The sequence below is a fragment of the Salvelinus alpinus genome, chromosome 6 (assembly GCF_045679555.1).
Source record: "Salvelinus alpinus chromosome 6, SLU_Salpinus.1, whole genome shotgun sequence".
NCBI classification, from domain to species: Eukaryota; Metazoa; Chordata; class Actinopteri; order Salmoniformes; family Salmonidae; genus Salvelinus; species Salvelinus alpinus.
Genome location: NC_092091.1, coordinates 26886322 through 27128436, shown reverse-complemented (window position 1 = coordinate 27128436; position 242115 = coordinate 26886322). Strand labels below are relative to the sequence as shown.

The following is a 242115-nucleotide window of genomic DNA, read 5'->3' as shown; positions in this document are numbered from 1 at the left end:
TCTGGCTGATCATGGCAGGACGGCTCTGGCTGGTCATGGCAGGACGGCTCTGTAGGGAGGAGAAGGAGAGACAGCCTGGTGCGTGGTCTAGGCACTGGCTGCGCTGGAGAGGAGGAAACAGCTGGAGAGAGAACCCGGAGAGACAGCCTGGTACGGGGGGCTGCCACCGGAGGACTGGTACATGGAGGTGGCACCGGGTATACCGGACCGTGAAGGAGGACACGTGCTCTTGAGCACCGAGCCTGCCCAACCTTACCAGGCTGAATGGTGCCCGTAGCCCTGCCAGTGCGGCGAGGTGGAATAGCCCGCACTGGGCTATGCAGGCGAACCGGGGACACCACCTGTAAGGCTGGTGCCATGTACGCCGGCCCGAGGAGACGTACTGGAGACCAGATACGTTGGGCCGGCTTCATGGCACTCGGCTCGATGCCCAACCTAGCCCTCCCAGTGCGGCAAGGTGGAATAGCCCGCACTGGGCTAAGCACGCGTACTGGGGACACCGTGCGCTTTACCGCATAACACGGTGTCTTACCAGTACGACGCCTTCTACCTCCACGGTAAGCACGGGGAGTTGGCTCGGGTATCCTACCCGGCTTTGCCACACTCCTCGTGTGCCCCCCCCCAAGAAATTTTTGGGTCTGACTCACGGGCTCCCAACCGCGTCGACGCGCTGCCTCCTCATACCAGCGCCTCTCAGCCTTCGCTGCTTCCAACTCCTCCTTGGGACGGCGATATTCCCCTGGCTGAGCCCAAGGTCCTCTACCATCCAGGATCTCCTCCCAAGTCCAGGAGTCCTTGTTGCTCAGTTGAGCTTTCCCTTGCCGCTTGGTCTTAGCGTGGTGGGTGATTCTGTAAGGGCTGTCGCTCTCCTCATCCTCGGACGAGGAGAGGAGAGAAGGATCATCAGACCAAAATGCAGCATTCGGGAAGTAAGCCATCTTTTTATTTGAAACGACGATGGCAACACGAAACAAAACACTTTCAAATATACAAAACAAGAAAACGACGTTGACGAAACCTGAACATAAACTTACATAACTAAACGTAAACTCACGGACAGGAAACAGACGACATCAAAATAAACAAACAGCCAAACAGTCCCGTATGGTACATACATTCGACGACACAGGAGACAATCACCCACAAACAAACAGTGAGAACACCCTACCTAAATATGACTCTTAATTAGAGGAGAACGCAAAACACCTGCCTCTAATTAAGAGCCATACCAGGCAACCACAACCAACATAGAAACAGATAACATAGACTGCCCACCCAAAACACATGCCCTGACCTAAACACATACAAAAACAACATAAAACAGGTCAGGACCGTTACAGAAGATTCCTGGTGTTTGTGATGCTCGTCGTTTGGTGCGACGCAGATAGGGTGGAGTGAGTGGTGAAACAGAAGAGTTGTTGTTTGTTCTTTTGAGTTTTGATGTTGAGTCTTTTCCCAACAAAGTGATGTAAGGATATATAAGTTGTCCTATATGAGCTTTTGTGCCGAATACATTACATTGTTACACATGTCAAGCTTATGAGCATGTCACAGCAGTATGTAGGAGGGATGTTCCTAGGTGTGAGAAGTGTGCAGAAGGACATGAGAAAGGACTGTGTAGCATTGGGGAAAGTAGTGGTATGTGTTGATTGTAGGGGTGCCCATGGGGCTGGTTATCCGAAATGTCCGGTGCCAGAGAGGCAGGTTGAGGTTTCCAGGGTTAGAGTAGTGCAGAAGTTGTCATATGCTGAAGCAGTGAAGAAAGTAGAGGAAGACGGGTCAAGGGTGAGGGATCCTGAGAGGAGTGGTGTGAGTAGTAGATCTGTTCCAGTACAGAGGGATAGGCCGTCAAGTTATATATGTTTCAGTGAGATTGGATTTTTAGCATTTATAGCAATGGTTATCAACTACTGCAGGGATGGAACATAGGTCACAGAAAATTGAGGTTGTGGTGGCAGCTGCAGAGAGGTATTTGGGTGTGTGAGACTTGAAGTTACAGAGTGTGTTAAGTGGTGGTATCCCGTCCTTTCAGGCTGTTGGCCTGAAGTAGGACTAAATAGATTTAAATAGAGCACGGTGGTGTTTTATTTATTAATTACATTTTTTTGTGAGTATTAGGTGGTAGGGTATTTGTTTATTTATTACATTTTTTTCAATCAAAGTATAAGGGAGTTATACTCCAGTCTTGTAGGTTGCGGTAATGGAACATTTATTGGATGCCAACCGCTGTTAAACCTCATCGAAGAAGAATAGCGCACTGGGTCTGGCAAAAGTGACCTGAATTGGTCTTCAGAGCAGGGTGCCTGCTAAAGGAGCTATGGTGCTTTCAAAACAACTGGGAACTCAGAAAAAAAATGTCAAATCATGGCGTCAGTGATCTTTAAGTCGCAATGTCAGAGCTATATAACGATGGTCGAGTTTCTGACTTCAGAATTCAGAGTTGGATGACCATTCAAAACTATTTTTTTTAGCAAACTCAAATGTCCGACTTGGTAATAGGTTGTAGTTACAAACAGTGCAGTTGTCACGCCCTGACCGTAGAGAGCCTTTTTATATCTCTATTTGGTTTGGTCAGGGTGTGATTTGGGGTGGGCATTCTATGTTCTGATCTCTATGTTTTTGTATTTCTATGTGTTGGCCGGGTATGGTTCTCAATCAGGGACAGCTGTCTATTGTTGTCTCTGATTGGGAATCATACTTAGGCAGCATTTTTCCCTTTTTTCATTGTGGGAAGTTGACTTTGTTAGTGGCACTATAGCCCTCGGAAGCTTCACGGTCGTTTATTTTGTTTCTTGTTTTGTTGGCGACATTCTAAAATAAAAGGAAATGTACGCTCACCACGCTGCACTTTGATCCACTTCTTTCGACGGCCGTGACAGCAGTGTTCAATGAATCAGCAAGTCAGAAATTTCTGCGTTTCCTAGTTCCGACTAGCATGTGAACGTGACATGAGAACATCCCCAAAAAACAATGTCAAATCATGACTTCAGTGATTTTCAGGTTGGAAAGTAGGCGCTCTAGAAATGACGCTTTCTAAACAACTGGGAACTCAGAAAAATATGAGGTCAAATCATGATGTCAGTGATCTTCAGGTCGGAAAGTCAGAGCTCTAGAAAGAGGCCCCGAGTTCCCGAGTTGGAATTCAGAGCTGGATGACCGTTGAAATAGATTTTTCCCAGTCACAGCTAGTTTTTTTCCATGAGTTCAAGTTTACTTGAATTCTTCAGTCCGTTCCCTTTTTTAGCGCAATGTGAACGCAAAGCTCCCCAAATTCGCTTGTCATTACTCCTGCGCCACACACTTGATTACTGCAACACCGTTTCCTCTGCCATAAACACCCACTTACTTTGGTGCCACAAAAGAGAGAATATGATGTGCAGGTTTGGGGGAAAAAACGTTGTTTTTGGATATTATAGATGCACAGAAATTCCACAAAATGTGTGGAGTTTTGAGTGCAGATTATTTGTTTGCAATAATGTGATCTATAGGCTAAGAGAGATTCGTCAGTTGTTTATTCGATTGTGGGGTTTGAATAGTGCGAGAAGACAACATATTTGGTGAGAATCACAACATGGGGTACAAAATCAATACTAGCCGCTTAAAGGGGCAGTAGCCTACATTTGGTGTATAATTTTTAATTACAGCATTATTTAACCTGCAGTTATTCTACTGCTATTTATTCTGTTATCAATCATATTTACATGTTAATAATGTATTATTATTACAATTATTATGTCTAATCTTTTAATTAAATGCAATCTATTATCTTCCAAAATGTAAGTAGGTATATCTAGCTGTCCGAACTCCTTATGGCTGCAATCCCGTTAACGGGATCGATATGACAACAGCCAGTGAAAGTGCAGGGCGCCAAATTCAAACAACAGAAATCTCATAATTAAAATTCCTCAAACATACATGTATTTTATACCATTTTAAAGGTAATCTTGATGTTAATCCCACCAAAGTGTCCGATTTCAAATAGGCTTTACAGCGAAAGCACCACAAACGATTATGTTAGGTCACCGCCAAGTCACAGAAAAATTAAGCCATTTTTCTAGCCAAAGAGAGGAGTCACAAAAAGCACAAATAGAGATAAAATTAATCACTAACCTTTGATGATCTTCATCAGATGATACTCATAGGACTTCATGTTACACAATACATATATGTTTTGTTCGATAAAGTGCATATTTATATAAAAGAATCTCAGTATACATTGGCGCGTTATGTTCACTAGTTCCAAAAACATCCGGTGATATTGCAGAGAGCCACATCATTTTACAGAAATAGTCATTATAAATGTCGATGAAAATACAATTGTTAGACATGGAAATATAGATACACTTCTCCTTAATGCAACCGCTGTGTCAGATTTCAAAAAAGCTTTACGGAAAAAGCAAACCATGCAATAATCTGAGTACAGCTTTCAGACAACAAAGCAGCCAAAAAGATATCCGCCATATTGGGTAGTCAACAGAAGTCAGAAATAGCATTATAAATATTCACTTACCTTTGATAATCTTCATCAGAATGCACTCCCAGGAATCCCAGTTCCACATTAAATGTTTGATTTAGTTGGATAATGTCCATCATTTATGTCCAAAGAGCTACTTTTGTTCGCACGTTTGGTAAACAAATCCAAAGTCATGAAGCGCGTTCCCTAGTTGCAGACGAAATGTCAAAAAGTTCCGTTAATGTCCGTAGAAACATGTCAAACGATGTATGGAATCAATCTTTAGGATGTTTTTAACATAAAACGTCAATAATATTCCAACCGGAGAATTCCTATGTCTGTAGAAAAGCAATGGAACGAGAGCTAACTCTCTCTGACCGCGCCTCAGAGCCTGTGGCAATCTGCCAAACACCTGGCTCATTCCTCTCTCATTCGCCCCCACTTCACAGTAGAATCCTCAAACAAGTTTCTAAAGATGGTTGACATCTAGTGGAATCCTTAGGAAGTGCAACATAACCCATATCCCACTGTGTATTCAATAGGGACTGGGTTGAAAATCGACCAACCTCAGATTTCCCACTTCCTGTTTGGATTTCTTCTCAGGTTTTTGCCTTTTGCATATGAGTTCTATTATACTCACAGACATCATTCAAACAGTTTTAGAAACTTCAGAGTGTTTTCTATCCAATACTAATAATAATATGCATATATTAGCAACTGGGACTGAGGAGCAGGCCGTTTACTCTGGGCACCTCTGGGCACCTTTCATCCAAGCTACTCAATACTGCCCCTGCAACCATAAGAATGATGGAATGGCTTGTCCTGCACTTTGTAAAAACCCAGAGTCTATTGAGTGAATGTTGGAAAAAGTTATTGGTTCCTTTCTAAACATAGCAATGTGAATGCAAAGAGGACTCGGACCACAAAATAGGTGACGTGAACTGGCAAAAGAGTTGAATCCTCATTCAAATGCAAGGGCAGTCTGAATACAAAGATAATTGAGTTATTTAGCTTTTTTCTACCCCAGAGTTCACTTTAAAGAGGACTGAGATCGGTTATTTTAAAGAGGACTATGTAAAAACACCCTTAGTTCCATTACATTACACATAAGAGTCATTGGATGAAGGCGTCTTCTGTAGCGTTGAGTTTTGTTAAAATCCCTGACGCTCAACCTAAACGTTAACACGTGTCACTTGGTATTGGAAGCATAAGGACTTTATCTTTCATTTCAGCGAGAAGTAATTTTCAAAAGATTAAATTGATGCACACCTTGTTAGGGTTACAGTGCTTGTTTACAGAAAACAGACAGAATACAAGAGGCAACCACCTGTGCTAATTAGCTATTTAGTATGCTCCGAAACACCTGTGTATGAGCATAATAAGTGTAGCGGAAGTGTAGTTTCATCAGACGGAGGCATCCACAGCTGTATGGCTCTGCAGCCTGTGCAAAACTGCTAGAGTAAGTGTATCTTTTTTATTTGAAGGATTTTTTCTCGTTGATAAAAGTTAAGAGCCATATGTTTCAAAAGCCGTATCACGAGTGATGATTATTGACATTTCTAAATGTTAAAACAGTGTTGGGATTGTATCCTACTTCACATTAGGCAATCGTGGGGGAAGCTAATGGCTGAGAACTATAGGGAGAAGGACTGCAAGGCAGAATGCTGCCTAGAGTTTTCGAGAGCTAGAGGAAGCTTGGATATGTGAGGTGTGCATTGAGAGCATTTGCTGTGGGGATTGTAAAAGATATGGCCACTTGTCAAATGTTTGCAGACGGGCGAAATATGTTATTAAAGAATCGGTGAATGGAAAATGTTGCAACTGTGGAGCAGATCATACTCCGGACTTCCTTGAGTCCCCCATTTGTGTGCAAGAGGTCGAGGTGTCAAAGATCAGGGCTGTACAGCAGATCTCCTATGTGGAGGCAGTGAAGGGGCAAGAGGCCACATACTGAAGAAGTGATCTGGATACACTCATTGTGAAGAAGGTGGATTTTGTAGCGTTTATAGCCACAGTTATTAATTGTACTGCACAAGAGTCCAAGAAGCTGGACAGAATTGTAGACAAAACGTTTTTGGGGCTCCAAGACTTCATGGCAGAAGCACTGCACGGACTACTGTCACCAGAAAATGTCCCGCCCTCACAGGATCCATCTGAGTCTGTGTAAGGACCTGATTTTTAATTTTAACAGAAAAACAAGTTGATTAGTTTAGCATTATTTCTGATAGTTTGTATGAATATTTTTACCACGCGTTATTTACTTTTTGTGGCTGTTTATTATCTACCCGCACAGTAGGTAGCGAACGCCATTATAATTATACCAGAGAAGAAGAATAACTCTCTGATTGGAGGGAAAAGATTGACGTCGTAGACGGAAAAGGGCGTCGCATCTTCATCAGGGCGGGAAATCTACCACACATGTCAACAACTAACACAGTTCGAATGTTAACGCATTTTATCTAGCTACAGGTAACTATTTCTTTATAACGTGGTAAAGTATTTTGTCGAGTAACTTTGTGTAAGTTCATTCTTATTACCAAAGCTTTATAGCAACTGATAATCAGTAGCTAACTTACTTGTTAACTGTTCTGGGATCTCGTTACAGTAGGGATCTCGCTAAGTGGTGGTTGTTATTGTTTAGCCAGCTAGGTAGCTAGCTTGCTTGCTTGTCAAAGAAAGAGAACGTCGCCCTCTTTGACACGCAAGTATTGCTCAGTGACTAATGGGCAGTGGTCTGTTTTCTAAATCTTATTTAGAGAGCCATGCAGGCGTTTTTGAAAGGAACATCTACTCAAGGCACCAGACCTCTGAAAGAGAAAGGTGCCGGGACCAGTGGAGAGAAGAAGCAGAAGTCTGTCCCCTGGGTTGAGAAATAGTAAGTTCAATTTCTCCGCGGCTGTAATGTAAGCCCTTGTGAATCTTCCTTCATAAAATGAAAATCCAGACACACAATGAACAGTTGCTATTCTTCCCTTAAACTGCCAGGTCGCAGTTGTAAATAAGAACTTGTTCTCATCTGGCCTAACATTACCTGGTTAAATAAAGGTGAACAAATAATAATAATAATAATGAATGCAGCGGCAGGGAAATATCTTGATGATAAGTAACGTTAGCTTGCTATGTTTAGTCAGAAAGAAAACCCTGCGTTAATATGATCAACTGCACACTGAAATCCATTGTTTGACTGTTTACAGTAGACCAAAATGTATGGAAGAGGTGGCGTTTCAAGAGGAGGTGGTTGCTGTGCTGAAGAAGACTATAGAGGGCGCTGATGTAAGTACCCTCTTCAGATCCATGAGAGTGACTACTCATATGTCTAGGGTAAATACTGTCTGCTGGGGGTTCTGTTTGAATATTACATATGGCCAGAGTGGATGAAAACGCACTTTGGTGATGACATTTCACTACCTTATGTTGTAAAATACATTTTACGAAGACAAATATGACTCTTCATGTTCAGTGGGGTCTTTCTCTAACACATCATTACCATTATATCCAAAATGTTGGATGTAACCTTATACAGTTGAAGTCGGAAGTTTACATGCACCTTAGCCAAATGCATTTAAACTGAGTTTTTCACAATTCATGACATTTAATCTGACATTTATTTCAGCTTTTATTTATTTCATCACATTCCCAGTCGGTCAGAAGTTTACATACACATAATTAGTATTTGGTAGCATTGCCTTTAAATTGTTTAACTTGGGTCAAACATTTCAGGTAGCCTTCCACAAGCTTCCCACAATAAGTTGGGTGAATTTTGGCCCATTCCTCCTGACAGACTGGTGTAACTGAGTCAGGTTTGTAGGTCTTCTTGCTCGCACAAGCTTTTTCAGTTCTGCCCCCAAATGTTCTATTGGGTTGAGGTCAGGGCTTTGTGATGTCCTCTCCAATACCTTGACATTGTTGTCCTTAAGCCATTTTGCCACAACTTTGGAAGTATGCTTGGGGTCATTGTCCATTTGGAAGACCTATTTGCGACCAAGCTTTAACTTCCTGACTGATGTCTTGAGATGTTGCCTCAATATATCCACGTACTTTTCCATCCTCATGATGCCATCTATTTTGTGAAATGCACCAGTCCCTCCTGCAGCAAAGCACCCCCACAACATGATGCTGCCACCTCCATGCTTCATGGTTGGGATGGTGTTCTTCGGCTTGCAAGCCTCCCCATTTTTCCTCCAAACATAACGATGGTCATTATGGCCAAACAGTTCTATTTCTGTTTCATCAGACCAGAGGACATTTCTCCAAAAAGTACGATCTTTATCCCCATGTGCAGTTGCAAACAGTAGTATGGCTTTTTTATGGCAGTTTTGGAGCAGTGGCTTCTTCTTTGCTGAGCGGCCTTTCAGGTTATGTCAATATAGGACTTGTTTTACTGTGGATATAGATACTTTTGTACCTGTTTCCTCCAGCATCTTCACAAGGTCCTTTGCTGTTGTTCTGGGATTGATTTGCACTTTTCGCACCAAGTATGTTCATCTCTAGGAGACAGAAAAGATTTCGATCTTGCAATCTTCTGGTTACTAGTCCAATGCTCTAACCACTAGGCTACCTGCCGCCCCAACTTCCGACTTCAACTGTACATCCGATAATAAGCGTTGAGCTTTGTTGACAGAGCATTTCAGCTTAATCACTAAAACTTTTGATGATTTTACATTTTGTGGTCGTTGTCTTCTAGTTGTTTCACAAATGGCAAAATTAGCATGACATGAGCTGAATTAAATGTAAAAGGCTTTGAAAATTAAAAGCTTGGGGTGCACTCAGTGCTCTGACATTTCACAGATGTTTTTTGTGAGTAGTATTGGAGAAAAAACAGGAACTTCGTATTAATATGAACTGCGTATACTAAAATATGAAAATACTACATATCATGTCCCAAATCGATATATATCTTATAGGAGTGTAACGGTAAACATATTAGTAACGAACCATTCTATTTGGGGACCTCTGTTCGGTCCGCACTGTGAACCCGAATGGATGAATAAATAGATAAAACATCTAAACTGCAGTGTATACCTCTTTTTAGTACTGTAAAGCTGAGCTTAAAAAACATTGTATACTATTCCGTTAAAACATCTCGAGCCTATGTGCACGTTGTAATTATAATCTCAATTGCTTCATTTCATACTTTCCTTTTAGGAGGCGCAGCCGGAAACTAGTTCTCTACGATTGTGAGTGGTGGGGTCGATAAACAAGAATTGGAGTTTCCTCATCATTTAAATCTCCACTTTGGGACCATTTTGGCTTCCCAGTAGAAGCAAAAATGTATTTAACTTAGTAGGAAAGCAACTAAATGTATTGAATTTATTGGAACATTAATTAATTTGACGATGATGATAACACATGAACAAAATGGATAAGTAATTCTTATTTTCCTTCAACTTTTTGAAGAGGCAACGGTGCGGGAATGCCCCTGTCTGTGTGTGTGCGTTTTGTCTGCCACGGTGTAGCCCTTAGCGATTATGTTAATAACAACAGTCTTCTGGTAGATGGAAAGGCTTTCCCAAAAACCTTCTCAATTAAATGTTAACTACAAAGTAGCCTATGCATACATGACAGAATGATATCATGATTATTTGCCTTCCTCACTCCAGTGGTGATTTCAAATCAAATCAAATCAAATTTTATTAGTCACATACACATGGTTAGCAGATGTTAATGCGAGTGTAGCGAAATGCTTGTGCTTCTAGTTCCGACAATGCAGTAATAACGACAAGTAATCTAACCTAACAATTCCACAACTACTACCTTATACACACAAGTGTAAAGGGATAAAGAATATGTACATAAAGATATATGAATGAGTGATGGTACAGAACGGCATAGGCAAGATAATAGATGGTATAGAGTACGGTATATACATATGAGATGAGTACTGTAGGGTATGTAAACATAAAGTGGCATAGTTTAAAGTGGCTAGTGGTACATGTATTACATAAAGATGGCAAGATGCAGTAGATGATATAGAGTACAGTATATACATATACATATGAGATGGGTAATGTAGGGTATGTAAACATTATATTAAGTGGCATTGTTTAAAGTGGCTAGTGGTACGTTTTTACATAATTTCCATCAATTCCCATTTTTAAAGTGGCTGGAGTTGAGTCAGTATGTTGGCAGCGGCCGCTAAATGTTAGTGGTGGCTGTTTAACAGTCTGATGGCCTTGAGATAGAAGCTATTTTTCAGTCTCTCGGTCCCTGCTTTGATGCACCTGTACTGACCTCGCCTTCTGGATGATAGCGGGGTGAACAGGCAGTGGCTTGGGTGGTTGTTGTCCTTGATGATCTTTATGGCCTTCCTGTGACATCGGGTGGTGTAGGTGTCCTGGAGGGCAGGTAGTTTGCCCCCGGTGATGCGTTCTGCAGACCTCACTACCCTCTGGAGAGCCTTACGGTTGTGGGCGGAGCAGTTGCCGTACCAGGCGGTGATACAGCCCGACAGGATGCTCTCGATTGTGCATCTGTAGAAGTTTGTGAGTGCTTTTGGTGACAAGCCGAATTTCTTCAGCCTCCTGAGGTTGAAGAGGCGCTGCTGCGCCTTCTTCACAACGCTGTCTGTGTGGGTGGACCAATTCAGTTTGTCCGTGATGTGTACACCGAGGAACTTAAAACTTTCCACCTTCTCCACTACTGACCCGTCGATGTGGATAGGGGGGTGCTCCCTCTGCTGTTTCCTGAAGTCCACAATCATCTCCTTTGTTTTGTTGACGTTGAGTGTGAGGTTATTTTCCTGACACCACACTCCGAGGGCCCTCACCTCCTCCCTGTAGGCCGTCTCGTCGTTGTTGGTAATCAAGCCTACCACTCTAGTGTCATCCGCAAACTTGATGATTGAGTTGGAGGCGTGCATGGCCACGCAGTCGTGGGTGAACAGGGAGTACAGGAGAGGGCTCAGAACGCACCCTTGTGGGGCCCCAGTGTTGAGGATCAGCGGGGTGGAGATGTTGTTACCTACCCTCACCACCTGGGGGCGGCCCGTCAGGAAGTCCAGGACCCAGTTGCACAGGGCGGGGTCGAGACCCAGGGTCGAGGTCATAATTTGCGGTCACGTGGGCTACAGAAACACTGCTAACCAAGCAAGGCTCATGCTGGTGTTCACCTAAATTTAATGGTATATCTACACCCAAAAATGTATATTTCTTATATTTTTCCCAGACCTCAAATGGTCTCCTGATGTGGTTTAAGCATTGTGAACATAGAACCTGACATTTTGTGTCATTTCTGAGTGTGAAACCCTGACAAACAGGGAAAAATCTGAAACCTGGAAAAATGGAATTAGGCAAAAAAAGACATATTTGTATAATTTAATAAGGCCCTACATTATGGCTCATGATATATTCCTGAGTTAGTGTTACATCTTTTGCCAAAACAAAAATGAACTACAGTAACTGTTGGCATTTCATTTTCCTGCTGAACCGAACCACGACCCCCAAAACCGCAATATGTACCGAACCGTGGGTTTGAACTGTTACCACTTTACTATCTTACCTCTATTGTTTCATGTTTTCTGGATTTGAGAAGATGAGTTCAATGCTAAGCCTGTCAGGTAGCCTTAATTCTCACAACAGCATCCAGCCTAGCTGACACAATGCTATTTTCCTGGTTTTATGACAAACATTTATCTGGCCTCCATTGATTTAGTCGCACTAATTTTGACCATCCTACAATGGTAAAAACTCCCCCAAAAATTATATAATCTCCGTTGCAGCTCCCCAATCTGCTGTTCTATGGACCACCTGGAACAGGAAAGACGTCCACCATCCTGGCTGCAGCCAGGGAACTTTATGGGTGAGAGTGACTCACCGGCTTTACAGATTACTGCATGCCAACTCCCAATTTATGCAGACACTGCGTTTGTGGGTTTCAGCTGTACAGTGCTTGTATACACCACAGTCAGTTTTCCCTGTCTGTTCCTCTCCACAGGCCAGAGCTGTACCGACAGAGAGTCCTGGAGCTGAACGCCTCTGATGAGAGAGGGATTCAGGTGGTCAGAGAGAAAGTCAAGAGATTTGCCCAGCTGACTGTAGCAGGACACCGCACTGAGCAAGTACAAGTTTCCTTAACCCTTTACACTCTCGTACCTGTATACGGGTTAAAAATGTCATATTTGGGCACTGATAAACAGCCTAAATTGAAACGCAGTCGCTGTACAGTGTTAAAAAGAAAAATACTTTTGCAACCTCTGCAATAAGGAATTGAGACTAAAAGCTTGAAGTTTCAAGTGTTTAATACTAAGGATACAGTCAGCTGAGTGCATACATTTAGAAAGTTCACAACACATCTTATACTCTTCCCTCCTTTTGGTCACCCCCTTCTTGTAGGTGTCACCTCCCCAGCTATACATTTTATGACCCCAATGAGTTTCCCTCTGGCTCTCCTGTGGAATGTCCATGGTCTGCTCTTTGTTTAGCTAGATGTCAGAATCCCCATCCATCTTCTGTTCTGGGCCTGACCCTGCTCTCTGATCCTGGGCAATTGCCTCTTATCTGATTAGGTCAACATTTCTAAATTAGCGTACACACAGTTTCATGGCCTAAACTCCATTAATACTCACAGTAATCATTCACTACACAGGATACAAACAAACTGTAGTTTAACATAAAACATGTTACATTTTGACAGAATCCATCAACAGTAACATGCTATACATGACGTCAGAGCTCTGGCTCTGCGCTTCACAGCTCTGTATGGGTTTTGACGGACAGCCGTTCTGAACTTGAGCACCTCGCACGACAAGAACTTGCCCACATCCCTCCTGCTAATTTGCCAACTTTTACAAAAAAATGTTTTGTTTGAGTGTGGGAAATGCTGTAAATTTAAGAGGACTATGTATTTTGAAAGATGAGACGTTGAGGATTATAATAAATATCTCTTTGATGTCAAACAAGCAAACGAAATACCAAATGTGCACTTGACACATTCCAAATCATAACACTCATGTCATATACAGTGTCAACTTTTATGATCACTGTTTGATGTACAGTTACAAGGGGCGATTGTCAGGGGGCGGGAACATAATTAGAAATAATTTATAGATTGCAAATTCACCGCAAGAAGCCCAAACAGATGACTAAAACATAATCACTTCAAACCTTGCGTACATGTATATACATTTACATACAGTATATCTTTATATTATGCGTGGTAATACTTTGGAACAGTTTTTATAAATATAAAAATCACTTGGAGCTGATTTGCTGGTCTTTTTACAGTTTTATTTTCAACAAATAAAAAAGGTAAATATTTATTTTGCTCAAATTGGGGGGCAAAATAAAAATCGCCTTAAGAATTTTGGGATTTCATTATCAACTAAAAATACATGTAAAAGGCATGAAATCAACAGTGTAATGTTTGGATTCAGTCTTGTCAGGTGAACTGTTGTCCTCACCTTTGGTCTAATAATTTTGCCATAATCTCTAAACTGTTCCCTTACAATCGCTACCATTTATAATGCATATATTTCTTCTGTAAGAAACATTTCAATTTAGCCCTATCCATATAGGCCAATTTCCACAAGTGTAAAGGGTTACCCTTCATTACACACACACATCGCAAGCTCAATCTACACAACAGATCAGATCATATAATGCATGCCCTTTCCTTACCCCATATAACTGTCAGCATCTTATTCATGTTAAATGATGATATTAAAGTTTCTTTCCCTTCCTTACCTCTGACAGTGGGAAACCATGCCCACCCTTTAAGATCATCATCCTGGATGAGGCTGACTCAATGACCAACGCTGCTCAGGCTGCTCTCAGACGCACCATGGAGAAGGAGTCCCGGACCACCCGCTTCTGTCTCATCTGCAACTATGTCAGCAGGTCAATTGGGTTTCAGACTCCAAGAGGCACACTAGAATACGACATTAATATTGGGGGTTGGTTTGGGAGTCCATTACATAACAATACAAACTCTTTAAGACACTTTACAACATGCTGTAATAAATGTTAAATCTGTTGCTAAGCTAACTCAACTTGAATGTGATTTGATTTTCAGGATTATTGAGCCCTTGACATCCAGATGCTCTAAATTCCGCTTCAAACCTCTGGCCAATCAGGTCCAAGAAGAGCGCCTGCTAGAAATCTGTTACAAGGAGAATCTCAAGTACTCGAAGGAGGTGAGGACTGCAAACTGGCAACTGTCTTTGAAATAATATTTTTCCAAAGAAATGCTCTGTACACACCTTTTTACTTAAATGAATCATCTTCCATTATCCTTAAATTCTGTTTTCCTGCAGGGAATTGCAGCGTTGGTGAAGGTTTCAGAGGGGGATCTGAGAAAAGCCATAACCTTTCTTCAAAGTGCTGCACGGCTGAACACAGATAATGAGATCACGGAGAGCGCGGTCATAGAGATAGCAGGGGTGAGTGCTTTAACCGTATTACACTCAACATCAGTAATAGTTACCTGTTTTATGCACTGTGTGCAATCCTGTCAAAGGATAGGTATCAAACGTTTGCTGACCATGCTCACGTTCATCTTTTTAAGGTTGTTCCCCCCAAGATGATCGACAATTTGCTTAAAATCTGTTACAAGGGCACATTTGAAAAACTAGAGATTGCTGTTTGGGTATGTACATTGGTTTTCTATTGCTCCTTCAATACATATGGAAGAACATGAAGAACTCCTTTCCATGACAGACTGACCAGGGTAAAGCTATGATCCCTTATTGATGTCACTTGTTAAATCCACTTCAATCAGTGTAGATGAAGGTGAGGAGGACAGGTTAAAGAATGATTTTTAAGCCTTGAGACAATTGAGACATGGATTGTGAATGGGAAAGACTAATTTAAGTGCCTTTGAACAGGGTATGGTAGTAGGTGCCAGGTGCACCGGTTTGTGTTAAGAACTGCAAAGCTGCTGGGGTTTTCACGCTCAACAGTTTCCCGCGTGTAATCAAGAATGTTCCACCAGCCAAAGGACATCCAGCTAACTTGACACAACTGTGGGAAGCATTGGAAACAACATGGGACAGCATCACTGTAGAATGCTTTCAACACCTTGTAGAGTCCATGTCTCAACGAATTGAAGCTGTTCTGAGGGCAAAAGGGGGTGGTGCAACACAATATTAGGAAGGTGTTCTTAATGTTTCGTATACTGCTCTCTACCAGACTATTCACCAGGCCATTCTGCCTCTTACAGAACATGGTAGATGAAGGCTATGCCGCCACACAGATCATCAACCAGCTACACGAAGCCATCATAGAGGAAGAGCTGGATGACAAGCAGAAGTCTGCCATCACGGAAAAGATGGCAGTAGGTGTTTCAAAAGGGCATAACTTGCATTGTGGTAATATTATTCTTTCAATATTGTTGTGATTACGATGCCTACAGTAGTAGTAACTTATTGATTTTTCTTCCACTTCCAGGTGGTTGATAAGTGTCTAGTGGATGGTGCAGATGAGTACCTGCAGATGCTGAGTCTGTGTTCTGTGATCTTGCAGCAAGCCACTCAGAGTAACTGACTCTACAACCTCGCCTCTCTTTATGAACCATTCCTCTATGTTTACATCCTAACCAACTGCTTTTTTTGGTACATGTTTTTACTCATTAATCTAAATGTTTTCCTTTAAATACTGTATTTGTTAATCAATGCTGTCATACTTCAGGGGTCAGTTTCATTAAAAAGTACTGTGATTTCACATCTGGGTTTTGAGTCAGTTAGGAAAAAAACACATGTAACCATATTTTATAAATAAAAAAAGATATGGATGCTTCTTTGCAGACATGCACATACTGTCCATAATATGCATCATAATCTCACATCAATGCATTTTAAAAGTATGATTACAGATGTAACAGATCAACATTGTCAGTTTAGTGTAGTTCACACGTTGACTGCTTCAGCACGGCGAGTGTCTGCCAGGTCTGGTGTCTGTGTACTGCCCTGTTTCATCGATTCTGGTACAGTAGCTGATGGAGGTAGTCACATTTTTGAGTCATCCAGACATGCAGGAGCAACATCGCAAGGCTGAGAAAGGCCTTGCCTCGTCTCTTTGAGCCACTTCTCCATACAGGGATCACTATTCATCTCACAAATATTGCGTAGGATGACTGCGGCATGCCTGGGCCAGCACAGTGATCAGGGCAGCTTGGCAGTTGTTGCGCTTCAAGCACTACCAGCAGGCTTTCAGGCACAAAAAGGTAGCCTCAATAGGTGTTTGTGCTCAGATGAGCATTGAATGTTGCTGAGGTGTTTGTTGAAGTGACTCTGGATAACTTTTGAGCATCCAGCTCCGTAAAGGGAAGGCTGCATCACCCAACAGCGCATAGCCGAGAGGTTGTCCCATGAGTTTGTGAGGTGTCCGTGGTGACAACCACCCTTCTCACCAAATCCATAGTTCAGAGCCCTGCAGCATGGTTGCATCACCAGTGCTGCCTTAAAGCCTACACGAAAGTCCCAGAATGGACCATGTCCATTCATACTGCACCAACGTGGAGGGTTATCCGTTGCTGTTTGGCATTGATATTTCACAGAAATGTGAAGGGAATTAATGACACCCGCACAATGAGGGAAACCCCACTGTGTTGAATATGGCAGCAGTTTCCTCCAGCTCCTGGTCACTTGGCTGATGAATGAGTGGCTTCAGTACTGTCACAACAATATTGTATAAATGTGATTACTGTGGGGCTGTTCGTGCCAGGTAGGTCACGGATAGAGTCAAAGTTGGTGGCAAACCATAACTATTGCCACACGTTTATCCAGGTAGGCTCTTTTACTTCTGGTCTGAGCTTGTCACAGAGTTGGTGGAATGTGTCGAGCCAGTCTTGAGGCTGGAACTTCATCACAACCCTCTCCCGCCAGTCTGACAGGATCTGCAGGTGAGTAGTTGTGAGGGTGGTGGTCTTGAGGGAGCTTGGTGGTGGCTGAAACTAGAATATATATATATATATAGATATCAGTTAAATATTTGAATTCCCACTTTTTATTTAATCACCTATTTGATTCTGCCTTTGAAATACTGCATTCATTCTCTTGATACAGACACGTGATATGTCAATTTCTGACTGCACTGTATGTAGACGCCTCTTCATTTTGTTGAGGATATAGCTACATTTTATGTCTGAAATGACGTTCGATTTCCGTTTATCCATGATAGGGAATCTTTCTGAGATGTTATGATAAGGAAGGTGCGTCTCTGCTAACTTTTAGGTGGTGCAATGATGACCGTACCAAAAGGAGAAAAAAATTGTTTGAAAGGGCACTGGAACACTGGTTCTCCATTTACCTGTCATGATTAATACATTATTATTTAATTTGTGTCATTGCACAGAAGGTGATGCACAACCTGATGCCCAAAAACTCCCCAATGTCCTCTCCCAGCAGCATTGTGACAGGTTCAACACGTCCCGTGCAGGGGCCAACTGGAGCATCAACTTTCACAGGATTAATCATTGTACAGTATGTCACTTTAACATCCTATCTTGTGAATTATGATGGGTAACTCCATTTGAATTCAATCACTTTTTGAAAGCACCCCTTTTGATTTGGACAAAAACTTCCATACATATTTGCCTATTGTAGAAGTGCTCAGAAAGTGACTTGTTGGACCTGAATGCCAAAACATTCAATGGATAAAGGTGCTCAAAGTTGACCTATTTTGCATACCCCACCATATTATAAGACATACATAGTCTTAATCACTGGAAAATATAAGTTAACAGTTGGGATTGATACAAACAGCGTTGTCGAACTATTTTATAATTTCTTTAAAATAATGCTTTTAATCTTAAATGTCCAAGGCAACAGTAAACATATTGTCCACCACGAATGATGCAGCTTGCCCACCCCCTCCCTTGGGCCAATTGAGATATCGCATGTGAGAGAGTTTCTATCTACAAGCCATCAGACTGCTGAACATTTGAACTGGACTGACCACCTGCTCTGATTCTCTGCACTTTAGCACACATGCACACAGACACACACCTGCACAGACATACACACATATATACATTCATGCTACACACACATCACAACTGTTGCTTGCTACCAGATTTAATATGCTGCTCAGTTTATACACTGTTTATATGCATTTCAGTTATTGTGTGTGACCACAGATTATCCATTATATTGACCAGATACTCAAGTCACCGCTCTATGGTAGGCAGTTAGCTTGGGTACCAGTCCAGGGTTTTAAATTCACATAAACTTGCCAGTGACACACACACTGGGTTAGTACCAAGTGAAAACTACTGGCCCAAATGAGAAAATTACTGGCCCGGCCAAAATCACAGGAAAGTGAATTATGCATTCAGAATTTCAATTGTGGGTGATTTAATGTTTCATTTTCAGTTTGGGCAAGTACCTTTTTATATAGCCAACCATAAAATCGGATATTTACACTATTTTAACATATTGATAAAAAGCATTATCTTTAGGTACATGGTCCATATTATCAGGCAGGTGTGTCTGATGCAGCATTTTGGCTACATGGCTGAAGCATGGGGTTACTCCTTTGCATTGTTTACCACAATGGGCTTTATCTTTAGCTAGATCAGACTCTAAATATGATTTTGTTGCTTGTTTAATGTCCTAAAAAAAACTCCCAGTGGCACTAATAAAATCATGTGATTTATACAGTGTTTATCAGTACAGTGTAATTGTGTGATTTTTACAACGAATTGAGTATAGGCCTACCGCTTATGCCTTCGAATGGCTGAAGCGCGTGGTTCACGTGGTTACTTTTTTCAAATTCTCATGCCAGACACTTGATATTGTAAAACGCTGCCCTCTTGTGCAAAAATGTATGAATTGTTGTGGAGAAATAAATCACTGCTCTTTTCAATAATTGTCTTCAAAACTGTTGCATTTTACTGAGAATGCATTTAGGAATGTTGTGCAGTGACTGTGCTTATACGAAACACATTTCTTTCTGCACAGCAATCAGCTGTCTGAGGAGTTGTGTGCTCTTGCCACCTAACAGTTGATATTCAGCCATAGCTGCATGAAGTATGGGTGCTGCATCACCCTCTGAAAAATCTGAATCTTAAAAAATATGTATATATCATATATTTTTTTAAAGAAAATATGATATATATACTGAACAAAAATATAAATGCAACATGCAACAATTTTGAGTTATTTTGAGTTGAGTTACAGAAAATTAGTCAATTGAAATAAATTAGGCCCTAATCTATGGATTTCATGTGACTGGGAATACAGATATGCATCTGCTGGTCACAGATACTGTACCTTTAAAAAAAAGTAGGGACATGGATCAGAAAACCAGTCAGTATCTAGGGTGACCACCATTTGCCTCATGCAGCGTGACACATCTCCTTTGCATAGAGTTAATCAGGCTGTTGATTGTGGCCTGTGGAATTTTGTCTCACTCCTCTTAAATGGCTGTGCGAAGTTGCTGGATATTGGCGGGAACTGGAACGCTGTCGTGCACGACGATCCAGAGCATTCCAAACATACTCAATAGGTAACAAGTCTGGTGAGTATGCAGGCCAACATTTTCAGCTTCCAGGAATTGTGTACAGATCCTTGCGACATGAGGCCATCCATTATCATGCTGAAACATGAGGTGAAGACTGCGAATGAATGGTACGACAATGGGCCTCAGGATCTCATCACAGTATCTCTGTGCATTCAAATTGCCGTCGATAAAATGCAATTGTGTTTGTTTTCCATAGTTTATGCCTGCCCATACCATAACACCACAACATTGACATTCGCAAACTGCTCGCCCACACAACGCCATACATTACAGCTTCTTGATATGCCACACCGGTCAGGTGGTGGATTATCTTGGCAAAGGAGAAATGCTGACTGACAGGGAAGTAAATACATTTGTGCACAGAATTTGAGAGAAATAAGCTTCTTGTGCATATGGAACATTTCTGGGATCTTTCATTTCAGCTCATGTTGCATTTATATTTTTCAGTATACCCTTTTTTTTTTGGTTTAGAAGAAGTGCAAGGTCGAATTGAGTTTGTTCACACGCGCACTTCACGAAGGTGGCGTTCCCTAACGGAAATATGCAAATACGTGCTACAACGCGCCAATAGGATCTCGCTAGCTCGTACTTGGCTTTTCCCACCTCCTTGCTTGTTCTGCCTACTATGCTTAATTTGCTCCCACTGTAAACGACACAGATTTACTATGTTGGGTTAGTTATAAACATCTTTTGCAGAGCCGTTGTGAAGGAATTTGTCAAGGAAGTGACTTTGTTTATACAGGACCTCCCGCCCCCACCTGCTGTCTATTCTGTCTCCCTCTCCGGTGGCTTCTACCTCGGATTCAGATCCTCAGAGCTCCGACTGTGAGGTTGTCTGAGACTCCGGCACATTCATCATCCACGATGGATACTGCAGCTGGCTCGGATCCATCGAGCCCCACCGCCCTTTGGTCCTCGGGGGGGGTTTGCAAACCCACTCGAGGCGAAAGAACGGCCGGACCTCCTCAGCCATTGCACCAGATGTCGTCATTGGCAGCTTTATGGTAAATAACATCTTGGTTCTCAGGGCAAAAACCCTGTGCTATCCTGGAGCACGAGCACAGGACATTACGAGGCTGCTTCAGGAGCTGCAGCTGTCGTAGTCCATGTGGGGTCAAATTACATTAGGAGGGCTAGCTCAGAACTGCTGAACATTTTAAATAACTGATTTTAGCTCTTCCAAAAAGCGGCACATTTATTTCAGGTCCGGTAATAACGTTGGGCCGCAGTTGTGAAAGATTCAGCAGGCTACTGGCATTACACACTTGGCTAAAAGATTTGCTCTTTTGGATGAACTTTTATAGATCACTTTGACACCTTCTGGAAACAGACGATGCTCTACAGGAATGACAGAGTCCATCCAAAACATCTTGGATCCTGGACTCTATTCATTTCAAGGCTTCGTTTAGACTGACATCAATGGCCCAAACCCAGCTCAGATAATCCCTACCATTGTGTCGCTGAGTTGACGTAATTCTGCAGCAAATGTACATTATCACAAGGGTTGGCAGTCACAATGTAAGTAAGCTAATTTGTCCCTCTAACTCCCCTGAATGCCTCTCTCGATCCTACAGCTATTGTATGCAGTAATCATATGTATATGAACCAGAGTTACACTGTTAGCACTGAGGCAGTGCGCCTTAGTAGGAAGTCCCCTGTGTGCAGCTGAAACATTAACTACATTGTCATGTCTACTTCTGATAAGCTTCCCAGTAAAGCAATAAAAAAACTATCAATAGCAATAAAAAAAGTATCCCAGAAAAGTGCTAAAAATTTGCCCACATGAACATATGTAGCCTTAGAAACAAGGTTCATGAATTCGATAACTTGCTAGTAACAGATAACATTCATATTCTGACTATCTCTGAAAGTCACTTCGATAATACCTTTTAATGATAGTGGTAGCAATACATGGTTATAACATCTATAGAAAATACAGAAATTCCAAAGGGGGCAGTGTTGGGGTCTATATTCAGAGCCACATTCCTGTAAAGCTTAGAGGATCTCATGTTAAATACTGTCAAATTAAATCAGATGTTATTGGTCACATACACATATTTAGCAGATGTTATTGTGGGTGTAGCGACATGCTTGTGAAGTAATATGGCTACAGGTTGACCTGCCTCACCTAAAGCCCGTTCTTGTGGGAAGCTGCTATCGACCACCAAGTGCTAACAGTCAGTATCTGGATAATATGAAATTCTTGGTAATGTATGCGATATCAACAAAGGGGTATATTTTCTGGGTGATCTAGATATTGACTGGCTTTCATCAAGCTGTCCACTCAAGAAAAAGCTTCAAACTGTAACCAGTGCCTGCGATCTGGTTCAAGTTATCAGTCAACCTACCAGGGTAGTTAAACAGCACAGGAATTAAATCATCCAAATGTATTGATCACATCTTTACTAATGCTGCAGAAACCTGCTTAAAAGCAGTATCCAAATCCATTGGATGTAGTGATCACAATATAGTAGCCATATCTAGGAAAACCAAAGTTCCAAAGGCTGGGCCTAATATAGTGTATAAGAGGTCATACAATACATTTTGTAGTGATTCCTGTGTTGATGGTGTAAAGAATATTTGCTGGTCTATGGTGTGTAATGAGGAGCAACCAGATGCTGTACCTGACACATTTATGAAATTGCTTATTCCAGTTACTAATAAGCATGCAACCATTAAGAAAATTACTGTAAATTCCAATCCCTGTGGATTGATGAGGTATTGAAAAATGTAATGGTTGAGACAGATGAGGCAAAGGAATGTCAAATAACTCTGGCTGCACAGCTGATTGGCAAATGTAGTGCAAATTGAGAAATCGTGACTAAACTGTATAAAAATAAGAAATTATACTATGATACAAAGATGAATGATAGTAAAAAGCTTTGGACCACTTTAAATACATTTTTGGGCAAAAAGGCAAACCCCCACTCCATCATTCATTGAATCAGATGGCTCATTCATCACAAAACCCACTGATATTGGTAACTACTCAGGATATGTAGGAATGACATGTGGCGGGCATGAAATTGTCAACTGGTGATTGTCAACCAAATAACTGCCGGTTTCTCGGGAATTAACTGTTTATTAACATAAACACATTAAGCATCTCCTGGCTGCCACGCACAGCCTATAAGCCACTGATAAAGACCGTTGGAACATCTACATTTAAAAAAGTCTAATAAATCCATTTAATATAGCCTACACAATCCCAATAAATCCATTATTTATTTTCGACAGGTCTAAAGAAACATTATATGAAGAAAATGTAGTCTATTTCAGAAGAACAGAATAACGTACTCTGAGTTGTCTTTATGTTAGGCCCTGATCTGGCTATGCCATTTGGCTGGGGGCTACACAAGTTCATTTAGGTCCCGTGTGGCTCAGTTGGTAGAGCATGGCGCTTACAACGCCAGGGTTGTGGGTTCATTCCCCACGGGGGGACCAGGATGAATATGTATGAACTTTCCAATTTGTAAGTCGCTCTGGATAAGAGCGTCTGCTAAATGACTTAAATGTAAAATGTAAATTTAGCAGACAAGATTTGCTTAGAATTCCATGGTGTTATTTTATAGTATTAAGAATGCAATTAAACATAGCTGAATAAAATAGGATGTTTTGACTTTTGCGACCAGTGGTTGTTGTGCCCTTGGGCTGAATATAACAATTCATTCCTTTCTCCTGCCTGGAAGCGCCTCTCACTCACATTGGCTCACTCCTATATCTCAAATCAAATTTTATTGGTCACACACATGGTTAGCAGATGTAAATGTGAGTGTAGTGAAATGCTTGCATTTCTAGTTCCGACAGTGCAGTAATATCTAACAAGTAATCTAACAAATTCACAACGACTACCATAAACACACAAATGTAAAGGGATGAATAAGAATATGTACATATAAATATATGGATGAGCGATGGCCGTGCGGCATAGGCCAGATGCAGTAGATGGTATAGAATACAGTATATACATATGAGATGAGTAATGTAGGATATGTAGACATTATTAAAGTGGCGTTATTTAAAGTGACTAGTGATACCATTATTAAATCCATTTATTAAATTTATTAAAGTGGCAAGAGATTTGAGTCTTAATGTTGGCAGCAGCCACTCTGTTAGTGATGGCTGTTTAACAGTCTGATGGCCTTGAGATTGAAAAACAGCTTCTGTTTCTTTGTCCCAGCTTTGCACCTGTACTGACCTCGCCTTCTGGATGATAGCGGGGTGAACAGGCAGTGGCTCGGGTGGTCGTTGTCCTTGATGATCTTTTTGGCCTTCCTGTGACATCGGGTGGTGTAGGTGTCCTGGAGGGCAGGTTCTTATTCTTAATGTCCATCACATGATTGGGTCCTTATTGTCCATCACGTGATTGGGTCCTGTCTGTCTCTACAAGTAAAGACAGACACATCGGGGAAGCAACTGCGTGTGTCCTTATCGATATCCGACGTGCATGTTGAAAGTGTTTGAAGAACATCTTCTACAAGATGAGTAGGCCTAACGAACAGCAAAAACACTAACCTATGTCAATCTACTATCCCCCATAGTACAACAGTTGACCTATTAATTTTGTCAACTTGTCCTTATGTGCAATAAATATATATTCCCAACATAGTCTGGGACAGTTGTGAGATGCGATAGATCCCAAATTAATACAACCACTAGCATCAAAAAACCTTTTAAAAGCAATGAGGCTGACCTAACAGATCAGAACGTTTAGCTTAAAATGTTGATATACTTTTAAGCTATTTCTTCACATTATAAGCGCAGCAATGCTTCTTCTTCTTCGGTAGGGTTTATCGGCGGTTGGCATCCAACGTTATGGTGCATTACTGCCACCTGCTGTACTGGAGTGTGTGCCAGAGACAGGGAAAAACTTAATATTACCTGCCAGCCTCGTTGCTCTTAAAAAAGATAACATATTTGAGACTATATCTAATGACGTTCTACTCAATATACTCTTTAAACGAATTTCCTATATCCCCTTCTCCCTCATACTAGATCTCATCCTCTCTCTTTCCCTCCAATGTCCACACTGTATCAATACATGCTCCACGGTCTCTGTTTCCTGGCAATACTCACATTTTCCTGTTGGATGCTTTCCTATCACATTTAAGGTCTTATTCAACTGGCTGTGTCCCACCCTTATTCTTGTAAATATAGTCTTCTCTCTCATGTCCCTTCCTGCTGTTCTCCCCAAATTTCCTCTGTACTTGAAATAAATGCCTGTCCTTAGTATCTCTATTCCACTGCTCCTGCCATTTCTCCACTGTCACTGTCCATATCATGCTTTTTGTCTCTGCCTTGCTCATTTAAACTGCCACATCAACATCCCCACTACTTAGTGCTTGTTTAGCCAGTACATCAACTGCCTCGTTTCCCTCCCCTCCCACATGAGCTGGGACCCATGTAAATATTATCTGTATACCCATTTGTTTACTCCTGCCATGGGTTTGTAGCACCTCATAAAGCAGGTCTTGACTGCTACGTGATATAAAGGACTGGAGACCCCTTAGCACTGCACATGAATCAGAGCAATAACTACTCTTTCTGGCTTAACTTTCTCCACCCACTGCAAGGCTAACAGTATGGCCATCACCTCCGCCATATATACAGCCAGATGATCTGTAATACGTTCCCTGACTTTCACCCCACATTCCTGCACTACAAATGCTGACCCAGTACGTCCTGTCCTTGGATCTTTTGAACCATCTGTGTATATGGCCACACAATTCTGATACACAGTATCCAGACATCTCTTAAACAAATGAGATGGATCAACACCCATCCTATCTTTCCCTAGTCTCTCCAATACTTCTAGATCTACTACTGGAGGTGGGAGGAGCCATGGTGGATTCACAGGGATAGCTATCGTTGGACTAAACTCCCTTCCACACAGTCCCATCTCCTTCGCCTGGGTATTATCCACCCACCCAAAGCTTGTGTTCTGTCTTCGCTCGTGTTCCCAGCATGCCTGAAATCCCTTTCACAGGATGAGATACCCCATGTCCCTGTAGGCTGACCCAATAATTCATTGCCAGCTGCTGTCTCCTAATCTACAATGGCATTTCCCCCATCTCTACCTGAAGTGCAGCCACTGGGGGACGTCCGAAACGCCCCACTAAATATTTAGTCCTTGTCCCTGTATGACATCTAGCCTTTCCAATGATGTCCGGGCTGCTGAACCGTACCCTATACTTCCATAGTCTATTACAGATCGGATAAATGCAACATAAACTCAGCAACAAAAGAAACGTCCTCACTGTCAACTGCGTTTATTTTCAGCAACCTTAACGTGTAAATATTTGTATGAACATAAGATTCAACAACTGAGACATAAACTGAACAAGTTCCACAGACATGTGACTAACAGAAATTGAATAATGTGTCCCTGAACAAAGGGGGGGTCAAAATCAAAAGTAACAGTCAGTATCTGGTGTGGCCACCAGCTGCATTAAGTACTGCAGTGCATCTCCTCCTCATGGACTGCACCAGATTTGCCAGTTCTTGCTGTGAGATGTTACCCCACTCTTCCAACAAGGCACCTGCAAGTTCCCGTACATGTCTGGGGGGAATGACCCTAGCCCTCACCCTCCGATCCAACAGGTTCCAGACGTGCTCAATGGGATTGAGATCCGGGCTCTTCGCTGGCCATGGCAGAACACTGACATTCCTGTCTTGCAGGAAATCATGCACAGAATGAGCAATATGGCTGGTGGCATTGTCATGCTGGAGGGTCATCTCAGGATGAGCCTGCAGGAAGGGTACCACATGAGGGAGGAGGATGTCTTCCCTGTAACGCACAGCGTTGAGATTGCCAGCAATGACAACAAGCTCAGTCCGATGATGCTGTGACACACAGCTCAGACCATGACCGACCCTCCACCTCCAAATCGATCCCGCTCCAGAGTAAAGGCCTCGGTGTAACGACGATAAACGCAAATCCGACCAGCACCCCTGGTGAGACAAAACTACGACTCGTCAGTGAAGAGCACTTTTTCCGGTCCTGTCTGGTCCAGCGACAGTGGGTTTGTGCCCGTAGGCGACGTGTTGCTGGTGATGTCTGGTGAGGACCTGCCTTACAACAGGCCTACAAGCCCTCAGTCCAGCCTCTCTCAACCTATTGCGTACAGTCTGAGCACTGATGGTACCATCCTGTACCTGTCCCGCAGGTGTGATGTTCAGATTTACCGATCCTGTGCAGGTGTTGTTACATGTGGTCTGCCACGGCGAGGACGATCAGTTGTCCGTCCTGTCTCCTTGTAGCGCTGTCTTAGGCGTCTCACAGTACGGACATTGCAATTTATTGCCCTGGCCACATCTGCAGTTCTCATGGCTCCTTGCAGCATGCCTAAGGCACGTTCACGCAGATGAGCAGGGACCCTGGGCATCTTTCTTTTGGTGTTTTTCAGAGTCAGTAGAAAGGCCTCTTTAGTATCCTAAGTTTTCATAACTGTGACCTTATAATTGCCTACCGTCTGTAAGCTGTTAGTGTCTTAACGACCGTTCCACAGGTGCATGTTCATTAATTGTTTATGGTTCATTGAACAAGCATGGGAAACCGTGTTTAAACCCTTTACAATGAAGATCTGTAAAGTTATTTGGATTTTTACAAATTATCTTTGAAAGACAGGGTCCTGAAAAAGGGCCGTTTCATTTTTTGCTGAGTTTATATGGTCTTCAATGAAGCACGCCCAGCCCCCCCACTCCTTCCCTGTCAGACAGCGCATCACATTTAGTACCTTCTTACGCTTTCCCACCACTCTCTCAATGTGTTCTGCCCAGGTCATTCTAGTATCAAAGTATACCCCAAGGAACCTGAAGGCCCCAACCCTCTCCAAGTTTCTCCCATATAACCTCAAGCATACCTCATCTCCCAGCTTCCTCCTGGTAAAGACAACTGTCTGACTTTTTTCTACAGAGAACCTGAATCCCCACATTAATGCCCACTGCTCTACCTCATCAATTGCTTCCTGTACCTTCTTGACTATATATGGCATATTTCTTCCTCTCTTCCATAAGGCTCCAACATCTGCAAATAACAACCTCCCAATATCCGGCTGTACCTGAGAGTAAACATCATTGATAATGATTGAGAACAACAGAGGACTAATCACGATCCCCTGTGGAGTACCATTATCCACCATGTAGCTGGCTGAGAGAGACTTCCCCACCCTCACCTGGATAGACCTTCCAAACAGGAAATCCTTTATACAGTTGTACGTTCTTCCTCCTACCCACATAATATCAAGCTTGATTAACAACCCCTCCTTCCACATCATATCATACGCCTTCTCCACATCAAAAAATACAGCTACAACAGTCTCCTTGTTCACCTGGGCCTTCCTGACCTCTGCTTCTTAGCAGAGCACTGGGTCCATTGTTCCCCTACCCTTCCTGAATCCGCTTTGATGTGGCGATACTAACCCCCTGCTCTCCAGGAAGTAAGTTAGTGTCACGAGAATTTTCAATCCCAATGATGATAACAATCACTATAGCTTTGACCAATTTCCCCTAGGTTGTAAAGCTAGGGTTAATAAGAATTAGGCAAAGACTCAGATTCTGCGCACAGCCTTTTATATAACTCCAACAAGCGCCTACAAGTCTACAAGCGCATCTGTTCCTCCCTGGGTGGAGGAACTTTATCTCCTGTCCTTGGTCTCACAGTACCAAAACATGTCTGTTGTCAGTTCCTCTTTATCACACACAAACACAATGTTCCCACTGTCTCACAATATTCTAGTGTTATGTCTAAACACATTGTCTCAGCTTCTGTAACTATTAGGGTGAAATACTTTAGTCATTACTCTTAATGTCATTCAGATTCTCTTATCATTACTTTAAACATATAAATTCCCTTAGCCTCTCCATTATCACACGCTCCATAATCTTACATACATGTGATGTTAAGGCTATTGGCCAATAGCTTGTTGGCCTCGTTGGGTCCTTCCCTAGCTTCCGGATTGGTACCACTACTGCCTCCTTCCAGCTGCCTGGTAGTTTCCCCTTCTCCCACACTGTTGTACAACACCAATACCTTATCCAGTGCCTCATCACTAAGTTGGGCCAACATAACATAGCACACCTCATCTTTCCCAGGTGAAGTTGCCCTTTTCACCTCTACCATTGTAAATGGTGCATTCAACGCATCATTTATATCCTCCCTCCTATCCAGCACTCCAGGATGCTCCTCTCTCGTTCTCTCTCTCCCCCTCTGCCCCTCCTCTGACAAATTTGCCGAGCTATGCACTTGGACAAACGCTTCGGCCATCATCTGCCATCTCATCTTACTACCCATCCTCCCCAGTCGTCAACACTGGATAATCCCACTCCCTTCTGACCCCACTCTTCCGCTTAATCATCCCCCACACTTCTCCCACTGGTGTCGCCCTTCCAATGGTGTCACAGAACCGACGCCAACATTACCTCTTTGCCTGACGAATAGTTCTCCTCACCAGAGTCTGGGCCTGCTTATACTGAATCAGATGTTGGAAGTTATGTGTCCTTTTCAGTACTCTAAACGCCCTGTTCCTACTTCTCACCATTGCCCCACACTCCTCTGTCCACCATGGGACTACTTTCCTCCTCCTCCTCCCTGAACTCTTAGGTATCACCTCAGTAGCTGCTCCCACTAACGCTGTTCTCACCCAGTTATTCATACTATCCACTTCCCCTCTCAAATCCACCCGAGCCATCACCCGCTCACTTCACTCCTGAAACTGATCCCACTTTGCCCTTTCAAACACCCACCTGCCTACTCCATCCACTGACACCTCCACCTCCCTCTGGCCTACTGTGCATACTATGGGGTAATGATCACTCCCTACTGTTGACTCCTACCATTCCTCACACTCACAGATTCCTGCCATCACACTAGATACCAGAGTGAGGTCCATTGCACTCTTTCCCTGTAACTACATCAATCCTAGTCCCTAAGCCATCATTCAAGCACACCAGATCTTTAACTTCTATCAGATTTTCCATAATTTGGCCATTTCCATCCGTCCCCCCGCCCCTCCCCCAGAGTGTGTTGTGGGCATTAAAATCCACACACCACACCACAGGCCAGCAATGCGCACATGGTAGTAGGCTATAAGCAAGAATGTTTCAAAATGCAATCAATTAGCGGGAAAACACCATCCTCAAGTGACTGCAAATGCGATTATGCATGTAATGCTTTATTATAAATGTGCATTTTTATAGTGAAAATTATCTTCCCCAAACTTCAAACTCACACGCCACATATGTATGCCAGTTAGGCTCTACACCGGTTGAAAATCATATTAATGTGCTTAATTTTAAGAAGTTATAAAATAGTTTGACAACCCCATTTTTAAGCTTTTAAATGATATCGAACTCAACCATTTATCTTTTCCAGTGATAAAAACATGGATGTCGCATAATATGGTGGGGATATGCAAAAAGGGTCTACTTTGAGCACCTTTATCTCATAAATATTTTGGTATTCAGGTAAAAAAAAAAAGTAACTTCCTGACCACTTCTTCCATGGCCAAGCATGTGCAGTATGATGCTTTCTTTCTTTTTTTTTATCTAAAGGAATGCTGTCAAAAAGTCAATGAATTTAAATAGATTTCTCCTGATACAACATTAACTCCCTATAGCTTAATTTGACACATTTAGTCAGCTCATGGATACATTTTTTTAAATGTAATTTGTGTTTTTAGGAAAATGAGAGATCAAGTCAGAATGGAAAAATAAAGGATGCAACATCTGACAGCAGCCAAGGTAAGTAACATGACAAACTAAGCCACATCATAGGAAATTACCAGCACCTAAGAAAGGCACACAGTGTACACTCCTTCGACCTCTCTCTTCAACAAGCTGTTTTTGCCCACAGGTTTGATGCTGACTGAATGTTTTTTATTTGTCGCAACATTCTCGATAAATCCTAGACTCTGTTGTGCATGAAAAGCCCAGGAGGGCAGCAGTTTGAGATACTGGATCCGCCAAGCCTGGCACCGACAATTATGGCATGTTCAAAGTCGCTTAGGTCACTTGTTTTGCCAATTTTAAGGTTCAATCAAACAGTGGATGCCTCGATGCCTGTCTGCCTGCTTTATATAGCAAGCCATGGCCAAATGACTCACGGTTTGTAGGAGCGATTATTTTTCGTGAATGGGATGGTGTATCTAATGAACTGGCCGGTGAGTGTATAATGGCAATAATTGTGCAAGCTAAAAGGCTGGCCACAAACAAACAAATACCGGCGCAGTACAACAGTGGTGTCCCGAACGACATCTTGGAACACACAACTCGTCCGTTCTTGTCATGGATGGCTATTGCAGCAGACGAACCCGGTGTGGTCGAAACGGCTCAATTGGAGGAGTGGAAAAACATTGCCTGGAAAATGACAACGAATTCAATTTACTTGAGTGGCCTGCGCAGTCCGCAGACCTCAACCCAATAGAGCATCTTTGTGATGAGATGGAACGGGCTGCTGGCAGAATGAATGTATCGCCGTCCAATCTGCAGCAACTGCGTTATGCCATCGCGTCAGCATGGACCAACATCTCTGTGGAACATTTCCGACACCTTGTAGAATGCCCCGAATAATTCCGGATGTTCTGGAGGCAAAGGGGGGCCAACCCGGTACTAGATGGGTGTACCAATTAAACTATTCGGTAAGTGTATATTCATGTAACTGTGGTTCTCTATTAGCGAATGGGCTGGCCTTATCTGCTTTGCTGAAAAATTAGCTGCTTGGCGCAGACATCAACAAAGGACCCCCAGACAGAGGACAAACGATTGCAGCCCTCCACACCAGAAAAGATGAGTCTCTTCGGTGTAAGAATGTCTCACTGTATCTCTCATTTCCAAGCTACATGGAGTTATTTGGAGCAAGGTCTGACCCAAATCTATCTTTTATGTGCAGTACTCTCTCAGTGCTTAGAGATCCACACTAGATGAGGACAACAGAATCTCTCTCTACTCGTTGTCACCTGTAAGTAGTAAAAGGTGAAAGGATCGAATGGCAGCCTCTCTGTAAAGATGCAGAGTGGTTACTGTTAACTACAAATCAACGTTAATTTCATATGGTTTGTTTTCTGTCTTTGCAGTCAGAAGTTCCTACTGTCACCCTGGAAGCTGACTCGTAAAATCGCAAAGATCCCATTCAAGGTCTTGGATGCTCCAGAACTACAAGATGACTTCTACCTCAACCTTGTGGACTGGTCTGCTCTAAATGTGCTAAGCAGGCTTAGGCACTTGTCTATCTCTGGAGTGCCTGAACCAGCCAGCTACTGCTTGTCTGACTAATACATGTGCATGTGATTTCATTATCCTGTCATTACACATTATGTTCATTTCTATACAAGCCCCCAGATGTGCATTGATTTATTTTTCCAGGTAACTCGTCTGTGTGATTTAGCAGTGGAGGGAGATTCTGTTACATCAGTGGGCTGGTCAGAGTGAGTAAATTCAACTCCATATAATCTGCAGTTTGTCAGTCCCACCATAACACCTTTTACATCTGGTGTTTTTGTGTGGTTTGCTGACTCCAATGCTGTGTGTTTCTGATTTAGGGGCAATCATGTGGCAGTCGGGACTCACAAAGGCTACGTACAGATCTGGGATGCAGCAGCTGGCAAAAAGCTTTTTACACTAGAGGGACACTGCTAGAGTTGGTGAGCATTCAGGGGGAAAAACACCCTTCTGTGGAAATGTCCATTATAGATGTCGCATATTGGTTGTTCATTTCATCAGTCTTTTCCCTCGCCATTCCAATGTCTAATCTTCCACAGGTGCACTGGCATGGAACGCAGACCAGTTGCCGTCAGGGAGTCGAGACCTTATGATCCTGCAGATGATTCGCACATCACCTCTCCAGTCTGAGCGCCGGTTGCAGGGTCACCTGCAGGAGGTGTGTGTGGTCTGAAGTGGAGTACAGAGAGCCATAGCCGCGGGAAGTAGTGGTGCTGAGGGTGCCGCAGCACCCACTGATAAATCAAAATAAATACAATTATAAACATTTAAAAAGGAATAGACTAATGATGGAATGCCTTGAATTCATCACAGGACATTCATCAACATAATGCAAAATAATGACCCAACATGGACACGGCATCTTGTCATAGAGGATGGAGGAGCAAAGAACTGTGTTTACTTTGTCACTCGGAAACAATTGAAACTGGACCATTAACAGATTATTACATTTTTTATTGTCATCAACAATGTTTTTATTACATTTTTTTCCCCTATTCTTGTCTAGTTCAATTTACAGTTTTGATTTTTGTATTCCATGTCTATGATGAAAATATGTGTTAAAGGAGGGTTAAGATCTAAACTTTGAGTTGATGATGTTACAGTCAGGTCTTATTTATTTGCCATTTAAAAATATATGTTTTATTGTTGTATAGACTTGAGCAAGATGTATAATATAATGGGACAATCATGGAAGTCCAGTTTCTTTACTTTTCGAATGAAAAAATGTATAGTAAACATGTGAAAGCACTACATTGAATATACAGTGAGGGAAAAAAGTATTTGATCCCCTGCTGATTTTGTACGTTTGCCCACTGACAAAGAAATGATCAGTATATAATTTTAATGGTAGGTTTATTTGAACAGTGAGAGACAGAATAACAACAAAAAAATCCAGAAAAACGCATGTCAAAAACGTTATAAATTGATTTGCATTTTAATGAGGGAAATAAGTATTTGACCCCCTCTCAATCAGAAAGATTTCTGGCTCCCAGGTGTCTTTCATACAGGTAACGAGCTGAGATTAGGAGCACACTCTTAAAGGGAGTGCTCCTAATCTCAGTTTCTTACCTGTATAAAAGACACCTGTCCACAGAAGCAATCAATCAATCAGATTCCAAACTCTCCACCATGGCCAAGACCAAAGAGCTCTCCAAGGATGTTAGGGACAAGATTGTAGATCTACACAAGGCTGGAATGGGCTACAAGACCATTGCCAAGCAGCTTGGTGAGAAGGTGACAACAGTTGGTGCGATTATTCGCAAATGGAAGAAACACAAAAGAACTGTCAAACTCCCTTGGCCTAGGGCTCCATGCAAGATCTCACCTCGTGGAGTTGCAATGATCATGAGAATAGTGAGGAATCAGCCCAGAACTACACAGGAGGATCTTGTCAATGATCTCAAGGCAGCTGGGACCATAGTCACCAAGAAAACAATTGGTAACACACTACGCCGTGAAGGACTGAAATCCTGCAGCGCCCGCAAGGTCCCCCTGCTCAAGAAAGCACATATACATGCCCGTCTGAAGTTTGCCAATGAACATCTGAATGATTCAGAGGACAACTGGGTGAACGTGTTGTGGTCAGATGAGACCAAAATGGAGTTATTTGGCATCAACTCAACTTGCCGTGTTTGGAGGAGGAGGAATGCTGCCTATGACCCCAAGAAACCATCCCCACCGTCAAACATGGCGGTGGAAACATTATGCTTTGGGGGTGTTTTTCTGCTAAGGGGACAGGACAACTTCACCGCATCAAAGGGACGATGGACGGGGCCATGTACCGTCAAATCTTGGGTGAAAACCTCCTTCCCTCAGCCAGGGTATTGAAAATGGGTCGTGGATGGGTATTCCAGCATGACAATGACCCAAAACACACGGCCAAGGCAACAAAGGAGTGGCTCAAGAAAAAGCACATTAAGGTCCTGGAGTGGCCTAGCCAGTCTCCAGACCTTAATCCCATAGAAAATCTGTGGAGGGAGCTGAAGGTTCGAGTTGCCAAACGTCAGTCTCGAAACCTTAATTACTTGAAGAAGATCTGCAAAGAGGAGTGGGACAAAATCTCTCCTGAGATGTGTGCAAACCTGGTGGCCAACTACAAGAAACATCTGACCTCTGTGATTGCCAACAAGGGTTTTGCCACCAAGTACTAAGTCATGTTTTGCAGAGGGGTCAAATACTTATTTCCCTCATTAAAATGCAAATCAATTTATAAAATTTTTGACATGCGTTTTTCTGGATTTTTTTGTTGATATTCTGTCTCTCACTGTTCAAATAAACCTACCATTAAAATTACAGACTGATCATTTCTTTGTCAGTGGGCAAACGTACAAAATCAGCAGGGGATCAAATACTTTTTTCCCTCACTGTAGTATGGCGGAGAAAACAAAACTAAGTAAAATGTGGGGAATTAACAGAAAATGTATGCCACTCAAGAATAAGAAATAAGAGTATTGGCAAAACATGTCTAGTGTTTTCATTTCCACACACAACTGCTTATACATATCATTTATTTTCTTCTGTGATTTCAAGTAATTGTCATTTGCATATTTCTTTATGGGCCAATCTCAACAGCCATCTGGTTTTGGCCTATATAGATATAGGTTATTTGCCATAATATATACATATTTATATGGAATGGTATAAGCAGATTTATCTAAATATATGACACTGAGTATAAGGTTTCCTTTTTATATAAGGAAATGGAGTGGATGCAGGCTGTGATCCCTTTTGCTTTGACAGTTCTGTTGTAGATCGTTGCACGTTCTATTTGTCCTATAAAATAGCAAACATCGCCGGATATGAGAAAAGAGCCAAATGAAGGGGAAGATTCCCGGTGTTTGTGATGCTCGTCGTTTGGTGTGATGCAGACAGGGTGGCGAGAGTGGTGAAATAAGTCATTGTCTGTTATTTTGAGTTTTGATGTTACCTAGGATAGGATAAAGTAATCCTCCTAACCCCACCCCTCCCCCTTAAAAGAGTTAGATGCACTATTGTAAAGTGGTTGTTCCACTGGATTTCATAAGGTGAATGCACCAATTTGTAAGTCGCTCTGGATAAGAGCGTCTGCTAAATGACTTAAATGTAAATGTAAATGATGTTGAGTCTTTGCCCGACAAAGTGATGTTAGGATATATAACTTATCCTGTACGAGCTTTTGTACCGAATACATTACGTTGTTACAGGTGTCAAGCTTATGGGCATGTGGCAGCAGTTTGTAGGAGGGATGTTCCTAGGTGTGAGAAGTGTGCAGAAGGACATGAGACAAAGGAATGTGTAGCATTGGGGAAAGTAGTGGTATGTGTTGATTGTAGGGGTGCCCATGGGGCTGGGGATCAGAAATGTCCTGTGCGAGAGAGGCAGGTTGAGGTTTCCAGGGTTAGAGTAGTGCAGAAGTTGTCATATGCTGATGCAGTGAAGAAAGTAGAGGAAGACGGGTCAAGGGTGAGGGATCCTGAGAGGAGTGGTGTGAGTATTAGATCTGTACCAGTACAGAGGGATAGGCTGTCAAGTGATATATGTTTCAATAAGATTGGGTTTTTAGCATTAACAGCAATGGTTATCAACTATACTGCAGGGATGGAATGTAAGTTGCAGAAAATTGAGGTTGTGGTGGCAGCTGCAGAGAAGTATTTGGTTGTGTGAGACTTGACATCAGAAGAGTTACAGGGTGCGTTAAGTGGTGGTGTCCCATCCCTTTAAGTTGTTGGCATGAGGTAGTAGTAAATAGATTTAAATAAATCAAAATCAAATCACATTTTATTTGTCACATACGCCGAATAAAACAGGTGTAGACCTTACACTGAAATGATTAGAGAGCAGCAGTGAATAACAATAGCGGGGCTATATACAGGGGGTACCGATACAGAGGCAATGTGTCAATGTGCGGGGGCACCAGTATCGAGGTAATTGAGATAATTATGTACATGCAGATAGGGTTGTTAAAGTGGCTATGCATAGATAATAACAGAGAGTAGTAGCAGCATGGGGGGTGCAAATAGTCTGGGTAGCCATTTGACTAGCTGTTCAGAAGTATTATGGCTTGGGGATAGAAGCTGTTTAGAAGCCTCTTGGACATAGACTTGGCACTCCTGTACCGCTTGCCGTGCGGTAGCAGAGAGAACAGTCTATGACTAGGGTGGCTGGAGTCTTTGACGATTTTTAGTGCCTTTCTCTGACACCGCCTGGTATAGAGGTCCTGGATGGCAGGGAGCTTAGCCCCGGTGATGTACTGGGCCGTACGCACCACCCTCTGTAGTGCCTTGCGGTCAGAGGCCGAGCAGTTGCCATACCAGGCAATGATGCAACTGATCAGGATGTTCTTGATGGTGCAGCTGTAGAATCTTTTGAGGATCTGAGGACCCATGGCAAATATTTTCAGTCTCCTGAGGGGGAATAGGTTTTGTCGTGCCCTCTTCACGTCTTGGTGTGCTTGGACCATGTTAGTTTGTTGTTAATGTGGACGCCAAGGAACTTGAAGCTCTCAACCTGCTCCACTACAGCCCTGTCGATGAGAATGGGGGCGTGCTCGGTCCTCTTTCTCCTGTAGTCCACAATCATCGCTTTTGTCCTGATCACATTGAGGGAGAGGTTGTTGTTCTTGCACCACATGGTCAGATCTCCGACCTCCTCCCTATAGGCTGTATCATTGTTGTCAGTGATCAGGCCTACCACTGTTGTGTCATCAGCAAACTTGATGATGGTGTTGGAGTTGTACCTGGCCGTGCAATCATGACTGAACAGGGAGCACAGGAGGGGACTGAGCACGCACCCCTGAGGGGCCCCCGTGTTGAGGATCAGCGTAGCGGATGTGTTGTTACCTACCCTTACCACCTGGGGGTGGTCCGTCAGGAAGTCTAGGATCCAGTTGCAGAGGGAGCTGTTTGGTCCCAGGGTCCTTAGCTTAGTGATGAGATTTGAGGGCACTATGGTGTTGAACGCTGAGCTGTAGTCAATGAATAGCATTCTCACATAGGTGTTCCTTTTGTCCAGGTGAGAAAGGGCAGTGTGGAGTTGATGCTCTCATGCATGTTTCAGTGTTACTTGCTTCGAAGCAAGCATAGAAGTTATTTAGCTCGTCTGGTAGGCTTGTGTCACTGGGCAGCTCTCGGCTGTGCTTCCCTTTGTAGTCTGTAATAGTTTGTAAGCCCTGCCACATCCGACGAGCTTAGGACCCGGTGTAGTACGATTCGATCTTAGTCCTGTATTGACGCTTTGCTTGTTTGATGATTTGTCGGAGGGCATAGCGGGATTTCTTATAAGATTCCGGGTTAGAGTCCCGCTCCTTGAAAGCGGCAGCTCTACCCTTTAGCTCAGTGCGAATTTTGCCTGTAATCCATGGCTTCTGGTTGGGGTATGTACGTACAGTCACTGTGGGGACGATGTCCTCGATGCACTTATTGATAAAGCCAGTGACTGATGTGGTGTACTCCTCAATGCCACCGGAAGAATCCCAGAACATATTCCAGTCTGTGCTAGTAAAACAGTCCTGTAGTTTAGCATCTGCTTCATCTGACTACTTTTTTATAGACCGAGGCACTGGTGCTTCCTGCTTTAATAGTGTAGTGGGGTGGTGTTATTTTTATTTCAAAACATTTAGATTTGTTTTTTGGGGGGTAATTGTTGTGTTAGATGGTAGGGTATTTGTTTATTATTTTTTCAAGCAAAGTATAAGGGAGTTGTACTCCAGTCTAGTAGGTGGCGGTAATGCAACATATTGGATGCCAACCGCCGTTAAACCTCATCTAAGAAGTCACCGGATATGCTGCAGAGCGAGCGGGAAGTTGAACCACTAGTACTGGCAGAAAAATATTTTATGGGAAATCATAACAAATGACCAACAGAGCAAAGACTAACTTTTCTTGTGATATTTTTGACAGTCATACACTTGAAAACAAAGTACTTAGCCTGCTTACTATTTATTACAGGCACCTGGCAAGCTAACACATATAGTATTCGTTTTTGGCGAGCTTTCTTGTAGATACAGGCAGCCAGAGCCATTTTATTTAGAATAAATAAATACGTTACCCTTCTAACGTCGTTAGCTAGATAACGCCTCGCTGGTTTCGACTAAGGTAAGGATGGGGGATAGGACCCTCCTGCGGGAACTAAAGCGGTGGGCGACTGAAGAATTTAATCTACCACCCCAAAGTCTCCCAAACGACAACTACTTTAAAACGTAGGTAACGACGTCATTCATCAATGTCCTATGCTATGCAACTTTTTTGGCCTTGTTGAGCTATTCCTCTAATTGCTTTTTGTTGGTAACAATTCATATAGTTGTCTAGTCAATTAAACTCAACGATTTACGATTTTCTTCTGTGTAATTGCGGCCTATTTGGGTGCTGAAATCAGTAGTTTTTTCGGCGTTCCTGTCTGCCCACACTAGTCGCCACACTACCATCGTGAAGTTTAGTTGGTCGACGAATAGCTAGCTATCGTTAGCTAGTTCACAGCTACAGTTTTCCATAGCGACCGTGGCAGACTAAGTTAACTAATATGGACCATCAGTGAGTTAACGCAAGTGTATTGTTTGTTTTGTTTCAGGTTATGTGTTGGCCCAGGAGCCTCAATATGGAGATATGTCACACAACATATTTTCAATCAGAGGTGGGTATGCAGACAGGTTTTTACAACATATTTGTGTATACTTCGTTGGCCAACGATGACTTTGTTTTGTAATAAGTTTGCTTTTCCAATATCTTGATGTAACTCCTTTATTTTTGCAGGAATGTCAAGGTTATGCGTGGAAATCTTCAGTGGTATCCTTTGGTTTTGTTCTCTTGAGCTATGTACAACGGGTCATTTCATTGTCTTGGAGATGAAACCGACTCTATTGTCAGGGTAACTGCCTAATTTCTCTGACACCAATATGACACTCACAGGTTTCGTTCTATGAACATTTGTACAAGGGCATTTCCATCGAAAAGGACCCATGAGCTCCAACATGTGAAGTTCAAAGGAGCATATCAAATTGGGTGTCAAAGGAAAAGCTGACATATATATTTTTGGGAAATGGAGGCATAGGTACATTTTAAAATAATTTTACATCTTAAAAATTACACATAAGCAAAGACTTTGATTTCTTGATAAACATGGAAAATGGGTCTTGCAAAACATCCACCAGAAATGGTCTCAAAATGCATAGAAACAGAATGTTGAAGTAAAGACCCCTGCCAACTAATATCAACACTTTTTTATATTTAGTTTTGGAGAAATTGTTTACCTTTAAGTTGAAGAAATATTTCCTTGTGCGTTGTAATTCTGTCAACAAAAACCCACGCATCTAAGTAATTTTATAATTTCTCTCCCTTATGAGGGAGGATAATGAAAGTTCACAGAAGTAACAAGTAATGATAGACCTGCCAATTAGTTAGTGACTTTGCTGATATTTCTTTATGAATTATTAAGTGATTCAAATTTGTATTTTCTGGAATTATACAAAAATCAGTAATGGAATGAATGCAACTGAATTGGCTAAAATGGGGAAATCATAATAGTCAGAAACCACAGATGGGACAATGGCAGGTGACCCATCTTCCACTGGCATACTGTTATGTTCAGCTGATAATTTTTCTGTCTGTTGTCTGGCATTTAAACCAAGTCTGGACAACCTTTCTCACTCTCCAGTTAAAGTCACCTCTGCCAGCTCTTATTGACACCTACCCGTGATTCCCCTCTTTCCATTTACTGTGACCAGCATCCTCACCCACTGAGCACTGACCGACACCGGACATCCATGGACATTAACATTTGGTCAGTCCACCCTTGCCTTGACGTTAACATCCAAAGACAGACGGACTGGACTGGACCAAATCTGAACCTATCATAGACGTATGTTTCACAAGTTTGGATTGCACAGTATAGTGAGTAGAGCACAGTAGAGTACAATACAGCAGAGCACAGTATATTAAACTACTGTACTGCACGTACAGAATCCTAGTCTGCTGTACTGTACTCTGTGCTCTGCTGTGCAGCACTGTCCATACTTGTGAAACATGAGAAATTACATTCATATCTAGAAATATGCATTTCTGTGTTGTACAGATCAGGGAGTCATTATGTAATTTCTTTACCGTAATTCCGTTACCGGGTGTAAATCCACTTCACTTATTGTAGTTTGACCAAAAGCAAATTTTTTAAATTTTCTTTTTTTTTTCTCCCCAAACTCAAGGTACCATGTCATAGCTGACCCTCCCCAGAGTTTTGTGAAAACGTGCTCACATAAAAACCTGAGGAAGATTTTACCATAATTCCATTAACAAATTTCACATCTTTACGGTTCAATCACAAAATAATTCTGGTAAATTTGTTCAGTAGAAATGGTTTAAAGCCGTCCTTGTGCATAGAGTTGTATGGTTTGTTTAACTTTGAAATCAGGCCTCCCGAGTGGCGCAGCGTTCTGAGGCACTGCATCGCACTGCACTGCATCGCTTGAGGCATCACTGCAGACCGGGTTCGTTCCCAGGCTGTGTCACAACCAGCCGTAACCGGGCGGCGCACAATTGGCCCAGCGTCGTCTGGGTTAGGGGAGGGTTTGGCCGGGGGGGCTTTACTTGGCTCAGCGCGCTCTAGCGATTCCTTGTCGGGCCGGGCGCCTGCAGGCTTATTTCGGTCGTCAGTTGAACAGTGTTTCCTCCAACACATTGGTGCGGCTGGCATCTGGGTTAAGCTGGCAGGTGTTAAGGAGCATGGTTTGGCAGGTCATGTATCGGAAGACTCATGACTCGACCTTCGCCTCTCCCGAGCCCGTTGGGGATTTGCAGCGATGACACAAGATCGTAATTGGCTCTATGAAATTGGTGTTGAAAAAGGGGGAAAAATACAAACAAACAACTTTGAAATCAATGTTTTTTGGTTTGGCATACATTTTAAAATGAATAAAAATGAGTCAATGCGTAATTCCGTTACCATGGAATTGCCCACAAGCCTTTCCTTGACATTGTGATCTCTCAGGTACAAAGTTCTACAAGATAAGGAGGTACACCCAATATTTCGAAACAATTCGCTACATAATTTGATATACAGTGCATTCAGAAAGTATTCAGACCCTTTGACTTTTTCCACATTTTGGCACATTACAGCCTTATTTTCTTCAATCCACACACAATACCCCATAATGACAAAGCAAAAACTGAAATATCACATTTACATAAGTATTCAAACCTTTTACTCAGTACTTTAAGCACCTTTGGCAGCAATTACAGCATTGAGTCTTCTTGGGTAAGACGCTACAAGCTTGGCACACCTGTATTTGGGGAGTTTCTTCCATTCTTCTCTGCAGATCCATTCAAGCTCTGTCAGGATGGATGGGGAGTGTCGCTGCACAGCTATTTTCAGGTCTCTCCAGAGATGTTTGATCGGGTTCAAGTCCGGGCTCTGGCTGGGCCAATCAAGGGCATTCAGAGACTTGTCCCAAAGCCACTCCTGCATTGTCTTGGCTGTGTGCTTAGGGTCATTGTCCTGTTGGAATGTAAACCATTGCCCCATTCTGAGGGCCTGAGGACTCTGGAACAGGTTTTCATGAAGGATCTCTGTACTTTGCTCTGTTCATCTTTCCCTCGATCCTGACGAGTCTCTCAGTCCCTGCTACTGAAAATATCCCCACAGCATGATGCTGCCACCACCATGCTTCACCGTAGGGATTGTGCCAGGTTTCCTTCAGATGTAAGTCTTGGCATTCAGGCCAAAGAGTTTAATCTTGGTTTCATCATACCAGAGAATTCTGTTTCTCATGGTCTGAGTCCCTTCGATGCCTTTTGGCAAACTCCCAAATCAAATCTAAGTTTATTTGTCACGTGTACTGAATACAACAAGTGTAGACCTTACAGTGAAATGCTTACTTACAGGCTCTTACCAATAGTGTGGGAAAAAAGGTGTGTGTGTAGGTAAGTAAAGAAATAAAACAACAGTAAAAAGACATTTGAAAATAACAGTAGCAAGGCTATATACAGACACCGGTTAGTCAGGCTTATTGAGGTAGTATGTACATGTAGGTATGGTTAAAGTGACTGCATATATGATGAACAGAGTAGCAGTAGCGTAAAAAGAGGGGTTGGGGGGGGCACACAATGCAAATAGTCTGGGTAACCATTTGGTTACCTGTTCAGGAGTCTAATGGCTTGGGGGTAAAAACTGTTGAAGCCTTTTTGACCTAGACTTGGCACTCCGGTACCGCTTGCCATGCGGTAGTAGAGAGAACAGTCTATGACTGGGGTGGCTGGGGTCTTTGACAATTTTTAGGGCCTTCCTTTGACACCGCCAGGTGTAGAGGTCATGGATGGCAGGCAGCTTTGCCCCAGTGTTGTACTGGGCCGTATGCACTACCCTCTGAAGTGCCTTGCGGTCGGAGGCTGAGCTATTGCCGTACCAGGCAGTGATGCAACCGATCAGGATGCTCTCGATGTTGCAGCTGTAGAACCTTTTGAGGATCTCAGGACCCATGCCAAATCTTTTTAGTTTCCTGAGGGGGAATAAGCTTTGTTGTGCCCTCTTCACGGCTGTCTTGGTGTGTTTGGACCATTCTAGTTTGTTGTTGATGTGGACACCAAGGAACTTGAAGCTCTCAACCTGCTCCACTACAGCCCCGTCGTTGAGAATGGGGGCGTGCTCGGTGCTCCTTTTCCTGTAGTCCACAATCATCTCCTTAGACTTGGTTACGTTGAGGGAGAGGTTGTTATTCTGGCACCACCCGGCCAGGTCTCTGACCTCCCTATAGGCTGTCTTGTCGGTGATCAGGCCTACCACTGTTGTGTCGTCTGCAAACTTAATGATGGTGTTGGAGTCGTGCCTGGCCATGCAGTCGTGGGTGAACAGGGAGTACAGGAGGGGACTGAGCACGCACCCCTGGGGAGCTCCAGTGTTGAGGATCAGCGTGGCAGATGTGTTGCTACCTACCCGTCAGGAAGTCCAGGATCAGGTTGCAGAGGGAGGTGTTTAGTCCCAGGTTCCTTAGCTTATTGATAAGCTTTGAGGGTACTATGGTGTTGAACGCTGAGCTGTAGTCAATGAATAGCATTCTCACATAGGTGGGAAAGGGCAGTGTGGAGTGCAATAGAGATTGCATCATCTGTGGATCTGTTTGGGCGGTATGCAAATTGGAGTGGGTCTAGGGTTTCCTGGATAATGGTGTTGATGTGAGCCATGACCAGCCTTTCAAAGCACTTCATGGCTACGGACGTGAGTGCTACGGGTCTGTAGTCAATTAGGCAGGTTGCCTTTGTGTTCTTGGGCACAGGGACTACGGTGGTCTGCTTGAAACATGTTGGTATTAGACTCAATCAGGGACTATGGTGGTCTGCCAGTTGGTGAACACATGCCCGGAGAACACGTCCTGGTAATCTGTCTGGCCCCGCAGCCTTGTGTATGTTGACTTGTTTAAAGGTCTTACTCACGTCAGCTACGGAGAGCGTGATCACACAGTTAACGGTAACGGCAGCTTTCCTACTCGCCTTCTGCGGGTCCTGGCGAGGCATCCGGCTCTTCGTCCCCTGTACCTGCGTCGCTTCCTCTTGCGAATAACTGGGATGTCTGCCCTGCCGGGTGTTTGGAGAATATCATGTGAGTCTTGCTTGTTGTTGAAAAAATCTTTGTCTAATCTGAGGTGAGTGATCGCTGTCCTGATATCCAGAAGCTGTTTTCTGCCGTAAGATACGGTTGCAGAAACATGTACAAAATAACACACAAAAAAATACATAATAGCACAATTGGTTGGGCGCCTGTAAAACTGCTGCCATTTCTTCCGGTGCCATTTTGGGCTGTCATGCTTTTTACTAAGGAGTGGCATCTTTCTGGGCACTCTACCATAAAGGCCTGGTTGGTGGAGTGCTGCAGAGATGGTTGTTCTTCTGGAAGTTTCTCCCATCTCCACAGAGGAACTAGAGCTCTCTGAGTGACCATCAGGTTCTTGGTCACCTCCCTGACCAAGGCCCTTCCCCCCGATTGCTCAGTTTGGCTGGGCGGGCAGCTCTAGGAAGAGTCTTGGTGGTTCCAAACTTTGTCCATTTAAGAATGATGGAGGCCCCTGTGTTCTTAGGGACTTTCAACGCTTCAGAATTTTTTGGGGTACCCTTCCCCAGATGTGTGCCTCGACACAATCCTGTCTCGGCGCTCTACGGACAATTCCTTTGACCTCATGGCTTGATATTTGCTCTGACTTGCACTGTCAACTGTGGGACCTTATATAGATAGGTGTGTGCCTTTCCAAATCATATCCAATCAATTGAATTTACCACAGGTGGACTTCAATCAAGTTGTAGAAACATCTCAAGGATGATCAATGGAAACAGGATGCACCTGAGCCTCAGAAAATGGTTTGAATACTTATGTAAATAAGGTATTATTTATATATATAAAAAAATAAAAAAAAATAAAAAAAATAATTATACATCTGCATACATTTCTCAACATGTTTTCATTTTGTCATTATGGGGTGTTGTGTGTCAAAATAAATATTTAATCAATTTTAGAGTAAGGCTATAACGTAACTGTGGAAAAAGTCAAGGGCTCTGAATACTTTCCTAATGCACTGTAGGTACAGTATCATGATTTTTAGACTGTCAGAGTTAGCATTATGTTTTCTGTGTGAACATTATTTTAATTACACTGTATGTATTTGTGTGCAGTTAAAAAAGGTAGTGGGGCAGAGTGATGCTGCTAAGCGGCTTGAGCTTCAGGAGCAGATAGAGGATCTGAGAGCCGAACTCAACCACCTGGACTCTCAAATCAATGGGACTGAAGCACAGCTACTTACTGAAGGTGAGCCTTTTAACAAATATGCATACAGTGGGGTCTGAAATAGGCAAGAAATTACTCAAAAAAATGTATAATTCAAATACTGAGCTATGTTGTATGCTCTAAAAATAAATTGGGAAATTATATTACACTAATACAATTGCTACGAGAGATTTTGTAACAAGTCATATTATCTTTCTCTAAAAGGTAGGGGTCAAAATTGACACCCCTGTTTTCAATACCTTTCAAAACCTCACCTTGTGAAGATAACGTTACTGAGCCTATTTGAATTGTTTTAGTCATTTTTGATCATCTTTATCAAGGGTGTCAATACTTTTGGACCCCACTGTATAATTTGGTTTTCCACATCTTAAATTGTGCTAGGTTTGTATATGCTGATATGTTGATGCCCCCTTTTGCCGTGACATGTTGTGCTGTAACGTTTATTTTGTATTGAGTAGAAGAGTCCATTAACTGGAGCTGGGGAATGGTGAAGGAGAACCAACGCCGGGAGCTGCTTTTACAGGCCTTTAAGCAGCGCTGCATGAAGGAGCGCCACGTTCTCTCAGAGGATACCCGCAAGATTAGTGGACACTCCCAGGTTCTGGAACAGCTGTCTAGGTGTGCTTCCTAGAGCCTCTGTTTACCCTTACCATTTCTTAACACACTTCTACATACATTCTAATGCCGCAAACCCAGCCCAAATCCATTCTTTACTTTTGGTGTGTTTTGCAGGAAGGCAGAGCTGGAGGTGGTGTTTGGAAATGAAGCCTCCAATAGCAGTGGGGACTATCTCAACCCAACAGGAGCAGAGCCTCAGGTTCTGGTAAGTGCTTTTACTTAAAATAAATTGTTGATGCTTTATATGATATAATCTGTGATGGTTTTGTATTGGACTAATCTTCTTTCTATTCCTCCTTAGCGTAATGTGAGAGAGCTGTGTGATGAAAGACTCCTCTTCTTCCAGTCTTTACAAGAGAGTGAGCTGAAAATGGCGTCCTCCACTGCCACACAGTAAGAATTATCAGATGGTTTTATATAGGAACCAGAGTCATCCATGAGATTCTTCTATTGCTAAATCATCATTGACTCTCTGTCTTCAGCTTGACTCGTGAACAAAGAACTGCAGTATTTCAGCATTGGTTAAGTGCTGTGGAGGTAAGTTGCGTTGTTGTTTGCATCTAGTTAGTTAGTGCCTTCGGAAAGTTTTCAAACCCCTTGACTTTTTCCACATTTTGTTACATTACAGCCTTATTCTAAAATTGATTCAATTGTTTTCCCCCCTCATCAATCGACACACAATACTCCATAATGACAAAGCGAACACAGGTTTTTAGAAGAAAGAAATATATATCACATGTACATAAATATTTATACCCTTTACTCGGTACTTTGTTGTTTCGAAGCCACTCCTGCGTTGTCTTGGCTGTGTTTAGGGTTGTTGTTCTGTTGGAAGGTAAACCTTAACCCCAGTCTGAGGTCCTAACCTGCTCCAGAGCGCTTTTCATCAAGGATCTCTCTGTACTTTGCGCCTTTCATCTTTGCCTCAACTCTGACTAGTCTCCCAGTCACTGCCGCTGAAAAACATCCCCACAGCATGATGCTGCCACCATTATGCTTCACCGTAGGGATGGTGCCAGGTTTCCTTCAGACGTGACACTTGGCATTCAGGCCAAAGAGTTCAATCTTGGTTTCATCAGACCAGAGTATCTTCTCCTGGTCTGAGAGTCTTTAGGTGCATTTTGGCAAACTCGAAGCGGGCTGTCATGTGCCTTTTTAATGAGGAGTGGCTTCTGTCTGGCCACTCTACCATAAAGGCCTGGTTGGTGGAGTGCTGTAGAGATGGTTGTCCTTCAGGAAGGTTCTCCCATCTCCACAGAGGAACTCTAGAGCTCTGATAGTGTCTCGGAGCTCTACGGACAATTGCTTTGACCTCACGGCTTGGTTTTTTCTCTGACATGCACTGTCAACTGGGACCTTATATAGACAGGTGTGCCTTTCCAAATCATGTCCAATCAACTAAATTTACCAAAGGTGGACTCCAATCAAGTTGTAGAACCATCTCAAGGATGATCAATGGAAACAGGATGCACCTGAGCTCAATTTTGAGTCTCATAGCAAAGGGTCTGAATACTTATGTAAATAAGGTATTTAATTTTTAATTTAAAAAAAATAAATATATACATTTTCAAAAATGTGAAAACTATTTTTGCTTTGTCATTATGGAGTATTGTGTATAAATTGCTGAGAATTTTTTTATTTAATCCATTTTATAATAATGTGGAAAAAGTCAAGGGGTCTGAATACTTTCCCGAAGACACTGTACATGACGATCTGTTTCATATTTGCTTCAGTTGAGTGAGAATGGTATTATAAGTTTTATCTCATCAGGACTTGTTGCGATGCTATCCTCCAAACCAAGTGCTGTCAGCCTTGCAGTACCTGGCCTTGGGACAGGAAATTACATTGGAGGAGAAGCTTGCCTCATTGGATGTGGCTCGTGATGTTGCTGCATTACGGTAAATTGGTTTAAAAAAAAATAAAATAAAAAAAATAGTTAAATGTAGCTGGACAAAAATCTGCATGGATTGGAATTAAAGGGCAAATATATCTGTTTTGTTTTAGGTTTCGCTATGAGAGTAATCACCTGTTAGACATCTCGAAAGAAGAGGAAGAGCTACCACCCGTTAAGAGTCTTTTACAGGTGATTTACACACATTTCAGTTTACACTAAAATACCAACATGGGGTAAAGACACTGCATAGGCTTGAACAGTACTGTAGTTCACTGTTGCTGTATTTGATATGTGTCTGATCTTTTTGCAGTCAGCCTGGGAGGAGGTGGAACAGAGTCTGATGGAACTGGCTCAAACGCGTTCACAAATTCAACAGCTGAAGACCCAGCTTCATGCCCGAAAGAATGAGGCAGAGTTTGAGCTGCTTGGCGGGGAATCTCAAACCCAAGCCCTGACACAGTAAGTCTGCACTACAGATTGGCTTTTTCCACAACATTTACGTTTTGTCATTAATAAACATGCTCAGCCTCTAATGAAGTCATGTCAATTCATCAAAATACTCTGGTTTCTTTTCTCCCATGTTTCCTTCCTGCCCAGGTCAGTGTTTGAGCTGGAGATGCAGTGTGTGATGCAGGTAGCAGTGCGAGATGGTGTGCGAAACCAGTGTGTTGAAATGGAGCAACATGCCAGGGACAGACAGGAGGCCCTTCGCAACCTGCGGAGCCAATGGCAGAGCATCACAGACTTCAGACAGCTTGTGGTGAGGAAATGTACTGTTTTTTGCAGTCTGTATTTCTACCTTTGTCTTCCACACACAACACCACAGCATTTCACCACTTGCCACATGTTAACCTAAACAAGTATGACACACTTTTGTCATGTTTTTCTTCATAGGACGTCAGGCAGGAACAGACAAGAGGTCTGATCAAGGGGAATTCAACAGCTAAGACTGAACTGACTCGCATGCACAAGGAGGTAGGCCCTCTATATGCTTCTGTGTACTCTAATGCATACTGTGTAAACAGTGGCCAATTACTCAACCTCTTCCTCTCTCTTGTCTGACCCTAGATTGGCCAGTTTGTCCAGGGAAAACTGACTCCCCAGTTTGGTGAAGTTCTTTCAGCAGCCAATAGGCTTCGCAACTCTGTGTCCCAGGAGGCCAGACAGTTTGGAAACGTGTCACTAGTAACACTTGATTGCAGGCTCATTGAAGGGTAAGAGCTTCCTATTTTTTGGTGTTTGATGGGTGAGTTGACATCTTCTGATCATAAGGCTGACTGGCTCTCGTTCAGGCAAATGAGAAAGAAGTGCACTCAGGCTACCCGGAAGGCCAAAGTTTTTTTTATTTTAAGGAGCAGTTCTCTCTGTGGGTCTAACCCCAAGAAGTTCTGGAAAATGGTTAAAGACCTGGAGAATAAACCCTCCTCCTCAGCTGCCCATGTCCCTTAAAGTTGATGATGTGGTTGTTACTGACAGGAAGCACATGGCTGAGCTCTTTAATCACCACTCCATTAAGTCAGGATTCCATTTTAACTCAGCCATGCCTCCTTGCCCGTCCAACATTTGCAATGCAACTAGCCTCGATGCTCCTCCCTATTTTTTCCCCTGCCCAGCTACAAAGTTTCTCCCTGCAGGCGGTCACTGAGTCCGAGGTGCTAAAGGAGCTCCTTAAACTTGACCCCCAAAAAACATCTTTCTTCTTTAAGGTTGCTTCCCCTATAATCTGCAAGCCTATCTCTGACCTTTTTAACCTGTCCCTCCTCTCTGGGGAGATTCCCATTGCTTGGAAGGCAGCTACTGTTAGTACTTTATTTAAAGGGGGAGATCAAGCTGATCCTAACTGTTATAGGCCTATTTCTATTTTGCCCTGTTTATCAAAAGTGTTGGAAAAACTTGTCAATAATGAACTCACTGGCTTTCTTTATGTCTATAGTATTCTCTCTGGTATGCAATCTGGTTTCCGCTCAGATTATGGATGTGTCACTGCAACCTTAAAGGTCCTCAATGATGTCACCATTGCCCTTGATTCTATGCAATGTTGTGCTGCTATTTTTATTGACTTGGCCAAAGATTTTGATATGGTAGACCATTCCATTCTTGTGGGCTGGCTAAGGAATATTGGTGTCTGAGGGTTCTTTGGCCTGGTTTGCTAACTACCTCTCTCAAAGAGTGCAGTGTATAAAGTCAGAAAATCTGATGTCTCAGCCACTGCCTGTCACCAAGAATGTACCCCAAGGCTCAAACTTAAGCCCCACACTTTTCTCAATTTACATCAACAACATAGCTCAAGCTCTCTCATCCATTTATATGCAGATGATAGTCTTATACTCAGCTGGCCCCTCCCCGACAAAGCTTTCTTAGTGTCCAACAAGTTTTCTCTGCCCTTAACCTTGTTCTGAACACCTCCAAAACAAAGGTCATGTGGTTTGGTAAGAAGAATGCCCTTCTCCCCACAGGTGTGATTACTACCTCTGAGGGTTTAGAGCTTGAGGTAGTCACCTCATATAAGTACTTGGGAGTATGGCTAGACGGTACACTGTCCTTCTCTCAACACATATCAAAGCTGCAGGCTAAAGTTAAATCTGGACTTGGTTTCCTCTATCGTAATCGCTCCTCTTTAAACCCAGCTGCCAAACTAACCCTGATTCAGATGACGATCCTACCCATGCTAGATTACGGATACGTAATTTATAGATCGGCAGGTAAGGGTGCTCTCGTCCGGCTAGGTGTTCTTTACCATTCGGCCCTGAGATTTGCCACCAATGCCCTTATAGGATGCATCACTGCACTCTATACTCCTCTGTAAACTGGTCATCTCTGTATACCCTTCACAAGACCCACTGGTTGTTGCTTATTTATAAAAACCCTCTTAGCCCCCCCCCCCATCTGAGATATCTACTGCAGTCCTCATCCTCCACATACAACACCCGTTCTGCCAGTCACATTTTGTTAAAGGTCCCCAAAGCACACACATCCCTGGGTCGCTCGTCTTTTCAGTTCGCTGCAGCTAGCGACTAGAACAAGCTGTAACAAACACTCAAACTAGACAGTTTTATCTCAATCTCTTCATTCAAAGACTCAATCATAGACACTCTTACTGACAGTTGTTGCTGCTTTGTGTGATGTATTGTTGTATCTACCTTCTTGCCCTTTGTCTGTGCCCAACAATGTTTGTACCCTGTTTTGTGCTGCTACCATGTTGTGCTGCTGCCATGTTGTTGCTACCATGCTATGTTGTCATCTTAGGTCTCTCTTTATGTAGTGTTGTCTCTTGTCGTGATGTGTGTTTTTATCCTATATTTAAATGTATTTTTAATCACAGACCCCATCTCCGCAGGAGATCTTTTGGTAGGCCGTCATTGTAAATACAAATTTGTTCGTAACTGATTTGCCTATTTAATTAAAATAAAACATGTTTTTAGTAATTGGTCTGGCTGAGAAAAAATGCTCAGAGGGAGATTTTTCAGATGGTTAAGTTCTGTCATCTGCTATATATTTCAGCGAGCAGAGAATTCCAGCTGCGTGGTTGTCTATCCATCGCTTGCATTCCTCGCCCTTCCACAATCTGTGTCAAAGCATGGCTTTTCCAATGTACAGGGTGAGTCCTAACAGATTATTCCATGACCATTTATGCACCTAGAGGTTTGCTTTTTGCTCTTATCCTGTTTATTTATATATTCTCTATTCTGTCTCTTTGTTTCTCTGCCAGGCCCCTGAGGAACTGTACTCGCAAGCTCTATCCCAGCATTTGGAGCTTCGCTTTCTGCGTCGTTTGCTGCAATTTCACTCCTCTTTAGCAAATGTAGAGAAGCAAGGAGCGCTGCTACCTGCACCTGACCAACAAGGTACAGGTCTTCTATAGAGTTCAAAGCTGCAAACTAACAAATGGGATAGCTAGATGCCATTCAATCAGACTCAAATCACACTGTATCACTGCTCTTTACCTGGTTAACCATGCTCTTTACCTGGTTAACCATTCAGTTTTACATGTCTGACTGATATCTTCGTCTCCCTTTAATCTCCCTTTTCTTTATTTCTTCTTAGCCCTCCTGCTACGTGTCCTGGAGGAAGACAAGGAGCTGCTTCAGTCTTTGTTACCCAGGGTTTGGGAGCTCACCCAGTGCTGCTCACAGGGCCTTTCTTACGGGAATCAGGTTAAGACTGCCATTTCCTATTGGTAAGTGTTCCCATTAACTCTTTCTCACATAGAGCTCCCTTGTATTAAACCTCAATATTATTCACCAGCTAGACTATTGACAATTAATTAATTTGTTCTGTCTGTGCAGGTGGGATCAGCCTGCTCAGTTTGCTCTGCCTGACATACGCAAGGGGGGACTGACTTTTCAGCAGTGGCTACAGAGGTGGAAATTTGCAGCCAAGGCTTCTTAATGACTTCCATGAAAAATAGACAAGTGCATAGATGGACAACAATACTCTTCTAAAACTACAATTTTATTCCCACTAAGGTTAATTTACTATATTTTTTGCCATTCAATGTACACTACATTGCCAAAAGTATGTTGACACCCTTTCAAATGAGTGGATATGGTTATTTCAGGCACACTCGTTGCTGACAGGTGTATGAAATCGAGCACACAGCCATGCAATCTCCATAGTCAAACATTGGCAGTAGAATGGCTCGTACTGAAGAGCCCTGTGACTTTCCAAAAAGTCATTTCTTTTTCAAATTTCTGCCCTGCTAGAGCTGCCCCTGTCAACAGTGCTGTTATTGTGAAGTGGAAACGTCTAGGAGCAACAACAGCCCAACCACAAAGTGGTAGGCAACACAGGCTCACAGAACAGGATTGGCGAGTGCTGAAGCGAGTAGAAATCGTTTTCCCTAGGTTGCAACACTCACTACCGATTTCCAAACTGCCTCTAGAAGCAACGTCAGCACATTAACTGATCATCGGGAGCTTCATGAAATGGGTTTCCATGGCCGAGCAGCCGCACACAAGCCTAAGATCACCAAGCGCATTGCCAAGCATCAGCTGGAGTAGTGTAAAGCTCGCCACCATTGGACTCTGGAACATTGGAAACACATTCTCTGGAGTGAAGAGTCACACTTCACCATCTGGCAGTCCGACGGATGAATCTGGGTTTGGCGGATGCCAGGACAACGCCACCTGCCCGAAAGAATAATGTCATATGTAAAGTTTGGTGTAGGAGGAATAATGGTCTGGGGCAGTTTTTCATGGTTCGGACTAGGCCCCATAGTTCCAGTGAAGGGAAATCTTAACGTTACAGCAAACGATTCTGTGCTTCCAACTTTGTGGCAACAGTCTGGGGAAGCCCTTTCCTGTTTCAGCATGACAATGCCCCTGTGCATACAGAAGTGGTTTGTTGAGCTTGGTGTGGAAGAACTTGACTGGCCTGCACAGAGCCCTGACCTCAACTCCATCAAACACCTTTGGGATGAATTTGAACGCTGACTGCGAGCCATGCCTAATTGGCCAACATCAGTGCCCAATCTAACTAATGCTCTTGTGGCTGAATGGAAGCAAGTCCCCGCAGCAATGTTCCAACATCTACTGGAAAGCATTCCCAGAAGAGAGGAGGCTGTTAGAAAAAAGGGTGGGGCCAACTCTATTAATGCCCATGATTTTGGAATGAGATGTTCGACGAGCAGGTGTCCACATACTTTTTGCTGTGCCGTGTATATCACAAGTAAATTGCTGTTGTCTTTATGCCATTAAATCAACTTTGCCTGCACTTGATCTTTTTCTTAATGAGTTTGACGGTTAACCTCAATCACAAATGTAATCCTATTTGAACAAGACCGTTACGTTAGTAGTTATCCATATCATCAATACATACACAAAAGTAAATAGAGTAGATTGTTGAAATAAATGAGCTTGTTATTCCATAAATAGGACCACTTTGTCCATGGTCTGGGTTTGCTCAATCTGGAGGGTTGGAGTTGTATGAATACATCTAAAATAAAATTGTATTCATCAGGTACACACAACAGGTATAGTTTGTGCAGCGAAATGCTTGTCTGCTACTTCCCTTAACTTCACAGTGCAATAAAAAAAAGTAATAGAGTATGCATAGCTGATATGTACAGAATATATACAGTATAGAGTATGAATGTGCTATGCCAAGTATGACTGTATTTACAAATAAAGTATCTAATACAAATATCCTGTGTGTATTGTAGTAGGCCACTAGCTATATTCAGGTCTTGGTCTTCTGTGTGATGCGCATTGTTGGCACGCCCATTACTTTCCCTCCCGGTTGATTCTGTGTTGGTGAGTGGCAGGCCGTCAAATTCTGTGCTCACATCTCAAACTATGCAAATAAACGCTTTGCCATTCGTAAAAATATTCAAGTTCTGCGTGCGACGTGTATACACTTGTGTAAAAAGATTTCCTCCAGTCAGTGTGAAAATTGAACAAGGACTGTACTGTTGTAGTGAGGTAAGGAGGATGGAGAAAAATCCATACTTTGCTCGTGAAGCTCCACCCGTTTCTCCATGCGTCTGCGCATTGGAATTTCTCTGATCGACTGTGCTTCCGGACAAAGATGGTGGATAAATAAAGAGTTTTTACTCAGGCCGTTTGCCTTTGAAAGAAATGATCGGTTCCGGTCGGCTTAACGGGGTGGTTCTTCCATAGTCAACAATGCAATAGCAGCAGTGTCTGCTCGGTTTAGTTCCTTGACGGTAATGTGTCCAGAAAAAATGAGGGAGTGGGGTGTCTCGCTTCTTCTTCCGTCTCTGCTTCCGGACGCCAAGACTGGCTGTACAGCTGCCGCCGAATTTAAAGAGACAGGCAATAGTTTATTTAAAATATCATAATCAGCAACCATTGTCTCAAAGCTTTTTTCAGAGGCTTCACTCTGACAGCGTACCAGCAGTAGTTACTTGTTGGACCGATAATGGCTTTTAATCAAAGTCGCATCGAGTCGTAGCTTATTCCCATCATTGTTACTTGGCTGGATTTTCCTTATTTTGCTTGCTGGCTAACGTTCTCTACTAGCTAGCTAGCAAACTAAGCGTTGCTAGCTAGCTAGCTTCCCGACGAAGGCAAGATTTTTGTCGGCTAGCCAACAACCAGATACCAAAGCGTATAATCAACCAAGTAGTAGTGGCTGTATGTCTGTTACTATCTCCGGGACCATGGCGAAAATTCAGGCACACAGCAACACGAAGCAAATAAACCAAATTCAAGACAAGGCCTATGTTGTACAAAAGCAAGTGCAACAACAGCACTTTCAAAAACTGAAGGTAAGAGACGGGAACAAAAAGGGAAAAGTCTTCCCCAGAACCATTTTGTGTTCGTCAGATATTGTCTTTCTCTTGATGCTCAGGAGTTAACGTTTGCTAGCTAGTTAATCATAAAGGTGTTCTGACTAGAATGTCGCATGAACAGTACTTTAGTGTAGGTTAACTAACGCCAGATAACTTGGATTCTTCAATTGCGTTAGACACGATTTTAAAAATCATTCATTGGGTCATCCAGATACAGCACAGTATAACATATATAGCTATGTTAGTTGCTTTGGCTGGTTAGTTAGCTACTTTCCATTGTTGGATAACTTTGGGCATCTGAAGTTCCTTGTTCACATTTTCTGCCCGCAATGCCAGAAAAAAAGTCACATTTAAGTTGTCTAGAATGGGATGGTGTTTGTTGGCACAAAATGGGAGACCTGTCTTTAAATACGCGCTATTGCTTGCTAGCTAGTTTGTAATCCGACAACTAACTAACGTTAGCCAACATACAGTAACGTTACTCGTTTGATAACTTGCCAGCTAGTTTATGAGTAGGGTTTTCTCAATACGCCATGATAACGTTAGCTATTGTATTGTTTATTCGTATTGCTGATTTTAAAGTCGATGATCATATGCCGCACAGAACCCTCGGTTTTGTTAGCTAGCTAACGTTAACCATGCAGTTTAACTACGTTTTCCTTGTTGACCAGATTTTAGCTACAATGCGTCCAAGGTGTTCCGATGTGATATAGCTAACACAGCCCCCCAAAAATGTAATATCTTGCGCAGCCAAGTTATTAACTGCTTATTGTTTGCAGTGTAACTACAAATAGTGGTAGGGAGTTGGATGGATAGCTAAATGAGTTATGGTGAAGACATCATACCATAAATTGTTCAGCTAATGACTTCATTGAGGAGCAACATAACTCATTTGCCCCTGTTTGTGAATGTGTAATAACAGTGATAACATCACTCATACACTAGCATTCTTGTTGATTATCGGTCTTTAACCTGGACCCCTTAATATCTAGCATCTTATGGGGGGGAAAAAAAACATTTTTATGCTGAGTTTATATTTGGTTTCACACCATTATCTTTACCTTAAGGTTGAAGATGCCCTATCATACCTGGACCAAGTGAAAATACGATTTGGGAATGACCCTGGAATATACAACAAATTTCTTGACATAATGAAAGAATTCAAATCACAAAGGTATAGCATTTCTGTTTGCCATTTCTTGATACATATATTTTTTTGTACTATTGAAGTTACTTAAATTATGTTGAGAAGCAGATTTTCATATATACATTTTTTTATACTGTTGAAGTTACTCTTAAGAAAATCTGCTTCCCAATATAATTTAATGCCATCTCGTTTAAGGTCACTTCCTCTGTCCCTATGAAATTTGCCTAAAATCTTTCTCTCCTTCATAGCATTGACACACCGGGTGTTATAAACCGTGTGTCTCAGCTCTTCCACGGGCACCCGGACCTCGTCTTAGGATTCAATGCCTTCCTGCCCCCGGGGTATCGGATAGAGATTCCCAAGAATGGCGTGGTTTTCCTTCAGTCCCCATTCTCTGCCCAGGTGGGTCCCTCTAAATGTGTATTGATTTGGTTTGCATAAAACTCTAATACTGGCTGCCTATGCACAACATTTGTAACCCAATTTTATTCATCAACCAATATACCAAGTATTGGTAGTAGGCCTATATATAAGTGGAGTTTGCCACAACCTTTCCACCATAGCAGACCAAAATGGTCACACATGAAGGTGCTCTTATGATGGATGTTGTGAAGTTAATTTATGTTAATAATAAGTGCCCCTTTTTCTTTGGTAGGTGTCCCCAGGTCAGGGGAAGAGTATGGCAAGCCCTGCTGTGAGTGCCACAGGGTCATCTGTTGCTGAAGTTGGGTCTGCCCAAAGTGAAGCTGTGGCATCGCCTGAAAGCATCTACTCATCCTCAGGGCCCCCAGAGCCTCCCAGTAGACTGTCCTTGCCACTCCCCAGCAGAGAGAGCCCATCCCAGCCACAGTCCTCCTCAGTGTCCCCCCCTGCCTCAGAGCCCAGCCCAGTAGAATTTGACAGTGCAATCAGCTATGTCAACAAAATCAAAAACCGCTTCCTAGACCATCCAGAGATCTACAGATCCTTCCTTGAGATACTACACACTTACCAGGTACACTGTGTCATCAATATGGTAATTGATTTGTTTTTCTGTCAATTGAAAACAATATATTAGTTTGATATAAAGTGAAGTCTGCTTAAAGTTAAGTTGTTTGCTAGCATCAAGGCTACTTTAAATTGTAGCAGATTAGTGTGTATCATATCATGGTTTCTCCGATGGAATAATTGTCTGTTTTTGTCTTTTCAGAAGGAGCAGCTTGAGGTCAAGGAGAGCCGGGGTCATGGTAGTAGTGGAATGACAGAGGATGAAGTTTTCTCAAAAGTGGCCAGCCTCTTCAAAGGCCAAGAGGACTTACTGGCTGAGTTTGGACAGTTCTTACCAGATGCTAAGAGATCACTGGTCAGTATTTTCCCCTTTCTGAGAGCATCCTGCCCATGGTAATTTTCTGTGATCAGTTCACTTTCAGTGCAATTTGCGTTTCTATATTGTGTCCTTTCAGTTCACTGGCAGCTCCCTGACTGGGAAAGACCATCTGAAGAGGGCAGAGGACGAGGACATGAGCAAACAGAGCAAGAAGAGACCCAGGCCCATGCTGCTGCCTCACATGACACCACTGCTCAAGGTCTGGACTTAATCACACATTTATACACATCACCATTTTCCTAGAAGACCTATACTGTATGTGATTGGTTATGTTTTTTTGTTTTTAGAAAAAGATGAAGTTTTCATGCTCCAAAGACCAGTCCTTTGCCTCAGTTGGGAAGCATGGAGTCTTGCGGGAGTTCACATTTTTTGACAAGGTAATGCCCAGGTGTCCGCGTTGGAATTATTCCATAATGTTTTTTGGCTGTGACAAATATCATGAAAGCCTTGGTCACCAATGACGATAATAATGTTTTGATTTGTTGCAGCTTCGCCGTTTCTTCAAGAGTCGGGAGGTATACGAGAACTTCCTCCGCTGTATTGCTTTGTTTAACCAGGAAGTGGTTTCGGGAGCAGAGCTGCTGCAGCTTGTCACTCCCTTTCTGGGGTAAGTGGATCGTGGGAGCTTGCATTGGACCATGGGAGGTTTCAGAGAGAACAGTCACTGATGTCTTTCTCAGTAAATAAATGCATAATGATATTATTGTACTGTATGAAGGGCAGTATGTTTTGCCAAGTCTCCTCTTGAGCCATTCATTAATTTGAACATGTTCATTATTTCCTCCAGGAAGTTTCCAGAGCTATATACCCAGTTCAAGTCTTTTCTGGGGGACAAAGAGCTCTCTCATTCAGTGTCTGGCCTGTCAGACCGATACATGGAAGGAGGTGGGGGCAGGGAGGTCGACTATGCCTCTTGCAAGCGCCTGGGATCCAGCTACAGAGCACTACCCAAGACTTACCAGCAGCCCAAGTGCAGCGGTCGCACTGCTATCTGCAAAGAGGTGCTCATAAATGAAAGGAGTTTTGTGTGTATGTGTGTATATATTTGCCATTCCAGCACCTCTGATTTCTATTTCAAGTTTTTAGCCCTTTTTTGAGTCTAGTAGGAGACACTACAAAGTTGTAACTATTGCTCCAATAGCTGTGAATCTACTTTTTTTTTGCATGTTTTGTTTGAGCTGCAGCATGCCAGAGCCTTGTGATTTTCCACATTTATTCAGAGTTAAACTTAGCTAATGCTTATTCAGTGCTTTTATCTTGATATCTTTATCAGGAGGTTGAGGATGGGGTAATTATTGAAGATCAATCAGAATTGAGTGTCCTTTTTTTGTCAACGACTTCTGGTTTGCATCAATGATAATGTTCTCAGTTGTGTGGAAAATTAAAGTAAAACCAAAATTGTGTATTTCCAGGTGCTGAATGACACCTGGGTTTCTTTCCCCTCGTGGTCGGAGGACTCTACGTTTGTGAGCTCAAAGAAAACCCCATACGAGGAGCAGCTTCATCGCTGTGAGGACGAAAGGTTTGAGGTAAGTAAGCCGAGATATCAGAAGTACTACTACAGCCACCAACTACATGCAAACAGACTATTCTCCCTTATCTACCCAGAGCGTCACTGCGGAATCACCTTTGAGGACCTTGTTCCAGAAACATTTTCTCAGTTATTTTCCTGTTTCCTCCAGTTGGATGTGGTCCTAGAGACTAACCTGGCCACCATCCGGGTCCTGGAGAGCGTTCAGAAGAAGCTGTCCCGTCTGTCGCCTGAGGACCAGGATCGCTTCCGTCTGGACGATTGTCTGGGAGGCACATCTGAGGTCATCCAGCGGCGAGCCATCTACCGTATCTACGGCGACAAGGCCCCTGAGATTATAGAGGGGCTGAAGAGGAGCCCTGCTACTGCCGTGCCTGTGGTGCTCAAGAGGTCAGGGTACACACACGTACACATGCAGAGATTTGACCCAAATTACTTGACCAATGTGAATCTCTCTGTGTGTGTTAATTCTTCGATGTCCTCTCTGCTGTGTCTGTAGATTGAAAGCGAAGGAGGAGGAGTGGAGAGAAGCCCAGCAGGGCTTCAACAAGATCTGGAGGGAGCAGTATGAGAAGGCCTACCTCAAGTCCCTGGACCACCAGGGGGTCAACTTCAAGCAGAATGACATGAAGGCCCTTCGATCCAAGAGCCTGCTCAATGAGATTGAAAGTGTTTATGATGAGGTGAGTACTCCGACTCAATCTACTTCCTTTATAGTCCCCCGACCGATCCGTCAAAGGTTCTTTAGAAAGGAGATGTTCTCCTGTGTTGTCTAACCTGTGCGTTTGTCCCCATCAGCGTCAGGAGCAGAGCACAGAGGAGGGAGGCGTGGTCCAGCAGGGGCGTGACGGGAGCAGCGCGCCAGCGGTCAGCGATCCCCACATGGTGTTCACCTACGAGGACAAGCAGATCCTGGAGGATGCCGCCTCTCTAATCATCTACCACGTCAAACGCCAGCCCACCATCCACAAGGACGACAAGGACCACATCAAGCGCATCATCCAGCACTTTGTCCCCGACCTCTTCTTCTCCCGCCGGGGCGAGCTCAGCGAGACGGAGGAGTGGACGGACGAGGAGGTGGAGGAGGGAGGAGACCGGGGAGGAGGCTGTGGCGGTATACCAGGAGCCGTAGCAACATCGGGCAGTCAGCAACATCAACCTCAGCATCAGCAGCTGAACGGGGAGTCGAGGCGGCGGCGCTGCGCCTCTCCTCAGACAGTGGAGCTTGGTGTAGCCTCGTCCCATAGCCTGGCTCCAGAGGGAGGGGAGAAGGTGGACCTGAGAGACCCTGAGGCAGAGCACCAGAAGGAGCTGGACGGAGTCTACAACCTGTTCTTTGTCAACAACAACTGGTACTTCTTCCTGCGGCTTCACCAGACCCTGTGCCAGCGGCTGCTGAGGGTGTACCGGCAGGCGGAGAGGCAACTGCTGGAGCACCGGGCAGAGCAGAACCGTGAGAGGCTTCTGATGGCCGAGGGCCGCGACCTGGCCATGGAGCTCCGCCTCAAACAGCCCAGTATGAACCTCTCAGATCTAACGTCCTTCATATTTAGTAGCCTGCATTTGTTTGTATGTCTGTGTACAGGAGAGAACATTAGGCTCAAGTTTGCCATGTTTTTTGAGAGGGAAGTTCTGTAGCTAGCTAGTGTCTGTTCAATGACCTGTGAACTTGCTCTACAGGTGAGGTAGAACTGGAGGAGTACTATCCAGCGTTCCTGGATATGGTGCGCAGTCTTCTGGATGGGAACCTGGAGTCCACACAGTATGAGGACACATTGCGGGAGATGTTTACCATCCATGCCTACATTGGCTTCACCATCGACAAGCTCATCCAGAACATCATTAGACAGGTCAGTGGTGTCTCTCTACTTGCCAGTTTTCATTAATAATCTACAGAACCAGATGCATATCCGTTAACTACCTATTTATTCTTTACCTCAAGAATATAGCGATCCTGAAGTGTTTGATTGTTCTCAGAATGCATGTCATTTCTTTCTCTCTTCCTGCAGCTGCAGCACCTGGTGAGCGACGAGGTGTGTCTGCAGGTGGCTGAGCTGTACCTGGCCGAGAGGAAGAGGGGCGCGGCGGGGGCTAACCTGTCGTCCCAGTGTGTGAGAACAGCCTGGGAGACCAGCTACCAGTGGAAGTCGGAGAGGGTAATGGCCGAGGAGAACTGCTTTAAGGTAACGGCCTGCCCTGGGGGGGACAAACGCTGAGCATTGTATATTTGAAGAGATTTTCTATTGAATTCGGTTTTGGGGGGTGTATATTTTACTTGGTTGAAACAGGATGGTTTTGCTCATAGTTGGTAGGAGTTCAGCTGCTGCTTATTGTAATAGAGAATTTGTGCATTCTGAAACCGTCGTGTTGATCATTGATGTTTAATGGGATGGGAATTATTTTGTAGGTAATGTTCATTCAGAACCAGGGCCAGGTGACCTTGACCATTGAGCTGCTGGACACAGAGGAGGCCCAGGCTGATGATCCATTGGATGTACAGGTAAAGAATCCTACGGACAGTCGCACTGTTAGCACCTTTAGAATGTCATAGTGTTCCCTTTTGGACATGAACATAGACTGGCCTTGTATGGCAACCTGCTGTGCCCTAAGGTAGTGGTATTCAAAGTCGGGGTTGGGAACGGCAGTGGGGTCGTTTTTTTGTTTTTTGTTGACTGGATGTCTCAATAGGTCTTCAGTAGCTGGAACCAAAAAGTAAGAATACAGATCATTGTATGGGACAATATACAAACGTTTTTGAGAAAGATAATTTAAAAAATAAAATGTGATAAAGTACATTTATTGTTTTATTTTGATGAGAGATTAAAATGTAATAAATTGAAGGTTATTTCTTGATGTAAAAATATACAGATTTTAAGGATGTCATTCTTTTTTTTGGTGGGGTCGTGAGAAAATATTGCAAAAAAGTGGGGTCCCCTGAAATTCTGGTGGAAAAAATTGGGGTCCACGCTAAATAGTATAAATAACACTGCCCTAAAGCAGGGTTTCCCAAACTCCCCCCTGGGTGCACATTTTGGTTTTTGCCCTAGTACTACACAGCTGATTCATATAACCAACTCATCAAGCTTTGCTTATGATTGAGTTTATGGCCTTCTATAATTGCATTGTTTTGATATTGACACATGTCTCTCCCTGTCCAGTGCCTGTCCAGCTACATGGAACAGTTTGTAGGGACAGAGTCGACGCTTTGCTCGCAGAACGAAGGCTACTTTTTCAAACCGGTATTTTTGCCCAGGTAAGTGAGAGATTCACGCAATTAACTTTGGTTGTGATGTCCATATATTGACCATCATATGATGCCACCTGAATTCCTGAGACGTTACATGGCAATCCTGTGTTTTCACATTTTGTAATTTCACTGTCTTAACTAATGACTGTCAAAAGCACTGCAGTGCAGATAGATCGTTTCTGCTTGCCATAACAGCCAAGTACAAAATTAGTCCTAGCATAGGCTCTGATTTGAATATTACTGTACTTTGCTTCACTGTGGTCCTCTGTCTGAACCACAGTATTTTCCGTCTGATATACTCTGACTGTCCCCTGTGTGTGTAGGAACCTGAGGCACTTCAGACGCTGGCAGGTGCGGCAGGTGGAAGCGATGCGCTGCAGACGGGAGTGGCACAGGCAGCTGGGAGTGGAGAGTGCTGGCAGCCTGGACTGCCGCTTTAAACTCAACACCCACAAGATGGTGTTCGTCATGAACTCTGAGGACTACATGTACCGCCGGGGAGCGCTGGTCAAAGCAAGGAAGGTAGCTTCAACCAATTTATGTCTGGGATTGCATGTGTGTGAGTTGAAGAGAAGTTAAGGTGGGCATTGAACTAGAGAAGGGACAATATTTATATAAAGGTATTTATAGTTATAGCTGCTTCCAACATGTTTGAAGTGTTATGTCTTGTTTTGGCATCAGTTAGACATCGTCATGGCACTCGTCATCCAGTGCTTCCACTGTGGAATGTTGTCCCTTTTAAGGCACTGTCTGTTTGTCTGACAGTGACTGACTCTTCCCCTCTGTCTCTCTCCCCCAGTCCCAGCACAGGGTTGCTGTGAACCAGCACGAGCGCTTTGACAAGTGGCACCAGGGCTGGCTGGTGGAGCACGTGACCCCGGCGGCCGAGCGCTCGGTCCACGACTGGCTGATAGGCGAGGAGGAGGAGGACATGATTCCGTGCAAGACCACCTGCCTCAACACACAGGTCAAAGGCCTGCCTGTCAACAGATACCAGGTGCATTACAGTAGGAAACCCCCCTCTCCGTAGAGGCCACACACACTCACTACACACACATGGAGAGAGACTGAGAGACAGGGGCATCCTGGGGGAATCCAGCACGGAACACAGGAGATCTTCACCTGACTCACCCACGTTGCTTCTCTGTTCACACAGTCCACAGTGCAAGCAGAGGAACGGGAGATTAAAATCATTGAGTTTGTTTCAGAAATGTGAATGTCTCTTTTTATAAGTCCGTTGTAGTTTTTAGCTTCTGAAGCCAGAGGGCCTTTGTTTGTTTGTATATGTTTATACTGAAGTACTGGGAGAAATGGTTAGAAAAAATGTGTCATACTCATGTCTTTTGTACAGTAAGCTCAACTTAAGTAATTGCATTACTGTATGTGCATATACAACTGTACACATTTTATATATGCATTTACATGAATACGATGAATGAAATTTAACATTTTACATGGATCTAAGTGTTTGCTGGCAGCCAATTCTTGACATTCTTTTTTTCGGGTCATATTCTTTTTGTCTTGTGACTAATCTAAAAATGGATGATTGCCAGGGTGACGAGTGCTCACAATTAATTCAATTGTGCTAATTTTACGGAACATTTGGAATTATGTATCATATTCATGATTTCATCATTTTGCATACTACAATAAACAAAATCAGTGTTAAAAAAGAATGTATAACATTTATCCTGTCAGTTATCATGAAAATAAACAACCTAGTTGTGAATTCTTAAACAGCCTGGAAAAGCCTGGTCTTTTCTTTCATTTGATTGTGTTGGGCTGAAGAACTTAAGGTATGGGAGTGCAACATTGCATCTGTACTTTCCTTCCAAAGAACTTGCAAACAAAATTCCTCACCTGAGTATGTTTATGTTCAACATTAGGAGATCTCGGTACAGACGAGTCTTTTTTTAATTATTATTATGGAATGGAACAAATAAAAAAGCCAGAGCCAGGGTGACAGTTTTAAAAAATAAACGTGGTTTATAAAACCCAGATATGACAGGATAACCAAAGTGTGTACAGAAATACAAATGAGACCATCGTAGTACACCGTTTTACACAACATTTACAAACTACTCTGTCAAAGGGGCATTGTAAGACGTTTCCTTTGTCTCTTTAAAACACAAGCACATCTGATCTATCGTTTTTCATAATGTAATCAAAGTACATCTAGTTACTATAGACACCGTTACAGTCTTCCACTTTTAGAAAGAAAGGGTACAACATCAAGAAGGAAGTAAAGATGCAGAGATATCAAACACTTAAAATCATGGGATTTAACAAGCAGTGAAATCAGCAAATCATTGAGTGGGAAATTGTGATGTCAGGGCTTGGTTATCATTCAGGTCTTACAAAGTAACCCTCTGTCAAAGGGTTATCACTTTGACCATCTCTTGTCATTAGACATTGGTCAGTTGTTTTATAAGTTAGTGAGTAACTGTTAGTCAGTCATACAGTGCCTTCGGGACATATTCAGACCCCATGACTTCACATTTTGTTACATTACAGCTTTATTCTAAAATTGATACAATTGTATTTTTCCTCAATCTACACACAATACAGAAAAGTTTTTATTTATTTATTTTTATTAGCAATCACATTTACATAAGTATTAAGACCCTTTACTCAGTACTTTGTTGAAGCACCTTTTGGCAGCGATTACAGCATTGAGTCTTCTTTGGTAAGAGATGCTACAAGCTTGGCATACGTGTATTTGGGGAATTTCTTCTCTGCAGATCCTCTCAAGCTATGTCCGGTTGGATGGAGAGCTTTGCTGCACAGCTATTTTCAGGTCTCTAGAGATGTTTGATCGAGTTCAAGTCCGGGCTCTGGCTGGGCCACTCAAGGACATAAAGAGACTTGTCCTGAAGCCACTCCTGCGTTGTCTTGGCTGTGTGCTTCGGGTCGTTGTCCTGTATGAAGGTGAACCTTCGCCCCCATGCTTCAACGTAGGGATGGTGACGCTTGGTATTCAGGCCAAATGTTCAATCTTGATCAGACCAGAGGATCTTGTTTCTCATGGTCTGATAATCTTTAGGTGCCTTTTGGCGAACTCCAAGCGGGCTGTCGTGCCTTTTACTGAGTGGCTTCAGTCTAGCCGCTCTACCACAAAGGCCTGATTGGTCTTGTGCTGCAATGATTGCCATTCTGGAACATTTTTCCATCTCCACACAGGACCTCTAGAGCTCTGTCAGAGTGACCATCGGGTTCTTGGTCACCTCCCTGACCAAGGCCCTTCTCCCCCGATTGCTCAGTTTGGCTGGGCAACTCTAGAAAGAGACTTTGTGGTTTCCTATCTTCTTAAATTTAAGAATGATGGCCACTGTGTTCTTGGGGATCTTCAATGCTGCTGAAATTTGTTTGTACCCTTCCTCAGATCTGTGCCTTCGACACAATCCTGTCTCGGAGCTCTAATTCGACCTCATGGCTTGGTTTTTGCTCTGACATGTACTGTCAACTGTGGGACCTTATATAGGCATGTGTGTGCCTTTCCAAGTCATGTCCAATCAATTTAATTTACCACAGGTGGACTCCAATCAAGTTGTAGAAACGTCTCAAGGATGATCAATGGAAACAATTGAGTCTCATAGCAAAGGGTCTGAATACTTATTTACATAAGGTATTAGTTTTACATTTAATACATTTGCAAAAATTGCTACAAAGCTGTTTTCGCTTTGTCAGGTATTGTGTGTAGGTTTTAGAATAAGGCTGTAATGTAACAATGTGGAAAAAAGTCAAGGAGTCTGAATACTTTCCGAAGCCACTGTATATGCATTAGAACGCTTATAAGATAATGTCCTCCATTAGTATCTTGTTAGTGTCGACACTATGGAGTGAGGGTTGTGCCAACCCCTAGTCCCCTCCCTCCAGTAGCCCTGGATGCCAATGAACCCTGAGGATGAGGGAGCCAGAAAAAAGTATAGAAACCCTAACAAAATACGACCAATCACAATCCAGATGAACGTCTACTGTTTCTTTTTTTACAAACACAATTCAACAGGTTTTACATTTGAATGCAGGATTGTGAACCATCAAAATGCTCATCAGCACCTATAATGCTGCTTTTTTTTAAGTTAAATGGAAAACAAAATATGCAGTGCATTTGGAAAGTATTCAGACCCCTTCACTTTTTCCACATTTTATTACGTTTCAGCCTTGTTCTAAAATTAATTATTTTGTTTTCTCAATCTATATGCAATACCCAATAATGAGTACAGCATCCTGTTTCCATTGATCATCCTTGATGTTTCTACAACTTGATTGGAGTCCACCTGTGGTAAATTCAATTGATTGGATATGATATGGAATGGCACACCTTTCTATATAAGGTCCCACACTTGTCAGCACAGATCTGGGGAAGGGTTACCAAAACATTTCTGCAGCATTGAAGGTCCCCAAAAACACAGTGGCCTCCATCATTCTTAAATGGAAGAAGTTTGGAACCATCAACTCTTCCTAGAGCTGGCCGCCCGGCCAAACTGAGCAATCGGGTTAAAAGGGCCTTGGTCAGGGAGGTGACCAAGAACCCGATGGTCACTCTGACAGAGCTCCAGAGTTCCTCTGTAGAGATGTGAGAACCTTCCAGAAGGACAGCCATCTCTGCAGCACTCTACCAATCAGGCCTTTATAGTAAAAGATAAAAGGCCCCTAAAGGACTCTGACCATGAGAAACAATATTCTCTGGTCTGATGAAACCAAGATTCAACTCTTTGCCCTGAAAGCGTCACGTCTGGAGGAAACCTGGCACCATCCCTACAGTGAAGCATGGTGGTGGCAGCATCATAGTGTGGGGATGTTTTTCAGCGGCATGGACCAGGAGACTCATCAGGATCGAGGCAAAGATGAATGGACCAAAGTACAGAGAGATCCTTGATGAAAGCCTGCTCAGGACCTCAGACTGGGGCAATGGTTCACCTTCCAACATGACAACGACCCTAAGCATACAGCCAAGACAACACATGAGTGGTTTCGGGACAAGTCTCAATGTCGTTGTGGCCCAGCCAGAGCCCGGACTTGAACCCGATCGAACGTCTCTGGAGAGACCCTGAAAATAGCTGTGCAGAGATGATCCCCATCCAACCTGACAGAGCTTGAATGGATCTGCAGAGAAGAATGGGAGAAACTCCCCAAATACAGGTGTGCCAAGCTTGTAGCGTCATATCCAAGAAGACTCAAGGCTGTAATCGCTGCCAAAGGTGCTTCAACAAAGTACTGATTAAAGGGTCTGAATACTTATGTAAATGTGATTTTTAAGGTAGATTTTTAACTCAATTTTCTAAAATTGATAACCTGTTTACTTTGTCATTGTGTGTAGATTGATGAGGAAAAATAACTTACTTTTAGAATGAGCCTGTAACGTAACAAAGTGGAAAATGGAAGGGGTTTGAATACTTTCTGAATGCAATCAAGAATGATCAGAACAGCTAGAATAATTAGTGTTCTTCATATAATGAAAAATAAATAAAGACATGTACAGTGGAAAACAAAACCAGCATGCAGGCAAGACAATCGGTAGAGCGATACTAAAATAATCATGAGGTTGGAGGGAGAAGTTTTTGCTCTGACAAAAGAGGACAGTGTTGGAGGGAGGTTTAGATGAGATTAAACAGTGTGTATTTGTGTTTTGAGGGGGTAGAAGAGCTCTCCATCGCTTTAAAAGGCCTGAAATGCAAAAGCTACAAGGAATGTAAAGGCATCCTTGCAGCAGTGTTTTTTGGTGGAAAGACTGGTTGACTGGCCTGTTCAGTAGTTATAGTGAGTATGGGAAGAAAGTGGGAGCAACTATACTTCCAACAAAGAGGACGCACTCCGTAGTTAGAGAATTGAATTGTGTGTTTTGTGATAGTTGTTTTAATGACGTACCAGACGCCATGGCACAGCCCTAACTGCTATATGTCTTTCTGACTACAATCCTCACCACAATAAGTAATATATCTCAAAGGCACAAGCCATTGTATGTCATTCTGGTTGTTGATTGCACTTTAAAGCCTTTGCAACACATTTTTGTAGCCTATGAACTTTACACAAAGATTTTGTGCTGGGTCCCCAACCGTAATTTATCACGTCAACAGTCTAAATAATAAAGACAAGCTCATGCTCATCAACTCATGGCTACTGCGTCATGTAAACAGCTTAGCCACAGAGTGAGACAGGATTTCACACACTGGGAGGGGAGAGAAACAGGCAGTGACATACACTAATCCTTCCTTTGAAAAGCGAGAAAGCCCACAAAAAGGGGCTTACCCACTTTCAAAGTTACAGCCGATAAAGATTGTGCTCGCAAATAATATTTGTCTACAAGTAAAGCATGCATGTGACAAAATAGACAAACAAAAAGAGCACTAACAGTTGTACAATTTCCATGGTGTTATTTTTCTTGGCAAAACCAAAATTCACTATAAAAGTTATAAAAAGTACATTAAAGCAAACATTACAGCAAAATCATGAGCTTTGTTGATAAGTGCATTGCCAAAAAAAAGCAAGAGAAACTGACATGTACTGTAGAATGAGCTGGTAACAGAAATCACCCTCACCTTCAACAGAATGTTTGGCCACTGAGACTTGAAACTGTGAACTAACCCTTAAAACCCAGTAAATACTGCAGGCCTTACAACCCAAGGAGGACAGGCCCGTTTAATCATGGCTATCTGATCTGAGAACTACTGTTTCACAGCAAGGTCTTTTCAGGATTAGAGATCACCTGACACAGCAGAGATACAACTCACTCACTTGGTCCCTGTTCTAGTCAATAAGCCTGACAAACACTACCACTAGTAAAAACACATGCAGAGTCCCAGGGCCTATGATACTGTACATGACGCATGCATTCTATATTCAAAAGTGGTGATGCAGCAGCTATGTTGTAAAAGTCCTAGATCTTTCAGAGAGATGACAGAGATTAGGGTGAGGACTGTTATTTGGAGAGTGAGAGGGCTAGCAGACATGACAGATGATGATCTCATGTTTAACCAGGGCATTCCTCCCGTGGAAAAGCCCTCTTCAGATGTCAACAGTATCCTGTGAAGATTCCACATGACCCACTTGGGCAGTATCGCAGTCAGAGAAACCCCAGTGGAAACGCTGGTCACTGTCAGCTGATCTCTGTCGCCACTGTTCTGAGAAGGCTGATAGGAAAACAACAACAGAACAGACACAAAGTGCCCCACACCATCAGTAGAAAACACTGCAATAGAAAAACAGTCACAGTGCCGTTACAGTTGTTGACTGATCAAAAGAGAATGGGATAGTTTTCCTAAAGGGCAGAGAAATGGAAAAAACGCTCACTCAGTCTCCTCAACTCCACCTCCGCACAGAACAGACCATTCTTCTCAGGCTAGCCAGATGGTTGATGCTACGCCAGCGAATGACATTAATTAAAATAACACGTCTGGCAGAAAAGCAAAGTACAGTTTTGCACGTGTAGGGCACTTGCCATGAGCTAATTAGATCACTTTGAAGTTGTACCGTGTTGCTGACTATCTGATCTGTGGGCCAGGCTTGTATGAGAGGGGGAATGAGCCACCTGAAGAGTTTGTACTCTTCCACAACAACGGCTTCTAGAAAGCATGGCACAAGTCTAACAACATTCCCACCATTGAGAAACACATCAATATCATTGCACAGATGCTCAAGCTATTGTCATTCTTCTAAATAATACATGGGGTACATAATAGTTCTGACATCCAAATAACGCACATGAACAAATATACAAAGTAACTTTAACAGACTCAAATATGTTCAAATTATATTTTTGTACAAGTTGTTTTGGTTTGTTTGTATGAAATGCACTTTTCCTGCAAGTGCCGCCAGGGTTTTACACCGGCTTCATTATTACAACTCAATAAACAAAATCAAACCAAAACGCCGAATAGAAAAAGAAGCAACAGGTTGAAACCAGTTGATGTTGTTGATATGCTGTGGTTAATGTTCCAGAGTCCATGCTCAGGTTGGTTATTATTAGTCTTTTTGATTAATATGTCTTATCCCTGTTGATCCTGATATACTAAATGCATGTAAACAGTTGTTTATTCTCTATTATTACATCTTTAAAAATGGCAAAGAACTACAAAAACAAATATACAAACTAAAAAGTATTAACATAAAGAAAATAAACTAAAGGAGTCTGTTAAAAAAATAAAAGTACTCATTGGAAAATCCCAGGTCTGGGTGTTTTTTTCTCCAATATGTTCCTGTGTGTATCCCTCTTGGTCTGAACAACTCAGAACTGTGTGTGTGTAATTCCACCTCATCTATACCAATATCATATACTGAGATTGTGCTTGAGTAAGTTAATTGTTGTGTGTGTCTCTGTGCATGTATATATTAGTTTGTGTCTGTCTGTCTGTCTGTCTGTCTGTCTGTCTGTCTGTCTGTCTGTCTGTCTGTGTGTGTGTGTGTGTGTGTGTGTGTGTGTGTGGTGAGGCAGCTCTGTGATGGAGTGATAAGATCACTGGGGGTGTAGAGCTGGTGCCCTGGGCTCAGCTGAAAGCCTCATCATCCGTATCCTCTATCAACACCTTGGTGTCCTTCTTGGATGATCTGGACGCGAGAAGGAACACACACATGGATACTGTCAGACAAACACAAGGCCACCATATACAGACTCCTGGCAATGGCCATAACCCGGAGGGCCCTGAGGGCTTCCTGACCAATTGACCTGAGCGGGAAAAACTCAGGTCAAGTTTTCAGGAAAATCTCCTAGCCTTAGCCGTGTGTGTGTGTGTGTGTGAGAGAGAGAGAGGAGGTTCGTACTGAGAGGACATCAGAGGGCGTCGTAGAGACAGGCTGTAGCTGCGCTTCCAGCTCTTCTTGCCCTGGCGGTTCCTGACTCCGTCCTCCTGGTCCATCATCTGCTCCAGCAGTGTCTGGTCGTCAGCATTCAGCGGAGCCACTGAGATATCCCTCACGGCACGGAACTCACCACAGTTATTCAGGTGCTCGTTCTCCAGTCGGAAGAAGTTCCAGACAAAACGCCTGTGTGTGGATTCAGAGTGAGGTATATAAGAGAGAGAGCGAGAGAGAAAGAGAGCATGAGAGAGAGACTGTGATGCTCCAACCCACCTGAACACCTCTAGAGGAGCCAGCACTGTGCCCACGATGTCTCCCACAGACGGGATGTTGGTCATGGTGGTGAGGGAGATCTGGATGGTCCAGGCGAAACGCAGGATCACGTCCTCTATGATGGCACAGTAGTAGTATGCCTGGAAAATAGAACAGTCATCAGGTCAGAGGAAGTGTGTGTGTGTGTGTGTGTGTGTGTGTGTGTGTGTGTGTGTGTGTGTGTGTGTGTGTGTGTGTGTGTGTGTGTGTGTGTGTGTGTGTGTGTGTGTGTGTGTGTGTGTGTGTGTGTGTGTCATATATATGTATGTAATACTCACTTTCTGCGGGTAGACGATCTCCTCCCTGAGGAAGGTGTTCTCTCCTGCTCCACGGTCAAACAGGCCCCAGTCCATCTTCAGGTCCCAGATCAGAGTGTACAGGGAGCTGACGGCTGAGAACACGATCAGCAGGTAGAAGAACATGTCTGCATCAGAATGCTTTTGTTCTGTGAAGCACAAACAAGACATTTGTCCATCATTAGTCTGTATAACGGTAGTGTTTTGAACAATCGCTCTGCATACACAGTGTAAAAAAACATTAGGAACACCAGATCTTTCCATGACATAGACATGACATAGACTGACCAGGTGAAAGCTATGATCCCTTATTGATATCACTTGTTAAATCCACTTCAATCGATGTGGATGCCAATCTGAGGGAGAATGGGCAAGAAAAAATATTTAAGTTCCTGTGAACAGGGTATGGTAGAAGGTGCCAGGCACACTGATTTGAGTGTGTCAAGAACTGCAACGCGGCTGGGTTTTTCACACTCAACACTTTCCCATGTGTATCAAGAATGGTCCACCACCCAAAGGACATCCAGCCAACTTGACACAACTGTGGGAAGCATTGGAGTCAACATGGTCCAGCATCCCTGTGGAAAACTTGACACCTTGTAGAGTCCATGCACCAACAAGTTGACGTTGTTTTGAGGGCAAATGGGTGCAACTCAATATTAGGAAGGTGTTCCTAATGTTTTGTACACTCAGTATATAACTTGATAATTAAGAAGAAAACATAGCTAAGTTGTCTGCTTGGAACTGCAGACTTGGACAGCAGCTTGTTCATAAATGTGTCTCTGGTCTTCACTATCCCCACTAGAGGGAGAACTTGTACCATAAATAGTACATTTCCTGAGACAGGTTACCATGGATGGAAAATACCATGCTAATCCTTAGGAAACTATTCAGAGGCTCTTGAAACTATATGTTGTTGTGTCCTTCAGTCTGGCAATTCACTACAAATAAAAATCTTTGCAAAAAAGAGATATATATATACATTAAATGCTTATTAAATATACAAATACATTTATATTTATTTAATGATTTATTATGTTCTAATTTATTTTTGAACATTGACCTCATGCCAGTAACAAAGGTAACGGCGACCAGCTGTGCTGCAGTGTCATGTTAATTTCCCTGTGTCATAGCTATGTGTTTTGACTAGGCCACACTCCCATGCTGCTCCAGTGACACCCTGAAATGCCTGGGGGATTATTGATGACTGAGGTATTCTAGTCTGATCTGCCCAGGCTCTGGCTGAACCCAGCGTTCACAGAGAGCTCTCTCCCGCTGTGACATAAACGAGAGTATGGCCTAACACTGTGTGACAGACTCACACACCGACACTAGCAACAGGACACCTAGGCCTGGGGAGACACATCACGCAATGTTACGTAACCACTCTTATCACAACTATTCACACCAGCCAGCTTTACCCAGGTGTAGATTTCTGACTGACTGAACTGAAAATGGCTATGGTAAATCCACTGGGTAAGTCTACTGTGCATCTTCGAATAGGCTGGTGTAGGTTACTGTTCCCATTAACTAAGGAATGTGACAAGTAATCAAGATTCACAAGAGCTGAGACTTTGGACCTTGGTCATAAAGTGACAGTGTGTGTGTGTCTGTATGTGCTCACTGACAAACTGGTTAGATTCACAGTCTGACCTGACCACACAGACAGCAGACAGGGACAGTGTCATCCATCATGGTCAATGCCTCCCACTTACTGCCACCAGGGCGCCAGGAAATGAACAGGGGACATTTTTCACAGAGATTTACACTGGTCCCTCCAGCCCTGCTCTCACCCAGACAGTGGGCTCTGAATCAGACTACCTCATCCGGTAGCGTGTCCCCACATTACCCCAACATTCCCTGCTGAGATTCATCCTAAAAACGTCCATATCGTGTGCCCCCCCCCCGTAATGGAATTTTAATGTTTGTGCTTTTCTTATAACTAATTTCTGTGTTCTATTTATGTGCTGTTCAAAAAAAAACAATTTCTGTGTTCATGCAAGTGGCTGACTGAACAAATCCTCACTATCAGTAGCTGCAATTTGGCAGTACGCCCAGACCTTGTTTTGAGAACAAACTAAAGATATCTCAGTTTCAAGGTCTCAGCTTAGAGAGAAGAAGCCTCTTGAGGTGTTGGTCTGTCACATGTTATGAGGCAGTATTGGTCGGGCACATGAATGAAACAAAACGGTAATGATTCATTAATGATGTTAAATCATGCAAATATAACTTGTCTGTGTATACGACAACTGCTGGGACTGCCCAGGCAGAGCTCCTGATTGACATGTGTACTATAGTGCATTGAGTTGGTTGGACCCTCTCCAGCGAGCTGACAATAAACAATGATTCATATTAAGATTGACTTCAAGTGTCCCTGTGTAAGAATTTCCACGACACCCCTTTCAAAAAGTACTTCTGATGTGTACACAGTCGGCAATTGGGATTGCAAACATATAAATTACAAACTCATTGAAGTTGGTAGAACAAACCTGTGTCACAAAATGTGTAAATGGAAGACTTACGCAAATACAAATTCAAGGCCGTCTAATATAGTTAACAACACATCAATCCAGAAATATGAAGGAAAACTGGAGCATCTTCACAACATCAAACTACTGCATCAACAAACAGTTACAAATAGATGTGAAATCAAAACGCTATAAAAATGAGCATATAAGATACCACTCCTCCATCACTAAGCCTTCTGGTTGGTCTCCAGGGCTCGGTAGAACTGATGTCCATCTGATGTCCTCAGAGGCTCTAGTGTGGGTGGCTAGTCATTCATCTGGAGCTCAATAGAGGGTAACTAGCTTCTGTCACGCTCACTAAATGCTTGTGTCTAGCCACCACCTAAGTGGTTAAAAGCCATTTGAGATTGGGACGTTGCAGTGACAGACACACTTCATAAGGCCAGAGGGCCAGGGCAGACCTCCCACTGAAGGTGTTAATAAGCACACGGGAACAGCAATCATCTGTCTTTGGGTTGTTATCTGCCACGGTGCCGCCTGCCTGGGCTGCCTTGTACTGCTGTTCAGGTGATAAAGAATCTATTACCTGCCTGCCTCATCACTATCTCCACCCCCTCTCCTCACAGAGCCTATCCAATCAGACACGGACTCCTAGCAAGACAAATAAAGGTTATTGAGTCAGGGAAGGTGACATGTTGATTTCACATGGCTGATTGGTAGTGAGTCTGTGTAGAGTGATATTACTACCTGTGTGGTTGGAGTATCATTTACATTGATATGAATTTCTATTGCAGATACCGGTAGTTAGATCTGAACTCAATCTACAACTTAATATGACGCTGATCATAATAGGCAGTATGTCCCAGAGACAGTAGGCAGAGTTCAGTGGGTATCATGACCCCGACAGGGGGAGTGTGAGAACAATTTGACTTAAATCGAAGTCTTTCATATACAGTGGTTCAGGCATCTACCGCTGTGTGTACGTAGACAATGTTTGTGTCTATGTGAGTGATAAAATCCTATTCTGTCAGCCAGCCTGGCCCTGGGTCTCATTTCCATTCCAGCAGCATCCGCCAGAGATGTGTTTCGCCGCAGGCAAGTTATTGCAGCTTACTCTCCTCCAGCTAGTCCATCCTCTTCCCCCTGCCTCCATCCCTCTCTCCTCTTAATCTCTCATATCAGATTTTTCGCTGATCCTTCACACTAGTTCTACTTTTTCTTGTATCTTCATTATTGCTCGACTCTCACTTCCTCAAAAGGTCTATTATTCCTCTTTGTCTGTCTCAGTCTCACCTAGACCGTGTAATTTACCCGATCCATTGTCCCTCCCACACTCTATCAGTCAGTGAGTGTCCTTCCACCAGAATTATGCTACTCGTTCCAGCTAACCTTGCAGTATTACTCTCCCCACGGCCTGGGCAGTTCATGAAAGCATTCCTAAGGGCTTACATTTGCATGACTGCTCAGCTCTCCTGCATCTAAAACAGCATTTAGTGAAGCTACTACTGTACAAGAGCAGATCCCATATTGATCCTGAATAAAGTATTTGGCCTTACTGTCAGGCTTAATATCCTGTAGTGCTAGGGACTATAAATTCTAAAGTCTAAATCAGGAAATCCCCCATTTCTACATACCCTTGAACATCAAGTGGGACAGCATAAACACCATTGTTCTTTGATATATTTATAGATTGTTATTACTTTACTGATCTGTTCACAGGACTACCAAATACTTCTCTGCACAAATTCAGTCTTTTACCTGTATTAATTTACATGTATCCAACTACTTTACTATATTGTAATACCTAAATAGTAGGAGGGTACATTTTACCCTCTGCATCGATTCACCTTATACATTTATTGCAACGTGAGTAGAGAACAATTCTCTGTGGTAGTGATATAATACTGGGATCAATGAGGTCACAAAGCAACAACAGAACACTACTTTGTGGATGTACAATGGAGGTGACATATCTATACACAACCTGGTAGCCCTGCCAGCATTTCCTATGCTGATTTACTACCACTGTGCACGGCATGAACATGATTCAATACTGGCCGATGATCATTATGCGTTCTGTTCTGCTGGTGAAACAGATGCTGTGTAATTTGGGTGCTCCGGTCCAGGCCTAACTCTATGTATCCCATTTACTGTGTCACAGCAGAACTGTCAAACTCAGGGGCCGAGATGCACCACACCTCCGCATCTGGCTAGACTTCAGGCGGTAGGCCTATACAGCAGACATAACAACATACAGTCTAGCAACAATAAAGAGCACTGGACTGAACAATTTAATGACCATGGAGAACATGCTTCAAATATCTATGGCCACCCTGTGCATTCACTTTCTGTAAATTAGAGATTTAGTACCCATGCCAACGCAGTTGAAAGACAGCGGGTTAACTGGGCATTGTAGTCTGGATATTCCCTCCATCCCTTCTCATTTAACGACCCGGACTCTACCTCTTCATTCAAAAAGAGGGGGATGAAAGAGGTCTTCACACAGCATATGAAATGAAGAGTGCCCATTAGTCCAGGGTCCACAGGGCTGAAGACTAGAGGAACGGACGGAGTGACTGGAGGAGGAAAAGCCCTTAATGGTCTCGTTTCCTAACAACCTAAAACCTCCTCTCTGCCTCCAAACCCACAGCCAAACCAAGAGTCAGGTTACAGAAGAAACACAAATATTGATTTGAATTTATATTGAAAAATGAAGAAAAAATCATGCTGTGAAGTAACATTTACCATTTTCAAAGGTTGAGCTGAGATTTAAAAGCTGGCATTTGCACAAATATAATATATTGACCGTTGATGAACAAGTATATAAATAATGAAATGGCAAAAACCACTTAGCAAACTGCTTTGAGATTATCGACTTGGACAAAGATCTATGCAGCCAAGATGAGATAGCAGAAAGGCTGAATGTTGAAGGGATGTCTTTGTACACTTCCTCTTTTGTGACAACGTTTCTGAATCAGAATAATCAGCGGCTAATTGTGGAGCTGGAGAATAGTGTCTTGAATTCTAATGACAAGCTTTAACTTCCTTGATGCTAAATGTTATCCTCCCTCTCTCGCGACTGAAATGTTGAGCTTTGTACTTTCCAATTTCTATTATAATGAGGCATCGACTAACAGAAAATAAATCCAGGGTTGACATCTTTATTCCAGTGACAAACCATTTGCACTCAAGGTCATCTCTGATTTATGTTTCTTCATACAGCTTGTGATGGTCTGAGCCTCAGTATTCAGCCTGACATTCCCCTCCCATCACAGCAAAACCCCTGTCTGTAGTCCACAGCGCAATAACACATCTGCTAATACTCCACTTCCAATGATCCTCCCCTGACTGTCCAACTGGCTCAGAGAGTTGGTTGTCTCCTTACCTTTGTGGGTGCTGTAGAGTGCGGCGAAGGTGACCACAAAGAAAGTGGTGGAGTATTTGCCAGCGTTGACAAGGTGAGGGAAAGCTCGCTTGGTGTCTCGGTACCGACGGAGGCACTGCACGAAACGGAACCAAGCGGGCAGACACTGGATGATGGCACGGAGACCGTAGGAGTAACTATGGCATGTGTAATCACCTGGTCGGAACGGGGGAGAAAATTATCAACAACATAAACATTCAAACATTTATCAACCACATCCATATTTACATTGTGTATATGGTTCTGGTATCAACCACATCCATATTTACATTGTGTATATGGTTCTGGTATCAACCACATCCATATTTACATTGTGTTTATGGTTCTGGTATCAACCACATCCATATTTACATTGTGTTTATGGTTCTGGTATCAACCACATCCATATTTACATTGTGTTTATGGTTCTGGTATCAACCACATCCATATTTACATTGTGTTTATGGTTCTGGTATCAAACCACATCTATATTTACATTGTGTTTATGGTTCTGGTATCATCCATATTTACATTGTGTATATGGTTCTGGTATCAAACCACATCTATATTTACATTGTGTTTATGGTTCTGGTATCAAACCACATCTATATTTACATTGTGTATATGGTTCTGGTATCAAACCACATCTATATTTACATTGTGTTTATGGTTCTGGTAACAACCACATCCATATTTACATTGTGTTTATGGTTCTGGTATCAAACCACATCTATATTTACATTGTGTATATGGTTCTGGTATCAAACCACATCTATATTTACATTGTGTTTATGGTTCTGGTAACAACCACATCCATATTTACATTGTGTTTATGGTTCTGGTATCAAACCACATCTATATTTACATTGTGTTTATGGTTCTGGTATCAACCACATCCATATTTACATTGTGTATATGGTTCTGGTATCAAACCACATCCATATTTACATTGTGTATATGGTTCTGGTATCAACCACATCTGTATTTACATTGTGTATATGGTTCTGGTATCAACCACATCCATATTTACATTGTGTATATGGTTCTGGTATCAACCACATCCATATTTACATTGTGTTTATGGTTCTGGTATCAACCACATCCATATTTACATTGTGTATATGGTTCTGGTATCAACCATTCTTACAGCTAGAACTGTTGTACTGTTCTGTTGGAATGGGAGGATGCCATGATGGACATTAATGGACTCACACAGGTTGCTCCCGTGTGGCTCTGTTGGTAGAGCATGGCGCTTACAACACCAGGCTTGTGGGTTCTATTCCCATGTGGGACGAGTATGAACAAAAATGTATGCAGTTGCTCTGGATAAGAGCGTCTGCTAAATGACTACTTAAAAACAAATATATATTTATATATGTCTGTAGTCCCAGACTCATTGTCATTCTGCACTATGCTGCTCTCTCTCCATCCCTCCTACACACAGAGCAGTAACAGCCCTCTCTGAGTGGACAGCTAATCAGCATGAAAGTCACATTGCTGGACCTTTTTTCATCCATGACTTCATTTTGATATCTGAAAATTCTCATGACCCCAACCAAAAAAATATGTAATTAACAGACAATGTTAACTTATTTTAATTGGGGCTATGGCAGTCAATTGCAAAACATTCTAACAGTATTTTTAATTGTCTTCTCAACTCACGATCACATACTTTTAATTTGGGGCTAAGACAGTCAATTACAAATAAGTCTGACATAATGTCTCGTCTCACCACCATGGACAAGATGGGTGTGCTTGATGCATGTCGCGTCTGAACTTCTCAAAGTCAGGGGACGTGGTCATCTCTGCTGTCACATCCAACCTGGATCAATATCTGGTTTTAATGTAGACGAGAGCACTGCTGAATCCAGATTCACACAGATATGAGCTGGCGAAGGGTACCATGAGTTTTAATGCTCTGAGGGAGACGGCAGGGTATTCCCTTTCTGTCAGGAACCAAATCCTCTCCGTAATGACCCGTGAATGCTTTGTATTTTTTCAGAATTTTGGAAATTCTCCCGCCACCCCATTTTCATACAGGCATCACTAGTTTGGTAACCGCTGCCCTAGACACTCGTCTTGACGAGAGGGAGAGGTTGTCGGGGGAGGTTCTCTTCTGCACTGTTCAACCAATCCAGTAAATGTGGAGGAGGGGTTAAGATGGAGTGTCGCCTGAAAACCGGAACATCCAGTTGTTGGGGACTCGGCAGAGGCTAGCTGGACCCAAACGTTTCCAATCAATTACCTGGCTGCTGATTTGTCAGGCTGCAGACTACTGAGGAGAACCATTAATGACTAATTTCACAGACAGATAGAACAGACAGACCCCACTGAACATGGACAACAGTGTCTATTGACCGGAGTCAGATCGAGCTAAACCATTTAGACTCAGTACATATCTCCCAAACAAAACAACACTGTTATAAAATGAGTTCAAATAGAGCTGATGAACCAGCATAATATATAGGTAACATACATTCAGCTATTACCTCACCCCAGTCCTGTACTTAGACCATAACTAGTACCTACCTAAAGGGAGCCAGTGCTCTAACTCACCGTTGAACATGGGCAGGAGGCCTTTGCGGTCGGTCCATTTGAGCTCAAAGCTGTAGAAGCAGATGAGATACTCCAGGTCCATCAGTACAATCACCAGAGAGTTGAGCTGGTCGGCCAGCCAGAAGTCTGCAAACTCCACGCGGTGGAACGGCGCCGTGAACACACGGAACTGGGGAGACAGACAGATTTATTAGTCTCATACAAGACACAGGATTGGGGGGGGGGGTTGCAATGCTTATTGAAATAGTCTAAGGTTAGGAAAACATTGACAGCTCCTCTGTCTCAAGTATACCTCTGCATACTAATACTACTAGAGCTCCCATGCTTGTCTCACATCAAGGCAAAACAGACTGTACAAATTAACAAAAGAGAAGGGACACAAACGCAGAGACCTCGGCTCCAACCGTGTACACAAGACTTCAACATGGAGGAAGCTCATTGTCATGCAGCTAATGAGGCTGTCATGTACAGGGTATTAGAGCAGTGGAAGGGGAGAGGGCAGAGCAAAATGAGCTGGAACGTGTTGAGGGCATGAGCCCTGAAGCAACCAGCAATTCTTACATCTCCCTACAGTAAATGAACTGGTGGATACGTATGGAAAAGCCTAACGAGGCTCTAGTTGGAGTGTGTCAATCTCATTCAACAGGGCTGTTGCCACACCAGCAATAGTATCGCTGACACACACAGTATCCAACCTGACACACCACACATGCCCTAAACATGACAGTCTGGGATCAGCACCGGGTCAGCTGAAGAGCAGTGCCTCTGTAGCGGTTTGATTTAATGTAGTCTAACAAGATTGGGTTAACTAGTGTTTTAGGTATGGTTTTTGTTGAGACTGGATTATGTTATCTGGGGTCTGTGAATGAGACTGTGGCTGAATGGGAATGATCCTCTCTCCCTCTTGCCTCCAGGTCAAGCCTGACATTTCACCAGCCCACCTCTCTGTATGCTCTGCAGCCTCACTATGCAGCCTCACCCAGTCCCCAGATTGTCTCAGCTGCAGTATTGATTCAACCTGTTATATACCAAAGCATTCTGAAAGTATTAAGACCACTTCCCTTTTTCCACATTTTGTTACGTTATTCTAAAATGGATTAAATACAAAAAAATCCTCACAAATCTACATACAATACCCTATAATGGCAAAGTGATAACAGGTTTTTAGAATTTCTTGCAAACGTATTAAATACCTTATTTATATAAGTATTCAGACCCTTTGTTAGGGGACTCGAAATTGAGCTCAGGTGCATCCTGTTTCCATTTATCATCCTTGAGATGTTTCTACAACTTGATTGGAGCCCACCTGTGGTAAATTCAATTGATTGGATATGATTTGTAAAAGGCAACTGTTTATATAAGATCCCACAGTCTGCAGCATTCAAGGTCCCCAAGAACACAGTGGCCTCCATCATTCTTAAATGGAAGATGTTTGGAACCACCAAGACTCTTCCTAGAGCAGACCGCCCGGCCAAACTGAGCAATCGGGGCAGAAGGGCCTTGGTCAGGGAGGAGACCAAAAACCCGATAGTCACTCTGACAGAGCTCCAGAGTTTATCTGTGGAGATGGGAGAACCTTCCAGAAGGACAACCATCTCTGCAGCACTCCAAAAATCAGGCCTTTAGAGTGGCCAGACGGAAGCCACTTCTCAGTAAAAAGGCACATGATAGCCTGCTTGGAGTTTGCCAAAAGGCACCTACCATGAGAAACATGATTTTCTGGTCTGATGAAACCAAGATTGAACTCTTTGGCTTGAATGCCAAGCGTCACGTCTGGAGGAAACCTGGCACCATCCCTATGGTGCAGCATGGTGGTGGCAGCAGCATGCTGTGGGGATGTTTTTCAGAGGCAGGGACTGCGAGACTAGTCAGGATCGAGGCAAAGATGAACGGAGCAAAGTACAGAGAGATCCTTGAGGAAAACCTGCTCCAGAGTGCCAGGACCTCAGCCTGGGGTGAAGGTTCACCTTCCAACAGGACAACAACCCTAGCACACAGCCATGACAAAGCAAGAGTGGCTTTGGGACAAGTCTCTGAATGTCCTTGAGTGGCCCAGCCAGAGCCCGGACTTGAACCCGATCGAACATCATTGGAGAGACCTGAAAATAGCTGTGCAGCGATGCTCCCCATCCAACCTGACAGCTCAGGATCAGCAGAGAAGAATGGAAGAAACTCCCCAAATACAGGTGTGCCAAGCTTGTAACGTCATAAAGGTGCTTAAACAAAGTACTGAGTAAAGTGTCTGAATATTTCAGTGTATTATTTTTTATACATTTGTAAAAATGTCTATAAACCTGTTTTTGCTTTGTCATTATGGGTATTGTGTGTAGATTGATGAGGCAAAAAAACGATTTAATCCATTTGATAAAAGGCTGTAACGTAACAAAATGTGGAAAAAGTCAAGGGGTCGCAATACTTTCCGAATGTCAATCTATGTCCTTATTGATCTCCACAACATCCCAATCATACAAAGACATCCAGAGGATAAAAATGATTTTAAATGTATTCATTGCGTAAACTAACACACCAGACAATCTGTCTTGATTTGTTCCTTGATTTTGGTTAGCGCCTGTGTTCAGTGTGGGCGTGTGCATCTCTAGAATGGTGCACAGGCCCAAGTGGGGCCCAATCAGAGCTGGAGAGGGATGGGGATGCTTGGGAGATGGGGAAGATTGGAGGAGCAGCATACTGATGGATCCATCCCTGTAATGATTGCACAGTCACAGTCGCCACATCCCCAGGGACACGCCTGTATCCTATTATCCCTCACCCCACTGGCCTCTGTCTCGCACACACACTGAATCCTCCTACCCCCCATCACCCAAGCCAGTAAACATCAGACAAAGAAAAGATAAGCCGAATACATGGAACACAATATAGAATGTGAGATAGGTATCAAATACATTGTTGTACACACACAAACACCAGTTGAGTCAGGTTTCATTGTACTGATGTAATATTATCATTATAATGCAGTAGTTCCAGTGGAGAAGGAGCTCACCAGCAGTTTGAGCAGCCAGAAGCGGGACTTGTAGTAGCCAGTCTTGAAGGGGTTGATGAGGAAGAGGAGCATGAAGCCGTAGAGGATGAGAGGGTTCACCTGCATGGGCAGCATGGTGTACTCAGAGTACAGACAGGACAGGATGCTCATACACCACAGCACGCCCAGGAAACCAGCAATCTACAGAAGACACAAAGGCATTAAACTATCACATTTTCTGTAAATTTCCTTTATAAAGCAGTATACACATTGTCCTTGGAAATATGATCAGAAAAAAACCCTAGTGTATGTCTTCAGATTAGTATTGATAGTATTGATAGTATCTATCAGCATATCGATTGTGCTACCAGGGCTGGTAAAACCCTGGATCATTGATATTCTAACTTCCGCGACGCATATAAGGCCCTCCCCCGCCCTCCTTTCGGAAAAGCTGACCACGACTCCATTTTGTTGCTTCCAGCCTACAAACAGAAACTAAAACAAGAAGCTCCCGCGCTCAGGTCTGTTCAACGCTGGTCTGACCAATCTGATTGCACGCTTCAAGACTGCTTCGATCACGTGGATTGGGATATGTTCCGCATTGCGTCCAACAACAACATTGACGAATACGCTGATTCGGTGAGCGAGTTCATTAGAAAGTGCATCGGAGACGTTATACCCACAGCAACGATTAAAACATTCCCAAACCAGAAACCGTGGATTGATGGCAGCATTCGCGCGAAACTGAAATACGAACCACTGCTTTTAACCAGGGCAAGGTGACCGGAAACAAACAGTGTAGCTATTGCCAGTATAGAGCCAAAGTAGAGTCGTAATTCAACAGCTCAGACACAAGAGGTATGTGGCAGGGTCTACAGTCAATCACGGATTACAAAAAGAAAGCCAGCCCCGTCGCGGACCAGGATGTCTTGCTCCCAGACAGACTAAATAACTTTTTTGCTCGCTTTGAGGACAATACAGTGCCACTGACACGGCCCGCTACCAAAACCTGCGGGCTCTCCTTCACTGCAGCCGAGGTGAGTAAAACATTTAAAAGTGTTAACCCTCGCAAGGCTGCAGGCCCAGACGGCATTCCCAGCCGTGTCCTCAGAGCATGCGCAGACCAGCTGGCTGGTGTGTTTACGGACATATTCAATCAATCCTTATCACAGTCTGCTGTTCCCACATGCTTCAAGAGGGCCACCATTGTTCCTGTTCCCAAGAAAGCTAAGGTAACTGAGCTAAACGACTACCGCCCCGTAGCACTCACTTCCGTCATCATGAAGTGCTTTGAGAGACTAGTCAAGGACCATATCACCTCCACCCTACCTGACACCCTAGACCCACTCCAATTTGCTTACCGACCCAATAGGTCCACAGACGACGCAATCGCAACCACACTGCACACTGCCCTAACCCATCTGGACAAGAGGAATACCTATGTGAGAATGCTGTTCATCGACTACAGCTCAGCATTTAACACCATAGTACCCTCCAAACTCGTCATCAAGCTCGAGACCCTGGGTGTCGACCCCGCCCTGTGCAACTGGGTACTGGACATCCTGACGGGCCGCCCCCAGGTGGTGAGGGTAGGTAACAACATCTCCACCCCTCTGATCCTCAACACTGGGGCCCCACAAGGGTGCGTTCTCAGCCCTCTCCTGTACTCCCTGTTCACCCACGACTGCGTGGCCATGCACGCCTCCAACTCAATCATCAAGTTTGCGGACGACACTACAGTGGTAGGCTTGATTACCAACAACGACGAGACGGCCTACAGGGAGGAGGTGAGGGCCCTCGGAGTGTGGTGTCAGGAAAATAACCTCACACTCAACGTCAACAAAACAAAGGAGATGATTGTGGACTTCAGGAAACAGCAGAGGGAGCACCCCCCTATCCACATCGACGGGACAGTAGTGGAGAGGGTAGTAAGTTTTAAGTTCCTCGGCGTACCCATCACGGACAAACTGAATTGGTCCACCCACACAGACGGCGTGGTGAAGAAGGCGCAGCAGCATCTCTTCAACCTCAGGAGGCTGAAGAAATTTGGCTTGTCACCAAAAACACTCACAAACTTCTACAGATGCACAATCGAGAGCATCCTGTCGGGCTGTATCACCGCCTGGTACGGCAACTGCTCCGCCCATAACCGTAAGGCTCTCCAGAGGGTAGTGAGGTCTGCACAACGCATCACCGGGGGCAAACTACCTGCCCTCCAGGACACCTACACCACCCGATGTCACAGGAAGGCCATAAAGATCATCAAGGACAACAACCACCCGAGCCACTGCCTGTTCACCCCGCTATCATCCAGAAGGCGAGGTCAGTACAGGTGCATCAAAGCAGGGACCGAGAGACTGAAAAACAGCTTCTATCTCAAGGCCATCAGACTGTTAAACAGCCACCACTAACATTTAGTGGCTGCTGCCAACATACTGACTCAACTCCAGCCACTTTAATAATGGGAATTGATGGAAATGTATGTAAAAATGTATCACTAGCCACTTTAAACAATGCCACTTAATATAATGTTTACATACCCTACATTACTCATCTCATATGTATATGTATATACTGTACTCTATATCATCTACTGCATCTTGCCATCTTTATGTAATACATGTATCACTAGCCACTTTAAACTATGCCACTTTATGTTTATATACCCTACATTACTCATCTCATATGTATATACTGTTCTCTATACCATCTACTGCATCTTGCCTATGCCGTTCTGTACCATCACTCATTCATATATCTTTATGTACATATTCTTTATCCCTTTACACTTGTGTGTATAAGGTAGTAGTTGTGGAATTGTTAGGTTAGATTACTCGTTGGTTATTACTGTATTGTCGGAACTAGAAGCACAAGCATTTCGCTACACTCGCATTAACATCTGCTAACCATGTGTATGTGACACATTTTTTTTTGTTGTTGATTTTACCGTTTTTTATTTCCATTATTCAGCGCATTCTCGCTCTGGTGGTCACACAAGATGATTTCTTCTCTCCATTATTTTCACTACTGTCTGACTGGATTCTTTCTCATTGTCCTTGTGCATCCCCTGGTTCTCCCTTACCTCAAACAGGTGCTGGTGGGAGAGGTTGCTGCGAGGGTTCAACTCGAAGATGAGCACGTGGTTGACCCCCGCCTGGCGCCAGCCGTAGGTGTTAATGCCCAACAGGAAGAGGAATTCAATCAGCAGGAAGCCACCGCGGTAGATACGCACCAGAGGCCACACGTTCTCATACCGGATGAGTACAGCACCTGAAAAAGAATAATAGCAATTCGATCATGCCATTCTCCTTCAAATATCTGAAGCTACAATACAGTATGCAAAACTAACTTGAGTTCCCCCTAATGCCAAGTCTAAATTGTAAGCCTCATTTCCTCTGTATCTGTTAGCTAACCCCCAGTAAAAAGGCCTTAATAGCATGGTTGTGTGTGAACGTACCAGTGAGGAGGAAGGAGATAGCGAGGACTATGAAGACCCCACAGTAGAGGCCAACGCGGAAGGTAGTCCAGGCTAGAGCAGGCTGCAGGAAGGAGCAGAGAATGACAGAGATGAGCAATTACCAGTTACTACACCTGCATGACTGCTAGTCTTCTAGGCTCCACTGCAATGTCAGGCACACAGCTGGAGAACTGCACTAGGCATTTACTAATTCATTTAGCTTGACAGATAGACACACTTATCCAGGGAAGCAGAAACCTTTTTCTGGTTGTGCTGCAGTCAATTCAATGCACGGTATAGAAAGAGTATATTAACGTGTGTTATCATCAAGTACTTTGGTGTGTGCTAAAAATACAAGTCATATAAAGGTGCCCACGGGGAATCTGGACAAGCCATTTTGATCTAGTACAATTCAGGCTGGGCATGACATTGATATTAATACAGCTATAAATCTGAGGGATATGTGATGGGGATGCATTTTCTCATCCCCTGTGGAAAAAGTCATTTGTCCGGCCTAGTTTGGAGAGCCTCTTACAGGATCAATACCGTGGGGATAAATAGAGTGTGTGTTTCACATACATACACACACACACACACACACACACACACACACACACACACACACACACACACACACACACACACACACACACACACACACACACACACACACACACACACACACACACACACATTCACATATATATACACACACAGCAGGAAAGAGATGAAGAGTGGGAAGTGTGTCGAACTGTCATACAACGTTAATGTTGATGAGAAGCTGACACGAGCTGGAATTATGGCGGGAAAGATCCAAAAGTGATTGGTTAATGGTCCACTAACTAAAATACACTCTATACTGACTTGTTATCCCCCTTTCCCATTCTAATAAATCTATGGTGCAGTCACTCTCTCACCTGTGCTGCCCCCAGTGGAGGCACTCTCAGCCTCTTCATGGCTTTCTGACGGTCCCCTCCCTCCAGCTCTGTGGTCACCAGAGCCTGACAAACACACAACAAAAACATGTCAAAGGGAGGTCTATTACTCAAATCAAAATCAAATGAAATTTTATTTGTCATGCACCGAATACAACAGGTGTAGTAGACCTTACAGTGAAATGTAAGAGAGGGGGCAATGCAAATAGTCTGGGTAGCCATTTGATTAGCTGTTCAGGAGTCTTATGGCTTGGGGGTAGAAGCCTCTTGGACCTAGACTTGGCCCTCCGGTACCGCTTGCCGTGTGGTAGCAGAGAGAACAGTCTATGACTAGGGTGGCTGGAGTTTTTGACAATTTTTAGGGCCTTCCGCTGACACCGCCTGGTATAGAGGTCCTGGATGGTAGGAAGCTTGGCCCCGGTGATGAACTGGGCCGTACGCACTACCCTCTGTAGTGCCTTGAGGTCGGAGGCCGAGCAGTTGCCATACCAGGCAGTGATGCAACCCGTCAGGATGCTCTCGATGGTGCAGCTGTAAAACCTTTGAGGATCTGAGGACACATGCCAAATCTTGTCAGTCTCCTGAGGGGGATTAGGTTTTGTTATGCCCTCTTCACGACTGTCTTGGTGTGCTTGGACCATGTTAGTTTGTTGGTGATGTGTACACCAAGGAACTTGAAGCTCTCAAACTGCTCCACTACAGCCCCGTCGATGAGAATGGGGGCGTGCTCGGTCCTCCTTTTCCTGTAGTCCACAATCATCTCATTTGTCTTGATCACGTTGAGGGAGAGTTTGTTGTCCTTGCACCAAACGTTCAGGTCTCTGACTTCCTCCCTATAGGCTGTCTCATTGTTGTCGTTGATCAGGCCTACCACTGTTGCGTCATCAGCAAACTTAATGATGGTGTTGGAGTCGTGCTTGGCCGTGCAGTCATGAGTGAACAGGGAGTACAGGAGGGGACTGAGCACGCACCCCTGAGGGGCCCGCGTGTTGTGGATCAGCGTGGCAGATGTGTTGTTACCTACCCTTACCACCTGGGGGCGGCCCATCAGGAAGTCCAGGATCCAGTTGCAGAGGGAGGTGTTTAGTCCCAGGGTCCTTAGCTTAGTGATGAGCTTTGAGAGCACTATGGTGTTGAACGCTGAGCTGTAGTCAATGAATAACATTCTCACATAGGTGTTCCTTTTGTCCAGGTGTGAAAGGGCAGTGTGGAGTAATAGAGATTGCATCATCTGTGGATCTGTTGGTGCAGTATGCAAATTGGAGTGGGTCTAAGGTTACTGGGATAATGGTGTTTATGTAAGCCATGACCAGCCTTTCAAAGCATTTCATGCCTACAGACGTGAGTGCTACGGGTTGGTAGTCATTTAGGCAGGTTACCTTAGTGTTCTTGGGCACAGGGACTATGGTGGTCTGCTTAAAACATGTTGGCATTACAGACTCAGACAGTGAGAGGTTGAAAATGTCAGTGAAGACACTTGCCAGTTGGTCAGTGCATGCTCGGAGTACATGTCCTGATAATCCGTCTGACCCTGCGGCATTGTGAATGTTGACCTGTTTAAAGGTCTTACTCACATCGGCTGCGGAGAGCGTGATCACACAGTCGTCCGGAACAGCTGATGCTCTCATGCACGTTTCAGTGTTACTTGCCTCGAAGAAGTTATTGAGCTCGTCTGGTAGGCTCGTGTCACTGGGCAGCTCTCAGCTGTGCTTCCCTTTGTAGTCTGTAATAGTTTGCAAGCCCTGCCACATCCGACAAGCGTCAGAGCCGGTGTAGTACGATTCGATCTTAGTCCTGTATTGGCGCTTTGCCTGTTTGATGCTTCGTCGGAGGGCATAGTGGGATTTCTTATTAGCTTCCAGGTTAGAGTCCCGCTCCTTGAAAGTGGCAGCTCTCAGTGCGAATGTTGCCTGTAATCGATGGTTTCTGGTTGGGGTATGTACGTACAGTCACTGTGGCGACGACGTCCTCGATGCACTTACTGATAAAGCCAGTGACTGGTGTGGTGTACTCCTCAATGCCATCGGAAGAACCCGGAACATATTCCAGTCTGTACTAGCAAAACAGTCCTGTAATTTAGCATCTGCTTCATCTGACCACTTTTTTATTGGCCCGAGTCACTGGTGCTTCCTGCTTAAATTTTTGCTTGTAAGCAGGAATCAGGATAGAATTATGGTCAGGTTTGCCAAATGGAGGGCGGGGAAGAGCTTTGTACGCGTCTCTGTGTGTGGAGTAAAGGTGGTCTAGAATTTTTTCCCCTCTAGTTGCACATTTAACGTGCGGATAGAAATGAGGTAAAACTTTCCAAAGTCCCTGGCCACTAGTAGCGCTGCCTCTGGATGAGCGTTTTCCTGTTTGCTTATGGTGGTATACAGCTCATTGAGTGCGGTTTTAGAATCAGCATTGGTCTGTAGACAGCTACGAAAAATACAGATGAAAACTCTCTAGGTATATTGTGTGGTCTACAGCTTATCATGAAATTCTCTACCTCAGGTGAGCAAAACCTTGAGACTTCCTTAGATATCGTGCACCAGCTGTTGTTTACGTATATAAACATAGGCCCCTGCCCCGTGTCTTACCAGTGGCTGCTGTTATATCCTGCTTATAAAGTTTATAACCTGCCAGCTGTATGTTCTTAATGTTGTCGCTCAGCCACGACTCAGTGAAACATAAGATATTACTCTTTTTAATGTCCCGTTGGTAGGATATACGTGCTTTCAGTTTGTCACATTTATTTTCCAGCGATTGAACATTAGCTAGCAGGACGGAAGTCAAAGGCAGATTAGCCACTCGTCTCCTGATCCTCACAAGGCACCCTGACCTTTTTCCGCGAAATCTCAGTTTCCTTCTCCAGCGAATGACGAGGATCTGGGCCTGGTCAGGTGTCTGTTGTATATCCCTCCTGTCCGACTCATTGAAGACCAACTCTTCGTCTAATCTGAGGTGCGTAATTGCAGTTCTGATGTCCAGAAGCTCTTTTCGGTCATAAGAGACGGTAGCAGCAACATTATGTACAAACAAGTTACGAACAACGCAAAAAAAAATAAAAAAAATAGCTTGGTTGGTTGCATTCTAACCGTCATGAAACGGTTAGAATGCAATACAACATATTCAATGAGAGTCAAAGACCAGGATCAGACTACGCTAGAATGCGAAATTTGGCCATTCATAATTTCCTGATTGTACCTAGCTAAAATAGCTGACAGAGTAAACATTGTTGGAAAATAGTTAACCTCAACAATGCCTAGACCTCCACAGCCATGGGCTTCGGTTCCATACGTACCTCTGTCTCAGAGATGAGCTGGGTGATCTTCTTACAGGTGTAGAAAGGGGCCACCTCCACATGGGCCACACGCCAGTCAGCCCCGCGGGGGGTCTCCAGGATCTTATCATGCTTCTTCAGAATTTTACGGAAACCTGTGAAGTTCAGATTCTGGGAGAAAGACCAATCCTGGGGTTAGGGTTAGGGAATTGAATTGAGCAAGAGCTGCAGAGAAACATCAACAGGAGACAATGACTGAACGGTTATTCTGCTGAGATAAAGAGAGAAACAGAGAATGAAATTGACACCAATAAAGAGAGATGGATAGAGATGGATAGAGAGAGAGTGAGCTGTAGAAAGACATGTTATGCTTATAGCAGCATCAAACAGAAAGATGAGAGGGTGTGGAGACAGGCTGACTGGGTCTCACTTGGTAGTTATGCAGCATGATGAGGCGGAGCTAGTATCTAGGGGTAGTGTGCAAGGTTTAGAGTTAAGGGTACTAACTTGGTAGTTCTGCAGCAGGATGAGGCTGAGGTAGTATCTATGGCAGGTGTTTGCCATTTTCTTGGAGCCCCCCAGAGTTTTTTGAGAATTTTAGTTTTTGGTCCAAAATACTTTCCATCAACAGTAATTAAGATATTTATTTATTTATTTATGTAATCTGTTCCCAAGTATTTCTACTAATAAAAAAAGAGACATACATTATGTGATCTTGTCTCAATGTAATCAAGGTATTAAATTATTGTTATTTTTAAATACAATCTCTTTTTGGGCTTAGTTGTGGTCAATTTGCAGTGTACAAAGTATTATAGTTATTACAATCCCCCGAAGCTCCAACAAAAATCAACCCGCGGCTGAATCTAGTCGTCTACCCCTGATCTAGGGTTAGTGTGTAGGGTTTACGTTTAAGGGTACTTACTTGGTAGTTCTGCAGCAGGATGAGGCGGAGGTAGTATCTGGGGGTAGTGTGTAGGGTTTACGTTTAAGGGTACTTACTTGGTAGTTCTGCAGCAGGATGAGGCGGATGTAGTATCTGGGGGTAGTGTGTAGGGTTTAGGGTTAATGGTACTAACTTGGTAGTTCTGCAGCAGGATGAGGCTGAGGTAGAACTCGGAGAAGGCCAGCTGCAGGTCCTTGATATTGCGGTGTTTGCAGCGCTCCTCCTGGGACAGGTGGAACACCGTCTTGCGTTTGCGGAGGCCTGGTGCATTGCTCTCACGCTGCGCATCCAGAGACGATTGCAGCTCATTCTGCAGGGTGGCGAAACGCCTCTGTGCTTCAGCAAGTTTCTCTGCAGGAGGAAAAATATGGAAAACAACTGAGTGAGCAACAATGTCATGGCTGCAGTGTGCCCAAGATAGAACTCTCAACAGCCCTGCAGGAAGTCCAGCTAGAGGTAAACACTCCTCTCCATTACGGGGAAGCGGAAGGGGAGTATTAAGTTCTTTAGACATGTAAATGCAGCCCTCAGCAAGCCCATTACCAGGGTCAGAACAATGTTAATTTCCCTCCTGAGGGAGACAGCAGGGCGGAACCTGAGTGGATATGGAGCATGGCCCACATTCTCCCCACCTCGCCTTGGCCTCACCCAGCCTCACTGCACCCCAGTCCCGTTCCCACGACCACATTCCTGGACTGGACTCCTCGAGCCCAGCTCTGACACATATCCTCCACTGTCCCCTCAGCCCCGGTCTGCACTCCGCAGCCCACCACACATCCTATTCATAGGCAAAGGCTGAAGACAGATGCTTTTGGAATAGACCTCCTCAATCCTGATTCATAACTAGACCACCTGGTCAAAGCGATGGTAGTGGCCTAGCACCGTCTCATGTTGCCCACGGTCAGTGAGGACAGGGGTGTTACATTAGGTGCAGTGGGTTCAATGGTTACTTTACCGCTCAGTTGCACACACAGCCTCTGGATTTCACAGGAATGTCTGAATAGTTGTTCTTTTGATTGCTAAAATTAGAGTAATCCCTCACAGAATAACAGTAGATTATGTCACTGTCTACACTGTCCAGAGGGCCTCCTATCTGCTCTGCATGGATCAAGTCATGACATAACATGAGGCGTGAGAAAGTCCAGACTCACATACTTTACCTAAGTAGGAAGAAATGAAGCCTGATTAGATGTGTTTACAAACAAAGGTGGTAGATATGTATGCAGGTCGAAGAGACTAAAAGAGGCTTTAATGTCTGAACTTTGCCAGGAAAAGCCACAGGTAAAATATTGTCTCTAGAGTCTATATTTGAGGATACATACAAATATTTTAGGTATAGTAACAGCTTTTAACAGAGACTGTGTTGTGCTTCGGTTTTTCTCCTTGGAATAGAGTTAAATCATCATGGAGCAGTGAAATTGAGGGGGTCGATGACCCCTTTCAGAAGAGGGAAGTTGCTTGCCACAGCTCTCCGCGGAGAAGAGGAGTCTCTTATGTAAAACTCACACATTGAACACGACATGAAAAGAGGGAGATAACGCTGTCTATCCAGCAAGATTCAGTAATTGCTTGTTTCATCTCAACATCCGGCTAGGAGGATTATGATGCTGCAATCTGGAGTCATGTGTGAAGTGAATGGCTGGGTTACATGACTGCTAATAAGACCCAACACTGCTGAAAACAACCTTCCCTAAAGATTTCATTATAGCCTACATCGAGCCAGACTGCATTCAATTATAATAATGCCTGGTGTCTAGCCTTGACTTACTCAGACGTCTGCTGGATATGCTTAGGGACTGTTCGCAAATTACTATGGGGTAGTGCTGAGCGATTAGCTGAACATTTGGTTCAACATCTTTCATAAAAACATTTTGGGACCAACAGTGGTTCAATTATTTGTAACCTTTATTTTAACAGGGCAAGTCAGTTAGGAACACATTCTTATTAACAATGACGGCCTACATTTGAATTACATATATATTTTTTTATTGCGCAGTTTCTCTATAGATAAATCATATCATGGCCGAAATGTGTGATGTAGTAGGGAGTTGTAGTTCTCAACAGGCCAATATTCTACATAGTGATGATCACTACTTTAGCCAAAAAACGTGGTAATTACCTACAATGACCATAATCCATTGCGTACCAACTTGTCCGGTCTGTGTTTTTTTTAATGCCTGCTACAGGAGAACGCGCGATAACTGTATGAATCAGAAAGTTACATTTAGGACTTTTTAAGACGTTTTTATTGCAACTTGGAATGCCATTTAAGACCAATTTCGAGGTCTGCGAGCGCCACACACGTGCTAATGTTCCTCCCAGAAATAAGCACAAAAACATTTTAGCAAAAAGTAGTATTTTTACGGCAGTCTCTTTCACCAAAGACTATACATGGTTCATAGTGTATTATCAGGCAGGTGTGCTATTTTAGCAATGAGCATTCTCCCGTAGCCTAACTGATGTAGCAAAGTGGCTAGCCTATAGATGGCTGAAATATGGGGTTGCCTATCTAACTGCATTTGTTTAGGCTACCCCAATGGGCTAGTCAATAGCTAACCTTAGATCACAAACTAAATGTTGGTGCAATAACATTATTTTGACTTCGATACAAATGCCAGCTTAATATAACGATACTCAATACGATTTCACTGTGAATTGTCAAATATACAGCTCTGTTACTGTAAAAACATGAGGTCAACTCTCCATCTGGAGAGGCTAGTATATGAATTATGGATTAATAGGGCGACATGAATTTGCCTAACTTCTAAATTAGCCTACATCTCTTTCTGTCTTCACTGTTCCCTTCTTTCACAATTCTCCACTGTCATCACAGAATAAATGGCCTGAGTAGCCTCTCGCTCTCCTTATTTCTCTTGAACTAGCCTAGCCCAATGCGAGCCCCAATAACAATATTTGGTTGAGCAATTTGTAAAAAATTAGGAGAAGAATCACTCTTGCTTACTGAATATAACATTGGCTACACCACTGGCAATGAACTGGCGGTGAAGTACGAATGACAAGAGCGCAGGCTACGTGTAGCACAGGTTCGATAGGGGAGACAAATGGGAAATTTGGCTAAGACAGGAAAAATAGGAAAAACTGCAAAACGGTGAATGTAAACCAGGAAACAACACAGCCCTTTCAAGCTTAACATCCTTATCATTTATCGCCCTTCAGGTTCCCTTGGAGAGTTCATCAATGAGCTTGACGCCTTGATAAGTTCCTTTCCTGAGGATGGCTCACCTCTCACAGTTCTGGGTGACTTTAACCTCCCCACGTCTACCTTTGACTCATTCCTCTCTGCCTCCTTCTTTCCACTCCTCTCCTCTTTTGACCTCACCCTCTCACCTTCCCCCCCTACTCACAAGGCAGGCAATACGCTTGACCTCATCTTTACTAGATGCTGTTCTTCCACTAATCTCATTGCAACTCCCCTCCAAGTCTCCGACCACTACCGTGTATCCTTTTCCCTCTCGCTCTCATCCAACACTTCCCACACTGCCCCTACTCGGATGGTATCGCGCCGTCCCAACCTTCGCTCTCTCTCCCCCGCTACTCTCTCCTCTTCCATCCTATCATCTCTTCCCTCTGCTCAAACCTTCTCCAACCTATCTCCTGATTCTGCCTCCTCAACCCTCCTCTCCTCCCTTTCTGCATCCTTTGACTCTCTATGTCCCCTATCCTCCAGGCCGGCTCGGTCCTCCCCTCCTGCTCCGTGGCTCGACGACTCATTGCGAGCTCACAGAACAGGGCTCCGGGCAGCCGAGCGGAAATGGAGGAAAACTCGCCTCCCTGCGGACCTGGCATCCTTTCACTCCCTCCTCTCTACATTCTCCTCTTCTGTCTCTGCTGCTAAAGCCACTTTCTACCACTCTAAATTCCAAGCATCTGCCTCTAACCCTAGGAAGCTCTTTGCCACCTTCTCCTCCCTCCTGAATTCTCCCCCCCCCCCCCCCCCCTCCCTCCCTCTCTGCGGATGACTTCGTCAACCATTTTGGAAAGAAGGTCGACGACATCCGATCCTCGTTTGCTAAGTCAAACGACACCGCTGGTTCTGCTCACACTGCCCTACCCTGTGCTTTGACCTCTTTCTCCCCTCTCTCTCCAGATGAAATCTCGCGTCTTGTGACGGCCGGCCGCCCAACAACCTGCCCGCTTGACCCTATCCCCTCCTCTCTTCTCCAGACCATTTCCGGAGACCTTCTCCCTTACCTCACCTCGCTCATCAACTCATCCTTGACCGCTGGCTACGTCCCTTCCGTCTTCAAGAGAGCGAGAGTTGCACCCCTTCTGAAAAAACCTACACTCGATCCCTCCGATGTCAACAACTACAGACCAGTATCCCTTCTTTCTTTTCTCTCCAAAACTCTTGAACGTGCCGTCCTTGGCCAGCTCTCCTGCTATCTCTCTCAGAATGACCTTCTTGATCCAAATCAGTCAGGTTTCAAGACTAGTCATTCAACTGAGACTGCTCTTCTCTGTGTCACGGAGGCGCTCCGCACTGCTAAAGCTAACTCTCTCTCCTCTGCTCTCATCCTTCTAGACCTATCGGCTGCCTTTGATACTGTGAACCATCAGATCCTCCTCTCCACCCTCTCCGAGTTGGGCATCTCCGGCGCGGCCCACGCTTGGATTGCGTCCTACCTGACAGGTCGCTCCTACCAGGTGGCGTGGCGAGAATCTGTCTCCGCACCACGTGCTCTCACCACTGGTGTCCCCCAGGGCTCTGTTCTAGGCCCTCTCCTATTCTCGCTATACACCAAGTCACTTGGCTCTGTCATATCCTCACATGGTCTCTCCTATCATTGCTATGCAGACGACACACAATTAATCTTCTCCTTTCCCCCTTCTGATAACCAGGTGGCGAATCGCATCTCTGCATGTCTGGCAGACATATCAGTGTGGATGACGGATCACCACCTCAAGCTGAACCTCGGCAAGACGGAGCTGCTCTTCCTCCCGGGGAAGGACTGCCCGTTCCATGATCTCGCCATCACGGTTGACAACTCCATTGTGTCCTCCTCCCAGAGTGCTAAGAACCTTGGCGTGATCCTGGACAACACCCTGTCGTTCTCAACTAACATCAAGGCGGTGACCCGTTCCTGTAGGTTCATGCTCTACAACATTCGCAGAGTACGACCCTGCCTCACACAGGAAGCGGCGCAGGTCCTAATCCAGGCACTTGTCATCTCCCGTCTGGATTACTGCAACTCGCTGTTGGCTGGGCTCCCTGCCTGTGCCATTAAACCCCTACAACTCATCCAGAACGCCGCAGCCCGTCTGGTGTTCAACCTTCCCAAGTTCTCTCACGTCACCCCGCTCCTCCGCTCTCTCCACTGGCTTCCAGTTGAAGCTCGCATCCGCTACAAGACCATGGTGCTTGCCTACGGAGCTGTGAGGGGAACGGCACCTCCGTACCTTCAGGCTCTGATCAGGCCCTACACCCAAACAAGGGCACTGCGTTCATCCACCTCTGGCCTGCTCGCCTCCCTACCTCTGAGGAAGTACAGTTCCCACTCAGCCCAGTCAAAACTGTTCGCTGCTCTGGCACCCCAATGGTGGAACAAACTCCCTCACGACGCCAGGTCAGCGGAGTCAATCACCACCTTCCGGAGACACCTGAAACCCCACCTCTTTAAGGAATACCTAGGATAGGATAAAGTAATCCTTCTAACCCCCCCCCCTTAAAAGAGTTAGATGCACTATTGTAAAGTGGTTGTTCCACTGGATATCATAAGGTGAATGCACCAATTTGTAAATCGCTCTGGATAAGAGCGTCTGCTAAATGACTTAAATGTAAATGTAAACACACTATACCCTCCCCTGTAACCAATAAAAAAATGACACAACCCTCCCCGAAGCAAAGAAAAAAGTGACTTACTCCTCCCCAATTTTGGACCCCCCCCCCTCCCTAAGTAATTTTAGAACCGTCCCTTATTGAGCAACAGTGATGGGAAATCATTGTTTTTCAGAGGAAATAAAAGCGAGGAGCAACAGGATTTTGGTCAGAGTCCCAGTTCTCTTTGGCAGTCCAACCTGGTCTGAGTTTATTTCAGCTTCCTGCAAAGCTTCAATGGGAGGGGATGGGAGGGGATGTTTATTGGAGAAGAAAAACAAGGAAAGGCTTTAAGAAAAGGCTAATTAAAGTGGACACTAATGAATGCACCTTTTGAATACTTTGTTGGCTTCCCATCTAACTCGTATTATTACCAATAAAGTATGTGCTTGATAGTAATGATTCAGAATATATCGAATGTTCATGTTGCCAGGCAGCATCAGCCCATTAAATGCAGTTCTACAAACAGCCTCTAGGGGCAGCAATGTTTCCTTATACCTCAGAGAAAAGGTTTATAAGCAGTACTGTATATGACATCTCATGTTACATGAGGCATATATACTCCCTCCCTGAAATGAACCAGGCCTCCTTTGCTAATTTGATCAGCCATGCTTAAATCAAAATTCCCCGCATTAGACAAAACGTCACTTAGTTGGCACACAAGTAAAGCTCATCACTCTACATGACACACAATGTACAACTGTATACATGTGCAAGACGTCAAGGCAATTACTAACTACTCCCAATGCACTGCAGGCTGACAGTTAAGGCATTAGAAGTTAGCCTACTGTGAGTGGGAAAACTGCAGATGCTCAGGGCCAATCAACAGGATGGTCTCACTTAGTCAGAGAGAATAACTGGCATAGCAGCACTGCTCCATCAAATAGGCCTACCTGAATAGAATGTGTTGATCTTCAAAAGCTCTTTCTCACAATTCTGGAAAAACTTCTCCTCAAACTTGGCGTAGTATCTCTTGACAGTGTCTTCGTCTGTGACTGGAGAGGGAAAATAGAGAGAGAGAGAGACAGAGATAGAGATAGAACGAGACAGAGAGAGACAGAGATAGAGAGAGAAAGGTCATTTTTCAGAGAAGAGGTACATTAGCTGCTTATCATAACAATATTCAACAAAAACACACTATGTAACCAATGAGAAACAATTCAATTTTTTGGGTGAGATATAAAAAAGAAACAATACAGAACATACGCAAAAATCAACTACATCAGACCTGCCCAGACCCACATACTCACACCCTCATCTCCAGACCCACATACTCACACCCTCATCTCCAGACCCACATACTCACACCCTCATCTCCAGACCCACATACTCACACCCTCATCTCCAGACCCACATACTCACACCCTCATCTCCAGACCCACATACTCACACCCTCATCTCCAGACCCACATACTCACACCCTCATCTCCAGACCCACATACTCACACCCTCATCTCCAGACCCACATACTCACACCCTCATCTCCAGACCCACATACTCACACCCTCATCTCCAGACCCACATACTCACACCCTCATCTCCAGACCCACATACTCACACCCTCATCTCCAGACCCACATACTCACACCCTCATCTCCAGACCCACATACTCACACCCTCATCTCCAGACCCACATACTCACACCCTCATCTCCAGACCCACATACTCACACCCTCATCTCCAGACCCACATACTCACACCCTCATCTCCAGACCCACATACTCACACCCTCATCTCCAGACCCACATACTCACACCCTCATCTCCAGACCCACATACTCACACCCTCATCTCCAGACCCACATACTCACACCCTCATCTCCAGACCCACATACTCACACCCTCATCTCCAGACCCACATACTCACACCCTCATCTCCAGACCCACATACTCACACCCTCATCTCCAGCGCCCACATCACTCTCCGCCACATGGCCTCAAACTGCACCATTTTGTTTCTCTCCGTTGCCTGCGCACTATCAACATTTAGTTAATAAAGCATTTGACATTTCCATTGTGTTAACAACGGAAGATTGGTTGGTTTTCAGTTTTTAACTATACGTTTTTTCAAGATGAGTATCTCACTGCACCCTCATATGCCATGTCTTGAAATATGCAGACAGACGGGTTAAAAGTACATTTACATTGTAATACTACTTCTGACAGACAACTTTCTACCTTCGCCCATAACATATGGACTTTATAACATTGTCTGAAGGCATGGACTATTGAGTCATTGTTAGATTTACACTTAAAACATGACTCTGCCGTTGTGCTGTAGAATTTGTGAATTTTGTCTTGTATAATAAATTCTATACATTAGTTTACACTGGATTAAGCGTACATTTTTGTTAACTGTAATTTTGTTACTTATGTTCCAACATTCCCTCCATATTGTGCCAATATCAGGTCTTTTTAAGTCTTGGTTACAATAGCTTATATATTTTTTTCTAAGAGATGGTCAGTTGGATAGGCTTTTAGATATGAGAAATAATTCACGAACACAAACCATTATGGAAACCAGCTTTTGGTGCAACAGTTCATGAATATGGTAATTGTGGACCGAGAGGAATGTGAGCATATTTTGGAGAAATACAGGTATCTGTTGGAATCATCCACATCCTTCAGGCTAATTCTCCTCAGACAACAATCAGTTTTAAGGTTTAATGTCACTTGCACAAGTACAGTGAAATGCCTTTCTTGCGAGCTCTAACCCCAACAATACAGTAATCAATAACAACCTCTAACCTCTGGCGGGCAGAGATAGACCAAGAGGGGTGACCCGGGTTGATAAAGTGGAGCCCATGCCTTCTCTGCTAACTTAGCCTAGGGTAGGGAGACAGGGAGGCCCTCTCACCGGGAAAGAGACTCATACCGCGGGATAATCTAAGCCTAGGACGCGCGGTGGGAGTTGACCACACAGGGTGGTCATGAGAAGATCCAATGACTACCCGTGTGTGAGTGAACCTAGTAGGACTGTCTGGGAGGCGCCCGCACTGGTCACCTCCACAATTGTCAGAGTTTCTATTCAGCCCACAAAGCTCACCAACACGCCCCTGCCTCGTTCGTTCCTCTGATGGTACACAAGTGCTTGTTTTCCAAAGGAAGTAATTCACGGTGTAAAAATAATTAAAATGTTAGGAACAAGCACAGGGCGGCAGGTAGCCTAGTGGTTAGAGCCAGTTGGGCCAGTAACCGAAAGGTTGCTGGATTGAATCCCCGAGCTGACAAGGTAAAAATCTGTTGTTCTACCCCTGAGCAAGGCAGTTAACCCACTGTTCCCTGGGCGCCGAAGACGTGGACGTCGATTATGGCAGACCCTGCACCTCTCTGATTCAGAGGGTTTGGGTTAAATGCGGAAGATGCATTCAGTTGTACAACGGACTAGGTATCTTTCCTTTCCCACTGGCTCAGCTCTAAATAAGAGCACCTTTAATTTGGTTAAGGATTCTGGCTGAACCAGGCTGGGTCAGGAGTCTGTTCAGTAACCTCTCTTCCTGTGTTATGTTGTTTTAATCTCACAGTCATCCACCACACAGAGTAACCCAACACCCCTGTGAGTTGCCCGGGGGATTCCTTCCTCTGTCTGCATCCCCCGCTCCCACCCCCTCCCCAATGGCAGCCAAGAGGACCAGGGCCACAGGGCGCTGTCCCAAGCCACAGGTCTACACCACAGGATCAACAGGCTATAGTTCTAATGCTTCATAGTAACCACATCCCATCAGTCTATAACAGCTGGCAATATTTGACAGTGATCCTGAGAGTAGAGAGTCACAATGTAAGAGGCAGGCCTCGCCTGCTGGGACTGAGAAAGACAGCGACAAAGAGGATCTGCACACTGAGAGAATGTGCTTCTCTATATCCTCTCTCTGCTACTAAAACACCTATTCGTTTTTCAATGATTATTCATCCCGATCACTCTCTTATCAATGTTAGCCTGTCCAGACTTGCTAGTTGACACCAGTACTGATGCATCATTGATGTTCTATCTAAATGTCACAGCGAGGGATACATCACACCATCCATAAGTAGGGTTAGAATAGAAATGTTAGCTAGCCTAACATATGAATTGACCCTTTGATGCAAGTTGAAACCTTTAGATGGAGAGCCATTCAATTATTTTCTCGGTAATAAGAAAAAGATGCCCAAGGCTGTAGGCTGTCGATATCCCTGCTCTATTCACCTGCAAGGAGAGCGAGAATGCAGGGAGAGACTGATTGTGTTCGGTAAAAGGCGATGAAAATGTTCCTCAGCGCCAGCAAGGAAGTCAACGATTTACAGTTTTACAGGAAAAATGAGAAAAATATCTGGGTATTTAAAAATACAGTGCATTCAGACCCCTTGACTTTCTCCACATTTTGTTACATCACAGCCGTATTATAAAATTGTTTTTTTCTCGTCATCAATCTACACACAATACCCCATAATGACAAAGCAAAAATAGGTTTTGATTTTTTTCTCACATTTATTAAAAATAAAAAATGTAAATATCATATTTATATAAGTATTCAGACCCTTTACTCAGTAATTTGCTGAAGCACCTTTGGCAGCGATTACAGCCTCCATTCCTCTTGGGTATAACACTACAAGCTTGGACCACCTGTATTTGAGGTGTTTCTCCCATTTCTTCTCTGCAGATCCTCTCAAGCTCTGTCAGGTTGGATGGGGAGCATCACTGCACAGCTATTTTCAGGTTTCTCCAGAGATGTTCGATTGAGTTCAAGTCCGGGCTCTGGCTGGGCCACTCAAGGACATTCAGAGACTTGTCCCAAAGCCACTCCTGCATTTTGTCTTGGCTGTGTGCTTAGGGTCATTGTCCTGTTGGAAGGTGAACCTTCACCCCAGTCTGAGGTCCTGTGCGCTCTGGAGCATATTTTCATCAAGGATCTCTCTGTAATTTGCCTCGATCCTGACTAGTCTTCCAGTCCCTGCCACTGAAATACATCCCCACAGCATGATGTTGCTACCACCATGATTCACCGTAGGGATGGTGACAGGTTTCCTCCAGAAGTGAGTTCAATCTTGATTTCATCAGACCAGAGACTCTTGTTTCTCATGGTCTGAGAGTCCTTTAGGTGCCTTTTGGCAAACTCCAAGCGGGCTGTCATGTCCCTTTTACTGAGGAGTGGCTTCCGTCTGGCCACGCTACCATAAAGGTCTGATTGGTGGAGTGCTGCAGAGATGGTGGCTTTCTGGAAGGTTCTCCCATCTCCACAGACGAACTCTGGAGCTCTGTCAGAGTGACCATCGGGTTCTTGGTTACCTGCCTGACCAAGGCCCTTCTCCCCCGAGTGCTCAGTTTGGTCGGGCGACCAGCTCTGGTGGTTCCAAACTTCTTCCATTTAAGAATGATGGGTGCCACTGTCTTCTTGGTGACCTTCAATGCTGCAGACATTTTTTGGTACCCTTCCCCAGATCTGTGCCTCGACAATCCTGTCTCGGAGCTCTACAGACAATTCCTTCGACCTCATGGCTTGGTTTTTGCTCTGACTTGCACTGTCAACTGTGGAACCTTAGACAGGTGTGTGCCTTTCCAAATCATGTCCAATCAGTTGTATTGACCACTGGTGGAATTCAATCAAGTTGTAGAAACATCTCAAGGATGATCAATGGAAACCGGATGCACCTGAGCTCAATTTTGGAGTCTCATAGCAAAGGGTCTGAATACTTATGTAAGTATTTTTTATTTGAGAGAGAGAGAGAGAGAGAGAGAGAGAGAGAGAGAGAGAGAGAGAGAGAGAGAGAGAGAGAGAGAGAGAGAGAGAGAGAGAGAGAGAGAGAGAGAGAGAGAGAGAGAGAGAGAGAGAGAGAGAGAGAGAGAGAGAGAGAGAGAGAGAGAGAGAGAGAGAGAAAAGCTGCGATAGCCTGAGTTGAGGAGGTCAGGAGGGTGTGTGAGTGCCCTACAGTGTGTATCCACACTGCACCTCCCATCCCGTCTGGAGGAGAGGAGGATGAGAGGACACAGCTACCTGTGTCCTCTCATCAAACAATCAAGGGAGAGTTCAGCCATTTTACGTCGTCTGGCTGGCAAGCTATCGCTCCTCCCAGCACAGACTGGGGTACGACTCAAGTGTAGAGAAAAAGCCTGTGAGAATAGGGGACTGCAGTACTGCTGCAAAACAAGGTCAAAAACAAGATCCCAAAGGAAGGGGTCATAGAACACCGAGAACCAGTCTACATAAAGGGGGAGGCAGATGACAAATAAGACGCATGTGGACTTTTGATGAAATGAGCCTAGAGGATGTTATGAGAAGAAATGGAGGAGATGAAAGGCGAGACAGAAGGGTAGGGAGAGGGCTGTGGAGTGACCCCTCGCCCCCCTCTCTCCCCCCGCTGACGCTCTACTGAGGAGCCCTGCTGGACCCCAGGAGACCGTGAGTGTGTGTGTGTGATGTGTTAGAACAAAGGAGTGAGAGGCAGCTCTGCTCTGAAACAGCGCTGTAGCTACACATTATTCACCAGGCTTCCAATGCAAAAACGTCTCTATAACCAACATTCCAGCCTCATTTGCTTCACCTCAACCTTTTCCAAAGACTCAAATCTGCATGAATCAACATAATTAGGCACCCGGAGTTAGAGCAAAGTGCAAGCTGTCTATGACTCCATGCTAATATATTTTCAACTAAAAGGACGGATATAAATGGACAGCTTAATTGCAGATAGAAAAAAAAACTAAAACGGGTGTGAAATAATAATGATATAGAGCATTTATTCTCATTTATCAAAGATGTCTGTATTTGTTTGAATCCAAGCCCTTCTCTCTCACCGTATGGGGCCTCGTTATTGCACCACTGGCTGGTGAGGAGACAGCCCAGTCCACTCATACTCCAAAGGTATCGTACTCCCCAGTGTCCCTCTGACGGCCAATTCTGGAGGGCTTCCCCTGATCTCATTACCCTCTGAGTGGTACTGTGGCACAGCCAACAGCCCTCAGGGTAACCCCTCCAGGCAGCCGACTGCCCCCAAACAGCATTCTACTACAAAAACCCAGAGCCACAGAGAGCAAACAAGCTGGGTCACACCAAAGCTGGCTCCACCGGCTGTCAGTAAATGGTATCCTGCAGCAGTATCGGCCCTGACATTACAGGGATGAGGGAGCGCTTAGGTGGATCGGTGGTGTGTGTGTGTGTGTGTGTAGCGCAAGCAGTGAGATGATGATGGAATTCCTCCTAGGAGACTAATAGTTCTGTCCCTGTGGGCTCAGTGTGAAGATGGATGTTCTGGCTGACTCCTATAGTGTTTGATTGTGTTGGTTTTACATCCGCATTTCACCTGTCTGTCAGCACAGAGCAGGGTTCTACTCTTTCTTTTGAGGTGAGCTCCTTGTTGTTTTGTCTATATATAGTGACATGATGGAGCTGTGAGGTTTGTACCCTTCTAGTCATTACAGAGTGTCTCATGGAGGACAGGCTGGGTAAGTTGTCGTTTTCCCCCCCGTTTATCGTCATGGTTTCTTAGCTCTCTTTGTTTCAGTGGATACTGGATATAGCATTTCTAAAAAGTACCAGTTCCGTTTGATTAAGATGTGTTAACAAACGCTGCATTTCATGGACATTTCCTGTAAGTGCCTGAAGGGGATGGGGTTTATTATGCACCATAGTCCCAGTACACGGGGCTTCCCAGCCTGCATACAGCCATGTTTCAACTGACGCCCAAGGCAGTCACAGGAGGGAAGTGAGAAAAGTGTAAGTGCTTTAGAGCAGTCAGGAAAAGAAAAACACAATTATTCTGTAGTGGAGGGATGGGTGAGTAGACTCTGAGTGTTTGCGAGTGTGTGATAGCATCTAAACCTACACAAACCATTAGCAGCCACATTTACAGAGCCATGATGAATTCTACAGTATGTTTTACTGTAGGACGAGGTTCAGCACTATGGACAGCTCCTGCTCCAGCTAAGCTGCTGTTGGTATGACCCAGAGGCGTCATGCCCATAGCAGGCACAGGGCAGGGGCATGTTCCCCCTGAGATTATAATTTGTTTTTACATAGAATTAAGCATAATGATTATGGTTATAGATTGCATGAAAAAGTTGTTTCAGGTGTTTGAAAAATGCTAAATTCTCCAATTTACAAACAACCGCCCAAATCAAATCAAATGTTATTTGTCACATACACATGGTTAGCAGATGTTAATGCGAGTGTAGCGAAATGCTTGTGCTTCTAGTTCCGACAATGCAGTAATATCCAACGATATGTTCAGGTCCCCTTATTTCTTTCACTTCTGATATGTATATACTGTACTCTATACCATCTACTGCATCTATACCATCCACTCTAAAGCTCTTGATATCCTGTTGACCTTTATGGAGGTCAGAAGTGAAAGAAATAAGGGGACCTGAACAAAATGTTCTATATCTGAAGACAACATGACTAGACTTACTGCCTGTAATCTAACCTAACAATTTCACAACAATTACCTTATACACACAAGTGTAAAGGAATGAATAAGAATATGTACACAAAAAAAATATATGAATGAGTGATTGTATAGAACGGCATAGGCAAGATGCAGTGGATGGTATAGAGTACAGTATATACATATGAGATGAGTAACGTAGGGTATGTAAACATTATATAAAGTGGCATTGTTTAAAGTGGCTAGTGATACATTACATCAAGATGGCAAGATGCAGTAGATGGTATAGAGTACAGTATATACATATGAGATGAGTAATGTAGGGTATGTAAACATTATATGAAGTGGCATTGTTTAAAGTGACTAATGATACATTTATTACATACATTGTTCCAGTGGCTGGAGTTGAGTCAGTATGTTGGCAGCAGCCACTCAATGTTAGTGATGGCTGTTTAACAGTCTGATGGCCTTGAGATAGAAGCTGTTTTTCAGTCTCTCGGTCCCTGCTTTGATGCACCTGTACTGACCTCGCCTTCTGGATGATAGCGGGGTGAACAGGCAGTGGCTCGGGTGGTTGTTGTCCTTGATGATCTTTTTGGCCTTCCTGTGACATCGGGTGGTGTAGGTGTCCTGGAGGGCAGGTAGTTTGCCCCCGGTGATGCGTTGTGCAGACCTCACTACCCTCTGGAGAGCCTTACGGTTATGGGCGGAGCAGTTACCGTACCAGGCGGTGATACAGCCCGACAGGATGCTCTCGATTGTGCATCTGTAAAAGTTTGTGAGTGTTTTTGGTGACAAGCCGAATTTCTTCAGCCTCCTGAGGTTGAAGAGGTGCCGCTGCGCCTTCTTCACCACGCTGTCTGTGTGGATGGACCATTTCAGTTTGTCCGTGATGTGTACGCAGAGGAACTTAAAACTTTCTACCCTCTCCACTACTGTCCCGTCGATGTGGATAGGGGGGTGCTCCCTCTGCTGTTTCCTGAAGTCCAAGATCATCTCCTTTGTTTTGTTGACGTTGAGTGTGAGGTTATTTTCCTGACACCACACTCCGAGGTCCCTCACCTCCTCCCTGTAGGCGGTCTTGTCGTTGTTGGTAATCAAGTCTACCACTGTAGTTTCGTCTGCAAACTTGATGATTGAGTTGGAGGCGTGGCCACGCAGTCGTGGGTGAACAGGGAGTACAGGAGAGGGCTGAGAACGCACCCTTGTGGGGCCCCAGTGTTGAGGATCAGCGGGGTGGAAATGTTGTTACCTACCCTTACCACCTGTGGGCGACCCGTCAGGAAGTCCAGTACCCAGTTGCACAGGGCGGGGTCGAGACCCAGGGTCTCGAGCTTGATGACGAGTTTGGAGGGTACTATGGTGTTAAATGCTGAGCTGTAGTCGATGAACAGCATTCTCACACAGGTATTCCTCTTGTCCAGATGGGTTAGGGCAGTGTGCAGTGTGATTGTGATTGCGTCGTCTGTGGACCTGCAGCATTGCGAGGGTTAACACGTTTAAATGTTTTGCTCACGTCGGCTGCAGTGAAGGAGAGCCCGCAGTTTTGGTAGCGGGCCGTGTCAGTGGCACTGTGTTGTCCTCAAAGCGAGCAAAGAAGTTGTTTAGTCTGTCTGGGAGCAAGACATCCTGGTCCGCGACGGGGCTGGTTTTCCTTTTATAGCCCCCAGGTCATCCTCACGTACTTTGTGCCCCCTCAGATTTTTGGGGTGCATGACGCCCCTGGGTAAGAGTCAGTTCGGTTGGGAACACCTCATTGGTTGTTACTGGAGGAAGCAGTACTATATTAGTCTACCTCATGAGAAACCAATACAACAATACGCCAGCAACCATAAATCCACTCTAAAGCTCTTGATATCCTGTTGACCTTTATGGAGGTCAGAAGTGAAAGAAATAAGGGGACCTGAACAAAATGTTCTATATCTGAAGACAACATGACTAGACTTACTGCCTGTTGTGTTTATTCCATACCTTCACAAAGAAAAACAATCTGGGCTTTAACAATACATTCTCTGAGAAAAACAAGTCGTGGTCTATTCCCTTGCAGGTTGCATAACGGGCAGGCAGCGCTTCCCCTTTTCTGGTTTAAATACATAATGAGGGGCACTAGCAGCTTCTCTAAACCTCACTCAAGCCCCCCCCCTCCTTAGATGGGTGGTCCCTAACCCACCCCATCAAACCTCTACATAAATCCTTCATGTTAACCCCCATGTGGAGATGAGCACACATGAGCTCTCCGCCATGTCAGAGGCTCTAACCCTCCCTGAGCTGTACACACACACAGAAAGAAACATGAGGTGTTGTGGGTCACAGGTAATAATGAAGGAGAGGGTTGTTTACAAAAATCATATAGCGTAATCAACTGGAAGCCTTTGTTTTCTAGTTGAAAATGGATGTATCTGTGTTACATTTTATGTCCAAGTCCACTTTTCTCTCCATTTTTACTGAACATCTTCCTAGTGTCCCGATTATCATAGGGATTGCGACAGGAACATGGAGTATGACTGGCCCAGAGGACTGTGGGTGATGTGTTCGGACAAGAGGTCGACCGATTTAGATTTTTCAACACCGATACCGATATTGATTATTGGAGGACCAAAAAAAGTCGATACCGATTAATCGGCCGATTTATATATATATATATATATATATATATATATATATATATATATATATTTGTAATAATGACAATTACAACAATACTGAACGAACACTTTTATTCTAACTTAATATAAAACATAAATAAAATCGATTTAGTCTCAAATAAATAATGAAACATGTTCAATTTGGTTTAAATAATGCAAAAACATTGTTGGAGAAGAAAGTAAAAGTGCAATATATCCCATGTAAAAAAGCTAAAGTTTAAGTTCCTTGGTCAGAACATGAGAACATATAAAGTCCACTTCAGGCTCTGGAGCGACGAACCGCCCTTGCTGTCTCTGCCTGGCCGGTTCCCCTCTCTCCACTGGGATTCTCTGCCTCTAACCCTATTACAGGGGCTGAGTCACTGGCTTACCAGTGCTCTTTCATGCCATCCCTAGGAGGGGTACGTCACTTGAGTGGGTTGAGTCACTGACGTGATCTTCCTGTCTGGGTTGGCGCCCCCCCTTGGTTTGTGCCGTGGCGGAGATCTTTGTGGGCTATACTCGGTCTTGTCTCAGGATGGTAAGTTGGTGGTTGAAGTTATCCCTCTAGTGGTGTGGGGGCTGTGCTTTGGCAAAGTGGGTGGGGTTATATCCTTCCTGTTTGGCCCTGTCCGGGGGTATCATCAGATGGGGCCACAGTGTCTCCTGACCCCTCCTGTCTCAGCCTCCAGTATTTATGCTGCAGTAGTTTATGTGTCGGGGGGCTAGGGTCAGTTTGTTATATCTGGAGTACTTCTCCTGTCTTATCCGGTGTCCTGTGTGAATTTAAGTATGCTCTCTCTAATTCTCTCTTTCTCTCTTTCTTTCTCTCTCTCAGAGGACCTGAGCCCTAGGACCATGCCTCAGGACTACCTGGCATGATGACTCCTTGCTGTCCCCAGTCCACCTGGCCGTGCTGCTGCTCCAGTTTCAACTGTTCTGCCTGGGGCTATGGAACCCTGACCTGTTCACCGGACATGCTACCTGTCCCAGACCTGCTGTTTTCAACTCTCTGGAGACAGCAGGAACGGTAGAGATACTCTTAATGATCGGCTATGAAAAGCCAACTGACATTTACTCCTGAGGTGCTGACTTGCTGCACCCTCGACAACTACTGTGATTATTATTATTTGACCATGCTGGTCATTTATGAACATCTTGGCCATGTTCTGTTATAATCTCCACCCGGCACAGCCAGAAGAGGACTGGCCACCCCTCATAGCCTGGTTCCTCTCTAGGTTTCTTCCTAGGTTTTGGCCTTTCTAGGGAGTTTTTCCTAGCCACCGTGCTTCTACACCTGCATTGCTTGCTGTTTGGGGTTTTAGGCTGGGTTTCTGTACAGCACTTTGAGATATCAGCTGATGTAAGAAGGGCTATATGAATACATTTGATTTGATTTGATTTGATGAAAGCTGGTGGTTCCTTTTAACATGAGTCTTCAATATTCCCAGTTAAGAAGTTTTAGGTTGTAGTTATTATAGGAATTTATAAGACTATTTCTCTCCATACCATTTGTATTTCATATACCTTTGACTATTGGATGTTCTTATAGGCACTATAGTTTTGCCAGCCTAATCTCGGGAGTTGATAAATCATAAACAGTGCTGTGCTTCAAGCATTGCGAAGAGCTGCTGGAAAACACAGGAAAGTGCTGTTTGAATGAATGCTTACAATCCTGCTGCTGCCTACCACCGCTCAGTCAGACTGCTCTATCAAATATCAAATCATAGACTTAATTATAATATAATAAACACACAGAAATACGAGCCTTGGGTCATTAATATGGTCAAATCCGGAAACTATCATTTCGAAAACAAAATGTTTATTCTTTCATCAACCATGTGTAGTTAACTAGTGATTATGTGAAGATTGATTGTTTTTTATAAGATAAGTTTAACGCTAGCTAGCAACTTACCTTGGCTCCTTGCTGCACTCGCGTAACAGGTGGTCAGCCTGCCACGCAGTTTCATCGTGGAATGCAATGTAATCGGCCATAATCAGTGTCCAAAAATGCGGATTACCGATTGTTATGAAAACTTGAAATCGGCCCTAATTAATCGGCCGACCTCTAGATATCATCATCTCTTATTGTCCTGAAGGTGTAGTCAGGGGAGACACCATGACATAGATTCCTCTCTGAGCCTCACAGACACACACAGCTATAAGAGCCCCAGTCATTTTCCACTTCATTTAAGCCATGTAATGACGCCTCATTGTTGTTTTATCACCCATGTCCTTCTGGCATCATTATTACCTTAGCTGAAAGTGCAGTTACTGCCACTATATTATTTTCTCTCGTTCCCTTCGACCTGACTTCAATAATTTCAATGGAATGGAAGTGTACCAGAGGTAGCTATAAAATACAAGAAAAGCTCTATTCTTATGGGTGCTGTGAGGACTCTTCGACCTAACCCAATTAGACAGGATCCTTTTCATATCTTATCACCTAATTGTATTGAACTGAGGGAGTGGGTGGGTGTTCTCCTGTGCTGCCTCAGCTGGCATTATTCTAAGGTTTCACCCTGTCTGAGGAGTAAGGAAGCCTTGTTTTTTGGGAGAAAGAAAGAAAGAAATAGAAGAGAAAAGAAAGAGCAAAGAAAGAGAGAGAGAGAGCACTCCCATAGAGCAGTTCTTCCTTGCAAGTTGACGTTTATTTGGGATGAATCTCGTCCTAGAGGCAAGATGATGGAGGGTTGGCCAGAGAGAGCGAGAGAGCACTCACACAGAGCAGTTCTTCCATTCTACCTACATCCTCTTGTTCCAGGCATACAGGATAAAAAGAACATGAAACAAAACCTGGCAGACAGTATCCCAACACCAACCCAACACCTCCTCCCACTCTGCTTCCTTCCTCTTCCCATTCCCCCTCCAGCCACAATTAATTCCACCAGTCATGCAGCTGTGGTGCCAAGAGACCATTAAGAATCCACATTAACTAGGCTAGCCTGCCAGGCCCAGAGTGGAGTATCAGCCCGAATAAGGAGGAGTATAAATAAAACAGATTGCTAAGTAAGCAACTCAAACTGAATCAAACACAGTTGTAGTCGTAAGAGGCTCACCACTTTGAGAGAGATGTTTGTTTATCCAGTGCATCGATAAGTGTGTGTGTAAGCGTGATTGCGCGTGCGTGTGTGTGTTGAGGTGGATTGCCGGCAACCTGCAGGTATTGCACCAGTTGAATACATTAGTGGCAGGAAGGAGCCAAGACCAGATGGGATATGAAATGATCTGAGGAACCAAGAGGGTTATATCATGATAAACTACACCAGCTCAGTGAGACAGAGAGAGACACAGGGAGAATGAATCATGAAACATTCACCAGTTCACTAGCTAATAAAACCCACTGCCACAAACTAGATTATGCTGGAGGTGTTGAATGTCTATTTATTGCCATGTCTTTAGAGAAGTGAAGAGGGAATATTTCACAAACAGTCCTAGCAGTTGTTGATTGTGCTGAAAATAATCGCTTCCTTTGAATTGAACGTAGTGAGAATGTTAGACAAAATCAAGCGATTCCTTTTGCTGCAGTACTGTAGTTTGGAAGCGCTGTCCAAGGTTCTGAAACCTTCTGCATTTCGGATAAGAAACAAGCCTGACATACTGTACAGAATAAGTTGCCTCTGGTGTACTTTCAGGCAATTTCTGCACCATAATAGGAATGAACGTCAAAACAATGAATTAGAGACAAATTGGCTTATCTCCTCTCAGGCATAGAAGGATCCTTGAATGTATCCCTTTAATGAAGTCTACATCCCTCAAACCACATTAAAGCTACGATACTAAACCTAAATGGAAGTTGGTCAAACTTTGATTATAACTTCTTAAATCTTTTACCATAGTAAAACTTTCACAATAGCTTTGAACCAATTACCTTAGAGAGTATATAGCCTCTTATAGCCTCTATAAGTCAAGACAATGGCTAATCAGAGTCTGACAACAAGATTCTTCTTACAATCTGGGTCATTTATTCCACATTTATCAGTACCATGTTACTACTGTAATTGTTTGGGGGACTGCTGAAGTGGAAACATTGCACTACCATCTAATTCTGAGTGTGTAGGTCTGCGGCTCTATTCCCCACTGCCCTACTCTGCTTTGCTCTGCGTTGCCCTGGATTGTTCCCATCATCACTGTGATAAGGCCGGACAGTAACAGCATTTAAGGCACTGCAGAAGAGACTGGGACAGCCTAAAAACACGCCACTTCAATACAGCTAGTGGCTTTTTCCTACCAGGTTAGGAGAACTTATGCAGCAGGTTAGGATAATTAGGTTAAGGTTAGCAAAGGGGTTAGGGAAAATGCTTTCCTAACCTGCTACGAAAATCCCTTCGGGTGAAATGGCGTGTTTTTAGGCAGTCCCAGTAGAGACTAAGTAGTTTAGACCAAGGGGCTCATTTAACAGTTGAGGTGAGGGAGGAGGATGGAGTCTGAGGGAGACGGAGGGAGGAGCGAGATGGAGCTACAGTGAGGCCACAGAGGAAGTAGACAACACAATTCTCCAGCCAAACAAAGAAACCCACAGCACAGGAAGCATATTAACTATGGGCTGCTGGGAAATTTAATAATTTAGCTAACAGGGCATTACATTTCCCCTACTTACTGTGTTCCCTGTCCTCATAGGGCTACAAGGGTCAGAGGCAAAAAGAGGGAGTGGTGGACTAGAACTGAACACTACAACTAAACACAACTAGGCTAACAGGAACTCCCTGTATAAACAGTGCCTTCGGGAAGTATTCAGACCCTTTGACTTTTTCCACATTTTGTTACTTTACAGCCTTATTCTAAAATTGTTTATTCTCCTCATCAATCTACATACAATACCCCATAATGACAAAGCAAAAACAATGTATTGTTTATTTTTGCTAATTTACTCAAAATAAAACACAGAAATAAACATTTACGTAAGTATTCAGACCTTTTACACAGTACTTTGCTGAAGCACCTTTGGCAGCGATTACAGCCATGAGTCTTCTTGTGTATGACGCTACAAGCTTGGCATACCTGTATTTGGGGAGTTTCTCCCATTCTTCTCTGCGGATCCTCTAACGATCTGTCAGGTTGGATGGGGAGCATCGCTGCACAGCTATTTTCAGGGTCAGCATGATGCTGCCACCACCATGCTTCACCATAGGGATGGTGCCAAGTTTCCTCCAGACGTGAAGCTTGGCATTCAGGCCAAAGAGTTTAATCTTGGTTTCATCAGACCAGAGAATCTTGTTTCTCATGGTCTGAGAGTCTTTAGGTGCCTTTTGGCAAACTCCAAGCGGGCTGACATGTACCTTTTACTGAAGAGAGGCTTCAGTCTGGCCACTCTACCATAAAGGCCTGATTGGTGGAGTGCTGCAGAGATGGTTGTCCTTCTAGAAGGTTCTCCCATCTCCACAGAGGAACTCTAGAGCTCTGTCAGAGTGACCATCAGGTTCTTGGTCACCTCCCTGATTAAGGCCCTTCTCCCCCGATTGCCAGGTGGCCAGCTCTAGGAAGAGTCTTGGTGGGTCCAAACTTCTTCCATTTAAGAATGATAGAGGCCACTGTGTTCTAGGGGAACTTCAATGCTGCAGAAATGTTTTGGTACCTTTCCCCAGATCTGTGCCTCGACACAATCCTGTCTCGGAGCTCTACGGACAATTCCTCCAACCTCATGGCTTGGTTTGTGCTCTGACATGACATGCACCGTCAAATGTGGGACCTTATAAAGACAGGTGTGTGCCTTTCCAAATCATATCCAATCAATTGAATTTACCACAGGTGGACTCCAATCAAGTTGTAGAAACATCTCAAGGGTGATTAATAGAAACAGGATGTACGTGAGCTCAATTTTGAGTCTCATAGCAAAGGGACTGAATACTTATGTAAATAAGGTCATTTCAGTTATTTATTTTTTTGCAAAAAAATCTAAAAATCTGTTTTCACTTTCTCATTATGGGGTATTGTGTGTAGATTGCTGAGGAAATGTTGTTATTCAATCCATTTTAGAATAAGGCTGGTCTGAATACTTTCCGAAGGCACTGTATAATATATTTGTATTATTATTCATTGGAATGGGCTCATAAGCAAGCATTTCACAGTAAAGTCTACACCAGTTGTTCTCTCCCCTCACTGACTTAGTAGAAGTCCTTACATCTATCTTAGCCTTGATAAGATCATGCTAAAGTTGTCACCGTATCTTGATCCTTCGTTATCACAGAGACTTTTTAGAGCACATCAAACATATCCCTCTCTCTGTGGTTCAGAGCCCTGTAGAGGCTGGCAGTGTTGATCTGCTGCTGTTGTTAAGTGTTATCTCCTGTGCTGACAGCCAGAGGAAGTTTGGCCCAGACCTCACCTTGCCTGCTCACAGCTCCACATGCAGCGGCTCCTTGAAGATTAGGGCCCTCCTTTATTCCTCTCCTCCACACCTCCCCACACCTCCCCAGGTAAAGGCACAAGGAAAAGTCAAGCTGATAAGAGTTGATTGAAGGGCTCACTGGCTACTGTCTGTCACTCTGTTCTCTGTCAAGCAAAGGAATGGAACTTATGAAGAATAATGAAATGTTTACCTGCCTGGACTTTTCACAAAGTTTATTAAGTTTTCTGGGATTTGTTTATGATTGAATATTTGAAACTGTGTAAGTCCCTCTAAACGTCAATTCTGCAACACACTCATTGAAATACAATTATAGAACTGTTGTACACATACTAAATAGAAGTACTGAGTGTACAGTGATTATTGCGTGGATGTAAATATATTACAGGGTATCACCTACTAAGGTCATAGATACTAAAACAAATGTCAGAGATTCCCACAAGTGTGTGACTGTGACAGTGAAAGCAGAATGATGAAAAGACTGGGGAAATGATTCAACAACACAGATCCTGGAGGGGTAATAATCAAACCTGAGCCACAACAGGTTTTGTATCGTAGCATGTGTTGTAGTAGCTACAATACGGAATTAAAATGTAAATACTTTTGTTCTGCATTTCATTTGGCACAGTTCCCTTTATCATGTTAACTATTTCAGATTATATCGGCTTTTATTCGTTTGGTACTGCGCCAATGAAGAAAGAAGATAACTATTATTGTCTCAGCATGCACAGTCATGGATAGCAGAGCTCTTTCACTCAAAACAAATAGGACTAAATCTAATCAAAGAGATTAAGTATTACAGGATAATCTTTTAAAGAAAAAAACACTACCCTGCAGAATAAGCAGAGTCCAGTCTGGGTTGCTACAGAACTAAGCCTCAGCCAGGCGGCTAGAACAGGCAGGACTGTGCTTTCAATTATTTTAGACAGAGGTATATGCTGGCATGATAATAAGACAATGAACACTTTCCCTCTCCTCCCCCGTGGAGCACTGCAACGAAGCCTGTGAATTAACAGGACTGTCACTGCATACATCAGCATACAGCACTGCACAACACTTCACTGCACTGCCAGCATGAAATCAGGTGCCCTGGTCTGCCTTTGGAAACAGCCTCATCCCTTTTGAAATGTCATGGTATAAAGAGCTGAGGGATGAGGCAGCGAGGCACGTGCTGCTCTCTTCAGGAGAGCTGGAGCTGACCCATACACTGTACCATGCTGCACCGGCCGACACAGACACCAGCACAGACCCCAGACAATATGGCTCCACATGCCCTACGGCACAGCTCTCTGACTCCACATGTGTCGCCGTAAGAGGAAGCAGGAGCAGGCTGGGGCCTGGGAAATGGAGGGGAGGTAGGGGGGAGATGCCAAGACTCATCAGAATAGTGTTCTCTCCCAGCAGATGTCCAGAGTCTGGCAGTGTTTGCCAACTCTCCACAGACACCAGCAGAGCAACACAGAGAGGAGAGAAAGCCTGTTCTGTCCTCTATCCGCCCAGATAGGACAGCTAGCTCTTACTGATACTAACAGGGGACTGCCTGCCTACATTTCCATATGTGGAGAAACTGCATCTATCATCAGGTCTGAGGACATTTAATTATATATCAAATGCAGTGAATAATGTCTGATAATCTTGTCAATAATTAAAAATAAAAAGTAAACATTTTCACTGGCCGATGACTGAGAGCAAAGTCTAATAACTTGAACTGTAGCAAAAAATAAAGCTAAACTTTGAACTGGGCAAGATAATGGTTTGGATGTGTAGTGTGCACACTTGGAAATATCTTTCCTGCAAGTGATGGATTGACATATGAGATTAGCCCCAGTCTGTAATGAGATCAGAGTCCAGTTAGAGAGCAGTTATTCAACGGAACACAGAAGCTCTGCTGACGCTGACCCTACTGCCAATCCCCTATGGATCAATCTTATTACTTTAGCTCCTAAATATCTCAGGATTTTTTTCTAATATTCAGTTATAAAGCTGTCATGTTTTTATCTCCTATTTAAAGGTCCATTTAATAGTGTGTCATTAATTAAAATGTCCCCATTGCATTCTATTACTGTGTGGATCATGAGGGGGTAATCATTACCTTGGAGCAGAGAGAGGACCCGTGGTGGAGGTCTGGGACTAGACTGATAGGACAACCCCAAAACCCCATTCCCTCTCAATAATGCAATGTCTCATCTGCATTTCCTCTGTGTTCAGATCCCTTGTCTGATTGGAGGATTTCTCCCATAAACAACTGCATTAGGGGGGCAGGTCTATTTGTTCACGCCTCATTAGGGACCGCCCACCAGGCTTACTAACACAACAATGTTTATGTTCTCATCTCATCAGACAGATTGATATTAATAACCAACCCTTTTCTAAGGCACGCAGTGAGGATCAGAACCGGCTGGCTGGCTGTCCTATTGATGTCTCATTTACCGCCCTGATGGATGTTAGACTGAGAGAAGGCTGTCTTCCCTCTCTCCCTCTCTCCTATGCTCTGCTTCTCCACTGTACTGTGCACTCAGGTGGAAGGGATAAGGGCGGTGTTCACACAGCTCTGAATTCGATGGAAAGCATCGCTGCTACTGCCGATGCTGCTGCGATGCAGACTGAACACAGTCAACAGTGGACACAGTTCATTAAGCCACATCACAAGGCTGGTGATTCATTTCACTAACATATTTCATATGTCTAGAGCAGCGGCGGTCAGTGCCATTTAAGATGAAGGTAGACTTCAATTTTTTTTTTTTATGAACATGGCCTTATTTCTATTACAGCATAATGGATGACTGTCATTCATATTCCATTCACCCAGTTCAATATAACATCGTAGTTTCTACTACTAATACATGATACTTACATTTTCCCTATACCCATCATGAGGTTGCTTCAACCTAGCCTATGAATGAAAGTTTACAACGTAAGTGCACACAGGTAGAGAGAAAAAATTGAGGTAACAGACAGAGGCACATGGACAGACAGCCTTGCACACTCTTGCCTGCATGTAGCTGATCTAGGGTGTAATCATTAGTCCAACAGTTGCAAATGAGAGTTTCTTTTGGACAAATCCAGGTATGTTTATCCCCGTTTAATTCCGTTTGCTTCCATTTATGAAACCTTTTCAACAGAATCAGCGTACTGAATACACCCCTGATCACGCACAGTTCACTTTCATATCAGCCCCATTGTATTCCTTCTTGCATCTATGCACTCTCCTCCTCTCACCCCTTCACTTGTGGACTTCAATGCACAACACATCACCATCTGACCAAAAACATACTGTAACCAATACACACAGCCTACATCGTTGTCACCATATTAGCTAAAGTAACAGCCCAGTCAACATAGCTAATAGAACTAACGCATAGGTAAACCCGCTACAATCATGCAGTAACGTTACAGTCAGTAAGTAGTTTACCACATACAGTTGAAGTCGTAAGTTTACATACACCTTAGCCAAATACATTTAAACTCGGTTTTTCACAATTCCTGACATTTAATCCTCGTAAAAATTCCCTGTTTTAGGTCAGTTAGGATCACCACTTTATTTTAAGAATGTGAAATGTCAGAATAATAGTAGAGAGAATGATTTATTTCAGCTTTTATGATTTTCATCACATTCCCAGTGGGTCAGAAGTTTACATACACTCAATTAGTATTTGGTAGCATTGCCTTTAAATTGCTTAACTTGGGTCAAATGTTTCGGGTAGCCTTCCACAAGCTTCCCACAATAAGTTAGGTGGAATGGGCCAAAATTCACCTGACAGAGCTGGTGTAACTGAGTCTGGTTTGTAGGCCTCCTTGCTCGCACACACTTTTTCAGTTCTGCCCACATATTATCTACAGGATTGAGGTCAGGGCTTTGTGATGGCCACTCCAATACCTTGACTTTGTTGTCCTTAAGCCATTTTGCCACAACTTTGGAAGTATGCTTGGGGTCATTGTCCATTTGGAAGACCCATTTGCAACCAAGGTTTAACTTCCTGACTGATGTCTTGAGATGTTGCTTCAATATATCCACATAATTTTCCTCCTCATGATGCCATCTATTTTGTGAAGTGCACCAGTCCTTCCTGCAGCAAAGCACCCCCACAACATGATGCTGCCACCCCCGTGCTTCACGGTTGAGATGGTGTTCTTCGGCTTGCAAGCATCCCCCTTTTTCCTCCAAACATAACGATGGTCATTATCGCCAAACAGTTCTATTTTTGTTTCATCAGACCAGAGGACATTTCTCCAAAAACTACGATCTTTGTCCCCTTGTGCAGTTGCAAACCGTAGTCTGGCTTCTTTATGGCGGTTTTGGAGCAGTGGCTTCTTCCTTGCTGAGCTGCCTTTCAGGTTATGTCGACATAGGACTCGTTTTACTGTGGATATAGATACTTTTGTACCGGTTTTCTCCAGCATCTTCACAAGGTCCTTTGCGGTTGTTCTGGGATTGATTTGCACTTTTAGCACCAAAGTACGTTCATCTCTAGGAGACAGAACGTGTCTCCTTCCTGAGAGGTATGACGGCTGCGTGGTCCCATGGTGTTTATACTTGCGTACTATAGTTTGTACAGATGAACGTGGTACCTTCAGGTGTTTGGAAATTGATGAACCCGAAGGATGAACCTGACTTGTGGAGGTCTACAAAAAAAAAAATCTGAAGTCTTGGCTGATTTCTTTTGATTTTCCCATGATGTCAAGCAAAGAGGCACTCAGTTTGAAGGTAGGCCTTGAAATACATCCACAGGTACACCTCCTATTGACTCAAATGATGTCAATTAGCCTGTCAGAAGCTTCTAAAGCCATGACATCATTTTCAGGAATTTTCCAAGCTGTTTAAAGGCACAGTCAATTTACTGTATGTAAACTTCTGACCCACTGGAATTGTGATACAGTCAATTATAAGTGAAATAATCTTTCTATAAACAATTGTTGGAAAAATGACTTGTGTCATGCACGAAGTAGATGTCCCAACCGACTTGCCAAAACGATAGTTTGTTAACAAGAAATGTGTGGAGTGGTTGAAAAAAACTAGTTTTAATGACTCCAACCTAAGTGTACGTAAACTTCCGACTTCAACTATATCTAAGAATATGAACACCACATCAGTACAAACGTTGAATACAAATGCATGGAACAAATCTCAGTTTTTAAAAAGAAATACATGCACAGTCTACTTTGTCCTTGAATTTCATGTGAATGTGCTGAAAGAATATGTTGATTACATTGAGTAGAAATATAACATTCTTTTCCCCTTTCTGAGAAACAGTTTTTGATTAAAATAATAATACAGCCGTCACCTGGCTGCCTGCCAGGAAATAGCTGTTCCATTTTAGTGGGGTCACTGGGACTGACATCATCATCATCATCTCGCTCCGTGTGCTCCCCCGGATGGTGTAGCCATTAGCAACCATCTACAGGAGTGAGGCTTTTCCACTGATGCAGCCAATTGCTTTCACATGAATGTGTGCACATGCATGCGAATGAGCAGGTGTCCGTGGTGTGTTTGTGTGTCAGTGGCGTACTGCAGTTTGGCGTGGGACCCTCTGCCCAATTTTTTTTCCTATATAGTTTTAAGGGGAAACAGCTAACTTCATACAATTCTACACATTTTGCCATGTGGCAGAGAGAAAATGTTGCAATTTTAAAGCTAATTTCCTGCAAATCTACACATATTGCTATGGGGGAGAGAGAATTATGTGCAGTTTTATAGCAAATCTAAAAATCGAATAAAAGTTTATTGGTTGTGTATTTATTTAATTCTACACATTTTGCAATGAGGCTGAGAGAATTTTGCATTTTAAAACAAATTTCCTGTAATTCTAAAACTATTTGACATGGCTTATGACGTGTTCATATGCTATCTGGGGAGGGGGGCCGATCCAGGATCCTGGGTGTGTGTGCACCTGCGTGTCGGCTGAAGGAACATGATTGAGAGGGTCTGGGGGATTGTTTCAGATTGTATATGATGCGTTTCTGTCTCAGTATAACAAAAAGTCCCCAATTTGATCTGAGATAAGGCATACATCCATAATAACTACATATCTTTGACAGAAAGGAGACAACAAAAAAATCCCTCTACTTTCACAGGAACTCCATTGAAAAGAAATCTGCACACTGCAAGCAGTCAGCAGAAAATAGTCCATGGGCGTTGATTAGGCGAGTCAGGTACCTTGTATTGTATGGCAAGCAACACCCCTCTCACTATGCCTCACCATCAATACAACACAATCCTATTATGGCTGGAATAGCTCATCTCACTGAGGGGTGAAAAGAGCAGCACAAATGATTGCCGTGAAATGAGATTGAGAACACCCTAAAACATGACAAATACAGCATTCATAGGATAGACAGACTGACAGACAAAGGGGTCCACCAGTGACCGTTCCCTTTTCTTCAGGCAGAGTGTGTAGTTACAGTAGGACTACATGTTGGCACTGTTACATGAAAATCCTTTTAGACTGAGCCTTCTACTGGGGAATCATGTGTAAAAAAACAACAACATACTTTTCCCATATCAATTGGGGATCTGAAGCAAACTGAGAAACCTGGGTGGAGTAGCTAGGAGAGCTAAAGATAAGACCGCCATTGTGCTCAATCAGACTGCTTATAGAAGGATATTGTTGATGCATTATAACACAGGGCCATTTCCTCATGACTCTGTCTATGGGTTAACTGATCTCTAATCTCTGAGCTGTTTGTCTTTGTTTCCACCGGGAGAGGTAGAATCATGTGACACCGCATGGGCGTGCCTATGTGAATCTGTATATTCCCTTGGGGGATGTGTGGGGGCGGGGCGTGTGTATACAGAAGAGAGGGGGAGGTTAATAGGGTCTGCATTATTGCATTAATCATGGCAGTAATAAAAACACAGAGAGCTGATGGAAGAAGGAATCCCCCGAGGTAGTCGGCTCTTTGTGAACCTCAATCTCCCCAGCCAGGGGGATCAGCAAGCTGCCCTCTCCACTCCTCTCCTCTCCTCAGCCAGGTCCTAGGAGATCAGCCTCCCTGCCATACCCACTGATTGATGTGACAGACACAGCCCTTCCATTGGAGGCTGGGAGCACAATCACATCTGATCGCTTATTCATTTAAACAGTTCTAACAGTCCTGGTGGGACCCTAAAACGCCTGCATGGAGAAAACGGGACCAAGAAAAACATGTTTATCATGATGGATACTGTATTGCTGCTGCATGGATTTTATTTACAGGTATAATCTTCTACCATCCATAACCTAATTTCAGTGATTTCATGACCTTGACCCGCTCAACATGTGCCCTCTGTGGATTAAATTATAGGAACTGAGGTTATAACCTATTTTCATCACACAGGGTGATTTGGATAAAAATGAACACATCCAAGCTACTATAACATATCCAAAATGGTTTCACATTGTCTTGGATGAATTGCTTGCCCAAACGTTTCATTAGTGTCAGTTGGGTTTACAGTCAACACCTTACTAACACACAGCACTCAGAATCCATGTTGGTTTGTGGAAGGTGTGGCGGTATAGGCTGTCTGTCAGTTTGATACAGTACCGTATTATTTGATGTTTTCTTCTATTGTGCCCTCTTCATCAAACTCACTCACGACAAGAGTTCCCCAGGGTGCTGTTAGTCTATTAAAAACTCACACACAAACTCCCGGACTAAAGCACACACACACACAGCTTTGTTTTCATTCATTTTCAGGACTTTTTGGTAAGTCAATATTTATTCCCATTCCAAATTTTCTATAACCCTAAACCTAACGCCAAAAAACTAACCCTAACTCCAAACCTTAACAGTAGAACTGCCATAGGCCAATGGCCACTGACTTTTGATTTTGTAAATCAGCCCCCAAAAAAGCTATGTCGTGCTCCTTCCCTGACTTTTCCTAAATGTTTGTATTTTACACTGCTCATGTCAGAATGTTTTTGCACCTTACTTCACAATTGAATTTTAATTAGGCCTAACTGAATGATAAGAAGGAAGAAGAGGTTGATTAAATTTAGAAAGACAATAGTGTAATGATTTTGTGGTATGCCTATTTATCAGCATTGTTAATAATTTGACCGCGCACCTTGTGGGTTGATACCATTCCCTTTTATGTTTTACTTTGTAAACATATGCTGCTACAGGACTGGTTTATTGACTGTAACTCTATTACTAATCAAATGTATTGTAAGGTAAATGAAAACATGCTATGTGTTGCAATGGGCCTTCAGAATAATGCAAAACTTATCCTGGACTCTATCCAACTTGATGAAACAAAGCCTGCACAGTCGGCCCATCGAAACTACACCTAAACTTTCCCGAAACTAATTTCACACATAATAACAGTTAGCCTATACACAAAATTAAATTTACAATAATCTGATGAGTGATAATATTAGGTTTATCAGTTATCAAATTGTACATGAAGAGATGGGCTCATCTTGTAATTGACAGATGCAGGGAAAGGAGCATCACTTTATCAAATCCTCCTTCAGTCACTTGCAGGTAAAACATTTTCATTTCTATATAGTATCAGAAAGAGCAAATTCTGCAGTTTCTATGACACTTACCTTCGTCAAATAATTCATAATTCAAGAGGTGCAGCTCTATTTCCAAATGTCCCTTTTTCCAAGAATATTTGTACAGTCCATGCATTCAGCACATGACCACTCTCACGGCAGCATTTATCACATGACCACTCTCACGGCAGCATTTATCACATAACCACTCGCACGGCAGCATTTATCACATGACCACTCGCACGGCAGCATTTATCACATGACCACTAGCACGGCAGCATTTATGACATGACCACTCCCACGGCAGCATTTATCACATGACCACTCTCACGGCAGCATTTATCACATGACCACTCCCACGGCAGCATTCAGCACATGACCACTCCCACGGCAGCATTTATCACATGACCACTCCCACGGCAGCATTTATCACATGACCACTCTCACGGCAGCATTTATCACATGACCACTCCCACGGCAGCATTTATCACATGACCACTCTCACGGCAGCATTTATCACATGACCACTCCCACGGCAGCATTTATCACATGACCACTCCCACGGCAGCATTTATCACATGACCACTCTCACGGCAGCATTTATCACATGACCACTCTCACGGCAGCATTTATCACATGACCACTCCCACGGCAGCATTTATCACATGACCACTCTCACGGCAGCATTTATCACAAGACCACTCTCACGGCAGCATTTATCCCATGACCACTCCCACGGCAGCATTTATCACATGACCACTCTCACGGCAGCATTTATCACATGACCACTCTCACGGCAGCATTTATCCCATGACCACTCTCACGGCAGCATTTATCACATGACCACTCTCACGGCAGCATTTATGACATGACCACTCTCACGGCAGCATTTATCACATGACCACTCTCACGGCAGCATTTATCACATGACCACTCTCACGGCAGCATTTATGACATGACCACTCTCACGGCAGCATTTATCACATGACCACTCTCACGGCAGCATTTATCACATGACCACTCTCACGGCAGCATTTATGACATGACCACTCTCACGGCAGCATTTATGACATGACCACTCTCACGGCAGCATTTATCACATGACCACTCTCACGGCAGCATTTATCACATGACCACTCTCACGGCAGCATTTATGACATGACCACTCTCACGGCAGCATTTATCACATGACCACTCTCACGGCAGCATTTATCCCATGACCACTCTCACGGCAGCATTTATCACATGACCACTCTCACGGCAGCATTTATGACATGACCATTCGCACGGCAGCATTTATGACATGACCATTCGCACGGCAGCATTGCTCTCGCTACTAAGCAAAATCTATTAACATAATAAAATGTAAATATGCTATTTATTTATGCAACTGATCCTTTAGAATTGCACTGGTGATTTAGAAATACAGCAAATCATTTCAGCTGTGCACCTGCCTGGTTATATTATAATAATCTGTTTCTTTTCTACTTTGTCAAAAGAAGCTCTCATTGGACTTTATTCATTACTATAAATCCATTACTAATCAAATCTACTAATACAGTTTATCAAATGGATTAGACTGTCATGTTTTTATTGTAAGGGAAATTAAAATAGGCTACAGGCCTACGTTTTTTCTAGGACTTAGAATTACACAAAATATATCCTTGACTATTGTTGTTAGTGTTATATACATTTCCACAAATATTTATTCATGCAATTTATCCTTTATAACAGTTTATGCACTATTTATCAAGCGTTGGTGCTTATGTTTGCTGCACCTTGCAGGTTGATATGCATCTGATGCATATGCTAAAGGTGATGCCCGGCAACATTTTCTAGTGGGTACGTATAGGCTGAAAGGCCAGGCGGTTTAGTGTTAATGGAGGGGTCCATTTGAAGCTGAGGCTCTATGCTCCAGTGCACATCTATCCTGTAACTCTGAATCCTGTCAAAATCACACAGAAAAGGGCCCCCTATGCAGGCCACATGCTCTACATAACAAAGCTGGATGTTATTGGAGGGCAGTGAAACTAATAGCCGACTAATTTTAGATAAGGAGGCTTAGTATGTAGGATTCCCTGACCTACAGAACGATTAGATGGGAGCCAATCTGACGGCATACAAGGTGAACACTGACAGTGATGTGTTTCTGCGCCGTGGTAGTAACAATTATTTATGTGTGTGTGTGTGTGTGTGTGTGTGTGTGTGTGTGTGTGTGTGTGTGTGTGTGTGTATTCCCCCTTATGGAAAAACCACATGAATTTCACGTGATCACATGTGAAGTGTTCCAAAAACACATGTGATCTTATGTGAAGTTAATATGTGATGCAGACAATTACATTGATGGAAGCTACAATATATCTGCAATATTAAAGCTGATCTACCACCTAAACAAAAAATATATACATTTATGATAACATGTGAAAACATGCAAAGCAATATGTGATAACACATGTGAAGTGCTCCAAAAACCCCATGTTTTCACATGAAATCCTGTGATTTGCATTCTTCCTGTAAAGACCTACTTTGTGATCAGGGTGTCAGATTCCTGTTTACCGGAGGTGCTGGCGTGGTTCATTTTGGCTAGCTCCCCATCCCCCCTGTCTCCAGCGATCAATACTCAGAGTAGAGCTGGGGTGGATGTCAGCAGGCCTAGACACTACCACGCTGTCACTCTACCACAAACTGAGGTGACCCCAGGCACTCTCAGCAGCAGCACTGTGCTGGCTAAATGTCCTCTGTCTGCTCAGAGGCTAAACGTAGCCTTTAGCCTCTGGCCTCTTGCCTCTCTGTCGGGATAGACAGGCCAGCAGAAAACAACAGTGATGAGGCAGAGATACGAAGGGTCAGACTTAACAGAGAATGCTGCTGGTTATCCCACATCTGACACACCACTCATACATAACAAAGCAGCGATGCCCTTAAATACCACCAGCTTCATTCTCCCCAAGAGATCCCTGTGGAACCATTCAGTTATGAGAGAGACCACAGACGGAGGCAAAATCGCTTTATAGAGCCATGGAAATGAACATGTGTCTTCCTAAATGCTATCACACAACGGTAATGCAGCGGAGGCCTTTATTGATTTGGCCTGCTCTACTCTGTGCCTCCCACCCCCTCCTCATTACAGGGCTAGCCCTCCCCGCTCTCTCCCCTCTGATTGGTCCAGCTTTGTTCTGACTGAAGGGTGCCTGCTGTCTGAATGAGGCACATACTGGATATCAGCTTGATTTTCTGGGTTTTAGAGAAAGCACAGGAGGACAGTGTAAGTAGCGGCCCAGCAAGCGCCGAGTAGGCTGTGGATTATGGTGCATACATCTGGCTGTCAATCTCTAGAATTCAATTATTTGTGTTTTTCCCGCTGGACTCGCCTTAATAAGGAAATCCTGGAGCCAATTTAACGGTTAATTAGATAAATGAGCAGCTGACAAAGAAAGAAATCACATTTCTCTGTATTTTCTGTCATTCTGAGAAAAACTGCTACAGAATTGAGATTCATGATTTTTCTCTCATGAGATTTGACAACAATTGCATCATGTTCACAAAGTTGTCCTTTCAGAGATGCAGTGTGTGTGTAATTTTGTATCGCAGTGGTTCTACAATGCACCCCCCCCCCCCCCCCCCCCCCACACCTATGTAGAACCACCAAAGCTTTGTGGTGACCTTCATCACCTTGTTTGCATACATTTCATTTTGTGGTTATTACTATTCTAATGTCAGTCACTAAGAGCAGGGTTGAATTGATTTCTATGGGTCACCACGTCACTGCAGAACATCAATACTGTTAGCAGGCTGTGTGTGTGTCTCCCCTGGGGGGAGGAGACTAGTCATCTTCAGTGAGTAGACAGCTAATGCACACATGATACGCTACAAGACCATGGTGCTTGCCTACGGAGCTGTGAGGGGAACGGCACCCCCGTACCTTCAGGCTCTGATCAGGCCCTACACCCAAACAAGGGCACTGCGTTCATCCACCTCTGGCCTGCTCGCCTCCCTACCTCTGAGGAAGTACAGTTCCCGCTCAGCCCAGTCAAAACTGTTCGCTGCTCTGGCACCCCAATGGTGGAACAAACTCCCTCACGACGCCAGGTCAGCGGAGTCAATCACCACCTTCCGGAGACACCTGAAACCCCACCTCTTTAAGGAATACCTAGGATAGGATAAAGTAATCCTTCTAACCCCCCCCCCCCTTAAAAGAGTTAGATGCACTATTGTAAAGTGGTTGTTCCACTGGATATCATAAGGTGAATGCACCAATTTGTAAGTCGCTCTGGATAAGAGCGTCTGCTAAATGACTTAAATGTAAATGTAAATGTAATGATGTGCTGGCCAGCCCATGAATGACATTAAGACAATAGGTTAAATATCAACTCAGCCATGGTCCTGTTTATGATTTCACCCACAGCTGAGGCAGCCTCACGACGCACATATTCAGCATAAACAATAATTTAAGCACACACACACACACACACACACACACACACACACACACACACACACACACACACACACACACACACACACACACACACACACACACACACACACACACACACACACACACACACACACACACACACACACAAAAACACACATAAGCCCATTGAAGAGAATACTAGATGAAAGTCAGTCAGGCTGTGGATGAGGATGCAGAGGGAAGGCAGGGGGGGGTCAGACAGACAGACAGACAGACAGACAGACAGACAGACAGACAGACAGACAGACCAGCGCAGTGAAGTTCAAAAGACCCCTTTCAATCACACATCTAATCGATGTACACACACTAATGCACAAAACACACATACAGTTTAATTCCATGTTTACTATAACATGTATTTCACACACATAATTCCCTTTAATGACGTACAAATATGCTATGTATAATGCAAAAGCCCTGGGAACATGTAATTATCCATTAATACTGTCTATGGTTAGTTTGTTGTAATCATTTAGACTAATATGTGTGTTTAGTTCTATCCAGAGGTGTAGTGGAGGGTATTCGCAGGTATACGCCGTATATCCACTTATGTTTTCAGTGGGCATTGTGTATACTCACTTCTCAATCCCCACTGACACATATCAAAGTCGTGTGGTGAAAGTACACGCCGTATCAATTAATAAGTCTGATGGAACAGATTAGAATGTTAAGTTTTAAATGTTGATAAACTATTATTTGTTCACATTTTAGGCGCAACAATGAACACACGGCGGTGGGCCTACGTGTGAACATTCCAAAATGTAATTGCGGGAAAACACTGTTCTAAAATTCGCATCGCACATGCAAGCGGTTTCATGGACAGAGATGGAAATATCCATTAGTAACTTAGAAAGAGGGAAGATCTAAAGATGCAACAACTATCATGGGTTGCTAATATGACTAGGATAGTTCTTTTGGCTGCTAGACAATGAATGGAAGTTTAAAGAATTAAAGACAGGAGAACGCATATGAGTAAGTCTTTATGAAAATAATTGCCTCCACGTTTCTATGGTGGGATTTTGGCTATAGGCTACTTTGAAGCAAGGTAAGACATGCCTCATAATATGAAGTAAAACATCCAGGTGACAAACAATTAAGGAACAGGAAAAATATAGCCATGCTAATGATCGGCCTAACCATCTTCTAGTAATTTGGAAAGGCTTTCCCAAAAACCTTCTCTATTAAATGTTAACTAGCTATAACAGTGCTAGGTGCCTGCACACTTGAATTAAAAGGGTAACTACACTCAAAAATCTAAATATATCTTAGATTTTTTCCCATACCTCAAAAGTGGTCTCCTGATGTGGTTCAAGCATTGTTATGGACTTAGAACATAACATTTTGTTGTGAAAACCTGAAAAATCTGAAACCTTTGAATGTCTGACTCAGTTGACAACCTAATTTATCTGTTTCAATAGTAGGCCTACTATTAGCCTACTTGCACAGTATAGCTTGGGCCGGCCTGACTGTGAAAGACCAATATGGGATTCATGATTTTAGGTCATTCAGAGTGTATGTCACTGTTTGACATATAATTGTTCACACTGGGCTTCTGTCCTTCGCCGGGCAGGCCGTTCTGATTTTTGGGGGGCAAAATTAGAGTATACCCACTTCTGCAGGCACCACTACAACACTGGTTCTATCCTTCCTCTGATAATGAGTGGACTATGTGTGAGGCACACGCCCAACAGACTGACTGACTGCTGTTTCATACACTAGCACTCAATGATGCTCTTTGTTTCCAAGGGCTCTCCTCGAGCACATGCAGTACAAACACTTACAAATGGTGTGTCCTCTTTAGCCGTCTGAGACTCCTCATGCACTTACAAGGTTAAACATTAGGCCTGTAGATTAGAGGTCATATACCCTGGTTCCCATATCTCCATTTTTTTTTTTTATGGATTCAATTATAAACCAAAAAACGCACATATCCATTGGATGAGAAACGAGTTGGAAAAAATGTGGTCAATATAGAATTGACATCAAATCAAAAATAAATCTGGGTTAATTTTCCAGTGACAGGACTATAAAGGTGCTATGTGCTTTGTGGTCTTAAGTCCTTGCTCCCTGTGTGCAGAACAATATTCTAAATGTTACCCCTGCACCACCAAAGAGTCTAGACAGACACCCCAGGTATTTGTCTTAGACTCAACAGACAGAGCCTAAGGTCTGAGTGATTGTTGATGGGAGCTATATCTGTACTCTCTCTCCTCCCTAGCTAAAATCTCCATCCTCCTAAAGGCATGAGCATGCTTCAGTTCGGCTGGCGCATAGTGGGCGAACCAAACGAGGATGCTCGCGTACTCCCTTAAAAAGACCTTCGCTTGTAAAACAGCAACTGCACTGTTTGTCCATTTTGAGATGCCGTAGACAGTATACACTTCCTAAAAAATTGTCCGAATTAATCTAAGAAAATTCCAGAAATGTTGACGTTTTTGCAGAGGAGATCTTGGTTGTGCAATTTTACATTACAAGATGTTTGGTGCATTATTTCTCAATGAAAAAAAAATGTGCATGAAAACAAGTCGTCTCTCATTGAATGACAACAAAGTCTATTGTAGAATCCTTACAATTGACCAATCAACGACAAAGGGGCATAGACTTTGGCTACCGACGTCTGCTTTCCTCGAGAAACCATCAAAAAATGTGTGTGCCCGAACAGCCAGAAAAAAACCTGCACCGAATCCAAAAGGATTTTGTTTTCTCACAAAATGTAGTCATAATATATGCAAACTCTTCCGAACTGTTTCAGCTGGGAAGCATGCGGACGCCTTTAGTCCCATTGGAAGGGAGTGGAGAGGCTGCAGTGCTAACTCAAGCAGCCCCAGAGAGCCTGCCTCCACGGCATTGGTTATTGTTGAGAGAGAGGGAGAGGTGATGAATATTCACACAGGCAACACGTACACACGCCGTGACTAAACACGTAATCAACCTTTTTTGCTGTAAACAAAATCCTGAAGGGACGTGCAAGGAAATGTGAATCAAATGCATAAATTAATAAGCAGATTGAGTTAGATACTTACAAAAAGTCTCAGTGTAAGGCAAGCACTGAAACTATATCAACCGTAAGCTGACAAAACAAAGCTTAAACTTGTGCAAATCCATGCCTTGAGACAACCAAGAGGTAAAATGTCACAGAGACAATAGGGAGAATGTTCTGGATAAAGGTCCAAGGCATACACATAACCCATCATGTCAAATTAACAGAATTTAGCTTTGAAACCAATTGAAACTGGGCTAGATATACAGAACAAGATACAGTATGTAATGGTTTGGCTCTGTAAATGTAAATCAGTATACATACTTTCCTAAGTATGTATAATGATTTAGTGTAAGAGGATGTGAGAGAAAGAGCGATGAACGAGGGCTAGAGGGTGAATAACAAAGATGAACAGCGATAGATGAGAGCACACACTTCATCTGCAACCAGAACGCAGCTAGCCGTAGTGACAGTGAGCGGTGATTTACAACAACACTTTGCCTGGGCAGAATTGACATAATTGCAGCACTTATCACACCATCACAGAAAAGTGAATAGTTTTGCAGAGCGAGAGTAGTTGTCATGGCAACAGCGACAAGGGTTCACCAAGAGCATGTCATGGGCCTTGGGAGGGAGGAGAGGGGAGTGGAGAGAGCAGGAGAGAGATATGACATACTAAGTGGACAGGGACGGTAAGCCAATAAGGTGTGTCACTATGATAAAGTTAAAAGCATGTAAACAAGCAGAGACTAATCTCCAATTATGGAATTACAAATCTATAGGATAAATCACCTCCATCTTTGTTAGCACAAATCAGGATAGGGCAATTTATAGAGTAGAGTCCTCAAATCTCTGCAGATCACCTGCAGGGTAAAAAGCTGTTATATGGGGTATTTTATGTTATGGTTTGACAACAGTGGTGAAAAAGCATCAGTCAGTGTTTATTGTGCACTGACCGTTACAGTGACCTCGCAGGAGATTCACTTTACGACTTAATCTGGTTTTAGATGGCTTGGATAAATGAGTGTGGAACCCTGCCCCCCCCCCCCCTTTCTCTCTCTCTCCTGCGTTTTATTTGTCCCAAGGAGAAAGAGGGGTGGAATCAGATGGAGAGGGCTGATATGAATGGATGAGTGTAATAGAGAAGGCAAGGGTGATGCAGTCATTGCAGTCTTCAGTTATCTTATGATTTAGAGACATACAGTACATTTCCAAAGTGTTTATAAACAAGCATAAAGACATTGTCAGGAGGGTGAAATAGGGTTGCTGGGCCATCTGTAGCGGCACTGAACAGTGTTAGGGCGCCGTGTGTTTTTCACAGTGCTTGGAGCAACGCGTGGGCCAGTAGCAGAAGACTTTAACGGGATGACAGTATCTGTGGACGAGTTCCCAAAGAGAGAGAGACAAGCCAAGCAGCCGCTTACTGAGTCACCGTCTGAGCCTCTGAGTCAGGACTGCTACAGACACACGTCTGAGTTGGCCTGGAGAATATACAATCCTATATTAGGATCATCCATGTCTGGGAAGTATGCATTACACACACTAGCAGGGATACATTAGCAGGCACATTTTGAATCCTAGTTTGAAACACAACCTGATGAAGTAGTTCGGCGTAGTGACCACCAAAGGTCTTAAACCAGAGTTTAGCCATCATGAAATGGGTTTGGCCTTGCTTCACCAGCCATTCTTGGTGCCCCTGTTGGTATGCATGTCTGTGTTCCATCAGAGACAGCTCTGTTCTGTGTCTGGACTCTCTGCATGATGTCACTGCGGTAAAAACTGAATGGTAGATAAGTGACAAAAAACAACCACTACAAAAGAGAAAAAAAAGTGTCTGAATTATCATCAGTGAGGTTTATTTTTAGTCAGCTGATAACACATTTCACAAGTGTATTTACCTACCAACCTGAAAATCACAGCACAATAACAAAAGGTTTGTCAGGGAAAAAATGTGTAGGCAGAATGCCACAGGTTACATTCTACCAACAGACCACTTTAGAACAAAGATATAATCCTAAACACCAGGCACAGACGCTTTAGATACCACTCTGTTTAATACAGATGTAGGATCTTAATTTGAGCCAGTTTTCTACACCAGGAAAATAATCCTGCAGCAACAGGAAATGTGAATTATTATGTGGATTATAATGAATGGACAATTTGTGTAGGGATTGATACATTTTTCGTCGTGGCGAATCAAGTCTGACCATTTAAAAATGGAAATTACTCTTTAGCACCCTTTTTAAACCTTAAATACACTATACGTTTTAATATAATAAAATTCTCAGCAACAAAAGAGTGATCTAATTAGGAACTTACAGCAGTACCACATACAGTACAAACACACAGCCCTCTACTCGGGCAGCCTGTAACATCCAAACAGCGAGCCTGACGCAATACAGCGGGCAACGCCTCTCCACTTTTCACAATGCTTCTTAGCTACCTTTCCAATTACTATAATAACACTCACTGTACTAAATAAACATAGCAGAATGGATGTGTGAACGGTGGTCGGACAGTACAGTATGTTCATCTAAATAATAATTAGACAATCAGGTTTCAGCACAGATACAGAGTTTAGGGGCTTAGCAGATATATCCAGTAATTAAACTATAAAATGGGAGACACATAAGTGAGTAAATGTGTGTTGTAATTACCGGGGCATTCATGCGGATTGTAAATAGCAGGGAAACAGTACTGAGAATATGAGTAGGAGGAACAGAGAGTGGATGGATGCCTCTGCAGAACACTTAGCCTTTCAGTCATTCTCAAGGCCTCACATACAATAAGGGGACGGCTGTATCCAGGCAACATGTAGGGCTACCGCGCTCTGCCTTGACTGCATCTACCGGCCATCAGCCAATCACACATCAATTCATACATCTGCTATTCCACAGGGATCCATTGTGCTCGCCAACCAGCTCTATGTGTGTGTGTCTTGTGACTCTATAGTGTCTGAATGTCTTTATCCAGCTGTCACTCCTCTAGTCTTATAACAGGCTCTAGTCCACACCTAAAGAACATTGCTATTGTGATATTTCTTTTCGTACACTAGTCTGTACTTCACCTTTAGTTTGGACTCAACTGCCAACAGGTCTCAGGATGGAAGAAAACTTTTTCAATCATTCATCATTGCACAAACAGCCTCAATTACACGTAGAGAGAACTATTGAAATATATATTTACAGATACACGGTACAATATCAAAATATTCTGCTTCAATCCGAAGGGACTTGAAAGGTTCGGTGAAGTGTGTCAAAAGCAATCTGTGATATTCTGGTTCAAAACACAGCTCTATTATGGCACATGCTCCAGTTATTACATTTCCAATCCCCCGGTCAGGCACACACCAAACAGCAAGCACAGGAGGGCAGGATGGCAGACAGGCAGACAGGCTGCAGACACCTGGCAACAGACAGCACATCAGCACAGACTGCAAAGAGACGGTACAAGGCTGCAGTAACGGAGCTCACGTCACACACACGCACACACGCACTCACATGCACGCACACAGGCCGCCTACTTGCTCAGTGGCAGACACAAGTTTAGGCAAGGCAATCTGTTAACATAACTGCCAGTGACAGGCCCTGTGTTCTCTTCAGCGTGTGTTTGATCCTTCAGGTAGAGGGGAATCAAAGCCCACAGGGGGATCCTCCTCTAACTGTTGCTGTGAAGTCACATAACAGCATACGCGTCAGGGGACAGAAAACAGGGCTAGTTTGTTAGTGATTCAGAACCATTAACAGCCAGTGGAAAACAGCCATAAAGCTGCAGAGGGGACAGTAAAGTTGTCAGGATCACAGCGCTAGGTGAAGCAGAGACCCTGCAGGGCTAAACCAAGTCAGTGTCTGATGTGACTCTAGGTCTTTATGAGGAAATGTGAGGACCCCACGCAACAGTGGGCTCATAAACGCTCAGATAACTGTTGTGCCAATAGTCAAAGCTGGACCCATTAATCTTGAGGGAAGGAGAATCTTGGCTACTGTTGGGATGGAAGATGTGGTGTAAGCACAGCTAGTGAGACTGGAGGTTGCTGCTGTGTCCATTAACTTAATGTGGCCTTTCAATTAACAGAGTGCACAGGGGTTAAGACTAGCCTTCCAGAAGCTGAGGTTATCACATGTTTTATGGTCATGTTCTCAGAGACCTTAGAATACACTCAAAATATAGCAGTTTTTTGAGTTACACTGAACAAAAATATAAATGCAACATGCAACAATTTCAAAGATTTTACTGAGTTACAGTTCATATAAGGAAATCTGTCAATTGAAATAAATTCATTAGGCCCTAATCTATGGAATATAGATATGGAATACCACCATTTTCCTCATGCAGCACGGCGCATCTCCTTCACATAGAGTTGATTAGGCTGTTGATTGTGGCCTGTGGAATGTTGTCCCACTCCTCTTCAATCGCTGTGCAAAGTTGCTGGATATTGGCGGGAACTGGAACACGTCGATCCAGAGCATCCCAAACAGCTCAATGGGTGTCGTGTCTGGTGCGTATGCAGGCCATGGAAGAACTGGGGCATTTTCAGCTTCCAGGAATTACGATAAAATGTACGTAGCTTATGCCTGCCTATACCATAACCCCATCCCAACCATGGAGCCCTCTATTCACAACGTTGACATCAGCAAACCGCTTGCCCACACAACGCCATACACGCTGTCTGCCATCTGCCCGGTACAGTTGAAACCGGGATTCATCAGTGAAGAGCACACTTCTCCAGTGTGCCAGTGGCCATCAAAGGTGAGCATTTACCCACTGAAGTCGGTTACGACCACGAACTGCAGTCAGTTCAAGACCCTGGTGAGGGCGACGAGCACCCAGATGAGCTTCTGACAGTTTGTGCAGAAATTCTTTGGTTGTGCAAACCCACCGTTTCACTAGCTGTCCGGGTGGCTGTTCACAGATGATCCCACAGGTGAAGAAGCCGGATGTGGAGGTCCTGGGCTGGCGTGTTTACATGTGGTCTGTGGTTGTGAGGCCGGTTGGACGTTCTACCAAAATCTCTAAAACAACATTGGAGGCGGCTTATGGTAGAGGAATTAACATTCAATGATCTGGCAACAGCTCTGGTGGATATACCTGCAGTCAGCTTGCCAATCGCACGCTCCCTCAAAACTTGAGACATCTGTGGCATTGTGTTCTGTGACAAAACTGCTCATTTTAGAGTGGCCTTTTATTGTCCCCAGCACAGAATGCATCTGTGTAATGATCATGCTGTTTAATCAGCTTCATGATATGCCACATCTGTCAATCGGATGGATTATCTTGGTAAAGGAGAAATGCTCACTTACAGGGATATGTAAGAAATAAGCTTTTTGTGCATATGGAACATTTCTGGGATATTTTATTTCAGCTCATGAAACATGGGACCAACACTTTGTTGCTTCTTTATTTTTGTTCAGTGTAATTATCATCACCTACAGTGCATTTTCACGTTTTGTACTGTCATACTGTGTGGAAGCTTTGGCAAGTTTGGAGGGCAAAGTAATCAATTCAGATGGGAACTTGGTCAGGAGTACCTCAGTCAGCAGCAGGCTACAGTCAGCCAGCCAATCAGTCAGTCCTCTCAGAGGTGTGTAAACCTCTCCCTTCAGACCTGCATGGCATTCTAACTGCAGCAGCCTGCAGCCTCTCGATAAGAACCACGCCATAAAGCATCTCTTTGAGGATAATAATGAGGTGAATTGCCAACATAAACACACACACACACACACACACCACGCTGCACTCAGTGTGAAACAGGCTGCTAGCAGGAAGCTGTCCCAACAAATATTTTCACTGACAGCAACAGCTAACTTTGTGATGGTCATGGAAAATATTAGTGACATTTTATTGCAGTAAGACTTTCAGCCATTAAGGAATATAAACACCTACACACCTCATTACCCTCAGGTCTGACTCCAAGAAACCAGTTCTTATCATGACTAACTTTCTTATGTCTCTCACTGATGAAACTAGTCTACTGTAGATGTAACACTCCACGTAGCGTTCACAAAATCAAAGCAACAATTTTGGATGGAGACCCTATGTGTGGCAATGATCAATCTGAAGAGGAGCACACCTCTGAAGACAAAAGGCTAACATCGCCACAGGGATCAGACAAAATGTTAATGTGAACATAATCAAATATACATCAGGCAGGGGCGGGAACCAGGACATGGAATATTCATGTTACAGTCCAGGGCTCCATGCCTGCTCCCTGTCACTATGAGTGACTGAGAGTGTGTGTGTGTGTGTGTGTGTGTGTGTGTGTGTGTGTGTGTGTGTGTGTGTGTGTGTGTGTGTGTGTGTGTGTGTGTGTGAGAGAGAGAGACAGGGCAGGGCAGGCTAGGCTAGGCTGGATGCCCCATCTGTTTAGGGTTCCACAGTACACACAGACTCCTCCGAGGTTGTTCTACTGCTCTAGCACTCAACCCAAACCAGACCGAGCACTAGAAACAAAACCTTGGCTATCAATTATTTACTGTCCAGTGGAGGTTTCTCAGAGGAGGAAGGGGAGGATCATCCTCCTCAGTGAATTTCATAAAAATAGAAATAGTGAAACGTAAACAAGTTATCCTTTTTAGATAAAACTATACTACGTCACCAATTAATTAAAACGCACTGTTTAGCAATGAAGGTCTACAGTAGCATCAACAGCACTCTGTAGGGTAGCACCATGGTGTAGCCGGAGGACAGCTAGCTTCCGTCCTCCTCTGGGTACATTGACTTCAATACAAAACCTAGGAGGCTAGTGGATCTCACCCCCCCATAGACTTACACAGTAATTATAACAAATTCCGGAGGACTTCCTTTAACCTATGAGAGCTCTTGCAGCATGAACTGACATGTCCATACAATCAAAGGATCAGATAATTAATCTAGTACTGACAGCATAAGCTACAGCTAGATGGTACTGCAGTGCATAACATTTGGTGATTAGTTGACTCAAAGAGAGAGATAGACAATAGTTGAACAGTTTGAACACATACATTTCTTCCAAAATTAAGGAGAAGCAAGAGAGAGAGCTATATTTCATAGTATATTTTCTTTCACTTTCACTTACTTAGCTAGTGCAGCTAGCTAGTTTAGCCTACTCAAACACCCACAAACAGAGAGGGATGCTATGTTTCCGACTAGCTTGGAAAGACAGTATCGTGCAGTATCGAAGAGCCCTCACTGCTGCTCGATCATCCTACTTTTCCAACTTAATTGAGGAAAATAAGAACAATCCCAAAAAAAAATTTGATACTGTCGCAAAGCTAACTAAAAAGCAGCATTCCCCAAGTGAGGATGGCTTTCACTTCAGCAGTAATAAATTCATGAACTTCTTTGAGGAAAAGATCATGATCATTAGAAAGCAAATTACGGACTCCTCTTTAAATCTGCGTATTCCTCCAAAGCTCAGCTGTCCTGAGTCTGCACAACTCTGCCAGGACCTAGGATCAAGAGAGACACTTAAGTGTTTTAGTACTATATCTCTTGACACAATGATGAAAATAATCATGGCCTCTAAACCTTCAAGCTGCATACTGGATCCTATTCCAACTAAACTACTGAAAGAGCTGCTTCATGTGCTTGGCCCTCCTATGTTGAACATAATAAACGGCTCTCTATCCACCGGATGTGTACCAAACTCACTAAAAGTAGCAGTAATAAAGCCTCTCTTGAAAAAGCCAAACCTTGACCCAGAAAATATATAAAAACTATCGGCCTATATCAAATCTTCCATTCCTCTCAAAAATTTTAGAAAAAGCTGTTGCGCAGCAACTCACTGCCTTCCTGAAGACAAACCAAGTATACGAAATGCTTCAGTCTGGTTTTAGACCCCATCATAGCCTTTTAATGGCGTCAGACCGAGGCTCTGCATCTGTCCTCGTGCTACTAGACCTTAGTGCTGCCTTTGATACCATCGATCACCACATTCTTTTGGAGAGATTGGAAACCCAAATTGGTCTACACGGACAAGTTCTGGCCTGGTTTAGATCTTATCTGTCGGAAAGATATCAGTTTGTCTCTGTGAATGGTTTGTCCTCTGACAAATCAACTGTACATTTCGGTGTTCCTCAAGGTTCCGTTTTAGGACCACTATTGTTTTCACTATATATTTTACCTCTTGGGGATGTCATTCGAAAAAATTATGTTAACTTTCACTGCTATGCGGATGACACACAGCTGTACATTTCAATGAAACATGGTGAAGCCCCAAAATTGTCCTCGCTAGAAGCCTGTGTTTCAGACATAAGGAAGTGGATGGCTGAAAACTTTCTACTTTTAAACTCGGACAAAACAGAGATGCTTGTTCTAGGTCCCAAGAAACAAAGAGATCTTCTGTTAAATCTGACAATAAATCTTGATGGTTGTAAAGTCGTCTCAAATAAAACTGTGAAGGACCTCGGTGTTACTCTGGACCCTGATCTCTCTTTTGACGAACATATCAAGACTGTTTCAAGGACAGCTTATTTCCATCTACGTAACATTGCAAAAATCAGAAATCTTCTGTCCAAAAATGATGCAGAAAAATTAATCCATGCTTTTGTTACTTCTAGGTTAGACTACTGCAATGCTCTACTTTCCGGCTACCCGGATAAAGCACTAAATAAACTTCAGTTAGTGCTAAATACGGCTGCTAGAATCCTGACTAGAACCAAAAAATGTGATCATATTACTCCAGTGCTAGCCTCCCTACACTGGCTGTCAAGGTTTTACTGTTAACCTACAAAGCGTTACATGGGCTTGCTCCTACCTATCTTTCCGAGTTGGTCCTGCCGTACATACCTACACGTACGCTACGGTCACAAGACGCAGGCCTAAAAATTGTCCCTAGAATTTCTAAGCAAACAGCTGGAGGCAGGGCTTTCTCCTATAGATCTCCATTTTTATGGAATGGTCTGCCTACCCATGTGAGAGACGCAGACTCGGTCTCAACCTTTAAGTCTTTACTGAAGACTTATCTCTTCAGTAGGTCATATGATTGAGTGTAGTCTGGCCCAGGAGTGTGAAGGTGAACGGAAAGGCTCTGGAGCAACGAACCGCCCTTGCTGTCTCTGCCTGGCCGGTTCCCCTCTCTCCACTGGGATTCTCTGCCTCTAACCCTATTACAAGGGCTGAGTCACTGGCTTACTGGTGCTCTTTCATGCTGTCCTTAGGAGTGGTGCGTCACTTGAGTGGGTTGAATCACTGACGTGATCTTCCTGTCTGGGTTAGAGCCCCCCCTTGGTTTGGGCCGTGGCGGAGATCTTTGTGGGCTATACTCGGCCTTGTCTCAGGATTGTAAGTTGGTGGTTGAAGACATCCCTCTAGTGGTGCGGGGGCTGTGCTTTGGCAAAGTGGGTGGGGTTATATCCTTCCTGTTTGGCCCTGTCCGGGGGTATCATCGGATGGGGCCACAGTGTCTCCTGACCCCTCCTGTCTCAGCCTCCAGTATTTATGCTGCAGTAGTTTGTGTCGGGGGGCTAGGGTCAGTTTGTTATATCTGGAGTACTTCTCCTGTCTTATCCGGTGTCCTGTGTGAATTTAAGTATGCTCTCTCTAATTCTCTCCTTCTCTCTTTCTTTCTCTCTCTCGGAGGACCTGAGCCCTAGGACCATGCGTCAGGACTCCTTGCTGTCCCCAGTCCACCTGGCCTTGCTGCTGTTCCAGTTTCAACTGTTCTGCCTGCGGCTATGGAACCCTGACCTGTCCACCGGACGTGCTACCTGTCCCAGACCTGCTGTTTTCAACTCTCTAGAGACCGCAGGAGCGGTAGAGATACTCTTAATGATCGGCTATGAAAAGCCAACTGACATTTACTCCTGAGGTGCTGACTTGCTACACCCTCGATAACTTCTGTGATTATTATTATTTGACCATGCTGGTCATTTATGAACATTTGAACATCTTGGCCATGTTCTGTTATAATCTCCACCCGGCACAGCCAGAAGAGGACTAGCCACCCCTCATAGCCTGGTTCCTCTCTAGGTTTCTTCCTAGGTTTTGGCCTTTCTAGGGAGTTTTTCCTAGCCACCGTGCTTCTACACCTGCATTGCTTGCTGTTTGGGGTTTTAGGCTGGGTTTCTGTACAGCACTTCGAGATATTAGCTGATGTACGAAGGGCTATATAAAATATATTTGATTTGAGCTAGCTGGCTATGGCTATCCAACACTGGAACTCAAGTCAAGGTAATTTATTGCCACCGGGGCCCATGGGTTTAACTGCTAAACTGATTGCTGCCGACTACACTGTACTGCATGATTGTAGTTTTTTTGTCTAACGCTTGAGCTAAAGTAGCTATGTTGACTATGACGTGATAACAATTTAGGCTGTGTATAGCGGTTAGCAGTCATGGAAAGTTTTTTTGCCTGGTCACAGACAGCTGATGTGTTCTGCACTGAAGTCCACGAGCGAAGGAAAAAGGTGAGAGGAGGAGAATGCATAGATAGATGCGAGAAGGAATTATATATACACCATGAGACGTTTGTATGGGTCTGGTATGAAACTGAACTCTGTTTGCGTGTGATCAGGGATGTATTTATTGTGCTGATTCTGTTGAAAAACATTTCTTAAATGGAAGCCAACGGAACGAATCGGGGATAAACACGTGAATTTGTCCAATAGAAACTCTCGTTTGCAACTGTTGGACTAATGATTACATCCTAGATCAGCTAGATGCAGGCAAGAGTGTGCAAGGCGGTACTGAATGTGTCACTGTCTGTCACCTAGATTACTCAAAATTCTCTCGACCTGTGCACCTACATTGTAAACTTTCATTCACAGGCTAGGTTGTAGCAACCTCATGATGGGTACAGGGAAAATTTGAGTATCATGTAGTAGCTTAAACCTATTGATGTTACATTGAACTGGGTGAATAGAATATGAATGACAGTCATCCAATATCCTCTACCGCTTCTCTCTCCCGGATCCGGGATCCCCCTCATCAAAAAAGCTGACTAGCATAGCCTAGCCTAACGGGACAGGGATATCATATAATATAATTTTCATAAAATCACAAGTCCAATACAGCAAATGAAAGATAAACATCTTGTGAATCCAGCCATCATTTCCGATTTTTTTAATGTTTTACAGCGAAAACACAATATGTATTTCTATTAGCTAACCACAATAGCCAAACACACAACCGCATATTTTCACCATGTTTCCACCGCATAGATAGCTTTCACAAAACCGACAAAATAGAGATATAATTAGTCACTAACCAAGAAACAACTTCATCAGATGACAGTCTTATAACATGTTATACAATACATTTATGTTTTGTTCGAAAATGTGCATATTTGAGGTATAAATCATAGTTTTACATTGCAGCTACCATCAAAAATAGCACCAAAGCAGCCAGAATAATTACAGAGAGCAACGTGAAATACATAAATACTCATCATAAAACATTTATGAAAAATACATGGTGTACAGCAAATGAAAGATAAACATCTTGTGAATCCAGCCAATATTTCCGATTTTTTAAGTGTTTTACAGCAAAAACACAATATAGAATTATATTAGCTTACCACAATAGCCAAACACACAAACGCATTTATTCACCGCAAAGGTAGCTTTCGCAAAAACCAGCAAAAGATATAAAATGAATCACTAACCTTTGGACAACTTCATCAGATGACTGTCTTATAACATCATGTTATACAATACAATTATGTTTTGTTCGAAAATGTGCATATTTATAGCTACAAATCTTGGTTATACATTGTGAATACGTAGCATCGATTCACCAGAATCTCCGGAGATATTTTGGACACTCACCTAATCTGACCAAAGAACTCATCAAAAACTTTACATAAAAATACTTGTTGTATGGCAAATGAAAGATACACTGGTTCTTAATGCAACCGCTGTGTTACATTTTTTTAAAATAACTTTACCATAACATACAGCTTGCGTTATTGCGAGACAGCGCTCACCAAAACGGCGGAGAATAGGACTCAACATTTTACACAGAAATACGAAATAACATCATAAATGTTTTCTTACTTTTGCTGAGCTTCCGTCAGAATGTTGTACAAGGAGTCCTTGGTCCAGAATAAATCGTTGTTTGGTTTTAGAATGTCCATTTCTTCTGTCGAATTCGCGCCACAATGCTAGCCAAGGTTGCTAACATTCCCATCCTCTCTTGACGCAAAGAATGGAAAACTCCAAAAGTCTTAATAAACGTTGAATGAACTGATAAAACTCGGTTGAAAAAACCTACTTTATGATGTTATTATCACATATTCGCCGTGTATACGTAACGCTATTCAGAAGACAATGTCGAGCTCCACCGTGCGCCTTAGAAGACAAAGAAAATTCCGGACCTGTCACTCCAAAAGCTCTCATTTGACCTCAGATCAAGCTAGACACCCCATTCCACCTTCCACTGCCTGTTGACATCTAGTGGAAGGCGTATGAAGTGCATGCATATCGATAAATAAAAGCCAGTTGAATAGGCAGGCCCTGAAACAGAGCCTCGTTTTCAGATTTTTCACTTCCTGTATGGAAGTTTGCTGCAAAATGAGTTCTGTTTTACTCACAGATATAATTCAAACAGTTTTAGAAACTTGAGAGTGTTTTCTATCCAATAGTAATAATAATATGCATATTGTATGATCTAGAAAAGAGTACGAGGCCGTTTCATTTGGGCACGATTTTTTCCAAAGTGAAAACAGCGCCCCCGTATTGACAAGAAGATATGCTGTAATAGAAATAAGGCCATGTTCATTAAAAAAATAATCATCCTCCCTCAACTTAAATGGCACCGACCGCCACTGTTACTGTCATATCGCGATTTCTAAATCTGTCATGAATGACCTACACACCAATGTTAACTGGGACTGTCTTGAGGCATTTTTGTATTTCTTACTGCAGTAGTAATACTAGGCTCCCTGGTGAGAGCTGATTCTGAGAATTGCATTGGAAAGCGCAAATAAACAGATACGTCCAGCAGGCCATTCTTATTTGAGCTGCTAGCCATAATCTGGAGTTAGAGTACCAACAGCTCTCAGGCCATCTGGCCTGGTTGTGTGGGCTGTATACAGGAAATCAAGTCACCAGGGAGTCATGAAAAAATAAGACAAAAACAAACTGAAAATAATGGACCATTGAAGAAAGTTCATCTATGCTATTATGTTATGTTATTACGGCCACCTAAGTGATAACCGGCTGTTTTAATTTTGGTATCACTTTCCAATGCAATGCATTGGAAAAAATGTTACCTATAAATAGGCCAATCCAGAGGTTGTAACCATGGTAATGAACTGCTTTACAGGATATGCATCATATACAGAGGGAATGTGGCATCCAAACTTGATATTATTAGATTAGCTGCTATTTCCTGATTCAATTAAATCAGGAGGTATTGACCTTGCCTCTTGTAGTGACTCATGTTTCATCCTAATCTGATTACATTGAAGAATAAACCATTATGGTTCACACAATACAAAGTACCTGAGATCCCAACAGATATCACAAATAACCAGAACATTTTCTATTTTATGGAACAGTATAAATCCGACGGGAGGTTTAAATGAAACCACCCCAAATTGCAGGTGATTTCATCCAACCGCAAAGCATTTACTTATGTTCTGTAATGTTCATGAGTCATTTGATCGATATGGCTTCCCAGAAACATCTGAAACAAATCCATAGCCATGGGCGAGCATTTAGGCTAACAGTGGGAAAGCTCCTGGATAGGAGGGAGAGAGGGAGACTGGTTTGGGAGCTGGAGGGGGGTGTGTGTGGCACACTGTCAGTGGAGCAGCATGGGGCAGGGGCCTGCTATGTTCAAAGAGCTCGGCGAGGGCAGAGGGGCTTTGTCTCTCAGTACAGAGAGCAGTGCCACTCCGTAATGTCATTCATTCAGGAGGCTGAAGAAATTCAGCTTTTTATTTATTGACCCTTATTTTACCAGGCAAGATGACTGAGAACATATTCTCTTTTACAGCAATGACCTGGGGAAGAGTTACAGGGGGATGAGAGGTGATGAATGAGCCAATTGGAAGCTGGGGACAATTAGGTGGATGGTATGAGGGCCAGATTAGGAATCTTTAGTGACCCCAGAGTCAGGACACCCATTTTAACTTCCCATCTGAAAGACAGCCCCCTACACAGGGCAATATCCCCTTCAGAGTGAGTGCCTTCTACTGGCCCACCAACACAACTACCAGCAACATCTGGTCTCCCATCCAGGGACCTACCAGGACCAACCCTGTTTAGCTTCAGATCCAAGCCAGCAGTGGGGTGCAGGATGGTATGCTGCTGGTTTGGCCCCTAAGACCATCACAAACTTCTACAGATGCACCATTGAGAGCATCCTGTCAGGCTGTATCGCCCACAGTCGCAGGGCTCTCAAGAGGGTGGTGAGGACAGCCCAACGCATCATCGGGGGCACCTGATGCCTGCCCTCCAGGACATCTACAGCACCCGGTGTCACAGGAAGGCCAAGAAGATCAAGGACCTCAGCAATCCGAGCCACGGCCTGTTCACCCTGCTACCATCTAGAAGGCGGAGACAGTACAGGTGCATCAAAGCTTGGACCGAGAGACTGATAGAAACGGTTTATCTCCAGGCCATCAGACTGTTAAACAGTAATCACTAGCTGGCCTCCGCCCAGTACCCTGCCCTGAACCTTAGACAGTCACAAGCCGGTTACCACCCAGTACTACCCTACACATTAGAGACTGCTGCCCGATATACATATACTGGTATATACTGATATACTGGTCACTTTAATAATGTTTACATACTGTTTACCCACTTCATATGTAAATACTGCATTCAAGTCATGGCTCATCCTATATAATTACTGCTGTACACACCATTCACATACATATACAGTGCCTTCAGAAAGTATTCATAACCATGGACTTATTCCACATTTTACTGTGTTACAGTCTGTAGTCAAAATGGATTCAATAGATTTCTTTCTCTCACCCATCTACACACAATACCCTATAGGCATTTTTTGCAAATGAAATACCCCTTTGCTACGACACTCCAAATTGTGTTCAGGTGTTTCCAATTTCCTTCGATTATCCTTGAGATGTCACTACAACTTGATTGGAGTCCACCTCTGCCCAACTGAATTGTTTGGACAGGGTTTAGAAAGAAAGCCACCCAAGGGGCCTCCCGGGTGGCGCAGTGGTCTAGGGCACTGCATCGCAGTGCTAGCTGCGCCACCAGAGTCTCCGGCCGCGACCGGGAGGTCCGTGGGGCGACGCACAATTGGCCTAGCGTCGTCCGGGTTAGGGAGGGTTTGGCCGGTAGGGATATCCTTGTCTCATCGCGCTCCAGCGACTCCTGTGGCGGGCCGGGCGCAGTGCGCGCTAACCAAGGGGGCCAGGTGCACGGTGTTTCCTCCGACACATTGGTGCGGCTGGCTTCCGGGTTGGAGGCGCGCTGTGTTAAGAAGCAGTGCGGCTTGGTTGGGTTGTGCTTCGGAGGACGCATGGCTTTCGACCTTCGTCTCTCCCGAGCCCGTACGGGAGTTGTAGCGATGAGACAAGATAGTAATTACTAGCGATTGGATACCACGAAAATTGGGGAGAAAAGGGGATTACATTTATTTTTAAAAAAGAAGAAAAGAAAAAAAAGAAAGAAAGACACCCGTCTACAGTAGATAAGGTCTCACAGTTTCCAGCGCATGTCAGTGCAGAAACAACACAATGAAGTCCAAAGAACTGTCTGTTGATCTCTGAGATTGTGATGAGGCATATATCTGGGGAATGGTATAAAACCATTTCTAGAGAGTTGAAAGTTTCCAAGAGCACAGTGGTCTCCATTATTGGGAAATTGAATAAATATGGAACTACCCAGACTCTACCTAGAGCTGGCCATCTGACCAAACTGAGCAACTGGGCAAGAAGGACCTTGTTCAGGGAGGTGACCAAGACTCCAATGACCACTCTGACAGAATTACAGAGTTCCTTTGCTGAGATGGGAGAACCTGACAGAAGGACAACAGTCTCTACAGCACTTCACCAATCTGGGATTTATGGGAGAGTGGCCAAACGGAAGCCACTCCTCAAAAAAAGATGTTTGCAAAAAGGCACATGAAAGACTCAGATCATATGGCAAATGATCGTGGTCTGATGAGACAAAAATGTAACTATTTGGCCTGAATGTAAAGCGCTATGTCTGGAGAAAACCAGGCACAGCTCATCACCCGTCTAACACCATCCCCACCGTGAAGCATGGGGGTGTCAGCATCATGCTTTTCAGCAACAGGATCTGGGAGACTGGTAAGGATAAAGGGAACAATTAATGGGTCCAAATACAGGCAAATCCTTGATGAGAACCTGCTTCAGAGTGCAACTGACCTTAAACTGGGGCAAAGATTTACAATCCAACAGGACAATGACCCCAAGCATACAGCCAAAGCAATGCTGGAATGGCTCCAGAACAATAATGTGAAAGTCAGACTTGAATTCCATTGAAAATCCACCACTCCCTATCTAACTTAACAGAGCAAAACCTCGCAGCCAAAGGTAACCATGGCACCCAGGAGGGGAGCAGAATCATTAGTTTTTGTTGTTGTTGATGGTTACTTTGACATTCAAGGGGAAGAACCTTCTGTTTTCATTTGGCTGTTGATAGCTGACAACATTTCTAGGCCATGAAAATAGATCAAAGATTGAAGACCTCATGTTATACTTGTGATCTCTTAACAGGGATAAAGATAATGCTTTTAAAAGAATCGTCCATTGACATAGGCCTAGCCTAACTAATTTCCAGATCTGTTATTTAGCTACTGTAGCAGCTTGTCTGCTTTGCATAACCTTAGATCAGAGCTAGCCTTTGTCTCCCTTCTGGCTGCAGTTCTACCTGACAGGAAGTACAGGGCTGTGCATTACTAGTGCATTACAAGTGCATTAGCGAGTCTGAGCTTTCTGAAGGACAAGCTCATACCAGGCTTGAATTAACAGGGTCAGACACACTGACCCATTTTTAACAGACAACCTCTGACAACCTGGCCAATCTCTCCTTTTCCTGCCACACACAGACTCAAGGCCTAGACACCCTCTCATATCCGGCATCTAGCACCTTTGTCCATATATGCTTCCAGTATATGTTTACACCATTCTCCCGGTCTAATTGGACTGAGCCTAGATGAATCAAGTCAAAGGTTATTGGTGGCGTACACAGTTTTGCAGATGTTATCACAGGTGCAGCGAAATGCTTATGTGTCTAGCTCCAACAACAAAAAAACGAATGATTCTGCTCCTCTCCTGGGTGCCATGGTTACCTTTGGCTGCGAGGTTTTGCTCTGTTCAGCTCTTTTTTTGAAGAAAAAAAACACTTACGTAAACAGTCACTTAATCACATAACTAGACACACATCTCAAGTCATTAAAATGCCTATGAGGAAATTAAAATGAGAGCTTACAGCAAATGGCACTTTCATGCCAAGGGAACAATAGGTTATCCATGCTCAATTGAACTGCATACTAATTGGGTAATCACAGAGTCTAATTATAAGATGTTGACTGTCAGGACAACATGCATTTTGCCTGTGGGGAAAGAAATGCTAATCATAGACAAATTGTCATTTCTTAAGCCACAATAAAATAGTTCAAGGTAACAATGGAGCAGGTCAGTTGTATAGCATATAAACAGATAGGGAAATTGTTAAACACACTGGGGAGGTGGTGGGCTGGTTAGTTTTGGTGGTGATGGTGAAGGACAGAGGGCGGATAGGGGTGAGTCTCCTCAATCAGAGTTAGTACATTAGGGCTCTTCTCCACCGGTGGTATGATGCTTCTCTTCCTGGCGCCACCCAGTCATCCCCAGGACACAGAGGCCATGTGTGAAAACTCTGACGCAGGATTAGACTCACCATACCACTGTAATTGGTTATTATTAACACTCATCACGAATACATTATCCACAAGCTGCGGATGATATGAAATATGCAAATTTCCTGAGGCCACGAAGTGTTTACCAATTAAAGACGCTGACATTCTTGTCCTAGATCTACTAGCTCAACGGCAGAAATTCTTGGACGGTTTTCCAACAGCTGCACAAGCGAGGCACTAGAAACTGTAACCCTGTGTATGGCGTGCCAGCAAGCGTGCGTGTGTGAATGTGTGGCAGTCCAGTGTCTCCAGGAATAAGCAGGCTGGTCAAAGATGAAGGAAAGGAATGCTGGTCCATCTCTCCAGTCTCCACAAAGAGAATATTACAAATAAAAAAATGAAATATTTTAAAGGAAAACGTTCAACTGTTAGCCACATGAAGCCATCTTTAAAGTCGGTGGCTTGATTGCAACGAACAGGCAGAACTTAACACGCTCGTGCAGGTTACCACTGGATTTCCTAAAACACTACTAAACGGGAGATTACATGCACCTGCTGGCTAAACTAAGCTTGATTGCAACGAAAAACCAACAAGGGTAAACCAGCAGATTAGTTGATCTTTCTCATTGACCTCTCATCGGAAACCGTAAGGCTGATGAATGAGTACAAGAATATAGAAGTAATAGGCCTATATTTGTTTCAAACCGTTTCACCTTAGTTGACAAAATAATATAATATATGCCATTCAAAATAACTTTATAGACTATATTTTCATTTGATAAAAAACATAGATTATATAACTCAATCACGATTTACTTGATTTAGATACACATTTCAAGTATGGACTCTCCAGGGATTTTATACGTCCAATATTGATAAGAAATGACCATATCAGACTATTTATTTTAAAGACAGTTTAAAGACAGTTGTATTCAATAGATTACATAAATTGAAATGAATAAAATAATTAGAGCATGCTACACCATCACCATCAGTTCATTTGTATTTGTATTTATTATGGATTCTCATTCTCTTCCTGACTCTTCCTGGGGTCCAGCAAAATTAAGGCAGTTTATACCATTTTAAAAACATTACAATACATTCACAGATTTCACAACACACTGTGTGACCTCAGGCCCCTACTCCACCACTACCACATATCTACAGTACTAAATCCTATTGTATGTATTGTATGTATTGTGTGTGTGTGTGTGTGTGTGTGTGTGTGTGTGTGTGTGTGTGTGTGTGTGTGTGTGTGTGTGTGTGTGTGTGTGTGTGTGTGTGTGTGTGTGTGTGTCTGTGCCAATGTTTGTGCTGCTTCACAGTCCCCACTGTTCCATGAGGTGTTTTTTCATCTGTTTTTGAAATCAAATTGTACTGCTTGCGTTAGTTACTTGATGTGGAATAGAGTTCCATGTAGTCATGGCTCTATGTAGTGCTGTGTGCCTCCCATAGTCTGTTCTGGACTTGGGGACTGTGACGAGACCTCTTGTGGCATGTCTTGCGGGGTATGCATGGGTGTCCGAGCTGTGTAGCAGTAGTTTAGACTGACAGCTCGGTGCATTCAACATGTCAATACCTCTCATAAATAAAAGTAGTGATGAAGTCAATCTATCCTCTACTGTCAGCCAGGAGAGATTGACATGCATATTATTAATATTAGCTCTCTGTGTACATCCAAGGGCCAGCCGTGCTGTCCTGTTCTGAGCCAATTTCAATTTTCCTAAGTCCTTTTTTGTGTCACCTGACCACACGACTGAACAGTAGTCAACGTGCGACAAAACTAGGGCCTGTAGGACCTGCCTTGTTGATAGTGTTGTTAAGAAGGCAGAGCATCGCTTTATTATAGACAGACTTCTCCCCATCTTAGCTACTACTGCATTAATATGTTTTGACCATGACAGTTTACAATCTAGGGTTACTCCAAGCAGTTTAGTAATCTTAACTTGCTCAATTTCCACATTATTTATTACAAGATTTAGTTGAGGTTTAGGGTTTAGTGAGTGTTTTGTTCCAAATACAATGCTTTTAGTTTTATAAATATTTAGGGCTAACTTATTCCTTGCCACCCACTCTGAAACTAATTGCAGCTCTTTGTTGAGTGTTGCAGTCATTTCAGTCACTATAGTAGCTGACATGTATAGTGTTGAGTTATCCGCATACATAGACACTCTGGCTTTACTCAAAGTCAGTGGCATGTCGTTAGTAAAAATTGAAAAAAGCAAGGGGCCTAAACAGCTACCCTGGGGAATTCCTGATTCTAACTGGATTATATTTGAGAGGCTTCCATTAAAGAACACCTTCTGTGTTCTGTTAGACAAGTAACTCTTTATCCACATTATAGCAGGGGGTGTAAAGCCATAACACATACGTTTTTCCAGCAGCAGACTATGATTGATAATGTCAAAAGCTGCACTGAAGTCTAACAAGACAGCCCCCACAATCATTTTATCATCAATTTCTCTCAGCCAATCATCAGTCATTTATGTAAGTGCTGTGCTTGTTGAGTGTCCTTCCCTATAAGCATGCTGAAATTCTGTTGTCAATTTGTTTACTGTGAAATAGCATTGTATCTGTTCAAACACAATTTTTTCCAGAAGTTTACTAAGGGTTGGTAACAGGCTGATTGGTCAGCTAGTTTAGCCAGTAAAGCGACCTTTACTATTCTTGGGTAGCGGATTTACTTTAGCTTCCCTCCAGGCCTGAGAGAACACACTCTCTAGTAGGCTTAAATTGAAGATGTGGCAAATAGGAGTGGCAATATCGTCTGCTATTATCCTCAGTAATTTTCACATTCATACAATGTGTCAGGTAAATTGCCCCAGTAGATTTGCCCCTGTAAAGAAGGAAATACTTTGTTTCAGTTGTACAGAATGATTGTCAAATAGATAAGTCAACCTTAGTCTGCTCAAAGTAGGACTGAGTTTTTCCGATGATAATACCAACCAGAGATCGAAATGGTCTTGAAAAATGTTGGCTGCAATCAAGACTGAAAGATAACCTCGACATCCGCATTAGAGAGTGGTAATTCGCTGGCCAATGTTGGCTGCAATTGAGATCAGCTGTGCGGGTGATTTTAGCACGTATTGATGGTTTAACGTGAGATCAACTGCCGATAATCTGGCGGCTTTCAATGGTTGCAATTGGCCCATTCAGTTCTCCTGGATCTTTGAAACTTGGATCTTTGATAATGATAATATGGTCTATTTCAGGATAACCTCCATACCCACTTGAGTCACAACTGCATTACTTTACTGATAATGAACATACTCAGCTGTGTGAAATATTGCTGTAGCACAAACATTTTCCTTTCCACATAAATGATGGTTTGTACGTTCTAGCTGTCCAATCCTCTAAATACACTGTATGTCTAACTTAACAGTGGCTTTTTGTAACTGGGATAAATTACGAGAATCGTGAACAGAGGCCATATTTACAATCTAACACACAGTTAATAATTCAACATTTAATATAAAATAACAAGTTGTCCAGGAACAATATCATTGAATAATTGATTCACTGCACTCTACTCCCATGCCACTGGATATGAATTACATTTTAAAGAATCAGAATACCATATTACTTTACTTCCTCAATGCTTTGACCCCCTGCCCTCAAATGTGCTTCATATGGCCATCCTCTTGAAGTAAAAACAAAGTGGAGAAGTGACCCATTGCTATTCTCAGTGACATTTTGCAACATTATGTAAAAACACTTAATTGTCCATCCCTGTAATGAGAGCACTTAACAGAGGAGAGAAAAGTTGGTCCCCAAGGCTCCAGCTCCCCACTGTACTGTCTTCCATTCACTGTCAATGTCACCAGTCTCTCTTCCTCTCCTAGTTTATCCCAGAGGCACAACTGAGCAGGGGGAGCTCCATCTCATTGCAGAAATGGCCAATTTCTCCCTCTCTATCTCTCTCGCTCTCTCTCACACACCCACACTGACCCCATGGGAAGACACTCAATTTAAACCAACATGGCTCTGCTAACAGAAGCTGTTGGATACATTCTGAAAAAAGTATGTTTCCTAGTTCCTACTGGCCATTTGAAATAGATCCCTCTTTGATTGCTGCCAGGTAGACAGAGTAAAATAGAGCATGTAGTCCTGCCGTTGTATACAATGAATCTGTCAATAGCAGATAGGGAAGAAGCTTTACCATAATCTTCCATCTAGTTTGAGAATTTCTGAGCTATTTTCTGTCTCCAACCTCATCTCCTGCTCCCCCTGTCATCTCCTGCTCTCTCCTGCTCCCTCCTGCTCCCCCATGTCATCACCTGCTCCCCCTGCTGAGCATTAGAATATAGATTAAAGAGAGTCAGTGGGCGAGACAGTGGGAGATGGAGGAAGGGAGGGGCCGACACAGACCTCAAACAACAGCCACCTGACAGCAAGTTACCCAGGAAGATACCAGCAGCCAATCAGCTAACAGTCTCCAGCCATCTCTCCAGAGGGACAATGGACAGACGGGCAGATTTGAGCGCTGAAGGACACTGTTTCTCCTACACACTGCTGGCGCGTGTGCCCATGCACAAACACAAACACACACAGTGGCACAACACTTCGTATTGTGTGTTTATACATACAGTACTGCGATAGTTTCAAAGTGAAGTGATACGTTTGAGGCGAAAGAAGTCAATGGGGGAAAAACGTGATTAAGAAATAGCTTTGTGCGAGTTGAACATCGTTCCCAATTAAACTAATTATGCTTGTAGATAATGAACAGTTTCTCATTTCCCCAGCTCAGCAGCCTTGGAAGACTAATTGTTTACCTGAAAGATTAGCAGAGCATGTAATGAATGCATTTCATTTGCCTCAACACAAATAAAAGGGACTTGAAATACCTCAGCGGATGGTACTGCCACCATTGTCTATAGTTCACCCCCTCCTACGCCTGGGTGTTTGTGCACTCTGTGAGAGAGAGATGCGATAAACTCAGAACAGACAAGGACATAGTAGCCTATGTCTCTATTTTTCTCAGACAGTATTTGACTTTTTGGGCTCCACACTCATGACATATTGTGCTGTAATAATCTTAATGGATATGGATTGAATAATACACAATAATTCAATATTTATTTTTTAAATACCATAACCATGATCAAAGTTGATAATCTTGAAGAGGACGCAATACGCCACAACCCATGCAAGATTGATCATGTCCATGAATCCAAGAAAAAGGTTACGTTTTACATAACATGACAGATGGCAGCCGCCAAGCTAACTGATTAGGCTTTGGTCTGACTAAAAATGCTACAGTAACCTGTCATGGTGAACAGAACAAGCCAACTGAGCAGAGACTATGTCTGAGAGTCTTTTAATCGTGAACAAACACTCTTACTCCTGAGACCTGCATCATCTCATTCTCATCTCAGTCTGTCTGTTGGCTATCAGCCCATCCATATGATACCCAGATTACTGCCAACACACAGCACACTAACATGCTGGTCTCCATAAGGATGTCTCCATCCATACTTCCTTTGTACGAGAGAGATGGCGCTAACCTACTGATTGCATAGACCTACTGCTCATATACCTTAAAAGGCTAAGTGCCAGTTCTACGGAAAGACCTGGACTACTGCGAGCACCAATAACCTGGTGCTCCCCTGTCCCATCCCACCCTCTACCCCACATCCCTTCCCCAACACCCATTCAGGCGAGATATAATTCACAGATGAATAATGGATGGACTTTCATCTATCAAGGTTTTTTCCCCTCTTCTCTTGCACTGTGCACTATAGCTGCAGAGATAATGTGGAGGCTCTCTCTCTCTCTCGTACTGGAGGCAGCATATCATCACATGTGTGTAGTGACATAGAGCAGTAGAGTAGAGGCACTTACAGAAGTTGCACACATGGGGAACCTTTTTAGTAGCCTACGGTCTGGGAAAAATGTGGCCTTTTACAAACGCATTTCATGCAACTCTAAGTCATTTTACAAGACTGGAGACTATGGCAGAATGTTTTTTTCTACTTTTTTTATTCTACTTTGACACTGACAAACTGAGATCAATAAAAATGGCTTTGCGTAACCTAACAATATTGTAGGCTACAATATGAGGAGGAAATTATAGTCCTAAAAATGTTTTCCAGTTTCACTGACTAACTCAATGATGCGCAGCTCACTCGCTGGTGATTGCCGATGTGCTCGTACCAACAGCCTCTCTCTCTCTCTCATTTTACTTTGTAAAACAATATTTGGAAGTTGATCAAATATTTTGGTAGCCTAAAGCATAGCCTTCTCTTTTCAGCAGGAGCCATTTGTTTTTCAACCTGTGTTTTCCCTCGATTGAATTACTGTTAATATTGCGAAAGGCCTGTTTTGTCAGCATGCTGTTTTTTCACTGACAGATTTGCCACGCATTCCCAACTGTAGGCTATTCCTTGTTATAAACTGGGTGGTTCAAACCCTGAATGCTGATTGGCTGAAATCTGTGGTATATCAGACCGTATACCATGGGTATGACAAAACATTTATTTTTACTGCTCTAATTATGTTGGTAACCAGTTTATAATAGCAATAAGGCACCTCGTGGTTTGTGATATATGGCCAATATACCACGGCTAATGTCTGTGTCCTAGCACTCCACGTTGCGTCGTGTATAAGAACAGCCCTTGGACGTGGTATATTGGCCATATACCACACCACCTTGGGCCTTATTGCTTAATTATTGAGCTACAATCCACAGCTAGGCTATATTTTTTTTAAAGCTCTGTGGCTAAATTATAGGCCTTCTCATGGTGTAGTAGGCTATTCTGAATGACTTCATTTATTTATGAACAGACAGCAGTAATTATATAACTTTGGGAAATGTATTACAATTTATAAGGAGTCCTGCAGTTCCTTCATAACTCTTTGCGCAATTCTATAAGGAAATAAATGATGAAGTGCAACACTGGAGAGATGAGAGTTGCAGGCTCATGTCTATCAGAGCAGAGAGGGAGAGAGATCATAGAAAGGGAATCTCCTTCTAGTCATGTGAAGGATACTGGCACACTTCTCACACAGCCACAGCCACAGCCAGGAGTTGGTCTCAAACATAGGTAACATTGTTGCGCAAACCATAAACCCGGTCCAGCCCAACCCAAATATTTGGCCAGGCTAAAAATCTACTTTTTCACATTATGTTTTTTTGTGGGGGCAGGAGAATTAACGAAGAGGCAACTTGAAAGATTGCTATTGTTAAAATGTTTACATTGCAAAAAGTGAGAAAATACATTTCATGCCATGAGAGGTACAGGATCCAGCCAAATAGGTTCCGGTACAAAACGGAGAGGTGCCGGATACTGTTCAAATTAAGCACTGATTTAAACCTAAACCTTACCTTAACTGTAACCTTAACCACACTGCTAACATTATGCCTAACCCTAAAATAAAACCCATTTTGACTTTGCAGCTGGCCCATATAGTGGAAACCTTAGGTCTACCTCCAGGACAAGATTCATCCCAATAAACTGCAACTTGTAAGGAGGGGGAGCGAAAAGGTCGCATCTCCCCACTCCTTCATCCAATTAGTCCCCTGCTTTTTCATTGTTCATTACCCTGATTCGATTAATCTATAACCTTGAGTTTCCTCTCAGCTCTTTATTGACCCTCCCCATCCTCCAATCTCCCTCTCTGGAGCACCAGTCAGTATGCTGATTATCCTAGTACACTTCCCTCAACTCCTTGATATCTTTAACAATCTCCACTAGATAAATGCCCCCAGGCTTCTTCCTCCTCTCCTCCTACTGTAAAAGCAGTAGCACGCAAGGCTTTTTCTACAGATGCACGGCCAGAAACCGGAGATACGGATGGCATCAGGCAGCTAGCGCTGCTAAGGAGGAATAAACCCACTAACACTGAGCAATTAGCATTTTCATCCAAATCAGAGAGGCAGCTTGTGAAGCAGCCCATCAATAATGCAGGCTGGTGGGAGACTCTGGCTGCTAGGCTACTGGTCCACAGAACGTACAGGGCTGTGTCCTTGGGCTACTGAGACTGGGGAAGGCTCCTGCTCAGAGCTCCTGCTTAGGTCCACACAGGGGTCTCCCCTATTGCCGGGCCCACTGTAATAATAGCTGCTAGACCTAGACACACGTGAGTGGAATAACAATCACTAAAATAATACCACCACCAGGCTTCAAATAGCCAGCCATGTCCTTTAGCAACCAACAGCAACAGACAAAATGGAAGGCCGCCCATCGCAGAAGGCGGAGAGCTGCGAGTGGAAAGCAGCATGGAAGGTGGAGGTCTCTGGGAGTGTGATTCATGTTAGCGCTTTCATTAAGTGGATTACGTACTTATCTCACATTACTATTCCTCCTCGTACGAATTAATTGGCACTAAAAGGCGAATGGCAGCGATGAGGCAACAGGAGCCATTGTGACGACGTTTTTACTACCATGTTTATTTTCCTTAATTAATGCAATGGTGCCTTTGAAGTGCAATAGTAAATGTGACCAGTTGAGGTGTGTGAACAAAAGACTGCCATATTGAGGATGAAAGAGATTGAGCATAGTGTTGTTCAGTGGTCTTTGACCAGAGAAAAGCAGGCAGGCTAATTGCTAGTTGCTCTCTCAGCATGCAACAAGCTTGTCCCCCTCTCCTCTCTGATAACAGCTCTGCTTACTGCTCCACTCTGGACGACCTTCACCAATGCAGACTGGGGAGTCTGTCTGTGGCTGCAGCCAACCCCCCCCCCCCCCCCCCACACACACACACACACACAACACACACACACACACCACGATCTCACCAATTTTACAACCAGCAAGATAACTTCTAATATTGTCTCCCTCCATGTCAGTTTCCTACATAATAATCTGATTGGTGGGCTCTTCGGTCTGAGTTACCTGAAGTGTGCTGGAGCTCATCTGCTGGTATTGAACCTGAGGGCTGAAGTTGAGACACAATTGCTTTTCTGCTGTTATTGATTCAGCTGCATAAAACATTAAACGGTTTTGAGGTTTCAGGAGACACCCCTGGATTTCTATGAGGAGCTACACAGGAAGAAAAACTCCACATGACAAAGGGGCTGAAGATGGTTGGCTGAGCCAATAGCTAGCAGTATAGTATAAACACATACTTTATAACATCTATTGTATTCCATACAAAACACAAAGGCTAGCTGTGTAATCAAGGTATGAACAGTCCAGAGGAGGCTGGTGGGAGGAGATATAGGAGGACGGGCACATTGTAATGGTTGGAATGGAATACATGTAACGTAGTCAAACATGTGGTTTCCATTTGTTTGAGACCGTTCCATATATTCCATTCCAGCCATTACAATGAGCCCTTCCTCCTATAGCTCATCCCACCAGCCTCCTCTGGAACAGTCATATAATATTCCACTGCAATAACAGTGTAATCAGGCTGCACTGAGGGCCATGTTGCCTGCTGGGTCAGAAACAGTGGTCAGTGGGACTGCTGCGAGGAAAGAGGGGGAGGGCTCAGCCTGTCCAGAAGGCTGCTCTTCTGCCCAACTGAGCTATCATTCTTTATTATGGTGCTTTATCCTTTTACAGTCCGTCTCAAACTGCTACTGCTCCATACAGTAATAACACTGAACCACACAGATACAGAGGCATTATGCATCAAACATCAACAACCAATGTACTCAGGGGAAGACACGTAAAGACTCCCCTCATTCCATTCAATCTGCAGTTTCACGTATGGCTTTCAGTCCTCCAAGCTATGTATTATAGAGCAACCTAGAGAGACTATAAAACATTTTACTGCCAGTTTGTAATAAAGACCTCAGCTAACTTAGTGTACGTGCTTGGCTGTGGGAAATCATCTTTATGGTGTCAGTCAATAGCACAACCCTTCCCCCACATTCCTCCTCTACCTTGGTCAAGCTATGGGGGGAGGGGGTGGACCCCGCCCTTCCCCATCCTAGATCACCCCTGATGTAACTCTGCCAATAGACTAGGCCACTATGGCATGTAACAATACTGATAAATAGTTCCGGAGGCACACTAATTCCTCCCATTGCTGTGTTTATCTGCAGTTATTGTTTTAAAATCTCATAATCGGCAGGCTAATTGAATTGGACTTAATCTAATTTAGGGAGACCCCCCGTTTGTAGGCCCGCGTATCAATTTCCAAAAACGGGGCCTTTTTCTTTTGAACTCAGTCAGGGTCTCATTGTTGAGAGTTAGAATAGTAGAATACACAAGGTGCAATTTGGAAACTTGGTTGTGCATCAGCAGCTTTCCTCTTGTTATGTCACTCACTGACAGTCACTCAATTAGCCCATTTTTGTGATTGATAAATTAGTCTAGCCACCTATCTAAACTTGTAATAACCATGGCCGAATACCGACCGGGCACGCTGGGCACCTCCAGGTGGCCCCCATTGAATTTGTTATTGCAGGAAATTAACCAAATCTGGTACAATATATTTAGTTAAGAGAGTTAAGTAGTAAATTGTTTGCACAAATCAGTTGACTGCATGTGTGTGTTTGAATGTGGGTTAGCAGACCCGCGAGCCACTGCAGGCCCTCATGATGAGTTCAGATTCTTTGCGGCCCCCAACCCCCATCAAAGTTGCCCATCCCTGATCTAATTCAATCTTACTGGAGAGAGACAGAGAGGAGGAGCCTGAGCTCAGGCCAGATGCTCCTCAGTTCATTCTCCTGGACTGAGCTGCAGTGCAAACGCTGTTCTAATTAAAACTAGGGAGCAAGAACAAAGGATCTCCCAAGAGGTTAAATGCCATAGAAGACACTACAAGCACTCTGGTGCTGTATGGAACTAGAACAAGCTCTCTTAATTACTGAACATTTATCCGAGTCAGGTAGGTAGCGCTGATCAATGCATTTCTATCAAAATTAAAAAATGACTTTCCTCATCAGTCCTGAAAACAGGTTTATGTTTACTCCTATATAGAGAAGGTCACAGCGTAGCAATTGTTTGGGAATTGACTACAGACTAAAATCTTCATCAACACAACAGGTAGTATTATATGGCCAATACAGTATTGTGTCAGGAGTTGTATCATTCATATCTTTCTAAAATGTCTCTCACATCCAAACCATCCAAACAATGCCCTCAGCCTGACCACAGGAAAGCCTACGGTGTTGAGAACAGTGGACACAACCCACTGTGCTGCTACCCCTGCCGCTACCCATCAATGTCTTGGGGTGCTTGTTGACAGACTCTTTGTGGAGCTCAACTTGTGGAGCTCAACTTCATATCCCCTTAGGCTTCCAATGCCCTGTTCACAGTGCTCATCATACACATACTGTAGGGCATATCCTACCTTAATCATTGAAAAGGCATGTATAAAACATAGCAAGAATCTCAAACCCTACGGGACTACAACTGCCCAATTTCCTTGTTGGTTGGAGTAACATGCACTTCTGGGGTATCTGATAGAAGCCTGGATGAAGAGAAGGCCCTTACAGAGGCTTTGAAGTGCTGTATTCCTTCATGTTGAATCTCTACTATAACTATATCAGGTAGCGGGTCAGCAAGAGGGAGCGGTAATAACCCAGTAAATTGTCTCCCGGAGGCACCAGTACTCTCACAGAATACCAAACCTGACTCAGACACGGCAGGCCTCGCCGTCGAGAGAGAGAAAAACATCTCAGAAATCACATTCCCGTAATTACTCTTTCATTGAGGGGTGATTTAATCAAATCATTCCTTTTTTTAACTCAATCAGATTTGAAATAGGGTCTGTGTGACGAGAAATGCTGTGCTAAGCGTGTATTTCACGGGAAGCCTGTTCATCTCGTTCCTTATATGAAAAGTAAAGTGTCTGGCGCTGAAGTGCAGGGGTTCAAAATCAAATCAAATCAAACTGTATTGGTCACAGGGCCTTCCGAGTGGCGCAGCGGTGTAAGGCACTGCATCACAGTGCTAGCTGCGTCACCACAGATCCTGGTTTGATCCCAGGCTGTGTCGCAGCTCATGGAGACCCATGAGGCGGCGCACAATTGGCCCAGCGTCGTCCGGGTTAGGAGAGGGTTTGGCCGTCCGGGTTGTCCTTGTCCCATTGTGCTCTAGCGACTCCTGTGGTGGGCCAGGCACATGCACGCTGACATGGTCGCCAGGAGTACGATGTTTCCCATGACACATTGGTACAGCTGGCTTCCAGGTTAAGCGAGCAGTGTGTCCAGAAGCAGTGCGGCTTGGCGGGGTCGTGTTTTGGAAGACGCATGGCTCTTGCCCATAGCCTCTCCTGAGTCCATACGGGAGTTGCAGCGATGGGACAAGACTGTAACTACCAATTGAATATCACGAAATTGGGGGAAAAAGGGGGTAAAGAAATTAAACAATAATATAAAAAATATATTGTATTGCTCACATTTAGCAGATGTTACAGCGGGTGTAGCGAAATGCTCGTGTTCCTAGCTCCAACAGTGCATTAGTATCTAACAATTCAACAACCTTCAATATGTGTTCCAGTACAGCAGCTGGTCCCATGTATTCCTTCTCCTATTTCTCTGTTTTTCCATTATTTTACTCTTCATGGTGGCTTCAGGAGTGACCTACATATGGCAGCTCTGACAGGGGGCAGACAGGATGTGATTCATCAGCCATCTTGGGGATAAGGCCAACCTCACACCCTCAGGAGAATGTTTAAAGGAGACAGCTCATATGTTATCACCAAACTAGACACAGACAACTCTGTCATTTAGGCTTCACATGCCATCATTGGTTGAAATATGAGGTGAAAGTTTGGCTGATTAATCGTACTGTCAACGGCTGTTCACTAGGCTTTTCTCCTCTCACCACGATGCGACTAGAGACCACTGTACTAGAGACTATAAACACAGGCTGACAGTGTGGTCTTTGTCAGATTATTCCATGCTTCATGAGTGGTGAGTGAGTCTTCTTTTGGAGTCGTATAGCGGAAACCGACCACACCTTCAACTTGTCAACCTGGACACAGTAAGAGTGGATCCCGGGCAGCATTGAGCAAATTCTCAGTTCTGCTTCTTTTTCCTGCATGCTCGTTCCAGCCCTGTTCATCTCCTAGCCTGTCAACCGCACCTGCCAACTTCCTCTTTCCCATTCCACCGGAACTTTGGTTTTGGAAACATCAAAGTCAGACCAGAGGAGGCTTGGACACACCACTCTCTCACACACACACACACACACACACACACACACACACACACACACACACACACACACACACACACACACACACACACACAGAGAGCCACTGACTGGAAATAATGTCTCTCTCACACCTTAACAGAAAGGCCCGGCCCGTCGGCCCAGTCTCCTGGAAGTAGACCTTCAGAGAGATGCAGCTCCCCAGTGAACTAGAACTAGACACTGTTCACAGATCAGTGGCAGACCGTTCAACCATCACGTCTGGGGAGAGTCCTCACGCAGTCCTCCACACAGAGCAGCACTTCTGTGTATGATGTAAGTAGGATATACATTCTGTCATGTAAACCAATTCTAGCATGACAACTCGGGCATTAATCTAAATATTGTTGTTGGATGTTGAGCATGTACTATGCGACCATTGAATTTAGAGGACTTCTATAAGAGGACCCTGAGTGTGGTCATCCAGTGACTAACTGCACTGCAACTGAAGAACTCTTAACTCCCATCACTCTGCATCTAAAAACAAACCATTACGCTGGTCCCTGTCACGCCTCGCTAGCAGCCTGACGTTGTATATTAATTATAGCCTAAGTCCTTATCTCAGCACTGCACAGTGGTGGGGAAGTCACTGCACCCAGTGGCTGCTGGGTCGTGTGAGGGGTGGCTGGATGATCACTGGAATTTCCTCTATTTTTAGCAGGGCCTGTTATTTCGGGATGTTAGTACGGGTGCGGGGCGAGCTCATTTTGTCCGTGGACCAGGAGTTGACTTACCTTCTATGGATGGGGCCTGGTCCTGGGCTGCATACAGCATACTCTTGAACGCCTGGAAAAGGAAAAAACAGAGGGATAATCCCTCATCAGTTTCTCTACTGTACAAGCAATGACCTGTTGATGTTTAATCCAATCAATCAACGCCTTTTCATATGAGTAAATGATTGCAATAGTTAGTGGGGTTAACGTAATGAACAAGATATTATTGATTGATAAATTCAAGTAATCTACTTACATAGCCATTCTCATGAATAGTATGATAAGTCAATTACTTCACACAAATGAAGAAAGAAGACCAGAACACTAAGTAATATATTGAAAGTATATCTGAAATTTCCAAACTCAGTACATAATGTCTACAGGGAAAAATAACCATCCTTCGGCAACAATCCGCAAGATGTGTGAAGATAATGATTCCAGGCGGAGTTATAGGACATCAGTGCCGATGTATTTAACCATGATGTCTGATGGACACAATTTCCCTGTCACATTCTACATCTCTCAAATTAAACAGAGATAGAGGCTAGTTCTTATCAGTTCTTACAGTTCTTATCACACCCAAGGATTTTGTCTATGGTTGAAAAGGGACCACAGATGTGCAGGGAAAGATTTTCTCATGACATTGTTGATGGTGCTCTTCTAAAATCACATTCCTTATTTTCAGAGAAACCAAATGCATTGCAGATTGTTCCGTACACGAATGAAATAGAGATCTGTAATCCACTAGGCTCCTTTGCATCAAAAAACAAGTTGTTAATGGTGTACTACACCCTAGGAAATATACATCCAAAATACAGGTCTAAACTGGCTGCTATCAGGCTACTTGCCATGGCTAGATCAGCAGACCTCTGTCAATCTGGTGTAGATGTAAAATTGAATAGAATCAAGGAAGAGACGGATGCATTGTACAGTGGAGTTAAAATGCAAACTATTAACGATATATGGTCTCTCTGTGGAGACACCCTGGCACAACATAAACTGGCAGGGTTCAAAGAGAGTGTGGGCTTTGCCTACAGTAAGTGCAGACACAGTGAGTGTTCTTTTGAAGACATGCAGTCACACTTCAATGAGGATGCATATACTAAAAGGACATTTGGAGAAGCATGTCAGACAGTGTGATGAAATAGAAAAGGCACAGACGGACTTGCTTCGCAACAGCCTGAGAACAACATATGGGATCAATAGAAGGAGCAAGTTAGTTGAATTACCAACCTTTGATATCATACAACAAACTCCGCAAGACATTATGCATGTCATTTTGGAGGGCATAGCCCCATTGGAAATCAAATGTGTTTTGAATCATCTTGTTGTGTCAGGACAGATTGATTGATTCCCTTATTCCCCTCTAGATGTTAGAGATCGGCGATCCCCAATTTCTGTTTGTACATTAACGTCAAGTGATGGTAAACTAAAACAGTAATCTGGGCAAATGCTTGTCCTGCTAAGGATATTGCCATTTGTTTTGGAGACTTTGGAAGTCAATGCATATATACAACTGATAATCGATCTAATAGAGATTGTACAGATAGTATTTGCACCTGTTCTTTCCATTGTGACTGTGTCTAGGTTGAAGTTACTCATTGAAAATCATTTGAAGCATTGGAAGGAGCTTTTTCCAGACCGCATTGTTACACCTAAACAGCATTATATGATACATTTGCCATCACAGATAAAGTCATTGGGTCCAATGGTTAGACATATGTGTATGCGGTTCGAGTCTAAACATTGTTTCTTTAAACAATGGGCTTCCAAGCTCAATTTTTGAAAAATATTTGCAAGTCTTTGATTAATCAGAACCAAATATATGAATGCTGCCAAAATGTTGACATTTCAATGCACCCAATTTTTTCAAATGAAAGGGAGATGGGACCCTTTATCAGAGGTTAAAGATCTACAATATTTACGTGGAAATTGAGGGACTTCCTAGGTTTCAATGAAGTAAACCAAATCAACTGTAGTAAATACATAACTCAGAAGTCCATGATCTTTGCCAAAGTACTGAATGGGAATATGCCAGAATTTGGACTGGTCAAAAACATATTTCTTGTTGATTCTAGGCTTTATTGTTTGGAATATCAACCACTTCAAACTATACGCTTTGATAGAAACGTCATGGCTTATCAAGTTGAGGTCCCACACCTTGCACAGGCCACTGAGTTACTGGATGCTGAAAAACTGGTTGATTTTACCTCTTATTACACAATTAGCAACAAGAGCCAAACGTATGTACAAGTCAAATACCATCTTGGGGATGTAATAGAATTGTACAACAGTTCAAATGACTCATAGTGTGTTCCCAAGATATGAAAAGCGTACTGTCTTTGTTCTGTGTCTACATGTATTTTTATTTTATTTAACTAGGCAAGTCAGTTAAGAACAAATTCTTATTTTCAATGATGGCCTAGGAACAGTGGGTTAACTGCCTTGTTCAGGGGCAGAACGATAGATTTTTACCTTGTCAGCTCGGGAATTCGATCTTGCAACCTTCGGTTACTAGTCCAACACTCTAGCCACTAGGCTCCCTGCTGCCCCATAATGATTGCTGTGCTGTGTGTAAGATTGACAATAAAACAGTGAATTCCATTTGGTCGTTATCTGTTCTTAATATGTGAAGAGATGAAAAGGATAAGATGCTTGAAATAAGAAACTCTGACTTTGACAAAGCAGTTTTGTACTTGTCAGTGTTGATCAAAAAGCTTTATAATTCTGGTCATTCTAGTTTCAAGCATTAAGTTACTCAGAACCAGTAACACAGTCTCAGTAACAAGTTATATTATCTTATTAAGATAATTAAGGACAAAAAAGCTTGAAACAAGTGAAATGCTCGAACATTATAACTGCCTGGTAAGAAGAAATATCTTGTCCGACAAAAAACAAGCATATATTGCCTTGATTTAAGATATTTAATCTTACTTAGATTTCAATTTTTGCAGCGTAGCCTATACTACAAACACCTCTTTCTACAGAATGTGGTTATTTCCTTCGATCACTCTGACCTTGCAGATAATGGATACGGACAGATAATTACGAGATACATCTTAACATGACTTTATTCTGTGAGGCCTGGACCTGAATATATCACTATTCCTCCCTACCAATCTAACTCTGGGGCAATAGCAGTAATTGTGAACACGTTTCTTGGACGTCCAGTCAAAACAACTACGCTTGGGCCTTCAGTGGGATAGACACATACCCGCATGATGAACTTTGTGTCTTGTGCAACAGTTTCCAACCAATAATTTTTTGATTCAAAGCTTAGATGTGACAAAGAATAATTTAAATAATGACGCATAATGAAGAAAAAAGTATCTTCTTGACAACCATATGTGTAGCTTATGTTCCATTCCCCCAGTGTCTGGAACGGTTTATCTGATGTTTGGATAACGTTGATATATGAGAGGAAAGGATGATAATTAATCCTATGTGGGAGGAACCTACTTAGAAACTGTTTGCTCATTTTCCAACCTGAACACCAACACTGCAGTCAGATATTACTCTATGCTCATATCGAACACTTCATTTGTAGTTAACATTCTTTGCAGGAGACCACCTGTGGTTCATGTAGCAGGGCTTACCGTCCAGACTAATAGTTGGAAGAGACAGAAGGGACGCATTCATCAAGATGTAGGCATATTGCCATGGCAATAGCACCGATGGTAAAGGGGGCAGGGCAGGGCGGCTCTTTTTTGCATGCTCCGACTGTAGTATAGTACACCAGCTTACAGAGATCAACCTGCAGGTCTCCCCACACCTAATTGGGCTGATAGTCTTCTGTTGAGATGTACAGTAGTAAAAAAGAACTATATCAACTACAATACTGCAGGTGCTGGGTGGTCTGAGATCTGAATCTCCGATGATTCTCATCATCACTTTAACTGAGTGGATCTCTGAGTGCAGGACTGACCGAGACCAGATGCCTTCTCAGTAGGGGATAGAGGATGAGGTGTGGGAAGCTCGCCATGCCATCTCTGTTGTCTAAGTAAGATGCATACATTACACCAGAAGTGTGTTGTTTTGTGTTGGCTATAGGCTAGCATGATCATATTCATCATGTCATGTGCAATGATTTCTGTTCTCATTTAAACCATGCATCTTTCGTTAATGTCAGTGGTTGGAATAGTGAAAATTTTTATATGAACCAATCATTTGTATTTATGGTTCACATTATCCAGTTTATGCAGTGTGTGTTTATGCACATCTTGCAATGTGTGCCACTGGCAGCGCTCAAAAACCTGCATATATGCCTACCTAACAGTTGGAACACTGCACAGAGAGGCTAGAGTGGGAAATGAGCCCCACACAGTAACCACTGCATGTAATTAACATGTGTACCTGCTTATGATAATAATTTCATGTCCCTTAGGAATAGGAACTTCGCTTACACAAGCATTCTCCTGAACATATAAACCCACGCAAGTGATTCGATTGCAGAGGTAAAAGCACAAGAGGCTTCCTTCTATCGCCCACCCACGCTGCCAAATTACCCTCTCCACCTTGCTCATGTTACGGCTTCTGTTGCTTTACCACACTCACACAGAACAGACCAGGAACCAGCCCAAGGGCCAGCCTAGATGGAACCAAGAACCAAGACCATGTACCAACTGCACTAGCCAAAAGGAAAATGTCCATGAGATGAAACAAAAAGGAGAAAGGACAAACGGACCAGTCTAATGTTGTTTGTTTTCATATTATCTAGAAGAGTGAGATTACTCTGTAATAATGCCAGCATATCACACAGGAATGAGCTCTGCTTTCCTAATGAGCAGCAGCAGACCTCAACGCTAAACAGGTGTTTAAAATGGACAGTCTCATAGGATGAGCAGACTTCATTACTTTATCACCTTGTCAATTCCTCAATTCACATGCAAGCGTTTTAGTGATTAGAGGCATCTTTTCTCCCAAGCAGCCTACCCAGCTGTCCTGTTGTAGCCAAAGGCATTTAGAAGAATCCAGACAATGTTGCATTGGAAAAATAAAAGAAAGAGTAAGGTCATTGATGGATGGTAAAAACGCTTGACAGACCAAACTAAAGGGTGGGGATAACAGCGAGACTTGTTGTTGCTGATGTTTCCTCCACAAAGCCTTGTTCAAGAAACGTCTCAAGGACAGAGTGATCTCTACTCTGTTTTGGCAATAAACAGACATGTACATGTAAAAGGACCATGAGCTCCAACGTGAAGTTCATAGAAGCATGTCAAATCTGGTGTCAAATTAAGGCATTTATAACATTTTCAACCATTTTCTACTCTAAATACTAGGATTAAGCAAAGGCTTTGATTAGTGGTCAAACAAATGGAAAAGGGGTCTTAAAAAACATCTACCAGGAAAAGTCTTAAAAGGTATTAGAAATACATCAAAACATAATAATGTTGAAGTAAAGACCCCTGACAACTAATATCAACACTTATATTTAGTTTGGATAAATTATGTTCCTTACGTAAGTTTAAGAAACATTGCCCTGTGTCTTGAAATACTGTTACCAAAAATCCACATCATATTTTCTAATTTCTCTCCCTCATGAAGAGGGAGGATAATGAAAGTTCACACAAGTAACAAGTAAATCTAGACCTAGCAGTTAGTTAGTGTTTTTACTGATACCTATTTGATTTATGAATTATTAACTGATTCAAACTTGAAATGTTGTTAGCAAATTGTTAACGAAATTTCCTAAATAATCTTTAACGGAATTAGTGCAATTGAATTGGCTACAATGTGAAATCATAGTAGTCACAAACCACAGATGGGTCAACTGCTACAGTCCTCTCTTCCAACGGAATACTGTTATGTTCAACTCATTACCATTTTCTTTCTCTTTCTGTCGTCTGGTGGTCAAAGCAAGTGTGAAAACAGTCTGGACAACCCCTCCCTCTCCCTCTCTCTATCTATCCCTCTCTCGCTCTGCTTTTCTGTCTTTTCTCTCTAGTTAATGTCACCTGTCCCGACTCTTACTGAACCCTACCCATGAGCCCCCTCTCTTTCCATTTACTGTAACCAGCATCCTTACCCACTGAGCACCGACGTCCATGGACGTTGAAAAGTAGTTCAAATTTGGTCAGTCCGCCCTGGCCTTGATTTCAACGTCCACAGACATTGTGTGTTTTTGTAAAATGTTCAGTGTAAATTGTTAAAAGTAGTCCTTGTACATAGAGTTGTATGTGTTTTTTAATTTTTTGGGCCTACATGAAGTGAAAAATCTAAGTCTCAGTGCAATTCCATTACCCTCGAATTGCCCATAACCTTATTCCCTTAATATTTCCAGGGGATAAAATTAAGTTATCCATCTTCTCTAAGATTCAGAGGTTCTTAACTTAATGTAAAGTGCTATATTTTTTATCAGAATATTTCTGACCAGTTCCCCATCAATCCAGCGCGCAAGCCTAATTAATGCAAGACCAAACAACACATCCCTCACACTCAGAGAAAAAAGACAAAGTCCACTCATCAACCACTACCTCACAAAGCAAAGTGATTTAGTTAGTAATACTGATTATTTATCCATGACATAGCAATTGATGGTATGCCAATCTATGCCAGAGAATCCGTCATTCATCTCAGGTCATCCATCTCAGAGCCGACTGAGGTGTAAAATGGCTGATATGGACATGTATTGGTCCCCGTACTACATGCGTCAGGCTGCAAGTATAGACAAAGACTAATATGGCCATATGTGTTTTACCTTCACCACATCCAAGTGACCGCATAGACCTTCCTATACCTACTTAACGAGTTAGGTAGATCAATAAAGGTATTTATAAGATGTATATAAACATATATTTTTTATAGTATGGTATATGGCCACATAGTGAGGCATGCAGGTTTGATACTGGAATGCAGACTCAGACTCTTCCAGAGGCTTGCATCAGCATCTTTGTCTATAATTCATAGAACAAAATGGAATGGGGCAGCCTTGTCAGAGCCTGTCCTCACTCAGGCTCTTAATGTGAACCAAGAAGATGTGGGGTGTGACCCTGAAAATGCTCATACATATCCCAACAAAGACCTTGACCTGGATGTACCCTTACTCTGATCTCTCCAAACCATAGATACAACCAAACATGGCCAGTTTTAGACTTTGTGATTTTGGTCCGTTCAATTAATGCTTGTCAAACAAAGCAAGGCATAATATCTAATTTACAAAAATTGCAATTAACAAAATAACTTACATAATAGCGTTATTCAATCAAATATGTTGTGTCACAGGGAAAAATGTTTCAGGACAGTAACATTTTATGAATTATAATGAAAACATTGTATTGTGATTTTACCCATTAACAGAGAATATCCTATGCATAATCATTTATATATAGTTATGTTTTAAAATAATATTTGAAAAAGTGACATTTCTCATTCAGAAAAATATTTTAGGTCTGGTTTCCAACACTGGAAAACAATAACGGACTAAGCCACATAAATACTATCCTAATTGTTCAGCGTTCCAATATAATGTAGGATGAAGCGCACGCGATGGCGACCTGAGCAGGTGACAGATATATGTCAACATCAACAAATATAGAGAAAGATAATAATGTATCCCGTAAATATAATCACTAACCTAAATAAAATAACAATTAACAAAATGAATAAATGCTTAGGGTCTATGAATAGCAAGTATGTTATCTATGAACAAAAGGCTTCTACAATTAAAGTGACAGCTTCAGGAATGGTTGCACAAAGATAACTAGGATGCATAAAATCATGACCTAAAATGACAAAACAACACTAAATTAAAAACAAACAAAAAAAGGCTAAGAAAGCACGGTTTATCAAAAGGAAAGTTACAGCTTACGCAATAGCCAACCATAAACTATAGACTATCCTTATCTAGTAGCCTATCCAAGCAATCTTTTGTTACACAATTCAATAAGTAGGCTAAAAGTTAAAGTGACAGCTGTAACAAAAACACAAATCAAGATTAATAAAATGTACCAAGACTAATAGCAAACCATATTATGCTATTAATTCAGTAGGTATTCATTAAACGATGGATTCGAGGGACTTTTCTCAATTTAAATCAGAAAGCATTACTTCTAAACACAATCGTGTGAAATTACCTCATATTGAAGGTACTGTTTCCTCCATTCCGGAGTAATATGAGAAGAAAGGTGCTCCGCGAATTTCATTTTGTCTAAGCAGCTATATCTTCAACCTCCGTAATTCCTTTTAGGACTGTCCCCTGTTGACTCGAGTTTTGTTATATCTGTCAACTTGCTGGCTCGCATGCGGCAGCCTGCACTAGCGCACTCTGTCTTGTCCAAAATAACGTACTCCAAATTAACTCTGTCCCATACTATTCTTAAGAGGGATGGCGGAACAGAATCCTCCCGCTCTATAACAGGTGGTTTGATTACGATACGGTTCCGGTGCAAATTCAATGACTTTCTCCCTTCGATCTCTGGTAAGGTCTGGGGACATAGCAGTCCGCCATCGCATTCAGCCAACAACGTGGTTGCGTCACTCCGCAGTGACAGCCGGCGCGGTGTGTATCCTATCTGAAGATGGTTTTAATGTCTGTGATCTGACGACTGTACTGTACTGCGCTTCCTTTGTCTTTATTAGGCTATTAAAATATAGACAATTATTGGTAGATTATTTGTAGAAAAAGCTATCCACATGTAGGCTACAGCCTATGTTCTGCGTGCATTAGAGGTGTGAGATCTTCTGTTGACAGACTTTCTGGGAATATGCTCCCCAACTTTTACAAGGCCACATAATCACATGAATTGGCGCCTCAAATGTATGTAATCAAATTCCATAGCCTATTGTATAATGAGAGAAAAAAGATGTATACAGTACCAGTCAAAAGTTTGGACACACCTACTCATTCAAGAGTTTTTCTTTATTTTTAATATTTTCTACATTGTAGAATAATAGTGAAGACATTAAAACTATGAAATAACACATATGGAATCATGTAGTAGCCCAAAAAGTGTTAAACAAATCAACATATATTATAGATTTTAGATTCTTCAAAGTAGCCACTCTTTGCCTTGATCACAGCTTTGCACACTCTTGGAGTTCCATTCCATCATGCTGATTACAAATTGAGACCGGTGTTGTGCTGAAAATCCCCCCCCCCCTTCGCATTCTTCATTGCTGCGACTTGCTTGCTAGTTGAGATTTCACTCCTTTGTCAGTTTAGCCTACATTTCACTGATCTTAGTAGCAGAAAGCATATTTGTCTGCAGTTTTCGGTTTGGCTATTTGTTTCAAGTGTATGTGGCGGTTCTAGCTTGTATGGCGCCATGGGCGAGCCCATGTCGCCCGTACCTAAATCCGCTACTGATTTTTATTAGTCTATAAATAAATCTCTTTGCCAAAATTTGTCATCTCTCCCATGTCTTATTCGGCTTGTATTTTTGAAAGTGTAAGGATAATAATTCAGCCATAGTTGTTCTGAAATGTTTATTGCTTGCCAACATTTTAATCCCTCCTCTATGTTTAATATAACACACATACATTCATTATTAATTTCGGTTGCCTATCCTGACGTGAAGTTTGTTCTATATAAAGTATTTGACTCTGATGTGTGCCACATAAAGTATTTGACTCTAGCCACAAAATTAAGGAATATAGAAGGGGGTGGGGGGGATTCTTGCAGGGGGAGATTTTCGGCACAACACTGGTGTTGGTGCGTGCGGTTTATTGTTGCCACCTGCAATACAGATCAACATATTGTAAATACTACCACCACCTACTGGACAACATTTGCTAATATGGCAGGCTACTGGTACATAGTTTGAAATTGTAGTTTTGTTATTTTTGATTCAGTCTTTTCTGTTTCATTTAACCAGATAATGATAATAAAGCTGCTTTTGTCAGAGCAACAAGTAGGCTAGAATAATGTATATTGGGTAGCCTGGCGCCGTGCGTGGTCACTTTCTCGACATAGGACGCTACAGTTTTGGGGCAGAAAAATAAATGATGGTGCGCGTTATAGGCTAAACGAAAAAAATATTAAATAGATGTCACAAAAATGTATCATGTGACTGACTTTTCCAACCAAGGTACTTTTTCTATATTGGCATTTCGGTAGAACATATTTAAAAACGGAAGTTAAAGGACTAAGGAACTCCAATGCTTTCCGGCTTGGTACAGGCTTTTATCAGGGCTTTTTATGATACGTATATAGTATCCACATATATAGTACACTACGGTTATTTTTGTGTCTTTTTTTAACAGTACTATGTACCTGTCTGTACAACTAGAAGCATGGATTTCTGTCCGGATTTTAGGTCAAAATCTTTGTTCCTAGTCTAAGTTCTACCCGAGGCTTTTAGTGGGGTGTACCACAGACGGACCATTCGTGCAAAGTGCAAACAAGTCCATCTCAGCGATAACGGATTAAATCATAGCCTGTATAAACTACTGAAAGCGATAATATAAGGTCGTCACATATTTTTTTTAACCGTCTTTATTTTCGACAATGGCTTCACGCTCGCCATCGTCTTCCCCTGATTCTGCCACAGGCTCAGGTACCGACCCAGCTCGGCCTGATACAGGAGATCCTCTCGGAGGAGGATCGGACTCCGACTCAGATCTAGGATTAGGGAAATTCGACAGTGGTGCAGGTGACCCTGGTCATCGACTGGAAGGGGAGGAATTGGAACACGAATTTGAGGCAGCAGCAGACCGTCTTCGAGATCTACTTCAGACGGCCAGCAGGGAACAACTGTTGTACCTGTATGCTAGGTATAAACAGGTGACTATCAGATAGCAGCACATCCCAATGGACCCATTTGTTATTTAGATACTTTTGTATATATACTGTATGTGGAGACCCCTTCAAATTAGTGGATTTGGCTATTTGGCTATTTTAGCCCCACCCGTTGCTGACATTTTATATAAAATCGATCACACAGCCATGCAATCTCCATAGACAAACATTGGCCGTAGAATGGCCTTACTGAAGAGCTCAGTGACTTTCAACGTGGCACCGTCATAGGATGCCACCATTCCAACAAGTCAGTTTGTAAAATTTCTGCACTGCTAGAGCTGCCACGGTCAACTGTAAGTGTTGTTATTGGGAAGTGGAAACGTCTAGGAACAACAACGGCTCAGCCGCGAAGTGGTAGGCCGCACAAGCTCACCGAATGGGAGCCTGGAGGGCTGAAGCGCGTAGCGCATAAAAATCGTCTGTCCTCAGTTGCAACACTCACTACCGAGTTCCAAACCTTTTCTGGCAGCAATGTCAGCACAAGAACTGTTAGCGGGGAGCTTCATGAAATAGGTTTCCATGGCCGAGCAGCCGCACACAAGCCAAAGATCACCATGCGCAATGTCAAGCGTTAGTTGGAGTGGTAAAGCACGCCACCATTGGACTCTGGAGCAGTGGAAACGCATTCTCTGGAGTGATGAATCACGCTTCGCCATCTGGCAGTCCGATGGTCGAATCAAGGTTTGGCGGATACCAGGAGAGCGCTACCTGCCTCAATGCATAGTGCTAACTGTAAAGTTATGTGGAGGAGGAATAAGGGTCTGGGGCTGATTTTCATGGTTCGGGCTAGGCCCCTTAGTTCCAGTGAAGGGAAATTTTAACGCTACAGCATACAATTACATTCTAGACGATTCTGTGCTTGGAGCAGTTTGGGGAAGGCTCTTTCTTGTTTCAGCATGACAATGCCCCCGTGCGCAAAGCGAGGTCCATACAGAAGTGGTTTGTTGAGATCGGTGTGGAAGAACTTGACTGGCCTGCACAGAGCCCTGACCTCAACCCCATCGAACACCTTTAGGATGAATTGGAACGCCAACTCCGAGCCGGGCCTAATCGCCCAACATCAGTGCCCGACCTCACTAATGCTCTTGTGGCTGAATGGAAGCAAGTCCCTGCAGCAATGTTCCAACATCTAGTGGAAAGCCTTCCCAGAAGAGTGGAGGCTGTTATAGCAGCAAAGGGGGGACCAACTCCATATTAATGCCCATGATTTTGGAATGAGATGTATAACAAACAGGTGTCCGCATACTTTTGATCATGTAGTGTAGCTAGCAAATGGCATAAATATTCAGTCTACATTCACGTTTGTTATGTTCTAGCTATTGGTGCCACCAAATGTTGTTCATCATGCCCTTGCATCCATAATAATATCATTGTTACGCTATTTTGTTGACTTGTGGTGGGGTGGGAGTTTTACCACAGGTATGTACACAAATTGCAAACAGGTGTAGAATCGATGTCAATCTATTGTTTGCCATTGAATTGATAGTGATGATTCTGCTGAGAGCTGTCAAACAGATGGTTAGGCTATTTAATCCATTCTTGAGTCACCTGTATTTCATATGTTCACAGGTCAAGGTTGGAAAGTGCAATACAGCAAAGCCTGGGTTTTTCGATTTTGAAGGTCAAAGAAAATGGTATGTTTGGAATTTGTTAATCATTGTGCTGATATTATGTGTTTATTCAATTCCTGGCATAAATTTGCATGGGTGAATCATACTATGCCCTGGAGTAAGTGGTGAGTGGTCCTGTTTTGAGATTTCAATTTACATGACATTTTTTTCTTGTTCCAAACTGAAACTCACCTACTGTATGGTCCTGTTCTCTTTAATGCTTTTGGGAGGGAGAGAAACTATCTGCTGAATGTTTTTGTTATGTTTTGCTACAGGACAGCATGGAAGCAGCTTGAGGACATGAGTGCAGAACAGGCCATGCAGGAGTACGTTTCATGTGTAACTTCACTAGACCCAGACAGCAGTCAGAAGGTAAAAAGCCCTCACAAATCCAATACTACACTACATTTGATCTCACAAATTTACATAATACAATCTCCACATGCAGGAAACTCTGCAATGTGAGAACTGAAACAAATGTCTTTCTCACGTTTGAACCATTCTAAAAAAAGATAACTAACTTTGACAGCTCCACCTGCACCTAAGAATGCAGTATGGCGCATTGACCAGCAGGGGACACTGACTGACTATGCAACTTGGCAGAAATACTAAGCGTTTGTCTAACATTTATTTATTTATATAACCTTTATTTAACTAGACAAGTCAGTTAAGAACAAATTCTTATTTACAATGACGGTCTACCAAAAGGCAAAAGGACTCCTGTGGGGACGGGGACTGGGATTAAAAATAAATTAAATAAAAAATATAGGACAAAACACACATGAAGGACAAGAGACAACACTACATAAAGAGAGAACTAAGACAACAACATAGCATGGCAGCAACACATGACAACACAGCAAGGTAGCAACACAACATGGCAGCAGCACAACATGGTAGCAGCACAAAACATCGTACAAACATAATTGGGCACAGACAACAGCACAAAGGGCAAGAAGGTAAAGACAACAATACATCATGCAAAGCAGCCACAACTGTCAGTAAGTGTCCATGATTGAGTCTTTGAATGAAGAGATTGAGATAAAACTGTCCAGTTTGAGTGTTTGTTACAGCTTGTTCTAGTCGCTAGCTGCAGCGAACTGAAAAGAGGAGCGACCCAGGGATGTGTGTGCTTTGGGTACCTTTAACAGAATGTGACTGGCAGAACGGGTGTTGTATGTGGAGGATGAGGGCTGCAGTAGATATCTCAGATGGGGGGGGGGGTGAGGCCTAAGAGGGTTTTATAAATAAGCATCAACCAGTGGGTCTTGTGACGGGTATACAGAGATGAGGAGTATAGAGTGCAGTGATGTGTCCTATAAGGAGCATTGGTGGCTAATCTGATGGCTGAATGATAAAGGACATCTAGCCGCTCGAGAGCACCCTTACTTGCCGATCTATAAATTACGTCTCCGTAATCTAGCATGGGTAGGATGGTCATCTGAATCAGGTTTAGTTTGGCAGCTGGGGTGAAAGAGGAGCGATTACGATAGAGGAAACCAAGTCTAGATTTAACTTTAGCCTGTAGCTTTGATATGTGCTGAGAGAAGGACAGTGTACCGTCTAGCCATACACCCAAGTACTTGTATGAGGTGACTACCTCAAGCTCTAAGCCCTCAGAGGTAGTAATCACACCTGTGGGGAGAGGGGCATGCTTCTTACCAAAGCACATGACCTTTGTTTTGGAGGTGTTCAGAACATGGTTAAGGGCAGAGAAAGCTTGTTGGACACTAAGAAATCTTTGTTGTAGAGTATTTAACACAAAATCCGGGGAGGTGCCAGCTGAGTATAAGACTGTATCATCTGCATATAAATGGATGAGAGAGCTTCCTACTGCCTGTGTTGTTGATGTAAATTGAGAAGAGTGTGGGACCTAGGATCGAGCCTTGGGTACACCCTTGGTGACAGGCAGTGGCTGAGACAGCAGATGTAACATTACCTGAGACTGTTTTAGCTTTGCATGCCGTCATCTCTTTAATGTTCACAGATTACACTCAAACCAACTCCAATAAATTATTTTGTTTTCATGTTCTAAGTAGGACTTTTTTATACATTATTTGTGAGAGGGTTTTTGATCTAGCCTAAATAAAATGTGTTTACTGTGCTCAAATTGTTTATCTGGTGTGCCTGCCTGCCTGCATCAGAAGGCTAGTGTTGTTATGCAGACATGGGCCTGTTTTCTCAGGGAGTAGGCCAATGGAATCATCCACTCACTAAGTTCTACCCCATTACAGTAACAGGCCTGCCAACTGAGACCAAGCACACTGTCACAGCTGACAAAGACACCCTGCATGGAGTGAAACGATGGGGAGGGGGGCTGCAAAGAGGCTGAATGAAACACAACATTTTTGGATACAGTACTGTCAATAGACCAGTCCCTCATTGTGTCCTTTCCAGCATGGGTATGGTTTGATAAAATGGATGCAGGGAAAAATGTATGTTTGTTCTATTCTGACCTCTATTCAACATTGCTGAGGAAAGTACCAACATGAGACAAACCCAAATGCACTTTTCTTCCCGAATGAAAATTCAGCACAAAGAAATTTCCCCTTCGCTAACCTCCATCCCCAAAGGAGAGATTTAGAGTGATGTTTAGCGGTGTGACATAAAAGCCTGTCACCGGTCCTGTTTGAGTTAGTGCCTTCCACCCGCCTCTCTCTCCTTTCCCTTCTGTCCCCTCCACAATATGAGTGTCAGCAGGCATCAGTGGCCTGCAGACCAGCCTGACACATCCCTTTCTCTGGCGCTGCCATCGGGGCCAATACATGCTGACATGGTCCCTAGCTTGGCACAATGCCAGGGGAAGGCAAATGCACAAATGCCCCTCTGAAAAGGATGTGATTGTATTAGTGTTAACAAAGCACAGGGAGTCTATTCTTAACAGGGTCCAGACAAACAGATTTAGGAGAGGCTGGATGGGGATAAAGGCAGCAGAAACAATAGTCAGTTCTTGACCTCTCTCCTATTTGTATTGTTGGTTGCACTATCTTTACATTAGAGAAGGAAGTGCATTAGAGAATATTCTGAGTTTAGAAGGGAGTTGCACTCCTAAAAGTGCATGTGCCGTTATATTTAGTTTTTTGCCCACAACCCCCTCGGAAATTAAATCTAATTTGTTTGTTGTCTTGTGTGAGTCATTGTGAAAGAGATTATAGAACATGGGCTAGACTGAGGACCTAAAAAACGGTTGAGTCCATGTTTGCCATTACAGCATGTATTAGCGGTTCAGAAAATGCTAAACAAATATAATTGCTGAAATAATTTTGATCAGTTAAAATATACTCCTCAAAAGACTTTATGCATGTCATTTTTTTACCCATGTTTTGGAGTCGCCTCTAAACAATGTGTGAGAGAATCGTGACGAGGTGAACCTATTGCTGTCTGTGAATAAGGAAACTCATTCTCCCAGTGGCTCTTGTTTTTCATTGTATGGCACAGTTGGCTTGTTAAAGGTGGGGAGAACACTGTTCACTGGATAACTAGTCAGGGGAATACTGAACTGTCCTTAGATCACAGTAGTCTGGCACACACCACTACAGACTCACTGTTATTACAAGAGGTGAGGGGAGTGTTATGGAACCATAATTATGCTTTTGAATGAATGTCAGGATTTAAAGTTTTGCTTCTTGTTCCAGGAGAGAAGAGAGCGTAGAACAGGATTTGGAGGTCCAACAGTCAGTTCCCTCTACCAAGAAGAAATGATCAGGTACGTCACAGTTTCTGTCTGTCCTATATGAGAGACAAGCTTCCTCTGCACTGAGCTCTGAGTGTTAGAAGTTCTTCTGCAGATTGTAAACCAGGGTTTCCCGAACTTGGTCCTCTGTTTTTTTCCCTAGCACTACACAGTTGATTCAAATAAATTAATTTGCAAGCTTTGGTCATTTGAATCAGCTGTGTAGTGTTAGGGCAAAAACCAAAACGTGCATCCCTTGAGGTCCCGAGGACCGAGTTTGTGAAACGCTGCTGTAAACTGTTTTGGGAACATTAAACAGTCCTGATTTTATGTTAATTATATTCACTCTCTTTATGGGAACCCTCAGAAGCTTGATCAAGCATACACACCACCTCGTTTCTTCGAAAAAAGGCTCTTTTGGAAATTAAAATGACGGCTGAATCCAGCAGGTTTTCCCCTAAATTATCCTCATTAGTATGCATGCGCTGAGGAGAGGTGGCCTGAAAATGCCTGCCTTTAATTACTTTTTTGATAACATGTTGAAATGAGAGAGCATTGGGTATAGAACGCTGCCACGTGGCACGGGCTCCCCTGGCGACGACCCTCTTGGTGATAGCCAATGGGGATGCCCCGTGGGGACAGGAAGTCATTAACATTCCCCTTCGGCGAGGTCTACCTTGGGCATGTCCCGCTCCAAACTGTTACACTCAATGGTTCGCTGAATATCCAATTTTCCCTTCTCAGTACAGGAAGACCCACTCCATATTAAATAGTCTGCCTCCTCAAGCAAGGGCTTGTTACTGAGTTAATTGCATCCGCTTTGCTCATTTTCTGCCCCGGATCGGGTAGCTATGTGTGGAATGTGTATTGACAAAAGCAGGATTGATTAGCGATATCCCTCAGATGGTGAAGTCTGCTGTTTGTGATGGAATAGATTTGTGTGAGCTACACTTTTGTAAAAGGCTCTGATGAACATCAGACTTATGGTTAGCTGACATTCTAGACCACTTGGCTGGAAAGTCACAGCAAGTGTGAGTTCTCTCATTGCCACTCATAGCTCTTTGTTGTAGTGTGTGTGGGTGACCTCCCTATAAGAATGTGTGTGATTGATGGTGGAGCTGTTGAAGTCATCAGTAGCCGCCTGGCTGTGTTGGGAGATGAGTGTTCTCCTGAAGGGCTGGCATGCAGGCTGATGGATGAGGGGGATATCTGTCAGTATGCTGGACTGGGTAGCGGAGCAGAACTGTGTGTTTTATGAGGCTGGTGTGTGTGTCGGTGAGCCGGGCTAGGTATGAGGGTGATGTGGGTTTTACTCTTGCAGCGTGGTGTTCTGGATGCAGGGTGGTGTTCATGGGTCATGACACCAAATCCACATTTTACAGTGACTGATTAGTTACACAGTAGTTACAACATGCAAATGATATCACAGTTGCACGTACACTGCCATACACTTAGGCCACTCACACACATCAGGGTCTCTCTCTCTCCTACCCCCTCCCTCCCTCCCCCTGGCTGGTAGTCAGCTGTGGTTAACCAGGCGGTGGGGATGACAGAGTAGCCTGTGACCTTCCCAGCATGCCGTGCGGCGGGTCATTTATCAGGGCACCATTAATCGCGTGCGTGCTGTCAGGCGGCCGGCCGCCGTGAGGCCAAACCCTCGCCGGCCAGCGCAGCCTGACTGATGAGCTCCGCCATTGATTAGTTGCCGTGGGAGACGGATGGTGCCCACGTGGCAGGGACACTCGGGGTCAGCGTGGCGATCACCAGAGGGGGAGGGGCCAGCCCCCCACTTATGAATAAACATGATTCTCATGAGCATGTAAATGAATGTGCCCTCACATGTAACCTTATTCTGTTCAACTGGAATGAGCTGTTTATAAATCAACTTGTGATTGAGGCACAAGGCAAGCATCAGGAACAAAGGGAGAGAGGGCTCTACAGTGCTCTGTTTAACACTGTTGCTATTTTAGGCTCCATTTTGAGGTTCTGACACTCTCGGTTAGGATCTACGTATCCTCTAATTCTTTGTGGAAAGGAAGATCCTAACCGAGGGTACCTCTTATTCAGATACTGCCGAACACTAAGCAGAACCACTGCTGCGCTGTATCCTAATCATTTCTCAATTCCCCTCCAGTTAGGTAGCTCTTAGCCCCGCTAACCGCTGTTAACGAATACTGTAACGCTATCCTCCACAACTTGGTGGTGAAGGGACCCTGCCAGCCTGTCCTCCGCTGGGGCTGGTACTGGGGCTGGGGCTGGGTTGCTCTCTGTCAGACAATGGCCCACTAAATGCAATTAATCAGGAGCCCTGGGTAAGAGAGGGAAGGCGTAAAGCTCTAAATGAGATATAGCCCCTTCCCCTCTGTCCCTGTGCATCCCCCACCCCAACAGCTCTGCCTGGCGTGGCCCTAATGCCAGGAGGTGATTAAGGGGGGGAATAATTAGAGCTAGTGTGGTGTACCGTGCTGCTTCCCCAGGGATGACTCACCAGGGATGAGTAGGAGGGAATGTTATGTTTATCCCACCCACCCTGTCATTGCGTGCATGTGTGTGTGTGTGTGTGTGTGGGGGGGGGGGTACTATTTCCAGTGGTGTTAACCTCATCCACACTTATAGAATATAGTGGGATGTGTATTCATATCAAGATTTGTTAATGACAGAGAAATAAATGTTCATTTCCCTATGGTTATTAATCAATCTCATTTTATTCCGATCTAGATTTGTATGAGGCGTGTATGGTGGTGTTGTTATTGGTGTTGATTGTTTTTGCTGAGATGGAGAATTCCCAGAAGAACAGATGTCTCTTCTCATCTGATGCCAGACAGTTCCTTCACTGCCATGCACTGGTACATTGACTGATGCTTCCTCTCTTCCTATCCCCTCACAGGGAAGAAGACAAGAACATCTTTGACTACTGCAGAGAGAACAACATAGAACACATTACCACGGCTATCAGTTCCAAGGAAGTGGATGTCAATGCAAAAGATGAGGAGGTAAGTGGCATCCTATCTTCAAAGAGCCCTCTTGTTAAACAGTACATGTTATTAATTCCAACGGTAAAACCAGCTCATTTGCAATATGGTACAGTATTCCCCCGTAACTCCATTGTGTTTGGCCTCAAATTGACTATTAGTCCATGGGAACTCTTCACTCTAATATATCTCCGATCTAAGGGAGAAGCTTAAGGCGTTAAAAGATCATTAGATGTTTTTCACTTTGACCTCAAATCTATTCATCTGCTTTATTCGTTTATCACAGAGGGCAAATGGCTTAGTCCCTCTCATCACAGCAATTCTTCAAATAAGGAACCAGTTGGTGTATGAGTAGCCAGGCCAGATGGTGGAGGTCTGTGTGTGGTCACTCCAGCGTTGATTACCAGTGGACTGCAGGTCTCCGGTCTGACCAGCAGAGGGCAGTAGTGAAGTTCCGTCCACAGTCCCTGATGTGGTCCATCCATAGACTTAGATAGATGTTGTCTGTGAGAGCACGGGCAGCGCCATTGAGGCCATCTCCATTTTGAAGTAGTACATTTTCTTCTACTACTTCTATGAGTTGGTAAACAAACTGAAAGGGTGCACACTGCCACCTGGAGTGTGTTGTTTGAACGGGTATAAAGTCAAGGTTGGCGATTTACTGTCACCTGCAGTTATGGAATGTTTCCTCTCCAGTATAATTAATTGGCTGATCCCTCCTGATGACCCAGATGGAATCATGTGATCCTTCCTTAACCCATAGGAAGTCCCACCCAGTTGACTACTTCAAAATAGCTGCCCATGCTAAAACTGGCTTTTGGGCACTAGAGTCCTCTCTATCTCTATGAGTCCTCTATCTATTTCCATCTCGGATAGGCCCCCAGCTGAGAGAGATAGGAAGGGAATGTCTCTGGTATCCATTCATAGAGAGACAGACAGCCGTGTCTGATTTAAATAGATTAACATATCCCACCATATTCTCTCTTTGCAGATGTATTTGGAAGATTTGGTGAGTGTGGATGAGTGAAATGGAGGTATATCTCACTAACATCAGCTGATGTAAGAAGGGTTATAAAAATACATTTGATTTGAAACTATAATGCAGCGGCATTGTCAGTTTGAACGGGTAAACTACATTCTGGAGTCAACAGTAACAGCCACTGACTGACTGTTCTTTGAAGTATAGATTAATATTTTGCTATTTAAATCATTCAGGTTTTGATCTACCAAGGAGCCTGTGTTCGCTACTTGCAGTGGTGACTATCCCACTAATTGGAATGTGCCTACAATTGAATGTCCCGCGAGTAATCTAGAGACTGTATAAATTCCTCTTGTTTCCACTGATAACCAAAGCCTTCAGTATTAGTGACTCAGACTGTTCTTCAGCAGAATGTTCTGTTTGATGTTTTCACCAGTTGGGGATATTGGCACTTTAATTCAAGGTGATATGAGCTGGGTGGTGGCCTCTGACCCCTGGGGTGGCTGGTCCCTTGACTCCCCTTCAGAGGCCAAAGGCATTAGCTGTAATGTACAGTGCAGGCGTGGGGCGAATGGGGAAATAATCCTAATGATGGGGAGAATAGATCAGGGTGTCCAGCCGCCCGCCTCAGTCTTTATGACTCATTGAGGCTGCCTCATTACTGTTGGGGAGCCGGGGGCCTGGGGGCCACACTGCAGGTATACATCATCCACACACCAGCCATGAGCATGGGATCAATCACACATGCTGTGAGTCATGGCCCATGCAGAAGCTTGACAAACGTTGGTTTATGGGTGTGTATGTGTGTGTTCACTTCACACACACAGGAACCGACTGGTGTTTTACAGTACTCTAGCTGCTTCCCGCTATTCTCAGTAAGTTGGGAGGTCTGTTTGGAGAGGGCTGCACTGAGACACTATACCCTATCTCTTTTACACTACCCAGAGCTGAAGACAAGGCACTAATTCTAGACAATACATTTACATTTACATTTAAGTCATTTAGCAGACGCTCTTATCCAGAGCGACTTACAAATACTGTGACTAATATACTGGAGAGTATGAATACAGTCTAGTCAGAGTTCACTAATCGAATCCCCCTCAGCCCTCATAAAGTTGTCTCCTTCACTCTCTGAATAATCATGAGATTTTGTGTATTTGCCTATTCCTGCTGTGCAGTTGTATAGTGTACGAGCGTCTGCCCCAGTAGACGCTCTATGGGTGAAGTGTTCACACAGGTCCCCACATGCCACTGAGAGACCACACAACCACCACTAACCACCATGTACCCCAACAATGGAGGGAGGGAGTTCATGTTGTAATACCACCCAAGGAACTCCTCTTTTCTTTCTCTATCCCTTTCTGGAACAAAGTCCCACCCCATTCAATTAGAGCCAATTGAGCTGACAGGTCCCCTCCCACAGACTGAGGAGCAAGCAGCGGCTGAGGAGAGCGCCCTTTCAGCCCCTTTTAGACGCGTCTGTTGTGTGTTACCGTGGGTGCGAGTCAAAGAGCCTGTCATTGGCTAATCCCCCACAACACTCTGACAGGGAGGTAGCTTAACCTTCTATGACAAAAAGTGCCGCCAGCGCTGCTTCCTGATGGATGATTTCCAGTAGCGTTTCCTTCTTTTGTTGTTATCTCAGACAAACGAGAGTGCTACTGTGAAGTTATGTTCCTCCTTACGATGAATGGTTATTTCAAATGATTTTTTCCCCTCGTGAAAATGTTGTTTTTTATCCAACCAGACATCCCAATGGTGTATTTATGAGTGCGCTGTCTTAGTCTGAGAAGACCAATTCAGTAGAAAGGTTATAGTGAACTTCACTAGTTCCCAAAACATAGTTCTCTTGAGAGTATATACAGAACGTTCCAAAGTGGAATTAACGTATTAGAAGAAAAGGGCAGAGACGATGTAGTGATGGAAATGTGACAAACAATCAAAAGGGGCACATCAAAAACCGAGAGAAAGCACAGCAGTATTTAGGCTGCGGCCTCTCTCATAAATATTCATTTTAACATGCAGCCGTGGTGATCAATATCATTTGAGCAATAGAATAGGACTTAGGGAGTTTGCTTGATCTAATTGGCCAAACTGAAAAATGAGCTCCCTGTGGTGGTTGTATTAGAATGAGGTGATTGAAACTAAGGAGAGGAGGGGGGGACGACAGGGTGTGATGACTGATCAAGGGGGTGCTCTCGTTTTGTCCGCAGCATCCCATCTATCAACTCTTAAGGACTCTGCCGGCCCTCTGCAATTTGTCCCTGAGCTCCTGGATGAGCCGTGACCCAACCCTTTACACACATACACACCCCTCCTGCTGGCAACGAAACAGGGCAGAGCTCATCCTGTCACCACCTCGTTTTATAGTTGGGATCTGAAGGCTCTTGAGTTATAAATTGTACTGCATAATTAATTTTTTCTTAAGGGGAGAAGTCTATTGGGAAGTCTAGCCGGTGCATAACAGAAGAGAATAGATGGTTCTATTAGAGGTTAGGAGGGGTTGGGGCCTCCATCCATGTTACTGAACGCTCCAGCGGGTCCCCTCACTGCATTTGCATATGTGTGTGTGGTCAGACAGCCGCACACACACTGTCACTATCCATAACAGCTGTAGTCCACTCACTAGACTAGGCAACTTTACTAAGTACCTACCGGTAGCGCCAGATTTTTGTTTGCCTCGTGAGAAAAAGTATTGTTGATCAAGAGATCTACAATAGATAGTGTTTCGGTGTGTAAACAAGTACTGACATTTACTTTGAGCGTTTTACCTATAAAAAAGATTCACATATTTGATTCAGTATCTTGACTCCAACTCATTAGCCGCTACTGCAATGATGGCAAACAATACCTGTTGTACCTTGAAGTACTTGATCATAGATGGTAGAATCTGTTTATGCAGGAGTAATGAGGTACACCTTTTATGTGTTTCAGGGCAGGAATTTGCTGCACTGGGCCTGTGACAGAGGACACAAATACCTGGTGTCTGTGTTACTGCAGAACAGCGCTGATATCAACAGCCAGGTGAGTCACACACACACCACAGTCCAAGTAGGACAGTTTTATTTATATATATATATTTGGGGGGAGGGGGTGACTTAAAACTTTTGGAAAAGTAAAAAACATTTGTGTATATATATATATATATAAATACAAAAATTACTTTTCCAAAAGTTCAAGTCACCCCTCCCCCATTTTTAAAAACTTAATTATATGATGCAAGGAACCACTTTACAAAATAAAATGCATTACCATCTTCTTTACCATAGAGAATCAGACAAAAATGTAGGCAACATTCTGACTATTGGCTTCTTTGCATATTCAAGCCTGTCCTGGAGGATGGTTGGCCACCCTTGGGAGCCTATAAAATATTGCAACATTACAATTACAACCAAATAATTGCGTGTGTTTTATTTGACAGATTAAAATATCTGTTCGAAATTTAGAGAGAGGGGAGATCTAAAGATGCATCAACTGGCATGAGTTAATCATGACTAGGATTGTGCCTTTAGCTGCTGGACAATTAAAGTAAAGTTGATTTGAAAAAATGCTAGTTTCAATGGCATTAGGTGTTTTTATAAAATAATTCCCTCAACATTTCTGAAGTCGTATTTTGGCAAGGCTACAATGAAACAAGGTAAGACATGCCTCATAAAATTACATGAAACGTCCAGGTTTTAAACAATTAAGTTTGTGGTTAAATAGTTTCAGAATGCTGACCGCCTCCACTCAGATTCAAGGTGGGTGATATGCAAGGCACTGTCCTTCACTCTCCGATGTTGTGACCATTTGATCTGAACGTGCCTCGAGTATGTTGACAGAATCAAGCCTTTAGACGTTAATAATCCTTCATTATATTTGTCAATCATGACTGCCTTTTAGCCTATATTTATATAACTAATTAAAAGTCTCAAAGTTTGGCTCCTTTTTCTGGCACTTCCCTCATGTCAGCATCGTTTTGGACATGAGGCTGTAGCCAATATGCATATCACCTACACTTTGACATGTAGGCTTTTTTATTGATTTAAACAAAAAATAGATTTGAATATTATTCCAATGTTGGCCTCTGATCAAATTCTGATCAGAGTATTTGTATGATATTGTGAATTATTTTATCTTGTCCGTTCAGACAACTTAAATCTATATTCTTCTTGTCCTACTATTTTTTAATACTTGTCCCGGAGAAGAGGACAAGCGTTAATGTTGAGCCCTGCACACACACCAAAAAACTGGGGTTAGGGGTCAAGAGGCACTCGACGCAGATGTCACAGGGACAGATATTTTAGGGGATTTAAAGATTTCTGTGAGATTCACAATTGTGTTAAAAGGCGCATGACACAGAATTCTCTGTCACTCACTAGCCTTCAACAGCCAAGCACACATTCTAAACACACCTACAGTCTACATCACATAGCCAATCCTCTGTATCCGTGGAGGCTCAGTACCTGTGGCTGATGAGAGTAGGCTATAGGCCCAGTGACACACTTCCTATCCCTCGATCCCTCTGAGCAGGTCTACTTTAATTTGTTTTGTGATATCGACAAATCCCATTGGGTTTATCCGACACAGTAAGCAGGTATACTTTGTTTAGTGACCTGGCTGTGGAGAAAAACCCTGAACACCATTCCGGTTTAGAGGCAGGCAGGGAGCTTTGGCTTTGTCTTAAGCTGGCTGAGTGATGCATCGGGAAATGAATGCTGTTGTGCATACAGTTGTGGAGCCAGGGGCTTTACCACCCCACAGTAAAACAAATCAATTGGGAGTAATCAGGCAAATTGTTTGCATTATACAACCCATATAATCAGAACACTTGCAAATGACTTTCTTTTTGTGGCCCTGAACCTTTTTGGTGTGGATGAAAACCAGAAGGCTGGCTTATAATCATCATCTTGGTCTGCCTAGCGGTGGCTATGGTCATGGTTTAACAAGAAAAAATGACTACTTATATGGAGGCATGTTAAATTCTGCGTTGTAATTACAGAGAAGTGAAGCCTCTCTAAAGCCCCCATGTACTGTATTTAGCCTACATTTATGAACCGTAACAGTAGTTACAGTAACAGCACACGGATGTAAAAAATTCAATTGTAATAAGTGGTTGAAGGTGGTCAAATCTAATCCCTGTACATCTCTGGCATCTCAGATTCATTTCAGATACTTGCTCCAGGAGAGTGTGTACAATATAGCTATACAGATGCATGTACTATTTCTGAGTGTAGGTACCAGTAACTGCAGTTGAATGGCAGACAGTTCTTGTTAAGGCCTAGTGTGAGAGGTCACTCAGCAGTCCCTCAGGTCATCGGAAACCCCTACGGCCCATCTCCTTCTCTGCCAATGTTTTGCGGTACCCAGTCAGCTGCCTAAGGGAGGGTAAAAATAACTGGACTTTTGCACAATAATTATTGAGAACAGATTTACGAGATGGCATGGGTGTCCGAAAGGAAATACGGCTAGCTAAATCATGCAACAGTCTCTGCATAATTATTATACAATGTAAACCCCACAGAACTGGGAATTGATAGAGATATGAAGCCTGCTACTTCTCATTAGATTCTATTAGTTTGCTGTTTTCAGTCACTTTCTGGCCATGCTGAACTCGACTAAATGCCTTAGATGCTATGCTTTTTAACCTTTTAAACTCAGGGGAATTGGCCTACTGTACAAGGATAGAGTTAAATTGAAATGTTTTTTACAGATGAAATAGGGAAAGCATATGCATAACAATGGTAGCAATTGAAAGGGAACAGTTTTAACAGTATTGGAAAATGGGCAGCAGGTAACCTAGCGGTTAGAGCATTGGGCCAGTAACTGAAAAATGCACATGAACAAGCTTAACCCTAATTACTGCTGTAAAGCCTTGTTCACACTGCGGGTTTTAATGCTCAAATCAGTTTTGTTTTCTAATACTGACTGTCCAAACAGCAAGTTACAAATGACCAAATTGGATTGGTGCGTGTTCAGACAGCAGTCATTTGCTGACATGGCTACGCTAGTTGTCATAGTAAGGATGGGTGTTTGCACAGTGGTGTAGGCTGATTGCTGGTGGTGCTCGTGCTTCCTATCACTCAGAAGTTATGTAGCAAGCTGAGGTGACAACAATGGCTGCCATTGAAGTTTCCCCAGTTGCTTTGATGTTCAAAATCATAGTGTAAGAACACCTTTAACACCTCAAAGGATAAGATGATGCAACTTTCAAAATAAGTATTTTTTTGGGCTAGCCACAGCAGTCAACTAACTAGCTAGCTAGGTAACTATTTGGCTTTCTAGCACTTTCGCTAATTTGTTTGTAAATTATTAACAAGATAGTTAGCTACCACATGTTATTGTCAAACTGTCAACAGAGTAGCTATCACATCAAAGTTTATTTGTCACGTGCGCCGAATACAAGCAGGTGTAGACCTTACTGTGAAATGCTTACTTACAGGTTCTAACCAATAGTGCAAAAAAGGTATTAGGTGAACAATGGGTAAGTAAAGAAATAAAACAACAGTGAAAAATAACAGTAGCGATGCTATAAAAGTAGCGAGGCTACATACAGACACCAGTTAGTCAGGCTGATTGAGGTAGTATGTACATGTAGATATGGTTAAAGTGACTAAGCAACCAGATATGCCCAATAATAGTCCAAAAACCACTTGAGGGCAAATCAATCAGATTTGACTGTTAAGACACAAGTCGCATGGCCAGGAATTAGATTTGTATCTGATTTCAAACCACCTATGAAGGTGGTTTGGAATGTGGCTTGAAATATCCGATTCCATGTGACTTTTGGCTGTTCATACTGCAGGAAAAAGAACTGATTCAAATCGGATATGCCAAAAATTGGATTTGAGTAATTTCAAACTGCCAATGTGAAAATGGCTTAAGTCGCTCTGATGAAGACTGTCGGCTGAATGAAAAAATGTCTATGCAAAATTATTAGACCAAAGGTGAGGACACAACAGTTCACCTGACACAAGACTGGATACAACATCTGAAAATACTCTGGATACATTCAGTAACATGATAAGAATATTCCTGGAAAATGTATTGTAGGTGCAACATTAAACCCCCAAAAAGTTTGATTGAGAGGTCTAACTGGTCTCTCCGTGGCCACACACCACTCCAAAGTGTGCACAAATTTCAATCCACTTTTATGACTCAAAGAAGTATTCAACTATAAGGTGCTTTTTTTTTAGCTATCCTAGATGTGCCGTTGAGGAACTAGAGCAAGGACACTTGTAATTGTTTTGTTTGGAACACAACCCTGTATCCCCGCCTTCACACAATTACTGTTGTTCATTACGCAATCCAAAAACAGTCCATTATAAATCACATTCGGGGTCAGGTGGGAATCATTTGGAAGCTTGTTCTATTACCAACTTCCCTAGTTAGGTTATAAAATACTATATTACAGTGTTAAGCTTTTAAAATGCAATTTAGGTAAACCGATCAGGGGTTGTAACCAAAATAATTTCCCAATCGTTTCGTTCTGAACAGAACCATTTTTTTTGTTTCGTTCCACTGTTCCGACCAGCAAAATAAAGTTCCGAACCAGTTCGAACCCCCAAAAATTACCGGTTTATATTGTTCCTTTCTGTTCCTTTTTTTGACCTGTAAAATCAACTGTTTTTTTACCTTTAGCTCATTTTAATGGCTTTGCCAGTCAGTGTGGCTAGAGCAGGCAAGCTAGTTGTTTACATGCGTGATGGACAGATAAGTGTAGCCCGTGGTGCAAGATGCGACTGAAATTGTGTCGGTGGGGAGAGAGGCTTGAAGCATGGGCCTCTTGTTATGACATGCACGATCTAAATTAGGTCCACAGAATTATACCTAGGAGGAGCGGCTTCTATGGAGGAACTTTGAATGTCCTTTGAGCTAGCTAGCTAACACGTTTGTGTGTGCACAGTGGCACCAGAATTAAAAACACGTCTTTGTACTTAATGAATCCAACATGAAACGTGATAACTAGGCCTATAGTATCCTTAACTAGCATTGAAAAAGTTCACCCAGAATCTCTATCCCAATCAAGTATCCTAGGGGGGAGGGACAGGTAGCCTGCACAGGCAAAGATTTTCAGCTTGCAGGCAGACACTGGAAAAAGTTGCTGAGTGACAGAGGGCTTGGTATAGGCGCTATGTTGCATTTTGTTGTTGGACTAGAAATAAATGCCTGTAATGTAAAATAACTATAACCATGATTTTAAAATAATGGTTATGTTCTGGAACAGTATAGATCACTTTTGTTTCTGTTCCCTGAAAAATGTTATTTTACGGTTTTTGGTTCTGTTCCCTGAACCGATTCCAACCCCTGAAACAGATTGTTGGTTTTTGGTGCACGTAGAAAGGAGTCATGGGTGCGTTCAGGTGTTCTGCTGCACTGCACTTTCTCTACAGTAGACTAACAAGCTCATTCTGTTCAGAATAACCCACGGTATGATGCCATGTCATCTTGTAACTGTACATCAAACATAGATCATAAACGTTGACACTGTATATAGCATTGGTTTTATATGGAAATGTAAAGTGCACATTTGGACTTTTGTGTTTGGCTTGCTTGTATGACATCAACAAGGTTTGTTATTATAATCCTCAACGTTTCATCCTTCAAAATACATAAAGTACTCTTAATTTACAGCATTTCCCTCACTCACTTAGACAACAAAAACGGTGTGTCACTCAGGCAACTTCCTGTCGCGTGCGGTGCTCAAGTTCAGAGCGGCTGGTAGTCATAACCAATGCAGCACTGTGAAGCTCAGAGCCTGAGGTCTAACGTCATATATAGCACGTTACTGTACAGCCACTGCATTCCAATTAAGGGGTTTATCAGTGCCCAAATTTGCCATTTTCAAACAGTGTACGGGATGACGGGCTGTGAGTGAAAAGGGCTACAGAATGGAAATTGTAAATGGTCACATGAATGTGAAAACTCTCCATTTTACCTCCTCACATTTCTTTTGTCTGTGTATGAGGAGAGAGGAGGGGTTTTGGGTTTGTTGTGTATTTGATGTCCCGGTAATCTGCCGTGACCTCTGCCAACTGCCGTTAAATAAAGATAAAAGTGATTTATATTTAATTTGTTGATGAAAAAAATTTATATATTATTTGCTCAGAGAAAATTGTTGGAAATTAATCAACTGATTGTTTCAGTGGATGTCCGAACCTGGTAACCTGCATTATGGGCTGTTTGATTCTAATCCAGGATCAGAATGGACTACAATAGGTAGCTCTGGCCATGAATACCCAGATCAACGATATACCACCTGTCAACTGCAGAATGGCATGCCAGACACTGGCCCATAACCACCATTTCACTGCTTCTCTACTGCTCTTTATCAAATGAACCCCAGAAACTGGGTCGGATGGCAAAACTGGAGCTTTGTGTGAAGTAGGGCCATGTTTGTAGTCAGAAGTATCACTCAGTTATTTCATGTGAGCTGACAGTGCACAGCATTGTAATAAAGGAACATATCCTCAAAATTGCATTTATGTGAGGAGAGATAAACATGATGATGATTATTATTCAGATATTATATGGGGCACTGCTTAATCCATTTACAAAGGAATTTTTATTTCAATTCCATTCACAGCTGTGTGTGTGTGTGTGTGTGTGTGTGTGTGTGTGTGTGTGTGTTATTGAGTCAGTGTTTCCTCCATAAGACTGTGACCAAGGCCTTTGTCCAGACAAGAGCACCAGTTTCACCTGCAGCCCCCCCTGGCTGTGACCTACGCAAACCCCTACCACCCTGAGGTCATGACCCTGCCTCGGGCTCCTCACACTTCCCAGTCCCTGCCTCTCTCTGTCTCCTCTCCCTCCCCATGGACACTGTGTGTGTCCAGAGTCCAGACCCAATAATCCACAATTACACCCACCGCTAAGTGCACAGTAAATAAGACCCTGAGAGGACTTTTCATTGGTGAAAGCTCAGACATCCTGGCCTCCTTGTTGGGAATTTGTGTCAAACAAACAAGCAGCAATCTGGCTGGGGGCTGGCCGGCTGTGGAATGGGCTGTGATGAGATTTGCAGGTAGCAACAAAAACACAATTTAAGACTTAGGTTAGGCTGATTGCAGAGCGGAAACATGTAAACAATGTGGGAGGTTCGGAATTGGGCGGATGTAATCTCAGGGAAAGGGTGCGAAGGTGCAGGTAAGGCAAAAGACAATCACAGAAAGAAACAATTTGATGAGAAAGAGCCAAAAAGGTGGAGGGAGGTGGAGAAGAGGCAGGAGGAAGAGCACAGTGCGATGAAGTGGACGAAGCTGCAGTTGATATTGGCAGGGAGTAAATTCAGTTTGTGTTTGTTAAATCATCTCCAGACAGAATCTCCTGTCCTGTCCTCGGCATGTGCTTTGTGACAGTGGCTGTCCCTGTCACTATATGCCTGTGTGTGTGGCTCTTTACTTTGTATTAAAACAACATGATCCATGAGGCGCAGAGGGTGACTCCCAGCACCGCTGATTCTAATTAATCCACTCCTCGGCCACGCTGGGCTAAAACGCTTGCAGTCTATCAGATTGAAATTCATAACTTAATTGAGGTCAAAGCCTCGAGCCGAGAGAACAGAAGTCTCTGGCTGGGACCAGGTAGATCAATAGTAATAAATATCTGGCTGGGCTACAACTAGTTCATGGCCACGCATTATGTGGGACAGACAGACAGACAGACATCACAGGGCAGAGGGGACCGAGGAACGGCGTGGCGACTCCATGTTGGTGTCCTGTCTCTTAGAGGGGGGGTTTCTCCACTGTTGACTGCAACTGCCTGGGAGACACTATGGAACTAGTTTAGGTAGTTGTTACTGTGAAATATAGACATTCACATTAGACTACTCTACTACAACTCTCTATTTGATTTTCTATTGACTGCTGAGTGGCAGGTTAGCGTGAACGTCGACAACAAGGGTCGTGTGTGTGTTTGGTTTGTGATACCACCAAGTATAATTCTTTTTAATGAACGATCTCTTAGAAAAAAAACACATTGATTTGATTTTGATGTGAGGAGAAATGACATCTTTGCTAAGTGCTTAAGTGCCCCCATGGCCTGGGTGTTTTAGTGTCTATGTGGGTGATTGTTTCTATGTTTAAATGGGGACCATGGCAGTTTGTTGGGTTGTGTGAAGACACGAAAAACCTTCTCAGACAATATCGGGACACAGACATGTTATGCTATAGCTGTTGTGTGTGTCAGAATCACACTAGAGATGCAGTGTTATCTACAGTGCCTTCAGAAAGTATTCACACCCCTTGACTTATTCCATATTTTGCCTAAATTAAAAATGGGTGAAATATGTTTTTATCACCAATTTACACATAATACCCCATAATGACAGTGAAAACATATTTATTGAAAATGAAATACAGATATCTCATTCACACCCATGACCTAATACATGTAAGAATCATCTTTGGCAGCGATTTAGAGCTATGAGTCTTTCTGGGTAAGTCTCTAAGAGCTTTGCACATCTGGATTGTACAATATTTGCACATTATTACTTTTAATAATCTTTAAGCTCTGTCAAGTTGGTTGTTGATCATTGCTAGACAGCAATTTTCAAGTCTCGCCATAGATTTCCAAGACAATTTAAGTCAAAACTGTGAATAGGCCATTAAGGAACATTTAATTATGTTTTGGTAAGCAAGTGTACAAAACATTAGACACCTGTTCTTTCCATAACATAGACTGACCAGGTGAAAGCTATGATCCCTTATTGATGTCACTTGTTAAATCTACTTCAATCAGTGTAGCTGAAGGGGAGGAGTCGTGTTAAAGGCAATTGAGATATGGGTTGTGTATATGTGCCATTCAGAGGGTGAATGGGCAAGACAAAAGATTTAAGTGCCTTTGATCAGCGTATGATAGTAGGTTCCAGGCGCACCGGTTTGACTGTGTCAAGAACTGCAACACTGCTGGGTTTTTCACGCTCAACCGTTTCCAATGTGTATCAAGACATCCAGCCAACTTGACACAACTGTGGGAAGCATTGGAATGCTTTTGACACCTTGTAGAGTCCATGCCCCGACAAATTGGGGCTCTTCTGAGAGCAAAAGGGGGAGCAACTCAATATTAGGAAGGTGTTTCTAATGTTTTGTACACTCAGTGTATATTTGGCCTTGTGTCTTAGGTTATTGTCCTGCTGACAGGTGAATTTGCCACCCTTGTCTGTTGGAAAGCAGACTGAAACAGGTTTTCCTCTAGAATTTTGTCTGTGCCTAGCTCTATTCCGTTTCTTTTTATCCTAAAAAACTCCCTAGTCCTTGCCGATGACAAGCATACCCATAACATGATGCAGCCACCACCATGCTTAAAAATATGGAGAGTGGTACTCAATAATGTGTTGTATTGGATTTGCCCCAATCATAACGCTTTGTATTCAGGACATAAAGTTCATTTCTTTGCCACATTTTTTGCAGTTTAACTTTAGTGCCTTGTTGCAAACAGGATGTATGTTTTGAAATATTTTCTGTACAGGCTTCCTTCTTTTACTCTGTCAATTAGGTTAGTATAGTGGGGTAACTTCAATGTTGTTGATCCATCCTCAGTTTTCTCCTATCACAGCCATTAAACTCTGTAACTATTTTAAAGTCACCGTTGGCTTTCATGGTGAAATGCCTGAGTGGTTTCCTTCCTCTCTGGCAACGGAGTTAGGAAGGACACCTGTATCTTTAGTGGCTAGGTTTATTGATACACCATCCAAAGTCTAATTAATTAATAACCGCCATGCTCAAAGGGATATTCAGTGTCTTTTTATTTTTACCCATCTACCAATAGGTGGCCTTCTTTGCGAGGCATTGGAAAACCTCCCTGGTCTTTGTGGTTGAATCTGTGTTTGAAATTCACTGCTCGAGGGACCTCACAGATAATTGTATGTCTGGGGTACAGAGATGAGGTCGTCATTCAAAAATGCTAAACACTATTATTGCACATAGAGCGAGTCTGTGCAACTTATTATGTGACTTGTTAAGCACATTTTTACTCCTGAAATTATTTAGGCTTTTTATAACAAAGGGGTTGAATACTTATTGACTCAAGACATTTCAACTTTTTATTATTTTTAAACTTAATTCCACTTTGACATAATGGGGTATTACATGTAGACCAGTGACACAAAGTCTGAGTTTAATCCATTTAAAATTCTAACTGTAACATAACAAAATGTGGAAAAGTCAAGTGCTGTGAATACTTCTGAAGGCACTGTATATGGCTATCCTTTGTAGGTTCCTGATGTCAGTGGTCTCTTTACAGTATAGACTAAATCCAGTTTAATTCAAGGCTCTAAGACAAGGGATTATGTCTTGCACAGAAGCCTCAGGCAGTGGCTTTAAGTACTGTATGATGGCAATATTGACATTCTCCTAGTGTCTTATTGTGAACAACTCTTCTCTCCCAGTAAGTCAACTGTGTTTTACTATTTGGCTTATTAAATGTTTGCTGCATCGTCCTAGTTAGTGGCAATGCCATTCTGTGTGGATTTGATATTTTAATGTGTTGTGATTAGAAATGTCACAGCTTTGTACCCTTAGCTGTGTTTGGCTGAACTGTAGAGTATCGACGTGAGATTGGAGCTATGTTCCTGGTCTGTCCAAAGCCAGGGTCTGTATTATCAGAGCAATACAGGCCAGTGTACTGCACATTCTCATCTCTGTCCTCCACCTCAGTGTCAACTGCCTTGGTTATTAAACTAGTAAACACGCGTACACACACACACAGGAACAACAGCAGCTGATTGAAATTCTACGGCAGGAGCATTATTACAGGTTTGTATCCCTCCCCCTTCCCAGCACGGCCTCCCATAACAAATGGCTCAGTCATCGGAGTCATAACAAATATCTAACGGAATTCGTCATAAGTTTAACGGTGTGCGTGTGGAGGGGAGGGAGGGAGGGAGGGGAGGCCCGTTGCCTGCTGTGTGAGAATGGCAGTGTTCCCGCATAGGCAGGAATAAATCTCGTCTGCACTGCCCAGCTACAGCACACAGGTCACACACCCACGGCTCAGTGCACACATTAATACAGATATTTCAGAAAGCCAGCCCTGCTTCCTCTCTTTTAATAGGGCCATTGACAAACTGTAATGAATCGCCCCAGCGTTTCCAATCTGCACCCGCGCCCAAGCCACTGCTCAGTACTCACTCAGGCCTTTTTTAGTGGCTGGGGGTGGATATGTTTTCTTTACCTTGGCGAAAGGTAATTGCCCTGTTTTGTGGAAGCACATGTTTTTGTGTGTGTGCTTTTTTTAATAGAAGAGGAGGGGTCTACAGAAACTCAGTTTGACAGAAGGGAATCATAGGAGTTTTAATAATACCCTTTTGATAGGGTATTACAATGTTATTTCTAATATGACTTATGCATTAGCAACCCTTCTACAGAACGTCTCTGCTCAGCCACACAGACGTATAGGGTGAAATTACACCACTCATACAGTACATTTGACATTTATACATGCTAGCAGAGGTTATATGGCACATGTTTAAATGAAAGTAAAACGGCCGCACAACCATTTTTAAAAGTCCCAATTGGATAATGCACAGATGTGGATTTATTGTGTGAAGCACCGTGTAAAGAAGTAGCTACGTGACTCATATTCCTGCTGCAGGTAAGAAGAAAAGTCCCTCTTTGCAGTTAGTGTTGTAACTACCTTTCTTATTGGCTTCTCACAATTTGTACACTCAACAATTTATTTAATCCACATAAATTGCGCTGAGCATTAAAGCTGTCCTCGGCTGCTTACTGATGGAGAGCGAGAAAACAAAGTGACTGTTTTCCTCTTCAGGGTCCAGTTAGTACTCAACCCCACTTAATGGGCCTCTCTCCCAAATGCCTGCTGCCTGGCCATTGATTTTCATATTACACTCTTATGTATTTATTTATTTTATATATTTCTTTTTAAACATCATTGATGATCCACTCGACTTGGAGCACACCGATGTTAATTCCCTGCCACTCTCCCCCATGCTAATGGATTCTGCCGAGTCCCTCGGGAGCAAGCAAGAGCGGTGGGAGAGGGGGGGGGGGGGAGAGAGAGAGAGACGAGAAAGCGGAAGAGAGGTGCCGGGGGAGGAAGAGAAGGACAGTATACACGAGGAGGAAAAGAAGGAAGATAGTTTTCCTTTCCCATCCTCCAAAATCACAGAGAACCTGTGGAGAAAAATGTGCTATAATCTCTTGATCCTCTGACACTAAAGTATGGTAAACATATGTGTTTGGCTGCCTTCTTGCAGGGTGCACACTGTGGTTGTGTTCCTTTAAAAATCAACCCCCAGACTATGGTTTTAATCAACCTCAATCTGAATACCAAAACACAGACAGGTCTTGGTTTCAGAAACCCAATCGTTCCCGGCAGACATTGTTGGAAGAATCCATTTCTGAGCGGTTTCAGTTGATTAGGACGTTAAGAGCATCAGACCTCTTGGAGTGGTCTTGGCCATTTGCTCCAGGATTTGAGCTCTCTGGTTCCTCTGCTCCGGGAATTGTATAAAATATTACAGTGTGCTTTAGAGAGCCTGTGAGGCGGTTTATTGGCACACAGGGTGACCTGCTGTGGAGCCCGGAGGCAGGCGAGGGGCAGCCCGGGCACCTCAAGGACACTTTGGGGAAGCGCTAATTTGCACCAGCATGGCAGAGCTCACACGCTGAATGGCAAGGTTAACACTCACTGCACAGATTCAATTAGGGGTGCCACTGTCTTCTGATCCCTTTACCTCTGGATACCCAGCTCCCTCACACACGCACGCAGAGTCACAGATGCACACACACACATACAACCAGATAAACAAAAGCTGCTGTCTCTTTACAAGAAAATCACAGATATTCGGATAATAATTTTTAAGCATTTTTCCAGTTCATGTGCTCCGTAACATATAAAGAGCACTGGCTGTATAGAACCCCACTCCTGTGATGAACTTCAAACAGACGTGAACAGTAGAGAGTGTGTATTTGGTCTGGAGACATCTGTTCAGCCCACCAGTGCACTGTGTGTGTCCTGTGATCTACTTTAATGGAACACAGTAACATAGAGACCACAGGCAGTACCATAGAGTACCCAGCAGCAGGTCTTCAGAGACCTGGAATAACCCGGGATCAGCCTGTTCTCCTCTGTCTTTCTGAGACTCTGATTAATGGCACCTGCTCATCGTAATGGTATCTGCATATGAATGGTGGAGGGTTCTATCCATGCTCCCTTTACAAGTCCCACTGCAAGCCCTGGAGACTGCCGAGCCTTTCTCCCCTCTCTCTCCCTTCTCCCCAGCGCCATTGTCATTATACAAGTCAGCTGCAGCTGCATGCATTGATCATAAATCATAATTGCTTGTCAATTTTTCCCACTTGTTTAATGTGGCTGTCAGGGACAGTGGAGCGAGAGAGATAGAGAGGTGCAGGGGGTAGAGAGAGAGGGGGAGGGAGAGAGATAGAGAGGTGCAGGGGGTAGAGAGAGAGGGGGAGGGAGAGAGATAGAGAGGTGCAGGGGGTAGAGAGAGAGGGGGAGGGAGAGAGATAGAGAGGTGCAGGGGGTAGAGAGAGAGGGGGAGGGAGAGAGATAGAGAGGTGCAGGGGGTAGAGAGAGAGGGGGAGGGAGAGAGATAGAGAGGTGCAGGGGGTAGAGAGAGAGGGGGAGGGAGAGAGATAGAGAGGTGCAGGGGGTAGAGAGAGAGGGGGAGGGAGAGAGATAGAGAGGTGCAGGGGGTAGAGAGAGAGGGGGAGGGAGAGAGAATGGGGGCGTCGGTTAGAGAGTAAGATGTAGCTGGAATAGAGAATGGTGTTAAAGGATCAAAATCCCACAATGGCTTTCAGCACACCTACCATATGCCATGGGCAGTTGCCGGATTGCTGTGGTATGAAAACAAGAAAGCTTTTAATGGCTGGCCATGGAGAGCACAAACCCAAGCCCTGCCTGTTGCCTCATGCTGCAGCAGGTTCTACAGATGGCAATGGATTTGAGAGAGCATTTTTCTCTATGGAATATGTCTGGCTCATGTAGACAAACCTACTTTGCTGTGGTGTACTGGAAAGACCTTGTTCTGTAACCGTTTCGTCCCCTATCTCTTTCTCACTTTTTTCCATGTTTCTTTCTCTCTTTCCATCTTTCTCTCTGTTTTATGGTCCCTTTTACTCTCTTCATGTCTATCAATGTTATTTCTCTCTCTGTCTGCAGCCTCTTTCCTCCCATGCTACTGGGAAGGCAAATTCCACCACTCCCCTCCAAGGGTGTTGGCTTCTACAAACAAATAGAGAAACAGGAATGGACGTATTGATAGACTGTCACAAACATACAGATGTAAGATTTAAATTTGACCTATATTGTCGCAGTAAAATAATCCTACAGCAACAAGATTTTAATGTTTAGTCCATAATGTTGCTTGATCGTTGGTTAGGCTATTAGCATGTCAAAATGAGGCTATATGAAAAGTGGAATACTGTTAATATAACAGTGTGTTAGTGTAGGTTTTCCAATTTATGTAAATCATGAAGCTCATCCGCATTTCCTGCGGCGCAGGGAAATTCTCAGCAACAAAAGATTGATCAAATTAGGATCCTCTATCTGTACACGCACAAAAAAAGTCAGCCGGACAAAAATATATAGTTTGATTCGCTTGTGCAGACCTCTTCAAATAACGTTGCATACCACTCTCAATCTGAAAAAACGGAATGATAGATTTGTGTAAGTAGTCTTTTTGCAGTACTGCCATCACACAAAACCAATCAATTTCCTTGGTGAAACTCTCCAAACCATATTGCCCTCTGTGCCATTAGATCCAGTATGTATGTTCCCCCTACTTCTCATTCCTCTCATCTGTTGTATGGAACCTGCTTGGTTAAGCTGTATGCTGACATCCATCGAGGCATTTTTGCAACGCAAGGAAAACTTTGGCGACATTTAAAAAAAAATAATAATAATAATAAAAGAGCTATGCTGTGATGTGCTTCTGTAATGGGATGGAGAGCTACATAGAAAATTGCTACCTCCAGCTAGGAAGTCTCCTCCTTTTTCCAAAAGCAAATGGGAGACAATCCAATTTCTCCTGATTCCATCAAGCCCCTCTTGGAGCATTAGTAAATGCTGAGAGGAGAGGCGAGAGGACCCCCCCCCCCACCCTGGCTCCCAGACAGACAGGACCAGCCAGCTTCCACACTGCAGCACTTTAAAGAGCCTAGTAAAGGGCAGAGCCCTCACCTCCACTAACATACATGGACCCTTTAGTCAGTCACAGTAGTGCACCAACCTGCAGGGTCCTACTTCTGGATTCTGCTGCCACAATATATGCCTTTAAAGGATATCTGGTGCTTTTGGTTTCATAATTTTACTAAGATGTACAAACATGCTTTTAGTCTTTTATGTTAATATATTTTGAATACAAAACTTATGTTTACATGTTTGGTTTGGCATTAGTTACTTCATGTGTTGCCCACTTATTTTATACACTTTTAATCTGTTAATTGTGTGTGTGTTGTGTTAAGTGCTGTATGAGACAACTTTTGCGTGTCCTCCCTGTCATACCCTGGGAGTGTCCCTGCACACACCGTGCTGTCCCAGCCGTCCGGCACTAACACCAGATTAGTTGGAGGGAGCAGATTAAGACCTAAACCCCTTACAGTTTAATTATTCCTGTATGTATTTGTGTGCATCAAGGTCCCACTCACTGCCTCTGCGCTAAACATCTGCCACTCTGCCTCTATCGCATAGGGCAATAGACCAACTATAGTGTGTGTGTGTGTGTGAGAGCGTCTGCCCACTGACATGCTTTTATTGTCCGGATTTGTACTTTTGTGTGTATTTGATATTTATACTTTGCACATCAAGTGGGATTAAACCTAACACTAACATTGTACTGAATACTCAACATTACCGTAGAGGCAGACCACAGGAAAATACTGTGTCTCTCCCGATCCATTTATGGTTGAGGACATTTGCATCAGTATTCTATCCATCTTGGGGGAATTGAACTCTCTAATGGAATCAGCAGGCCCCTGAAGTGGTGCTGCTCAGGGCAAACAATAGGATCTCACTCTGGGATCGTTGGAGAGAGCCTTTATCAAGCAGCGTAGGTGATCTCCCTCCCCCCCATGCTCTGGGATGATTCGACAGTCTTTGTCTGACACTGGGTTGGTTCCACTAATGGTTGTCTTCACTGGTTAATAAGCTAGGGCCAAAGGCTAAGAAAAAGAGGATTTACTGATGTTCAAATCAAGTCAAGCTTTATTCATGCAGCACATTTCAGACATGGAATGCAACAATGTGCTTCACAGAAGAAGAAAAAAATGTCTATTCGAGGCTGGGGGCATAGTAACTAAAGGTGCCTCTCCATACCTCTTGATCCTAGGCTTAGGGATAGTTAAAAGGCCAGTGCCGGGGGACCTGAGGGACCTACTGGGTACATACAGTTGATTTGGAAAGTTTTCAGACCCCTCGACTTTTTCCACATTTTGTTACGTTACAGCCTTATTCTGAAATGGATGAAATAAATAAAAAAATCACAATATCCCACAATGACAAAACGAAAACAGGTGTTTAGACATTTTTGCTAATTTTGTTAATAATAAAAAACAGACTTTATTTACATAAGGATTCAGACACTTTCCTATGAGACTCGAAATTGAGCTCAGGTGCATCCTGTTTCCATTGATCATCCTTGAGATGTTTCTACAACTTGATTGGAGTCCACCTGTGGTAAATTCAATTGATTGGACATGATTTGGAAAGGCATACACCTGTTTAAATAAGGTCCCACAGTTGACAGTGCATGTCAGAGCAAAAACCAAGCCATGAAGTCGAAGGAATTGTCCTTAGAGCTCCGAGACAGGATTGTGTCGAGGCACAGATCTACCAAAAAAATGTCTCTCTCATTCTTAAATGGAAGAATTTTGGAACCACCAAGACTCTCGCTAGAGCTGGCCGCCTGGCCAAACTGAGCAACCGGGGGAGAAGGGCCTTGGTCAGGGAGGTGACCAAGAACCCGATGGTCACTCTGACAGAACTCCATAGTTCCTCTGTGGAGATGGTTGTCCTTCTGGAAGGTTCTCCCATCTCTGCAGCACTCCAATCAGGCCTTTATGGTAGAGTGGCCAGATGGAAGCCACTCCTTCTGAGTTTGCCAAAGGCACCTAAAGACTCTCAGACCATGAGAAACAAGATTCTCTGGTCTGATGTAACCAGGATTGAACTCTTTGACCTGAATGCGAAGTGTCACTTCTGGAGGAAACCTGGGGCCATCCTTACGGTGAAGCATGGTGGTGGCACCATCATGCTGTGGGGATGTTTTTCAGTGGCAGGGTCTGGGAGACTACTCAGGATCAAGCAAAGTACAGAGAGTTCCTTGATGAAAACCTGCTCCAGAGCGCTCAGGACCTTGGACTGGGGCGAAGGTTCACCTTCCAACAGGACAACGACCCTAAGCACACAGCCAAGACAATGTAGGAGTGGCCTGGACACACCTACTCATTCAAGGGCAAAGGATGGCTACTTTGAAGAATCTCAAATAGAAAATATATTTTAACTTGTTTAACACCTTTTTGGTTACTACATGATTCCATATGTGTTATTTCTCTTCACTATGTTCTCTATTATTCTACAATGTAGAAAGTAGTAAAAATAAATAACCCTGGAATGAGTAGGTGTGTCCAAACTATTGTAAATGTGATATTTCTTTTTCCTGTTTTTGCTTTGTCGTTAGGGGGTATTGTGTGTAGATTGATGAGGGAAAAAACACAATTTAATCAATTTTAGAATAAGGCTGTGATGTAACAAAATGTGGAATAAGTCAAGGGGTCTGAATACTATCTGAATGCAGTGTACACTTAATTATATCTATAAGTAAAATAAAGGCTGTCCCTGCGACTATGCTGGATGCTGATAGTCAGGTTTTGACAGCCATAGACCTTACCTCGCAACATTCTGGAACTCAACACAGTAAACACCGTGGAGATGATGGTTGACTTCAGGAAATGCCCCCCACCATCTCTCCCCCCCGAGATTGATGGCTCAGCCGTCAGCACGGCCAAGTCAATCAAATTCCTGGGAACCATCATATGCAACAACCTCAAGTGGGAGGACAACATCACAGTGGTGACCATGGAGGTTCAACAGTGGATGTGCTATCTGCGCCAGCTGTGGAAACTCAAACTCACTTGGACAATTCTGGTTCGGTTCTACACGTCTTCATTGAGTCCATCCTCACCTCTTCTATCACCGTTTGGGTCTGCGTCTGCCCTCTGCAAGGGCAAACTGCAGCGCATTGTCCGGTCTGTGGAGAAGGTCATCGGCTGTCAAGGACCTGCACGCCTTCAGGACCAGGAAGCGTGCCGGTAAGCGTGCCCTTATATTTAAAAGATTCCGCTCTGGCAGACCGTTCAGGTCAATCATGATGAAAACCGCCCATCACCTGAACAGTTGAAGTGACTTTTCATAAAAGTTTAGTAGTTGGTCCCATATTTCTAGCATGCAATGATTACATCAAGCTTGTGACTCTACAAACTTGTTTGATGCATTTGCTGTTTGTGTTTCAGAATATTTTGTGCCCAATATAATGTATTGTGTCATTTTGGAGTCACTTTTATTGTAAATAAGAATAGGATATGTTTCTGAAGACTTCTCCCTTAATGTCGACACTACCATGATTATGGATAGTCCTGAATGAATAATTATGAGTGGGAAAGTTAGACGCACAATTATCATACCGCCAAGACATGCTAACCTCTCACAATAACGGGAGGTTAGCAGTTTTGGGTGGGTATGATATTTGTGCATCTAACTTTCTCACTCATCATTATCCACAATTAAATTGTATATTCCCACTGTAATCAGACTATACTCCAGAGTTTTATGTTTACTGTATTTATATTGTATATTGACGTCTGTATTCTAACATTTAAGTCATTTAGCAGACGCTCTTATCCAAAGCGACTTACAGTAGTGAGTGCATACATTTTCATACTTTTTTTCTCTGTACTGGTCCCCCGTGGGAATTGATCCCACAACCCTGGCGTTTCAAGCTCCATGCTCTGCCAACTGAGCCACACGGGACCCTGTTTGTACAATGTCTGTTGCTGACAGCACCTATTCTCTAAGTCAAATTCAGGGTATGTACATTTATTGGCGAGTAAAAGTGATTCTGATTCTAAAGAAGCAGCCAGTTAGCTCAGTGACTGGATGTATTCTAGATGTTTCCATCTGAACAGTGGCTAGCTGGTGACAACAATATTGCAGTTAGTCATCATTAGGGGGTGAAAAGGCACGCTGGAGACGAATCCGCCTTGATGATGCGTGTCATACACTGTCAGAGTTAAACTGACCTCTTCACTCCCGGCCTCATGCCGCCTGCACCCACAGCCCACAGGATTTACACCCTCGCTGACCTCTTCACTCCCGGCCTCATGCCGCCTGCACCCACAGCCCACAGGATTTACACCCTCGCTGACCTCTTCACTCCCGGCCTCATGCCGCCTGCACCCACAGCCCACAGGATTTACACCCTCGCTGACCTCTTCACTCCCGGCCTCATGCCGCCTGCACACACAGCCCACAGGATTTACACCCTCGCTGACCTCTTCACTCCCGGCCTCATGCCGCCTGCACACACAGCCCACAGGATTTACACCCTCGCTGACCTCTTCACTCCCGGCCTCATGCCGCCTGCACACACAGCCCACAGGATTTACACCCCCGCTGACCTCTTCACTCCGGGCCTCATGCCGCCTGCACACACAGCCCACAGGATTTACACCCCCGCTGACCTCTGTCCTAAATATTGTTTTTCTTCATATCAGCTCAGTTCTGGTCACAGACCATAGACACCACTTCAATTTGTCCCAAACGGTGGCGGTGCTCAGGGCAGACTGCTCCTTTGTACCAAGACCATTGTGTGATGGTACGGCCTCCATGGGTAATGCGTTTAGCACGTTCTCACCCCAGGACAATGACGAGAGACGCCTAGGCTTTGTTCCCTCCCTCTGAGCCTTTTGAGCACGGAGGTCTGCCTGCTCTGCCTGGCCCATTGGTCACAGTGTGTTAACCTGTGGCAGAGGGCTCAGAGAGGGCTCAGCTAGGGCTCAGGGGTGGATACTGGGCTGATGCCATTGGTTCCCCTGGTTCAGGCTGCTATAGAGTCTCAAGTTGAAAGGTTTAATCGTTCGCTCAGGTTGAGATCAATATTGAATATTTTCACATAATCCCCTTTATGGGGAAATCATTGGGTTTTTGATTTAGTCGAGAGGTAAAAGCAGTTTTCTCAACTGCAAAGTTTGCGAGCCACAACTTTACAACTGACAAGGCTACGGTTCTTTCATTGAGCAATGGTTGTCTCTACGATTAAGCTTGTTTTATATACCCTATTACTGTGTTATGGACAAGTTAGACCTGTTTGTTTGGAACTCTTCTCTGGTTTTTTAACATTTCTCTCTCTTCACAGGATGACGAGGGCCAGACAGCACTGCATTATGGTAATCCTCCGGATATCACAGATTTTAATTCTGGATGAATATGTTATGTTTGTGTATGAGTGTTTGTATGTATGTATGTACATGTAATGTAAGTTGAATCTGTTTATGAGTGTGAACAGTTGTATGGGGATGGATGGGAAACCATGAACCATCTGCTCTCTTGGCCCTGCGTATGTCCCCCTCTGCTTCTCTTCTCCCTCTTTCTCATCCCCCTCTCTTCTCCCTCTTTTAGTGCTGTTGCTATCTCAGGTGCCTTTCATCCATCAGCGTCTCTTTCATCCCTCCTTCTTGCCATCTCTCTATGTCAGTGTTAGAGGGTGTGTTTGTGTGTGTGTTTGTCTGTATCTGTGTGTATGGAGGGGCTGTGTGTAATAATCACCAGGTCTCCCCAAGGAAATCAACAGTGCTCCTCGGACTCTCAAGACCCCCTCCCATGGGCGGTCCCCATGTCCTCTGAGCCCTTGGTGTGTGTGTGAGGGGGGGACACCATCTGGCCCTGGGCTGAGTGGGCACTTGGCTGGGCTTGGCGGCTGCAGTGTGGGGACTGGTCACGTGGCTGGCGTACAGTAGACCACCACCACTGCCACCAAACCAGGCAGGGACAGGAGGATGGGGCATAAAAAAATTACTAATAAACATAAGCGATGAACTCCAGGAGACAAATAGCAGAGAATGAAAATTCATTTCCACCTCTATTTACACTGGGCCACAGTGGCTGGCAAATGATTAATTGAGGGTTTACTGCACACTATAAATTGTTCTCCTTCTCAACGACTCCCGGGGGGATGAGGGTTTTTACAGCCCAAGGCCCCCGTATGGCGCACGCAGCCCGGAAAATAAAATAACATTTAGAAGGAGAAGAAAAATCTCGAACCTGACATAACCAAGCCTCTTATTTTCTCCCTGCTAAGAACGGGCGGCACTTTAGCCACCTCTGGGCTGGAGGTTTAAAAGGGCCTGCTGTCAATCAGCCATTCCCTCTGACATCAGCCTATCACACAGGAGCAGGATAGCTCTCTTTAAGAGGAGAGAGTGATTGAAAACACTCAGAGCGTGGAGGAATCTAGGTGCATCAGCGCTGTGACTCGCTAACTTGTTTAAGAAAATGCAAGCCCTCTCCTCATATCTTAGCCTAGCTTGCAAGTCCTTTTAGTGGGAAACCAATTGCAAATCGGCACAAAATAAGTGTTTCAGCCAACCACAGGTTCAGGGCAATGTCAATGGGCCTCCATATGAGCTTTTCATTGACTCCTGCACTCAGGTTAAAAACGTAAGGAATATTAACACCAATGAGCTGTGCTTAGAGGCTGTGTTCAGACGTAGCTGTGTGCATCATGTCTCCAGTGACCTTGAAGCCTTTTGAAGGTGATCCTATCCTTTTCAGTTAGTGATTTGGGTACTGTTAGATATACAGATAAGTGTATATTCTTGTCATACCGCCCAAAATGATATATGGAAATAGCTGCTTTCATGGCATTTTACCTGTAGTCAACCCTGGATCCTTTTACCTCTGAAGTGCATCACAATTATATCTCTTTCCTCTCTCTCTCTCCCTTTCTCCTCTCCCCCTTCTCTCTCTCTCTCTCATTCTCTCTTACCCTACTCTGTTACTCTGCTCCCTCCTCCCCTCCCCCTCTCTGTCCTGCAGCGTCTGCGTGTGAGTTTGCTGACATAGTGGAGCTGCTCCTACAGGCTGGGGCAGACCCGTCCATTAAGGACCAGGAGGGCTCTCTGCCCGAGGAGGTCACTGAATCCAGCTCCATCTCCTCACTGCTGCGCCAGTACACCGCCTCCAAGGGCTAGGCCCAGCTTCGCCCTCCTCTCCCTCTCCTCCCCTCCAGCCTGTGCCCACCCCAGACCTAGCATCCAGCCCTCTCAGTAATGATGATGATGTTTTTTATTGTCACATACACCGGATAGGTGCAATGGTCATCCCACTCTGGCAGTGCAACCCGCCACCACTTCATCATCTCTCATGTCACATTCCAAGGAATCCATCCGTCATCATTGCTATTAAAAAAAAATCAAGAAATGTCAACCAAAAATAGGTTCCTTCTGTTTCAGATATTGTGTGTTACCTTTGGTTGTCTTGTGTTTGCTGATTAAAAATCTTTAAAATACATTTGGACAGCGTATTGACATTTTACCCTAGGAGTAAGTCAAACTTATTTTATTATTCAGAATAATGTTTTAAGCATTTTTGTTGGCATCATTCTTGACAAGCAGAAGACAATGTAACTGTATATTTAAATGCATCCTAAAAATAAACATCTAATATGCAATTTTATATTCAGATGGAGCATGGAGAACTAAAAGTTCAACCTTGTCCCATGATGACTAACAACTATATAACACACACATCGCCTGGCTAGGCCTCTTCATTTAAGTGAACTGTTCACCTAGCACATTCTGTCTCCCTTGGCCCACCCCACATACCCACCCTCTGTTATGTCACTTAAAATATATTTGGATGTTCTCCAAATAGCCAACACATGGGCTGCCTCCAAATCTGCTTTAGTTTTTTGTAAGCCCTTCTGATCAGAGCAGTCTCTTTGGCACCCCCTCCCTCCCACCAGATGAGAATACTAAATCTGGAATCTCAGCTCTTAACCACCGCTTGATAAAGAAGCTAATGCACATTTGAACAAACAATGGGGACAAGCTGTAATCCCTCTTTCTCTCAATCTCCCTGAACATGAGGCATTAAATAACAGTCACCAAAAAGAGTCATGCTGACTGCTGTCTGTCAGTCACCATGGCCCCAGTATACAGAACAGAGACCGCCCAGCCCAGACAGTCTGCTCTCTTACGGTATCACTGAGGAGAGCTCTTATGACCCTCAGCTTGTTACAGTATGCATTCCCTACACAACCAGGAATAATGCTGTTGGTATATTTGAAAAAGCTGTTTCGCCCATGTACCAGTCATTTCCTGAATCTCGATTGGGTTGGGGTAGGAGTCGGTGACGTCATACTCCCCGGGCATGTCTGCACAACTGTGACACTAAGCCCATTATGTTTCCATTATGGGCTTCAATTTTCTCTGAGCTTTTCACTTTTGACAGTGCCTCCTCTCAAACCTTCTTTACTTAACGTTTATGCATTTTTACAAGTCGCCTCTCTAACACCATTAGTGACAGATGGCCAAGGTTTGTTACAGGGATGAGCTGGAGCACTTTCCTCTGCCTCTCTTACTCTCCCCAGTCTGGGGGCTAAAAGCAATGGCATGTTGTTGTACTGGCTAACTCTTAATGCAATCTGCTCGCTAGTCCCCAGAACAGTATTGCTTGGAATTCAACACTAAGTAAAATCCCAGCTCTGCTGTCTCTGCTGTTGAAAAGCATCCCTCTAATATCTTCACGAGAACTCGATAAGTCTCTGTTGCAAAGCTGTGTGTTTAGTGCATGATAAACAAGCGTTGCCGTCTGCTGCTACTCGAGGCGATAGTGATCCAAGCTGCTCCATAGACAAGTGTCTATATGGTTCCTCTCACCAGAATGTTCTAATAAGCAACACCTCACCAGGCACTGAAGCCAATATCCTGTTAACGACCCTCCCTCGCTTTAATTATATGTCAACTATCTAATTTCTGCTATGATGACCCAGTGAAAAGAACCTAATTTCACTTAAAACAGAAGAACAACCTTGAAGTTGTCATTGAAAAGCCTCTCTGTGACTCAAACCCCTTTAAAGCTACACTGTCATGGCAGCCATTGCTCATCATTAAAATAAGCCATAATTTGAGGAAAATATCCTGTCTTGATGTCCAAGATGAAGTTCAGTCTGAACCAAATATCTATTTACATGTTAATAGAATTGTTGCCTTCAGGAAGTTTGTAATAGAAGCCACAGATCGATGATAATGGCATTTGTGCTTGTGTTTGTCATCTTTGCAAAAGCAACAGTGCAGGAATTTCCAAGATTTATTTGTATACTAGTGCTGTAAGTGCCGTGTAAATTATCCGAACTGTCTTTGTTGCTGTTTATCTTTGTAAGGCAGCACTATTAAAGGGTATCCATTAATGGTCATGGCTTGTCATCAGCTGAATAAAATCAGCTTGTTTTGTGGCGTTTTATGCAAACGTGCTTGTTCTGCTAGACTGATCTTTTCTTGCTACACAACAGGAGCTAAAACACAACCAAATCGATAATACTTAAGTTTAGGACGGACCTGGTTAGACTCAGAAAAGGTCTGGATAACGGTTGTGTTGTATATTATTGAGTTTTACATTTGTTTTAATTTTACTATGAATATGTAGCCAGTTTAGGCCTATTTCAGATGTCTAGCCAACAACACTTCTTTAGCACATGGGTTATAGTGATGCTGAATTGTAAGGAACTTCAAATAGAGCCTGGTCGTATTTGGTTCATTTACTATGATGTGTGGTTGTATACACTCCTGTATTAACGCTGCTCTGCTATCTTGCCTGACCACAAATCATATTTATCCATATTTCACAAGGCAGTTTACAATTAGTTAACAGTGTGGGGATTAAGGAAAGATTTGACTGTGCAAAACTGCAATCTGGTGCAGTCTTTAGTAGCAGAGGGATCAGTGTTCGCAGCAGCTGAGCAGATGTGCTGCTTCGTCCTGTTTTTCTCTCTCCTATGGGTGGGACGGGGGTTAGTGTATTGGTTTACGAATAAAGATACAGAAAACCAACACCCACCCATGGTTACTACAGTCTGTTTGATTGACTGACTGGATCTCCATAATTGAATGTGTAATATTTGTATCAGTTCATCCTTAAAGGGATAGTTCATTCAAAGTAAGATTATAGTGAAAATAATATTCTCTACATTTTCAATAAACACATAGCTACAATCCTATGGGATTACTATACTGAAGTGAGTGATATTTGGTAATTGATGCTATTCTTATGCAGTGGTGCATGGTCATTAGCTTCACGAGCCAGCCTGTTCTCGCAAGCTTGCATGAATGGTTTGCTACCACAGAATTGGTGTTAACACACAGTGTTAATCAGTCTGGTACAAGGCTGCATGGCTATAGCTAACAAATAACAGATGAATCATAGATGGCAGTCACTCCTGGCCCATATGCTACTTCCAAGATAAGAACAAGATTGACAAATGATGGAATTTGCATGAACAATCCCTAGGGCATTGCTTTGCCTGTCTGACGCACCTTTCCCTGTGTGAAGGAAACACTAATCATGGTCCCTCCTCTTCTCTCCTGGCTCCTAAGTGGTGAGCCATAGCTACTGTACCGCCTTCCTACTGCTGAGTTGTTGCTCGTTTTCTTCTTCAGTCAGAAGACACGTCTCCTCTAACTGTATCTGCTATTTGCTTTATAATGAGAAAGTTCATGTAAACATTAAAGAGAAATACAGCACTTTAATCCAAAGACAATTCAGCTTTATTTCCTCGTATAGTTTTTACTGTACACAGTTCATACCATCGCACAGAAGGCTTATATGAATAGATTCAGTGCTCTCTGTTTCATCTTTTTCAAAGACACATGGAAATAAATAGAGCTCATGAAATAAGACTGTCAACACCTTTTGAAACTGTACAAAATGTACAACAATTAAGAAGCAAAGTTCTGAGGCAACATAGATTGAAAAGAATTATATTGGTGTGTGTGTACATTTACATGTGTTGTTTTACTGTTTATTGATTTGCTTTCTGGTTGGCATAATGTATGCTCTTTTCAGCTGGTTCCACATTTGGCAATTGACACAAAAATAAATATAAATTAACAGACATTGAGATTTTTTTACAGGAATTGTTCCATCAGCATCTCATTTTGTTACCTCAGTTTATGTCATGGTATCTTAGATCATTTATTTTTTCTCAAAGAGGTGCCTCCTTGTACAGTTACTCTAGTGGTCTTTAGACACTACATGAAAGCCTTGAAACCAACACCATCAGACAAGACAGATTTTGTAAAAAAACAACAACTCTCATCTCACCCAGTGGGGTGTCATGTAAGATGCACGACACGACAGCATATTCCGATACCATGACAATCAGGCCATCAGCTGCTTTACAGTGGCTCTAAGTATTACGTTTGATAATCCCTTTTGCTTGTGTTTACTTTGAGGAGTGATGCTACAGCTGTTGACAGTGAAGAGCAGCTCCTAAGCAGGATCAGTACTGGCTTTTCAGCATTAACAGTGAATGATCCTCAGTCAAGATTAGGTTGGTGTGTGTTTTTTTTAGATAAATAAATATACTGTATTAATGAAACATTTAGTAAAACCATTATTCTGTTCCTGTATCTGTCATAATGAGATAGGAATCCCCATGTTGTCAGCTGCACCAATAAAAGAGGATATCAAATGTGAATTCCCACATTCTTGTTGAATTGACTTTGCACTTCTCTCTACCCTACTGTCATTTGATGACCATGACTTCTAGCAGAGAGCCTATCCACTATTAGCAGAGAGCATATCCTGGGAGTATGGACAACAGAGAAATAAATACTGACAAAATCCCAGGACTAGAGATCATTCACAGACGAGAACAAGTCAAGCACCTACATTACAGAAGAGAATGGGTTTTTAGCAAGCAACTTCCCCCTCTCAACTTCCCCATTTTGCACACAGAAGAATCTGTGGCTCCCACACTGTACAGACAGCTGGACCAACATCGAGTAATTCCTAAAAACCCAGTGCTGTTAGTTTCAGAATTACATCAAAAAACTTAGCACGGGAATTGTGATACTGTTTGAAAAAAGTATCTAATATGGAAACACTGCTGGGTTGTATTGTGCATTCATCGCTCTTCTGTTTGTTGCTGTCCATGTACAAAGAGAAGTGTAAAGTGCATTGCCAATGTAAAATGCTTTTCAACAGTGATCCTCCTCATTCAGAAGCATGCAGGAAGCTTCTTTTTTAGGGATTCCATTTAGATTGTGGCCCTACAGCATGAAACTCACAGAGAATCTCACTGTTGATAGGAGTGGGAGGCCATTCCTTCTCTTGCTAGAACAAAAGCGGCACCTGCTGCGTGCTGACCCGGTAGTGAATAACCTACCGTTTCTACTTGTAGAATCGCAATGCTCGTCAATGGCCAATAACTTGACTTTGAGCCAATCAGAGTGCACGAAACACATGTGGGGGAGTCCCCCCCCCCAAAAAAGAATAAATAGGTCATTTTCTCCGTACATCCACGGATGAGCCAGTCACACTTCATATGCAATGTAAGCTATGGGACGGTAGCTAGCTAAGTGCATAGACGCAATGCGCACAACACTAAATACTTCCTCTAAGCTAGCTAACCACTGTACATTGCTGATAGCTGTTTGGGCTTGGCTCAGGGTTTAATGACCAACACCATCCCAATGCACAAACTCATGCTGGAAATTTCAAATCCATTTTTTTCAAAGAATGAAAGAAAATCCATCCATAAAAAAAGTAGAATACAGTGTAAATTCAACATTCAGTAGTGTTTCGTCCTTCCGTTCTGCTCTGTGTGGCGCCACTGCTCTGCTCTGGTCAGTGGTGGGTCTCCATACTTCCTTTACTCTGTTGTGGTGGGAGGGTAGCTGACGTGTAGCATGTCTACCACTTCCACATCCATTATTGGACAACAAACTATATCAATTTCAGGGAAATAGAAATGTAAAAAGCCTGCTTCGTCTGTCTCTGGTCCCCAGTCAGTCTGCTGTGTTCATGGTGGAGCTCAGAACTGGGAGTGGTCCATCTCGTCCAACCATGAGGCAGGGCTGGTGGGGAAGTCTGGGTAGCCCGTGCTGCTCCCTGTGGAGAGGTCAGAGGTGGGGCCTCCTGCCATGGCCCTGAGAGCCTGTCCCACGCCACCCTGCCCCCCCTGGATCATGATGCTGTCCATGGTGAAGCCCAGGTTGTTGAGCAGCGGGGTGTGGCCGGACAGCGAGGCGATGGACGACGGCGACTGGGGGAGGCCGTAGGGACTGCCCGGCCGAATGTCATGATAGGGTTGTCCAGCAGCGTCCAGAGAGAAGCCTCCGTTCAACAAGCCTCCGTTGGCCACGTCGCCCACACTCCCATATAGACCGTTGGTGTGGCCCAGGTCTGACAGGATCTGGTCGTCTGGTGGAAGAGAGGAGGGAGTTAGCTACTATCAATTAGCCACACAGTGGTGTTTTAACACTTCTATGGAGTTGTCATCAACTATATCAACATTATACAGCTGTTATCTTTAAATAGAATTAAGTGCCTTTATGAAACCATTTTATTGAGGCAACAATCTGGATTTCATCTTGGTAAATGGCATAGGTGTGTAGTACTTAATAGTGTTCCCCCAGCGCTTAGTAAGAGACGAAAGAGTCATGATGTACCTTAAGCTCAAACAAAGGGGGTCTGTTCATGCAATACAAAATATTTGTCTCCGACAGTCCCTCCAGTGCTGTTTCAATAACAAGAATGCCCCAGAGCACTTTCCCTCTAATTGACTAAAAGCTTCACCTACTTTATAGAGTTTCTGCTACGGTGTTTTCATTTCTCGTAAAAACCGGCCTCCTTTTAAAAGTGGCTTGAGACTTTTATGAGTCCCCAAAACGGGCTCACAAACATCAAATAACCATAAAAACATGGGGATGTGTAAAATGTAATTTGCATGGCCAAAGCTTCTCTTTTCATGTAGGCTTCATGGAGATATGTGAAAAGGAAGACAAGAAGAGGAGGAGGAGTTGAGGAAGAGGGAGAGAGAGAGATGAAAGAGGTTTGGGGTTGGGTTAGCCATACTGACCTCTGAAGCTGAGCTCACTGTCGCTCAGTCCCGCATCGTCTGCTGAACTCTCCTTCTCCACTTTGTTGCCCCCTCGGTTACGTTTGACGCTTTTGTAAAACTGACCCCAGCGGTGCCGCCCTGCGTCCTTCTTCAGACGCTTCTCTTTTGCACGACGATTCTGAAACCACACCTGCCATTGGGGGATGAGAGACATTTCTCAGTAAATACAGAAGAGAGGTTTTACTCTTCTAATTTGTGTTCATATCTACATATTATCACTAGGATGTTCTCTTAAACTAGTCCAAACTAGAAAACTGCTCCGCTTGGTAATAGAGATCCTGTTGTGAGGCACACACCTGCACTACTCTCATGTCCAGCCCCGTCTCTGAGGAGAGCTGCTCGCGGACGTGGCGCGCTGGCTTGGGAGAGTTCTTGTAGGCGATTTTAAGGGTCTCCAGCTGTTTGGCTGTGATGGTGGTTCGTGGTCGCTTTGCACCTGCCTCTGAATCATCTGAGAAAGACATGCAAGGATTATAGAATAGCCTTTAGATATTTAGCTATATTTGTGACTAACATTTTTTATTGTAATTAACCCGTGGGTTTTTGATTTTTTATATCGACTAGTAAATACAGGTGAAGAACTTGCTTGAATGGACTGAGGTGCCATGTATGGCAAGTTGATACCCTTCTGAAACTGTCCCACTCTAGCTGTAAGGGACATAAACCTCCCAGGAGAATTCCAGAAGAAGGGAGTTATTGGTGGCCCACCGTAAAAGTGCATTGCATCACTTAAGATAAACAATCAGTAGGCCATGTAAATCTCCATAAATACACAGGCAGAGCTTTCAAAATCAGATCCATAAAAGGTCACAGAAACTGGAGATTTAATGACCAGGCAGGACACTGAGAGACACTGGGACCACATCTGGCTGGGTTTATGATGATTCTGTCTCTTCACTATCCCCTTGTCTCTTGTGATCTCTCAATTCTTCAGTATTATTGTACATAAAGGAGTTAATGCAGGCTGGTCTCATAGACTTGACGTAACATAGTGAATTAAAATACGGGACACTCAAATTAGTATGATATGTTATGTTTGGTATGGTTATATAAGACAGAAGGTTACTTAAGGCAAAAATGAAAGGAGGGTGATTGTTCGTTCAAGGTGAATGGGTAGGCGTATGACCGAACGTCTAGCAACCCAAAGGATGTGTTTTCAAATCTTATCACAGACAACTTTGCAACTACTTACTACTTTTTAGCTACACCTAGCATAGCTAACGTTAGCCACCTAGCTAATGTTAGCGTTAGCCAACTAACCACCTAGCTAACATTAGCGTTAGCCACCCAACCACCCAACTAACGTTAGCATTAGCCATCTAACCACTCCACTAACGTTTTGAATTGGCAACATATCATACGTATTGCAAATTCCTAACATATTGTACAAATTGCAATTCGTAACATATCATACGAATTGTAATTTGTAACATATCATACAAATCGTATAACGTGAACGTCTAGCAACCCAAAGGTTATGTGTTCGAATCTCATCATGGACAACTTTAGTCTTTTAGCTAATTAGCAACTTTGCAACTACTTTTTAGCTACTTTGCAACTACTTAGCATGTTAGCTAACACGTCCCCTAACCCTAGCCTTAACCATTTAACCTAACTTCTAACCCTAACCTTAACCCCTAATCCATAGCCTAGCTAACATTAGCAACCTAGCTAACATTAGCGTTAGCCACCTAGCTAATGTTAGCCACAACAAATTGGAATTCATAACATATCAAAGGTATGGCAACTGTGTAACATATTGTACGAATTGTAATACGTAACATATCATACAAATTGTAATTCATAACATACCATACAAATTGTAATTCGTAACATATCATTCGAAATGGATGATGAAAATCTACAAATTAATACATACCATACCAAAGATAACATATCATACTAATTTGAGTCTCACGGATTTTCGTTGATTATGTTACATCTACCCATGAATCCAGGTTGGTTAACTGCACCTTGCTGTCTGCTGAACTAACTGTCTCCTAATTCCTGCACCTTTCTCCACAGCTCCCCTGCAGAAGCCAGCAGAGATTTAGAGCACCATGGGTGGAGGAGCTTGAGGAGCTTGAGGAGCCAGCAGAGATTTAGAGCACACGGGTGAACCAGCTTGAGGCTGCTAGTCTCAAGTCTATTTGGTGAGAATGTTCTAAATATAACAGGTTACCAAGGAGACAAGACTGAATTATTCAGACAAAATATTACTCACACAAAACAGTGGCCAAAGCAATAGGAGGATGACACAGTCAGACACCTACCATTCTGTTTGGCCGTCTCGTAGTCCTCCTTGCACACCAGCCTGCCATCTTCCATGAGGTAGAACTCATCCCCAGTGGCCAGCTGCCGGCTGCACATGACACAGGCGAAGCAGTGCAGGTGGTACACAAAGTCCTGGGCCTTCCGCACCACCTGGGTCGGCGGTATCCCCTGTTGGCATGACGCACACTTTGTTCCAAACCGCCTGCAAGTAAACACACACACATACACACCTGCCGTCAGATACTCAAACCCCACCCAGAGCAGGTAGATCCAGCCCTAGTCAGTTCAGACAGAGGCAGATGATAACAAAGAAGGTCTATAACATAGTTAAGACATAGCATGCATAGTTTTCGCCTCTATTTACACTAATAATAGTATTAATAGCTGTATAAGTTGTAGAGGGGGAAAGCATCAGTGGTGGAATGCATTTGTGTTGGTGGTAGGCTGGTCCTCAGGATGACAAATGGCCTGGATCAATGTAGTGGTATAGTGGGGGCTGAGAGATCCAATAGAGAGAGCTCTGAGTAAACACACTGAAGAGAACCAATAAAGCACTGACTCAGGAGGGGCTGTAAATCACACAGCCTATACAGAGAAATAAACCCTTCCTTCAGACCAAGGTGAAGTTTCTTCATCACTGCTGGGAATCCAGCACTATACTCCAGTTCCAAGCCCCGCCTCAGCCCCATCCTCATCCTCCCTTTCCTCTTCCTCTCTCCCGTCCCTCTAGTGCACAGCACCACTGCAGTTTTAACATTTAAAAAAATCCCCCCTATTGTCCCCAGGGCCGCCTAATAAAGTTAGCCTCCACTCTCTGACTTGCACGCTTTTTAGGTCTCATTGAAGCTTCTGACATTAAAACCTCTCAAACATGATTTAGTAAAAGCCTGTACGGATCCTGTTTTGGATAAAAGTCAAACTTAATTTTCTTCTTTAATGCCTCAGAAATTCAATCGTAAAAAGATGGAAGCAAAAGGGGGAGAAAGAGGGAAGAGAAGAAAATCAAAGTTGCTGTTTTGTGTGTCCAGCTAGGGTTGGTAGAGCAGTAATAAATTGAATTTGTATAGAGTGTCTTTGGAGTTGAAAGTTTGAGTGTTATGTGTTCTGTCTTATCCAACATAAGTATTCAACATGGACAGAAAGGCAGGAGGATGTTGTAGGATGCTGAGCTTGGTTTACCTCATTGTGTTGGTCATGTCACTAAGTCTTGACACAAGCCTTTTCTCTAACATTATGAAAGTTAACTATGCAAAGAGGAAAGTCCTCACTGGCCAGGGGCATAGGCACAGGTGTGCCTGGGTGGGCGCATGCCACCCACTGTGGAGCCAAGCCCACCCAATCCGATTGTCAGTGTTCCAAACAGGACATTATTTATCTTTTTACCTAAGCGCAGTACTTGACTTGGGCAGGAGCTCACTGGAACTGAGTATAATAAAAAAAGAAATTGAGGAGTTCCGTGCAGGAATAAATATAAATGGTACCGGGACCCAAAATGAGTACCGGCACCTATTTAAATCCAGGTCAAGCACTGGCCTAAACATACATACGCCATCAGATGAAATTCATAGTACGCAGTACGGGGTGGGAAAACGAAAGGGATATATAGACAATAATAATAATACATTTTATTTGGCAGGTGCCTTCAGGACACTCAAGGACATCTTACATAAAATCTAGTGCTATGCGTAAAATACATTTTATTTAGACCTATGTAATTAATTTGAATTATGCTTGATTATTTACCTGAAAAAAAAACGAATAAAAAACGAATAAAACAAATAATAATTCAAAATAATGGGGGGTTCTGGCACGTGTCATTTCGCACTGATACCATGTGAAGTAAACAGTAGCTATCGCTGTGTAGGCTAGGATACACTGTGTAGGCTCTCACCGCAGGCTATTCACCGTTAGCTAGCTAGCTAAGACTCAAGTAAAATGGCCAAACAAAGCTACAAAATGTTCAAGAGACCGTGTATAGAAGAGGATGTTGAAGCATTTGACAAGTTATTTGATATCAGTGTTTTCGCAATGAAGGGCCTCCAGTCCCCCTCTATATCAGTCATTGATTGCATTGATCTAATCGAGGGCTTTAAAGACAGTTTCAGTACATTCAGAGACAATGATCAACATTACAACACTGTTTTTATTCAACACTTTTAGAAATCATGAAAAACGCTTATCCACTTCGACTCGCACTCTCTCCCACCCTCCGATGAGACGTCACCATCAGTCCAGTGAAATAAAAAAAACAAGTCATTTCAATTTATACTCCGATGTACCTCGCAAGTAATTGGCTACAACAACTGACCCATTGCCAGTGTTATCATGTAGCCTAGCTTGAGACTCGAGTTCTGAAATATAAGGGACTACGTTATTTATAATAAGGGGTAGGACTACATTGAGAAAAACGGACCTCTCTTATTATATATGAAAATAGACAAATGCATGAAGCAATAGTTATTTCCAGTCATTTTTAGGAATTTAATTGAATTGGAAGTAGAACTTTACCCTGTTTTCCCCGCCCATGCACTATAGTTAGGCCCTATAGGCTATTGATAATGTAATTGATATCACACAATCTATTGTAGGAGCACTTGATCTCCCGTACCCAGCAGAGAATTGCACTCGGCTTGCATTTTGAATCATAAAGTGATCTCGACAAAGAAAAGGTTGGAGACATCTCTATAAGCTGTGGATGCCCATTGTGAATATTACTGTTATATCAGGGCATTATGTTCTAGTCTCATAGTCTATTAACTATAGGCCTATGGTTTGTTATGTGTAGGTCTATGTGAGTCGCATGTTAAATGCAAGAGTCATAGATTTAAGTAGGCCTACAAGACTATTTGGTTTGTAATGCCAAATCACGTAAGATGGTTTGTTTTGTGCGATCAATTAAAGTTGGGTATAGGATAGGCTAATTTTGATAATTGTATGATGATTTGAGTGATTTCACAAGATTTCACACGTCAAAGCCAGTGCAATCATGTTGGCATTTTATATCTCACTTGAATGTAGGCAATTAAATATAATGCTAGCTTTGCTTAAAAGTACATCACTTTTACATATAATTCCATGAAGCTTGATATAATCAAATGTTCGAAATTCCCATTCAATACGTTTATAAATGAAGAAGTTAAACTCACTTGAAAAAGTCCTCTTTGCAGTACACATTTCCCGCCCGCGAGAAACACTTGTCTGCCAGCAACGCTTGACAATCGGCGCACTTGAGGCACTTGGAGTGCCAGTGGCGGTCCAGCACCTTCAGGATGAACTTGTCGAGGATGTGTTGACTACAGCTCGCACACTGGGGGATTTCTGGAGGGAGAGAGAGATAGAATACACAGCATGCGTTAAGACAATATCCTGGTCCTGGAATACTGCAAGGAGACAGGTGAGCAGAACATTGCCGAGGCCGGTTTACAAGATCAGAGCCGGGTAAAATTATGTTAAAAAATAAATAAATAAAACAGTAATGTAATTCCTCATCATTATATTCGACCTCGATAAAAACATAGCCTGACAGAGTAAATTGTGTCATCATGACATTCATTCGACTTAGGTTGAGATTGATCCCATTCCTTTACTCTGCTTTTTTAAATCAAGTGCCTGTGCCAGTGACACAATATTTAGCCTTGAAGTGGACTTGATTGGACCCCACTGATTCGATTTGTATTATCTTAAACCGAGTAATAATGGCATGAATGAAGAAAACTAGGCTATAAGTAGGAGCACTAATAGTGTTAAAACCCATACACCATTATCACCACAATACACCATTAATTATCACCATCAACATTACCAGTAGGCCTAACACCAGAGCAGCGTCACTATTGCTGTGCTAAGATTAGGCTATGCAAAACCAAATAATCAGATGTATTATTATATTTATAAAAATATATAGAGATAAATATTACAATGTGATATAACAATAGATATTAATATTATTATATAGCCTTATTTTTTTCATTTGAGAATATGAAACCTCGGGAAGTAATTTCCCTGCATTGGTAGCTTATGTTTATCATGTGAACAATGGCCAGGTGAAAAGGCATCTCATAAAAAAATAGTATTTTCAATATCTTAGAATAGTGGCAAGAACATAAGGAGATCGAAATTAGAATGGACCCCTCAAACTCATTCAAATTGATGCAATGGGGATAAGCAGCGTTCTGTGCGCAAAATAATTATCCAGGTGATTTTTTTCTGTGCTCGAGCAGTTGAATATTTTCACTGTATCTAAGGTCTGCAATTAGCCTATCCCAAACTAGTTGTTGTTTTAAATAAATGACACATTAAATCACACTGTCTAATCATTAATCTAATCACACCCATACCAAGCTGTTTAAACGTGCGCTTTAGAGGTCACGAGTAGTTATCCTACATGTGCTTCTTCATTCTGTACTTTAGGCGACATTTTGGAGGAGTACAATTTTTATATTTATATTTATTGTTTCTGGAAGGCTGCTCAATCAACAACATTCATACATAAGCCGCATACACAAAGAATAGAGGGATACGTTTTACATTACACTTATAAAGGTGTAGGCCTAAGTAAATGAAAAGATCCTGCAAAGCTCAATATCTTTTATTTTACTATTGTGATGTGGCATTATGCCTACCTTCATTTGCATAACAGGTATTTCCCAATCAACTTCACAATCAAATACGATAACTATGGAGTACATGTATTTTCAAAACTGAAATTAAAGATAGGTGTATTTTACATCCATATGAAACAATTCCTCTGATTTGTGGTGCTTTTGTTCATTAGATTTTGGCGGCAGTGGTGGTGCTGAAAGGATAGCTCAAAGGCCTCCAGCATGCAGCCAATCTTGGCAGTAGGCCTATTCACGCTCGATGTCTAATAGCCTCTACACCCCCCCCCCCCACCTTCTCTCTCTCTCTCTGCTTGACTTATAAATCACACGATTATACCACTTAAGATCTCGTGTGTGCCTCAAGAGGGGTCCTCAAATCTAAGAAAATGTGATCCTATACGCTTCCTTTCCTCTTTTAAGCGGCTGTATTTCGATAGATGCTAATTTCTCACCAGTCTGATAGGGATACTAATTTTGTTTTTTAACAGGACTTAAAAAGTGTTTCATATCAACTAAGTCATGTGCTTATTAGCTACAGCATCGGAATGACTGTACTGTAACACCTTCACATGAAGCCTATAGTATTAGGGAACGAGCTCATAGCCTATGGAGCTCATATGCCTATAGGTGATATGTTTTGTAGATTGCATGACCTACACTTCAAAGCAAGCAGACTGTAAACTCTATTCAGGAAGTAATCTTCTTCTTCTTGGGGCCTTGTGCCAAAAACGGTTTAAGAATAATTACCCTTATTCGTAAGAGCATGCTAACAGCCATATTCATCATGATAATAATGTTTAGATATATAATACTAAAATGTTTTTATTCCTAGAGTAATCCGGTATTAAATCCAGCATGTATGCACCAAGGGGGGTTGAGTGGCAAGATCTTTACCCAATCTTTTAATCTCCCTCGATTTACAAAATTAAAGAGCATACGCCGCCAATATTAAGGCTATTTGTACAGGTTAAACAAATTATTTTTCACAATTCTGCGTTAAGTTTCACTTTGTGCATTATGCATTATGTTTCATTACCTTTATCAATAATGTATGGTAGCCTAAATGAAGGTTGTATTAACTAATACAAGAGACAGTTTTTGACAGTCTCTCTTTTAAATGAGTTAAATGGGTTAACTATTGTGCACGCTATAAAAAAAACTGAATACAATCATGTACTAAATCGTAAGAAATTAGTGTAGATTTTGAACAAAAATAATCATGATATATATATATATATATATATATGTTTTGTTTATACTCTCCAGCGCTGAAAGAAGCAATGGCTCGTTTGGATCTGCGATATAAAGGAGTATTTAATTTTGGATTAAGAGCAACATTAGAGGTAAAACCATAATAGGTCCATCTGTACATTTCAGTGGCTCGCACATGAATAATTAGGTCAGGAATTTATCCAATTCCAGTTCTATCTTGATAGCATGATCAGATTATATAGGCCTGGAGATTAACATGACGAAGATAAAGAGCAGATGCGAAGATACGCAATTCTTTGCTTTGATGCTGAGGTAGGCTAGTTATTGCACACACAATATAGTGAAATATTTGATGTTTTTCATGTTTTAAAAGAAATGACGACAAAACCACCTGTTTTAGTAGGCTATAATATCATATATGTGTCAAACAATAATAAGACAGACATAATTGTACAATTATGTAGCCTACAATAGTGCAAAAACACAGCTATAACAGAAACACTAAATCATACATTAACATATATAGCCTGAATCATTCTGATATGACTCAGTAATAGCTGTCAGTCAAACCAGCTGGGTATAGAGAGTAGGTGATGACAACGTCTGATCTCTCGTACGTGGCCAGACTCGTTTGCAAATAAACAGCTGTCTAGCAGGTCTCTGATTGTAAACCAGAGGCAACCCTCTCATACAGCTCGAGGGAATAGAATGCAAAAAGCGCTGGAGGTAGAAAATATAAATATTCCTGTGCTAATAAAAAAATTAAAAACGTTGTGTGTCTGTCTTGATGTGTAAACTATTATGCACGTCAAAACCTAGGCCCATGCACATGGGGCTTCTAAAATAGTGTAAAACGTGCACGTACAACTCGTGCAAAGGGCTGGAGTTTGGAAACAACACTGTGAGCAGTTTAAACAATACATAGTTGTGATAAAGAATCTCTATCTACACAGCATTCCACAAAATTCCATATGAGGACCAGAAGATCAAACTGAGATGCTACTAATATCCTCACTTCAAAGAATAATATGAAACACAAGTCATGAGTCAGTGGAGTAAGAGTCATAATGATATGAATACATATTAGCCAGTAGAATAATATCACTGTCTTCATTAGCCTGTCTGTCCCTCAACCCAGTGTAATTAACCGCTACATATTTTCTACAACAGTGCCCTGCAGCATTTCAGAGCTCACCTGCCAATGTCCTTATGATATAATCAATAGAAAAGGAAATGGAAAAGCCTTACGTTGCATTGGCACACCGAGTATCTCCGGTAGACCCTTCACAGGACTCTCTGTTGGTAGAACAGCCGCACTTTGCATCATTGTGATCCAAAACCGGGAATAAACACACACATATACACGGTAGGCGGAATCTCCCGTCTATTTAGTGAAAAGGGTAGAATATATCACATAGAAACTGGGTATGGACCCTACTGTAGATCTAGCTGTCCTGTTAAAGTCCGGTTTGTTTTATTATTCTGGAATATTGTCCTGTGCGTGCCGGATTTCGCTGAGCTCTTTTGGTGTGATCATACAGGCTGCTTGATTCATTCACACTGCAGGGGCAACCGTGACGTCACCCTAGCATGGGCACCAATGGGACCAATGGGATCCTCGGACGAGCCTCAAATGGGCGGAAGAATTCTCCTTGTGAGAACAGGTGAGAAGAAGGAAGAAGTAGTGACGAGCCAGAATGCCACCAGAAAGGCGGGACCTTCTTTAGGATAGTAGCAATAAATACAGGCTTGCTTTGCTCGTAGCATTGTCTCTCTGTCAGTATAACTGAAAGGGTAAAACGTTAGTCAATTGAAAATGACAATATGCTTTGATAGACTTTGCTCTAGTCAGGTATGCCAAATCACTCTTCAGAGACGTGAAATGTGACATTGAGCAACATTTAGCCTATAGGCTAACTAGTCTATACAGCCGAATCCATAGCCTACCTGCTCTGATATGAAAGAGATATGAAATTAATCAGTTTCCTCATATTGTCAACGATTTCACAATTAGGCTATCTGTAAATTGCATGTGGGTAAATGCTTTTTTCTGCTCTAAACCTTCAGGCAAAGTAAGTCCTATTTCTTAGGATACGAGTTATTGAATCTGGTTGCCGATAGCATACAAAAACAGCATCGTTGGTGTGTAGGCTAAAACAGCATTTGAATTACATTTTGTTGATTGGACAAAATCACAATATTTGTGTCTGATCTCTATGAATAGGATGTAACCTGACTGTAATGAAGACCTGTTGTCAGAGAGCCTTGACAGGTATTAGAAGTCCAAGCACAATCCTTCTGACAGTGTTCATTTCAATTCCGCGTTTGAGAGACTGCTCTCGGATAAAATATTCCCTCCGGAGAGTTCGTAGTTCAAGCTAGATGAACTCAATCTTCGCTTCCAATTTTCTTCAAGCATAAAATGAAATGCACAGTTTGCTCGGTCTGCGTCCCACGCGTTCAGATAAACAATAGCCTGCAGTCCTATTTCACTCAGGTTGAACGAAATTGTACAAGCAGCCGACCATCTGAATCTCGGAATATCTGAATACAAAATACCTAGCATGTAGGCAGGCTTATGTCTGCTATTACCCTAACCCGTACCACCATTACTAACAACAAGTGTTTACAATAATGATCATGAACATTGAACATTTCTAACATTAAAATAATATATTTAGCCTATTAATCATAAAATTATTAGGCAATTACAATAATAATAACAACAATAATATGAATAATAATAGCCTATAAAATCAACATAATTTTGATAATGAACACAATAACTGTATAATATTTTGTCCCGATACAACAATTACATAAGATTATAACAGACATTTGGGGCATAAGGAATATATGTTTGTTTTCTATTCACCTTGCGTCCACCATAGCCTGTGTCATTTCGAGTGAATCGGAATGAAACTGACAACGTTATATCTAACTAAATTACTGCCATCGTTATCTCGTTACTTGGTGGATATTCACTTCAAATGGACTAAGATACCCCTCTCAAAAACATGCTTTAACCATTAACCACCTTTGGGGTTTATCTAAAATCAACTAAAACATCCATCTTTATTGGATTTAAACACACTTACAATTTCTGGATATAAAGGCAGTCAATTCCAAAGGGTATTGTGTCGGCTTATACAGCTATTGTTGGTAAACTTAACACTATCCTGCCCCTAAAGGTACACGAACAGTCACGTGTTTCTACATACCTGTCTCTGATATTTTCTTTGGTTTTCTGTTTTTGTACAACTACAAACTCGTTTTCGCAGATGTAAAAAAAAAATACTAGCCTACTACCCACATGACTCAACCCAGTTGGCCTATCACTTGCAGACTGACAATATAGGCCCACTAGGTTATAGGTGAACCAATGTCTAAAAAAGAGAATATATTCTGTTACATTTGCATAATGGTGATATGATATTTCAGCTAAAGCTATAGGATATTTAAAACTTAGTGGATGATTCCATTGTTTCACATTGTAATGCTATATGGCCTACAAACCACATACGCCGTTGTGTGTTAAACGTTTGAAATGTAGTTTAGTCAAATGAAAACACTCATCAAATTGATTAAATGGGAGCAGCAGGGATATTCTGGGAATAGGCTACACCCCACACCAGCCCCACAAGCGCTAAACCCGTCTTTATGCCAGGTGTCCCAGTTATACCCACCCCCTTCATCCCTCCATCCTCTCACCCAGGCCGGTGTGGCAAGGGAATCATCCCGTCGAACACTTTCATTTTCATTACACTTTTTCTACACACTGTATTTAAAATTCAAATGCATGTTTTCGATGCACTCGACAATCAGAGTAATTTAATTCAATTACTCTGATTGTCGAGTGCATCGAAAACATGCATTTGAATTTTAAATACAGTGTGTAGAAAATGTTTTTACTTAGACTGTCAACATTAGGTCATACAATTAGATTAATTGATGGATGTAAGCCTACAGTGGATACATGCACATTTGATAGAAACTGAGGGACACAATTAGGATGTTATTTATTTTATTCAAATACATTGCCTAGTAACGAAAGTAAAAATAGCCATAAAAAAATTAAGCAGATCAACATTTCTCAAGTGAAGTATAACTATTGAAATAGTATAAACTGTGGAATTTGCGTAAACGAGTGGTTGATCCCCTGCTAGAACGTAGCCTACAAATAAAATGAGTAAGCAGGAAGCTATAACTCAAGTAAATGGCGATTTTTCTGCCACCGCTGTTGACCCAGTCACCTCTAATTAGATATAATATTTCAGTGTACGAGTTCACTGACATCTGCGATTCACAAATCCATCTTATAGGTAAAGCACAAGGACCAAGGGGTCTCAGAATACAACCATTAATTCTCACCACTGGACCGCTATTGTTCATAGGCTAACCAGGCCTTCCCCAATACCTTCTTGTAGATGTTCAACGTTTGCACCCAAAAGGCTAGCTAGCCATCATGATTACCTTTAACGAATTTAAGCATCATCAATGCTTATTATTAAAACCAAGACACACTAAGGGAAGTGGTTGGGTGATTTACAAGAAGAACAAATAACTTGAGGATCTAGGCTATTATCTTACTTGAAATACAGTTGATAGTTGTGGGTCACTAACCAGGTTTCCATCCAACCATTTCATGCGGATGAATTACCTGACGCATAAAACAAGAACAGGCTGAACCTAACCTAAATACACCGTAGATGTATATAAACCCTGGATTGCTGTTACTATGTATTGACCATTGAGAGGCGTTGAAGCCAATGGTCGGCCATATTGGGACTCCCGAGTAGGAGCAGTCCTCCATAGGAACGAATGGAATTATACAGTATTCCAATTAAATGTTTCAAGAAAAAAATTACCTATATTTAAGTATTTTTGTTGTTGTAGTGGGAACAGTAACATTAGTACTGTCTAAAAAAAATATTTAAGGGAAATGTTTTACTATATTATTTAATTAGGGTGCCGTCTTTCGGGTGGGACTCTCTGAGGTCATTAAAGATCCCATGGCACTTATCGTAAGAGTAGGGGTGTTAACCCCGGTGTCCTGGCTAAATTCCCAATCTGGCCCTCAACCATCACGGTCACCTAATAATCCCCAGTTTACAATTGGCTCATTCATCCCCCTCCTCTCCCCTGTAACTATTCCCCAGGTCGTTGCTGCAAATGAGAACGTGTTCTCAGTCAACTTACCTGGTAAAATAACGGATAAATAAAAAAATAAAATAAAAATTTGAAAAAAAATTATGTTTAGCTCACATAATATAATTTTAAAGTATGCATTAAGGTGTCTGTAATATAATAAACGTGTCAAAACGTAGATGTAGACATTTATAAATGCATTTCTATTGATTGAAACATATTTTGTGAGGAGGAGTACCAAGATGGCTGCGTGATGCCTTCATTACTGCTCCCCCTGTTTGTCATCCAGGGGTTATACACATCATTGAACGCACACATGGTTGAGAGAGCAGAACTGTACAGATTAGGCTATATCATCACTATAACCATCACTATAGGCAGCCAATATGCACACGAAAACAGTAAATTGTGATTGGGAAAAACATGATTCAAAATATAAATAGAAAATTCAATGGTCTATCTAAGCTCTCTATTGTATCTTCTTCATAAAATAGCAATAATATCCTGTTAAATAATGAGTAATAATCCAAATTCAAGGAGTAATAATATTGAATCTGTTGGATATTGTGGTGAATTTATACTTTTATTTCATTTGTAATTCTGTAATTTAGGCTATTATAGCGATACACATCACTCGTATTGAACCTGGAACAAAGCACTGTGTCTAGGAGAAATCTCAAAATCGCTCACTTCTTCTTATTGAGTTACTTTTGATAAGCCTACGTAGCCTACTTGACACATACACGGAAATCGGAATGAATGGACCAAGTCAAGCCCGAGACCAGAAAATTGCAAGTCCTAGTTAAGACCAACAAACTCTCCCTCAACGTGATCAAGACAAAGGAGATGATTGTGGACTATAGGAAAAGGAGGACCGAGCACGCCCCCATTCTCATCGACGGGGCTGTAGTGGAGCAGATTGAGAGCTTCAAGTTCCTTGGTGTCCACATCACCAACAAACTAACATGGTCCAAGCACACCGAGACGCTTGTGAAGAGGACACGACAAAACCTATTCCCCCTCAGGAGACTGAAAATATTTGGCATGGGTCCTCAGATCCTTAAAAGGTTCAACAGCTGCACCATCGAGCACATCCTGACCGGTTGCATCACTGCCTGGTATGGCAACTGCTCGGCCTCCGACCGCAAAGGACTACAGTACATCACTGGGGCCAAGCTTCCTGCCATCCAGGACCTCTACACCAGGAGGTGTCAGAGGAAGGCCCTAAAAATTGTCAAAGACTCCAGCCACCCTAGTCATAGACTGTTCTCTCTGCTAAGCGCTACTGGAGCGCCAAGTCTAGGTCCAAGAGGCTTCTAAACAGCTTCTACCTTCAAGTCATTTAAAAAATAATAATACTACCCAAACTATTTGCATTTCCCCCCCTCTTTTACGCTGCTGCTACTCTCTGTTATTATCTATGCATAGACACTTTAATAACTCTACCTACATGTACATATTACCGCAATTACCTCGACTAACCGGTGACTCTGTACTGGTACCCCCTGTATATAGTCTTGCTATTGTTATTTTACTGCTGCTTTTTAATTACTTGTTCCTTTTATTTCTTATTCTTACTCGTATTTTTAAAACTGCATTGTTGGTTGAGGGCTTGTAAGTAAGCATTTCACTGTAAGGTCTAAACCTGTTGTATTCGGTGCATGTGGCTAATAAAATTTGATTTGATTTGATTTGATTGTAATTTTGTCAAATCACCACCATAATAAGAGTTCAAAATGTCCAGTATTTCTGTGTTCATATTCAAAACAACATATGGATTCTTTAGACTTTCAGAAGAGTGAAAAAATGCATGCTGAGGGAAAATAGAGCCACTCTACAAATTATTACTAACCCAAACACAGTAGGGAAAAATGGGCCTTCTACACCTTCAGAGAAGGGCTAAGGATTTAACAAATAATGATTATAATAATATAATATAATGACAATGATTATTATATTATTATTTTAAAAGATGTTCTGATTTAATCTCTTCCGTTTTTGTTGGAAAGGAAAGGGTTAAAACTGAAGAGAAAAAATATATATATGCTGGTCTCTGGGGAGATAAATCTAGCTGGCAAAATCAGCCATTGGCTAGGCCATCAGAAGCTAGATAAAGACATCTGCCATTCAACCTTATTAGGGCACACTTTTGGAGTGACAGTAGAATCGACCAATCACATTTTACCTTAATGAGTGGGACCGTTTTTACAAAAACTAACTGAAACTCCTGCCTTCTTGAAAGCCAACAGATCATTGCGCAATAGCGAGCAGTAGTTTCCCAAGGTCTAGCTAGCTAGCTTTGCTGTCGGCTAGTTTGCAGCAGCTTCATGCAGGAGGTGTTATCAAGAGGTGCTCATTTCTTAGCTTCTCCCTTTTCAATAAAAACTTTCAACAAGTAGTTAAGTTTCAAATTATCATCATATTATCATCATCATCTGGTGAGTGGAACTGTGTTATTTATTGCATAGTGCTTGCTGTTGTTAGCCATCTCTTTGAAAATAACTTGTGTGTGAAACATTGTTGCAATTAAAGTGGAACTGACAGCAATTTAGCAACATGAAATCATATTCAAATCTGTTCATATACACCCCCAGATAGAATATGACACTTATAAAAAAAAAATCTGACAAGCGACCATTTAAATATGGTAATTTTCACGTTTTCATAGATTCTAAGAATGTTTGGGAATTACATATACTAAGGCATTTGCGAAAATCCTACAGCAATATAGAGTGGTAAAGCCGCTGTGCGTTTGGACAATTAATAGACAATTCAGTAATTAAAACATCTGTCTTGTCCAGGACCAGAGTCTACACAGACCGGTCCGCTATAGCCAGTCAGAGCTACAGTAGACCTTTTTACAAACAAGCCATTTGCCACACAGGCCTGTCATTCACTTTGAACCTTACTGTGTATTTACAGGCAGTTGCAATAGCGCAACATTAGATCATTAGAACGCATTCGCCAAAAGCGACAAAATACACTAAAATGGATTTCTGCAAACATGGAAACACCACGGGAGTCCTCTTACATTCGGGAACTTTACAGTCCTATTGATTAAACAACCATGAAAAGGTAGGCTCTCTCTTCCTCAGTTATGCACATCAACAACAACAAGATCAACAACTAATGCTAGCCAGAGCAAGATGAGCAAAAATCTAACGAAGGAACATTAGATAAATTCTCTCAAACGTTTTCAGCTAGTTGGTGTTCAAAATTACACAGATAAACGATGAGGAATTGTAGCCTCCTCGTCCTTCTGCAGCTTGCCTGTCAATGCATGCTTGTCCCAACCAAGCACCCAAGCTAACTAGCTAAAGTTGGCTAGATTGCTAGCTAGATACTTCCAGACACAAATGACAGAACATCTCATTCTGAGCATTTTACTCACCGTAGCAGAGCTTGTTAGGCTGTTTACATGTTATCTAGAGCATTCTTGACTAACTATTGTTTTTTTGCCTACGTTTAATAACACCAGTCATATTCAGCGGGTGTTGCGCATTTGTACATTCATCAGTTGTTCTGCGCTCTGGCGCACTCAGTCGAGAGTGCTCTGAAATCAAAGATAGCCAGAGTGAATTTTCGAACAAGAGATATGCTAACTGGATAACAGTTGTTCAGGTTCTTGCTAGCTAACCACATGACACCTGCATCTCTAGCTGTGTATAGCCGCAGAAAAACAATATGAGGAGAAAAAATCAGTCACTCACCCACTCCTCCAATGGCACGACATGACATCCTCCAAGCAGCTAACTAGCTAGCTAGCTATCTAGCTAACGTTAGGCTGCGTGTTTTTAGCTTGCTACATAAATAGATATGCTAGCCTATTAGCCACGTTATGCCTGACTTGTGATCATTGCCTTTGCTAGTTTGATTGTATTGACATTCCCAGCCTTAGTTACATTTGTCTGTTTGTGTCCAGAATATTGAGTTATTGAAACTGAAACAGTGCCTCCGAATGGAGGCAGCAAAGAATGTACCAGGCCAGCTGTGATTTACAACCTGATAGCAATATTTTTTGGACTACCAAGAAATCTATTGGTGAATTAAATTAATCATGCATTGAACTGCATTTGACGGATATTATGATTGTCTGCTTCCTTCATATCTGCAAAGTAGTTTAAAATGCTGTCAGTTCCACTTCAAACTTTAGGTCACTGGTTACTTTGTGTGCTAAACGTGAAAGGTTTTTTGCAATGGGAAATAATAGTTGTAAATTTCGATTGGGAAATGTTTAATGGTTTTGTTTTTGTATTCTTATGATTGGGACCTACTGGCGTATTATGTCTGAGTTTATGGACTGCATATCCTTTAACATCATGCTGTGTGTGACTGCTGTCTTTCCATCAGCCCTATGCAGTGGTGTAGTAGTGTCTGGAGAAATGGGTATACTCTATTTTTGCCAAAAAGTTCCCAAATGGCCCACCCAGTGAAGGAAAGGCACCCTGTGTGAAAAATCCTATATTTTCCAATAGATTTTTTCAGTGGTGTAAAGTACTTAAGTAAAAATACTTGAAAGTACTACTTAAGTAGTAATTTGGGGTATCTGTACCACTGGATTATTTAGATTTTCACTCTCAAAGCCACATTATTTTATTTTTGTTGTACTTTTTACCCCTTTTTCTCCCCAATGTCCAATTGGTAGTTACAGTCTTGTGCCATTGCTGCAACTCCCGTACGGACTCGGGAAAGGTGAAGGTCGAGAGCGTCCTCCCCAAAACACAACCCTGCCAAGCTGCACTGTTTCTTGACACACTGCTCGCTTTTAAACTGGAAGCCAGCTGCACCAATGTGCCGGAGGAAACACTGTACAACTGCCGATCGTGTCAGCGGGCATGTGCACGGCCCGCCACAGGAGTTGCTAGAGTGCGATGGGACACGGACATCCCGGTCGGCCAAACCCTCCCCTAACCCGGACGACACTGGGACAATTGTGCGCCACCTCATGAGTCTCCCTGTTGTGGTCAGCTGCAACACAGCCCGGGATCGAGCCCAGATCTGTAGCGATGCAGTGCCTTAGACTGCTGCGCCACTCGGGAGGCCCACACTTTTTGTTTATATAGAAAAAATACAAAGATTTGATGGTCTAAGTCCACAACAATGCTTAAACCACATCAATCTGATTGGGTGGGCCTGTCAGGGCCTGACTCCCCAGTGGGTGGGCCTCTGTCCACCCAGGCCCATCCATGTCTACACCCCTGATGGAAACAGCACATGATGACAATTGCATATCACAAATAGCCTATTAACCAACACTTTGGACTAAACCTTTTCAACACCTGGTTTGCATACCCATTGTTGCCTTATATAACATTTACTGGTAGATATCATAAGTTGAAACTTCTTTCCTACCCTAATGGCAACCGAAGTCATTCATCTGTGAGTTGCTCCATGCCAAAACCAGTTGAGAGCTCCACACTCTTGCTGCCTGCAGGTGATATTCCGCTGAAACTAGGCTGTGTGCGGAGCGTACGTGAATATATTTAATTTGCTTTGCGATTGTGTAATTTCTCTATTGTACTAAATTAAGAAGTGAGTATACGCAATGGCTACTGAAAAAAAAGTGGGTATACGATTTATACCTGCGTATACCCTTTACTACACCACTGGCCCTTTGTGTTTTACAAAAAGTGGACTCTCCTACATGAGTGCGCTGGTATTATGGTTGCTGTCCTTTCAGAATCACAAATCTGTGACACTGAAGGCCTATAAATTCGCCACTGCGCAAACATGTCTATAATAGATATAAAGGCTGTTGAGAATTATTTTCAAGAAAGGAGTGTATATATTTGGCCTGGCGAATCGTTTTTTTGCGCTGACTGAATAGAAGCTGATAATTATTCGAGTTTTACTCCGCTGGTCTCGGGAAGAAATTACGAGGCCTCACCGTCTGAGACCGAGTCAAGACCGAGTACAAATGTATCCGACACCGAGACAAGACCGATACACTCAATATGTGGACCGAGACACATACAACACTGACTATAGGAACAGGTTTGAACATCACATTTAATGAATGAACTTCCTACATTTAAAGCGGAAATTATGTGGCGGGTGACACTTTGCTTCTTGAAATTCCAATATCTTGAAAACTTGACTGCTGTGACATGCAAAACATTTTGGGCCAGTTTCAACTGTGGCCTAAAGAAACAAATATCGTTTTGGAGTGGATTTTCCCTTTAAGAGGCATAATAACCACAGGAAGCATCACTACTGCCCATCGTTTTGACAAAACACGTACAACGTCATTCAAACATACCTACACAGGTGGATTTCAGGCGTCATGGTCATTTCAGCACCACTCCTGATCAGCGCTCAACCTGGCGGAAGCGGGGCAGGGTGGGGCTTTCTCTTTTCTTGTTTACTCCAGCTAGGTTCTTCTGTGAGCACGAGGAGAAAGCAGTAGAATTTTCCTCAAATCTTTTTTTCCCGTTTCACTAAAAATAGAAACATAAATAGAGAACCACGGTGGCCGAGGCATCATGTCAGAACGCTCTCCCCATTTCTTTGCCAGAAAAAGACACAGAGAAAGATAGGGGACCTCAGGCGAGGGCAGGGAGAACATTTAATTGCACTTCTGAGCAAATTCTATTAGGGAATAGTTGTCTCCTGACAGGTCCTGTCCATTTAGGTAATTAGTAGAAGAGATTGTTTGAACAAACGAGCTGTATTCCACAGCGATCTGATTGACTACTATTCTGTTACTTAGTAAGTTATATTTTCCATTTGATTTCGTTATCTGTAGGCTAATGTAATCAATCAGTTTAGTCGTTATTATTAGACCACAACAAGAGGTAGGCTATGTATGGTTCTATACGTAACAAGAAGTCCTCATACAATAACTGATCATCTGTGTTGTAATGTCTGATGACGCATTTTAAAAATGTAATGTGAATGGTGCCATTATATATATTTTTTGTGCTATTTTTCAGAATATGTAACCTAGTTACAAATACTGTCGACACCATTGCACGTACGGTGCACTTAGGTCTTTAAAATGACCAAACTGAAGACTTAAAAAATAAACCTCACAGCCATTATTGCAAAATAAACATTTATCTACCTCCCCATTTAATAACAGGCCTACGTTTAATTTTAAAACATTAAAAAAGCTTATATTTTGTTTAAATGCTATAGGATAATCAGAATGTCCTTGTTGACAAATGAGAACACGTAGCCTTGACACTGATGATCTACAGTACATCTTGTAATAAACGCGGGAATACTTGGGAAACAGAAAATATGCCCTGATGAGTGACAAGGCATGGGTGTTTGAGTGCATTATTAAACCAATGTGATTGACACATCCGGGAATTTGTCCAAGTTTATCATCCATGTACCCGATGTTAGGCAGACACTGAGGGTTACGAAACTTTCTGTTCTTTCAAGTTGGCATGGTCCCTATTTAAACTCCAAAAAGTAGAGAACAGTATCAGGGCCTGATTAGATTCTGAAATGTATTGATCAATTGTTCGTCCACTCCACTCCCCCCAACACAGCCCACTCCTTTATCAAACAGCAGCCCACTAAGGTACACTGGAGATGGACTGAGAAATATAAAGCAACTGCTCCTAACATTGTCTTCTCTGGCTAAACACAAGTAGAGCTGTACAGCAAAAAAAGCCCTTATTCCCTGCTTCTATTCTGTCAATCAACCTGCTCCCCTGGGTTAAGAAAAACCCCACACACCGACCAGCAGCCCTATAAATAACAGTCACAGGAGAGTGAAAACAGTAGTACTCCAGTTAGAGGGCTGTGGACTGAGATATATGCATGCAGGTATAAAGTATCTATCTACACATCTTCAAACAACTATTTATCATGCATTACTGAATAATTACACTTAATAATATTCATGTGAAGAACAAGTGGAATTATTGTAAAATGGATTCTGCTGTGTATGTATAGTCCATCCTCCCAAGTATGCATGGGTACACTATTTTGACTGCTATAGCGATATCTGTGATATCTTCTGCACTCTCATGGAGGTATGTATCTTCTGCTATGCCTGCTCCTGAGATGATCTGGTGGCCATGGTGGGGATGGGATGGTGAAGATGAGTGAGAGATGGGTCCAAGAGGAGGGGGTGGAGCCACAGCAGTAAAATGAGATGAATCTGACCCTGCTTGACTCCTATTTTAGGGGCAAATGTGAAACGGAGTAAATGGGTGAATGAGATGTGATAAGGGTATCATATACAATTGAAGACAGAAGTTTACATACACCTTGCCAAATACATTTAAACTCAGTTTTTCACAATTCCTGACATTTAATCCTAGTAAAAAATTCCCTGTCTAAGGTCAGTTAGGATCACCACGTTATTTATTTATTTTATATATATATAAAAAAAAAAGTACCCCCTTTTTCTCCCCAATTTCGTGGTATCCAATTAGTAGTAGTTACTGTCTTGTCTCATCGCTGCAACTCCCATACGTACTCGGGAGAGGCGAAGGTCGAGAGCCATGCGTCCTCAAACACAACCCAACCTAGCCGCACTGCTTCTTGACACAACGCACATCCAACCCGGAAGCCAGCCGCACCAATGTGTAGGAAGAAACACCGTACACCTAGCGGCCTGATCAGCGTGCACTGCGCCCGGCCCGCCACAGGAGTCGCTAGTGCGCGATGAGACAAGGATATCCCTGCCGGCCAAACCCTCCCTAACCCAGATGACGCTGGGCCAATTGTGCGTCGCCCCATGAGCCTCCCGGTCACGGCCGGCTGCGACCACTTTATTTTAAGAATGTGAAATGTCAGAATAATAGTAGAGAGAATAATTTATTTCAGCTTTTATTTCTTTCATCACATTCCCACTGGGTCAGAAGTTTACAGACACTCAATTAGTATTTGGTAACATTGCCTTTAAATTGTTTAACTTGGGTCAAACGTTTCGGGTAGTCTTCTACAAGCTTCCCACAATAAGTTGGGTGAATTTTGGCCCATTCCTCCTGACAGAGCTGGTGTAACTGAGTCAGGTTTGCAGGCCTCTTTGCTCGCACACACTTTTTCAGTTCTGCCCACAAATCTTCTATGGGATTGAGGTCAGGGCTTTGTGATGGCCACTCCAATACCTTGACTTTGTTGTCCTTAAGCCATTTTGCCACAACATTGGAAGTATGCTTGGGGTCATTGTCCATTTGGAAGACCCCATTTGCGACCACGCTTTAACTTCCTGACTGATGTCTTGAGATGTTGCTTCAATATATCCACATAATTTTCCTACCTCATGATGCCATCTATTTTGTGAAGCACCCCCACATGATGCTGCCACCCCCGTGCTTCACGGTTGGGATGGTGTTCTTCGTCTTGCAAGCATCCCCCTTTTTCCTCCAAACATAACGATGATCATTATGGCCAAACAGTTCTATTTTTGTTTCATCAGACCAGAGGACATTTCTCCAAAAAGTACGATCTTTGTCACCATGTGCAGTTGCAAACCGTAGTCTGGCTTTTTTATGGCGGTTTTGGAGCAGTGGCTTCTTCCTTGCTGAGCAGCCTTTCAGGTTATGTTGATATAGGACTCATTTTACTGTGGATATAGATACTTTTGTACCTGTTTCCTCCAGCATGTTCACAAGGTCCTTTGCTGTTGTTCTGGGATTGATTTGCACTTTTCGCACCAAAGTATGTTCATCTGTAGGAGACAGAACACGTCTCCTTCCTGAGCGATATGACGGCTGCGTGGTCCCATGGTGTCTATACTTGTGTACTATTGTTTGTACAGATGAACGTGGTACCTTCAGGCATTTGGAAATTGCTCCCAAGGATGAACAAGACTTGTGGAGGTCTTGGCTGATTTCCCCATGATGTCATGCAAAGAGACTAGAGGTCGACCGATTAATCGGAATGGCCGATTAATTAGGGCCGATTTCAAGTTTTCATAACAATCGGAAGTCGGTAATTTTGGACGCCGATTTTGCCGATTTAAAAAAAAAAATATATATATATATATATTTTTATACCTTTATTTAACTAGGCAAGTCAGTTAAGAACACATTCTAATTTTCAATGACGGCCTAGGAACGGTGGGTTAACTGCCTTGTTCAGGGGCAGAACGACAGATATTTACCTTGTCAGCTCAGGGATTCAATCTTGCAACCTTACGGTTAACTTGTCCAACGCTCTAACCACCTGCGTCACGAGGAGCCCGCCTGTTACGCGAATGCAGTAAGAAGCCAAGGTAAGTTGCTAGCTAGCATTTAACTTATCTTATAAAAAACAATCAATCAATCAATCATAATCACTAGTTATAACTACACATGGTTGATGATATTACTAGTTTATCTAGCGTATCCTGCGTTGCATATAATCGATGAGGTGCGCATTCGCGAAAAAGGACTGTCGTTGCTCCGTGTACCTAACCATAAACATCAATGCCTTTCTTAAAATCAATACACAGAAGTATAAACCTGCATATTTAGGTAAAAGAAATCCAGGTTAGCAGGCAATATTAACCAGGTGAAATTGTATCACTTCTCTTGCGTTCATTGCAACAGTTTGGGCCGCCTAATTTGCCAGAATTTTACATAATTATGACATAACATTGAAGGTTGTGCAATGTAACAGGAATATTTAGACTTATGGATGCCACCCGTTAGATAAAATACGGAACGGTTCCGTATTTCACTGAAAGAATAAACGTTTTGTTTTCGAGATGATAGTTTCCGGATTTGACCATATTAATGACCTAAGGCTCGTATTTCTGTGTGTTATTATGTTATAATTAAGTCTATGATTTGATAGAGCAGTCTGACTGAGTGATGGTAGGCACCAGCAGGCTCGTAAGCATTCATTCAAACAGAACTTTCGTGCGTTTTGCCAGCAGCTCTTCGCAATGCTTGGCTGTTTATGACTTCAAGCCTATCAACTCCCAAGATTAGGCTGGTGTAACCGATGTGAAATGGCTAGTTAGTTAGCGGGGTGCACGCTAATAGTGTTTCAAACGTCACTCGCTCTGAGACTTGGAGTAGTTGTTCCCCTTGCTCTGCATGGGTAACGCTGCTTCGAGGGTGGCTGTTGTCGATGTGTTCCTGGTTCGAGCCCAGGTAGGAGCGAGGAGAGGGATGGAAGCTATACTGTTACACTGGCAATACTAAAGTGCCTATAAGAACATCCAATAGTCAAAGGTATATGAAATACAAATCGTATAGAGAGAAATAGTCCTATAATTTCTATAATAACTACAACCTAAAACTTCTTACCTGGAAATATTGAAGACTCATGTTAAAAGGAACCACCAGCTTTTATATGTTCTCATGTTCTGAGCAAGGAACTTAAACGTTAGCTTTCTTACATGGCACATATTGCACTTTTACTTTCTTCTCCAACACTTTGTTTTTGCATTATTTAAACCAAATTGAACATGTTTCATTATTTATTTGAGGCTAAATTGATTTTATTGATGTATTATATTAACTTAAAATAAGTGTTAATTCAGTATTGTTGTAATTGTCATTATTACAAATAAATAAATAAAAAATCGGCCGATTAATCGGTATCGGCTTTTTTTGGTCCTCCAATATCGGTATCGGTATCGGCGTTGAAAAATCATAATCGGTCGAAAAGAGACACTGAGTTTGAAGGTAGGCCTTGAAATACATCCACAGGTACACCTCCAATTGACTCAAATTATGTCAATTAGCCTATCAGAAGCTTTTAAAGCCATGACATCATTTTCTGGAATTTTCCAAGCTGTTTAAAGGCACAGTCAACTTAGTGTATGTAAACTTCTGACCCACTGGAATTGTGATACACTGAATGATAAGTGAAATAATCTGTCTGTAAACAATTGTTGGAAAAATACACAAAGTAGATGTCCTAACCGACTTGCTAAAACTATAGTTTGTTAACAAGAAATGTGTAGAGTGGTTGAAAAACAAGTTTTAATGACTCCAACCTAAGTGTATGTAAACTTCCCACTTCAACTGTACGAACCTCTCCATTTTAAATGATTCACTGTTTCCACATGCTGGAGCTCTATAGGGGAAAAGCTTCATAGTATTGTTAAGGTCCGATAGAGATGACAGAAAATGTATCAGACCTTTCCTTCATTTTAACACATCAACACATTGGTAGTAAACATGCAGGCTGTGAATACAGGAGAGGCTGACAATAAAACTGTGTATTGTCTAATTTATGGAAGACAACACCATACAGAGCAGCAAGGTGATTTTTTTGCCCTTGAGTTTCGAGCTTCCTTAATATTACATTTTACATTCTGGTATAGCGCTATAGTCATTGCCTGACGACTCAAACGGAATTCTTCCACTGCTCTATCGTTCACTACATACTTCAGTCTGAAACTGCCATCATTGAAGTCGTTTGTGGTGACGTCATAATGAGGGGTGTTGTACAAAGCAAAGTCATCGGCGATTGGATGATCTCTAACCAATCAGAGTATCAAAGCCAATGCCCCCAAAAGATGTAAAGCCGCTTTACCCACCACGTGTGTCCTGGTTCTGGCCCAACCCATCTGTCTCTGGGGCCAATCAGAACGGTTAGAATGTGTTTGAGTTCTAGAAATTGTCGGGGAGGCACTCAGATTCAGACTCATTGTGGTTACCTATCGCAGCGGGCGTAAAATAACCTCCTGAAACTAGATCCCCTACATACGGGTCTTCACGAGAATACATATTTTTTCAGGGGGAGGTTCTATTCTGCACTGTTCAACCAATCCAGTAAATGTGGAGGAGGAGTTAAAAATAATGACTTCTGCTTAACTCCATTTCCCCTGAAAACTGGAACATCCGGTAACTCCATTTCCCCTGAAAACTGGAACATCCGGTAGTTGGGGACTCGGCAGAGGCTACATTGCGGAGAAGAAATCTAACGTACGTGGGAGTGGGGTAGCATTTGGCCGGACCAAGTTTGGGTAGCCAGGCAACTACAGACACAGACCTCCCTGCCTGAGTCTCTCCACATTTTAGGATCAGTGCAAGGAGCAAGGATTTCTCAGTTTCTAAAAGATGTTAAAGTAGTAGAAGAGTGTCCCTGTGTGATCTCAATTCATGAGCAGGGATATCAAGTGGATGGCTGAGAGTCTACGATTGGATTAGAAACCCTTGTCCTCAGTGCGCACTTTTCACCTCCCATGTTGGCAAAGCCAAAGACGTATATTGCACTGCAGCCAACTTCCTCATTAACTTGCATTAGTCTCAACCCACATAATACCCTGGGCTTCAGGGCTCAGAACACCGGAGGGTTGCCATGAGCAGCAGGGAAGGGGTCAAAAAGCACCTTTACTGCTCACAATCCAATAGCAATGCATGTAAACAAATAAACAAGTCAATTGAGAAGGATAAGTAGGTAAGTTGGATCAAAGCAAGTGATGAAGCAAGTAAATAAGTACTGTATGTCATCATTGTTATTACAGTTTGACGAGCCAAAGAAAGAGCACTCGATCAGAGAGATACACCTCTCCGGAATGAGTTTTATAGATGATACATCGGAGGCAATCAGTAAAATGTCTAAACCTTGCAGTAATTTCACCATGACAAACTATGCTTTTCTCAGTCCATTCTACAGATCATAAACTGTCATTTGGCTTAATTCACAATTCTGAAAGGTTTGATTTAGTCCGAGATCACAGCTGCTCAGGCTTGGTGTTCCACTCCTTTAATGTAGGGCCATTAATCATGTTGTGTTTTTGTGGAGAATTGAGAGCTCCACCACCACACTGCTGGCTACTGTTACTGCTGCCACCATGCCCTGTTCTGCTCAGCCAATGTGAAAGCCAGGAGACAGGGAGGGCTTGGTGTAGAGGGGGCAGCGACATGGGATCGATTGAGTTCAATGTTCCAGGAAAACACAAAGCTCAAGATCAAGCGTTAGTGTCCTTCAAATGAGCTTGTAACCTGGACCACATCAAAACTGTTCTATCCCCCTAGGTACCCATCCGGCCTTCACATCCACCCCCCCACGGTTGAAAAAACACCCCCAACGGAGCTCACTTCCAAGTGTGAAGGAAGAGACCCTGAAAGCCGATTGCGTTTTAATAAAGTTTATTATCGGGTGGAAGCTAATCCTCACGGTAATCTCCTACAGTCCAAAGGAAAGCTGGATTACTCACTTGCTATAATCCCAATGAAATTGTTAGGATTTAGCTAGAGCAACAGACCAGATGGCAACAGGCTTTTTCCTTTAACCTACAGCCACCCCCACAACCACCACTTCTTACCCTGCCACCTTACGAAAAACAAAACATCTGAATGTTATTCATCTGAATTGATGCAAAACATCAAGTGGTAAAATGTAGAGGGACAGAGAAAGCATAATCTGACATCTCAGGT

The 242115-nt window shown here is 43.0% G+C and overlaps 6 protein-coding genes and 1 long non-coding RNA gene across 18 annotated transcripts; 5 read left to right on the top strand and 2 right to left on the bottom strand.

Annotated features, from left to right (window-relative positions):
- The first annotated feature begins 6785 nt into the window (after positions 1 to 6785).
- Positions 6786 to 16179, top strand: LOC139578474 (replication factor C subunit 4-like). 2 transcript variants are annotated; one of them, XM_071406116.1, is made up of 11 exons: positions 6786 to 6922; positions 7210 to 7328; positions 7648 to 7726; positions 12171 to 12250; positions 12386 to 12505; positions 14143 to 14286; positions 14462 to 14582; positions 14703 to 14828; positions 14954 to 15034; positions 15608 to 15721; positions 15835 to 16179. In XM_071406116.1, the coding sequence occupies exons 2-11, from the start codon at positions 7216 to 7218 to the stop codon at positions 15928 to 15930; spliced, it is 1074 nt and encodes a 357-aa protein (XP_071262217.1). In that variant the 5' UTR covers positions 6786 to 6922; positions 7210 to 7215; the 3' UTR covers positions 15931 to 16179. The 2 variants fall into 2 exon arrangements, with proteins under 2 accessions (XP_071262217.1, XP_071262218.1); XM_071406117.1 differs by having other exon boundaries at positions 15608 to 15725.
- Positions 16180 to 19757: 3578 nt separating this feature from the next.
- Positions 19758 to 35084, top strand: LOC139578475 (uncharacterized). 5 transcript variants are annotated; one of them, XR_011675559.1, is made up of 8 exons: positions 19758 to 19905; positions 20651 to 20912; positions 21213 to 21426; positions 30588 to 30648; positions 30761 to 31864; positions 31980 to 32330; positions 32445 to 32546; positions 32664 to 35084. It is a non-coding gene; the product is annotated as an uncharacterized lncRNA (long non-coding RNA). The 5 variants fall into 5 exon arrangements; XR_011675560.1 differs by lacking the exon at positions 19758 to 19905 and having other exon boundaries at positions 20217 to 20912; positions 31980 to 32093; positions 32269 to 32330; XR_011675557.1 differs by lacking the exon at positions 19758 to 19905 and having other exon boundaries at positions 20239 to 20912; positions 30761 to 31544; positions 31796 to 31864.
- Positions 35085 to 38383: 3299 nt separating this feature from the next.
- Positions 38384 to 54012, top strand: LOC139578473 (HAUS augmin-like complex subunit 5). 4 transcript variants are annotated; one of them, XM_071406111.1, is made up of 19 exons: positions 38384 to 38800; positions 39169 to 39231; positions 39351 to 39383; positions 41578 to 41602; positions 45246 to 45378; positions 45816 to 45975; positions 46090 to 46180; positions 46277 to 46368; positions 46458 to 46512; positions 47746 to 47873; positions 47980 to 48058; positions 48180 to 48328; positions 48467 to 48629; positions 48764 to 48844; positions 48938 to 49083; positions 51371 to 51467; positions 51579 to 51714; positions 51914 to 52046; positions 52156 to 54012. In XM_071406111.1, the coding sequence occupies exons 1-19, from the start codon at positions 38703 to 38705 to the stop codon at positions 52256 to 52258; spliced, it is 1965 nt and encodes a 654-aa protein (XP_071262212.1). In that variant the 5' UTR covers positions 38384 to 38702; the 3' UTR covers positions 52259 to 54012. The 4 variants fall into 4 exon arrangements, with proteins under 4 accessions (XP_071262212.1, XP_071262213.1, XP_071262216.1 ...); XM_071406112.1 differs by lacking the exon at positions 41578 to 41602 and having other exon boundaries at positions 38760 to 38800; positions 39351 to 39465; XM_071406115.1 differs by lacking the exons at positions 38384 to 38800; positions 41578 to 41602 and adding an exon at positions 41002 to 41077.
- A 376-nt stretch (positions 54013 to 54388) lies between these two features.
- On the top strand, positions 54389 to 64151 carry LOC139578470 (paired amphipathic helix protein Sin3b-like). 2 transcript variants are annotated; one of them, XM_071406108.1, is made up of 19 exons: positions 54389 to 55097; positions 56189 to 56295; positions 56517 to 56670; positions 56924 to 57262; positions 57458 to 57610; positions 57711 to 57833; positions 57922 to 58011; positions 58123 to 58241; positions 58422 to 58635; positions 59047 to 59163; positions 59317 to 59555; positions 59665 to 59848; positions 59964 to 60681; positions 60846 to 61015; positions 61175 to 61348; positions 61573 to 61665; positions 62324 to 62418; positions 62736 to 62934; positions 63212 to 64151. In XM_071406108.1, exons 1-19 carry the CDS (start codon positions 54966 to 54968, stop codon positions 63440 to 63442), a joined length of 3651 nt encoding a protein of 1216 aa, XP_071262209.1. In that variant the 5' UTR covers positions 54389 to 54965; the 3' UTR covers positions 63443 to 64151. The 2 variants fall into 2 exon arrangements, with proteins under 2 accessions (XP_071262209.1, XP_071262208.1); XM_071406107.1 differs by having other exon boundaries at positions 56924 to 57283.
- Positions 64152 to 64372: 221 nt separating this feature from the next.
- LOC139578471 (xenotropic and polytropic retrovirus receptor 1 homolog) lies at positions 64373 to 170953 on the bottom strand. 3 transcript variants are annotated; one of them, XR_011675555.1, is made up of 16 exons: positions 170553 to 170953; positions 162502 to 162553; positions 98547 to 98648; positions 91951 to 92168; positions 90896 to 91045; positions 87595 to 87678; positions 86678 to 86759; positions 86303 to 86490; positions 83242 to 83421; positions 80241 to 80409; positions 77667 to 77861; positions 71796 to 71962; positions 71479 to 71618; positions 71170 to 71391; positions 69703 to 70956; positions 64373 to 69542 (listed from the first exon to the last, which is right to left on the bottom strand). XR_011675555.1 is itself a non-coding variant. In XM_071406109.1 (15 exons), exons 1-15 carry the CDS (start codon positions 170619 to 170621, stop codon positions 70896 to 70898), a joined length of 2079 nt encoding a protein of 692 aa, XP_071262210.1. In that variant the 5' UTR covers positions 170622 to 170953; the 3' UTR covers positions 64373 to 70895. The 3 variants fall into 3 exon arrangements, 2 of the variants coding, with proteins under 2 accessions (XP_071262210.1, XP_071262211.1); XM_071406109.1 differs by having other exon boundaries at positions 64373 to 70956; XM_071406110.1 differs by lacking the exon at positions 69703 to 70956.
- A 1625-nt stretch (positions 170954 to 172578) lies between these two features.
- Positions 172579 to 207979, top strand: LOC139578468 (acyl-CoA-binding domain-containing protein 6). Its single transcript, XM_071406101.1, has 8 exons — positions 172579 to 173200; positions 174785 to 174849; positions 175101 to 175197; positions 178461 to 178531; positions 181386 to 181491; positions 185384 to 185473; positions 205827 to 205857; positions 207506 to 207979. Exons 1-8 carry the CDS (start codon positions 172925 to 172927, stop codon positions 207658 to 207660), a joined length of 891 nt encoding a protein of 296 aa, XP_071262202.1. The 5' UTR covers positions 172579 to 172924; the 3' UTR covers positions 207661 to 207979.
- A 3237-nt stretch (positions 207980 to 211216) lies between these two features.
- Positions 211217 to 224200, bottom strand: LOC139578467 (LIM/homeobox protein Lhx4-like). The gene is made up of 6 exons (XM_071406099.1): positions 223928 to 224200; positions 220013 to 220184; positions 216866 to 217068; positions 214889 to 215043; positions 214551 to 214722; positions 211217 to 213892 (listed from the first exon to the last, which is right to left on the bottom strand). The coding sequence occupies exons 1-6, from the start codon at positions 224004 to 224006 to the stop codon at positions 213504 to 213506; spliced, it is 1170 nt and encodes a 389-aa protein (XP_071262200.1). The 5' UTR covers positions 224007 to 224200; the 3' UTR covers positions 211217 to 213503.
- Between the last annotated feature and the right edge of the window lie 17915 nt (positions 224201 to 242115).

Bases quoted from the DNA above. Each gene is read 5' to 3' on its own strand.
- LOC139578470 (XM_071406107.1), top strand. From the start codon at position 54,966: ATGTCTGTTACTATCTCCGGGACCATGGCGAAAATTCAGGCACACAGC. The intron at 61,016-61,174 runs GTCAGTGGTGTC...CTCTTCCTGCAG, and splicing joins TCCAGAACATCATTAGACAG to CTGCAGCACCTGGTGAGCGA. The intron at 61,666-62,323 runs GTAAAGAATCCT...CTCCCTGTCCAG, and splicing joins ATGATCCATTGGATGTACAG to TGCCTGTCCAGCTACATGGA.
- LOC139578468 (XM_071406101.1), top strand. From the start codon at position 172,925: ATGGCTTCACGCTCGCCATCGTCTTCCCCTGATTCTGCCACAGGCTCA. The intron at 173,201-174,784 runs GTGACTATCAGA...ATATGTTCACAG, and splicing joins TGTATGCTAGGTATAAACAG to GTCAAGGTTGGAAAGTGCAA. The intron at 175,198-178,460 runs GTAAAAAGCCCT...TTCTTGTTCCAG, and splicing joins ACCCAGACAGCAGTCAGAAG to GAGAGAAGAGAGCGTAGAAC.
- LOC139578471 (XM_071406109.1), bottom strand. From the start codon at position 170,621: ATGAAATTCGCGGAGCACCTTTCTTCTCATATTACTCCGGAATGGAGG. The intron at 87,679-90,895 runs GTACGTATGGAA...TGTGTTTGTCAG, and splicing joins AGCTCATCTCTGAGACAGAG to GCTCTGGTGACCACAGAGCT. The intron at 77,862-80,240 runs GTGAGTTAGAGC...CGTTCCGACCAG, and splicing joins CCTCCTGCCCATGTTCAACG to GTGATTACACATGCCATAGT.
- LOC139578473 (XM_071406111.1), top strand. From the start codon at position 38,703: ATGGGGGATAGGACCCTCCTGCGGGAACTAAAGCGGTGGGCGACTGAA. The intron at 49,084-51,370 runs GTAAGAGCTTCC...TATATATTTCAG, and splicing joins GATTGCAGGCTCATTGAAGG to CGAGCAGAGAATTCCAGCTG. The intron at 51,468-51,578 runs GTGAGTCCTAAC...TTTCTCTGCCAG, and splicing joins TGGCTTTTCCAATGTACAGG to GCCCCTGAGGAACTGTACTC.
- LOC139578474 (XM_071406116.1), top strand. From the start codon at position 7,216: ATGCAGGCGTTTTTGAAAGGAACATCTACTCAAGGCACCAGACCTCTG. The intron at 14,287-14,461 runs GTCAATTGGGTT...TTTGATTTTCAG, and splicing joins ATCTGCAACTATGTCAGCAG to GATTATTGAGCCCTTGACAT. The intron at 14,583-14,702 runs GTGAGGACTGCA...GTTTTCCTGCAG, and splicing joins ATCTCAAGTACTCGAAGGAG to GGAATTGCAGCGTTGGTGAA.
- LOC139578467 (XM_071406099.1), bottom strand. From the start codon at position 224,006: ATGATGCAAAGTGCGGCTGTTCTACCAACAGAGAGTCCTGTGAAGGGT. The intron at 220,185-223,927 runs GTAAGGCTTTTC...CTCTCCCTCCAG, and splicing joins ACTCGGTGTGCCAATGCAAC to AAATCCCCCAGTGTGCGAGC. The intron at 213,893-214,550 runs GTCAGTATGGCT...CTCTTCCACCAG, and splicing joins CAGTGAGCTCAGCTTCAGAG to ACGACCAGATCCTGTCAGAC.